This window comes from Hermetia illucens, chromosome 2, assembly GCF_905115235.1.
Source record: "Hermetia illucens chromosome 2, iHerIll2.2.curated.20191125, whole genome shotgun sequence".
Classification (NCBI taxonomy): Eukaryota; Metazoa; Arthropoda; class Insecta; order Diptera; family Stratiomyidae; genus Hermetia; species Hermetia illucens.
The window spans coordinates 165,498,049-165,724,962 of NC_051850.1; the positions used below are offsets into that span (position 1 = coordinate 165,498,049).

The window sequence follows — 226,914 nt, forward strand, 5'->3', positions numbered from 1 at the left end:
GTAGAGAAGTGTCGCGAGAAATGTTAGCAATGTGAAGCGAATTTCACGAAGATTTACTTTTCGCTACTTTTGTGTGTTTTAATATATTGCTCGCACAGAACGTTTAGGAAAATTAGCGGGGTATCCAATTTCCCCATAATTGACTCACTTTATATCTTTAATCACTACCGTACTGAATTTCGTCGCCCTTCTTTGGTTTTCTCCCACTTCACCCTCTGATGGAGGAGACATCTAATTTTAACAGCTTTAATAAAGTGTTCCTTGGAAGCTACTGTTATCTTGAAACGAGAAAAGGGTGGAGTTCACGAGCAGCCTTTAACTCAGATTTCGGTGGTGGTAAAAAACCTGAGAAGATTTCACATTGGATTAGCGTGAGTTCACGCTCCTCTTTGGAGTAGACTGGCTTTCAAGTTTAAAGTCTTTCGCCAACAATTTTTGTTTTTTGTTTAGGGATTGAGGGATCCTAAGTCCGCGTCCACAAACGGAGAGCACTTTCTTTGAGCTTAACAGTCAAGGTTCAAAAAATTAAAAGAGGATTTAGACGGTTTTTTTCGTTCTAGGGAGCAGTGTAACAGACGCAGTACACAGGTGTTATACGCTCCTTTTTATAATTCACAAAGCACACCATGAGTGCGAATTAAATCGAAGGTAAATCCGCCAACCCTTCAGACTAAAGCTTGGTCAGAACTGGAGAATTTTTGTTTAGTGATTACTGCGTGCGCTGAAAGCTGCCCAAACTGGGCTGCGTAGAGTAGCACGGAACTAACTATCCTAGAAATAAAAAGAGATCGACTTTGTCTTGGTCCGCCAATGCTCGGTAGTATCCTCGAGATCGTTACAGCGATGGAAGAAGCTTTAGTTACAGTGCACTCAATGTGCTTTTTAAAGTTGAGCCTTTTGTCAATCATTACTCCCAAGTATTTGAGCGACTCTTGGGAGTAAATTGTCTGTTCACCAACTTTAATTTTCACGGGTGTGTCCTTCCTGCTCATTAGTACTAGTTCCGTTTTATGTTCAGCAAGCCATAGACCGCAGGAATTGATCTTCCATGTTGCTTCATTTGCGTAGATTTCGATCTCGTCAAGCGTTTTGCAGATTATCCCGATATCGTCCGCAAAGCCAGTGGTTGTCACGGCGTTAGGAAGGCGTAGTGTCAACAGTCCATCGTACATAATTAACCACAGTAAGGGACCTGAGCCAGACCACTGTGGTACGCACCACGTCATCGGGAATAATTTCAGTCCATCGTCCAAGTCGCAGAATAATCTTCTTCTTAGAAGAAATGCAACAACGATGCGTACAATGCACTTCGGGGCCTGTAGTTTGGTTAGAGCCTCTACGATTTTTGTCTACTTTACAGGGTTGAATGCATTTTCTGCATCGAGTGTTACCACTGCGCAGCATTTGTCATCTTGTATTGCAGTGCGAGTCGGGTCAGTCAGTGTTGATTGCGTCGGCGATTGATCCGGTTGAGGCCTTCTTCCTTTTCCGCAAGAGCGAGCAGCCTGTTGTATGATACTCGTTCAAATAGTTTACCAATGATAATGACCAAACATATCGGTCGATATGAGGAGGGGTCACCCAATGGTTTACCTGGCTTCGGAATAAATATCAGCCTTTGCAGCTTCCATTGTTCGGGGAATTCTCCTTCTCTAAGGCATACCGTAAAAACTTGGGCAAACATACCTAGTGCTGACCTGGCTGCCACTTTCTGAGCGATATTCGGAATTCCATCTGGCCCTGGGATCTAATTTTCAGCGAATTACCTTGCTGCATCTGGAATTTCCTCTTCTGTCACTACAGGAATTTCGTCCTAATGATCGCTGTGTATGTACTCTTCGCTGACATGCCAGTGCAGGTCTTTGATAAGGGTGTCACTGACGAAAGTGAAGTCTACTACCGATTTTAATTCTCCCCTCTGGTATGTGTTGGCTCCCCCAGAGTTCGCAAGTACTCCCCCCCCCCTTGCATTTGTTCTGCTTTCCCAATCTTCAGCTTGCATTGAAGGATGTTTTCTCCAGCAATAAAGTGAACTCCTCCAGCGTGAGGCTCGGGGATGCGTAACAGCTATAGATATATATACCTCCTATCTTGGCACGTGTAAATCCGTCCTCTGGATGTTTGCTCACATCTATAGCACGACTTCCGTAGCTCCATATCGCGGCTTTGCTGTTTTTGCCAGCTACCCATACTCCGCTATGCAGATTTTCATATCGTTCGCATACAATAGCTATCATATATCGACATTATTTTCGAGCACGCTCTGGGAGAGCAGGTCTTGGGCCGCTCGACAGTGATTTAGATTTAGTTGCATAAGCTTTATTTGTAATTATTTATGAACGCCTTTCTGAACACCGGGCATTTATTACTTCCTGCCATAAGGGCACTCTTGTACGTCTTCGTTGGGGTCTCTTTGTCGCTTATTGTGAATTGCTGAGATGTCCCTTTCACCCTGGATACCTTCTTTGCCAAAGAACTTCTTGGGAAGAGATGTTTTCAACATAGTTTGTGTTGCTACGTAAACCATCACTTTCCGTTGGCTGTTCGGTAGTATACCTTCTTCGCGTGTTTTTGTGTCCTCTTTAGTCTTAAAATGCGTCGCCCTAATAGAGCGCACCTGGTCTTTGATAGCGTGGTAGACGTTATTTCGCTGACCAACGTACTTCATCAGATTTTGGATCATTGATCCAAGCTGTATGAACGCGTCAGCCTAATTTACAGAACTGACTCCACCGCTGCTGCTCCTTTGATCCGACATCCGTTTCTCACTCGAATTCGCTGGAGGCAATCGCACTAATTTAGCCCTTCGCCAAAAAGTATCATTTAGGTTAAAAAGTATAAAAAGCCACTCCCCACTAGCAAAACGGAAGTCCCCCGAAATTCTTCTATCTGTCTGTCTGTTCGTCACACGAATTTTTCTCGAAGACGGTTGTAGCGATTCTCACCAAATTTGGTGGAAAGGTGGGAACTGTGAGCGCTCACGCAAACAGTCAGTTACATAATTCTTGTCGAATTTAAGGAGGCGTCCCCATACATGCAAAAGGGAGGTGTAAATTTTTTTTTCATCAAATATAGTCATGTGGGGTATCAAATGGAAGGTACTTTCCGAAGCCGATGTTATTTTTGACATTTGTTGGAAAGGTGGGTAGTGCAGGGTGTCGAAAGTGATCATTTCTTTAACGGGCCCATTCTCAGATATACTCTGTTCAAATAAAGTTAATAATAGTATATCACTATAATTTTTAGTAATTGGCTGGAAAACAACGAGTTTTTGCAGCAATGTAGGCTATAATATGGAGCATGATCCTACCAATTTCGGTTAAAATCGCACTATTACTAACAAAGTTATAATAGGTCAAAGTTGTCGCTTCTTTACAAATTCAAGGCTTTGGATGTTAATATCACCTGAATGTATAATAGATATGTAGACATTCTCACATAATATATGAATATATTATGTGCTAGGTACTAATGAGACAATGTACATTCAAATGTCTTTATAAAAGAAATACACAAAACCCTTCATAGCTGCAGTGTTTAACTTCCGGTTTCCCAACTTGTTTATGAATCGCGCGGACGGATTCCATAAATTGTCTTCTTTCATCGATGGCGGCTGGACTGAGTCCTCTTGGATATTATCATGCTTGAAGAGGGTACTGGGCGGCTAACCGCTGGTAGTGGTGGAGCCTCAACCATTATTTCCATCGCAGTGTTGATGCTGGCACCGACATCGGAGATAATAGTTCCCTGTTCCGAAAATCCATCAGTGATACGACGACTACACTCTCCTGTCCTTGAGCAATACATCAGCATCATCGCATGTGTACTTACCCATGTTCCATGAACTTTGCTGGAAGCTGGATGAAGTGTTAGCTCCCATTTAATATTTAACACCTCGGTTACAGGTCTAGAGTAATTATTCTCATTATCTACAAATTAAATTAAACAAAGTTGAATAGCAAACACAGATCATGGGTACCCAGTCCCGTGAGTCCAAAGCGCAAGGAAATTTTACTTAAACAAAACCGAATTCACCAGCTCTACCACGTATGTACCGATATGCTGATTAGGTGCTAATTATTCCCAAGGAATCCACCTAGTATACAAAAATATTTCGAAGATATTTTTTTAGAGCCAGCGTCGTCACTTCCAATTTGAGCGGACTAGCACCTTATTTTTAGGACTGCATTCCGATTTTGGAAACTTCCCCCATTATGGCGGAGTATTCCATTCCGACGAGCAAACACAAAGTTCTCAAATTGAGTTAGCATTAATTGGGAACATTATATTCCTGTTAACACTTTGATTAACAGCTTCATCTTCAGAGCTCACATATTAGAGGAATTCGCGAGTGATCACGTGGGGTCAAAAGTAGTTAGCGCCTTCCCAGCTTTCTGCAATTGTGATTTTGTTTGGCTTAGTTATCTGTGGCTCTTTCAGAACTTATTGATTGGATAATAAACATGTTTCGCACGCATTGATTTCAGTGCGATGGGAACTGGTGATAAATGATATATTAGCGATTCATGATAGAGTGAAAATAGGCGTTCCATTAGATAAATTATATGGAAGTGAACAGATTGATAAACGATAAAATATTGCGACTTCTCCATGTTTACCAAAGCTTTCAATTCATCTAGTGCGCTTCGGCTGAATTCCTTGGTTTTTTTTTTATTATTTTTAAATCATCATTTAACACTTCTGCTAACAAAAACACCATTTAACCCTCAGTTAGTAATTTAGTGATTGCAAGTCCCGCGGTTGTTGTTTTTGCTCCCCAATTGAAATACTCCCCATGACCCATGCCCCTAACGAAGATCAATTTCCTCACGTGAGCCGAACGCAGTTACAAATGCGTCATGTTACGTGTTCATACGTATTTATGAAAGCAAACATTCATTTGAAGATAAACAACAGAAATTGCCTCCTATTTTATCTTTCCATTACTATTTCTCGCTTTGAGGAGGCACATGCTTCGCTTCATACAAAAATAGTGAATGTGTCAGAAGATAATGAAAAGAAATGTCTGATAAGGTCCTTCGGGCGGCGGGCGGTACCGTCTAAAACTGGTTCTTGATTGAACGGGGTTGATTGTATTGTTTGACAATCGAAAGCTAAAATTGAAGTGTATCTGTATCTGATGAATGGAAATTTTATCAAATTAAACCAGTGAAACTGCCTAAATCCAATTGTTTGGGAAACGTGCCTCAGGTCATTTATTTTAAACAATTGCAATTTTGAAATATTCCTTTTTAACCCATGATGAAATGAGTTATTTTCAACACAAATTTAAATGATTTTAGACATATACATAGGCCACCTTATCTCTTGCCTGGGAATTCCAACGGAACCTACCCATAATGTTGTCTTGTCTTTGCTGTTGTCAGTGCCTCTTTCAGACCGCATTTGCACTCTTCTGGCATAAGAGCCCTTGCAATCGAGTCTTGTTATAGGCGGATCAAAACCACCTTTATCACCTGAACTCCGCGGCTGCCAAAAAGTGCAAGTAGATTTCACCCTTAACAATCGCCCGCGGGAGGCAGACCGTGCCTACCGAGGGACTGCCAAGAGAGCCCGGCTTGGCCAGTCCACCAGCCCGCTCATTCCCATCTATGTTCCAATGACTCGAAAACCAGAGGAGGGTGACTTTGAGGTTGCCGCCCAGACTGTTCTGCGCGTTCCTGCACTGCCCAATCAGCCTGGAAAATACTGCTACTGAATACAAAACCTTAATTACCGCTTGGTTGTCAGTCAGGTGTTTCGGTCAGTACTTCCGCTTGGAATGCACTGCCGAATCCTGGGAGACCGCACGACTCCACTACACTGTGTGTATCTGAGAAAACCCTCACATCGATTCCATAGACGATCGTTGATCCGTCGGTGAAGAATACTGTGTCATACCCTTGCATTGTGTTACCGGTCTTCCACTCTGCTCTGGTTGGAAAGTCCAGAGCATAGTCCGTAGTGAATGTCCAGAGTCGCGGAGGTACTTCATCCAGAATGTTACTATAGCCAGAGGACTTCGCTGTCCAACATCAGGTCTCATGTAACACAGTCTGAGAGGACTGCACGCTTTAGGGAATTTGAAGTGGAGGACGAAGCGGAGGAGGTGCAGGAGTACATTGAGAGCATCTATCGGGCAGGACTGTAGAGCCGCGATAGCACCTGTTATTTAGCTTGGTGATATTGTACTTTTTGCTCAGCGTCTGTTATCACAAAACACAACCGTACGTTAGGATGGGGTCAAGCAGTTACTGCAGAATAGACTGACGCGGAACATAGCTCCCTAAAGCAACCTATCTATCTCGCCCTATACGAGGTAACCCTACTATTAACAAAGCCCTACGGATCTAGACTGGGGAGTCGAAAAACACCTCCACCAATCCAGGGTGTCATGCGAACCGTGCTCATTGGATAGTTTGCAGTCGGGGGTAACTGACGGTATTCGAACAAAGCCTCTTTGATACCTGGTCGCCTCAGTGAGTAAGTTAGATCTTACCGTGCTACGGGGAGCTATGACACGGTGGACCTCCTAACCCCCATACTCGTGGGAATCAAATGAGTATAGGCAACAAAAACAAAAAAAACTAAACTAAATACGTACCAGCAATAAAAAAATAACAAAACTAGACTAAACCTCGTACCGCACACAAACTGGTTAATCAGGCGGGGGCACATCTCCGAAATACTGAGAGCCAGGTGATTACATTCAAGAAGGGAGAAGTTGGGACACCAAGCAGTGGATCCAAAGTTAACATTGGTATACTGCGTGGTCGACAACCAACAAACGCCACTGCACAAACAGCAGGGACCAGCAAAGCACGTCTGAAATAAATATATCAGACGTCAAGAAAGAGACAGGTCTTAGTAGCGTAGGTGCTAAATCGTACCTGCGCTACCTGAAACCAGAAGAAGCCCTTAAGAAGGCTCAGGATAGACCTAAGCCGTCTCTACCGAAGCCGAGAAAGCGAGGAGCAGCGGGGATTAGCCCGCATGAAGGGAATGCTCCCAAGAAAATCTAAATCCCAAGGGGGGAGAAAACCCGGGCAGATCAGGGGTGAAGGCAGGACTCAGGAAGCCCGCCATTAGTTATGTTAGTGCGATGAAGGGCATTCGACTGGCCATACTGCCAAAAATGTTTCCCGAGCAAATACTCACTCGTGAGGAGCAGGAAACCATTAAAGACCTTGTCGTCAGGCAGATGATCAAGGGATGGACTTCGAAACTGGTGTTCACCGGGATACGCTTTCGACCAGGTCTTATACTGGTGGACTGCGGGACGGAAGACACTGCAGAATGGATTAGGACCATAGTTCCTAAATTGCCGGACTGGGAGGGGCAGAACTGTCAACATGTGCTGGAGATGATATACCAGGAGCACACATGGTGACAGTTTTTCTCTCAAAAGCCACGACAATAGAAATGGAAGATCTTATGGGCTTCCTAATCGCTCAGAATGAAGATCTCCGTATGCGATTATGGAGAGTCTTCAGAAGCAAGGTGGAGAGATTAGGTACACTCTTCACGATCGGGGTAGATGACCGATCCCTGGAGACAATCAAACGTCGGATTTGCCATATCAACTATCGATTTGGCAACATACTCGTGCATGTGCACAGGGAAGAGCCGAGGAAAGACACCTCGGAGGAGACACCGGGTGAAAAGCATACCGAAATCCCCAAAGAAGTCTCGAAAGCTATAGAGGCGGAAAAGACTGAATCAACCAGGGGAAGTAAACCTGCTGCCCAGTGAAGAACAGAAGCTGGACGACCTAGACCTAGGACTCCTAGGGCTCAGGGTAGACAGCGACGCGCAGGAAAGCGACATGTCGGAGGAGGATTGCGATACTCCCGACAGTAAAGAAGAGCTCCAAACAATAACGGAGCCAGTGGCCAGCCCTAAAATAGTCCCGATAAACCCAGAACATTGGAATAGTACTGGCTCAGGAGCCCTGGGTGTATCAGGGGCAGATTCGTGGTCTATAATGAGGAAGGATTTAGGTAATTTGAAACTCCTCTTGTGAAAAACCAAGAGATTGCATAATTCTTAACCGTAATTTAATATATATATGTCTTTCAGAGTGTCTGACCGGGGATCTTATGACTATCCAAGTCTCATTGGAAGCCGGGAGGAGCACTCAAGAAGCAGTCGTGGCGTCGGAACACTTCCCAGGAGACGAAATCCGAGCTCCACCGGAACAAATCGCTAAACTGAGAATGCGAACAGAGGCACGAAAACTCTTCAACCCGCAAAACAAACCGGAGACCGGCCAAGGTACGAAAATGCACTGACTGCATGTAGTAACGCAATCAGAGAAGTAAAACGAAACAGCTTCAGGGAATTCTGTGAAGGGATCGAACAAACCACAGAAGCAACCAGGACTCAACAAAATATAAAGGAGGCTATAAAAAGTTTTAGCCAAAGCCGGGGCAATGTCCTCTCTCTGAAGAAGGAGGATGGGAGTATACCTGCTTCTCAGAGCTCATTTCCCGGGGCCCTACCCTACGGCCGAAGACAACAACATTCTGCCTGACACCCCGACATCGAATAAAAGGGGGAGAAAGAAGAACTGGAAACTAGTTAAAGAGGTATGCTTGGAAGCTAGGCTAAGGTGGGTAGTGGGAACTTCTAAACCATTGAAATCACCCGGAGTAGATGGCATTTCCCAGCACTAATCCAACACGCTTACCGGACAGGACGGTCAACTGAAACTGCTCTGTATCACCTGACGGATATACTACGGGATGCCACAGAAGCAAAAGAAATAGCAATGTGTGCGTTTTTGGATATCGAAAGAGCATTCGACAACACATCGCGCACTGAGACACAAGATGCCCTGAGTCGCAAAGGAGTGGGAAACACCCTGGCTTTCTGGATGGGCAAAAGCTAGAAAGTAACCAAATAGAAGTATCGACAGGTACAAATTCTATTGTCATGAACACTACTCAAGGTTGTCCACAGGGCGCCGCTTATGTGGAGTATGGTAGTGGACGAACTCCTGAACGTTCTAACAAATACTGGAATACAAGTCCAGGGTTACGCGGACGACATTGTTTTCATCTGCAGGGGCAAATATGAAGAAACCCTATGAGATAGAATCCAAACTGGACTAAGAGTTACTAGTGTCTGATGTAGAAAGGTGGGATTGCGGATCAAAACAGCCAAAACCACCATAGTAACATTTCCTAGGAGGCGTAAGCTTGATCACCTGAGAGTCATAAAGTTACATGGCATGGAGGTGAAACGAGAAACAGAGGTCAAATATTTGGGAGTTACTTTAGACCAAAAATTACTCTGGAAGGCACATGCCGGAAACACTTGTCGGAAAGCCACGAGGGCTTTGGTGACTTGTAGGTCCATAGCAAGAAAAAAGTGGGGTTTCAGCCCGAAGATACTACTTTGGATATATACTGCAATATTAAGGCCAATGATTACCTATAGAGCAGTAATCTGGGCAGAAAGAACCGAACGCAGCACACAAGCCAGGGAATTACATAAGCTTCAAAGACTGGCTTATGTGTATATCAGTGGGGCGATGAGGACATGTCCAACGGCATCCCTAGTGGTCCTCCTGGGAACTACAAGGGACAGAACATTGCTATTCTCACCGATAGCCAAGCAGCGATCAAGGCACTTAGGTCCAAACAGGTGAACTCTAAACTGGTATGGGAATGCCTTGGGAGATTGAATACACTCGGCTCGTCCAACAAGGTCTGGATATTCTGGATTTCAGGCCATGCTGGATAAGAAGGCAACGATGCAGCGGACGAACTAGCCAAGAAGGGAACATGGACGCCTTTACACGGGCCAAAACCCTTCTGTGGAATCGGAAACGGTTTCGTGGCTATGACATTAAGAAATGAAGAAGAGTGGTTGAGGGAGCTATACTATGCGGGCCTACCTGGTACGGAGCAGTGCAGGGTTCTTATTAGGGGATACGAACCCACCCGCACAAAGGATTGCTTAAACTTCAACAAAAAGAATCTCCGAGTCATAGTGGGAATTCTCACTGGTCACTGTCGGCTAAACTATCACCTAGGGAAGCTAGCGATATCTACGGACACTGCCTGCAGGTTTTGTGCGGAGTGTGATGGAACCTCTATACACGTTCTGGGACAGTATCCGGCACTTGGACAAAATAGGTCGAGGCATTTGGGAGAAAACTTAATACCAGATGCAAAGTTTAAAGATCTGGAAGTAGGAAATATACTAAAATTCCTGACGGTTATAGGCTTGCTTGAGATACTATGATTAATAGGTACATTATAACCAACAAAAGGGCACAATAGTTTTTTAAGGACGCGGTGCGGCTTTCCCTTAAGAGAATATTAATAATCTATGACACAATCAGGATTCGAACCCGGAGCACGAGATCCAAAGACTGTCTGACTCAACAAACTCAGCAGTTCAAAGCGGACAAATTTTCAAATTTTCTTCAGACCGAACTCAATGTAGCTATCATACATCTGCTGAACGAAATTTTGATATTTTCCCATGATTAGCTTAAAAAAATTTCAAATTACCAAGATATCTACGATATTTTTAGTGTTTGACTGATAATAGTTATTTTGTGTACACATCATTCACACAGTGCGTTTTAATTTGGATATTTTCTGGATTAGATAAGGGGAAACACCAAGATTTATTCTGCATTAATTTTAACCGTCTATTTTGATAGATCTTTTGTTTATTCACGTGAGGAATTATCTTCAGACCGGGAATTGTATGCGTTAAAAGACTTATTACGACGTGACGGAACAAAAACAACGAATTTATTTTTCATCGTGTTTATTTTTGGGCTAATCTAAATCGACTGATTAATTATTTACTATTTTAAATTCTTATATAGTAATTGCATTCTTAACCTAATTGTTCACTACCGCTGTTTTCCATTTCAGCGGAAATTGGAGAAATAGGACATCAGTCCATGGTTAAACTAATGCGCGTGTAAGGTCAGATGCGCTTGCGTAATGTATACATATTTCGACCCATTTTCCATTTTTAAGGTTTTGTGTGAAACAAAACCTTGTTAGAATCGATATTAGTTTTGACATTAGTTGCGAATTGATTTCTCTAACTCAGCCTCAGAAACTACCCAACCCAAAAATCTGAAAAAAGTCATGAATCCGTCATTATACGGTGTCTAAGTCTTGAAATACACTCCATACTGAAATCTACTTAAATAAAGATAATAATACTATTACTATATTTTTTAGAAATTGACAGAACAAACCTCTTAAGCTTATCCTAGAATCATCAAATTTGCCTGTATATAAATGGAGTATGATTCTACCTAGTAGAAGTTTGGTGCAAATCGCACTATAACTAACAAAGTTATAAGAGATCAAAGTTGTCTCTTTCGTGCAAATTTACTGCAAATAACACTTTGAATGTCAGTATCACACTAAACTAGATACACACTAAATGTACACTCAAATATTCAAAACCCTTAATGCCTGACGGACCGAACTCCACCACAGGCAGGGTCTGCCTCGTCTTCTTTTTCTACTATGGATATAGACCTTATAGACTTTCCGGGCGGGATCATCCTCATCCATACGGATTAAGTGACCTGCGGTTTGATGTTGTTGGTTGGATGGTTTTTGGTGCTGACGTTGTCACGATCTCGCGCCAATCGCCGCCTGCTCGATCTGGATGAAGGCAGTTTGTACGTTTCGGGTCGTTCTACCCATGATGTCGATATCGTTAGCATAAACCAGTAGTTGGGTGGACTTAAAGAGGATCGTACCCCTCACATTTACCTCAGCATCACGGATCACTTTCTCGAGGGCCAGGTTAAAGAGGGCGCATGATAGGGCATCGACTTGTCCTAGACCGTAGTTAATGTCGAATGATATTGGGAGTGATCCTGCTGATTTTATCTGGTCTCGCACATTGGTCAGGGTCAGCCTAGTCAGTCTTATCAATTTCGTCGGGATAAAGTCGATGAAAAGATGGTGCAACTGATGTCCATATTTCAACAGTTTTTCCATCGCTTGCTACAGAGAAAAAATCTGATCTGTTGCTGATTTGCCTGGAGTGCAGCCTCTTTGGTATGGGCCAACGATATTCTGGGTATATGGGACTACCCGGTCAAGCAAGGTAGCGGAAAATAACTTATAGATGGTACTCAGCAACGTGATACCTCTATAATTGCTGCATCGTGTGATAATAATAATAATGGTTGGCGCAACAATCCATATTGGATCAGGGACCTGAAGTGTATTAGAGCAATTCATTCAAGACCGTAACGGTACACTACAGGATTACAGTACCCTGTAGGAGGCAATGTGATCAGCATTGCGCTCGGCCGAGATTATTACCCTGATTTGACTCAGGTACACATTTACAGTTGAGTCAACTGGTATACGACGTCAAATCACGATACAGATTGCAATGCCACCAATGAGATTTGAACCAGGACCATGACAGCCCAGTCCTCTAATCTTTTCATGTATGAGACAGATAATACCTCTTTGCCAATCGCTACGCATTGATTGGCTATCCCACACCTTGAATACAAGTAGGTGAACCACTTATTGTAGTTGGTTGCCTCCATATTTTACCTGCTGTAATTCCATTGGCTCCTGGCGATTTATGATTTTTAAGCCAATGAATTGCACGGACTGTTTCTTCTAAACGTGGTGGTGGCAATATTTATCCGCCGTCTCCCGGTGGCGGGACCTCCAACTCGCCGATGTTCTGGTTGCTCAGTAGTTCATCAAAGTACTCAACCCATCACTCCAATATGCCCATTCTGTCGGAAATCAGATTTCCCTTTTTGTCTCGGCAGGATGAGCATTGAGGTGTATAAGGCTTCATCCTGCTGACTTGTTGGTAAAGCTTGCGCGCCTGGTGCGGTTGCTCCCTGAACTTTTCTAGTTCACAGACTTGTTGGTTCTCCCGACCTACCTTTTTCCGTCTGTAAAGTCGCTTCTCCGTTCGCCGCAGTTCGTGATAAGGCTCCGTGCGTGCCCGCGTTCTTTGAGAATACAATATTACTCGGTATGCAGCATTCTTCCGTTCCGTTGCTAGTTTACATTCGTCGTCAAACTAGCCTTTCCGACTTTTTTTGCGGCTGGGGCCAAGTATCTTTGGAGCCGTATCAATGATAACGTTCTTCAGGTGACTGTGAAGATCATTTGTTGATGTTTCACCTCCAGGAACTCTGTTAACTGCGTTTATTGCGGCATCCATTTCCCCCTTGTAGGTGTTGCGGGGGCTGTGTTGTGGATGGCTTCGGTATTCACTCTCACCTGATTGTCAGAGGAGGTAATAGGTGGTGATGCCTCAAATAGCATCATGCCAACGAGATAGTAATCCGAGTCTATATTGGCTCCCCTATGTGTTTTGACATTCATCAAGGCTGAGAGGTGGCGGCGTTCGATCAACACGTGGACAATTTGGTTGAAAGTGGTCCCACCTGGAGAGCCCTCGGTTGTTTGTGGAACGCTTTCCGCGCGAACCAGGTACTTCTTACAACCATTTCATGTGACACTGCTAATTGCATAATCCGCAGTCCGTTATCATTTGTATTTTGATGTAAGCTATGGGAGCCAATGTATCGCCTGAATACGGGCTCCGTCCCTATTTAGCTGTCAAAATCCCTAAGTATGATTTTGATATCGTATCTGCGACAAGCTTCGAGGGTTCGTTCTACTGCCTCGTAGAAGGTATCCTTCTCCGACTCTACAATCTCCTCTGTAGGGGCGTGAAGGTTAATTCTAAATTTGCCTCGCAAGCGCAGAGTACATAGCCGTTCGCTTATGTTGACAAAGCCGATAAGAGAAGGTTTCATTTTTTGGCTGACTAAGAAACCTACTCCGAGCACATGGTTTACTGTATGGTCGCTATAATACATGGTGAAGCGACTCTTCGCCAGGAAACCGGTCCCTATCCAACGCATCTCTCGTAACTCTGTTACATCAGCCTTATATTGGGACAGTGTATCGGGTAGTTGCTTGGCAGCTCCATCTCTGTACAGGGAGTGCACGTTCCATGAGGAAATGCGCAAATCGTTATTCCTTTATCGTTGCCGGGTTCACCGTAGTGTTATCCGTCCAGTCCTTCCGTGGCTTCGTAACAAGTTTTTTTCCGTGTAGGGTTGTCAGCCTTACCCAACCCCCAACCTGGAGGGCCAGTTGGTACAATTTGTCCCATTTTTAGGCGCGGGAAACTCACCTTTATCCTTCTCCGTCTGGAGATTTTCGTTAAGAAAGAGCTCCCAGCGGTCACTAGGTGGAAGTGGAGATAGGGTTTGGTAGTAGAGCTGTTGGTGTTGGTTCAGCAGGCGTTCCCAGGTTTTATGCTCCATCGTGGGTACCAATCCACGTTTCGCCCTGGAACCTATACTAGCCTTTGGCAACTTAAATATATGGTGAAAAAATCGTATTTGTACCTTTATCCACTTCTTCACAAAAAATTTCTAAAAAAAAGCAAAAAAAAACCGCCTTCACACAGGATGATGATATGTTGTACAGTCCACTTGCTTCTGCTATTTGTCTGTAATTTCGCTTGCTACATAAGAAATCTCCCTTTTCGGGCCTCAGTGAATCGAATTCTCGGACCTTATTTGGCATTTCCGGACTTGTCTCGCTCTTGGGCGATCAATCGGAATGATGCCACAGCATAACCAGAAGTCCAGCTTCAGATACTGAAAGGTAGCCTATTTCATTAGAAGTTTACGCTTGCTCCGCGTAGGACCTCAAACATTTGTCTTCAGTTTGATTAGCATACTACGCACTTTCTTTGCAGCGGAGCCCAAATAGTTAAGTTTCTTCTTTGTTACCAATGTGTTGCCTAGTATCTGCATTTCAACTTCTAATGCTCGTGTCGTTTGTCTAGAAATATAAATGCGATTTTTTGGGACGAAATTTCAACCGTAGGTCTCCAGCCATGACCGCCATTCAACCTCACTTAATTTAGCTTTGTGTATTCCGTGAAGCTATAACAGCTGCAATAATATGGACCTAACCTTACCAGTACTGTCCAGGTTTGCTGTCGATATAATGTGGTCATATGTTACAATTCACGGATCCAGATATAAAACGAGTATAAAAGTGTCCTCTAGCGTTTCTAGGATGTCAGTCAATCTGAGGCTATTAAAAGCGTTACGAATGTTCTACATTGCAAAAAGAACTACTCGGATCCTAAACAGGGTTTTACGTTGAACATGTTCTCCAAAAAGTCTACATACAGAAGGCAACCCTTATATATCGAGAAGCATTTGTTACTGTTCGGCTGCTAATATCTTTACAATTTCCATAGGCAGCCAGGTACATGTGCTTTATTATTCTTCAGTGTTTTCTTACTTTTTCTTATTGTTCAGCCTTTGTCCCATTCACAAACGGGATCGTCTCGCCGTGATCGGTTTCGCCATTTGATTCCGTCCACCTTCTTGATTCAATTGCGAGGCTTTTAAACCCCCATCCAGCGTATCAAAACACCGTTGCTTCAGACAGCTTTTTGGTCCTTTACCATTGACTTCGATGTTCAGACCAATTTTGGCGAGTGCATTCTCGTTACGTGGCCATACCATGGACGACGCGTCTCTCACAATTTTTCCACGATCGGTGCAACTCCATATCAATCGCGAATATCCTCATTTCGGAACGTGCCACGCCACTATTCCATCGCAACATCTTCGTCTCCATCAGTGCAAGACGCCGTTCACGGAAAACGGTTTCATGGCTACCAGAGATGGAGCAGTCGAAGGTGCTTATTGGGGGATACGAACCCATGCGCACAAAGGATTGTTTAAACCTCACTAAAAAGAACTTTCGAATCATAGTGGAAATTCTCACTGGTCACTGTCGGCTAAACTATTACCTAGGAAAGCTAGGGATATCTACGGACACTGCCTGCAGGTTTTGTGCGGAGTGTGATGAAACCTCTATACACGTCCTGGGACAGTAGTCGGCACTTGTGCAAAGTAGATCGAGCCATCTTTTTTTTTTTGAGGAGGAGGAAATTTTCAAAAGACACTGGTCTGGACACACCAGTGTGTGGGATTTTGCCCCGAGGAACCACCATAAGGTATTACATCACGGGGTGGAGTCAGCTCACTCTAGCTTCATCCCATTTCTTCTATACGCGGCGCACGTGACCGCGCTTTTCTCCTTTCCTCTGCCTTTCCCAATTTATCTTGAATAGATGCGATCATGAAGTTGACCGCATCCCAATTCTCTTGATGTGCTAGCATTTTCGGCACCAGATTTTCTGGGACCAACACCTCTCCTAGAGTCTCCTCTAGATTCCTCCTTTCTTCCACAAATCTCGGACAGGGGAAAAATACATGCTCTGGGTACTCTGGGACTCCCTCACACTTTGGACAGTCGGGTGAGGTCTCCAATTTAAACCTGTGAAGGTATTGGAGATATCCCCCATGTCCCGTGAGAAACTGGGTGAGATTATAATTAATCTCACCGTGTCGTCTCTCCAACCACTCCTTGATGGCAGAGATGAGCCTGTGAGTCCACCGACCCTTTCCCGAGCGTTCCCACCGCTCTTGCCATCTATTTATGGATCTCTCCCTCTCAGCGTTTTTCGTCTGCAATAAGGGGGGATCTGCTCTCTCTCTCATCTGCCAAGATGTCAATCGGCATCATTCTAGAGATGACGAATGCTGCATCATCTGAGACAGTCTTGAAGGCAGAGCACACCCTCAAAGCTGTCCTCCTGTACACTGCATTCAGTTTGCTAATATTAATTGACATCCGCAACGCCTCGCTCCAAACTGGGGTCGCATAGAGCATGATTGAGGTCACCACCCTGGCTATAAGCAACCTAGAGGTATGCCGTGGCCCTCCCACGTTCGGCATCATCCTCGCCAGGGCCATACTAGCAATGGATGATTTATCACAAGCATACTGTACGTGTTGCTTATAGCTGAGCTTCCTGTCTATCACCATCCCCAAGTATTTGATGGTCGGCTTGGAAGTGATGATATGATTCCCGATTCTAACACAGGCGTAATTTCTCTTCCGGTGCTTCGTAATGAGGACCGCTTCTGTTTTTTCCTCCGCAAGCGTCAGACCAGAGCTCTCTAACCAGCATTTGACAGCACTGATTGCCTCGCTTGAGTATAACTCAGCATCTTCGAGATGCTTTGCGACAACAACCAGCGCTATGTCATCAGCGTAACCCACCACTGTGGCTTCCTCCGGAAGGGGAAGATTAAATACATCGTTGTCCATGATGTTCCACAGTAGTAGGTCCAATACGGAGCCCTGCGGGACACCCGCGGAAACAACGTACTCCTGGGGTCCGTCATCGGTGTCATACCAGAGCCTCCTTTCAGTTAAATAACTATCGACGATAGCAGCGAGATAGGCGGGAATACCAACCTTCGCTAGAGTTTTCCGTATTAGATCGAGGCATCTGGGAGAATACTTAATACCAGATGCAAAGTTAAAACATTTGGAAGAAGGAAACTTACAAAATTTCCTGACGGTTATAGACTTGCTTGAGATACTATGATTAATTGGTAGACTATAACCAGTAAAAGGGGCACAATAGTTCTTTAAGGACGCGGTGCGACTTTCCCGTAACAGAATAATAATAATGGGTTAAAAGTTACGCGGGACCCTCTAATATCCTTTCTAATTTCTATGCCAAGCCCCCAAAAAAGTCCGGGGGGAATCCTCCTTCTCGTTAGGCCTGAGTATAAATAATAGATGTGGATCCACCCCTCCCCCATTTTGCGATAGAGAGCAACTGGAAAGGAATTAATACGCTATTATACAGGGTGTGGAAGCATAACTTCCTCTTTTAAAATGCGCGCCACTCAGTTAGTTGATGTCATAGCGGAGCGCTAGTGGTCTCGTTCAAGAGGGGATACTGTAAAGTTTTGTCCCGACATGGTTCAGTCGCCATCATGCGTTGGAATAGTGAGGAGTGTGTCTTTGCCGTTGAGGTTTACTTTTCAAGCGGATGTTCGGTTATTGCAACACAGCGTGCATTTCGGAATCGCTTTAATTTAGCCCTGTTGGTTCCCGTCCCAGACCGCAAATCAATTGTTACATGGGTCACTACATTCAGACAAACTGCAAGTGCGACAAAACGAAGAACTGGAGTCCCTCGGCCCGTTAGATCACCTGAGAACATTGAAGCAGTGAGAGCGTCAATGTTGCGATCGCCACGGCATTCTGCGCGCAAACACGCATCTGCCCTTAGACTATCCGATCGTTCTGTGAGAAGAGTTCTTCGTGATAATCTTCATTTTCATCCCTATAAGATGGTGATAGTGCAGAACTTTCAAAACGTGACTTCAATTCTCGGATGAACGCGTGTGAGCTTCTTCTTGGTGTCGTTCCCGAGGGTGCTATTGTTTTTTTTAGCGATGAAGCCCATTTTCATTTGTGTGGGTCGGTTAACAAATAAAACATGCGCTACTGGGCTGACAGCAACCCTGGAAATTGCATCAAAAGCCTTTGCATTCACCCAAAGTCACAGTGTGGTGTGCAATTTCCTCAGCTGGAATTATTGGTCCCTGGTTTTTTGAGGAAAATGAGGTTACAGTGACAGTGAATTCGGACCGGTATGTAAACATGCTACAGAATTTTTTTTCCCACGGCTAGAAAATTTGGATTTGGGGGACACTTGGTTCCAACAAGACGGTGCAACAGCACACACTTCAAGAGCATCGATGGCTGTTTTGAGCGAACACTTTCCAGAGCGCCTTATCTCAATTAGAGCCGATTTGGAATGGCCTGCACGCTCTCCCCCCGCTCTGTCCCCTTGTGATTTTTTTCTATGGGGTTATTTGAAATCCCGTGTTTATGTGAACCGTCCAAGAACCCTACAATATTTGAAGGTCAACATCCAAGAAGAAATTGCCCACATAACACCTGCTATGCTAACAAGAGTCATGACAAACGCCAGAAATCGGTTTACGCAATGTATGGAGAACGGGGGACGTCACCTAACAGATTTGATCTTCAAAACAATGTAAATAAAAACTTTAGACATGTACCTACATTATAAAAAATAAATAAATATTTTCCGATACATGCAATAGTTTTTATTGAGTTTTGAAAAAAGGAAGTTATGCTGCCGCACCTTGTATATCAGTTACAAACTCTCCTGAAAGAGTCAAACGAGAAAAAAGGAACGAAATGGTGTTTACTGAAGGAGGAGGCCATGTTATATTCCAACCCTTTGCAATCTGTCCAAATAATTATTAATCAATGCTGATATCAACAATTACTCGATTTGAATAGAATAAAATACGCCGATAGGCATAATAAAACGATTTTTTATAACCACTCCATCACGCACTTCTACAAGTTGTTTTTCTTCTCCCATTCTCGGGCGAGGATACATTTCACGTAGGTGTCACGGTATCCTGACGCAGTGTCTTCTGACCCAATTCCGCATATTTCAAATCAATATTTCATACAATTTCTAAACACGAAACCACATTTTTAATCTGCGTAAAACTTAAATGTTCTTTAACTACCATTGCCGCTTCGTCCCTAGTTTAATTACTCAATCGGTCAGCTTTTTATTTCCTGAACTATTCCTCTATTTAGCACAAATTATACCCTAACGAGAAATTCATGCCCGCGTGACTGGTATTCATAAAAAAATTCAATTATGAAACTCTAAAAATAAATTGTTTATAGCCCCCAATAAATGCTATCATTCGAAATAAAGTGCCACATTCGAGACATGATATCTAAAAAGTTTTTACACATTAGTGGCAACTTACTACTTTGCCTAGTAGGAATGTATCTGTATTTTTTGCATGCATGATGAATGTCCTTGACATTGGTTTTTAAATAAAATGGACATGAATGTGTGTCGATCTGAATGTTTCATAATGAACCAATAATGCGTTTGGAGGCGTCAGTTCCCAGTGAATTGTGGTGAAGAGTCGCTTGATTAATGATTCATTTATCGCCAATGACAAAAAACGTTGATGGCCGTTCATTCGGCAGTAATAGCAGTAAAAGTTGGTGGGGCTTCAACGCGTTCAGTTCCCACATAGGTCAGGAATTATAACTACAATCGGTTGATCTATATGCAAGCAGTGTCAACATTTACAAATTGGAAAATAGCTGGTTCTAATTATAAATAAATGATTAACAATCTATTTATTATATATTTTGATCAGATCACATCTGTCCGTCCTTACCTCTTTCCGGAGAGAAAAGGCTCCCGCTTTTCTCTCCATAGGCTCCCTATCCCTCCGGGGTGGGGTTCGCAATTGACCCTAACGTTTTGATATAAAAAAAGTCCCACTTTAAGGCGCCATTATCTTTAAAAAGGCCTTCCTCTTTCTGCTGCATCCCCCCCCCCCTTCTTTCCCTGTTTCTGCTCTCTGTCGATCAAGCTTTCAAAATGTTCTTTGATGGGTTCCAGGATTATTTTAGCTATAATCTTTGCGACGACCTCCAATTTTAACACTCAGAACGGGTACCCTTCATTTCAATCTTCTTCCACTCTTTGGGTCTTGGATTCCCAAGATTTCATCACGGGTGGAAGTGGGAAATATGCGGTAACTGCAAATGTAGAGATAAATAACTCGGTGGGGAGACCGTCAAGCCCTACCACTTTACTCCGTATGAGCGCATTGATGGCCGGGATGATTTCTCTTCTGCATGGAGGAACCGTCCATATGCGCACGTTACGGGGACTAGCCATTTCATCCTCAAAAGGAGAAACTTCACCGGATATGACACGGTTAAGAACCTTTGGTCAAATGGTCTTTCCACCTCTTCAGAAGCTCGTCATCGTTGATGAGAAGTCGACCTTCACAGGATCATCGAAACCACACGCAAGCTATTTCGTGGGGTAATATAAACTTCTGAAATCATTGCGTTCTTCAGAATTTTCCCCACAATTGGTGGTGGTTTCATGGTGGATCCTACGCTGAACTTATCAGGATTTTGCTCATTATCAGAGTCCGAGTGCATCACGCCCACCATCACAGCGGTCAATAGAGCCTAAAACCCCTCCCGTTCATCGATCCGCTTCCACGATTCCACAGCCAGCCAGATCTTATGACGCCCCTTCAGAATGTGGCCGACGACCTGCATAGCACCCGTGAAAAGAGTATTTTTAATGCCGGCCTAATAATAATAATATTTGCCCCGATAATCCAATTGAATCACGGCCTAGCCTGTGTTAGACCACTTCATTCAAAAGGGTAACACTACACTGCAAAGTTACAGTAAGGGGCAATGTGGTCAGCACTGCGCTCGCCCGTATTACTCTGATTTCACTCAGGTAATCCACAGTTGAGTCGACTGGTTTCCGACGTCAAGCCGCGATACAAATCTTACCAATGAGAGTTGAATGCCAACCTTCTGTACGACAGTCTATCCTTTAACCACTGAGCTATCCGGACATGGCGGCCCAATGCTCATCGATATTCTCAGTTGAGTTACTCAGTAGATCTGCCGTCCGATCAGCAGCATGGCTTTCCCACTGTCGGACGACAATAGGATTATACATGCGATCGATGTTCAACTTGGAGCAGATCTCTTACCCTGCGAGAAGTGGCGACCGACCGTGGAGACCGACGTCATCGCTTCTCTCGTGATGCACATCCAGGAGCCAGCTCCTAAATGTATTGTTGATCTCAAAGTGGTCGATCTTATTGCTCGTACCGCGTCTGTCAGCTGAAACGCAAGCTGGCTTTGTGCTCCAATAATGTGCCACTAATGATGAGGCGGTGGAAGCTACTAAAATCCAAAAACCTCCCACTCGTTACGGTCTCCAAACCCGTGTTTCTCAATCACATATCCGAATAAGATATTGTCAGAATCCACCTTGGCGTTCAAATCAGGAAGCCTTCCCTAAGCTATATGTAATTGTCCGTAGAGAGCATCCTTCTCCACTATATCGGAAGTCTCCGTTGGTGCATAGAATTGTACAATTATGATGCTCCTTAACCTGGATTCGAATCTTCCACCGCCTCCTAGGTGAAGAGAACGCGCATTGCGATAGCCATCAGAAACAACCCGACACCGGATTCGCGTCTGGACAATTGCTACCGTTGTCGAGAAGTATGCGCATATTTCCTAAACCAATAATAATCCATTTTCGATAGCCATAGGTCGCAACCGGGAGGTCAGTCCCCTTCCGGGGCGATGTTGATGTTTCGGTACCGTTTAAGTATATTTCAAAATTTGCCGATTGCTAGCCCACAAATCTCTATCCCTTTTAGCCGACTTTTATGACAATTAGGAAAGGCCTTGAGAGTGTTCTTAAGCCCCAAATAATAGGGCTCAATGTATAAGAATTAATTAATTTGAGTAGAGATCCTAACGGAGAGTGTTTCTCAGCCTAGATACCATGTACATGGACCACTCCAATTTTTTTTCAGATTTTCCGCGTGAGCAATTTCTGACAGCGAGTCCTTCAACTAAAGGACCTTTTCTGGACCTGTCACTTCTCCCATTTACAACCAATATCAAAAGCAATATCTGATTCGGACTTTTCATTTGATACCCCAAATGGGTATATTCGGTGGAAAAAAATTTTTAATTCTTGAAAATAAAATCTAAAAAAACGCACTTTGAAGCAAGAGAGTGGGGTGACCGCTATAAGGAGAAGAGGAGAAGAGGAGAAGAGGAGAAGAGGAGGAGAGAAGGAGAGGAGAAGAGGAGGAGAGGAGGAGAGGAGGAAAGGAGGAGAGGAGGAGAGGAGGAGAGGAGGAGAGGAGGAGAGGAGGAGAGGAGGAGAGGAGGAGAGGAGGAGAGGAGGAGAGGAGGAGAGGAGGAGAGGAGGAGAGGAGGAGAGGAGGAGAGGAGGAGAGGAGGAGAGGAGGAGAGGAGGAGAGGAGGAGAGGAGGAGAGGAGGAGAGGAGGAGAGGAGGAGAGGAGGAGAGGAGGAGAGGAGGAGAGGAGGAGAGGAGGAGAGGAGGAGAGGAGGAGAGGAGGAGAGGAGGAGACGAAGAGAGGAGGAGAGGAGGAGAGGAGGAGAGGAGGAGATGAAGAGGGGAAGAGAGGAGGAGATGAAGAGGGGAAGAGAGCACTTCTAAGCCCGCCATCAAATACGTTGGAGTGATGATAGACGTGAAGCTTAACTATAAGAAACACGTGCAGTATGCTTATGACAAAGCATCCACCGCAAACGTGGCCTGGCAAATATGACGCCGAACGTGGGGGGCATGCTTCCAGGTTGCTTATGGCTAGGGAAGTGAGTTCGATCCTGCTGCTGGTGGTACCACCACACTTGGTAGCACTGATGAAGGGAACAAGTGGTTCCCGAAATATCGGTATTTGCAAGAATAAATATCCACACCAACGAAAAAGAACTCCGCCATGCTATTAATATAGTATGCTGGTCCCAAGCCCAGGTAAAGGAGGAGGGTTTGAGGCAACGTACTCTGTACTATCCTCAGTAAAACAAAAATAAAATGCTGAGATCAGGGAAAGAGATAAATAGAGTATAGTTGGAGTTATTCTACTATGCTAAATCCTACCTGATCTCTCTTGGTGACAGGCCCCGCGACAGGTCGACCAAGAAAATGCATAGAATGTCGTTACAAACATGATGATCGGATTAAGTCACAGACCTCGGAGAAATGCTAGGGCGTCCACCTCAGTCGACGCGGCAGGACGGGCCCCGGTCCTGTCGAGAAATGGGCAAGGGTTCTTGACGCATGGACGGCGTCAGGACGTAAGCAAGTTAGTCCGCACACAACGAACAAAACAAATACGTGTCTGCACGCTAAATGTTGGTACCCTAACTGGAAAGACCGAGGAACTCGCAAGAGCCCTTCGGAAAAGATGCATTGACATCTGCGCTCTGCAAGAAACCCGATGGTCTGGTTCCAAAAGCTGCGACATTGAACGCGAACGCGGTAAAAATGGCTACAAACTTCTCTATTTTGGTAACCCACACACTCAATATGGTGTTGGCATTGCCATCTCAGAGGGTTTCCGTGATGCCATTAAAGAAGTCGAACGATTTGATGATCGGCTGATGAAGCTCACCATTATATCAGCTGATCGCACTATTCACTTCTTCACCGCGTATGCACCACAGACAGGCCGACCTGATGCCGAGAAAGATGCCTTCTGGCAACTTCTCGATGAAAAGACTTGTCACGTGCCTGCTGACGATTACATAATCATTGCCGGCGACCTTAATGGTCATGTGGGTGAAAAGGCAGACGGTAACAGGTGCCATGGAGGAAAGGGGTTCGGAGCGCGCAACGAAGGTGGCGAGCGTATAATCGATTTTGCGGACACCCATGACCTTGTACTTATGAATACATGGTTCATCAAACGATTGTCTCATCTTCCCACATTTTATAGTAATAATAATAATAATAATCGTTGGCACAACAATCCATATTGGATCAGGGCCTTGAAGTGTGTTAGAGCACTTCATTCAAGACCGTAACGGTACACTACAGTAGACTGCAGGAGGCAATGTGGTCAGCATTGCGCTCGCCCGAGATTATTACCCTGATTGGACTCAGGTACTCATTCACAGCTGAGTCGACTGGTGTCCGACGTCAAATCACGATACAAATCCCACTGCCACCAGCGAGATTTGAACCGCGACCTTCCGTACGACAGCCTTGTGCTCTAACCACTCAGCTATTCGGACTATAGTGGGAACAATAAAACGCAAATCGACTATATTCTCATAAGACGTCAACATTTTACCACTGTCACTGATTGCAAAGTCGTTCCCTATGAGACCATCGCACCTCAACATCGGCCGTTGATTGCTGTCCTGCGAATTAAGCCACCGATAAAACGGCGTGAAGAACGCACTGGCCCGCCGCGCATTAAATGGTGGCGATTTGGTGAGAAGAACGAAGAAACGGTCTCACTCATACGATTGCCAACCATTACGAATGTGGAAGAATCATGGAACCAAATGAAAGACACGATCCACAAAGCGGCCTCTGCAACCCTCGGGGTCACCAAGCCGGGTAAGCGGTACATCAACCGAGATACTTGGCTTTGGAATGATGATGTTGAAATGAAGGTCCGTCAAAAGAAACGACTCTACCACAAATTTCTCGACGATAAAACGCCTGCTAATTGGCAAATTTATAAGAATGCCAACCGGGAAGCAAAGAAAGCGGTCACTGTCACCCGAGCGAACCATTTCAAAAATCTTTACGATAAACTGGACACTCGGGATGGCGAGAGAGATCTGTACCGCCTTGCTAAAAGCCGTGATGAACGCACACAGGATATCGAACACTTCTGTTGTGTTAATGACAAGAACGGTACTTTGCTTACTGATCGTCGAGCCGCCACGGATAGATGGCGAGAATACTTCGAGCAGATTTCAACTGAAGAATTTGCTCATCCTCCACTTCCACAATCATTGCCGATATTTGGAGCAGTTCCACCAGTCAGCGCAACTGAAGTCGAGGAGGCAATAAAACAAATGAAATCGGGGAAAGCAACAGGACCTGACGACATCGCATCTGAGCTCTGGAAAGCAAAGAGCTGGGACCCAACACCGTGGCTGAGTGAATTCTTTAACCGGGTTATTCAGGAAGGAAGAACACCATCTGACTGGCAAGAAAGTACCACTGTTCCAATATGGAAAAAGAAAGGTAGTCCAGCAGAATGTTCAAATTAACGTCCGATCCGGTTACTTTCCCATACCATGAAGATTTTTGAACGCATTCTTGGCAACCGTATTCGCGAAATCGTTGAAATAACCGTGAATCAATCCGGATTTGTCAAGAACTGCGGAACTACTGACGCAATACACGCTGCGCGGTTACTCATGGAGAAACACCGTGAGAAGCATCGCCCTCTTTACATTGCCTTTCTGGATCTAGAGAAAGCGTTTGACCGTGTACCGCACGAACTCATCTGGTATGCTTTACGACAACACTTCGTGCCAGAAGAACTCGTGCGCTGGGTTCAATTGCTCTACCACGATCCGAAAAGTAAAGTTCGAAGTATGGCGGGTGTATCAAAACCGCTTCGTGTCTCTGTTGGTGTACATCAAGGAAGCGCCCTCTCACCACTCCTCTTTGTTCTTGTTATGGACACCGTCACACGGGATATCCAACGTCCAGCGCCCTACACACTGCTTTATGCAGATGATGTTTTCCTAGCATCTGATAGCAAAAATGATCTCGAGCAACTTGTTCAAAAATGGAATGATCGCCTCATGCAACACGGTCTCAGATTGAATTTAAACAAAACTGAATTTTTGACGACCGATCCCCATGAAACAGGCACAATCACTGTCAGCGGCAGTGATCTGCCCAGAACTGAGCGATTTAAATACCTCGGATCAACGCTATCAGCCAATGGAGAACTGCGTTATGAAATTGCTTCACGCATTAACGCAACCTGGATGAAGTGGCGTTCCACAACTGGTGTCCTTTGTGATCGACGTATCAACGAACGTCTCAAATCTAAAATTTACCGCAATGTTGTCCGTCCAGTCGCTCTCTATGGTTCTGAGTGTTGGCCAACCATAAAAGACAATGAACGGCGTCTCGCGGTAATGGAGACGAAGATGCTACGTTGGACTAGTGGCGTCACACGTTTAGATCACATCCGAAATGAGGATATCCGCGATCGTTATGGGGTTGCACCGATCGTGGAAAAGTTGCGAGAGAGGCGTCTTCGATGGTATGGTCACGCAATTCGTGCAAACGAGAATTCACTTGCAAAGATTGGTCTGAACATCGAAGTCGATGGTAAACGACCAAAAGGCAGACCTAAGCAACGGTGGCTTGATACGCTGGACGGGGATTTGAAAGCCTCGAGATTGCACCCAGATCAGGCATTCGATAGAGCCAAATGGCGAAGCCGATCACGACGAGCCGACCCCGCTTGTGAACGGGACAAAGGCTGAAGAAAAGGAGAAGAAGAAGAAGAAAAAGAAACAACAAGTTTTTATTACTTCAATTAATTAATCGTTGGAAACACCGCATAATTTCACTCAGACTATCTCTCCTGTATCGCAGACGAAGAACGCCGCTCTAAATAGATGGCAAGCGCGTTGGAGGATGGAGGATATCGCCAGTACCTATTCAGGTTTAAACTAGATACCTCACCCGATTGTCCAAACTGCAATGGATTCCCAGAAGACCCAGAGCACGTATTCTTCCACTGTCCGAGATTTATGGAAGAAAGAAAGAACCTAGAAGAGGTGCTCGTACCTGAAAAACTGGTGCGAAGAATGCTAGCATGTCAGGAAGACTGGAATGGGGTTACGTACGCCACGTAGAGGCGAAAGGTGACCAAGCTAGAGTGAGCTGACTCCGCCTCGTGATGTAATACCTTATGGTGATTCCACGGGGCTTGGGGGCAGTCGAGGGTGGCTTTAGTGGGTAAGAATCCGACACACTGGCGTGTCCAGGTCAGTGTCTTTTACAGATTTCCACCTCTTCAAAAAAGGGTCAGGCAGTAACCCTTAAAAAGGACTTCAAATGGAAAAAGGTGGAAGATGAAAATAGATACATCTGCAAATAACAATGGACACACACGGCTGATCTGACCAGTTCAGGAAAGTTCAGGGTAACAAAACGCAGAATTTTGGTACTTTGGGAGCTACTTACTCCATTCTCCATTAGAGTGTTTAGCTTAGTCTGTATAGGTTCGCGAATGCTTACCACCGATTCGATCGAGTGTCAGTAGGGGCGAATTTACTTGTCCGCTCAGAGGACACTAACGTATTTGCAGACATGTCGATAACGATGTTTGCTCTGCCTAACGTTTCTGTAGGTTTGGAGTGTGCAGCAAATGTGTGGAGCCAGTATTAGGATTAATACCCCGCCCCTGTAATTCCCTTAGCACCACCCAAATAGCGAGTGTTAAGTTTTAGAGAATATTTCAATATTGTCCATCATAGTAAATAAATAAAGAAATAAATAAAATAAATTATATTTCATCAAGAGCCTACCATCGTTATCCTCCCCTTCCCGCCAAAAATAATACGATTCTCTTAGAAATCCAATAATACGAAATAACACAACCAAATGTTTGAAGACGCCCTTGTAGGTTGTTTTCCAACGCCACTAAACAACCTTTCTTCGTAATATTTAAATATTCATATGGATACAATATTGCGTACATTTTTAATTCAACGTTTCTTCCCAGAGCAATAAGGCATATTGAAATGCTGACAGCCTTGCATGTTCGTCTTTCAATTATCGACCAGTCAGCGACAATCATAAACAATTGAAATTTATTTGTCAGTCACGAGACTAGATTATACACATGCTGAGCGTGTAGGGACATCTCCATAACACACCTTGTTGATATGCTTAAATTGAGAAAGGCCAGAAAGAAGAACCAATGATTTTACACTGTTGCTTGGCTTGTTATAAATAAATTTTTATGTTGACAAGCGTTTGTATATCTATCATTGAAGTTTCTGAAATGAAAGCTGTTGCAGCTACGAAATTTTTATACTTATAACCCAATTCGTTTGATTTTGCTTGGGAGACAAACAGGGTGCAATTTTTGGCGGGTCATAGTACTTCGTACCCTTTTCCTTATCAAATGGTCTTCTATAAGTTCTTTCCCCCTCCCACAATTCTTTCTACCCGCAATCGCTTTTAAATCTCTAGGTGAGATCGCCCCCTCAATTGAAATCACGTCGGCCTCATTTCCTCTTCCAGTCCAAGTCTTACCTTAATCACTTCTTGATTAGTGGGAACCTCAGAATAAATCCAAACCAAAACACATACCCATTCCGTCTTTTGGTTCCGATGTTATTATCTTTGTTATTCAAACCCCAAATCGAGTCATTTGTCCACCACCCCCATCGGCACTTCACTTCAGGAATACAAACTGGTGGTCGTTAACCTATCTTTTAGATCTAAGCCATACCAAATGCAACTTCCTCAAAATCATCGGGTATCAAATTGTTCTGTTAGTACCACTGTCCGTTAGTGCACTGTAGTAAACCCCATCTCCGCTCCGGAGGACATTCACCAAGGCATTCACTACGAAAGAAACTCTTGCCTCCAAGAAAAACTTTTGACTCGTTCACAAGCTGAAGAACATTGTTCCACCCATACCTTTGCAAACTAATCCTTATTTTTCTGAATGAACCCAGAGGTCAAGTTCAGTTGCAGTTTTTCTTTCCATATACCAACTGCAATTTCTAAAAATTTCATCCTTTCCGCAACTATGTTCTCACACTTCATAGCCGACATTCCTGAACTCGCTTCCAGCTACAACGCAGTCAAGGTCCTTCACCTTGTATGTCGATGGCATCATGATAAACCTCCACGAATGTTATTCTTCATACTCGTATTTGGACTAAGTTTTACCGTTAAGTTCACTAAACGGAAATTTGCTCCAAACCCTCAAAAGTCTCAAGCAATTGTCTTCTGCAGGAGCAAAATAAAGATATCTCTGAAAATGACTATCGATACCAAAGACACTTCGCTCCTCCCATTAAACAAATGGTTTATCTGAACGTCACAGTCTACTACTTCAAACATCTCACAAGTCAGCAAGGCATTAAGCTATGCAAACCGGCTCCTTCAAGTACCCTATTCTTCGCAACAAACCCACTCTAGAAATTGTTAATTAGATCTTGAATAAATTTGGGATTAGCTTAGGAGGAAACTCTTCCTAGCGGTTAGGAGTGCATCCTCGCAAGGCATTAAGCTGTGCTTTGCCGACGAAGACACGAACGAGTGGCTCAGGCAATGCTCCTCCCTCAAAGATGTGTGGGAGCGTGCGCGACTAACCTTGAAAAGAGTCTCTGAGCTATCATCGTTCAAAAAGTGCTTCCTCTGGCTTCCAGAAGAAGAGCGGAATGGTGCTGAGGTTCTGGAACAACTTGGTGTGCAGAATAATCTGAGATAGCCGATAGGCCGGGGACTTTTGTCACTATCGGCGTTCCCGAACCCGAGGTTAAGAAGGTTCACGAAAAATCGGGCTACCGGCTCTACTACCTGCCACATTTCCCAAATAAATTTGCAATATTGTAAAGCGGCGATTGCACTTATCAGTCGTCTCAAATAACTTCCAGACTAATCTGGTTAACGACCTATGTGATGACGACACCACATCGGCTAAACTAACCATAAAAAGTCAACAGGGAGATAAAGAGATACTATGGTGCTCTGCATATTCCCCCTATGACGCTGAAGACGTTACCAGTGGAACATTCATCAGAACTATCCAATATGCCAAAAGTAGAGGCATGGGGCTAATAGCAGAATGTGATGTCAACGCTCACCACATACGCTGAGGAAGTTCCAACATCAATGCAAGACGATCGAGACTGCTGGAGTATCTAGTAGGAACCGATGCAGATCCTTAATTTGGGTAATGAACCCACTTTCTTCAACATGGTCAGGCGAGAGGTCATTGACATCACGGTGGCTTTAACAGGGTTTATTGCATCTCTGATCGGAGAGTGGAGAGTAAGTATCAAACGAAATTCTCGGATCACACACGCATTGATTTCGTAATGGGCATGGATCCACCTCCACCCACTCCATTTCGGAATCCGCGAAAGACAGATTGGGTGATGTATAAAATAGAATTGAGCGCCGGAATCACGATCCATGAGAAAGGCTTTCGAAGAAAGCTGTCCACTCGAGATGCCAAAGAAGGGTAAAACACCATGGTGGAACTCGGATTTGGCAAAACAGAGGAGAATGACAAGGACGCTCCTTGACCGTACTCTAAAGTGTGGTTCAGACGCTAGCTGGAATCGCTATAAAGAGGCACAGAAGGCTCTAAAGAAGAGCATAAGATCGGCTAAAAGATCATCATGGAGACGTTTTTCCGAAGAGACTAACTCTTTTGAGGCAACCTCAAAGCTAAAGCACGGCAAACCATTTGCTTGAAGTGCCCCTCCCAGGCAGCATCCCTCCATTCGCGCATGCCTAGCACACGCTTATATTCTAATTCACTGGCGTGATGTGAAGGTGTTATTCATTCCTAAACCAGGGAAACCCACCTACACAGACGCAAAAAGCTTTCGCCGATCAGTCTAACGTCTTTTCTGCTAAAAGGAAAAAACTAGTAGATCTTCTTAGTTCAAAAGGGATACACACATTCCTAAAAGGCAACTTCACAATAGGCAACAGGCCTACCAAAAAGGCAAATTCACGGAGACCGCACTCCATGAACTTACGGCAAAAATTGAAAAGACGATGTCCGCGGCGCATTCATGGGCATCGAAGGTGCTTTCATTTATGCCTCATTCGCGGCAATTTGTGAAGCTGCAAGACAGCCTGGAATCGAACCGCTTCTAATCAGTTGGATGCTTCATATGCTAGTGCGGAGAAAAAACCACATATCGGTCGGCCAGAAGTTTGTTGAAGCAGGATGTCTTAGGGGCTGCTCACAGGGAGGAGTACTCTCTCCACTGTTATGGCTCTTGGTAATGGATACCCCGCTGTGGCTCCTGGAGGACAAACAAGTCTTCGCGCAGGCATTTGCGGACGACCTAGCCGTAATAATTACCGCTAAGTTTGCGGACACAGTATGTGATCGCTTGAATGCAACTCTGCATGAAATCCACAGTTGGTGTCTCTGCAGTGGACTCACGGTTAACACTAGGAAGACTGGACTAATTATGTTCACTAGGAACGTCAGGTGGGGCAGCTATACGCTACCCATCCTAGCAGGGGCAGAAATCCAGCTGGCGCAAATAGTCAAGTATTTTGGAGTACATATCCTAAATTTACCGCCCATTCACTTCGAGGTGAAACGGAAAGCAGGCAATGACGCATATAGACTCGATACAATTGGGGCGTGGAAAGGCGGCCAATCACACGGTTATGCGACATAGACTGCCGTAATCACCGAAAGAGAAGAATGGGGGCAGATCGGGCGCAGGGTTGTTCTCGGGGAATCCGATTATAGAACTGGCCTGACCCCTCGGAAAAATGACGACCATATTCCAGGCGGAAATATATACCATTTCATTGGCAGCAGAAGAATGTTTGCGACAAAAATGGAGGGGTCGCATCATTCGAATCTGTTCCGACAGTCGGCCGGCATTATCAGCACTAGACAGCTACGACATATCAAGCCAGTTGGTGTGGAGTTGTCATCAGGTGCTACTGGAACTTGGCCGACTGAACGAAACATTCCTGATGTGGGTGCCGAGGCACTTTAACATCGCTGTTAATGAGGGGATTGACAAACTAGCTCGCCGGGGATCTGGATCCACAATGGTGGGGCCAGAACTAGTTTTTGGAATCCGGCCATCCATTGTCAAGTCTACTCTGAAGGATGAAATTGCATGGATTCAAGCAGCCGAGTAGAGAAATTTGGACTCTTGCCGGTAGGCGAAAATTCTTGTGAAAGAGCCTAGGGTCACTAGAGTGGCATTTTTGTTGTCCCTTAAGAAGTGGGACATGAAAACCCTAGTAGGACTTTTAACGGGACACTGCTCTTTAAATTACCATATGGGGATGGTGGTTTCGGCTATGTGCAGCGAATGTGAGGAGGAGGAGGCGGCGACCCTGCACTTTTTATGCAGCTGCCCGGCCTCCTCAGATCTCAGACGAAGACACCTTGGCAAGGTTTTCTTCAATAAAGAATCTGCAAACTCTCTGTCTCTGGAGAATGTTCAAAGATTCGCTAAAGCCTGCGAACGCCATAGGGGGGAAACCATTGAATATCCGATTTATGGGGATAGTACAATGGGCCTAACAATGGCCTGAGTGTACGGAGCTACGGCTCCCCCCAGTAAACTAAACTAACTAATTTCACGATGAATATAAGCTAGCAACGAAACGGAGGAATGCTGCATACCGAGTAATGTTGCGTTCTCAAAAGACGCGGGCACGCGCGGAAATTTATCACGAACTCCGGAGAGCGACTTCACAGACGGGAAAAGGAAGAGTGGGAGAACCAGGAGGTCTGTGAACTCGAAAAGTACAAGGAGCAACCACACCAGGGGCGCAAGTTTTAACAACGAGTCAGCAGAATGAAGCCTTACACACCTCGATGTTCATCCTGCCGAGACAGAAAGGGAAATCTGATTTCCGACAGAATGCGTTCGGTCCACCGGCCCTTGTCGGAGTTATCCCACCGTTGTTGCCACTTGCCGCACAAACTCACTCCTGATGGCTTTTCGGAAATCCGCATTCACCTCGGCTGGATTCGCCTTCCATTTTTCGTAGAGCCAGTGTGCCTCGCTCGCTAAAAGATCTATAGGAATCATTCCCGCGATGACACACACTGCCTCCATCGACGCCGTCCTAAATGCGCTGCACAGCCTTAGCGCAATTGGCCGGTATGCCGAACTTATCTTCCTCCGGTTGACAGCGTGGTTCAACGCTCCCGCCGAGACAGGGGCCGCGTATAGCAGGATCGACTTCACCACTCCCGCGATGAGTAGCCTGCGACTATACTTCGGCCCTCCCACGTTAGGCACCATCCTTGCAAGGGATAAGCTAGCATTTGCTGCCTTCTCCCGCGCATAATCCAAGTGTCCCTTGAAATTCAGCTGGGCATCGATCATCACCCCCAGGTATTTGACAATCGATTTTGAGACAGCCTCACGATTCCTAACCCGGATGTTAACCGGATGTTCCTGCGGTTGAGGTAATGAGGACTGCCTCCGTCTTCTCGTCCACCAGGTCTAGCTTGGCCATTCGCAACCATGACTTGATGGTATGAATGGCTTCATTTGCATAAAGCTCCACATCCTCCGGATGCTTTGCAATTGCAACTACCGCCAGATCGTCCGCAAAACCAATCAGTGTTGCCTCCTCCGGCACACGTAGGCCAAGCACTCCGTCTTACATTATGTTCCACAGCAGTAGTCCCAATACAGAACCTTGAGGCACACCTGCTGCCACAATGTACTCCTTTGGCCCGCCGTCCGTCTCGTACCAGAGAAGTCTGTTTGAAAGGTAGCTCTCGATTATCCGAGCCAAGTAATTTCAGAACACCCAGTTTGGTCAAAGCGCCTTTAATCCGGCCCCATTTGGCTGAGTTAAAAGCATTTTTGACATCCAGCGTCACCAGAGCACAGCATTTGCCCATGGCCATAGTATTGCGAGCCAATTCCATGACCTTTACTGCTGCATCGACCGTAGAACGGGCTCGCCGAAACACATATTGCCGCTCTGAAAGACCACCCGCATGCTCGATGAACGGGAGCAGCCTGTTGTATATCACCCTCTCCAACATCTTCCCCATGGTGTCTAAGAGACAAATACGGCGATATTCCACTGGGCGGGAAAAACTCCTTCCGCCATGCACGATTTGAATGTGCTTGCGAACCACCTTGGTCTGGCTTTGACCGCCACCTTCAGAGCCTTGTTCGGAATTCCGTCCAATCCCGGAGCCTTGCTATCCCCAATACGTCCGCAGATTTTCCAAAGTTCCTCTTCGGTAACACCAAGGATCAAGAAGACGTCCCCTTGTCCTGTGGGAAAATCGCCTCGCTCGGAAACAAGAGGATCTCAAGACAGCGATCTCCTTGTTCCACCAGTGGTTTGGCGTCTTGTCGTGGTGCAAACGTCGTCGTGACATCGTAGCGTCGCATGCTTCGGTTACACGCTGAGGCAGCTGTGTGACCCTTTCCACCGCTGTTCCAACCGGACCATGGGCTCCCTCTAATGCCGCCAGGAATGTCTCCTCCTCGAAAACTCCGATAGACCAGCCAACCGGTTTAGTCTTTCTATCTCTAAAGCATCGTTGATTGCTTCCTCGGTTTTTAATGCTGATGAAGATGACCTGGTGGTCACTGTGAGTGTAGTGCTCACTCACTCACTCCATCTCCATGCCATCTCCCTCACCAGTGAAATGCTAACAAATGTCAGGTCAACGATCGAACCCGACCCTCTACCTCGAAAGGCTTGAATGGCCTGTCTTCCGCACGCCCAGATTGCGGCATTGCCAGACGCATCCACAGCCCAAGTCGCACTGCCGTGGTTTTTATACGGCTCGTAAATTACCGTCACATTCACATTCGACTCGCGAATGGTTTGCGAGAGCAGGTCCTGAGCTGCCTCACAGTGATTGAGATTGATTTGTATTAATCTCATTTGCCTAAGCGGTTCAACTCCCTCCTATATACCGGATATCTGCTGCTTCCCGCAACATGCCGGTCATCCACGCCCTCTTTTCCACTACACAGCATACACCGTGGATTTCCGGTGCAATCTTTGATGAGGTGGCCCTCTACCCCACACTTCCTGCAACTTCTCGACCTATCATGCTGCCGCAAAATGGCCGAAATCGAGGCATCTAAAGCATCTCTTTAGAGATATTTGTTCTCTGAGCCTGAACAAGACCCAACCTATTCTTACCTTGCGAGCGGTAATCAACTTAATAGCTGATTCCGCCGGCAAACGGCGGTCTGTGTGCCACCATATATCTTCTTCATCCTTTTTATGGCACTTTCTATATCTATATATATCGCTAAGGTTAAACTGTTGCTTTAGCGCAGCACAGATGTCCTCCCATGAGGTGACCTCATCTAGGTCCTTGTATTCAACCACTATCTCCTGCTTCCGAGCTCTTACCTCAGCTTCCTCTCCTAATACCTTTTCCACCTTCCCACGGAAGTTATCGTTCGACTTGCCGGCGGATCTACTTAGTTCCAGCATCGGATCCCCTCTCTGTGTTCGCCTGATACGGCTTACAGTATCCCGCACTTCGAAGGATGTCGGCATAGGACATACTCCCTTCCTGGAAATAATTATTATTTCCGGGCTGAGCTTCTTTTTGTCCTTTTTCCTTTTGTTGCTCACCTGCAGGTGTTGTGGCTGCAATCGTGAGATTACCGACTTTCGTGGGTACTCTCGCCGGCTCCGCCTTCTTTGGTGAAGAGGCTTTTTTCTTCTTCGGGACTTGCTGTGGTTCTAGAGGCTTACTGGTACCGTCTCTAGTCCGTTTCTCCGTTTTCCCGCCTGCCTTTTCTTGGGAGCCGTCACCTGTGTTTCCCTTGTGACCTTGCCATCTGAGCACAATTTAATGCCTCTTATTTTGATGGATATTCCGCCTCTCCTTGATAAACTCGCACAGTTCATTTATTCGTTCCCCGAGTGTAACGAACGCCATTCCGGTATGTTCCCGTTTACTTTCGCGCCACAAGGAATGATGTCAATCAAGGGACTATTCATTTTTTTTTTTTCAGAGTCCCGCGACGAATCTCGACTACCAAAGAGAACCATTGTCATCGCTGGTGATCTCCCAAGCTTCGAACTCCTCCTAAAAGCTCCATAGGCTCAGAACATCATTGGCCCATACCAAAGAGGCTTCACTCCAGTCAGATCCGCAACAGATCAGACTTTCTCTCTGCGGCAAGCAATGGAAAACTGTTGGAATATGGACATCAGTTGCACCATCTTTTCATCTACTTTAAAGCCATCTATGAGAGCATAGCCAGTCTATAGTCTACGACGGGGGGATGCCCTATCATGCGTCCTCTGTAACCTAGCCCTGAAGAAAGTGATCCGTGATGCTGAGGTAAATGCGAAGGGTACGATCCTCTTTAAGTTCACCCAACTACTGGCCCATGCTGCGTGGAAGCAGATTGCAGATCAATTCTAAGATTTTCTAACCGGAAATCGCGGTCTTTGCAGCGAGATAATTGGAGGCGATGCATCCGGGAGAGCCTTAGCCTCTCTAGTTTGGGGGTACGTACAATTGATATTTCTGGCAAATTTGATTTGTAACAAGAATTGTTTGGTAATTAGGTTACAATTTTTTCTATCTGAATTTTATCCCTAAATTTTAATGTATAATTGGAAATAATTTTTCCTAAATTGTACGTATGTATATTTGTATTTGAAACTCCACAAGGTCAACTCGATTTGCTTATCGTTATAGATATCTCTAATTCATAATTAAAGCAGGAGTTCCAGGAAAGAATATTTACACCGCTATTGAGAATTTCTTGGCTCACATTTGAATTCGATTATTTCTCAAATAAATATGAAAAAGTTTATACATACATATTTATTTATTACAGATACTGTAGATATGAAAACTTGCACTGCGAACACAGACGCAGAGGAAGCTCAAGAAAACCACAAAACCATGCTTCCTTAGCACATGTCCGCATGCCCTGAAGGCATGTTTTTCACCCCAAAAACAAGCATTTTCTTTTTATTTTAATTCAACGAGTGTTTCTAATTATTTGCGAACATATCAATTATGTATGTATTTTGTACCGGCAGCTGCATGCATAATTTCATTCTGATAACTCAGCATTTCACATGCAGATCAGAGCTCTTCTGAGTAGCTTTTTTGGACCCTCAAAGAAAAGATCGGCCAAATATTGGCCACAGCCAAGGAGAGAATTTCGCAGCTCCGGACCAAGCAGTGGCTTGAAACGTGTTCTGATACGCAATGAGAGACCCACGGGCACCCGGCTTGCGATATTTTTTTACAAATCATTATAAGATACTCCTCGAACCTATGTTACACCCAGACCCAGATGCCTACATCATGATGATGACATGTTTGCCAAGTTTTTTTCCTACGTTCAGATACAGAGCACGTTACAATGTACTCAGCATAGTCGAAAGGCCAATATCTATCTATGCACAGTAATGCATAGAGAATTCAGTCCAGATACAGTGCTCATTCAAGATATCGATATCTTGTTTCCCCTTAGTTACGGGAGAGTCGGATGAAGTCGGAACTTGTGCCGACTTTGAAGTGTGGCACTCACACATGAACATTTTGAAATCTTGTTTGCCGATAAGGCGCCCTTGCTTCATATGGGCTGTCGATCAAATTCAATGGCCACCCCAGTGACAAAACTTGAAGAAATGGTTAAAAACAGGCTGATGAAAATAAGGGAAAAGCACCTGGTTTAGGAATAATTTTTTTTTAATTTTTCTTTTCGTGGAGAAATGGCTGTTTAGATAGGACTTGTATGGAATTAAAGCTGTTCTTGAGAGGAGTTTTTATGGTCCCTGAGCTGAAATATTTAAATGCCATTATCGATTTGATCCACTCAAAAAAAAGTATCTAAAACAGTGAAGGTACTCGTATGAGGGACGTTATATGACTCATGAATGGGGGGGTAGGTCCCAGTCGACCTTATTGTACACGTAGAATACCTAATTAGCTGAACTCCTACTCCTTCATAGCTTCAATGAGCCTTATCATGTTAGAGGAAAACTTTCATTTGTACCGTTCTTACTGGAGTTCTTATTAGTGTCATTCTGATCTTTACTGAAGACTTACTCAGTTTAGATGGTTCCTATCGATAAGGACATTAAGTTCCTTTGTTTATTTTTACTTCAGGGCGAAAATTTATTTATCGTTGACCTTATAGTATTCCAGGATCTAAACAGGAATCTCAGATGAATGAATTTTTTTAACTAGATTATGGGAGGCAGGGAAGAAGGGAGAAACTGGTTCCCGAAATGTGGGTATATGTCCCATAATAGATAAAATTTGTATTTCAAGTGAAAATGGTAAATAAATTATATATATGTATGTAAACTAAATATGTATCTTTTTAAGGTTTTGTTTGTTTATCAAGATAGTTTGAGGGTGAATAAAAAATCTGAAGCAATTACACTGATAGTAGAAACTAATTTCACACGCTTCTGAGACTCTTCTTCTTCAGATAGATAGATAGATTCATTGGTCGAAACGGGTCAACTTTCCCCTATCAGTATCGTTCTCACAGTCACTTCGGGTGCACGCCGGCTCTCATCCGTGGTTACACTCAGCGCTCAAGCACCGAGACACTATTTTGACTTGTGAATTGGTCCCGGAGTTGAGTTCCATTTGAGCCTGTGGAGTTGCGTTACATGTTGTTGCTTAGTTGCGGCGTGGTACCTTGCATGTGTTTTTGCCTTTTGTGCCGAGTTCACCTCGGACTGATTTCCAGTGTTTCTTATTCAGTTTGCACTCGCCTCGTACTAGTTGCCAGTGACAAAATTCAATTTATCGCCCGGTCATTTATCAAAAGTCTATGAATAATTTTGCCGGTGATAGTGCGCGATATAAACGCAAAGTGAAAGTCTATTGCAGAAACGTGAGTAATTGCTCGCGGAAAATAGTGATCCGTTGGGACGGGTGTATCGTGTTAAAATTCCAACTAGAAACGACCTGCAGCCGGAGTCAACGTTCGCATAATAAATGCACAAGTAAGGTAAGAGGTAACCCCACCTTCTTCAATTTCTCTTCGGAGGTCAGAGGAACCACCGCAAAGTAGACAAGCCAATTAACTGTCGGTAAGTCCTTGGCATAGTCCGTGTCCGTGTTGTAGGTGTCAACTGCAGTCCTTCAGGCGAGTCACAGCGGCAGACACAATTATTGATCTGTTGTGTGAAATGCGAATAGATGCAATGTCAGCCGCAGGTTTAAGGTGAACCAGAATTCTCGTTTGCCAACTGCCTCTATTTCCACTAGTGCTGATTATTGCCATAGTGACGGTCAACATCCAAAGCCGGTCAATAGTAGTTTATGTGGTTTAATGTACCTTCGCAGAAGCACATGACTCTAAATCACTTTTTATGCTACGTGCACTAGATCTTCTACTAAGTAGCACAGTGCGTGACGAAAAATAGACTTGAATAGGACTATCACGTGTTAAGCCTTATTGTGGGGTCTGTTTATTTGCACCTTACTAGCTAGCTAGGTATGTAGTAAAGTAACTTTTGTGGCTCTAGTGTGGTTTACGTATGAAAGGTTCTATAGTTCCTAAATGTTGAGAGTCGATCTGCACAATACATAAATATTTCAGAACACCCTATTCACTTGTCGATGACACCATTTATACTACGATGATCGTTGTACTTTCACACTAGATCGCAAGATCGCAAGAGTAACAAACGGCGTGATTGGCAGAAAAATTACCATAAATGAAAGATAATTATCATAGAGCCTACGCAGATTTTCGGAGAGAATGCAACTATGCCCTCCAGTTATAAATAGGTTTGATGCTGCACTTATATACCTCCTCCGCATAATGCTAGCCATTTTCAATTTATTTGTGTAATTGTAATTGATGAGAATATATTTCAAATAAATGTCGTTACAATTATGTAGTTCTTCTGTAACTGGTGAGCATATAGTCACAGAACGTACATAAAACTCAGATCAAACTATGATTCGACAGCAGAAGATGACTTAGTGAGGAAGAGCACTCAAAAGACCACCCCGCACACGTCAAGCGACATCTTCTCCCAAAAGCTTACAACGGTTTAACACATTACTTCAGGCCAACTTCCCCGGTCTCCCGCTTAAGGGACTCTTCTAATTAGGGGATTCCTTTCAGCTGGGCAGAGGAGAAAAGTTAGTTAAAAAAAACTTCTCCCACCCGGTCCTTCCAATGGTCCACCTCAATCTACTTCAAAACAAGAGGGACTGGAAGGATGTGCAACACAGGTCCATTTGTACTACTCAGCATCGCTTTGAAAATATATTGTCCGGACATTGCTTCCCTGTATTTCCACAAAGTTTCTGATGAATCCCATCTCAAAATTCACAACAAGTCGGGAAACCGGAAGCTTGACCCTTCAGGTATAAAAGGTTTTGTGTTTCCCTATGTGAGGAGCATAACGTAGTTCTCCATTGGCTTATAGCATTGATCCGAGATATTTAAATCGCTCAGTTCTGGGGAGGTTACCACCATTGCCAGAACTCAGCGATTTAAATATCTGGAGGGGCAGATTACTGCCATTGAAAGAACTGAGCGATTTAAATATCTCCAGTCAATGCTACCAGCGAATGGAGAACTGCGTAATGAAATGTTTCAAGCATTAACGCCACCTGGATGAAGCGACATTCCGCAACTTGTGTTCTTTGTGATCGACGTATCAGCGCACGTCCAAATCTAAAATTTACTGCAATGTCGTCCGTCTGTCGCTCTCTATAGTTTGAGTGTTGTCTATAAAGGACAATGAACGGAGTCTTGCGGTAATGGGGGCGAAAATGTTGCATTGCACTGGTGGCGTGACACGTTTTGATCACGTCTGAAATGAGAATATCCGCGATCGATATGGGTTTGCACCGATCGTGGAAAAACTGCAAGAGAGGCGTTTTCGATGGTGTGGTCACGTAATTCACACTAACGAGAATTCAACAACCAGTATTGGTCAGAACATCGAAGTCAATGGTAAGCAACCAAAAAGCCGGCCAAAACAATGGTCGCATGATACAATGGATGGGGATTTGAAGGTCTCGCGATTACATCCTGATCAAGCATTTGATAAAATAAAATGACGAAACCGATCACGACGAGCCGACCCCGCTTGTGAACTGAAGGTTGAAGAAAAAGAAGAAGATGTGAGGAGCGGTGAGCCTGACAGTTCCGTGTCACATAGTTAAAAATTCTATTGGCATCTATTTTTTAGAAAGTAATTTAAATAAATCATTTGATGGAAAGCCCCGTATTGAAATAGTCAACCTCATACGCTTCACACTCTGAGTTTAATATTATTAGCAAATGCCAACAATTTAACCAACATCAAATATAAAAAAAGGGCTAGGGAGAATTAGATTCTTCTTGAATGGAATTTTAATATTTCACTCGAATTTCAATTATTCTCGTTAATTATGACGTCAGCATCTTATTTGTATGGCTTAGGATGCTGTTAATTAGCACGAAATTGACAAGTTTGAACTTCTATAACTTTGACACTAATAGTTGGGTTTTCATGGAACTTGGCATGTGTATGCATGAGACTGTCCTCTATGCCGATTTGGTCCACCTAGGATGAGCTTAAGGAGAGTTTTTTAGTCAATTTCTAAAAGTTGATAATATACTATTAGTAAATTTTTTGAGCAGATACCGGAATGGGACATCTCTCGAAGATCAGATTTCAAATAAGTGTTTTACACAAAACCTTAAAAAGAGCTACAGATAAATAGATTCTTCATAAATGTGACTTTAATATTCCACGCGAATGTCAATTATTCCGGGTAATTATGACGTCAGCATGTGATTTGCATGGCTTTGCATGCGGTAAATTCGCGCGAGATTGCTAAGTTTGAACTGCTATAACTTTGGTGTTAATTGCCAGGTTTCCATGAAATTTAGCACGTATATACGAAATATTGTCCTCTATGCTGGTACGAAATTCGGAAGTCCTAGGATGAACTTAAGGGGGGTTTTCAGTAAATTTCTAAAAAGTAGTAATATACTATTAGCAAGTTTATTTGAGCAGATATCGGAATGGGACATATTTTGAGGCCTAGATTTCATCTAGACGCACCACCCTGATTTTTCTCGGATTTTTAGGTTGGGTAGTTTCCGAAAATGAGTCCTGTCTCACTTCAAGTGCGTACATTTTGACTCCTTACTCACGCACTTTGCAATTTATGCCAAAACTAATGCCAGTCTCGGAAAGTGCAAATCGAGACCTTTCATTTGATACCCTACACAACTATATCCGGTGAAAAAAATTTTTGAATCCCCCCTTTGCATGTATGGGGGCCCCCGCTTAAACTCCACCTAAATTTATGCCACTCGTTGTATGCGTGGGATTTCATAGTTCCCATCTGTCCACTAAATTTCGTTCGAATCGGTTTAGCCGTTTTGGAGAAAAATGCGTCTGACAGACAGACAGACAGACATTGAATCGATTTTAATAAGGTTTTGTTTTACACAAAACCTTAAAAAAGACTTGATTGGCGTCACATAATCAGGAAATGGTGACTTGCCAATCTTCTGCATTGAAAATATCTATGCCTGCTTAGAAGCTGGTTGCGGAAATAATCAATCTCATTATTTTCTTCGATTCCACCACGGATCTAAGTTTTTGATGAACCGCGCAGTTCATCTGCCTATCAACTCGTTTTCCTAAGAGTTGCCACTCATTCAGAGTATATTGCCGTTCTTCACTGGCAACCACCTCTCTTAAGTCTTCTCTTTTGCACTCGTAGACTGGTCTGTGTCTCTTAGCAAGAAGGAAGATGGGATTACCCCTTTAATCACCAGCCAGCCAGTCACAAAACTCCCTGTCGCTGTACTTGCATAAAGCTCTTACGACACACCATTTACCAAGAGCATTAGCCCATACTACTTCCGTTTTTCCAACGCCAATTTCACACCATGAGCAATCATCCATCTGCTCGTCCATTACATCAATATACCAACGCTGCTTTGATCCGGTTTAACAGTGCGTCCAACAACAAGAACCACAACATTACCTGCATAATTGACCACGCATGACTCTTCTCACACGTCGAGTGTTAGCAAACTATCGTAGGAAGCATTTCCATAGAACATGGAGCTGTTTCTCAAATTATTTTTCACTATCTGCGAAAAGTAGCCCGATGCAGCAAAAAATGTTCTAGCACACCTGCCTACTTCACTCAGTTATTATTACACTGTTAAGGCAAAGTCGCATCGCGTCCTTAAAGAACTATTGTGCCCCTTTTACTGGTTATAGTATACCTATTAATCATAGTATCTCAGCAAGTCTATAACCGTCAGGAACTTTGGTATATTCCCTACTTCCAGATCTTTCAACTTTGCATCTGGTATAAGTATTCTCCCAGATGCCTCGCCCTACTTTGCACAAGTGCCGGACACTGTCCCAGAACGTGTATAGAGGTTTCATCACACTTCGCACAAAACCTGCAGGCAGTGTCCGTAGGTATCCCTAGCTTCCCCAGGTTATAGTTTAGTTGACAGTGGCCAGTGAGAATTCCCACTATGATTCGGAGATTCTTTTTGTGAGGTTCAAGCAATCCTTTGTGCGCATGGGTTCGGATCCCCCAATAAGCACTCTGGACTACTCCATCCCTGGTAGGCCCGCCCAGTATAGTTCCCTCAACCGTTCCTCTTCATTTCTTAGTGTCATAGCCATGAAACCGTTTCCGATTCCACAGAAGGGTTCTGGCCCGTGTAAAGGCGTCTCTACTCCCTCCTTGGCTAGTTCGTCCGCTGCTTCGTTGCCTTCCAAACCAGCATGGCCTGGCCATGCCAGAGTATCCAGACCTTGTTGGACCAGTTTAGAGTTCATCTGGTTGGACCGAAGTGCTTAGATCGCTGCTGGGCTGGCGGTGAGAATAGTAATTTTCTGCCCCTGTAGTTCCTTTGAAGATAAAAGAATGCAAATCTGTTTATTGCATATATTTCCACCTGGAATATGATAGTGTACTTACCCATTGGCTCGAAGTACATTTTTGTTGGTCCAATAACACCGACACCTGCTCCCTCTGCTGTAAGGCATCCGTCAGTGCACCAAGCAATCAGTTGCTGGTTAAAGCCGACATGTTACAAACTTGTTGTCGAAGTGAAACTTTGTTCTCATGTTATCCCTTGCTATCAATAATTATATAAAGAATATTAATCTTTCTTCGATTTAGGGAGCTCCTCGCTTCGCTGATACCCCCGACCATCCTGAAGATTGCCCTCCTTGCTTGCATTTGTATGCGCAGGTGGAGAGTGGTTAGTTCCCGAAGGACCTCCAGGGGTGCTGTTAGGCAGTCCTCATTGTCCCACTAATACACATGCAAGCCAAGCTTTTGAGTTTTTGTAAGTCCCTTGCTTGTATGCTGAGGTCAGTTTTTTCTGCCCAGATTACCGCCCCATAGGTAATCATAAGCCTTACTTATGCAGTGTATATCCAAAGTAGTGCTGCACAGAAAGAGCGCCGGGGTGGTGCACACCGAGAGTTTGTGTCAACCACTTCGGAAGCAATGTATTGATGGTCGCTTGTCCAGAAGTCTTCCAGAACTAGCTACTCATCCAGCACCGACACCAGTGACTCCGACGCGAAGGTTACAAATGGAATGCTTACAGCTTGGGCGACGGTGTTTAAAACTTCGAAAATTCGTTGCCGGAGTCTAGGCATGCCCCATTCAATCGCCCTGGTATTGACTTCAACCCTGACAAGGATTCACCCCTCTGCGCCCAAGATAGCGTCCTCCGCAGCATCAAGCCTGCGTCCGAAGTCCGGCATCGTTTCATTCAGTGTTAGATATACGCTGAAAAACGCTTCCCCTAGACACCGAATCCAGACAAAGCCATCCCCTCGGCCTTGGGCAGGAACCCTAAGGTGGGAGCCATCCCGAACCCAGATGGCAGCGGTACCTGATACGTCGGGGTGCCATGAAACTGGGTCCTTGTTTCGGTACTGTCCATTGATGAGCACTAAATCGGCTTTGGTCTCCGCAGTGAACTGCGCTAGCAATTCATGAGCGGTTGTTCTCCAGTGTAGATTGATTTATAGGATGCGAATCATGTTGACTACGTCCTAGCTCTTCCCGGTTCTACTCTGAAGACTGGACACTATCCCGAACCCGCAATGTGCGCAATGTTCTCATTAGACGCGCCACGGTTCTAGTATAGGACGCAACTCTCCTTTTCGTTGGAGGTGTTCGCTTTATGGCCTGCCTGACCGCATTGGCGGCATATTGCCCTACTGTTGGGTCCCCGGCAGGTCGTAAACGCGTGCCCATAATCCAAACATCTGTAATATTTAATCGGGGTGGCCTGGATTCGTATCCTACATACTATAGCATCAGTTCTGATTTTCCCGTTGTTTAGAAGCTTCCTCGCGCATTGCTCCGCAACTTCCCACACAACGAGTTTTTGGCCTCGAGAGGTCGCAGTGGTGATACCAGTCCGGACATTGATTACCTCCGGAGATTCGCGTTCCATGGCCTCTTCTACCTTGTTCTTTTCTGTAAAGCAGCCAAGGTCTCGGATTTCCAGAGAGCGTGGGTTCCAGACTCAAAATTAAACCTTTCTCTTCCAGAAGGCCCTTGATTGCTTTCCGGAAGGTACCTTTATTTGTTGTCTTCAGACCTAATTCGATTATAACTGGACCACGCTTCGTTTTTCGAATGGAAGACACTTCTGTTCCGCTATCTTCGAGCTTGATTTCACTGAGGACTTCCGCAAATGTTTTGGCTTCCGTCGGCTTAATAAGCAGAGCTGGCGGTCTAGTCCTCTTTCATGTCCCCACCTTTTCTTTTGGTACTCCATCCTTCGAGTCCGCCTTAATTTTAAGCAAAGGGCTTTCTGATGACTCGGCGTGTAGTTGTCTGTGGCCTTTTTTTGAACACGGGAGAGTACCTGAGTTAAGTCTCCTTCAAATGCCCCTTCCTCCTTTTCCCATCGGGAGGCGCGGTTGTTTCTACTTTCCGCGCATTTTCTTTTACTCTCCATGTCCGCCTGTAGTACGTTACGAAAATGGTAAAATGAGTGAACTTTCAATAACAAAAGGAATAAAAATACATTTTTTTAGAGAAAAATTAAGTCTCTCAGGCTGCCACGCAAATAGATCAAAAGCGGGTAGAAAACGCGACATGCCAGAACAGGGAACTTATTCGCAAGCCTATTAAGGATCTTAAAAAAAATGTCTGAGCTTGCTAAGGATTTGCCAAAAAATAGAAAGGTTATTAGTGCACGTACCGCAAGAAAGAGATTTGCAGAAGTGGATCTTAACGGGCCTGTAGCCAGAGAGAAACCGTAGGTCTTGGAGCAGGACAAAAAGAATCGCTTGGAATGGTTTAACGGCGTCACCATTGCACATCAGGAAATTCGAGGAATGTTATGCAGTCTGACGAATTGAACTTCCGCGTGCAAACGTTTTAAGTCCAGTGTTTTAAGTGTTATCAAAATGATGACCAAATTGGAAAATAGGTGATTTTTATGTTTTTACAGGCGAATGTAATTTCCTGAGATGGTGAAGAATATTTGGATTGTGAGACGGTGAATGTTATGCACGGAGGAATCAATTTTATACTGTTAAAATGTATGGGTGTCAGTACCATCGGGGAGTCGGTCTTTTGTGAAAGTCGGATAAACAGTGAAAAGTATATAAATGAGTTGGAAACTGTCCTGATGCCTCCATTAACGAACATTTTCAGTAACACCGACTCGAATGGTGTTAGTTCTAACAATGAATTCACCCTTTAACAAATCAGCTACCACAATGGGTTGTTTGGAGAGAATAGCATTGTCTTGTTAGATTGGCCGACCCAGTCCCCATATGTGAACTCCATCGAACATCTCTGGGGCACCCTAAAGTACAAAGTAAGGGAGCATAGCATTACATCCAAAACAGTGCTCAAAAACGTTTCCACTTTTTCGTTGGTCCTTTCTTAACACCAGAGCAGAGCTAACCAATTATTTACTGTGGATGCGTACCATGGATGTTTCATTGCTTGCAGACGAATCTCGATGTGGTTTTTGGACATATTTACACTTCGAAGCTTAGTGCACTTTTTGTTTGCCTCAGTAACTTTGTCGTTGGTCAATCCAGTTATGAATATATCCAGATATTTTGGCACTGTTGCACTGACAGGCGCTCTAAGCAAGATTACGGTCTGTATTATTATATGATAGTATATCCTGATAGTCACTTAAGAATACCAAGCGGACAAAAAGGGTTGAAGATTCTGTTGGTTAAAGTTAGTGTCGCTTCCGCTATATGAAGTAGATCCTGGAGTCGGTAATGCTGTCAGTCCAACGCTAAATGACTAGCAACTAGGGATCCGTATAATAAGAATTACCCAACAATTTATCAAATATTTTGAGCACTTGAAGGCGAGGGGCTGTAATTCCACTATGAAGAAGAAGATGTTAACCACCCGACCTAGACTACATCCATATAAGCTATCTAACAGCAGGAATGAGCTTCCCCTGAAAAGCAGATATAACCCCTTGATCGCATGTACATAAGCTTCACCAATATATGCAGAAAAAGTAAAAACTTTCTGGTATATGAAAAGAGGGACGAAGGCGGCTACGGTTTCACACCAGGGCAGATGCAACTCATCAGACGCTGCCTCACCTCTGCCCTGGGAGCAGCGTGACCGAAGCGGCTCGCGGTTTTTGCACGCTCCCTTTTATCCCTTAAAAAAAATTGTCTAGCGCCGGCCAAGCTTTGGTCCGAACTATAAGCGGATTTACGCTGAATATAATTCGTACCCTTCTTGTGTTGTCTGGCAATCAGGTGAGAGTTAACACTGAAGCCAGCCACAACACAGCCCTCCACAACACCTATAAGAGGGAAATGGATGCCGCAATAACCGCAGTCAACAGAGATCCTGGAGATGAAGCTTTAACAAACGATCTTCACAATCGCCTGAAGAACGTTATCATAAATACGGCCATAAACATACTTGACCCCAGCCGCAAAAAGAGTCGGAATGGCTGGTTTGACCATGAGCCTAAGCTAGCAATGCAACGGAAGAATGCTGAATACCGAGTAATGTTGCATTCTCAAAGGACGCGGGCACGCGCGGAGGCTTAATACGAGCCTGGCTAGCGAAGAAGCGACTACACAGACGGAAAAAGGAAGTTTGGGAGAACCAACAGGTCTGTGAACTCGAAAAGTACAGGGAGCAACCGCACCAGGCGCAGAAGTTTTACCAACAAGTCAACAGGATGAAGCCTTACGCACCTCGATGTTCATCCTGCCGAGACAAAGAGGGAAATCTGATTTCTGACAGAATGGGCATATTGGAGTGATGGGTTGAGTACTTTGATGAACTACTGAACAACCAGAACATCGGCGAGTTGAAGGTCCGGCCAACTGAAGACGGCGGATAAATACTGCCACCACCAAGTATACAAGGAACAGTCCGTGCAATTCATCGGCTTAAAAATAATAATTCGCCAGGAGCCTATGGAATTACAGCCGAATTAGTTAAATATGGAGGTGACCAATTTCGCCGCTACACCATATATTACAGTGGTCATCCAGTAAACCATGTGCTCGGAGTAGGTTTCTTAGTCAGCCAAAAAATGAAACCTGCTGTTAACGGCTATGCACTCTGCGCTTGCGAGGCAAGTTTAGAAATATAAGCCTCATTAACGTTCACGCCCTTACAGAGGAGACTGCAGAGTCGGAGAAGGATACCTTCTACGAGGCAGTAAAACGAACCCTCGAAGCCTGTCCCGGATATGATATCAAAATCATACTTGGGGATTTTAACAGCCAAGTAGGGACGGAGCGCGTATTCAGGCGATACGTTGGCTCCCGTAGCTTACACGAAAATACAAATGATAACGGACTGCGGATTATTCAATTAGCAGGGTCACACGAAATGGTTGTTGGAAGTACCTGGTTTGCGCGGAAAACAGTCCACAAACATACATGCGCCGCCACCTCTCAGCCTTGATGAATGTAAGAACATATAGGGGGGCCAATATAGACTCGAATCACTATCTCGTTGGCATGGTGCTCCGAGCTCGAATAACAACACCACCTAGAATCCCTTCTGACAATCAGGTAACAGTGAACGCTGAGGTTATCCATAACACAGCCCTCCGCGACACCTATAAGCGGGAAATGGATGTCGCAGTAACCGCAGTCAACAGAGGACCTGGAGATGAACCATCAACAAATGATCTTCACAATCACCTGAAGAACGTTATCATGGATACGACCACAAACATACTTGGCCCCATCCGCAAAAGGAGTCGGAACGGCTGGTTTGACGATGAATGCAAGCTAGCTACGGAACACAAGAATGCTGCACACTGAGTAATGTTGCATTCGCAAAGAACGCGGGCACGCGCAAAGACTTATCACGAACTCCGTCGAGCGGAGAAGCGACTTCACAGACGGAAAAAGGAAGCCTAGGAGAACCAAAGCGTCCGGATAGCTGAGTGGTTAGAGCGCAAGGCTGTCGTACGGAAGGTCGCGGTTCAAATCTCACTGGTGGCAGTGGAATTTGTATCGTGATTTGACGTCGGATACCAGTCGACTCAGCTGTGAATGAGTACCTGAGTCAAATCAGGGTAATAATCTCGGGCGAGCGCAATGCTGACCACATTGCCTCCTAGTGTACCGTTACGGTCTTGAATGAAGTGCTCTAACACACTTCAAGGCCCTGATCCAACATGGATTGTTGCGCCAACGATTATTATTATTAGGAGAACCAACAAGTCTGTGAACTAGGAAAGTACAGGGAGCAACCGCACCAGGCGCGCAAGTTTTACCAATAACTCAGTAGGATGAAGCCTTATACACCTCGATGCTCATCCTGCCGAGACAAAGAAGAAAATCTGATTTCCGACAAAATGGGCATATTGGAGCGAAGGGTTGAGTACTTTGATGAACTACTGAACAACCAGAACATCGGCGAGTTGAAGGCCCCGCCAATTGAAGATGACGGACAAATACTGCCACCACCAAGTATAGAAGAAACAGTCCATGCAATTCATCGGCTTAAAAATCATAATTCGCCAGGAGCCAATGGAATTACAGCCGAATTGGTTAAATATGGAGGCTAATTACACTAAATGCTTCATCAACTTATGCACAAGGCGTGGGACAGCGAATCAATACATAACGACTGGCAAAGAGGCATTATCTGTCCCATACATAAAAAAGGAGATATCACAAAGTGCAGCAATTATAGAGATATCACGTTGCTGAGTACCATCTATAAGATATTCTCCATTATCTTGCTAAGCCGGATAACCCCATACGCCCAGAACATCATTGGCCTATAGCAAAGAGACTTCACTCCAGGCAAATCAGCAACAGATCAGATCTTCTCTGTGCGGCAAGCGATGGAAAAACTGTTGGAATATGGACATCAGTTGCACCATCTCTTCAAGCCGCCTATGATATCATAGCCAGGGTAAAACTGTACACGGCCATGAGAGAATTCGTTATCCCGGCGAAATTAATAAGACTGACTAGGCTGACCCTGACCAATGTCCGAGGCCAGATAAAAGCAGCAGGATCACTCTCAAGACCATTCGACATCAACAACGCTCTACGACAAGGGGGTACCCTATCATGCGTCCTCTTTAACCTGGCCCTTGAGAAAGTGATCCGTGATGCTGAGGTAAATGCAAAAGGTACGATCCTCTTTAAGTCCACCTAACTACTGGGCTATGCTGACATTATCGACATCATGGGAAGAACGACCCGAGACGTACAAACTGCTTTCATCCAGATAGAGCAGGCGGTATTCGGCGTGAGATCTTGGGCTGCACATCGATGAAGGCAAGACAAAATATATGGTGGCAACGTCAACACCAAAAACCAACAACATCAAACCGGACTGGTCAAACGGGAAGAATAAAGATAGGAGACTATCACTTTGAGACCGTTGATAATTTCTCTTATCTAGGGTCGAAAATCACAACCGATAACAGCCACGATGATGAAATCCGCGCACGGTTGTTGTCAGCCAACAGTCTATTTCAGCTTACAAAAACTGTTCCGCTCGAAACGTCTCACCATAGGGTCAACACAGCTCTTCCTGTACAAGACAATGATCTTGCCAGTCCTCATGTATTCTTCGGTTCTTAGTAAGAAAAATTGTGAACCCTTGGCCGCGTTGGAAAGAAGAATCCTCCGAAGAATCTTTGGCCGCCTACGTGAGGATGGACGATTCCGTAGCTTACATAATGACGAAATCTATGAGCGATACCACGACCGTCAGTTTGTGGATAAAGTCCGGCTCAATAGATTACGGTGGACGGCTCACTTAATCCGTATGGATGAGGATGATCCAGTCCAGTAAGTCTACTAGGGCAATATCTATGGTAGAAAAAGAAGACGAGGCCTGAGATGGAACGATGGCGTAGGTCAGGACGCCAGACAGCTTTTACGGATATCGAATTGTTGGACCTCGGCGCAAAACCGGGATGTCTAGAGTTCCTTATCAAGGAGGCTTAGACCGGATACTGCTTGTTGCGCCGTTGATGAGGGAGCGTACAACACTTGAGGGCCGCTTCGGTCGCGCTGCTTCCAGGGTAGAGGCAACGTAGCGTCTGATGAGTTGCCTCTGTCCTGGTACGAAACAGTAGACGTCTTCGTCCATATTTTCATTTTTGAACTTGTTAACCCAAAAAGAGGAGTCCGTGGACCACAAAGATTGGGAACAAGTTGCTCTCCATTTGGTCCGGTGCGACATTAAATGGATGCGGACTTAGTACTCCTCAATACCTAAAAAAAAATTTCTGGTATAATTAGATGGAAGTTGAATTTGAAATTCCTAACATAGTAATATTTTTTGATGGCGTAGTTTTTGAGCGGGAATCTTCCACAAGGCCACTCTGAGAAGGTAGAAAAAACACTGAATAAAATTTCCACAAGCAATATGAAGTACTATATGCCAGCATCGAAGAGCTCTAGAAATCTTGCATGACCAGCTTTTTGCTGTAAACTGTTTTCTTTCATCACCTACACACTTAGAATCGATGTGGCTATGGTCAGGCAAGCCTAGAAGAAGGCCCACCTTCAGCCATGCACCCAGAACGTAGGCAACTCAATTCACCTTTTCCATACACCGAATCCAGGTAAATTGTGTATAAACATGGGATCTCTGATTTCTGCTTCTTCAGTCTCCGTTCAAAAATAACAATTGTGGCTTCAATCGGGCGGGCATAATTGTTAATTGATGTAATTCCGAAAATTCCAGGGAATGTTGTGAATAATTCTTATCAGAAAAGTAGCAGGTATTTGGTTTCTGCTGAGTAATATAAACACAACAAAGTTATTCATGTGTTGCATCAGCATATTTGTCTTGTATACAGGGTGTATCATATATGGAACACATTTTATTTGCTTATGTCAGCACTCCCTGACGCCGGAATCACGTGCGCCTCAGAGAAACGTGCTCAAGTACAAAACATCTCCTGAGCAAAGTATCTAAAGTTGGCTCCATATAATATGGAGCCTATATATCCAGCTATAATGAATTCTTGAGAAATAATTATCGAAGCTGAGAATATCTCTATTCGAAATTGAGCGTACTTTTCCAGACGAGACTTGTATTATTGTGGTAAATAAGATACAACTCAAGGCATTAAACCAGTAGAAAAAAGGAAATTTCGTGAAAGAAATGAAAGATGTTTTCTAATTCTGGAATAATAGCAAAATAACTGTTAACACAACAATCAACATTTAAATCAAAGTAAACAACTCTTAACTTAGATTCTGAGCCCTGTATTTAAGATAATATTTTGTTCATAGTTTTTTTACGTTTTTTCCTTCTAACCACACCTTCGTGTGGAAAGTTGACTTATCATAGTGACCTGAAGTCGACGACCGCAGTGAAACTATAGCTCCAACCTAAAGCCGAGTACACACTGGATAACAAGATGTTGGCGACTCGTTGGTATCCTTTTCGCATTTTCGGCCGGTATCCTTGCAACGAGCGGCAAGTCAATGGGGTATATGCCAATATCGGGCGGCGTGACATCAAACAAATTCTTTGAATCCTTATACGAGCTGCGATCAAACCGGGCGGCAAAATGTTGCCAACTCGTTGAGCTGGGTGTTATCAACCTAAGTATACCTCACGCCGACCTTTCCTTTCTGGAGGTTAAATCCTGTAAATTTGCTGTAAATCCTGTAGCTTCTAGTGCTCTGGTAAGGAAGTGCAGATTTTTGTCTTAGGAGTGACCTTGTCTAGATCCTTACATTGGATAGAGATTCCATGCTTTTAAGCACAAACCGCCGCGCACCGAAGACAAATCAATTTCTCACCAGATTGCGGAAGTCTTCTGCTTTGCTGTCGCCGGATCTTTTTAAGTTCAGTATAAAACCCCTTTTTTCCTTCCTCCGGATCCTTTTGACATTTCTTATCAAATCATCCAGATGGGAGTTAACTTTCATTACTACCTTACTTAATATGCTTACCTAGGACATGATAATCATCTCCTTTTTGCTTCTTCAACCTTTTCTGACTCAATCTTTGTCCAATCGACACATTTTTTTTCGATTGGATATCGCCCCTTGCTAGCTCATGCAGTTCTAGTCCCTTCCCCGACAATCCTTTTCGTTTGTTTGTTTAGATGTCCCTCCTTCTTTTCTCGCATCCTTTTATTTCTTCGCATTTCTGCGGGTATACGGCTGGGTATCACATGTGTCGACTACATTACCTTTACAATTTTCCGCAACTTATTGTATAGCAGGAAGGATCTGGACATATTGTTGATTGTAGTTTAACAGTTTTAACTTGTAATGACAAAATGAATTGGCGATGGCCTAGAGACCATCTTAGCCGGAGACGACCAAGAGGGGGAAATATTCCAAAAACCTAAAAAGGTGGCGAAATTGACCGTGAAGGTTCCCCCGTAAATATTGAAGCTCCATCGAAGTGCTCCATCGACACGTGCCTGTACGCCTCTGTGCTAGCCAGGCTCGAGAATGGGGAGGGGGGGAGACTTCGTTGAGCACTTTGATCCCTCACGTGTCATTATACTAAAATTCACATTGCCTTAGCTAGACCGAATCCTGAAAAATAAAGAAAAAAGGGGGTTCGCGCGGGCCTATCGCAATATCCAACACGCAAGGTAAACCTAAAAAACCTGAAAAAATAACCGCACAACAGCGCATGGAGCCGTAAAACCGCGACCAAAAAGGAGATCAATTAGAGATCACATCCTCGATTAATGTTTCCCCTGCCTCAGATGTATTGTAAGGCGCGGGTTTTGGGGATCCCACCCCTTTTTCTCATCCTCAGGCCATCAAATTGGAGGATGTCCCTTGTAAAAAAATAGTTTTGAGGGACTAGAGAGGAGGAAGTAGAAAGGAAGTTCTCAAATCAAAAAGAATTAGCTCGATGTTATGGCAATATATTCGAATCATAAAAAATGAAGAAAGGAAATAAAAAGAAATAACTAAATCAAAATTAAAATAATCCAAGCAATATTTAGAAATGCAGAAAATTAAAACAAAATAGTGGAAATAAAAAAATAGTAAATAATGAACCATGGAGCGAAGTACGCGCACCGAGGCACCCGCCTTGCCACTAAGCCGGCAATAAATTTTGCGGATGTTACCGAACAGGAGATTCGACGAGCCATAAACAGCTCAAAGAACTGGAGGGAGCCTGGTCTGGATCGGGTATAGAATTTCTGGTATAAAAAATTTACCAATATACACAGTCGGTTGGTACATAGAATAAATCAAGTCATTAATCGGCAGGAAGAATTTTCACATTTCATCACTGCGGGAGTTACCCTACCTTGTCCCCCAAAAAGGACACGGTGCAGAACCCCGCGGATACAAGACCGATTACTTGCGTACCAACCCTCTACAAATTCATAATATCCATCATTAGCGGAAAGGTCAATGTGGACCTCGAGACCAATAACATCCTGTCCGAGGAGCAGAAGGACTACCGAGTTGGGTCAAGGGGTTGCAAAGAGCAACAAACGTAATTGTAGGACAAACAACTAGAGCCCAAAGCAACCTCTTTAGTTGCTATATCAATTATGCCAAAGCTTTCGATAACGTCCCACATACCTGCCTAATCGCTGTCCTACGTCTGTATCGCATTGATCCCAAAGTAATCAAGTTTTTGGTGACAGTCATGAAAAGGTGGCATACCACCTTATCAGTGCGTCCATCTCAAGGACATAGCAGTGGTGACCTCCACATCCAAGCTATGACCGAGGCAGACTTCTACAAATACCTAGGAATTCTGCAAAGATCCCATGCTCGAGTTGGTAATCTGAAGGGTGCTCTGTCCTTCAAATTCCCGCGATATGTGAGGCTGGTTCTAAAATCAAATCTCTCGGGGAAGAATAAAATAAGCACGCTGAATGTATTCACTATCCTTGGCTTATGCATTCGGAATATTGGTCTAGAAAACATCCAGCGGCGGATACGGACTACTATATCCAAATTTCGAATGCATCACCCAAACTCTGCCGTGGAGTGAACCTGCCTCATGTCATCGGAGGTATAGGGGCATGGTTGACGTGGTGGCACAACGTCACCGCCAAGTCGACGTATTTTTACAGCAGAGAGCAGGCAAGCCTCTTGCATACGACTGTTTGCAAGGCGGATTGCGAACTGACTCCACTTAACTTGAAGAATTGATCTTTCAATCCTCTTAATTAAGTAGCCCTTCACCCTCTACACCTTTCATAACCACAGACTCCTCCGAATCACTAGCCATTCCTCTCCTTACGCCTTCCTTGGTTGAGTTCCTCATTGGTAACCTTGACACCAATGTCGGACCTGGCCCCGATGGGCTTTCTAATCTCTTCCTCCTTAACTGTAAAAAACACATTTCCCTCCGCCTGTGTATAATCTACAGCAAAAGTCTAGACGAATGCTACTTTCCCCGTCTCTGGAAAGAGGCCCTTATCATTCCGATCCTCAAGAGTGGAGACCCTTCCCCTGCTGTGAACTACCGCCCCATTTCCCTTCTCTCCTCTTGCTCCAAAATCCTAGAAAGATACGTCAACGACTGGTTGACCGCGCACTTCGGTCACCTCATTGTCAAAGAGCAGCATGGTTTCGTGAAACATAGATCAACGGCTTCAAATCTTCTGGTCTTTACCAACTTTGTTGCTAAACGCTTGAATTCACGACAGGAGGTACATGCTGTTTATACTGATTTCTCCAAAGCCTTTGACACCGTTGACCATAACATTCTCCTCTCTAAACTTTCTTCGCTAGACTTCCCTCCCTCAGTCATCTCTTGGCTTTCCTCCTATCTCTCATACCGTTCCTGCAAAGTTTCTTTTCATGGTCACTCATCTGGTTCTTTCTCTCCTTCCTCTGGTGTTTCCCAAGGCTCTACACTTGGCCCCCTACTCTTCCTGTTTTTTATCAATGACCTCGCCTCCATCCTCACCTGTCCGTATTTGCTTTACGCAGACGACCTTAAATTGTTTGCCTCTGTTTCGTCTCCATTGGACTGTGCTCTCTTACAATCCAACCTTGATCATTTAGCCAGTTGGTGTTCGGTCAACAAGCTAACACTGAATATCAACAAATGCCACTGGATGCGCTATTCCCTTAAACCCTCCCCATCATCCTTTTTCTATTCTCTCAGTGGTCAACCCCTTTCACTACTGACCTCCTTCAAAGACCTGGGTGTAATATTCGACGATAAACTTCGTTTCAATTCCCACTTCGTTGACATCATCAATAGAGCTTCCAAAATGTCTGGTTTTATCCTACGTTCCTCATCCGACTTTACCTCAATCCAGCCCTCCTTAACACTCTTCAATTCCCTTGTCAAAAACATCCTTGAATATTGCTGTGTAGTCTGGTCCCCCTACCGCATTCGTGACGGCCGCGCTCTTGAAGCTGTACAACGCAAATTCACCCGGACCCTCTTTTACAAAAAGAACCTTCCACGGCTTGATTATCCGTCACGACTCCGCACCCTCCCTACAGCAACGCCGTATCTTCCTTGATATGTGTACTCTTTTCAAACTCTGCAATGGTCTGATGGACTGCTCCGCCAACTCGGATATTACTTTCCGTAACGACTCGTCTCATAACACACGTAATGCGGACATTTTTGATGTACCCTTCGCCGAGCTCGAGATTTACTTTCACTCTCCGATCCCGAGGTTTTGCCGGTCCTACAATGCCCTACAGCTTGGTTCCTTTGACTCTATGTCCCTCTCTAGCTTTAAGCGCAAAATATGCCATTTACTTGCTCCTCCCTCTGAGGACAATATGTAATAAGAAATTTGCTTTCTGTGTATTGTCCTCATTAAATGAATAAATAAATAAATAAATTGTGATCAAGGTCTATATTGCCCCTCCTATATGTTCTGACATTCATCAAGGCTGAGAGATGGCTGCGTTCGATCGGCATGTCGTCAATTTATTTGAAAGTGATCCCGTCTCGAGAGGCCCACGTTTGTTTGTGAACCGCTTTCCGCGCAAACCAGGTACTTCCAACAACCATTTCGTGTGACCCTGCTAATTGAATAATCCGCAGTCCGTTATCATTTGTATTTGGATGTAAGCTATGAGAGCCAACGTATCGCCTGAATACGGGCTCCGTCCCTACTTGGCTGTTAAAATCCCCAAGTATGATTTTGATATCATACCTGGGACAGGCTTCGAGGGTTCGTTCTACTGCGTCGTAGAAGGTATTCTTCTCCGACTCTGTAGTCTCCTAGGGGCGTGAACGTTTATGAGGCTTATATTTATAAATTTGCCTCACAAGCGCAGAGTGCACAGCGGTTCGCTTATGTTTTCAAAGCCGATAACAGCAGGTTTCATTTTTTGGCTGGCTAAGAAACCTACCTAAGAAACGGAGCACATGGTTTACTGAACGGCTGCTATAATATATGATGTAACGACTCTTCCCCAGGAAACCGGTCCCTGTCCAACACATCTCCTGCAACGCTGTTACACCAGCCCTATATTGGGATGGGGTATCGGCTAGCTGCGTGGCAGCTTCATCTCTGTACAGAGAGCGCGTTCCATGAGAAAATGCGCAAATCGTTATTCCGTTTTCGTCACCGGGTTCGACGTTGTAATATCCATCCATTCCGAGGCTCTTGTTGTGGCTTCGTAACAAGTTGTTTTCCGTGTAGGGTTCTCAGCCCTACCTAACTCCCAACCTGGAGGGCCAGTTGGTACAATTTGTCCCGTTTTTAGGCGAGGGAGACTCGCCTTCATCCTTCTCCGTCTGCAGCTTTTCATTAAAAAAGAAGGGCAGGGCTAAATTGCTGACGATAAATCATAAGAACTTGCAGAGAAGAAGTAATGCCATAGGAATGCCCTTAAGGCAAACTTGAGATTCAAATCCGTGTGCAAAAGACAACCTCGTCTCATCAAGTGATCTCGGAACTTTCTGGCAACATATCTCACATCGAAAGGTGGAGGGGTTTGAACCCCCAAAATCCTCTTGTGCACGAGCCTGATTCTGATAATTCTATCTGACTGCAAGTCAGTCAACCCCTAATGTTTCATTCCAACCATGCAGAGTTTCCAACTTTATTTATCATTCATTTCACTATTGTTCCTCGAAAACGTTGATAATTTGTATGAGTAACCAGTCTTTTCTCCAAAACAGCTGTGCTAATGCGAGACTACTCTTTGGAAAGTGAGAAACTGCCTCTGGATAAGATTAAGCTTACGTTTGAAAAATTTTTAAATTTATTATCATATTTCCCGGTATATAGCATAACATTAAATCAAATAGCATTTGAACAAATAGAGCGGTTCCGAATGTATCGAATTAGCATCAGTAAATATACTCTGCCTGGAATATTTTCTTTCTTTCTTTGAAGAAGTTCATAATTTTCTTATTTATATATTAAATAAGGTCATATATGTAAATATTATTGTTTGACTCGTTACTGTTCACTTTACGAAAGTTTGATGGGTCCAAATAAGACCAATCACAAAATCGGAATTAACTAGAATTCACGGAATATGGTTTTATGATTCGGCAACTAAGTACTCATACGAGCCTATATGCACGTGCGTACATCACAGTATACTTCTCACCTCCTAGACTGACTCCATAAATTGTCAAGTCACTTATCACCCCAAATGGAGTGCAATAGTCTGTCCAAACAGTCAAAATCATTTATTATTAGCTATTCCAGCCAATCTTATCAACTATAACAATATGAAAAAAGTGATTGCCCTAACGATAATGCTTACTACGCGTAGATATGAATTTATATTGAGTATGTGAGGCCTAATTCCCGTGAAACGTGTTAAATTATTGCTCATACGATTTTTACAGTCGTAAATTAAAATTTATTTGTAAAATTCATGGTAGTTAGCGATAAACCTTTTATCCAGTCGAGAAATATTTGTATATGATGGAATGCCAAATATGCACATTACTGCAAGGAAATGGAATTATCACCGAGAATTTCATACTGTACCTAATAATTTATTGTGGAAATGTATTTTGCTTGAGGATTAGCAGACACTGGGATGAATCTTTTGGAGAATAAACATAGCCAGGGCACAGTCTACTGTATCATTGTAAACATCACAATGTAAAGTGAAGGTACACAAAACATCACCTTAGTAGGTAATGTGATATAATATCACTTCGTTTCGAAAATGGTGATATTACAAAATAAGCAGCCCATAGTACTAAATATTACTTATTACTAGAATAATTCACAAACACAAAATCGAGAACACGTTTTCACATCAAAGCCAGTCGAGAGATTCGCAACCGATAGTCGGTATCAGCACTCCAAGAGCCCGCCGAAAACCAGCTCGAAACCAGCTTAAAGTAACCCCATAAATAACCTGATATTCGGCGTCGGCATCGAAAATTGCCGCCGCGACTTGTACTACGAAGAGCTGTAATTTTGGGTGATGCTATATTAGAACATTGTATTGCGGTAATGTTAGATAATGTGGTGATGTTTGGTAATACGGTAATGTTAGGTGATGCTGTAATGTTTGGTGATGTTGTAATTTTTGGATTGCGTTCGGTGATGGTAACGTAATTTCACACTATAAGGTGATATCATTTTTGTAATATTACATATATTACCTACCTATCTCTAGTGCAAAGCAAGTCCGATGTTTCATATACACACGCACTTTAGATTTCTCCAAAAGACTACATGAGTATGACAGCAACCGTGATGAACTACATACCCAAATTTTCAGCCTTAAATCTCGAGATCAGGTTCAAAAAAAGTAAAAAATGATTTGTGAGGTAAAACAGATCCACAACAGTTATATATAAAGTTCATTGCAGTGCTGCCACGCGCAGTTTATCACCAAAACTCGCGAAATCATCACAGAATCTGTGAGAGATAACGTAAAAATGCCGTGCCATGCCATCACACTCACACTGCGGAAAAGAGACGCTCAAAAACTTCCTTTGAGATTGTCCAGATTTTGCTAGAACCACGCAGCAGATACTAGGCAAAAAATGCTTGACAATCTCAAGAAGATCTCTGGTTGTATCGTGAGGGAGTGAACGCTACGGGCTAGTTCTTCAAATTCGAACCAACTAGATTTATTTCTGCTCATACTTCCGATAGCAGGCGCGGTCTTCGGAACCTGTAGCAGCGCCTCGAAGCGGCCCCTTCTTCGCCGCTTGCATAAACTCGGTAATACCGCTATTGCAAAATTTCTGAGGGAGTCGACTACTTACTATCTGCTCTTCAGCCTACTATGGCGACACTACATATCCAGCCGCTACACATTCCAGCCTATTTAGCTCACAATGGCAGAAGCACGCTTAATGCTGCTAGTTCAGTAATTGTCAAGTTAACTTGCAGAGCTGCGAGCAAAGCTATACATGGTTAAGTTGATGGCTTATACGGTGAATCCTTCCACACGAAAACGCAGGCTCGAATGTCTTCAGCCAGTATATTTGTCAGTATCCCTGAAGATTTAAGTTCCTCTACAGTTGGTTAATAAAAGTTAACTGTATATAACTTCATTTTAATCCATCAACTTCACACTCAAATTTATAATAATGGATTTTGGATGGACCCATACTCAGAGCAGATTTGTTCCTATACTACGAATTGCTTGCAGATCCAGGATGGTTATTGAGGGGACCCCGTATCATAATATTTTATTAAAGTTCCCGGAAATAGCTCCCTGTACAGAGCCGGAAGAATAACTATCGGCGAATTAAACATCATATAGTCACAATCTCAGCATCCAGAGTTGCCTTAAAATTCAGACGTTCAGCTCCGGGAAAGTTAAACATCATTTAACCAGAGCCCAGCAACTGGAAAAATCATTCCGAAAACTGCCAACATCATTCAGCCCTTGTGAGTTTTCACTTATGATGTAAGACCTACGAAATGCAATGGCTCGCCAACGAGGCTTTGAGAAGTTTGGACATATTTCATCCTCTGATATGTCTAGATCGGTGACATATTCACTATCATCATCGGCGCAACAAACGGTATCCACCAATTGGCTCGTATTTTTTGTTTTATTCGCATATACCGATATTTCGGGAACCACTTGTTCCCTTCTATCCCCCACCCCTTACCCTTTATGCTACACTTAGACGGTCAGCTTCTTAAGTTACATGGTCTCAAATGAGGAAACACATCCAGCACCAACCAAAGTTGAAGTCACAGTCATTGAACCATCCAAAAAAGCACCAGGTTAGGCAATGCTGCTTGCGCATCCGAAACTCGGCGCATTATGTGATTGAAGCAATTCTCCAACAATTGTAGCTGAAGCCATTGGGTTTCTTATGAAGGAAGTTTGGTCCGGTGGAATGTAAAAATGGAGCGTTTACCCGAAAATGAGTTGCCTAGCCCTAATGATCAAACACTTTCGTCATATAGGGAAGGAGAGGAAGTTCACTATCATTACGGACCACAAGTTATAAACCTCCACCATGTGAATTTCGTCATCGAGACGGCCGCGACAAACTTGTTGCGGGCACATTGACATTCCAGCCACGAAATTCCAGATTCGGCACACACTACTTCAGATTGCCTAAGATAAGATTCCTCCTCTTGTAGATGAGATGGTCACCGTAACATTCGAATACGGATTGTTGCTCCAAGCAAAAGAGAAATCATTTCGGCCATCAATGCACTTAAAGGGAGTAAAACCGCTGCGATGGACGGTCTGCTATCTCCCCTCGTACAAAAATCTTAGAAATCCGAGACCTTTCCCAGAAAGTGGAAGAAAAAGATGATCATTAAAATCAAATAGAAGGGCACTCGGCGTGCTCCCTGTTGAGATCCAAGGCAGAGTTCGCCAGGGTTGGTGACATTTTCCATGCTACCTTGTCCGAAGACGGTGGAGAAGTTTAATGGACCAGACATATTTCCTCAACCATCTTAACTACGCTGATGACTCACTGTTTGCTTTCTCATCGGTTATTGACCTTGGCAGGAAAGTTGAACTGGATGATGGGTCATCGCACTTTGTCTATCTGCTTTAGAGGCGTGGATCAATTTGTATATCTTCGAAACGTGGTTTCTACCGACGATGTCACCAAACTGAATAATGCCCGCCGCATTAACAGCGGTAGATCTGCTTTGGCTGCCTTGCCTAAAATCTTCAGATGAAGTTATCTCAACACCAAGATCAAGTTGAAGCTGTTCTGTGCTAGTATTCTTTCTATTTGCTTATGGGGGTAACACATGGAAAGTGACCAGTACTGTCACTCGAAAGCTCCAGGCCTTTACCATCACCTGCCTGCGTCGTATTATCGAAGTACGCTGACCTGATGCTATTTCAAACGAAGAACGAGGTCTTCGCACAGATCTGTCTGTCATATATATAGAATTAATCGCAAGGAACATTCCATAGCCCGTCTGTTTGATATAAGAAACGTTTTAGACCCCACATAAGCTGGAAAACTTTCTTCACTTCCATCCGCATCTCCACAAGCCAATCCTTAGCTTTCTAGAAGAACGGCAGGCTCCCTCCCCACTCCCGTCCAAATGGCAAATTTACTGAGGAGGGGAATAAGGCGCTCCCGATTTGCATGTGTATACATAATAAAAGTTCATTGTAGTAGGAAAGCTGCGGTTTTTTTAAGTCCCGAGTAAAAGCTCGCCCCTCCTTATGCTAGCCTAGCTTGAATAGCTGGAATACCACACTTTTCACCTTTATCTCCCCAGTAAAGATCCTGCAATATGCCAATGACCTTACTGCATACACCTTCATGAAGGGCGTAGTACCCGTCGAGGCCCGCCTGAATTCATATTTAGACGAGGTCTATCGTACTTCCCCTAATGGGAACTAGCCTTAAATCCGCGAAAATGCCAGACTATTATATGATAATTAAAGCAAAAATTAATATGACACCGAGAATGATTTCAGGGCTCCGGGCTCCGACCCGTCCTAATTTGGGAGGGTGAGGCTGTTTTGCTTTTGAACTGACTGGCTTGATTCCTTGTTGTACGGTTTCTTTAATTTCGCGTTTGTCTTTTGAAAGGTACACTTTATGTCTTCTGGATCACTTTTCCCTCGAAATGACACTAATATTAGCACTGTCTAAGAAGAATGTTCTGTTCGCAGCAAACCTACATAAAAAGACCGCGCAACCATCCAAATAAATCGGCTAAAAGCATTCTTATATCGCGTAAATACCGCTGCTTAAACGAACTGACCCACTCCAATTGGTTAATTTGTCTTAGTACGTACCTGCAAAATGGGAGCATCTCAGACGAAGGAAGTTAACGTGAGAGAAATCATCAACACATCCATCATGAATCCGCTAGACATAACATCATACCAAATCGAAACTACTTTGCTTATCTAGCAGGAGCCTTTCGCAGATCTTGGAAAGGACTGAGAGGAGACTAATTGGCCTGTATGATTCCACTTTTATTCTGTCTTTCCCTGGTTTCGGGATAACTATTATCCTAGCGTCTTTCCAGTTTGCCGGATAGTAGCTATTTCTGAGGATTCCGGTAAAGAAGTATTATATAGTGATTCTCCCTTTTAGTGGCAGTTCTTTGATTAACCTGCCGGTTATCAAGCCATGTCCGGGGCTTGGTTGGTGTTCACTTTTTGAAGCTTCCTGTTCAACGAGGCAAAGGAGAATTTGAGTTGCCCAACGTTATTTGGTATATTGACTGTAGGTGACAGTTCTAAGTTTGTGAGCTCTTTTATATTTGGAGTGAAGGCTTCGGAAAGATGCTGAGCAAAAGTCTCAGCTTTGTCCTTATTACTCATAACCCATTTACCCTTAGCGTCCTTGATAGGTGTGTCATCCAGTATTGGCTTTAGTCACTTTCCAGATTGAATAGTCTGTGTCGGCGTTATAGTCCAAGTTTTCCAAAGTCTTGTACTTTATTGCCTTTGTTTGCATCAAGTTGAGTGCTTTTTTGGAACTTGGGGATCTATATTTCTGCCATTCGGCTTTGGATTTTCTTTTCACTCGAAGGAGTTGGAAAATTGTGCTATTGTAGTGCTTATAAATTCTGTTTTCGTTATTGTGAGCTGTTGGGGTAGCTAATTACGCGCGTTCTTTAATTCTCGTTACAAGATAGTCTATCGCGTTATCTATATCCCGATGGTTAGTTGTTACAACCTTGACACGGTTGACGTTTTTTGCAACTCCAAAGTCGATGATATCAGGAATTTTGTTGGGGCCAGAAAGCCAGTAGGCGGGCGAGCCCCCTGTTATGCAATGTAAGTTGTTCTTAAATAATGATTTAAGTAGATCTTTCCTTTTAAGGGTGGTTAGTCGATAGTCCCAGTGGAGGAATTTGGCGTTGCAATGAATCTGGTTCCTAGTGAGTTAAACATCGAATTATTCTGCTGATATTTTGTGCAATAGATTTCAGCGACGAAGATGTCACCAAAGTGATCCTAAATGTTAATTGCTATGTAATGGATATTTTGTAGGTGTCTGCAGGGTAGGTAGGTAGGTATCAGTGGCCGCTCCGAGGAGCCCAATTAGCGCTTTGGTGCGCCGTTTTGATGCCACAAACTCCTAAGACCGTGACTGTTGTTATAGGAACAGGGAAGCGGAGTCCAGCTGGCTCGGATCTTCAGAGCCAGCCCGTAGCATTCACGAAGGAAAGCAGCTCTCCGACCCTGTAACTAGAAATCTCACTGAGGTCCCCAAAGAATGGTTTACCCAGTGTCCGCAGCCTGACTCGAGCCAGAGCCGGGCAATCGCAGAGAAAGTGCATGAGGGTTTCCCTTCCTTCTCCGCAGCTTCGGCAATGCGAGTTGTAGGGTAAGCCGAGCCTAGCGGCATGGTCCCCTATGGGCCAGTGCCCCGTACAGACCGCCGTAATCTTGAATGCATTTGTACGCGTCTGGCACAGGAGCTCTCGTGATCGGGCTATGTTATAAGCGGGCCAAATTCTCCTTGATTTGGCACAGCTTGTAAGCCTTCGCCATCTCAGACCCGCGGCTGCTAGGTAGTGCGAGTAGACTCGGCCCCCGACAGCCGCCAGCGGAACACTGACTGTGTTCCCCGAGGGACTGCTAAGAGCAGAGCCTTGCCTGGCCAATCCGTCAGCCCGCTCATTCCCTTCTATGTTCCTATGCCCGGGAACCCAGAGGATAGTGATCTTGAGCGTGCCGCCCAGATGGTTGAGCGTGTCTCTGCACTGCCCCACCAACCGGGAAGATGTCGTCGTTGAGTACAAGGCCTTGATGGCCGCTTGGCTGTCGGTCAGAATGGCTATGTTACGCTTGGGACTCGAATCACGCTCCAGCCATCGACAGACTTCCAATATCGCCAGTACTTCCGCCTGGAATACACTGGCGAAACCTGGGAGACCATACGACTTGGATACACCGTGTGTATTCGAGAAAAACCCCGCGCCGACTCCATAGGCCATCTTTGATCCATCCGTAAAGAATACCGTGTCATAGTCTTGCAACACGCCGCCGGTCTTCCACTTTGCCCTGGTTGGAAGGTCCACAGCAAAGTTTCTCGTGAAGTTCAGTTTGCGTGTGACATAGTCCGTGGGGGATGCCCAGATTTCTCGAGGTATTTCATCTAGAATGTTGCTGTGGCCGTATGACTTCGCTGCCCAGCATCCGGACTCACGCAGTCTTACGGCACTGCACGCTGCAACATATTTGATGTGGAGGTCAAGGGGGAGGAGATGCAGGAGTACATTGAGAGCATCTGCCGGGCAAGACTGCAGAGCCCCCGTAGCACCCGCACACGCGGTTCTTTGAATTCTATTAAGCTTCGTTCTATTGTATTTCTTCTTCAAAGCCTGCCACCATACAATAGATCCGTACGTCAGGATCGGACGCACTACAGCGGTGTACATCCAGAGAACCATCCTCGGCCGGAGACCCCATTTCTTGGCAAAGGTTCTCTTACAGGCATAGAAGGCTATACAGGCCTTCTTAACCCTCAGTTCTATGTTCAACCTCCAATTTAGCTTAGGATCCAGGATTACACCCAAATACTTCACATTAGAGGAAAGAACCAATCTTTGTTCATTCAGCCGTGGTAGATGGAATTCAGGTATCCTTGTCTTGGTGGTGAATAGCATCAGTTGCGTTTTGGTTGGGTTTATGCTGAGTCCGCATCTTGCGGCCCACAGGCACACCTTTCGCAACGCTCCTTCCATGATGTCGCTCATAATGGACAGAAACATCCCAGATACTAGTGTCACCAAGTCGTCGGCATACGCCACCACCTTCACCCCGCTGCTGTCTAATGTACGTAAAATTTTTTCCATTACTATTAACCAGAGCACCGGTGAGATAGCACCACCCTGGGGCGTGCCTCTGTTCACAGCTCTGGTCAAGTGGTTGCCTCCCAGATCGGATTGGATTATCCTGGTACTCAGCATGGATATAATCCAATGCGTGAGATACCCCTCCAATCCAATACCGGTCAAGGCTTCCTTGATGGCGTTGGTACTGACGTTGTTGAAGGCTCCTTCTATATCCAAGAAGGCAGCAAGGGTATACTGCTTGTACTGCAGCGACCGCTCAACCGTGCCAATTACCTCGTGGAGGGCGGTTTCTGTGGATTTTCCTTTGAGGTAGGCATGCTGGTACTTAGAGAAAGGCGTTCTCTCCATAATCGTCCTTAAGTGAATGTCCAGGACGCGTTCTAGGGTCTTCAGCACGAAAGAGGTCAGGCTGATTGGTCGAAAGTCCTTCGCGGACTCATGACCGCGCCTGCCCGCTTTCGGTATGAAAACCACCCGTGCGCGCCTCCAGGACTGCGGTACGTATCCTAAAGTGATGCAACTCCGGTAAATCTCAACAAGCCACGGCACAACCCTTTCCTGCTGCTTCTGTAGCATGACTGGCATTATGCCATCTGGGCCCGGAGATTTGTATGCGGAGAAGCTGTTTATAGCCCAGCCGATCCTATCCCCGGTAATTACCGATTTGATAGTCTCGCACAGCTGGGGTTGCCGCAAACCCTCCAAGCGAGGTTCTGACTCACAGTCCTCCTCGCTGGAGGGAAAGTGCGTTTGCACCAGCAGCTCCAAGGTTTCACTAGAAGATTCCGTCCAGGAGCCTTCCGACTTTTTGAGGAAGGATGGACTCTTATGTTCCTTGGACAGAATCTTATTGAGCCTCGCGGATTCACTAGTGCTTTCAATGTTCTGACAATAGTCTAGCCAAGACCGCCTCTTGGCGGTCCTGATAGCCGACTTGTACTTCTTTAGGCAGTCCTTGTATGGCTGCCAGTATTTTTGCCTGTAGCAGATGTTGAAGATTTCTCTGGTCAACTTCCTGAGACTAGAGAAATCTTCGTTCCACCACGGTGGCAGGGTCTTTTTGCTGTACTTAGCAGGGCACGAGACTTTGAAGGCGGTATCAAAAGCCTTCTCCAGAGCCCCGACTTTTGACTCCTGGTGTCTGCAGACAATTGGGAAATTTTAATCCAGTTTCTCACAACGATTGACCAGCCTATGAGGTTAGATATTCTATTGCAGTCAAGCCTAAAATTGATAGAGCAGTAGCTTACTCCAAACTATAATTTTTACTTTACAGTATAGATATATGTTTCGGGAGCAACTTACCCCCTTCATCAGTACAAAGTTAGAGGTAAGTTGCTCCCAAAATATATATCTACACTGTAAAATAAAAATTGTAGTTTAGAGTAAGCTACTGGTCTATCAATTGACACGCCCCCTGTGGTTTATCTTCCGGGTGGGTGGTATTGTAGCACGTAAAACCATGGATTTTGAAATTGTTCTTGGTTGTAAGGTGAATTTCTGAGATAAGCATGATATCACTTTGCTTGGTATCTAAGAAGGCTTCCAATTCAATTTTACGGTTAATTATACCGTTGGCATTCCAATGTGCTATTTTAAGGGGATCATGGTTTAGTTAGTTTGACTAGTATCTCTGTTTGTCTAGTGAGCATGGACTGCATCTGCTGCATGGTAATGGGTAATTGTTGTGTGTTGCTAGACATAAAATGTCGACGTCTTATAAGGTTACAGTTGATTTGCGTTTTACTGTTCCTACTGTAATGTACTGTTGTTACTGTAATGTAGGAAGATGAGATAATCGTTTGGTGAACCATGTGTTCAGAAGTACAAAATCATAGGTGTTCGCAAATTCGGCTACATGCTCGCCGCCCTTATTGCACGCTCCAAACCCTTTTCTGTGATGACACTTGTTGCCGTCTGCCTTTTCACCTACATGATTATTAAGGTCGCCCGAGCAGATAAGAGAAATTATCAACAGTCTCAAAGTTGTAATCTCCTATCTTTATTCTTCCCGTTTGACCAATGCGGTTTGATGATGTTGGTTGGTTGGTTTTCGGTGCTGACGTTGCCACCATATATTTTGTCTTGCCTTCATTGATGTGCAGCCCAAGATCTCGTACCGCCTACTCGATCTGGATGAAGGCAGTTTGCATGTTTCGGGTCGTTCTTCCCATGATGTTGATATCGTCAGCATAGGCCAGTAGTTGGGTGGACTCTTGCATTTACCTCATTATCACGGATCACTTTCTCGAGGGCCAGGTTAAAGAGGACCCATGGGGTGGCGCATATAGGTCGGTGATGTCATCACTAAAAGGCGAGCGCTCCCCACCGATTACTTGCCCAGAGTTGTTGCAGAATATAGTGAACACTCTATTCCCAGTGGATCTGAATGGTACAAGTCTGCCTACAGTACAGTTAAATCCCGACGAAGTTCCGATAGTGGAAAATGAGGAGGTTCTAGACGCAGCAAAAAGATTGATTGAAAAAAAGACTCCAGGACCGGATGGAATCCCTAACATTGCCCTAAAGGTAGCCGCCAGGACAGCACCAGGTATGTTTGCCCAAGTTTTCACGGCATGCCTTAGGGAAGGAGAATTCCCCGAGCAATGGAAGGTACAAAAGCTAATACTCATTCCGAAGGCAGGTAAACCATTGGGTGACCCCTCCTCATATAGGCCGATATGTCCGGTCAATACCATTGGCAAACTATTTGAACGAGTAATATATAACAGACTGCTCGCTGTTGCGGAAAAGGAAGGAGGCCTTTCCGACAAACAATTCGGATTTCGTAAGGCAAAATCAACTGTAGACGCAATCAGCATGCTGACTGGCTTGGCTCAGGTTGCAATAGAAGAAGGAAAATGCTGTGCAGTAATAACCCTCGACGTAAAAAATGCGTTCAATAGTGCAAAATGGAAAAAAATCATCGAGGCACTCGACAAGATACAAGCCCCGAAGTACATTGTACGCATTGTGGTCGAGTTTCTCCTTGGGAGAAGACTTTACTGCGACTCGGACGATGGGCTAAAAATATTCCCGACAACTTGCGGAGTGCCACAGGGTTCTGTCCTGGGTCCCTTGCTGTGGCTAGTTATGTACGATGGAGTGTTGACGCTACACCTACCGAATAACGTGACAACTATTGGCTTCGCCGATGATATCGGAATAACGGTAGTCGCAAAGCACCAAGACGAGATCGAGATCTATGCAAATGAAGCGATATGGGAGATCAATTCCTGGTTGAGAAATTCTGGCCTTTCACTTGCCGAGCATAAAACAGAAGTAGTTCTCATTAGCAAGAGAAGAAAGAACACAACTGTGAAAATCAAAGTTGGCGGTAAAACAATTTACTCCCAACCATCGCTCAAATACTTGGGAGTAATTATTGACAGAAGACTCAACTTCAAAAGACACATTGAGTACGCCGCAACTAAAGCGTCTTCCATCGCTACAACGATCTCGAGGATACTACCAAACATTGGTGGGCCAAGACAAAGTCGACGTCTTCTGCTCTCCAGGGTAGTCAGCTCCGTGCTACTCTACGCAGCTCCAGTTTGGGCAACTGCTCTGAATAACAAAGTGAACTGCCGAAAATTGGGAATGGCGTATCGATTAAGTGCACTCCGGGTATGCAGCGGATATCGGACAACATCAGGAGAAGCGGCATATGTACTAGCAGGGATGCTCCCCATAGACATCTTGGCGAAGGAAAGTCGGCGACTCTACGACAAAACGTATGCAGCTGGAGAGTCTAGCGCATTTCGACAGCAGCTGGCACGGTGGGAATCTAACGAACGGTGGCAACAGCGATGGGACGAGTCCCAAACTGGTCGTTGGACATACCGCATCATTCCGGATATTCGGAGATGGTTTAAACGAAACCATGGGGAATTAAGCTACGAGTTAACACAATTCTTGAGTGGACATGGAGGTTATCGTGCTTATTTACATCGATTTGGTCACGACGAATGCGAATGAGAATGCGGAGCATGTCATATTTGATTGCCCCAGGTTCACCGCGCACCGAACAAGAATGGAAGCGGTCGCAGACAGGCGTTTAACACCCGAAAACATTGTGGAGTTTATGCTGGAGTCAACGGGTGCCTGGAACCAGGTTGTAAGGGAACTGCAAGCTATTCACCAACAGCTTAGGCAGGAAGAACTACGACGAAAACAAGGAAGGGAGAGAACCATAATGAGCCGCAGTTAAAAGCTGATCCAGCCCCGCGATGCAATACTTGATAGGAGTTCCGTGGAGAGAGTGGAATGAGAAGGAGGTGGTTTTAGTGAGTAGAAGTCTCACATAACTGCGTGGCAGGAGCCAGCAATAGGTTTTGAACCTTTCCACCTTCCAACGCCGAAAAAAAAAAAAGGTTAAAGAGGACGCATGATAGGGCATCCCCTTGTCGTAGACCGTTCTTGATGTCGAATGGTCTTGAAAGTGATTCTGCTGCTGACGCACATTGGTCAGTGTACAGTTTTACTCTGGTTATGCTATCATAGGCGGCTTTAAAGTCGATGAATAGATGGTGCAACTGGTGTCCATATTCCAACAGTTGCTGATCTGCTGATCTGTTGCTGATTTGCCTGGAGTGAAGCCTCTTTGGTATGGGCCAATGATGTTCTGGGCGTATGGAGCTATCCGGCCGAGTAAGATAGCGGGGAATATCTTATAGATGGTACTCAGCAACGTGATACCTCTATAATTGCTACACTGTGTGATATCTCCCTTTTTATGTATGAGACAGATAATGTCTCGTTGCATATCGTCGGGCATTGATTCGCTGTTCCATACCTTGAGCACAAGTTGATGAACCACTTGGTGTAACTGGTCGCCTCCATATTTAACTAATTCGACTGTAATTCCATCGGCTCCTGCCGACTTATGATTTTTAAGCCAATGAATTGCACGGACTATTTCTCCTATACTTGGTGGTGGTAGTATTTGTCCGTCGTCTTCAGTTAGCGGGACCTCCAACTCGCCGACGTTGTTCAGTAGCTCATCAAAGTACTCAACCCAATGCTCCAACATGCCCATTCTGTCGGAAATCAGCTTTCCCTCTTTGTCTTGGCAGGATTGTATAAGGCTTCATCCTGCTGACTTGTTGGTAAAACTTCCGCGCCTGGTGCTGTTGCTCCCTGTACTTTTCTAGTTAACAGACCTGTTGGTTCTCCCAGGCTTCCTTTTTCCGTCTGTGAAGTCGCTTATCGCTTAAACTGGCCTTCGAGAAAGAAGACAGGGTATCGGCTAGCTGCTCAGCAGCATTCGGTCTGTACAGGGAACGCATGTTCCATAAGAAAATACGCAAATCGTTAATCCGTTGTCGTTGCCGTCCTGTCTGAGGCTCCTCTCGTGGCTTTGTAACATCGGGTTTCCGTGTAGGGTTGTCAGCCCTACCCAACCCCCAACCTGGAGAACCAGTTGGTCCGTTTTTAGGCACGGGAGACTCGCGATCACCATGTGGAGATAGGGTTTGGTAGTAGAGCTGTTGGTGTTGGTTCCGCAGGCGTTTTCCAGGTTTTATGCTCCATCGTGGGTACCAATCCACTTTTCGCCCTGGGACCTATACTACCCTTTGACCGCCGTATGATAATCTCTTATCATGCGTTCCTGTGAATGATCTTTCGGCTCGGGGGTGCTCTTTAGGTGTGTTTGTTGTTGTTTCATTCCATTCTCACAAGCACGCTTATAATGATACTACTCCGGTCAGATACCCTCTCTAGTATGCTATGGATCAGGGCGTTGAAGTGTGTTTGAGCACTTCATTTAAGAACATAACGGTTTACTAGAAGATTACACTACCCTAGAGGAGGCAACGTGGTCAACATGGCACTCGCCCGAGATTATTACCCTGATTTGATTCAGGTACTTATTCACAGCTGAGTCGACTGGTATTCGACGTCAAATCATGATACAAATTGCACTGTCATTAGTGAGATTTGAACCGCGACCTTCGGTACGACAGCCTTGTGCTCTAATCACTCAGCTATCGGCACACAACACGGAGAAATCTAATATTACTAGTTGAAAATATCTTTTAAGCCCAGAGAGTAATTCAATCTTAACTGATAAGAGTAAGCAGAGGAATAAGTGTTTTTTATTCTTTATTGACAGAAGAATACTTTTCCTCCCAAGCCAGGTGGAAATGCCATGAAAATGAACAGCAATTAGATTCGCCTTTCCCTGGGTACCGGGTACTCAAGCAGAAACAAGCCCTCTCCGACTACCATCAAGAATCAATCACCTCTCGAAGTGACTCAATCATCAAGAAAGCCACTTCCCTCGTGGGAAATTTACGCTCGTCATAATTAGATTCAAAGTTCAAAGTGGTTTAGTAAGCACCACTTTTAACCCTCTTTACCGCATTGTCGTCATCTGATATCGGCTCTTAACTCAAAGTGCAAACAACGGATTCTGTCGTGAGCCCCAGAGGTGGGTGGCTGCAGGCCGTCTGAGCTGCAAATGAATGCTGAGGTGGGAAAAGTCAGATAATGTGATTAAGATCAACTAATAAGCCGCCAAGTAAATATGTTTGCCGAGCATTTTGTTTTAAGTGATGGATTACGGGCAGCTGGTGAGCTCTATTCTCGGCACGCGATTCATGTCTGTAATCAGCATTATCACTCTCAGGAATTATGGTTCACTTGAAAAAATTATTGTGGGAAATGTGCTAATGAATGAAACATGGAAATAATCGGAAGCTTGGATGAATCTGGGCTAAGATAAATATTTGCTCTGCAGCCAGTGATTAAGTGCTGATGGCGAATGAAGCGGGTAGCGAGCATATTGCATGTCGACCTTGTGACGCACATACAAGTATGGCATTAAAAACATTTTTATATTTGGAATTCATCCAAAAACTGGAAAAGTATCTGTTTTTTTAGATTATACTTCCCACAAAAATGATGTGAGGCAGTATTTTGATAAACGTCCGCTATTAAATGCTTTTATAGTTGAATTTTTGTGGTGTTTTTATAACTTTGCTGAAAAAAATTACTGCGTTCCATGTCAATAAATCTTATTTTCCCAGTATTGATTTATTATAAAAATAAGCAACTGTACTTCCAAGCAAAATAGCAATTCCATCGACAAACAGTTTTTTTCTCAAGATAACATTTTCCGGATTTTTCGCCAAAGACGGTATGCACTTTATAGCTGAGCGAAATTACAACCATATCAGCAGCGGCTTCTGGGACCTCATTTCACAAAAAAACTTGACTTCGAGGGAGGAGTTTGACGAAAAAAGATAAAGTTTAAATTTTCAACCTCATCTCTGGAAGTGGTGGGGAGTTTATGGACAGGGAAGGACGAGATGAAAACTCGAGTATTAAAAAGTTATGGCGCCTCAAATTTGGTTTTTTTTATATCATTGTGGTAAAGTTTGAATACTCAGCCCCATCCACGGGGAGTGAAGAGATGGAAAGGGTATGTAGAAGGACCCCATTAAAAATTGTTGCAGCCACATTTCCTCGGAAGGTGATGGCGCTTCGAAATGGGTCTCATTTGATTTCATAATGGTAGGAAGGAGGGAGTGGAGAGAAAAATCGGAGGTTTTCGGTCTCTCAAATTATGTATAGTGCTTAGCGGTCGTATTTTGATATCATCATAGTAAAGTTTGATTTACCAATTCCACCTCTGGAAGGAGGGTATGTAGGAGGAAGAAAAGGGTCTCCCTCTTTCGTGCCTTTCAAAAATTGTAACAGTGACTCCCTTAAAAAGTTATAATATGGTTGCCATACACCTATTAACGGACATAGTGCATCAACCATTCCTATGCGCCATCGTTCCGAAAAGTCTCTATTTTCATATCATTACTAATCGGATGCAGGGAGGGAAGAGGTCGGCTAACCTTTCCAGCCTTCCCTGGAAATCGTAGCGATAATTATGGTATCAATAAGATTATTAATGATATGAAAATAGTCTCCTTTTGCGACGAAGTAGTCTTTCAAGAGAGGGTTATCGGTGCAGTTTTTAATAGAACTAGAAAAACAGAATCTTCCACTCTCTCTTGCATCCTTTCCTGCTCAGGAAATGGGGTCGGCATCCAAATAGTCCCATTTTGAGGCACTTTTATTTTTGTAAGGGGGGAGGGGGTAACTGCCGTAATTCATTAACGGGATTAAAAAGGAGTGATCTACCTTCTTCTGCTTACCCTTCCCATCCCATCCAAGAATGGGGTTGAAAACTCAATGTTAACTAAAAAACAAGAAACTTGACGCTTCATGTATGAGAGGTTTTGTGTATTTCTTATATATTTAAATGAACATTTGTCCTATTTCTACCTACCTCGTAGGGTTTGTGCAAATGATATGTAAGATTACTCACTATAGTGTAATACTGACATTCTTCTTGCAGATTCATCATGCTTTATATTACTGCAGAATTTTACGATTCTAGGATGAGCTTAACGGGGGTTTCCACTCAATTTTTAAAAAAATATAGTAATATACTATTTTTTTGGGAATTATGGGGTCCTAAGTCCGCATCAACTTAAAGCCGGACTGGACCAAATGGATGATGCGGACTTAGGACCCCACAATTCCCAAAAAAAATATATTCAGCTCTGGCCAGGCTCTGGTCAATAAGGCGGATTTGCGTTCAATATAATTCGTAGTTATGTTGTCTTCTGCGAATTATATAAAGGAGCACATAACATCTGCGAGCCGCTTCGATCACGCTGGGAGCAGCGGTAAGGCAACATCTGACGATTTGCCTTTGCCCTGATAAGAAACCATAAAGCCGTCATCGCCTGGCATTTTTTTTAATATTATATGCTATTATCAACTTTATTTTAGTAGATATCGGTATAAAGTGCATTTTGAGGGGCAGCATTGCGATTTTTTCGACATTTAGTTTCTAAGAATGGCTCGTCAAATAAATTCCCCGTTCACAAGTGGGGTCGGCTCGAAAACTTATCGCTAGCTTCTATTACTATTTCTTCTACCAAACGAATATACGAGAATCCAAGAATCAGAAGGCATTACAAGAACTAATTTCAGTTCTCGTAATATCTTTTTCAACGTTCTGTGCCTGCCGCATCCATTGATTTTCCAACAAACCTAAACGAGTTAGTCCATGAGCTAGTCCCATTGCAGTGGTCTCAATATGAATATCCAAGGGTTGCAAATTGAGTAGTGCACCCAAGGCTGCACCGGATATTATGTTCATGGTACCGGTAATATCCAGACTTACATACATCATCCTAATAATGGCAAACTGTATGCACAGTAAGACATGAGGCCGAGAATACGTTTCATCTTTGCCTCTGCTTGTTTGTTCCAAGGAAGCTTCTTATCTAAAATACCTCCCAAATATTTCATTTCTTCGGAGGGTTGACGGGTTATTTCCCTCATCTTTGAAACACCATTCACTTTCCTCCCTTTTTGTAAATATGCAACACAATTTCGGTTTTATTTGGATATAATGAGATACAAACTGTCAGTCAAGTTTGGAAAAGTATCATTAAATTTTCTGAAAGAAACCAGCTTCCCCAATTCATCCCTTTTAAAGGCCCTGCACAGCCTATCTTTCGTCCTCTAATTCCTCACAATCTGCCCTAAAAGTGTCTCATTTTGAATTTATTAAGAATCCCTTATATTCACGCTGTGAACTAGTTATCATTCTTATTGTCGTCTGGCTGATTTCCTGAGGGTTCGCAGTTCTCGGTTCCGTCAGAGAACCAAGCTTCTTCAAAGAACTCCAAAACGTGTAATTCAAAGTTTCCAATTGTACTTCTATCACCAAGAAGTTCAAATAAATTCTTTTTCCAGTGTGACTTCATCTAGCACTCCCCTCCCCCTCAGTCTTTAAACAACTCTAACATTTTTGAAGTACAAGTTGTAGAGTTAATTACTTCACTTCTTTTGAACGTTTGCACACCACGTCACGTTTTCGACGTTAGTATAATCTTATATGTTCTCAAAAACAAAAGCATACACGCGGCTAGTTTAGGGCTCATTGATGTCAACAAGTTTCACTCACACTCTACCGTCAAACACTTGGTTCCCTTACGATTGATTTCACTGAGAATTTTTGTACCTGGCGATGCAGCAGTGTCAGTGCCCTTATTTTCCAAGACTCTGGTCTCTTCATGCAAAACGTTTTTCTATTTTCGGCTTAGGACTCTTTCTGATTCGAGGTGTCCGATCGGCACAAATGGTAAAGAAGCTTTCGGGGAATATTGGCGCATGAGAAACGCCCTGAACATGCTGCAATTTGCTCTAAATTCTCAGTTAATTTTCTCAGAAAAAAAATGGAGCACCTGGTGACTATCCCTGAACACCCTCAGATTCCGACGTCAAGCTAAAACCTTGTACATCTGTAGATTTATTCTTCTTGGCATACCCATAAACCTCATCCTTCAGTGTTCAAAATCAACGCCCAGATTCTGTTTGTTAGGCATGCCAATAATACCCCGGCCTTCCTCCGAGGGGCGAGTGTCCACTCAGTGGACCTAAAAAAAGCGATTTTTCAAGAATTTTTTTGTGAAAAAGCCTTTTCATTTATTAATGTGAAAATATGTGTATATATTTGGTATAATTTTAACAATATTTTAAAATTTTTAATTTTTAAAAGAAATTATTTTGAAAGCTGCTGGAGCCGATCTCCGGGAGCTCCTCTGAAAAAGATGTCTTGAGGTGTGCACGATATCTCTAAACTGGATCATCAAAAACCAAACGTGTTTAGCTAAAGTACTGTATAATCTTGTAATTAATCGAAGGACTAAGTAATATAAAATCTTTTGACAAAATGGCGGCTCCTCAAAATCAAAAATTGATTGTTTATTAAAAGTAAAAAAATTATCGCAGACGAAAAACCTTCGATTAGTTACTAAAAAATGTATCTAAGAAGCTTGTGCTAAAATCTGAGATCGATCCGTTCTGTTGTTTTCGGGAAATCGTGCACACCGACTTCGAAAACACAGTTTTGAGAAAAACGCGTTTAAAGTTTTAAAAGCACAAAACACACAGTAATTTTTTTCGACTTGCATTGAGTAATCTATTCCATCTAATAATTCGAGTTGGTGTTATCTTCGGGCCATTCTTCCATCTCGTGTGCTGTCATATTTTTTATTTTTTCGCAGAGGCCCTAAAACCACTTTCATCCCTTTCAGCTGTTTTTGGATTAGAAACGTTTTTATTCTATTATACTTTGATCTCGATTCTTGAATTTTCGATGATTTTCTCAATTTTCTGCTGCACTTCATTTTCACAAGGATCACACGAGAAAGTATAAAGGACCTCACAAGTTTATTGTTTAGCTTGGCTATTTCGACTGACTACTATTCTTCAATATTTGCTAGTTTGGGAGTAGAAAAAATTAAACTTACCTCGCAGGTATAAATAGAACACTACTACACTGACTTTTTATGTAATTTCATATGTTAAAAAAGTCTATTAACAATAATCACTTACAACAGCGTTACAAGTAAGCAGCTCCCACTCCAGCATTTTGCTTTACGCTTTGATACGTCTTTACAAATGTCCATCTAACTTCGAGAATATTCTTCGAATCAGCATGAAATTTTTTGTGCGTATACTTAAATATATATACATCACGAAAATTAAATAAAAAAATCGATTTCCTCAAAATTCTAACTAGATATAACCCCTTAACCCTTCGAACATCAAGATTAATCGCTCAGATTGACTGCTGGAGCTCCTTAAGGGGGTCATCCCAAGTGAAGGTCGTTTTTTTCGTATTTTTTAGAAATTTTTCGTGAAAAAGTGGATAAAGATACAAATATGAATTTTTCACTATACATTTATTAATATCTTGAGCATACGTTCCATCCCGATAGTATAGTTCATTACTGAAATACAGAGCAATTTATACACCCATCTTAAAAAAAGGTGTTTTTCTGCTGCGATCATTTTAAAGAAAAAAAGTAAACGGCATTTTAACGTGCAGACTTAACTACAATCCGCAAGCTAGGATTATTAAAAAATATTAAAAGCTAAATTTTTGGCGCCATGTTACCCTTTTTCTGGTGAATTTTGGTGTTTTTTTTAATGAATAAAAAAAACCATTAAATGAATCGCAATTATCCTAGTTTGCGGACCGTAGAAATATGTTCGAAATAAGTCGTGAAAATTTCGAAGAATTTTGTTGGACTATGGCCGATTTTCAACATGCAGTTTCAAGAAAAACGAATTTAAAAAGTAGAATGCGATTTTCAGCCATAAAACCGTAACTGGCCATTAATCTGCTATACCTAATCCATAAACCTTAGTTTTCTTCAAGAAACACATGCACAGCCTTGGCTTCAATTCTCGTCCTTTTAGCGAAGTCATTCGAACCCATAAATACGAGCTTTATTACGGCGATCGACATAAATCTGGCATGTGACTTATCACGTGTTTAACACCATAATTTCCGAACAAGTCCGAATATCAAAAAAACACTTTGCTCATATATTCTACACTATATCTAGATGCAATTGATGCCAAAAAAAATTCGATTCCGCGAATCCGACACGCGGGATGACCCCCTTAAGACAGTCTCATTAGTGCCCTCCAAATGAAGTGCGGAAACCGTTTAAATAAGCCGTAGTGCGGGACACTTCAAAGCGTTGCACAGAATAAAGGTGGTCTTACAATGACCTAGACACCTGCTGCAACCAGTGTGGCTTTCGCCGTGATTGCCTTTAAACGAACGTGCCGCTGGTGGTGAAGCAACGACAAAGAAGGTGCCTTCTTTCGCAATGCCTTCCTCTGCCTTCGACTGGGAGCCTTACTCCGTTTATAGTATCCGGTCCGAACGAATTCACTGTCACAATCCGAAATTAGACCTGTTTTGTCCTTTCTCCTGTCCTTTCTCTTGGTAAAAGTGAACGAGAAGATTCTAAAAGGCAGGATTTAACCTGTTGTCCCTCTTCCTTAGTGGCTAAATTTTCCTTCCGCTGCGTCTTTCTCTTCCATTTTCGGGACGATTTAGGCAATAGTCCCGCACACGCGCTGGCAATAATCGGGTTTCCAATTATGGGAGCTGGTATACTCTCCCTTGAATGAGGGTCCAGCTTGGACTCCACTCAGAATTCGGTTGCTGCATGAGTGAGATTTTATGTCCTATAATTATCATGTTAATAGATAGAACTATTCGCCAAAAAACTGCTTGTAAAAGATAAACGTAAATTCCTCAGCCTTTTTTTCCTCAATTCTGGAACAATCGTTAAAAACTACTCCGCACGTACTTAACTATGATTTAAAGTACTTCATTGTGAGGTAGCGATAACTAATTAGCCCACACTTTCTATTGTTCTACAAACAAACTGGCCATGTACTTTCTGTTGTTCTTATATTGGTAATTATCTTGTTAATTTGCAAACATAGAAATTATGGAACTCTAGATTTCAGCAACACATACATATATGACACCAAATGCTGAAATGCGTCTGTTTTTATAATGCTCGATCGAAAGAGACCCAATTGAAATGAAAATAAAATGCCTTTATCACATGCCTTGGAAAACCTCGTGACAGTGAGATAATTTTTTTAAAAATGTTTCTGATCTATCTTAATTCAATGAACGTGTAAATTAGTCTTTGAAGTTTGTTCACTTAAATGTGTTTTATCCGCAATTAACATCAATTATATTGAATTTATAGTCAATCACGAGACTAGCAAGCTCAAGAATTTCGGATAAATAATCCTGTTTAGTTGAAGGTATAAATTTTTAATTGTTAAATTTAATTATCAGCTCAGGAAAGAATATTGCTCGTGGATATTATCTAAGATTGGGAATCAAGTGATTGTGGCATGTGTTTGGATCGTTCATGTTAACCGACCGAAGGACTCCTAAGTAATGGATGCTAAATAGTGACTTTTACCCTACAGTTTATCAAGTGCTTAATGAGATCATCATTACCTGTCAACAGGTTGCTTCAGCACAAAAAATTAATTTTGTCACGGCTCTTTATGAACTTTTTCAAATCAATTTCAGTCCGTCGATCGAAAAATCACGGTGTATAAAGCTCCTCAATTAATCGATACTTGATTAATAGTAATTTATGAAAAAATCTGGAAGGCTTTGTTAGTAATCACTAACTGGATAGACGTTAAGGCATACATATATGAATATTTATAAATTTATGGAGTGCGATAAAAATTGTATGCCTTGTGGTTTTGATCTCAACGTCATCATGCACATTTTCCTTGAAATTGATAACATTGTAAATCGATAGAAAGTTGTTCGGTGTTGCTTACTTAGACATTTCAGATTTTTACAAGGTTTTAAATCAATAAATTAAGTCGAAACAGTCTTTGATTGGGTCCTTCTAGTAGTTCTGCTATCACCACACCCGACAAATATAATATATATAGAAAATGCAGTTTTATTTACTTAGACAGACACCTGGAGAGCGTTTTTAAGGGGTCTACCAAGATTAGGAGGCGAATTCAGCTCACAAGTGTTCTATTTTATACCTTGTATTTTTGAAGGTCAGCTGTATACATGGGGGTACAAATCTTTGCTTCTCTAAATCAATTGTCAGACCTGAAATATGGCCCTTATGACCTAAAGCAGCTGAAAAAAATTCTGACTTTATCTAAAAAGAGAGTATTGAAAAGCATTATTAGGGCGAAGCATAATGGCGCTTGATAGCAAATCAGGTACAACCAGGGTCGTAAGGCAGCTGACCACATCCAACCTATGGGCAATACTTGAATACCTAAAGAGTTATTCTAGGGCAAACTCGTAGGATAAAGACCAGCGGCCGTATTTTCAACCCTTATTGCTTTACAGATGCCTACAGCAACGGACAGCACAATGACAAACACAACCATCTAAACGGGATTCGAACCCGTGGCAACAAGATCAAGCGGCTGACACTTAATCAACTCGGCGAAAAACTAGAGCAGGTCACTTTGATAAGCCTTTGACACTCGCTTGTTGCATATGTACCGCTTGGAGTTGTCTCAATGGAATACAACGCCTTTCTTATAGGCCAATTCCGGCGGAAGAAGTTAGTACTGAGTGATTAGACAAGTCCAGCTCATCGCAAATGATACCCTTTACATCCCACCAAACCTACATCAAAACCTTCTTATTGATTAGTCCAGTCATGGCGAACATTTAGGCCAGCTCACTGCGATTGAACCAAGATCTTTTCCAGCTGTTCCATCATTCCTCACTCTGAGTTATGATCTACTTCAGAAAAGAGCCAATCTACGTTTCTGCGATGAATCACGGGTATAAATTCCATTCAAAAGTTCTTTTATGTCAATTCATATATCATGAACACAACGAGTTTGTTCTTGTGACCAACTATATGCAAATGGTACCAAGCAACTTTTTAATTAATCTTTAGTTCCTCGGCATCGAAAAAAATACTCTTTCGCTACATTTTTGACGCTCATATTACCGGAATGGAATGGTTAAAACCACAGCTGTGTTGTGGTCATGTGAAGGGCTACCCAATGACGGTTTTGAAACCGCTGGAGGACGGAAGGTTCAATAAATGTCATGTCGTCAGATCCTCTTGCTATCGCATATTTCATTCGTGTGATTCCTTCCTCGACTTCAGCAGTGCTGCTATGAAATTCCTCATGATTTCAAGTGAGTACCTGTCATGAAAGCATAACCCACGATTCTCTTAGACCATAGATTGATTTCGAGACTGCAATCAGAGCCCGCTCCCCTCCCGAGTTTGGCACAACGATACCAGTTTATGCTGAATGCAAGCTAGGCAAGACCTAAATAAAGCTTCTTCCGAAACTAAGGCGTACGACATCTGAGTTGTACAGCATAATCCCACACTTGAGCCCACTAGAGCTCTGTCCACTTTGAAACTCTCACAAGGGGTAAACCGCAAATAACCGGGCTGAGAACATATCCCCTAGGAATTCTTTCGGTTCCCATGGTACCAGATAACTTCCGGTGAAGCTTCGTGGCAAGAGCCACTTCAGATGACTCGGGTCTCATCACCCTCTCTAGTACGTGGAAAGGACACTCCCCAAAGGGTTGTCTGAAACAGTCAACTGCTAAGAGATTAGATTTTTGCCTGCTATTTGTAGTCTAGCCTAAAATTGATAGACAAGGGGTGGCTTCCTCCAAACTACAACTTTTAGTTTTCAATGCTTTCAGCTTTGTAATGATGGAGGGGGTAAGTTGCTCCCGAAATATATATTTACTTTGAAAACTAAAAATTGTAGTTTGGAGAAAACTATCACGTGTCTATTAATTTTAGTCAACTGCTATTCTACGTTCAATGCAACACATTAGACATCAGAAGACAACACTAACACAAGGAATCGGAGGTATCACGGCCATCAAACAGCGCCAAGGAACTCCGTCTGTCGTCGGAAGGATGTGGATTAGGGCATCGAAGCATCTCGCTGCTAGCAAGCTACTGGCCAAAATCAAAGGTACAGTTCCAAACGTGAATATCCCTGTCGCCTATATTGCGGTATCATAGTAAGCTGGACAGACACAGAGGACATGAAACCGGCCCTCTAAGTCTGCCCCACAAAGAAGCCCGCAGGCCCTATTAGCAAGAAGCCCATTTCAAACCTAAAGTCATGATAGAACTGCTAGCCATTTAGCAGATTTGGCATATCGATGTGATGCATAAGCAGATGAGTAACTGCTCATAGTTTCAGTCTTGTGCTGGAAAAAACGGAAATATTCATTTTGACCAGAAAGAGAATCCCGACCCTGCGTTCCATATCAATCGGCGAGTTGACTATAGAGTCAAAACCAATAGATAATAACCTTAATTTAGTGCTCGACTCGAAAATGAGCTTCTTCGAGCAAATCAAAGCGAACAGAGTTGCTGTTGGAGTCTCGGGTTTAAGTCAGCTAATGGCGAATGTTGGGTCCTTCTATCTACCAGGAGAAATCTTCTTAAGAGGACAACGCAGTGTGTTCTACTCTACGGCGCGGAGGTTTGGGCTGATGCTCTTGATAAAGAGGTGTATGGTAAGGGCCTTGCTCAAATGCGGGGACGGGGAGCTTTGTGAGTAGCATCTGCCTACACTGTCTCACCTACTCACCTACTGTGTGATGGGGATCGCTGAAGTGATCTTCGTTGCCCTCCTTGTTAAGGCACGTAAGGTCATCTACAGGCGCAGAGGAGAACAATTAAAAGAGGTAGTTGCCTATGAATAACGGGCACTAACCGAGTGGCAACTCTCTTGGGAAAATGAGTCAAGAAGCAGGTGGACTGTGCAACTTTGTCGAAAACGTGGTTAGATTGATTATTTCCTTACCCAACTTCTAAGTGGGCGTAGGGGTCTTCACTCTTAACTTGACAAGATTTAGAAGGCACGATCTCCTGGTTGTGTGTTCTGCAATGGTGTGGTGAATGACGCAAAACACCTATTTTTCTCTTGTATATGGTGGGATGGGCTTCGTCGACAACTTTATGAAAACACAGAGAAGCTCTCCCCAAACAACGTTGTCAGAAAGATGCTGAGGAGCACTGACAGATGCAGTCGTACGGCAAATTAGGTCCGGGTTCTTCTTATTGCGAAGAAGATTAAGCTAAACCGGTGAAGGGACCGGAATTGACAACTTCCTTCCTCGTGTCCCGCCCCATTGGTGAAAGGAATTCCTTGACTTTAAGACTCCCTAAACCGAGAGAGCGGAAGGGATACCTCGAAGTGATGTGCCAAACGGTTTCAGGGTAATTCTCTAATTGCTACAAAAGAGTTGTAATGACCTTGACAATGACTTCAATTACTAGTTGTTCCATACTAATATGCTCCATAGAAAGTGACCGCTAATGTCATATGGAGGTGGAAACTTTTTCTCATCCATGGGTCGATATCGAAGTACTCTAGGCCAGGGCTGTAAAGAGAAAAAATCCGTACCCGCAGTGAAAATCATACAGGCCTGGGGTGAAAATTATGCAGGTCTCCGTATTATCCCTATTATCCCCTTCTCGTCAGGCCTGCACTGGTTCTTCTACTGAAGAACTCAACGTAGAATTGCTAAGGTATGGTTAGAGAATAGCAGTAAAGAGGTCATGTACTAAGCAGGATCGATTACTAGTTTGCTTATTATACTGCGCAATGTAGTCGAAAAAGAGTGTTAAATCCTTTTTACGTCTTGACAATTGTTGATGTATATAATAAACAAGAACCGATAGCGGCGCGTAATAATGGTCGACGTGCTATTTTCCACCTAGAGGCCACCATATTGAGATATGTAGGATATTGTGAGCAAAAAACCATGTTTTTGAGAGCGCAGTATTTTTCAATTAACTTGTGATAATTGATAGATAAAATTATTACCAACAAATATTAAAAACTGAATATCAAAAAACAACTTTTTTGCGGTGTATCGAAACTGAATGAGGCTATCGAAGAGCTAATATGTGTTTTGCGGAATTTTGCGCAGTTGATGCAGTGTGAAAGCTCATCCCTCCATTGTTTGGTTTTATTTTTGATTGCTTACCTATAAACGTCGGTCAAGACAAATGTTTATCGACAAACTCAGTTCAGCTTTATTTCTAAATTAAAATTCTTCAATGAGGACACCACACCTAGGATATTCCCGATGTTCAAGTATAATCTAATCTCCTGAAATCAATGCGGGACATCAATATTAGTATTTTGATTTAGGGCTAGATTCGGAAGAAAAGTATCTATTGCGTTTTATAGATATAAAAAATTTATCTAGTCCCGCACACCGATCTCCAACATGCAAATGAATTTTCAACGGAAAACGCATAAACGCTAAATATAATTCGTAACCCAGCAGTTGGTCCCTCAATTCTATCTTTATCCAGATCTACATGACGCTATGGCATATCCCAGTATTTAATCAAATCGCAAATGTCTATCCATTGATATTTTAAACTATTTATAGATCAAAGACACTGATTACTTCTATTTTCGGAAATTAAGTAAGGAATTAGAGGCTTGTCATCCATTTTAAACAATACGGAAAATTCCCTGAATTCAATTTTTTCCTTTCACCTTTTTTGCAGATCCTTATCAAAGTTAATTAAGACAATACGATTAAAAGGTATATCTAACGAGACAATAACGGATTAATGATCGAGCATAGGAGTGTGTACGTGTAAGTATCAGAACACAATGGAAACCTTATTTAATAAAACATGTTGGGTTAGTTGCTATCTTTTTACTCGTCCGCAACGCGCCATCAATAGGACATTTGGAGGTCTCTGTGCTATGTGCCAAAAGAAACATACACATTGGCAAAATAATAATTAAAAAAAAGCTGACGCCCATTCAGAAACAGACAATGTCAATTGGAAAATAGGAAGCTATTATTTTTCAATCGACCTGATCATTAAAAGGCACTTTCCAGTAATGCGATAAGACAAAATCAGAATCTTCAAATCGAGTTTCGGATAGCTCGATCAAAATCAGACACTAACTTTCGAGATTAGATAAATTAAGTAAATGTCTGTCGCTATTGATATTTCATTTATTTAATAATAAATATTTACCATTAAATACTTCATAATGTCCGAGCCTAGCCTAGATTGTTTGGATTGCCGTTTGCATTTTTCTCTTCAAACTAATTTGATAAAATATCTAATTAACACCATTCATCAGAACATTATCATAATTATCGTTGCTTATATAACCTTAAAAATTGGATATTTTTTTCATTAGTTGAACTCGCTGCAAGTAAATTTTGGTTTTAGTATGTTTCGAACGTCGGAACAGCATGCTCAAATGTGAGTTTTATTTTAGTGAAAAAAGTGTTAAATCGAAAAGCAGAAAGTTTGTGTGAATAATAATAAAAGTTCTACGAAAATTTGGGCAGATTCAGTCTCATCGTTTATCGAGGTACTCGAGGTACGAGCATAAATTTAAATATATTTCTAGTTTTTCTTTAAAACTATTCTTGTTTCTCGGAAAGATTTATTGAAAATTCACTTTTTATAACGATAAAAGCGGTGTAATTAATTTTATTGGAAGACCAGTTGAATTTATTACCAATATGGTATTAATGGTGTATAAATGAATAAAAGTGATCTAGAATGCCATATTCAATTTATTTAAAAGAAAAATTAATTTTTTTGTGAGATTTACTATGTAAACATGTTTTAGTTAGTTTTATTTCTTGGGTGAATCTCAGTCTAAGTCCATAGCACGTGTAAGGTTTATAACATGTCTCTATTGGTTTTAATACAACTTATTCAATTAATAACTTAAAATGCGGTACGGATATTATAAAATTTATTGATTCTGAGAAAAGTGTCTAAAAGTATTATATAAAGTACTCATTCAAAGATTTTTATGATTATTATGTGCATCACCAAATCCATTAATTATTAAAATTGTTTTGATTTCATGTAATTACTAAATGATTTGGGGGGAAAAAATCCTTTTACATAATTATTAGGACTTACAAGAAATATTTTCATAATAATTTCCCAAAAGTAATGCAACAAATAGTTTACGTCTAATCCAAAAGCAGAAAATGCACCTCAATCTGAACAAACTACCAAAAAGGACAACATCAATACATTTCTAAAACGATTGGGTATGGCCTGAAATAAAAAAAGAGTCATATGACAATATCGTGTGGAGAAAAGAAGCAAATCTGTAGCAATATCAAGACAAGTCGAAAAGTGGAATTTAAGCACCTTATGGATGAAAGGCTTTGCCTACATCTGGTGTTTTATATACGTAGTTAAAAGTATCGTTTTGCAATGTTTCCCCGCCCATAACTTTATTAATAATAGTACGATATCCCAAAAACTTGGCAGTATCATATGCTATGTTATGCATACGGTTTAAAATTACCTAAAAAAGAAAGTAAAAGTGGAAATGAAAATTCCATTCGATCCCCCATCTAAATACTAACTTTTATAACAGCGCTTAACCTTGCAGATTGATTGACTCTCAATCTTGGTGCACAATTATCGAATTTGAGTAATTAGTGAACATAGTTGATAGTTTTGAGATTGTGATTAAATGAGCTTTACAGAACTATACTCTAGAGTGATCATTTACGGCTAGTCAGAGTAGTTTCGTCAAATATCTATGTATACGGGATCTTGAATATATCACTTGAAAATGACTACTTTGACCTGCTATGAGATTGTCACTGATAGCACTAGTTCAATCAAATCTTGATGATGATACTGATGATACTTGCTATCATTGCTTTTCTTCCCTTTTTTCTTCGGTCTTTGCTCCTACAGCCCATTTAGGCCCTTCCTCCAACCATCTCGATTCATCGATGGCATCCTCCAATTTTGAAATCCGAGCAGTGATGGGCTGTCTTCGTCAACAGAATTTGACTAGCGTTCTCGGGGTTTTCCTACTGGTCTCGTCCTTCTGCCCTCCCTTCCTATTTAAATATCCGAATGTCGTCCATACGTGGCCAACCCATTGCAACTTCGGAAGTGTTATTAATTTGGAGACTTCTAAGTCGTCAAATATTTGCTGCAGCTCATGGTTGTATCTGATTTGCATTGGTCATCCTCTCGTTTAGCTCCTATTATTCTCCTAAGAGCCCTCCTCTCGAAGATATTAATCAGTTTTTCGGAAGTTTGTGCTAGGTTCCTTGTTTTAAATTGGGTTTTAGAAGCGGTAGGACTAAATAGAAGGCTCTATTTGCTAGTTGAATTGCTTTCATTAATTCGTAGACCAACTACGTTTGATTTTTTTACGGGTTTATAAAAACTCCTTTACTGATGTGAAAGATGGCGCCATTGTGTTTATACCGTATGCATATGCGACGAACTGGCAGAACTTATAGAGCAACGTACCTTTTGAGTCTACAGGTAACTTTCGTATAACATGCACCAGTACCAGATTGATTACTAGAGAGCCGGCCGCCTTGTTTTAAACAGACATTAGTCTCAAACTGTCAATCTGTCAGGCTATTACTGACTTTGGCCTGCGCTGTTGTGTAGGGCATTGTCATTTTGGTAATTCTTACCAGTTTTGCTGGAATTCCCAAGTCAAGTGTTACTTTGTATAGTACATTTTGATACTGCCATTTGCCTGCTTGAAGTTCACGAATATTTTCATCATCTTTATCCGGCGGTTTGATGTCTACGTCTTAGGCTCTTCACTACTTTGTGAACGATGTTTTCGTCAATTCGTCGTCAAAATGTTTTCTCTTTTTTTTCCTTATTTATTTATTTATTTTATTAGCTGCTCATGGGAGATTTTCGTAATTTTTTCTCTACGTCCTTCTGTTTGAAGTCATACCAGGTGTCATCTATAGGCTTCGTCGTGTGATTCCAGTATATAGCGGGATCTTGACAAATGCATTTTCGATAGTGCGAATTACATATCCAGACAATCACCTTTCTCGTAATTTTCCACGATCGATGTAGCCCCATATCAATCGTGATTGGAGTCATTAAAGAAAGCGGGATGGGACGAATTTTGAGACTTATCGAGATCTTTTGATCCCTTGTTCCCCTACTTTATCAAACCCATGTCAAATCTGAGGACTGAATCGTAGCCTTTCGGTTGATACCCCACACAGCTCTCTCTCTCTCTCTCTCTCTCTCTCTATTCGAAAAAAAATGATTTTGCACTTTGGCAAGGATGCTTATCCACTGTCTTTAATGGAAGGAATTTTCTGCCTTTTTCCGAAGACTAGAGTGTCGATCTAAAGGAAATATTATGGCAGATTTCTTTGGACGAGGCATCAAAGAACTTCAAAGTTCCAGGGCGACGGCTCTACCAGTTCGTGACTATGCTTATGTAGGAAACCTAGAAGTTCGAGTGCCGAGAAAATCGGCTGAAGCTCAGCAGACCTTTGAGGTAATGGATCAGGAATGTCTAACGGTGGTGCAAGCACCTTGTCGTTTCAAAAGTTTGTCGAAAGACCAAGTTTCTGAGGTTGTGGCAGATCATGCATCGTTCAAATGACTAATGAGTCGGCCCGATCTGCATGACGGCTTAACTAGGTGGGCTTTAAAAGTGAAAGATTCGATTTTGTTATCATATATCAGAAAGGGATTTAATACTTAGCACTTTGGTATTCACCAACCGAAGTGGATGCTTTAAAACTAAACGAAAGCAATGCAGCAGTGAACTTAGTGAACTTAGATTCTCCAAATTTCAAATCTGTGGACTAGGAGACATTAGTAGCACGTAGAACTTCCGTATCTGACTGTGTGCGATGAGTTCATGTTGAGACGGACTAATATCTCAGGGATCGGGCAACAGGAACAACAGGTCTGGAAGCATTGGATTCCGGAATAACTGACGCCGAAGGTGATTGCCCTCCATCACCCCTTTAGTTCATATGGGGAGTTGACAAAACATTGGGACGTTTATGATATTGATTTTACTCGCCCAGAATGGTTTTCCAAGTCAGAGGAGCTCCCAATCAAAGCCTCCAGCCGCCAATGGGAAAGATTAGATAAAGTTTTCAAACGTTAATATACGCACCATAGTTGGAGCCAATAAGAAAATTTACCGAGGACCTGATTGTTAAATGCAGTGCTCAATTTAAGTCTGTACTATTCAACAATTTTCTGGAAAAATATGGCGTCCAGTCGTGTCCACAAGTATGCGTTCGAGAGAATAAATCAGTCTCTACTGTTGGCAATACGTATTTAGGATTGACATATTGGATTGTCTGCAGTCTCGTGTACCTTGTACCTCCAAAGCATGCTCTGATTGGACACTGTCAAGAGGAGACGTAGATGCTGTCCCGATCTCGTGAGTATGATAAAGTGTATCGTCGGTTGCTAAGTTGGACCAGAAATTTGCAAAAGCTAGAATCATTGCGAGGATTTTGGGGCTATACAATACGAAGTCGCCGACATAATGGTAAGTCGCCATAGACATATGCACCTGAACATTTTTTCCTCAGTCACGTCCCTCGAACTGGTGTCAACAGCTCGACTGTTTCGTAATGATCCACGGCTTGGACGCAATGCTTGAAAAGTTGCGGGAAAACTGCCTAGACATATAGCATTTATTTTTTTTTGTTTTTAAATCTACATCAATTTCAAAATGTTTGAAAATGTTCACTCGCACGTGCGTCGAAGTTTCCATTCGGTGCAAATTTCTGTTGCTCCTTTGAATCATACATATGATAATTGGACTGGATTAAGACTCATTTCCGGATTAGAACATCACACTTTAACCGGAGTGGCGTGGCTGTTCAAATTTCGTCTTCCAATTCCAATACTTTCGATCAGGCTGTAAATAAAATAAGTCAGCTGCTTGCAAAATCCAGGGAGTTTTTGCAATGGCGCTGAACCACATCTTAAATGACTCATGAGATAAGATCTCCATCACCTCAATACCCTGGAGTAAGATCTGGGTGAATGTTAAATACGGTAGCAAAAAAGACTATTTACAAATTCTTGAATACTGCGGGCAAGAAGAATTCACATAAAGGGGACAACCTCTTAAAACAGGTTCTTCATATACTAAAATTCTTTTGAATTCGGCATCATGTATCTAAGAGAACCCATATTTATCCACACTTATCCCTTAATTGTCTGCCGGATATCTTCGTCCTGAAGGTAATTTTCTTAGTACTACACTTTTGTAGTTGAATCCCCGGACTTTCGGCTTAGGCATTGTGACAAGTTCTAAGCTTTTTCTGGGCATTTTTCGTCAGACATCAGATTTATTTCTACGATCAGAAGAAAGCGACTTCGTATCTTCACCGAATTTCAAGAAAAAAAAACACAATGGAGGAAATTAACAAATTCGAAATTCTATGCATTTCCCCAGCCATTATATTCCTCTCGGAGGTCTCCCTCGTTTTCAGCTCTAAAATATTTATGTCCATCCACATTTTTTCCAAAAAGAAAGGACCTGAAAGGGAACTTAAAAGCAATCCCGATCCTGTGACTTTAACTTCTTTAGATCAGTTTACCTTTGAATGTAGGGAAGATAGGAAGGGTAAGCAGAGTTTGTTCTTCTCCAGCTCCCCTGGAAACCTCTCTAAAAAGGTAAGACACCCCAAAAGAGGTTATTTTTGCGCCTCACCTCCGGAATTAGAGAGAGATTGGACACGAAAAGACGCCCCGCCCGGATTTGTCAGAAAGGAGTCTATGTTTTTCCCTCTACACCCTCCCTATTCCTTCCGGGACTGGGCCTCATTTTGAGACTCTATAACTTTTGAAGGGGATGTGATCATCGGATGTAAAGCGGGAGGATTTTTCTTCTTCTCTTTCATGCCATTCCGTCCCCCCACGAAGGTAGAATTGAAAATTTAAACTTCACCATAGATAGTCCAGAGAAGTGAACTCTACACTGGAATGGGAATACTAAATAAATACACTTAGCTCGCACAATAAGATCTGGATATTCTGGATTCCAGACTACATTGGATCAGAAGGTAATAATACAAAGGATGAACTGGCCAGGAAAAGAGCAAGAACGCCGCTTTATGCTTTTGTGGAATCAGGAAGAAGTTCATGGCTATGATGCTGAGGAATGAAGAAGAAAGATTAAGGCAGCTGTAAACGATTACCTGAGTCTACAATTTTGACCCCATCGCCTCTTACAGGGTACTGTAGTGTATCGTTACGGACTTGAATGCTTTAACATGCTTCACGGGTTAATGCTGGCTAAATTACCACCTGGGGAAGCTAGGGAGAGTGATGAAACCTCCATACATAACTCTGGAAAAGTTTCCGGCATTTGTGCAAAATTGACTAAAGCATCTGAGCGATACTTAGTACCAAATTCCAGGATGAAGCACCTGGAAGTGAGGAACATCTTGAAACTCCTCTCGGTGGATTAATCTAAATACAGTTAATAGGGTAAAAGTTACATTATGACCATTAAAAGCGCACAATCGTTTTTCGAGGACGCCATGAAACTTTCAATGACAAATGTAATTATTATAATATTATGATTTCAAGAAGCTCAATTTTGAGCACCATAACTTTCTAATTAAAATAATTCTTATTGTATTAAATATAGTTTACGTATAGTTGTTGAAATTTCAAAGGCGCAAACTTTTATACTGGGTGTTAGTTTCACAGGTCAATTCAAACATGTCATCCATATAAGCACATAACGACCATCTTAACATATTCAAGAAAACTACTGTCCTTTGCCATTTTGAGTTTGAAACTACTGCCACCATGGAAATCTTTAAGACCAAATATATGCATATGTCTCTAGAAGGTTCCATGTTAACTTCATAAGACAGAATTAAAATGAATGTATGTACATGGTATGTACCAGTAGAAACCCATATCTTTCCTAACATTTAGTCGCGTGACTCAAAATGATCACATGATCTCTTTGGCTTTCCTTCTTGCACGATATTGACTTAGCGATTCTAAGAACACCATGTGAAATTCCAAAGCTCTTAAAATATCTCTTACCAGTACCCAATGGCTATTTTTGTTGATATATGTACACACATAAAGACAACCCATGAGAGTCAATATCTTTTGCTACGCCTATCTTAATGATTATGTTTTCAATGCAAGCACTAATCACAGAGCATTCGTACAAGTAAATTCTGTGTCTACAATTACTTTTTTTCTAATTAAGTGCGTGTATGTATTTAAGAGTTCGCTTTTCAATGATATACACGCAGTTAATTATTCCTAATTATTTGGAGTATGTATTGTACTTGTGAGAAATGCCACACAATTTATCTTTGCTACTTGATTGGAGCACAATTAATTGTTTTTCTCTGCTAAAAGAGTTTAGTCATTCTTGGTGTGCTGTGAAGTCATTTTGAAGTCCAAAAGGTTAATTGATCTAAACCTTCGAAAAAAGCAACGACAGACGGACGAACGAATTAAAAATATCTTGTGTATACCAGTGGCGCCTAGATTTGCCTGTCAGGATGTGAACGACTCATACCTTGCCTAGATACTTAAGTTCTCTATTTTGGTGAGTCCTAACCGGGTGATACTTCGCGTACATATAAGTGAACATGCAAAAATTTAACTAAGCCAAAAGCAGTATGAAAGTTGGTAGAAATCAGAAAAACTTTGTCAACCCATGCTTATAGATACATTCAGTGGAAAGACCATTCCTAAAAAAAGAGTGAATTAACATTAAAAATAAGATCTTTGGAGACCCTGCTAAGCAGATGACAAGTGAACAACAAGTGCCATCCATATCAGCGACATAAGGCTTATCGTCTTTGGATACCGGCAATTAATTGAAAGAAAGCCCAACTTTAATTTTGCGACAGGAACCGAAATTGAGTCCCATCATCAAAACCTTTAGATTGCTCTGGGGCCAAAAATCTTAACTTGCGAATCCAATCCGAATGTTCGTGAATCCAAGCAGTTTCCCGCTGGCCTTCAAATTGTATCCAGCTCAGCAAGCACTTCAATAGGCCAACATCATTCTGGCAAGTTAGATATTTTGCATTGGAACTCCAAAATTAAGATTGATTTTGTGAATTAAATTTATATTGTCTATGTATGCCCCTGAATATTCAAACCGTACCAGTACATCGACCCGTACTCCGCATATCGGAATATCTCGGATACGTTTACTAACCGCAGGATTTTCGTTAGTTTATGAAATGCTTCCCATTGTTGCTTAGTGGATCGGTTTAGGCAATGGTCAAACATTCCCATTTTAAGGTATTACTATTATATAAAGCATCTGAAAACATGCAACATGAAATTTCTGGTTGAGTACGTGCCATTACTTGTTTGTAGCATCTCACGTTTCATAAGTCATTATAGATTATGTATTTTCTTCTAAAGCGTAATCCCCTACATCACTGTCAACACGCTTACCGGGCAAGACGGTCAACTGAAACTGCTCTGTATCAGCTGACAGAGGTACTACGGGACGCCATAGAAACAAAAGAAATTGCACTGTGCGCGTTTTTGGATATCAAAGGAGCATTCGACAACACATCGCACACAGAGATACAAGATGCCCTGAGCCGCAAAGGAGTGCAAAACACCCTGGCACTTTGGATGGGCAAAATGCTAGAAAGCAGACAAATAGAGGTACAAATTCTATTATCATGAACACTACTCAAGGCTGTCCACAGGGTGGAGTACTATCGCCGCTGATGTGGAGTATGGTAGTGGATAAACTCCTGGACGTGTTAACTAATACTGGAATACAAGTCCAGGGCTACGCGGACGACTTTGTTTTAATCTGTAGGGGCAAATATGAAGATACCCTATGTGATAGAATCCAATCCAAATGGATTAAGGGTTACTAGTGCCTGGTGCAGGAAGGTGGGACTGCGTATCAACCCAACCAAAACCACCATAGTACCTTTCACTAGGAGGCGTAAGCTGGATCACCTGAAAGCCATAACATTACATGGAGGTAAAATGAGAAACAGAGGTCAAATATTTGGGAATCACGCTAGACCAAAAATTACTCTGGAAGACACATGTCGGAAAGCCACGAGGGCCCTGATGACTTGCAGATCCACAGCAGGAAAAAAATGAGGTTGTAGCCCGAAGATACTACTTTGGATATATACTGCAATAGTAAGGCCAATGATTACCTATCGAGCGGTAATCTGGGCAGAAAGAACCCAACTCAGCACACAAGCCAGGGAATTACATAAGCTCCAAAGGCTGGCTTGCGTGTGTATCAGTGGGGCAATGAGGACATGCCCAACGGCATCCCTGGAGGTCCTTCTGGGATTAACCCCTCTCCATCTGCACATACAGATGCAGGCAAGGAGATCAATATTCAGGATGGCCGGTAGTATGAGTGAGGCGGGGAGCTGCCTAAATCGAAGGAAGATTGATATCCTTTCTAGACGGTATCCGGAATTACTGATACCGAGAGACAACATGACAACGAGGTTTCACTTCGATAAGAAGTTTGAAACACGTTGGAATAACAAGGCAAACTGGGAGAGCGTGGCTGCGACATATGGCTTAAACCAGCAACTTGGTACACTGACGGATCCCTCACAGCAGAGGGAGCGGGTGCCGGTGTCATTGGTCCAAGGAAAATGTACTTTGAGCCAATGGGCAGGTACACTAGCATATTCCAGGCGGAAATTTACGCCATAGACAAATATGCCTCCTTTAATCTGCAAAGGAACTACAGGGGGCAGAACATAGCTATTCTCACCGATAGCCAAGCAGCGATCAAGGCACTTAGGTCCAACCAGGTGAACTCTAAACTGGTATGGGAGAGACTGAATACACTCAGCCAGCCGGTCCAACAAGGTCTGGATACTTTGGGTCCCAGGCCATGCTGCGTTGGAAGGCAACGAGGCAGCGGATGAACTAGCCAAGAAGGGAGCAGGGATGCCGTTACACGGGCCAGAACCCTTCTGAGGAATCGGAAACGGTCTCATGGCTATGAATCTAAGAAACAAAGAGAAACGGTTGAGGAAACTATATTGGGCGGGCCTACCAGGGCCTACTTGGGATACTATGATCAATATAACCAGTAAAAGGGGCACAATAGTTCTTCAAGGACTCTGTGAGCACCTCAAAATATGCAGGCCATAACCTTATCTAGCTTTGGACGCTTTGGATGAATGCTACCTACTTTCAAATACAGACCGCCGTTTCAACTCCGTCGAGTAGGGATAGTTCTAGATTCTATTCATAGTAAAAAAATAATGAGAAGAATCCTCTCGATTATACCGAAACATAACCAAACCGGTCTCGAATCGTCAACACGTTTCTCCTTTTGACCCAGAGTTCATTGCGCAATTAGCTACTTTCACCTTCTCAATTTTCAAAGCACACGTCTTTTTACAATTTAATTTTTTTTCTTGTCAAAGTAGGCTTCTGATTTTGGCACCGTGCCGTCCTTGGAGGAACCCCTGAAAATTTAATCATAATCAATTAATAAGTAACTGCAGATATACCGGATATACCAGACGGTCGTGACATCGCCTGTTATTTTGCCGGTAAATATTACGGTTAGGTCATTCGCAAATGCTTTATGCTCTTTGCGTAGGGCGGGAGCCTTAAAAATTAAGTGATGACCGCTCATTGTGAGCAACCCTGAGACATTCTGCTCCAATTAGCTTTCGTCCGACCAATAAGTGTATCTTTCTCCACTCCATTAAGCTGCTTAAGATAAACCCTATTCCTTTCATGGAGGGTTTCGTTTAAACGCATGACGTGGGTGGGGTGTGCTGTTCCCAAACTGAACAGTTCTCTAATATTCTCCTGCCACATATAAATGAAGGTTACTTTCTCGGAGTTGCTGAGACTTTTCTCCTGGTTTGACTTGGAAGAACAAAGTGTTATCTGTTTACGGCAGATCGCATTCTCATCAGATGCTTCGACGTTGGGAGTACGTCATCGATTTGTAAGCAGAACTCCAGCGGCACAACTGCTAATAACTGGGCTGACAACACATGCACCAGGAATTCTCTCAAGACATATGAACTCAGAGGGCTGTCTCAGTTTCCATAATAACAGATACCCTTTGGTGAGGCTTCGTCCCGCAGCACTTCAGATCGTTTGTAGATTGCCAGGCCAGCGGACGCTTCAACTCCTCGTTATGAACCTCTTTCTTCCCTCTTTAATGGTAAAGTTCTCTTGCGCATACCCCTGATATTCGCTGTAAGCTGTTGATTATGGAATGAAATTATTGTGTCAACGAAAGATCAGTTTTATCAGTTTTATTTATCTTCGGCTGTTTTCTATCGGTTATTTCGGTATCCCGACGAAATTAATAAGACTGACTAGGCTGACCCTGACCAATGTGCGAGGCCAGATAAAAGCAGCAGGATCACTCTCAAGACCATTCGACATCAACAACGGTCTACGACAAGGGGATGCGCTATCATGCGTCCTCTTTAACCTGGCCCTCGAGAAAGTGATCCGTGATGCTGAGGTAAATGCAAGAGGTACGATCCTCTTCAAGTCCACCCAACTACTGGCCTATGCTGACGATATCGACATCATGGGAAGAACCACCCGAGACGTACAAACTGCCTTCATCCAGATCGAGCAGGCGGCAATTGGCGCGAGATCTTGGGCTGCACATCAATGAAGGCAAGACAAAATATATGGTGGCAACGTCAGCACCGAAGACGAACAACATGCCAACAACATCAAACCGCACTGGTCAAACAAGAAGAAGAATAAGGATGGGAGAATACAACTTTGAGACTGTTGACAATTTCTCCTATCTAGGGTCGAAAATCACAACCGATAACAACTACGATGATGAAATCCGCGCACGGTTGTTGTCAGCCAACAGAGCCTATTTCAGCTTGCAAAGACTGTTCCGCTCGAAACGTCTCACCATAAGGTCAAAGCTCTTACTGTACAAGACTATGTTCTTGCCAGTCTTCATGTATTCCTCGGAAACTTGGGTTCTTAGCAAGAAAAATTGCGAACTCTTGGCCGCGTTCGAGAAAAGAATCCTCCGAAGAATTTTTGGCCCCCTACATTGTCATGCCTACACAATGACGAAATCTATGAGCGATACCATGACCGTCCGGTTGTGGATAAAATCCGGCTCAATAGTTTACGGTGGGCGGGTCATTTAATCCGTATGGATGAGGATGATTCAGCCCGGAAAGTCTATAAGGGCAATATGTATGGTAGAAAAAGAAGACGAGGCAGACCCTGCCTAAGATGGAGCGATGGCGTAGGTCAGGACGCCAGACAGCTTTTAGGGATATCGAATTGGTGGACCTCGGCGCAAAACCGGGATGGCTGGAGTTCCTTATTAAGGCAGGCCTAGACCGGATACCGGTTGTTGCGCCGTTGATGTTTTCTAAAGTAAACGTTAGTTTTAGGTAGTTTGGCCTCGAAATGGAATCATAAATTGAGTCTCTATCCCCAATTAGTAAGTTTCGCCATAAAATGCCGTATTGGTATTACAACTCCCAAAATCATGGTAGTTGTAGGGTGAGGGGATGTTCTCCATACATACCAAGGGGTAAAGTACATCAAATATAGTCATATGGGGTATCAAATGAAAGGTCTCGATTAGTACTTTCCGGAACTGATCCTAATTTTGACATTCGCTGGAAAGGTGGGGAGCAAGGGGGTCGAAATTTTTCATTTCTTTAATGGACCGAAAACCGAAAAATCAAGAAGGACCTCTGTTAACATAAAGTTAATAATATCATAGTATACTACAATAATATTCAGTAATTGGCTGAAGGATCGAAGCGTGTTAAGTTTTTGGGATAGCTTTCTCCTCTCGGTCGTCGCCGGCTACTCAGGAGGGCCTTGGACCATCCGAAGTCACATATTGTCATTACATGGCTTTAATGGCAGTTGATGAATTCGGGAGTCATGTCCTGCCTTAAACTGAACCCACGTGTGTAATACTACATTAAACACAGGTGGCAGTTCGGAGCCGCACATTCCACCTTCAGATGAGATACACGGAGGCCAAAATATGGGGAGTGGTGGAACTGGAACAAAGACCCACTAAAGTGGAATCGAATAAAAGCAAAAAGAGCTTCATTTTGCTAAATTATTTTATTTATTTTAACAATAATTTCATTATTCTAGTTACTCTCGTTCAATCCACTATGATATCTCAAATCCCTAATCTAGTAGAAGAAGTCGGTTTTTTGACGATTCCACAATTCCAGGGAGACAAAACGTCTACCATCTCTATAACTCGCTCGACGAGGAACTGGCCTAAACGGACGCTCTTCTGCAGGCCGTGTAGGCATATCGGATTTCCGAGGAATAGAAAGCGGGCTTAAACGCCAAGCTGGAGTACGTTTGCTATGAGGTAACTGTACTGCAGTCCCATCTGCCTCAAAACTGTGTCTAAGGTAGCCGTGTGACGATCGTGCTGTGGCATTGCCATACTTAAAATGGCATGTGGAATCCCTTGCTGGTTCGTTCTTATACGATTGAAGACACATAGGATGCGACATATTCCCAATGAAATCTTCCGGAAGATATTCCTCTTCAAACGAGCACACAACACTCAAACTCGACTCCATTTTGTGAATATTTAGCTGAAGTAACCTTTCTTCATTCATTTTAATCTTCTTATTCACGCGTTCTAGGCAATTCAACACATCATCCCCCGTAATTAGATCCTCGTACTTTCCGTCGTTCCGACGACAGACGAACCCTAAAGCATTGCGCTCTAGATTTTCAACCTCAGACTTGATGGACTTCAGTTCTTGGACTTTTCCTAAATGGAAACTGATGGCTAGATCGATATTTGAAGACATTTTTTATAATATTCCTAAACAACTGATGTTCTACGATAACGATGCCAATGTTACTTATTTGATAAAATTTTTGATTTGAAGTAATAAGGGAGAGTGTTATGAATTTATACTCCTAGCAATCTATCATACATAGAATATGATCGGATTGGATAATTAGCATAAATAAATTACATCCTAAAATTCTAATTAGGGTAATTACTTTTAGTCCCTTTTCCAAGAGGTTGGGTGGGTTCAAATTTCTTGTAGATTTAAAAATAACAAATGAGACAATTTTGCAGTACGGCTAAACGTCACTTCGGTCGTTTGTGATACTGTTGAGACAGCAGGTTTCGACGTCTCCATATTATTTTTTTCTTTCAGCTGCGATCTATTATATTCTTTATGACTTGGTTCACGTTGTGCTTGTTCTTGATAAACTCGGATAGCTCAACTATTTTTACACTAATCTCTCCGAATCGGGACTCGGCTCTCGCTAAGCCTCGACGGGGTTACTCTTTTATACTCTCCTACACTTTTGGCATTTACTGACCTTCCCTGTACATGCTAAAATAGGTCGATTCTAAAACGTGAAAGAAAAAGGAAGTGAAACATTTAGCAGAAATTATTCTTAACCGTAACGAGCAAGACGAAAGGATGAAGGTCTTGACAAATCCAAAAGAGTTGGCGACTGACAGAAACCCCCCACCCCCCTACAGTTGGAGTACAGCAGCATCGAAAATCCGATGCCTTATGCGTCCGTAACCTAAGAACATTTTTCCAGCACCCGGTGATGAGGACCGCTTCCATCATCCGCAAATATTAGACCAGAACTCTTAGCAGCATTAATTGCTTCAAATGAGTCTAATTCAGCATTTTCTCGATGCTTTGTGATTATAACTAGTGCTATATAGTCGGCATAAACCACCACCGTTGCTTTCTCCAAAATCGGAAGGTTAAGTACATCGTTGCACAAGATTTTCCCAGTACATAGCCCTATGGGGCACCCGCGACAACGTGCTCCTGGGGTCCACCATCGGTATCAAATCATAGCCTTCGTTTTTGTAAATAATTATGGAAATAGGTGAAAATAATTGCCTAAATGTTCTCAAGTTCAGGATCATCACCAGACAATATTTGCTGATACTACTTTGTACGTGCATCGATGTTTGGTCTGCTCTTACGGAGCCAATACTGTCGATTCAAAGACCTCCTTGGCTCTCAATAATCGAGAGCAGTTTATTGTAGATTACTCGTTCTAGCATTTTGGCCATATTCTCCAGAAGACGTTTGGGTCTGTAGGAGGTTGATGCACCTGGAAGTTTCCACCGTACAAAGTATATCCCCTCGAATATGCACGCTGCAAATAACTGAGCGAACATTTCCGATCTAGATTTCACAAAAACCTTGAGGACCAACAGATCTCTAATAGCACGTCTTTGATTATTACAGGAATTGCCACCACATCCTGAGGTCGCTAGAAGTTGTCAGTGTCCCTCTTTATATCCGCCTTCGAGCAAAGCTCCTTAAACATTCCCTCTTGCTCCGCTGGAAAGCTAGCTTGAGGGTTTGTGGGCTTTCTCATAGCCCCAGATGGATCCTACTTACTGCTCTCTGAGCCGTTCGTGTGGATTAGCAGCCCACTGATTGAAGACTGGCAAGTTCACTATTTCTCTAGTCTCACCTCTTTAAAGGTCTGTTCATCCAAAGCTCTTGCAAACCAGCCTGACATCTCGATTTCGAGCATGCTGGTCCTCTGCCCTGTGGCCCCCTTTAGTTCAAAGAAGATTGCCCGGTGGTGGCTGTAGGTGTAGTCCTTGCTGACGTGCCATGACACACCCCACGTTAGTGCGAGACTGATAAAGATCAGGGTTACAATCGAATCAGACTCCTTTCCAAAAGGTTGAATCTAGAAATAGAACGGTTTCCACATTTCTCAAAGCTTGACTTTGATTACAATATGCATGGCGCTTGTTCTTCCGTCGTTCGCCAAGCACCCAGGATACAGCTCTAATAATATTATATACTTCATCCGTCCAATTGTGTTTCTATTCCCAAAGGAACCTTTAGTTGTCTAGCTGCATATTCATTAAATTTTGTTGAATTCGGCCTCTGTCTTTGTATTTCAGTCAAAATCAATTTAATGAATCTGTATCGTAGTCCAATCAAAATAAAGTCAAAGTAATGGTGCTCTGACAATTAGACTTTACCTGGCACCTGCCAATCAACGCTAGTATATCTGAAATGCAAATTGTGAGATCAATTATTTCAATTCTTCTTGGTTCTCCTTTCGGTCAAGTCCAGGCATCAACTTAAAACCATCCACTTCTGTGCATTCTCCTTGGTACTCATAAATATTTTGCCAAGGATCGAAATTTCTACGCTGGATTTGCTCCGACATACTATGTTCTGTCCAGTTCGACGTTCACCATAATGAACTGTCTACTGGACCGCCCTAAAGTAACTCCTAGCAGATGAAATACCATGGAAATGTTGGTTTTTAAACCTTGGATATCTGACTCCAGCTTTTTTTTCGCAGATACCCCGTGGTATAATTATGATAAATGTCTTTTTAGCATTTTAGTATCCTTAGAAGAAACTCCCATAACAGCAGGCGAAAACTAGGCTATCACTTACGGTTTCGTTCTCTTCTTTCCCGCCTTTGTGTTAGCGTTGCTATCGGGGGTCAACTTTATCGAGGTCCTAAAACACCAGTCCTAACTCATACGGAAACAGCTACTGCCTCCCATTTCAAAAAGTTCACTTCAATCAGAAATTGTTGATCTTACAATTTATGCATACTTTGACGCTAAACGAATCATGATCAGCAGCAGATTGTCCCAACTTCTGCCTAACGTTTCCTTTCCTTTCGTCCAACTTGTCTGGCTTACCACACTCGGTAGTATAGCGAGCCCCAAACCTTTATTCTCCTTCTCCTCCTTCGTTTTCCTCTGAAACCCGCTCAGGATGTCCAGCCTCCGTGGATCCATGTTCACATACTGTTATGAAACAAATTGCCAGGAGCTGATAGCGGTGGCACGTAGGTGTGGTTGACGCACCATGCCCCGCAGGTAGATAGATATCAGTGTCATTCATTAGTGCTATAATGCGCCGTTTTGATGTTACCAACTCCTAATGGAGCACAAGGGGAACAGAATCGAGCCGGCTCAGGATAGCCAGAGGACAACAACTCTCCCTTAACGAAGGATGCAGCTCCCCCACCTTACAATCTGACGTCGCCTTGAGGTTCCCAAAGTCCCAAGCTAGAGCTTCACTACCGCAAAGGAAGTGCGTTAGAGTTTTCTGCCTCCTCTCAGCAACTTTGGCAATGGTAATTGTAGTGGGTGTTAAATCTGGCGGTATGGTCCCTATAGGCTGTCCTGTACACATTTGCGCGCGTCTGGAAAAGATGCCCTTCAAATTAAATTTTATGTTAAGAAAGTAAGATCCTCCTTGATAGGAGGTAAACCTTCGCTATCCAAAGTCAGCATCTGCCAAGGAGTTTGAATAGATTACACTCCAATCGACCTGGTGATTTTTCTCTATGTTCTTATAACCGAAAACACAGAGAAGCATCACTTTAAGCATGTGGCCCAGACTGTTCAGCGCGTCTATGCACTACCCTACCAGCCTGGAGGATGTCACTTTTAAATCAAAAGCGTTAATGACGACAGGCCTCCAGTATTCCCAGCGTTTCTCCTTTAAATATACTGACATATGCTGGAAGACCGCAAGACTCGGTTACACTGCGTATTCGTGAATACTCCCGCTCCGGCTTCACAGACATATTTTGATCCACCGATAAAGAAAACTATGTCATAACCCCCCAACATATCACCGGAATTACACTCTGCCGAGGTTGAAAAGCCCCAGTAATATTACACAAGTTCGGCTTGTGTGTGGCATATTTCGTTGTGAATGCCAACAGCTCCCGTGATACTTCGTATAGGAGGTTACTATAGCCATAGGGTTCCAAATTTGATACGGAAGAAGTTTAGAAGTTTCCTCTTAAATTAGTCCTCTTCTAGGCTTCCTCAATTCCAAACGAAAATTAGTTCAGCTTCGACTTCGATCAGAACTGCAAGGCGGTTTTTCCTTTGAGTGAGTGAGTTTTTGCGGATTAATGTAAGGGAGCGAACAACATTTTGAGGTGAAGTAGCGTCTGATGAGTTGCCTCTGTCCTGTGGATGAAATTGTTAAGGTTTTATTGAAAACAAAACCTTATTAAAATCAGTTTACTCTCTGTCAGCCTATCTATCCGTTCGTCTATCTCCCTGTTTGTCATATCCATTTCTTCAAAAGCGGTTACTCCTATCGATACGAATTCTGGTGGGAAAGTGGGAACTGTGAATCCTCTTGCATGCAGTGAGTAACATCTTTCCACGTTTAGTTAAAAAGTGGACGGCGGGGGTGGGGGGCGGTGTCTCCATACATACAAAATAGGGATGTGTTTATTTCATCGAATATAGCCATTTGAGGTATCAAATGAAAGGTCTCGATTAGTACCTTTCGTCACTGATATTGGTTTTCATATTGATTGCAAAGGAGTGGAGAGAAAACTCCAAAAGGGGGAAATTATTTAAGGACCCGTTCTCAGAAACTACTCAAATCTGAGAAAGAAAGTGACTTTAACAGGAAGCAATAGGAAAGTTTGGTGGAAATCCTACTATTCTTAACAAATTTCTGGTAGGATAAAGTTGCCGTTTCGAGTCAAATTACTTCTTTCTACGAGATAAAATGTTAGTACCACGCCGAATTGAGCCTCCGGTATATTCAACGTATATTCACGACGACTTGCCATAACGATAAATTAGGTCAGCTCCGTTTTGATAGGATTTATGCCGATATAGTCCGTATACCGTAGCCTACAGGCACACCTTTCCCAAAGCGCCCTCCATAAGTGGAATTTGATAACCATATTTAGATAGCAGTTCATAGGCTTTACACTAAGAGAAGACAAGGTTTCTATTGGTCAGTGGTGGGATATGCCCAACATAACAAGATAAAGCAACCACTCTGTTCCATAGCCTAAACTGACGCACTACCCTTAAGGGTTCTCAATAACAAAAGCATTGATACTTCAAAGTGCATCATAAGGAAAACTCGAGATCCTTGGTATCAAAAAATTCTTCCACTTGAACCAGCATTCCATCATATATCCTATTTCATTTCCAACGGATCCATTCCACCTTTCACCATTTCGTATTCAAGACAAACTAACTAATCAAAATTGGTAGAATCCCGAAAGGTTATATGACCAATTAGTCTTTGCAATATTCTATCTATGTATACATAAAGTGACTCCTTTATATATAATACATATTTTCATATGCGCATGGGGGATGCTTGTGAGCAGCGACCACTTCAACTATACTCCAGATTTCCATATGAAAAGATTCCATTGTGCATGAGCATCCTCTGTTTCAGGATGCAATAAGTTTGGGTTCGGATTTATCGAGCTTTCAGTGAGAAGTTCACCAAGTGAAATATTCGTAAAGGTCATACAAAACATCTGCTATTCCGCCTGCCTTGACAAGTATTTTGAAATTTTCACTCGTGTGAACTCTACACCGCCTTCTTCACTGCACACACATCCTTTTCCCCCACCCCTCTCGTTCAAAATATACTGATAAATGTTCGTATATTACGAAGTAAATCGAGCGTTCGCTTTATGTATTCATGTTATAATAAGGACACGTGTTGATATTACGAAATCATGAAGGCTGTTGCACCACATATTTGGTGCTCCATTGAGTTTAGATGGACCATCACCAAAGCATCTTTCAAAAAAAGTTTGACTCCATTTAACCCTTGGCATTATACAGTAATGAGTTTTCTCCAATCCTTGTTAGCGTTATCTTGCCTGTCTAAAACAAACCAGAGCAAGCCCAATAAGAAACCCAGAATGAATAATTAAATAATGATTGTGTTTGCACAGCACGTTTCGAAACTGAACAATCCCTAAACACATATTTATCTTGCAAATGTATCCTGTTATAGACCCAGACACTATAAAATATATTTATGACTCTATTGACATTTAATTTTCCACCAGGCCATTAGCGAAATGAGACAACCACCCCACTCTGCCTTTTCATGTTTGTCTTAATCGGTGACCTTGTGAGCCTCCTTCCTTCCTAGGAAGCCCCTTTTGTCTTCCATCATATTTCCTTCTTTTTTAATAAATTTATTAGATTTCTATTGATTCAATTGCATATTTCCATTTATTTTATGGAGTAGCGTGTAGTACTCGCACGGAAAAAACAAAAGACTTTCCCCACAATCCATCTTCCGATAGACAGTGGACTCAGTATCTGCAAGACATTTTCCCGAGAAAGCTCCTTCGTTCGAACACATTTTCTTCCGCACTTGTGAGAAAATTTGCACAGAAACCATGTGAAAAAGCGATGAGCCTACCACAAGACTTAAAGTTTTATATTTAGTGCCACACAACGTTTGATATCTCGTTGTGAATTCAGAATTGTGTTAGATAGTGGCGGAGTCAGTTGTGGGTAGAACACTCATGTTAGGCTGTTAAGCATACGTTCAGTCGCGAAAATTTATTCTGTTTAATAAAGTATTCCAACAGATTTTGACGAAAAGATTACCTAAAGGCTCAGGGATTTACAAATGATAAATTAATGATGCCAGGTAAACGTTTCAACTAAATAATTCAGGGACGAAAATTAAGATGAAGAGCGCGTGCCACATTCCTGATACCTTCTAATCTCTAAATTTCACATTTGCCTTTTCAGATAAATTCTGTTCAGTGTGGAGCAACAGTGACACAGTGATAAGCCATCATCCAAACGGAACTGTTTCAATCTAAAGGAAGCCACCGTGGGTCATCAAAATGAGTCAACAGGATGATAACCGGACACGGAAACTTTCGTTTCTTGGATTCAACACGAAGGTAAGAAAAGTCAATCAAAAATTGTCAATCGCCTCACATACCACCCACCCCAAACCCCAAGTACATTTGATCAACCATATCGTAGCGTAAAAGCCAACATGACCTGGCGTAAGTTACCCTCAACCAGGACCAACGTCAAGGATAACACGAGAGAAGCCCCTTATCACACGAGTCACCCAAAAGCTCGGCTATGGCTCTCCCAAAAGCGACAAAAGTCCTCGCATGCTCTCTCCATTAGACTCGTAAAATCGGAAAACACTAGTTGCATGTCGGCTCGGGAATTTTCCCAAGTGAAATGAAATGAACGTCCTTCAAGTTGGAAGTTTTATAGCGCCCGGGTCCGGGTCCAGGTTTCCAAAATCGATAAACGTGTGTGGTGGTCAAGGTTAACGTCTATTGATTTTTCATAGAGAATGCAACGCTCAGGTAACTTGAAGAGGGTGGACAGAGGGCTTGGAATTAAGAGGCCTGGCCACGCGGGAGTCAATGTGAGCGAATGCAGGGTGACAGCCTGGGAAATTCGTTGCACAAACTGTGCGACTTACCACCTTTGAATTATATATAAATACAGTTGTGGGAGAAAGTGTTGGTACAAGGAATCTTAGTGATTAAGAGAATAGGAATTCGGTTGGAACCGTCTATCTAGCCTGAAGGTTTTTCTTCAATAATCTCAACAGAATAAAATAACTTTTGTATGAGCAGCCATGATTATTTCCTAGTAAATTAACCTTTGATTTGTGTTGGAGATAGTTAAAAAGAACTAACGTGCGCATCAATATTAGCTGATGCACCCTTTATATTAAACTTATTTCGTTCATTGATTCGATATTATTTTGTACCTTATCTAACAACCAATCTGCCCAGACGATGGAGTCGTTCTGGTTTCACGAAGTAACATGTGTCCCAGGGCTACGTGGCGCAGGGCTATGGAGGAAGAGGGTAAGCTTCTCGAATAGGCCTTGTGAAGGCGTACAATTGTGGTTGACCCCACTTATGGGTTATGAAGTGACCTTAGCATTGAGTTCTTCCACGTTGATGAACTTCTTAATCAGGACAACGTGTCGGGAAACTGGTATCGCCATATGTTATAAGCTTGAAGTCTTGCTATGTATTCACTGCGTCCACTTTGGCCAAACACTTGATGAATTTGTTGCAGCCTTCACCAACGTTTGAGCCTGTTAATATACACAGTTACGATATTCGACAAAGAGTAGTCTCTCGAGTCAACAGTCAGCTGGAAAAAAAGCAAATTTGTTCCTTGTGTAATCCTGTAAAGGATTGAGGCAGGACTTGATACGTATGCTGAGGGTATAAACTTTCACCAGTCAAAGGGAACCGGGCGAATCAACTTTTGCTTTCTCGAATTGGCCGCCACCTACCATAATCTCCGCCTAACGAGAAGCACGTGAGGAGATAAAGGCCAGCTAGAGCCAAGATCTGCCAAAGTCTACTGGTTCTGCTCTGATTGAAAAATAGGAAAATCGTGCTTGGGGTTGCGATTCGCGCCATTAAATTTTTGTCATTATCGCTGTACAGGTAGGTGCATTGACCTAGAGGACCAGTAGTGGACATAAACAGGTCGACGAAAGCCTGGGTGCTCTGTGTGCACAGCTTTCGGAGCCATACTTACAGACGTCGCTCGACCTTGCAATCTCCAGTCGAAAACACAAATTCTAGAGCCAAAGCTGCATCCCGTCTTGAAAAATGAATAGATACGCCTGATAAATGTAAAGGATGTCCGAAACGTTGATTCTTGACAAGATGATTGGAAAATTCTGGTCATACAAGGGCTTCGAGTGTTACGATGGTCGTTCTATACCAAAGGGTAGTCGTCCAGGTATGAATGATTTAGAAGTTGTCTAGGCTTGTCTTGTCTACTCTTCCCAAGACTCTCCGTAAATGATTCAAGCACCCACGATTGCACGATTGAGGGATAATAACCGTCTTGATCATGAAAAGCCAACCGCGCTTGATTTGACAGTGTAGTATACCAAGCTGAATATTGCTACCAGGGAGGGTTGTCAAGAAATCCCACGGCTTAATAAACCACGAAGGTCGCAAGCAGTAGAATCCCGGCAGATCTTGCGTAATATCAGTCGGATGGGGAGGAAAAAGTTTGGAATTTCGTTACGCGGTAAGCCAGACTCATGCCAAGTTAACTGAGTTAGTGGAGAAAACCCAAAGTAGTTGAATCAAAATTTCGTTTGGAGTAATCACGGGTGGTACGTTGGTTGCCATCTCGGTGAATGTGGCAGGTGCGCGCAATCGAAAATACCAAGGATGCGATTGCCGTCGCGAGCAACTTGCGCTGCCGTTAAAGAAAGCCACTGGCAACGAGGAAATAGTTTCTCGTGCGGCTCGTTCCTGGTTTGGATCCGTCACGTGTCTAGGACGCTCGTTGCTGGTTTGGATCCGTCACGTGTCTAGGACGCTCTCTGCAACACAAGGAAAGCGTTATATGAACTGGAGGGTATATCAGAAATGATGGTCACCATTTGGTAATTCTCAAGGGAGTGTTTCACAGACTCTCACCAAACGATACGCTGGAAATAGTTATGACTAACTTCTATCGAAATTTTCTTTAACATCTTCTCAACATCTTCGGAAAATATCACTCATAATTACCTAAAACGCAGGGTGATGTGAAGCAAGAGAGAGTAGATGGCTTCTGCACTCCATTCCTCGTCGTTCAACAAGTTGCAGTTCGAGGTTGACACCAAAGCATTGCTGGCGCTTTGAAACTTCTGTATCATAGCGTGGCGTTGGGAAGAGAATCAACGTGCAACCCGTCACTCAGGGTTCTCGCATGAATACCAATGCCACTCGACTTACTGAATTGTCGCGTAACTCCTTGCCAAGAGTCGTCCACCACGGCATGGAACAGGATTTGAACAACATAACAACAATGCGGAGGAGTGCTGATATGGAATCGCGGTCATGCCCTTCCTCTGAACGGTCAACCTCAGGGGATTTTTCCTGCAGATTAAAGTTTTGAATGGAGCCACCCAAACAGAAATCTTCGTTGCTAAAATATGCACCACACTATGAAAGCTTAGCCAAAAACAATCTAGCCAAACCGAGACGCCTTTACAAAGGGGTCGCTAAGTTGTCTGGGCAGGCATGCTTTCCCAAACATCTACCCCGAAAAGGATGTTGATACATGCAGCTATCCAAAACGTTGGATCAGCTAGTATACCGAGACTAGTCGTGACTCACTACCGGAGAAACGATAATTGTGGTGGAAAGAGCAGCTACTTTCAGCTCAGAAGTGAACATAGAATGCACCAGGCGTAGAGAAGAACACACCTTAACAAATAAGCGAATCCGACTGTTAGCATCATTACCCATGAGGGCCATCATGGTCAAAGTTCTCCGTAACCAAAGTATCAAACTATTTGAAGGGTGATGAAGCTCGTCAAACTATTTGAAGGATGATGAAGCTCGGAACCTAGGATTCTAGGTTGCCAAAAAGTCGTTCATGAAATTAGAGAAGGAAATATAAAGTCAAAGATTCCAACCATTCTGAAGATGTCCTCGACTGAGAAGAAGTTTCGATAAGTTGCTCTGCTTTTATAGATCGGATAGGATGAACCAGCATATCGTGTTTCCTCTCGCAATAGACCGGCAACCACTAGATGGTCCGATGCGAGACTTGTTAAAATGGGCACCAAGAGAAATTCAATGTAGCTAATCCTAGCATTTAACACGGCTGAAGGGCTGTATAAAGGCTGGCATCTCTGCTTCAGCTACTACTATTTTAGGAGTCTCCTTTCGAGGCTCCAAGATAAGAAGAGAAAAAGCAGTGACCTGTCGTCGAGTCGAATAATCTTGTTGATTTTCAAATTTGTAGATTTGCAGATCCATTCTGGGACCATTATCAAATTTATCTTTCATTAAGGATCTTCCCTTTCTCCCTATCTGCCCTTGCTTGCTTTATGCCGGTAATCTTGAGTTCCTTTCGTCTATATCGTCTCCAAAGGACTGCCCCCTCTACAATCAAAGTAAGGTTCATTCACGCTCTGTTAATAAGTTGACACCAGGGTCGTACAGAGAAAATTCGAGCCCGTACCGAAAATTATCCGGGCCCGCTATTATTCCCTTTTGTCATTGAAATTGCTACTAACGTCCCCGTGAAAACTTCAGGCCTCGCGGAAGTTCTTCCGCCCTCTCTCAGTAAAGTGTAGTTGACACTAAACATCAGGAAATGTCACTCGACATTCTACTCGCTCATTCTCTTTTCTAACCAGAAAAATAGGAAAATCGCGAAGAAGTTGAATAAAAATAATTATCTTTAGCACCACTATCCAATTAGATCTGGGCCTTGAAGCGTTTTAGATCACTTCCTTCAAGATCATGAATTCAATTAGGTGATCATTCACAGTTGACTGAACTGGTATCTGACATCCAGTCGCGATACAGATCCCTCTGCTACCAGTAAGATTTGAACTGCGACCTTCCGCTGCTGAAGCCTGGTCTAACTAGCCTATCCGAAATAGAGATTAAATACTTACCCAGAGAATGTTAATCTGGGAAAGAAATTCATGAAAATATGATGAATGTATTGGAGAAGGATACGTTTTCGCATGCAACAATAAAAGGGTGGATAGCTGGAAAACTTGACGGTCGTCCAAGAAGCCATACTTCGGAAGGTTTCCTTGACAAACAGCGCCAACGAGCTAGTACTGTAGGCCTGCAAAAATAATTTATTTAAGGGACCAGCGTTGACAATCCCCCTCCAGAACTTTTACGTAAAACCCCTACATATGACGATGCCAAATGTTATGTGCTGCGTAGAGGTAAAATTTTTAAGCAATTTAAAGTCGAAAAGGAAGGCCGACAAAGTTGAACTTTATTATTCTTTCTTGTTAACGATGACGTTTTCCGTGCTTCCTTGTCCGGAGAGCGTGAAAAGCTTCAATGGAGCACCTTTCTTCAAACGCCTCGACTATGCTGATGATATCTGTTTACTTTTGCCGAGTCATGGACCAAGCAGGGCCGGATTGAATGCAGATACACCAACAAATCCCACTTTTACTATCTGCATTAAAGGGGGGTACATCTTAGTAGCATCATTTCTGCCAAAGGTGGTACTGAGCTTGTTATTAATCGACACATTTAAATTCGCCTTTGCTGTTTTGTCTAAAACCTAGGAATGCAGATACCTCAATACGAGCATTAAGTTGAGATTGTTCCACGCCAGCAGCACATCGACCACCATCGCTTGAAGCTTCCAGGTCTTTAACACCTATCTCCGCCGCATCATTGGTCTACTTGGGCCTGACACACTCTCGAGGAGAAGGTCAATTATCGCTAAACGCCTTGATTAGAAGTCCGAAGTGGCATTGGATAGGTCACAATTTAAAAAGGTATGACACCTTCACTGCTGGTTACGCCATGCACTGCAATCCGCTATATCAGAGCAATCAACGAGTGAGTCGCGCGAAAAACACTTGGTGCAGAACAGTTTGGGAAGTTAGGGAAGGGTGTAAGCTTCTCGGAAAGGCCTGGTAATGATAGAGAGTACGATGCGCCCTTTTAGGGGATATTGAAAACCAATTATATATATAAACTTGTAGACTAGTAACAGGAGAACGTTATTTTAACAGGGCAATATGGTAAGAATCACCATCCCTAAATAGTAACATGGAATTAAGCTAAATAGTTCATTATTCACATCCTTTTTCACCACTGTAAGGGAACACATTAAATTCCGCTTTCTATATTTCTATATATCATGGTTTCCAAAATAGATTACCGTCTACAGACTTATATTTAATCCCTAACCACATACTATATCCTGTAATACTCCGGAATTTCATATCTTGTCCCAAAACTTCTACCACAACTTTATCATACCATCTATAAACACCCAAAACCTAACAGACCCTTCTACATTCAACACCTATGGGTACCAGATGCACCGACTCCCTTCCTCATTCAACCTGTCGCCAAGAAGGAAACCTTGAATCCATACCAAAACTGTCGATTAATCCATTTAATGGAATTAGCACTTGAACTACGACAGATCCATTAAGGTAATGCCTACTTGACCGGTTAACTAGCAAAATCTGCAAGAAATGAATGCCTTTAGCTAGTTGTGAACATTAGCCGATGACGGTAGTGATAGCTGGTTCCCATAGTGTTCCTGATAAATCGTCCTTGACCTGAGCTGAGCACAACTGATTTCATCCTTCCGAAAGACGCATCCCATCGCTGACTGCTTGCCATTTCGAGAACTGAACAGGAACGGGACGGTGCTAAGAGTGTGCGTGCTTGATCCTGGGAGTAAGTTACATAATGTAAAAATCGCGTTTTCCAAGCGTGCAGTGGAAAGTGCTCCGGAAAGTATTGCGGATTGTCCGTTTGAAATTTTTATAGAATTTTACTTATCCGTCCCATACAGGGAAGTCATTAGGTAAATTATCCTTTTTTTCCACACACAGCCCAGCTGCCAATAGTTTATAGAATATTCGGAGCCTTGTTGCAAGGACGGGGGTCGGGGGGAGAGAATAATATATAGCTCCATAAGTAACGGCCAAGCTAATGCACCCAGGAGCAGGACTAAATATAACATGACCCCTGATCGTTAATATGCAAGTGCAGAAAGTTAGCTTAGCAGCGCTGGCCGTGATGTTCCGCTGCTCGTCAGTGTTCTGATGATTAAAAATTAGAAAGTGCATATGCAATAAAAGCCTAATTAATTCTGGAGTGTTAAATATAATTTTTAGTAAGTATGAATGCTGAAAGGAAATAAATATTGGCTGCAGCAGCGAACTGTGAATTAGTGGCGTGAATACGATTTCCCATAGCCGATGTACCACTGGAAAATAATTTAATTTGCATATACCGCACTAGTGAAAAGTTAATTATTAATTTACATGTGCTTACATCAAGTTGCAAGCATTTGCTGATGTGCCATTTTTGTGATAATTGCAACAATGTGTTCTGTGAAGGATGAATGATGATGAAGCTGGAACGCTTGAGGAGTTGCAGGCAATGAGTATTTTTTTGGTTTCCTGAAAACAGTTGGAGATGTGAAATCCATCATGAAGTGAAAAAATAATTGCAATTAAGAATAATTTAAAGTAATCCTTGAAGCTTTTTTGAGCTTATTAAGAAGCAGAGGAGATTCTCATACCCGTTCTTAGAGGTATCAAATTTATAATTTAAACTAAAACCCGAAGCTTTCCCCGAAACTCGATGAGGAAATTTAGATAAATAATTTACTAATTATCCTCATGAATAATTGTTACGAACTTAATTATGAGAAAAGCTATCTTGTTCCTTCGATTTTTCAAACAAAGTTAAAAAATATCTGGAAGAGACTTTGGAGCTCTCTCTTTGTTTAGGTCATGCAATATCCACAAATATTTTCAGAAATATACTAGGACGTGAATACGGAGAGTATGCTGACTAGTTTCAGTAAATTCCTGAAACTTGCGAATCTGCTTACGTAAGACCCTGTAACTTCGGTAATCCAAATCCTTACGCACATTCCTAAACACTGGAACGGATAACACACTATTACCACGAATTGGTCTCACTGGACAACATCTTATAGATGAACATATCTGGTTTTCTGATCTAGATTTTCCGTTACGGTAGCTTCTGACTGAAGAACCAGTAGTGATTCTCCCGCTTCATACCCTAAAAATTAATACCCATCTTAGGATTCGTAGAACTCAAAAATTTAACTCTCTTTTCGGGAGATCAACTAATATCCGAATATCCACATTTAAATCCTTTTATTGGAGCCTCATAGAAATGATCCCAGTGGCAAGTGGGCTTCCCGTCTTTAAGAGCCTTAGTGATATTGACGTTTAATCTTTTTCTGAGTAAAGTGGAGGTCCTTGAACAATTTAAAGAAAAAATAATTATAAAAATCGTAATCAAATTCCACGAGAATTCCCAGACAATGCAGTTTATAAAGCGGAAGCCATATGGGGGGGCTTTCGTTGTTCCCGCCCGGCATGCTAAGTGGATTGCCATCGAAGACATGCACTTTTCAAATGTTGCTGAGGAAGTGTTTTAACAATCCATAAATAACTAAACGAACCCTAGTTTCAATGAGGTTTTGGCAGCATTCCGTTTGTCAAATCAACTAATTAATATCCTACGTATGTATAGACCTCATATGAGGGTAACGACACTTCAAATCTCATTCATATAAAGAGAGATTTAATAAACAGATTCATTGAGTCCCCTTTGGTTCTGCAGGACAATGAATCCTCTTTCACCGTTTGCTGCATGATACTAGCAGTAATACGTTCGCAATTAAATATGGCCTACGTTCTAAATATCCGTTGACACACTTAATGTACTGAAGCGTGTTGCTCTTAGCTTATATGTTCAGTCATAATATTCGGATGGTATTTGATTTAGACAAGTGTCGAATACAAGCCATCGGCAAAGATCACCACGGACCGCATGCTGAATATTGGTAACTTTTACATCAAAGCTTTGACCGAGATTGACTTCTTTAAATACCTAGGAATTCTATAAGGAATCCATACAGGAATTGATCATTTGAAGGATGTTCTGATCTCCGAATCCCTGCGACGTCTAAAACTAGTGCTGAAATCGCATCTCTTTAAAAAGAACAAATATGCAATTGGAATATTGCCGTAGATTGAAAAATTGTCGTCCATTGGTGGATACGGACTACAAGGTCCAGATCTGAAAGCGTCACCCAAGTTTTGCTATGGCATCGATGAAGTTGCCTCAGGAAATCGTAAGCAAGGGTATGGTTGCGAAGCAAATTTTCCCCTGAATACTGGACAGCGTTTACTGTCTCCGTTTCGACCTGTTTCCAGTCCACGTATGAAGAAAAAGGAAGCATTCCCCTGTGGCCATAAGGCGTGAAATGGAGAAATTTTTAACAAAATTAGCTCAATTATCTAATTCCCGGGGGGCGTATGATTTTCACCCCGGATCCAATTTTTCCTTCTTACGACCTTGCACAAGGCAGACCTAGTTAATGTCTTGTCTATCCATCATTTCGTTTACCTATATATGTTATTTTTTTTTCAGTATAGGCAACACGGTATAATAGACTTAATTCATAGCTATCCCTCTTCTATATTCATGACGTCATATGCTGAACCGAGGGAAAATCTCAGAGGATTTTGAGCTTGAAACTGGAGTCCTCCAAGGTTGTATCTTGTCCCCGATATTATTTCTCTTCTTGTTACGGTTAGTTCTTTATGCTGCCTTATCCTGAGGACGTGGAGGAATTCAATAACATCCTTCCGCAAACATGTCGACTACGCAGCTCTATCATCGGGTGGACTTCATCCAAATGGCTCTGGACTTGGAAAGAGGGGCATGTAGAGTTAGACTGAAGATAAACACGAACAAAACCAAGGTTTTCAGTCATTATCTGGCTTATGCAAACTCCTTTTTGTTGAGGATGCAAGAGTTTTTATCTACTATCAAGTAAATTCGCATACGCTATCAAGCGGATGTCACTTAGGCCTCAGTTTCGGCGACTACCTCTACATCAGCGCTACTTTTTTTTCCCAGCGAACATTTTCTTGAAGTCTGAGAACAGGAAAAAATCACTGGAGGCCAGGTCTAGTGTGAAGTTTCGTCCATTGTCACGTATCGACACATAAATTCGGGTATTTTATGGAAGAAAAGCTTCAAAAGCTGCTCAGAATTGTCAACTCGTTGTTTTTGGTCTATTGTGAGCTTGCGCGGGATCCACTTTAAACAGAGGTTTCGCATTCATGCACTACATGTCCAATAAGTTCCTTGGATATCTTTAAAGCCTCACCTATCTCGGTCAACTTCACTTAGTCCGGGGCGAAAGCAACTCATCAAACGCTGCCTCACTTCTGCCCTGGGAACATTGTGACCGCACAGGTCGAACCATCACCCCTGAAATCAGCATCCGACACCAGGACCAGAAAACTTCTAGATTTAAGGCTATCGGCAAACCTACCACAAGCGGCCGCCACGAGGACCCTGCCACAGGTTCCTCCCTAAACATAAAACAAGACGACGTGAACCTTATTTTAAACCACGTGGATTTCATTGGGAATTATAGTGTCAAACAGGTTCCAGAACGACCTATAAATCAAGGACAGACCATTGTCAGCGTCCGGGTTTCGTATCACCAAATTATAGGTTTTCGGATTTCTTTTCTTTAGTTTAAAATTTTTTTTTGTTTTGAAAGTATCTGGGTGGATTCATGGTAGACGTAGCTGCATACTCTAAGATAGGCCTTACCACCGATCTATAGAGATTGAAGGCCTTCTGAGGCATGAGACCCCAAGAAAAACCAGTTGCAAAATTAATCAGCTTGTCGGGCTTTAAGGTTTTCTGGAAAAGAGAGTTCAAATGTTCTCTGACCAAACAAGTCCTCGTTATTTCTCTGCCTAAGAAGGTTATGGACTTGACCTGAGCAAGGGTGTGATTATTAACTTTAATGAGCAGGGGAGACATTGAACACCTACGTACAGATGCAGATGGTAGTGTGGTGACTATTCATTTTTTTTCCGTAATCCGATTTCACTGTCACCGCTGAATTTGTAAGCGCAATGTCCACAAAAAATGTAAAAAGTGGGCATACCATTATTAAGGAAGATAAATGAAGAATTGAAGACCGCAGCCTCTAGACATCTTCCATTGCCATTGCTGAGGTAATAACCTTTGTTGATGAATCTGCCGTGGTGAGAACATTGTTATATTTTTCACAAAAAGTGAGGAACCTCCCAACATCCATGCTAAAATCCCTGTTGAATATACTCGAAGGACATAAACCGAAACAATCACAAAATTGGAAGAGAGGATGAGCGTTTCCGCTATGACGATATCATAGTCTAAAACATAGCTGACTTGGCGGAAGTGAATAGATTTATGAAAAGCCAAAATGACACGATCATAGCTATCCTCCCTAAACTTAGCTATAGAAAATATCAGCTTATTAAAAAAGTGCAAGTGACAGCTCGGCAAAAACTATCAAACCTTAAAAAAAACAGTTTCCCTGGTAGGCCGTCTCACCTGGTGACCTCACACCTTACATTGATGACAGAAGTGGTGTTTTCTTTTGTTCGGACAAAGAGCCTGGTATCCGCATTTGATGGCTTTTCATTTCATCCATAAAGCTTTATGGGATTTTATACGATTGAAATTGAGTGACACCCACAAAGTAATTGACAAGAAGATTATAATGAACGCTGTTACTGGAATGAAAAAAATGATCATCCTTAATAAATAGTGCCAGCCATTTGAGAGGAAATATACTAAAAACGAAAAAGTAGTGTGTCAGCACCTAAGTACAGTTACAGGTTCGGAAAGATGATTCGAAATTTTCGGATATAAATAAATAGAGAATTTTGTGACTTAACAGATTTATTAGATCCAGCCTCGCCGAGAGGGGAAAGAAAGAGTGGACTCGGAAGAGGCAAACATTAACAAAATTATATAAATCATCCAATTTCTAGCTTCTCTTCAATATTACTTGCCGATCTACGCAGTATAACATATTCCCCAGTGCGAAATTATCCCCTTTCGGATAATTCAAGGGTGTCTTCATTCCCATTGATATTCCATGTGTCCATGAAGGTAGAGGAAAGATACTTTGAACAAACAGCCTTGGCTGTTCAAATTACCCCTGGACTGACACACCACCTTGGAAGATGTTGGTGAAAAATACGATGATTCTTTGGAGGTGTCCAAAGTCCCCGTCTTAACAGCTTTAATATGTTGCTAGGGCCATAGGACCCCCATCCTACTTTTCATATCGAAAGAAGGGTAAGAGTACGTCGAGTTCATCTATTGGGCCGAAGCTGCGGACAACAGAGAAACCTTCATTAAATTGCTTTGCGATTGTCTAGCTCTAGCTAGAGCCAAGATACGGAGACTAGATAAGCCACTGTTTCAGGAACTCAGGGAGATGTCTTATTGTAGGGTGGGCGAGCTGCTTTCCTTCGTGAATACGTGTATTGCGAACTGGCTCTTAAGATCTAAGTTGGCTGAACTCTGCCCCTTGCTCTTACCACAACAGGTCTTATGAGTTTGTGGCAGTAAAACGGCGCACCACAGCGCTAATTGGACTTCTGGGTCACTGATACCTACCTACCTACCTCGTCTGCTGGGCAAGACTGCATTGCCCCAACTCTTTGCATCCGGCAAATCTTGGTCCTATCGTACTCTCTACTCAGCGTTGACCACCACCAAAACAAAAGCGTAGATGAGAATCGGACGAACTACGGCTATCTATATCCATAGAACCATTTTCGGACGAAGTGGTTACTTTCTCGTGTGCATCAATGAAGGTGGTTTGTTTAAGTACATACTCGTAGTTGCTAAACAATCAGGTGGAGTGTTATGTCTCCCACATTACTTTCATCTATGAAGTTGAGATTAACATTCTTAGGAAGAAAGCTTCAACTAATCAAAATAATTCTTTTCAAACCCTACCACTGACTTCAAACAAAAAATTAGATTTTCAAGCTGAATTGTGATTTGGAATTATTAATCAATGACACGAGGTACTTTACAGTAATTTTATACATCTCGTGGTTTTCTGGGAAAAAAGATAATGCTTTTCGTCTGCAATATCCGCATAATGTTTTATTAGGAAACAAGAGGAGTTACATAAACTCACTCAATAAGTGGGAGCGAATTCAACGAATCTAGAAATCCATCGGAATCAAATTCACTATAATATCAATTACAACTTGGCGTTGTTCGTCACATTCATCTCCCTAAACTACATATTTTCTTATAGAATTCTACTCTCGTCTTAAGTTCCAATAACTAATTTCAGTTTTATGATGAATATCAGCGATATATGTACACATGTAGTACGTTTCAATTCTCAAGTTTACGAGGGGTAGGAATGCTTTCATACCTATACTGGGAAACTTATCGTAATTTCGAAACTCGATCCATATGCCAGCGAGTACCCTTTAAAGATAAATATAGACTTATCATTATTGCATATTGTCTTTTGTTGCCCTCTAATCACTTTATGGAATCATAGTAATCGGTTGGAATACGCGATAATATTGGTAATGACGCAATTGAGAATACCAACCATAGGTAATTAGGCAATGCCGAGTGTTTTTTAATAATCGTATAATTTTAACTAAGTGGTTTACTCAAATCAGTGCTATTAATTTTTTGGAAATCATTAGCTATTTAAGGAATATTCCTTAATATGTTTGTTTGTAGTTAAAATAATTAAGTTTTTTGTTCTAAATTCAACTTGGATAATGCCTGAATTTTCATAATAATTTCATTAAGAAAAGATATTTATCTTACTTTTCGTATCTGATCCAAGATGTGTCTAAAATCAAATCAGCCGCTCGAGATATTCATAACTATTCGGCGATAAGTTTGCACCGTGAAAAAAAAAATTAAATTCATATACTCCTTGGGGACTCTTACTAAACCAAAACTCCAACTTTCCACTCCTTAGAGCAGTTTTGAGAGCCGACTAGATGATTCCGGAAAATTAATAAAACATAAAAAAACAATAGATTTATTAATACCAACCTCGGCACAATTGTGGCAAATATTTAATAACCGTCTTCTTCTTCAACAACCTGCTCAAGGATGGACTGTCTACTCTTGTCACACTACACTATTACGAAAGTGATATCACCTTAAAGTATGATATCATATTGCCATTACCGAGTCCGACCCAAACATTACCAAAAATTGCCACATTTCGAAACATTAAAACAGCACCTAACATTACCGCTTTACCAGGCATCACTTTTCAAAACATTACCACAGTTGCCGATGCCAACATCAAGGGCTTGCTTTTGGCTGGCTTCGGGCTGGATTTTGCGCTGGTTTCGTGCCGGCTTTGGGCTACCTTTGGACTACAAAATAATGTTGATATTAATGATATAATATCATAAGTATGAATGCGGTAATGAAAGGTGATGTTTTTGATATCACTTCGTAATATCACCTTTTTCTAAAAGTGCTATGATATCCCATTACCCACTAACGTGATGTTTTACGCACCTCTACTGGTCATTACTTAGGAAATGACGGCCTTTATGGCGTCCTTGATGTTATGTAGTGTATATTGAGTTATTGACCTTCACTTCAACTACATCCCAACCGTAATAGTCAAAATGATTGCGGTCTGGACTAAATTATGGTCACAAAATTGGAGATTAATGTTGCAAACCTATGTGTGAATCTTCCTCGCTAAAACCAGCTGGAAAATACTATGTTCCCTTACTGCTATGTGGTTCATCTAGGATATCTCCAAGATGTGAAAGCATCCGATATCAAAAATTATAATATGTTAAAACTCGTTCCATTATCCGGCTTTTATCGTTGAATAGAATCAGGAGTCGCATCATTCTAAATCTAGCGAGCAATATGTACAAAATAAAACGACGAATATGTACAAAAAAAGCCCTTTTTTCGTCCAAAACCTGAATGAGAAACAAAGTGATCTTACGGATCCTCTTCTCCGTGCGTCGTTTCGAAAACGATATAGCACATCCTTTAATATTCAGGATTTGATGCAAGATCTTAACATTTGTCTTTGATTGACGTGCATTGTTAGCGAAAAAGGTCTACTTACCTGCTTAGAGTTTGGCAACCGCAAAGGAAATACCGGGGAGTTCTCCCCCCTATCCATAATTTCGATATTGCATATTATAAGGTATAGTCTGTTGATCCCATATTAGCTGTGCAGGCCGTCGTGATCCTGTAGGTGTTTGCTTCCATAAGCTTCCGTGTCCAGGTTTTGTTTTGCGAGGGCCAAATCATTAGCTTAGGAAGTAAGCGCACACCATCTGCAATCAGCATCTGACAAATAGTATGAATACCTTCCATAGCAGCCACCGGGGAGACTGCAAGAATAGCATCGCAAAAGATTTTGATTAACGCATGTTGTTCAGTTTGTCCCTGCAATCACTTACCAGGCCGGAGAATATCAAAACCGGCTTTGAGGTTTTGATATTGATTTCAGCGTTAATCAGAATATATATATGTCTGATCATACCGGAACCTCAACATTCAAGAGTACGTTAAAGACCTCTGCATAGCTTTGGTAATGCCCACACATGCGGTTTCTTTAATTATGTTAAATTTGATTCTATTGTATTCCCTGCGCATAATCCAATAGATCTATAGGTGAAAATCATCATCACATCTGTAAAACCATTTTCGGAAGGAACCTGCATATTTCACGAAATTTTTTTTTTGCAAGTGTGAAATCTATGCCGTCTTTCTTAACCCACAGTTTTATGTGTATTGAGTCCTCAATTCCCTGAGCTAGGAAAGCAGAAGTTTGCTGCGCACAAAAACATAAATTGCTACTATTAATAAAATCAAATAGAGACTCATCTTGTTCGTTGATTTCGGTGCTACCCTTACATTATTGTAATATCTTTTCCGCATACTTCACATGCTGTAGATTGATCTGCACTACCTTCTGTATATCTTGCCTACTTAAGGGCGGTTGTCGACTTCGGGACATAATTTCACTTCCCTAATATGCCATTCGCGGTGGTAGCGCGATAGTCATTCTTTTCAAAGAAAACTTCAACTTTGCATGCTCAATTCTAAACCCTATTTTATAGTCCGCCTTTTCCAGTTTCTCCAAGCACTCTCCATGTATGCAGAGTAAGAAAAAGCGGATTGTCCTTCGAAGGCTCTTAGTCCGTTACTCAGTCTAAATCGGTCATAGCGATCGTAACGTTGTGAAAACGGAGATGTTAGACAACCTTGTCCCTAACATATCAATGCGAAAATTTAGTAACTATAATAAATCTAAACAATAGGTTTCCTAGGAATCTCATTGTAGGAAATTAACTTGCTTTACGCTGCCAAAAGTACCACTGGTCTTAGCAATACATGCACTAAGAAAGTCCTAAGAAAACTGGTTCTCACGTGCTATGACACGGTACCCCCCCCCCCCCCCGCGCTTCGATGAGTCTGTCACTATTGTTTTGTTTTTTGCTGAGGTTCAGTTTCTTTACACCAAGATAATCTGCTTCTCTAAGCACTGACAATCGCCTGGTATTTAACCTTGCCCTTTTTCTTCCTCTTTTGCACTGATTCTTAAGAATAACTCCACCGGTTTTCGGCGTCCTTCCTGGTATCTGTTTCCCGGGATTTCATGGCATCGACATTTTTAATAACAATGTCCAGCTGGAATCCAACAGTTTGCCCTTCCTCTCATTTTAAAAGTCCCCATTGCGATCACCTCAGCACAGTATTGGGGCAAGTAGCTGATCGTCCGACGATGGGTCTGGAATCAGCTTCTTTCTTTCTCATTTCTCCCGCCGACGTCTTCTTCATTTAAAGGTAAATTTCATGCTTGGTGCCACTAGCGACGCAGAAAAGAATTTCACCTTGGCTAACCAAGCCAACACAACTTGTTGAGGATGCAGGGAGTCCTGAGTCCGCATCCACTTGATGACGGACGGACGGACCTCTCTTCAATATAATTCGCACTCATTTCGTGTTTGCGATTATATGTAACTGGAACGTTTACCACCTGTCGACACTTTCGATCGCACTGCCCTTTTGCTTTTTAATATATTAATATATTATTTACGTCTGCTACTTCCATCGACAGCTTCATTTCTGACAACAGCAATTTCGGAGATTTACACAACCTTTGATGCGAACTAGTTTTTCGTCAGGTTAAAAAATTATATGTGCTTAGAGCGCCAAAGAATCATAAGCAGGTTTTCAAGTCAAAACTGATTGCTTCCAATATTTAAGCCGTAATGTTACGTGTTCCATGTAACATTACGGCTTAAATGTTGGACCAACCTTACTGACTGCATCGCTTTCTGCTTCAAACCTGGTCATAGGTGGCATTCTACAGGGCTACAGTTTTATAGCCATTGCTATTTGTATATATCTGTGAATCTATACTTCCTACGCTAAATATGAACATGACCAGCTACAAGACGACCTTCTTACCGTCGACCTGTTTTCAACGGAATGACAAGTTAATACGGACTGGGCAGCACCTTTGCTTTAGTTTAGCTTTCCTAATACGAAAACAAACTTATCAATCAGATAAACAGAGCCTGCCATTAACAACTGGTATGCGGTTTCTCATCATTCAGAACCTCAAATAGAGCTCTGTATATTGCATTTCTGAATCTAGAGAAGGCTTTCTACTGTGTACCAAACAAACTCACCTGGTATGCTCTGCGACAATACTTGTTGGGTTGGGTAAAATTGCTCTACCGTGATCCAAAGAATAAAGTTCGAAATGTTGCAGATATACAAAAACCACTTCGTAGTCTGTCGGTCTGCATCAAAATAGTGTCCTCTCAGCACCTTTCTCCGTTCCTGTTATAAACACTATCACGCAGGACATCCAAAGTCCAGAGCTCTACACACTATTCTATGCAAGTGATGTTTTCCTAGCGTCGCATAGCAAAGCTGATCGCGAGCAACTTATCTTGACAAAGTTTATATAAAACTGAATTTTGGGCAACCCACTCCAATGAAACAAGTACTATCGCTGCGAGTGGCAGCGACCTGTCGAAAACTAAGTGATTCAAATATCTTGGATCAATGCTATCAGCGTTATGAAATTGCACAATTGACATTTTTTGGAATCAACGTATCGAAATTTACCCCAATGTCGCTCACCCTGTCCTCTAAAGTTCTCGGTGTTGGCCGACTATAAAAGACAATGAACGTCGCCTCGCGGTAGTGGAAATTAATGTGTTGCGCTGAAGTGGCGGAACAGGCCATGATCACATTTGGACATTCGCGATCGATATGGCGTTGTACCGCTTGTGGAAAAAATTGCGAGAAAGCTATCTTTTCTAATATGGACATGTAATTCCCGCTATCGAGAACTCACTAGCAAAATTGGTCTGAACAGCGAAGTCGATGGGAAACAACTATAAGGCCAACCGAAACAACGTTCATTTGATAGGCTAGATGGTAATTTGAGAACCCCTCTCTCTGGATGAAGTCTATGTTCGAGCAAAATGGAGCAATCAATGATGACTCACCAACTCCGCTTTTGAATGGGACAAAGACTGAAGAAAAAGAAGATATTGTTAAAAAAAGGAATGAACTACTACAAAGTTCTTCCACTTGCACGGACGTTCTCATTATTTGTAGCCAATATGCTGCATCGTTCTTGAACGGTGACCTGATAATTTAAAATCATGTCGTTGCTACTGAAAAAAATCTTAAATTCATTTTATTCCGTTTTATCACATAATTTAATAATGTATAACGTAGATCGACGATGTGTCATGTATATTATTGCACCTGAGAAGGATTGTTGGATCAGAAAACAGTTTAAATTACTCAATTGAATGTGTTTTGATAGAGTCATACAGATTCACCCAATGATTCATTTCCGGAAGAAAAATGAATCCGCAAATCAAAAGCTTCACTAGAAGATATAGATATCAATGGACGGAATCAATATTTTTCCGTAAATAAAAATATGCATCCGTTAATATTATCGAAAAATGACACACTTCCTATGCCACAAAAAACAAGTGTATTACGGTGTAGTGCTGTAAACAAAACCCTATCACAGCCCTTATCAGAGCAACAATATATTATACTGCGAGATAGCGTTAAGATAGGCAAGACAATATCACACCAATACTAATCAGAGTTGGAAATATGGAAACGTCGATAAATTTGATATGCACAATTCCTTTCGTTGAAAATAATGCTATTCAATGGGAGAATTGCTCACGACACCTGCATATATACATACACAAATAATAAAGTCGTTTTCTGAGTCAATTCAATCTGATTTTATACGGAAAAATTTGGTCTCGATTGTTTTTCTTTATCGAGATGTAAGCTTTTATAATTCTATGGCCTGATATAGCTGATATATTTTATTTGGGTGTTATTAGCCGACATTAGAGATTTTAAGCATGTGGAGTTTTGTAGTTGTCTTATGCACCCTGATTTTGGGATGGGGGATGGGAAACTCCCAGAGTCGTAGAGAAAAAATCTGGCTCAAGGTGAAAATCGTACTCCCCTCCCCTACAATTATATAATCAACCTCATTTTGTTAGTAAACTCTAGGTCCGGCAAAAATCATCCCCTGTCTCCTCCTCCATTCCCCCCCATCAGATAAAAAATAGTTTCTTTCTTTTAAACTTCTTTTACTTAACACTATGCAACTCACAAAGATGAACACAAATATCCGTGTCCAACTAGATTCGAATCAGAGGTAACCACACTTGAAATATACGCTCAACCAACTCAGGCATCGTATCGTCAAAATTATTAGTAATAACCACAAAGATTGACCTTTCTAAATTTTCTATCTGTAGCAAACAATCTAGACTCCTAGGATATTCTAGAAGAAGCCTTTAACGAGACAAGCGCTAACACAGTTTTTCTGTTTACGTAATATCTAGGGAAAATTATGTCCAACCAAGGATATTCCAGACAGAAGCAATTCTATCTAGTATCATTATTGCTCCAGGTATGCCAGAATAGCACCTATCTAGGCCGAACCTAAGTTTTTCAATGTTGTGGCAAACTTAAGTCGCGGACACCAGCCCATTAGATTTTCCTAGATGATTTTCCAACCCCCATACATACAAAAGGGGGGTGATTAATTTTTTTTTGCACCAAATATTGTCATGTGAGGTATCAAATGAAAGATCTTGGTTAGTACTCTCCGAAGTCCCAGTTTTGACATTTGGTGAAAAGGTGGGGAAATGGGGGGTAACCACTTTTTAACGAACCCTTTCTCAGAAACTACCCAAGCGAAAAATCTGAAAAAAATCAGGAGGCTGCCACTATATATTGCCTAGGCTCCGAAATACTCTACATACCGATATCTGTTGAAGTAAAGTTAATAATAGTGCATTACTATAATTTTTAGTAATTGGCTCCAAAACCCCCCTTAAGTTCATTCTAGTATCACGAAATTGAATGATTGAAAGGAATCTTGCCCAAAATCGAATCTTACATGATAAAATCTCCGCAGAAAACAACAATTCAGCTTACTCCAAACTACAATTTTATTTTATTATGTATATATATATTTCGGGAGCAACTTACTCCCTTCATCAGTACAGTACAGTACAGTAAATATATATATATTATACATAATAAAATAAAATTGTAGTTTGGAGTAAGCTACTGGTCTATCAATTTTAGACTTAACTACAAACAGAAGGCAATATCTAACATTTTTTAACAATTCAGCGTTGTGATCGAAAAATATTTTCGTTGCTTCCGATACAACTGTCCTAAGTACATCTTTCCGAAACCCGAAACACCAAAATGAATGAAGGAACAAGTTTGAAAGAAATATCCATCCAATGAATTTGTTTCCTGCAAATTCCAAGAGCAATGAATTCTAATTCCCATCCTTCCCTTTCTCTTCATAAGGGTAGGATAAATATAGCCCATTTTAATTAAAGTCAATGCCTCTTATTATTGAAACGATAAAGTTGCATAAAAACTGTCACTACCAACAAAAGATAAGATAAGCCTTCATTTCGACACATTTTTAAGGTTTTGTATAAAATAAAACCTTATTAAAATTCGTTCAGTCTAGGTATATCCTGTTGTTTACCCTTTCCTGAGCGTTTCCAACGGTTTCGCCATCTATTTATAGGTCTCTCATTCTTGGCTTTCCTTATTTGTGATAAGAAAGAGACGGACTTCACGTTATACATATATGTCCATTATCTTGTCTGCCACGGTGTCATTTGGCTTCATTTCTGGCGTAGTAGGCGACATTTAGTTCATGCGCGTTACATGAAATCAGCTTATAAGCAATCTACAAGTATACCCTCAGAAATTCAGCACCATCATCGCCAAAGCCATACTCGCAGTGGATGCTTTGTGGCAGCATAATGAACATAAGTGTGGTCTAAAACTAAGCTTGGCATCTATCGTCACTCCCCAAGTTCTGCTTGGTATCTATCGTCACTCCGCCCAGTGCCACTACGGCGTTCTCTAACCAAGCCTTTGCACCACATGAGTATAACTCGATATCCTTGAGATACTTTACGATTAAAACCAGTGCAATGTCGTCGCCTTTAAGTAACTAGGAACTTCAATATTCTCTCTAAAAAGCATATGAATCTATAGGAAGACGGTTTGCCTAAAGGTTTACCAACTTCTTTCGTTTACCGAAATATTCCCTTGAGCGTGCCTACTTCGAAAAATTCAAAGATCATGTCCGGTCTAAAATTCATGGCCACGGCCTTGGTATGTCGTCCAGGTCCGGGGCTTCGGTGTCTTCTATTCCCCTGCAGATCTCCAGCAGATCCTTGGAACTTGTCAGTGCCACTTTCTTGCAGGGGGGAGGAATGCATTATTTTTACAAAAAAGTAGGGGTAATGATCTGTGGGGATGAGCAGTGTTTGGTTGCCCTATTGCGTCCGCCTATTTATGTCCGCCTCCGAACAACTTTCTAATACAGTCCCTCTTTCTTCGCTTGACGACCAACTTGAAGTTTTTGTGTACTTGCTTACAGGCGGAATTGGATCGATCCTATCTACACCAGTAGTTGAATCTTCTTTTGGAAAATGTTCAACCCTTAGGTATAGACGCTTTAGATGCTTTATATGGTGGTGCACATGGATAGCTCTTTTCATTTAGGGATCGCCTTAACCGGTTGGTTAAGCCACAGCTCTATAAATTACTGCTCATTCAAAGCTTTTGCAAACTAACGTGACGTCTTTTATAGTTTCGGGCATGCTAATTTCCTTCCCTGTGGCCACCAGCAATCACCCTTGAACATCACTCCTAAAGTGAGTAGTGTGGCATACTCAATTTGTGTGGGCTTCAAAAAAATTGATTTAAAGAAAAGTTTCATGGTTATATTTGTACATATGTAAGTGATTTTCAACATAGTCGCCATCGGAGGAATCAATTTTTTATGCCTTCTTGAAAAACGTTCCCCTCAACTCTTCTACTCACTTCTCCTTCGACTAGTTCACTTCTTCCTTCGTTGAAACCGTTTTTCTCCCATGTCCGCTTTCAGGGATGTAAATCTAAATCGCCTTTTACAATTTTTTTAAGGTCTGATAGTATCTTGGGGGCCCCTTAGCCAGATATTCAATCAAACCTATGCCTTTATGGGCCCAAAACAACAGGATGCCATGATTTTTTTTGTTAAAATTATGGTTTTGAATTCGCTGGAGGAGCAAGGAGCAAAGCGGTGACGCTACTGTTGAGACCGTCTTTTGGTTTCAGACATTATGAAAAATGTTAACTAATATTTTCCCTGCACAACAAGATAGCGGACGACCGCGGCGATTTCGCACTTAAGGGGAAATTGGATGGAATGTTTTTACAAGAGATCAGACCAGTGCGCTGATCTTCTAGGTCAACAGTTTCCAAAATACTAACATCGAACTGGTCTGATTTTAAAGGGGAGGAGGAAGTCAGGCTAGCATATCGGAAAACTATTTCTTACGACCCTGAGAGCCCCAGTACACTTAGTTTCTGGACGTGCCTCGTATGTTAGATACGACCTACATACAAATGAAACTGTCGAGTATCCAAACATTGTTAGATAAGAGAGACACTAAACCTTTCTTTCCTGAAGCGCCTAGTTTTCGATTTACAATTTGCTTTTAATTTTGTAGCGCATTGAATTCAAGGCTATCATCCAACTCTCTGTTTATACTTTCTTTTTTTGCCATCAGAAATCTTGGCAAAGGTTAAATTTAGAACGCCATTCCCGGAGGTGATAGGCATGTTATGGAGGAAGAGAGGAATTTCCCTGTCACTAACACCCGATGAAAACTTATGACAGTCACTCACATTTTTGGCATTGTTATAGAAAAGTTTAAATTTTCGACCCTACCTCCGAAGGGAGAGACGGACTGGAAGGGTATGCCAGAAGGTGTAGAAGCGTCCTTCTTTTTTTATTTCTTTGAGTAATTATGGCGACCTCCACTTTTCCTTAAAAAGTTATTTCACTTCAAAATTAGGGCAAGGAAGGTATAGAGGAGGAAGAGAATGGTATCCATTTTCTAGCTCTGTCAAAAAAAATGCGTTAATCGATCCCCTTCAAAATATAAAGTCATCATAAGCTTACTAGTAAGTCAATTATTGCGCTGTGATTTTTTAACAGAGAGAAAGGATCTCCCGCTTTTCCATCCATACTCTGTAATGCCTTATATTTGGACTGACACTAGTTAAAACGACCATCCTATTTGGCAAGAGCCGACTTAGCAGAGCTATTTCAAAAGTCTGAAAAAAGGACGAAATTCACCGTAAAGATACGCTCGAAATTATTGAAGCTCCGCTGAAGTAACTCATGTACATGCGCTTATACGCCTCTATCCTAACTAAACTCGAAATGTCATTTTGCCCCTCCAGTCCCTCACGTGTCATTTACCAAATTTGATGTGTCCTTAATTTTTGACTATCGATCCCCATGAAACAAGCACAATTACTGTCAGTGGCAGCGACCCGCCCAGAACTGAGCAATTTAAATATCTCGGGTCAATGATATCAGCCAATGGAGAACTGCGTTATGAAATTGCTGCGCACATTAGTCCATCCTGGATGAAGTGGCATTCTACAACTGGTGTTTTTTATGATCGACATATCAACGAACGTCTCAAATCTAAAATCTACGGTAGTGTCGTCCATCCTGTCGCTCTCTATGGTTCTAAGTATTGGCCGACTACAAAAGGCAATGAAAGATGTCTTGCGGTAATGGAGACGAAGATGTTGCATTGGACTAGTGGCGTGACACGTTTTGATCACATCCGGAATGAGGATATTCGCGGTTGCTCCGATCGTGGAAAAACTGTGAGAGAGGCGCCTTCGATGATATGGTCAAATAACTCGCGTAAAGGAGAATTCACTTGCCAAGACTGGTCTGAACATCGAAGTTGATGATAAGCGACCGAAAGGTCAGCCGAAACAACGGTGGCTTAATACGCTGGATGGGAATTTAAAAGCCTCGCGATTGCATCCAGTTCAGGAATTTAATATTACCAAGCGGTGAAACCGATCACGACGGGCCGACCCCACTTGTCAACGAGACAAAGGCTGAAGAAAAAGAAGGAAATGTGCCCTTAAATCAATGCGTGGGACCCCACCGGAATCTAAAAAACAAGTCGGGAAACCGGAAGCTTGACGCTTCAGGTATAAAAGGTTTTGTGTTTCCCTATGTGAAGAGCATAACGTAGTTCTCCATTGGCTTATAGCATTGACCCGAGATATTTCGCTCAAAGATCGCTCAGTTCTGGGCAGGTTACCACCATTGCCAGAACTCAGCGATTTAAATATCTGGAGGGGCAGATTACTGCCATTGAAAGAACTGAGCGATTTAAATATCTCGAGTCAATGCTACCAGCCAATGGAGAACTGCGTAATGAAATGTTTCAAGCATTAACGCCACCTGGATGAAGTGACATTCCGCAAATGGTGTTCTTTGTGATTGACGTATCAGCGCACGTCCCAAATCTAAAATTTACTGTAATGTCGTCCGTCTGTCGCTCTCTATAGTTTGAGTGTTGACTATAAAGGACAATGAACGGCGTCTTGCGGTAATGGGGACGAAGATGTTGCATTGCACTGGTGGCGTGACACGTTTTGATTACGTCTGAAATGAGAATATCCGCGATCAACATGGGTTTGCACCGATCGTAGAAAAACTGCAAGAGAGGCGTTTTCGATGGTGTGGTCACGTAATTCACGCTAACGAGAATTCCACAACCAGTATTGTTCAGAACATTGAAGTCAATGGTAAGCAACCAAAAGGCGGCCAAAACAATGGTCGCATGATACACTGGATGGGGATTTGAAGGTCTTGCGATTACATTCTGATCAGGCATTTGATAAAATAAAATGACGAAACCGATCACGACGAGCCGACCCCGCTTGTGAACTGAAGGCTGAAGAAAAAGAAGAAGATGTGAGGAGCGGTGAGCCTGGCAGTTCCGTGTCACATAGTTAAAAATTCTATTGGCATCTATTTTTTAGAAAGTAATTTAAATAAATCATTTGCTGGAAAACACTGTATTGAAATAGTCAACTTCAGCTTCACACTCTGACTTTAATATTATTAGCAAATGCCACCAATTTAACCAACACCAAATATGAACAAGTCGGGAAACCGGAAGCTGGACGCTTCAGGTACGAAAGGTTTTGTGTATTTCTTAGTACGTAGCACATAATATATGCATATATTATGTGAGAATATCCACTTTCGGATGATATTGACATTCTTAGTCTTGAATTTGCGAAAAAGCTACAGCTTTGACGTATTATAACTTTGTTACTAATAGTGCGATTTCCACCAAACTTGGTCAGATTATGCTCTCTGTAATACCCTATATTGTTGTGAAATTTCGTCGTGCTAGCATGAACCTAAGGGGGGTTTTGCAGTCAATTACTAAAAATTATAGTAATATACTATTATTAACTTTATTTGTACATATATCAGTATGGAAGGTATTTCGGAGCCTAGGCACTATATAGTGGCAGCCTCCTGATTTTTTTCAGATTTTTCGGTTTGGTAGTTTCTGAGAATGGCCCCCTCAAAGGAATGATCACTTTCAACCCCCCGCACTCCCCACCTTTCTAATAAATGTCAAAACTAAGACCGGTTTCGAAAAGTACTAACCGAGACCTTTCATTGGATACCCCACATGACTATATTTGATGAAAACAAAATGTACAGCCTCCTTTTGCATGTATGGGGACCCCCTTTAAATTCGTCGTAAAAGGATGTAACTCACTGTATGCGTGAGCGTTCACAGTTCCCACCTTTCTACTAAATTTGGAGTCAATCGCTACAGTCGTCTCCGAGAAAAATGCGTGTGACGGACAGACAGACAGACAGACAGTAAACCGATTTTAATAAGGTTTTGTGTTTACACAAAACCTTAAAAAGGGCTAGGGAGAATTAGATTCTTCTTGAATGGAATTTTAATATTTCACTCGAATTTCAATTATTCTCGTTAATTATGACGTCAGCATCTTATTTGTATGGCTTAGGATGCTGTTAATTAGCACGAAATTGATAAGTTTGAACTGCTATAATTTTCCCAATAATAGTTGGATTTTCATGAAACCTGGCATGTGTATGCACGAGGCTGTCCTCTATGTCGGTGCAAAATTTAGTACACTTAGGAGTAACTTAAGGGGAGTTTTTTAGTCAATTTCTAAAAGTTGATAATATACTATTAGTAAATTTTTTGAGCAGATACCGGAATAGGACATCTCTCGAAGATTAGATTTCACATAAGTGTTTTACACAAAATCTTAAAAAGTGCTGTAGATAAGTAGATTCTTCATAAATTCGACTTTAATATTTCAGGCGAATGTCAATTATTCCGGGTAATTATGACGTCAGCATCTGATTTGCATGGCTTTGGCAGCGGTCAATTCGCGCGAAATTGCTAAGTTTGAACTGCTATAACTTTGGCGTTAATTGCCAGATTTCTACGAAATTTTGCAAGTGTACACGAAATATTGTCCTCTATGCTGGTACAAAGTTGCGAAGTCGTAGAATGAATTTAAGGGGGGTTTTTCAGTAAATTTCTAAAAAGTAGTAATATACTATTAGTAAGTTTATTTGAGCAGATATCGGAATGGGACATATTTTGAGGCCTAGATTTTATCTAGACGCACCACTCCGATTTTTTTCGGATTTTCAGGTTGGGTAGTTTCCGAAAATGAGTCCTGTCTCACTTCAAGTGCGTACATTTTGACTCATTACTCACGCACTTTGCAATTTATGCCAAAATTAATATCAGTTTCGGAAAGTACAAATCGAGGCCTTTCATTTGATACTCTACACAACTATATCCGGTGAAAAAATTTTTTTAATCCCCCCTTTGCATGTATGGGGAGCCCCCCTTTAAACCCCACCTAAATTTATGCCACTCTCTGTATGCGTGGGATTTCATAGTTCCCATCTGTTCACCAAGTTTCATTCGAATCGGTTTAGCCGTTTTGGAGAAAAATGCGTGTGACAGACAGACAGACAGACATTGAATCGATTTTAATAAGGTTTTGTTTTACACAAAACCTTAACAAGGAAAATTAAGACTGAAAATAAAAAAAATACCAGTTCGGCCGCGCGCGTGCAGTCATAAAAACTAAAGTACGGAGTTTTTCAGTGTAGCTTCGCATATCCTTTTCCGATAGACTCACGCGATATTCCCTTATTAAATTTTAGTAAATGACACGTGAGAGACTGAAGTGTCTGAAAGGAACTCCCATATTCCCGAGCTTCCAGAGGCGTTAAAGGTCGAAAATTCAAATTTTTTCGACGCCATAACTTTTTAAGGAGGGTGGTGATCGTAATTAGTTTTCTTGGTGGGTGGAGAGGAGGAACTTCTCTCCTTACCGCCTCCAGGGATGGGGTCGAAAAATCAACCTTTTATGGCGTCTGCTTCATGGGTGCAGTCTCACCAAAAATTGAATCGATTAGGAAACGAAAATAACCCTCGATAAATCATCATTCAAAAATGACATTGCTTCTATCGTTATGTTATTATTTGCAATGGATAGCGCTCTCCTAGAAGACGACTCCTGTCCAAAATTGTTTACTTAAATTGGGGCCTGATCTCCTGTCAAGCGCTGCTCATGTATTACGTCCATTATTGATAAAACCCTAACAGAAACCGTCACCAGTAGGTGTCATATCAATAGCATGCTGAATGCCAAAAATTTGAAATACTTCAAAATTCAATGTTAATTGATTTTTGAAGTAATCGATTTTTGATTTGCTATCACAAGTCCGCAAGCAAGCAGCAACCAAGGTCAGAGGATATTTAGAGCGTGATCTATAGACAGCAATAGATATCCAATCAATCGATTGATCGATTGTTTGGTTGAATCCCAAAAACAAATGGAAAAGATGGAAAATACCAGACAACAGCACTGATTGCAATCACCATATTCGTCTCCATAGCAAGCTGGCAAGTCGTCAAAATAATGGGGGTATGTTGTGTGTTCTCTGTGTACAATCCAGCTTTTGTGTTTACTTGATGGCGCTGGAGGAGCGCCCTCGGAGCGGAACAGCGGACCGAGCAAAACAATTCCCGATAAAAATGTAAGATGAAGGCGAAAACCACGAGTTTATTGAAGTGCGACGTTTTTTCCGTCTTCCACATATTCCTGGCTAGAAGTGCTTTCAGTCATGGTGAATTCATCAGTTGCGTAATTGATGTTAATAACTTCCAATTTAGAGATTGTTGAGTGACTTGATGCCGCCGTCCAGTTATTAACGAATAGTTTTCAGCGTAAAACAATTCAATTGCTAACAAATGATGACTTTGATAAATTTCCGAGCGAAAATAGATCAGTGCAGCGGTCAGAGTTCCAGGCGGTTCCGGTTGAAGTGGCGAATATGCTCAGCAAGTAGACGCCTCTCAAGTGCTTACCCACTCGACAGTCTACCTGCTGGGATATTCCGTTGATGCACTTGACAGTCTCTAACTAGTTAGTTGAACGTTACCTGGAAAGCGGTTTTTATTTCTCGTAGTTTTATCGGCATTACGTAAACTTTGATAGAATTTTAGGAATGACTAATAATTTCCTAGAATATTGCGCTCTTTAATTTCTGGTCTTCTCGAAAATCGTGCGCCACGTGCAGCCTCACAATATCTTCAAAAGTTCACTATGATGCATCAGTAGTCTTTCCCCTAGTGCTCCCCAGATCACTTCTTGACATTTAACTTAGTTTATCTTCGGCTTTCTCGGTTCGACGGTCACATCCCTTACAACTGCAGAGATTCGAGACTGTTACCACTGTGGTCTTCTCTTCTTGATGCAACCCACTTACTGACACCCGATACTATAATCGAGATATTGGAGTTAACGCGAGCCAATCAAGGCTTTGCTGAACATTTATAAGTTCAAGGTCATTCAGTAAGAGAAAGTGCTCTACCAATGCCTACCTAGAATATTTGTTGTTTCGTAGCCATGGATTTCAACTCTTCAACTCCAGAACCATCTCTATTGCTGCTGGGGTCAAAATTCTCTATCGCATCATGACCCCCAAAGTTGAGTACTTCTTAAACCCAATCCCGGTAGACCCTTGTATTATCTATCATGGTAGAAAATGCGGCTTATAGCTTTGGCAAAAGTTCTTCAACAAGTTCCACTAGTTGATATGGATACGAAGATTTTCCTTCCCCTACTTGCCGGTACTTCGGGTAGCAAAGATGGTGATGATTCTAACTATTCTAACTGAAGCAATTTAAGAGTGGTTTCAGCTAAATTAATTCAGTAGTCCTGAATCCTGTAATAATCATTGGCGCAACAATCCATATCGGATCAGGTCCTTGAAGTGTATTAAAGCACTTCATTCAAGACCACTACGGTAGACTACAGTACACTGTAGGAGGCAATGTGATCAGAATTCCGCTCGCCCGAGATAATTACGGTTATTTGACTCAGCTACTCATCACAGCTCAGTCGACCGGTATCCGACATCCTGTCACGCTAACAGATCCATCTGTCACCAGTGAGGTTTGAACCGCGACCTTCGGCTATGACAGCCCAGCGCAATAAGCACTTGAGCCATCCGGACACCCTAAATCCTGCGGGCTACAGTATATGGTGAATTTTGTAAAACATACCCTGTACTTTTGCTGAAGCAGTTTTTGCTTCGAGAATGAGTGAATGAAGAACTAGTTGTTTGTGGAAGAACTGCCTGGCCCCAATAATTATTTTCAAAGTTATTTCGCATCCCGAAAGCGGCTGCTTAAAACTGATCTGAATTGAAGCTGGTTAAAATTATTATTATTTCGTCCATTAGAGTGAGTCTTGAGATCATTGGGCAACCCGTCGAAAAAGGAGACATAAGATTGATTGATTTTTTGAGAATGTACTCCTCCTTGACGGTAAGGCGCGAACGTCGGGTTTCCTTAAGAAATGGCGCCGCAAGGTTTTGCAACACGGTACTCGGAAGCAGCTCAAATATATGAAACCGCTTTCCCCTCAAGTTCCGCTTATAGAAATTAAGTGATCCCTTTTTCCAAGTCCACACCCACAAGAGTTAAATTCATCTGATCCACGCAGCAGAAAGTTCTCCTCATCGTTAAACAAGTCAACATTTGAAGCAACAAAAACTGTCAAAAGGCATTTTCCAAAAATCAGAAAATTGGTTAGCTTGGAAATTAGAATTCACGGAAATTAGAAAAACGTGCAAATTAGAGCGAACAATTTATTTACATGTCCCGCTCTGAAATTAGAATAAGTAGTTCTAATTTCTGAGCTTGAAATTTAATTTTTTTGTTTAGAAGATATTTTTTCATGTTTTATTTCCCAATTCTCCCATATGTAGCCATATTCCCGTTTTCTTCTTTGAATAGGGTACAAGAGTAGGTCGGTAAGCCGTCGAACTACCAACTAAACACCTCCCCGTCATCAGAAACCCAGTGTGGAACCATTTGGACATTACTTCGAGCTAGCCCTCCTATTCCCTCGTTTTACGGAGCTTTAAAGCAAGCTAGAGTAAAGAACCCTAACTTTTGTCATTAGTCGACTTAATTCCGAAACTCTAGCCTCCTCTGGTACTTTGATTTGCCCGAGAAAGTTCATCTTCTAGTCCAGCGTCGATTCAAAGATTTACTTATTGAGCTATAATCAATTCGCCGATGGACACGGGACGCAGCGTCGGGATTCTCTTTTTGATCAAGATGACTACTTCGGTTCTTTCCAGCGGAAGGCTGAAACCATTAGCGGTCATCTATCCACTTACCCGTCGCATCGATATGCCAAGTCTGCTTTGGGAATGTTAACAGTGGGTCCAGCAAAAATTGTGAAATCATCATTTGCATAATCGACCAGGCGTGACTTTTTTGGCATTCTGAGTCTTCGCAGGATATCGCCAGATGCGTTTCAGAAGTGCAGTCCTAGAATGGGTCCTTATGCAAACCCCGATGTGATCTCCATCCACCTCTGCTTCTCCAGCGGCTCGTAGATAGGGAGCGATCCTCAGATATTCCCTCAATATCCGCAAAAGGTAACTCACTACGTGGAATTAACTTTCGAGCGTACTTAGCATATCCGCACTCTTACGGAGTCAAAGGGTATTCCTGACATAAAGCGCTACGAGGAGCACTACCCACCGAGATCAACGATTAGTGCCCCACCTCGTTGATAGCATCTGACGTGAAACACCAGATTACATACTTCTGCCAAGCTACCGTTCTGTCCTAGCACCTTCTTATGTGTCATAGAAAGGACTGCCTCTTCTAGCTCTTTCATAGTGAAAAGTGTAGTTTGGCAATTATCGCCATACACCAATACGTAGAAGGATTACTCCGGCTGGGTGCCCCCCCCCAAAACTATCATTACTAAGTTCGTAACTGAATCTACGAAGTATGATACAACGCAACTCTAGTTGCTCCAAGAGCTTCGACGAACCCAGCGGTGTTCAAATTCGCGACATGCTACGCGCAAGGATATCGCCGAGAGATAGCGCCAAGTATTTCAAACGCGATGTGTTCATTGTTACTCACCGAAAACTCTTGCAGAGCTTGCTATCCATCCACCGACTATACCACTGATTCCGACGCAAAAGTTCCATTGGGAACGCTTCCCTTAGACTGGGCACCCGAACGTTGGCGTGGATCCGATGTTTAAAACTACGAGCCCCGTTTTCGCCACTATTACCAGGCATTACCCTAACATTGTTACCTTTAACCCAGATCCCCCTCCTTGGCAAAGACAGAACTACAACAACTAACTACGATTCCAAGGAATTTTGCCAAATGTTTGCAGAATTAATGCAGAATTAAATCTTAAACTTGAATTCATAAACCTGCCTACAAAAGCTGACAAAGCGCCAAAAACTTTTTATTTCTAATTTTCGAGCTGATATTGTATCGCTATTTTTGGGTACTACATCTGATTTACGACGTTGGAAGATCTACTATTAACAACATCATAATCATCCGCGGAAAAATCCTGACTATGTTAACACTGCTGAAAGAAACTTAAAGGGAAGGAACACTGCCAAAACTGGTGAATGCCCAGAAAGGAAAACTCCGTGCACTGTTCGAAAATGTCCATAGATGTGGCCAATGCAGAAGGATCCGGAGCGGAACGAGTCTGTTCTCTATCGATCAAGCTTTCGAGATGTTCTTTAATGCGTTCTAGGCACGGAGCACGCAGATACCCCTCTAATTGTCACACTCAAAATGGGTGCCTGTACTCTGTGGGAAAGATCTCGGATTCCCAAGATTTGGTCACGACCGGAAATAGCAAAAGAGACCGCCAAGCCCTCAGCCATTTATTTAAAATAGGGATACAGGACGGGCACAGTGGTACTGCTTTATACTAAGGACAGGCTCAGCATTCATACCACCAGTGGATGCGAAGCCTAGCTAACAATTTTACCTCTAAGGAGTACTTCGCCCGAGTTATACAGCGCAACTCAATGTATAAGCAATCAACTCTGCCCGTGGTATGGAAACAGCCACCGGGAACAACTGCAAATAACCAAGCCGAGAATACATCCCCTAGGAATTTTCCTGAAACATATGGTCTCAGAGGGCTATCTCGGCTCCCATGATACCTCATAACTTCTGGCGAGATTTCGTGACAAGAACCACTTCAGATGAATGCAGTGCAGACTCGGCTCTGATCGCCCCACTAGGCCTCAACGCATTTGCCTACTACATCACGACCAGCAAGTTGATGCGAATGCAGTGTTTCCCAGTGACATCATTGGAGGTTCTCCTTTGGGTATTTGGTGTTAACTCAGCCGACAGTTTTGCGGTCCCGTCTGCCTTCCCTACCACCTCTAAGCCCCAAGACAGGTAGACACATAAATTAACAACATTCAGCTGCAGACAGCAAACAATGTCCAGAAGAATGGAAGATAGACCTGAGGAATGCCGATATTTCTTGGCAAAAATAATGATCGCCTGACACCTTGCTAAGATATTTCAATGAAATTTCTTTAATGCTCGATAAAAAAAACGATGAAAACTCACCAGCTCAAGGTGCCGAAACCGAGGCACGAAAGGAATGGTAATGCTGCGGCAACTGGGGCTTTCAAAAGCATAAGACGGAGAGAAGTGTAGTTCCAGCATTCAGACCTTTCTTAGAAGATTCATTGTACTTCTTATGTAGACAATCATATGCAGAGATAGCCATAAATGGAGTTCGACCCTGATTACATAGAATTATTGAGCAACCGCACAAATTGGAACGTGAACATACCCCAGAGTTGAGAGCTAGTTTTCATGGATCACAAATTCGTTGGATAACCTTTTCTCTGGAAAAACATGAGTTCCTCATAATAAAGATGTTAAATTCATTGAAGTAACTAAACAAGCGAAGTCCTCGTGCTAGTCATTAGTCAATTTAGGGGCTTAGAACAACTGCAGTCATTTTTAACTCACTCTAAATTCATCCCTAAAACTGCGGTTCAGTTCAACTTTATTTTAGATTGATAAGCTAAAGATAAAAGTGTAACCAACTGTCATTCTTTCTTCCAGGCTAGTGGCAATGAAGATCCCGATCTTGTATTATTGGACACTGAAATGGAAAAAGTCTTTGGCGGAAAAGGTCCCAATCAAGAAAAGTTTGATGTATCATCACTATCGGACTTAGGTGGCCAAAGTTCAAGTTCAAATCGAAACTATCTACTCAAAAAATCACTACGTCCGGCACATAATGGAGGATCAAGAAGTGGGCGTAAGTATATAAGACAAATTTTAGGATAATCAATATTAGTTCGATTTTTATGAGCAATTCATTTAGAACAGCAGAAAAATATTACACGTGACGAGATTCACGATGAGCGTGATGAAGAACAACCGGAGGATAGCCCACTTGTATCACAACGAGCTGAATATGGAGAACATTCGGTAGGTTGATCTATTTTGAAAGAAGGGATGAATTTACTTTATGGCCTTATCAACTGCAGGATTCGTCGGACGAAAGAAAACGTGTTCAATTCAGCAAACCTAGTTCACCGACGTCTCCTAAGGAAGTTGCGGATGAGGAAAGTGATCGTTTTGATGAAAGGAAGAGACGTAGAAGGTAAGAGTTCATTCTCTTCGATATTCGGAAACAATTTAAAAACAATAGGAGTCCTTATAACTGCTTTTTAACCATCTATTGACAATAGGGAACTAACTAATTCTTTATAATCAATAGCAGAAAATAGTAACAGAATTAAAAAAACAAATCTATATCGAATGACGGTGCGATGCTCGAGATGGTTGAGTTTCAGGTTCTCGATCTAGTTGCCATGGTTTCGAATCCCTGTTCGTCATGGATGTTTATGTGTGGCTTCGTACTATCCAGCTTCTGTATTGATATCATTTACACTGCATTAGGCCTGATCAAAATGAAACTGTAGTATAATCTCATTAGAAATCAAATAACGATACGAAAAAGAGATTGTATGGTACCCTATACTCCACAAACAAGTGAACAGGAAGCTTACAAATTGCCCTTTCGAATATATTACATATATTGATTCCTAAATATTAACATCGACGGTACATTGGTATTGGATACGGTGGCAACGCCTTGAATGAAGGAAGTGGCTAAAGGGAAAATGTGTTTTACCAGAAAGGTCTTTTACAAGACAAAGAAGACCCAGGCTAATTTCATGGCAAATTGCCCTATTCCTGTTCTCCAAATCTGTGTATTGAATAGTGACATACCAATCTAAGTTCCTTTCATTATAATAATAATAACCGCTAGAGCTGCAATCCAATTGGATCTAGGACTTGAAGCGTATTAGAGGACTTCATCCAATATCGTAATGGTATAATAGAATGTGATTTAGCTCAGGTACTCATTCACAGCTGAGTCGACTTGTATCCGACATCCAATCACGATACAAATCCCTCCTACCACCAGTGACCGCGACCTTCCATTGCGACAGCACTCTAACTACCAACACATCCGGATACATATTCTTTCATTGAATAGATTACAGCTGCCCTACGCAACCAGGAACTGAATAAGGTCCTGGTCGCGTCGCTGGGTGTTCCAGCTAACCTATTACAGGATGGGGAAATTATCCTACTACTTGTCTTCATCAGCTCATCATATAATGCTGGACAAATGAAAAACTACCTCACGTTTAGCTGAAAAGCGTTTTGCCTTATGCGTTAAAAAAGGGGATGTATCGCGCAGTGTTGTTGAAATTACTGGGCAGCCTTATGGTAATAGTAAAATCTACCAAGAGAACTTTAAACAGGTGGTAAGCTTCAAAAGAAACTTTACTATGGGATTCCCAAGCGGGGAGAGATGAAATATCAATGATTTGATGCAAGATTATGACATCGTCCTTTTCGCTAACAGTTCAAAGTGAACTATGGGGTTGGTACAGGGGTTTTTCTTAAATACCCACAACACAAAGATACTGGTGATAAGGGAGCCACAAAAACTTTATAGTCACCGGTAACACCCTCCTGGGTGATGATTCGATGCAGGGACAAACTGAACAATCTAGGTGGTTTGCTGAAAGTCTCCCAAATCTAGGTTTCTACGCAAGGAAATATAAAGGGGAACAAGCGGGCCGACGAGCTGGCCAGAAGGAGTTACGCTCTGGATTGCAGCCGGCGGGCACAGCCTTTATCTCGGTATCTGTGGTAAGGAGCAGAATATACTTGCACTATTTGTCAGTTGCTGACTACAGATGGCGCACACTCATTATCTGTTCTAAATCGGAGAGGATTTGGCCCTCCTATGACTCAGATACGAGGGCTAATGAGCGGAACACATGGGAATCCTGCCATCTGGTCAATAAGGGACTATTCCGTCAAATTCGACTTGCCCTAAACGGAGGGGGAATTTCAATAGGTTACCCATCCCATCTGCCCTCCAAAATATTTTTCTTTGAAAAAAATATGACTGACGATTTGGCCCAGAGCAGAGGCAACTTATTAGACCCTGCCTCACCTCTGAACTAGGAGCAGCGTGATCGAAACTGCAGCAGATGCAAATCGCTCTTTTTTTATGCAATCCCAAACACGACACGTCGTGCGAATTAGTATATCCAAATTAAAACCGCCAATACTCTTAAGCCCAAGCTAGGCCAAAGCTACATTTTTTTGGGATATCACATTTACTTGATGTCAGGCTGGAGCAACCAGAGATAACGCGAAACCGTTAGTCGTCTTTTTTTCAATATTTGACTACTATGTCCAAAACAAGGGGTCCGTGGACCAAAAAGAGTGAGAGAAAGTTGCTCTTCCCCTGTGCGCATGCATATGTTACCAAATCTGATCAGGCAGTTACGAGGTTTCATTGCCTCGACTTTGATTCTAAAGGCTCTCCATAACCGCTTGTAGAGATCTTTATTCTGAGCAATTAAGAGTCCCAGAAGCTTCTCCGTCTCAGTTGCAGCGGCTGTGGGAATTCAGACTGTCACCATCGTTCGCCGCGTATATCATTCCCAGCATATGTCAATATTTTTGCTGGCTTCCAGTCTGGCAAGTTACGGGCTCTGGTCCTAAGCCATTCCGCCTTGCCCTCCGTCGTGCAGTCTACCAGTCTAAGACCTGGTCGAATATCGCATACCGGTGAACATGAGCTCCGCACTCTATCCTTCGCACATCTGCATAACAACAAGGTTTTCGATGATTTCCTCTCCTCACACGTGAGGATTTGCTCTGGAAATAATGTTGAGAGTATAGCCAGTCGAATGCTTTTCATCGCATTAGCATAGCTAACATCTACCTTCACCCCTGGCCTAATCGAGGTTTCCTCCCTCTTGGGTTTCTTAGGAGCATCACAGTTTTGTGAGCCGATCTCTATTGGTCCCCCCTTCCTTATCTCCTCTGTTGAAGGTTAAGGTTCACTCGTAGGCTTATTAAGGACCTGTTTTGGTTCCAAGCCTTCCTTCAGATAGCGCAGAACCCATTTAGCACCTACTTCATCGAGGCATGTCTCTTTCCTGGAGGTCTCATATACTAACTTCAGACATGCTTTTACTAGTTCTTGCGGTATTCACAGTATGCCAAGGTTGGCTCCACTGCTTGACTTCACAACTTGCTCCTTCTTGGATGTAGTCACCTGGCTCTCAGTATTTCGCAGATGTACTTCCCCCTGATCGGCCAGGGGTCCCGCTCACTCGCTAATCTCTTTTATTTTTTGATTATTGTACTTATTTGGTTTCTAAGAGTATAGGGGTTGGGAAATTCATCGTAGCATAGTTCCCTTCCCTTCTATAAGTAACATAATAGCTACAATTCCATAAAAACTTCTTAACTTTCAACTTGGATTTCTTCTATTTCACAGTCGACATCAATATTTCAAACACCGCAAATACTCGCACCAAGAGAGTGTGGAAAGTCGAAAGGTGCCCGAGCCCCCATCAGATATTCCGAAAATATCAATTCAACCAGAGGATTCAGAATTGGAGGTATGCATATCACTAAGTTTATTAGTTCTCCCAAGAAAATCAATAAGTATATTGCCATCAAAAATACATATTGAGCTTTTAATTCCCTGTTTCTTCCTAAAACCCTTACGCACAAAGGCTAAGAAACAGCAGGTTACTACTACCCTTATATAATTTTCCTCCATAAAAAACAACAACTAATAATCATCTCTGATTTTAGGAAGCTGATCTTAATGAGTTGACATCACATCGATCTGAAGACCCCAGGGGTATGAGACGTCATAAAATTCATCATTCGTCCGGTAAACATAAGGATTTCACCATAAGCGTCCCACCTACTCTACATGCAAAGAAAAGTTTTGACCATAGCCCCCATGAGGTAAGATCGGTACTTTACTAAGTTTTAGACTCGATTCCATGTCCTTTTCCCAAAAACGTTCTTCCAATAATTGTTTTATTCACAATTCCCAATAGGTTTTCGTACAATTAGATGAATTGATTGGAACCGGAGAAGATCGTGAATGGAAAGAAACCGCTCGTTGGATCAAGTATGAAGAACATATCGAAGAAGGATCAGACAGATGGGGCAAACCGCACGTCGCCTCACTATCATTCCACTCTTTGCTGAACTTGAGACGTTGCCTTGAAACTGGTGTTGTGCTTTTAGATTTAGAAGAAAAGGATCAGCCAGCTGTTGCTTATAGAATTGTTGAACAGGTAAAGAGTCTTTCTCGATATCCACCTGGATTGAGTAAATACTAAACCATTTTCTTGGTTTCTTGGTCCTTTGAAGATGGTTGTTGAGGAGCTGATAACTGCAGATGACAAACCCACTGTGATGAGAGCTTTATTGCTTCGGCACCGACATGTAAACGACTCACACGGAGCATTTGCATTTGCAAAACGGAAATATAGCAGTTACACAAGTTTACAAGTGAGTTTTGTAGCTTTACTGGCTTGTGGCTTACACTATTCATATACAAATAGCTTTCAATGTCAAGTGCAAAATATGATATGAAATATTGCTATCATTGAAACCAGGAGAGCTTGACTGATAGTAAAATCTTATGTATGATTGTTGAGTGCTACCTTTCATAGAAATGTTTAGAACTATCGCACAGCTTATTTTATCTTAGAACAGGGTTGACTTATGACTCAAAGACCGTTAGGTTCTTTCGCATATATTCGCTTAAAGAATCCACTGCTTTTTTTATCGAAACTCAACTTGTTCAGAAGACCCTCTATTGACTTTCAGATGTGCACTATTTTTCGCAAACATACAGTTTATTTTATTAAATCAACAATAGGGCTAAGTTTTCCCCTTTCTAGCGACCGCATCCAGTTACGAACCTGTCTTTCCAAGATGCTTGTCGAGTTCAAGTATTTTTTAATTTTTGGCCCATCTAAATAATGATCCAATGAAGTGAAATTTGTTGCTTATATCTATAGTAAGAAAAGAAAACAAGGCAGTCCCGATAGCGTAGGCCAGGATGTCGGACAACTTTCAGAGATATCAGATTTCACATTTACACGAAGGGATCTTATCACAAAACCGGGATGTTTGAAGTTCCTTATTAAGGCGGTGGTTTGGCCGTTGATGCTGATGATAATTGCAGTCCAGTTTAAGAACCCTAAAAAAGTTTGTCCCAAGGAAACATTTCTGATAAGACCTCATCGCAAACGCAAAACTATTTTTCTACAAGAAAACTGAACTATCTAAAATCCTCAATAAGTCTGCTAAGAAAGTACGAAGTGCTGGAATGTGAGTGCCAATTGAGAAGCACTAGCTAGCTGGCAGTGTTGAACGACGAGCAAAGCCTCATATTCATCAAGTGAATTTCATGAGCCTGATCTTGGCAGCACTTACTATCATGCAAGGCGAGACATCGAGTTCAAGGCAACAAAGTAGAACGAAATGGATGACTGAGGGTTTCATCCAAGGTGAAAGTTCCTTCCCAATTGGTCCGACATCAGCTGAATGCGTACTTAGGACTCCCTCAATTACGAACAAAACAGACATGAGTGCGTGTTTTCGATTATATATAGAGGAGGAATTACCACCTGTAGCCACTTTCGGTCACGCTACCTCCAGGGCAGATGTAAGGCAGCATCTGATGATTTATGTGCCTTGAACGAAACTGCCAGTCATCCTTTTTGAGAATTAGATAACTTGAAAAAAAGAGGTCCATAGATCACGAAAGTAGAAAAAAATGTTTTCCCAATTAGTCCCCTCCGACATCAACTGAATACGGACTTAAGACTCGCTTAATCCTCAAACAAAATGGCTGACCTTACACGATCAGTATTTCATCAGTCTGGCATCAATCAGAATAACAAAATTATGGCAAATTGATTGCCTAGGGCATTTTTATGGTTGACTTATGGACTGCTGAATATTTAACTTTTTAAATAAAATCGGTCAGTTCGGCTGGACTGGTTCCCGAAATATCGGTATTTGCAAGAATAAATATCCACACCAACGAAAAAGAAACAACAAGTTTTTTATTATTTCAGGTTCATTTTTCTGTTATTTTCCGTTGAGGTGGACAATTGTTAAGTTGCGCGTCCTCCTTTCCCACTGAGAAGAGCAAGGGACCGCGGTTGAGTTGCACAACGTTCGTTTGCTTATGTGCGACCACATAGAGATCGCTAAAATGCCGCATGTTATTTGCAGTCAATTATTCAGTGAAACAAACAAGCACAATCAAAACTCTGAAACTAACTCACATATTTGGAGCAAGTCAGCAAAATTAAGCAACCCCGCAAATGGGAGAACACCATGAGGAAGTCCTGGAAAGGAACAAAATGGCGGTCGCAGCTGGAGCTATACGGATCAATGCTAGCGTTGAGTTGGAGGCGATTCGAAAATTAGCGTCGCAACAAACGCCAGATGCAGAGGACTCCAACGACTTCGTCAACAGCTTTCTTGCCAATGCAATTTGTGTACGCTACTCTCTGTATTGATAATTACACTCAATGCAACATCCTCGTGGTCTTTGGAGATATCGAAAACATTCACTAAACCATCGGTTGAGCCTGAAATGAACGAATCCGGATCTGTTGAATGAAACCTAATAGCTGTTATGTCACTTTCATGACTTTCACAATAACCACCTAGCTTTCCCTCTGATGTTTGCCGAAGAATAATAGAAACGCATCACTAATTACTCATTCCGATCCAGGCTAAAACATTCAACCATTTGAATTGGTATCGAAACAGGGGATTGGTTTGGTTTAGCATATCGTCTTGGAACGTCCATAGCAATTCCTCGTGAAGTTCAGTTTGCGTGTGGCATAATCCGTGGGGAATGCCCAGATTTCCGAAGTGCAATACTTTGACTAGGACACACGTAGTGTGGCGGCACTGCACGCTACAACGTATTTAATGAGATCTAGGTGGAGGAGATGCAGGAGTACATTGAGAGCCGGGCAGAACTGCAGAACCCCAGTAGCACTTGCACACATGATTCTTCGGTAAATTAGGATGGGACGAATCACAGGTGTGTACATCCCGAAAATCGTCCTCGACCGGGGGCTCCATTTCTTTGCAAAAGTTCTCTTGCGGGAATAGAAGAAGACTATACAGGCTTTCTTAGCCCTCAGTTTTAGGTTCAACCTCCAATCAAGCTTTGGATCCATATACTTTACATTGGAGGAAAGAACCAATCTTTGTTCATTCAGCCGCGGTTTCTGGAATTCAGGTATCCTTGTCTTGGTGGTGAATAGCATCAATTCCGTTTCTTTTTCTTTTTTTTTTGGGGTTTATGCCGAGTCCGCATTTTGGGGCCCACAGGCACACCTTTCGCAACGCTCCTTCCATGATGTCACTCATAATGGAGGGAAATTCACTATTGGTCGTGGCTGCGGTACGTACCTCAAAAAGATACAGCTACGGTCGAACTCGACAAACAGCAGCACAACCCTTTCCTGCTGCTTCTGTAGCATGACTGGCATTATACCATCTGGACCCGCAGGTTGATATCATAGACCAGCCGATCTTATCCTCGGTAATTACCGATTTGATAATTTCGCACGGTTGGAGTGACTACAAACCCTCCAATCAAGGCTGTGACTCACAGTTCTCCTCGCTGGCAGGAAAGTCCGTCTTGACCAGCAGCTCCAAAGTTTCACCAGAACATTTCATCCAAAGATGGGCTCCTATGTTCTTTGCACAGAATCTTGCTGAGCCTTGTATATTCACTGGTGCTTTCAATGTTCTGATAATAGTCCAACCAAGACCGCCTGTTGGTGGTCTTGATGGCCGACTTGTACTTCTGCAGACAGTCCTTGTATGGCTGCCAGCATTTATGCCTGCAGCATATGTTCAAGATCTCCCTGAACAGATCTTCATTCCACCACGGTGGCAGTGTCTTCTTGCTGTATTTAGCAGGGCACGAGACTTTAAAGGCGGTATCGAATGCCTTTTCCAAGGCCCCGACCTTTCACTCCAGTTCGTCTGTCGTGCCGATCCTGTTCTTGGGAACTTGACCAAACTTCCTCCAGTCGATCTTCCTGGGGTCTCTGAAGGATTTGGAAACCCCTGCGGCGAGACCTAGATTGGAAGTATTCATTCAACTATGATCTATCTATGTCTCAATAAAAAATTACTTCTATTCTTCGGTTAACCTACCCTTATGGATTTGCCCGTTTAAAAATAATTCATAAACAAACAATTAATGTTACATCCCAAAAACCGATGCTAAAACTTGAAAGTAACGAACTCAAACCACTTCTTAGCCTCTTGTTTTAACTTAGGATCACGATGACTTCTAAAGCTTCCGCTAAACCTTTCTCAGTTAATCGACAACCTTCCAAAACCATGTCCTGTATATTTACTATAACATCTGGTGTCGATTCAATTTTTGGTCATCGTTCTTAGACACTTATACAACCACGATTAAATTCAAACGTTCATCTTTCTACTGTCCGAAATGAAGGAGAAAAGTCCTTATACGCGTTCGATAATTTTTCATGAATTTGTTTTGGTGCTACCCTTTCCAAAAATATTTTTTTTCATGGTAAAAAAATACTAGGATACGCCAACTTTGAATAACTATAAATATACGACGTGCTGACAGATCTACATGAAGTTTGCCATGTGCTCATCAAATAGTGGTACCATCTTTAGAAAAATTGAACTAGGAATTTAATAGCGGAACCTCATATTGAACCGCAAAGCTTCTTGAAAAACTAATGCTATTTATGATAGTCAAGTTATGGGCTGGATTCGCTTATAAGTTAATTATATAGTCCATGTACTCCATGGACTTGCTCATTTCTTTTATGGCAATATTGATTTCTGTCCAATGCTTTCATGCCAGCCAAGTGACCCAGAAAATTTTATTCTTTACCGCAGAAAGCACAAATCTATAGTACCCAGTTTAATAGTTACTCTTTTAGTCCCCGAGAAAAGTCCAGCTCCGCGTGACTTAATCAATTCTCTACAATTTCCTATTGCATGCCGGATGCAATAGATATTTCCCAATTACAAATACAACAAGGACAAGATTTCTCGCCACAGAGGCACATTTAAAAGGGAATTACAGATAGCGCTATTACTCCTATACAAAGCTTTAAATATGATACAAATTAGGGATCTTCTAGCCCCTGAAGTGTTTGCATAGTAAGAGTTAATATTGACTTTCACCTCCATCCATATTAGATGGAAATGTAGACTTCCATTGGATGAATGATTTCACAATAATTAATTGGTGCATCACATCTAAATTCTCATAAAAAATCGAGGGGCTACACCCTGAAAATTTCAAAGCCAAATCCTTAAAGAAGAAGCAATAAAATGATCTGCTGTAATCGAGATTAAAACATCTTTTTCACTCTCTCTCTCTCTTCTTCCTTTCGAATATCGCCCATAATATGAAAATGATAGTATTTATGGACGGGAGATGATACGGCACGTATTGAAGGAGCTGCAAGATCGTCTGTTTGTTCGACGCAAAGCTCATCAATAGGAATGGCACCAATAATGTTTCGTGCATACCGAAGGCATTCAACAATGTCATATATAAGCGTAATTGATTAGAAAATATATTTACAATAACCAGAAGCATTCAATTTCAAATAGATTTAGTTCTTGATTTGATTTTTTTTTTACAAAACGTCTAAATCTGAAAATAATAATTGGGTTCTAACTAATTTGGCATCGATCATTTATTAAAAATGTTTCTAGTTTTGCTGCTCGTGATTTTTTCAATATATTTCTCTTAAATATTAAAAAAATTGCGTCAATGCGTTTGTGTAGTGTTTGTTGATAAAAACTGTTTTTTTTTCCTTTTTACTTTGTCATCAGTTTTTGGTAACGCAATCGACAAAAACGTCTCTAGCCTTTCATATAACACAAAAATTAGGAAAACTATTGGATGAGAGAATGCTTTTCATTTTCCTTCAACAACTGAAATTTTGCTTATTTTTTCCAAATATTCTAGTGTAAAATTCATCCCCTAGCTTAGATGTGCGTAGTTTGCAACTTTTTGAGTCCTCTTTCTGTATTTCAACTAAATTACAATCGTTTCGTTGGTCAATTGCTTATTTAATAATATCTACTTTGGTATATCCTTTAGAACCTCTCTGATGACAAAAAACCTCGAATTATTCCTGCAAGCGAAATAAATGGTGGCAATCGCAAAACCTCCGACTTCAAAATAGAAATGAGGGACGATCCGTACTCTTCATCCCAGGAGGATCTTAAAAAACTACAGAACGATACAATCTTGCGAAGGATTCCACATGGAGCTGAAGCGACGACTGTTTTGGTATGTCCTATACAAATAGACTTTAGAGCAATGTCTTTCAAACCCGTAAATGTCTTTAGGTTGGCGCTGTTGACTTTTTAAAACAACCCACTATTGCCTTCGTTCGTTTGGCCGAGGGCATACCTATGCCTAGCATCACTGAAGTGCCAATTCCTGTTCGTTTCCTCTTCATTCTGTTGGGACCGAGAATCGTCGACTTGGACTACCATGAAGTGGGTCGCTCAATCGCCACTCTCATGGCTAATGAACATTTCCATGAAATTGCCTACAAAGCGGACGACCGAAAAGAACTCCTATCTGCCATCAACGAATTCTTAGATGATTCAATCGTTTTACCACCAGGTAATTGGGACAGGCACGATCTGTTGCCATTTGACGAATTGAAGGCCAAAAAAGATTGGATCCGTTCGCGTAAGACAAAAGCTTTGGAGGTGAGTGTACTGGACTTTGTTTTAAATCGTCTATTCATTGATCAACCCATCAATTCCTTTTTAGACAAAGCAGAAAAGCGAGAAGGTCACCGAAGAGAAACCCCTCATCGATTTCGTTGATGATAAAGGAAAGAAACCTCCACTTAGCCCTCTTGAAAAAACACACAAATTGTGGGGTGGCCTTCGAAATGATTTAAAGCGACGTCTACCGATGTATAAAAGCGACATACTCGACGGCATAAACTCCGAAACCCTAGCCGCTGCTATTTTCATGTATTTTGCCGCTCTGTCTACAGCCATTACATTCGGAGGTCTAGCTTCGGATAAGACTCACAATTTAATGGGCATATCAGAAACACTATTAGCAACTTCATTAGTCGGACTGATTTTTGTTTTAGTTGCGGGACAGCCGTTATGTATTATTGGCACAACAGGACCGCTCCTCTTATTCGACGAAGCCTTATTCAAATTCTGTAATGAAAACGATTTCAACTTTCTGAGTGTTCGAGCCTACGTTGGCATTTGGTTAATAATAATCGGTCTAACGATCTCGGCATTTGAAGGAAGCGTATATGTTCGACTGTTTACGCGTTTTACACAAGAAATCTTCTCTGCATTGATTACATTAATCTATATAATGGAGACGCTATCCAAACTGATCACAGTTTATAAGAGACAACCTCTTCTATCGGAATATATATATAAGATCGATGCCGATCCAGAGATTGCATTTAATGAAACAAAGGCTAATGGCACTATCGTAGAATCTGCCGTCAACGAATACAGCAATACAACATTCCTACCATCGAGAGATGATTTAGGAATGATCAACCAGCCAAATACAGCACTTTTCTGTACAATTCTAACGTTGGGGACTTTCACGGTGGCCTACTATCTGAAAATTTTCCGTAACTCAACGTTTTTGGGACGAAGTGCTCGACGAGCACTTGGTGACTTTGGTGTGCCAATTGCAATTGCAATCTTTGTCTTGATCGACTACCTAATCCCACAAGTATACACTGAAAAACTAACAGTACCCGAAGGTATATCACCAAGTGAACCAACCAAACGAGGCTGGCTTGTAGCTTTAACTGGCGTCCCAGCTTGGCTACCATTTGTCGCAGGCATTCCAGCTCTTTTAGTCTATATTTTAATCTTTATGGAAACACACATTACGGAATTAATTGTAGATAAGCCAGAAAGAGGATTGAAGAAAGGATCAGGATTGCATTTAGATATCGTGTTGTTATGTATATTGAATTCAGGCTGTGGTTTCTTTGGTGCTCCATGGCATTGTGCGGCAACTGTCCGTTCTATTGCCCATGTATCTGCTGTGACGATAATGTCGAGGTAAGTAGAAAAGCATCCACAAGTCGATTGATATTAAAGTATCTGTTGTCGTTAGGACTCATGCTCCCGGTGAATCAGCACGAATTATTGGAGTTAAGGAACAACGACTTTCTGCATTCGTGGTGTCCGTGATGGTTGGTGTGTCTGTGACGATGGCGCCGTTGTTACGTTTGATACCTATGGCTGTGTTATTTGGAGTGTTCTTATATATGGGTATTGCTTCGATGAGTGGTGTACAATTCTTCGATAGGTAATTTTATACTGACCCTTCCTTTTGAAAATGCTGAAACCTCCCTTTCTACCTTCCAGAGTATGTCTCTTCTTCATGCCGGTAAAACATCATCCACCTGTGCCATATGTGAAACGAGTCCCAACGTGGAAGATGCATTTGTTCACTGCAGTCCAAGTCTGCATGCTGGCCATTCTGTGGACCGTCAAATCAACGAAAATTTCATTGGCCTTCCCATTCTTCCTTATCATGATGGTGCCTGTTCGTATAAAACTAGCCAATTTCTTCACCGCAAATGAAGTAGACGCTGTAAGTTGATTAGAATGATATTGGCTGGAGTCTGTTTGAAAGTTATTTGTATGCCCTTCCTTTCTAGCTCGACGGCAATCAACCACAAGGTGATGCTGAAGATGAACCTGACTTCTACGAGCAAGCCCCAATCCCGGCATAAGAACGCCACGCCTATGGATTGAACATGAAAAAGACAAACTCATAAACATTACTTTATTCTGTTTAATATAGATCCTACTATCAGTGCAAAAGCAATATAGAATATTTTTAGAAAAACATGAAAATTTCACAAGAAATTTATATACGTAAAACCTAGATAACGGACTAAAGTTGTATATAATTAATATATATATTTTGAAATGACATTTCATTTGCAATCATGCATGTAACGGTTCAACTCAGACACTATTGATCAAATCCACCCTGGCTAGAAGAATTTAACTGGCAACAGGAAAGCCTCCATGATGAACCCCATTTCTTCTGTTCTAGCAGTACTTATATCCAGTACTTAGCCACTTAGACGAGATTAGATAGAACGAGGGAGGTTTAGGAGTGAAACATCAACAACGTCACATCTACAAAATCACAAACAAAATTAGAATATCAGTCATTTCCTACTAATACTACTGCAATCAGTATTCAGTATTTTAGTATCTCAAAAATAATAAGAGAAACTCACAGTATAGAGCCAACAGTATTAAGTGCACTAAAAAATATTTAAATGTTTGAAACAAGAGAACCTAATAAACAACCAATTTGGGAGAAACAAACAATATAAATAAAAGTATCTAGAGTTGAAAACAAAGTTCTGTCAATTTGAAAAACAACGCTACAATTTAAAAGAAAAAAAACAAGAAATATTAACTTTGAACAACAATCAATACGGAGTTTTTCGTTGTTGTTATTTGTTACATCTTTTTTTTCATTTTTCCGTTTTGTTTCCGCTTTTTATTTTTGTCGAGAGCTAAATAACAAAAAAAAAAAGTTATTGTATATGAACTTAACTGTGATTGAAGTCGGTACCAATAATAATTATATTAAAATATATATACGAAGAGAAGATCATGAGATATGTATGAAGCTACTTAAAAAGCAGAGAATTTTATGTATCATTCTACTAAAACTTGTATGATGAATGATTTCATATCAGAAATTATTCATACACACACACACATACACACAAATGCAAAAAGAAAGTTGAGAGAATATTTATTTTCAAAGCGCGCTAGCTACTTAAGCATTATAGTTAAATTTTATCATCATCGTCGTTCCTTTTGAGATAGATGGTGAATATCTTATTTCTATTAGTGTAACCAGAAACAAAATCAAATAAAAGATGATAATACTGTATTATTTTTTCGATAAATATATATATACTTCAAATAAAATCTTTATCGACTATTTAAATGACAGATTTTTTTTCTCTAAAGTATTAAGTCTCGCATTTGAGATTTGAAAATTCAAATTCCAAATTTAAGTCATCAAACTTCGATCACGGAAGGGAAATTTATCGTTTTGGCTGCACTGCACTGTTTCGCCGCGCAATAGGTCGACGGCGAACGGACGATGAAGTGTTGCTGGATATTTTCTGACGACAGAAAAAAAGTGGAAAATTATCGTTGACTTTTGTTACGCAAATTGTCAGAAGACTTGTCACGTGCCTGCTGACGACTATATTATCATTGGCGGCGACCTTAATGATCCTGTGGGTGGAAAGGCAGACGGTAACAGCTGCCATGGGAGAAAGGGGTTTTGAGCCCGCAGTGAGGGTGGCGAGCGTATAATCGATATTGCGGACAACCATGACCTTGTGCTTATGAATACATGGCCCATCAAACAATTGTCTCATTTTCCTACATTTGTGGGAGCAGTAAAACGGAAAATGACTTAATTCTCATAGGACGCCAACATTTTACCACTGTCACTGATTGCCGTCCTGCGAATTAAGACATCGATAAAACAGCGTAAGGAACGCACTGGCCCGCGGCACATTAAATGGTGGCGATGTGGTGAGAAGAAAGAAGAAACGACCTCACTCACACGATTACCGACCATTACGAATGTGGAAGAATTGTGGAACCAAATGAAAGACACGATCCACAGAGCGGCCTGGGCAACCCTCGAGATCACCAAATCGTGTAAGCGGTACATCAACCGAGATATTTGGCTTTGGAATGATGATGTTGAAATGAAGATCCGTGAAAAGAAACGACTCTACCACAAATTTCTCGACGATAAAACGCCTGCTAATTGGCAAATTTATAAGAATGCCAACCGGGAAGCAAAGAAAGCGGTCGCTGTCATCCAAGCGAACCATTACAAAAATCTTTACGATAAACTGGACACTCGGGATGGCGAAAGAGATCTGTATCGACTTGCTAAAAGCCGTAACGAACGCACACAGGATATCGAACACTTCTGTGACGTTAATGACAAGAACGGTACTTTGCTTACCAACCGTCGAGCCACAGCGGATAGATGGCGAGAATACTTCGAGCAAATTCCAACTGAAGAATTTGTTCATCCTCCACTTCCACAATCATTGCCGACATATAGACCAGTTCCACCTGTCAGCGCAACTAAATTCGAGGAGGCAATAAAACGAATGAAATTGGGGAAAGCCACAGGACCTGACGACATCGCATCTGAGCTCTGGAAAGCAAAAAGCTGGGACCCAATACTGTGGCTCAGTGAATTCTTTAATCGGGTTATTCAGAAAGGAAGAACACCATCTGACTGGCAAGAAAGTACCATTGTTCCAATATGAAAAAAGAAAGGTAGTCCAGCAGAATGTTCAAATTAACGTCCGAACCGATTACTTTCCCATACCATGAAGATTTTTGAACGCTTTCTTGACAACCGTATTCGCGAAATCGTTGAAATAACCGCGAATGAAGCCGGATTTGTCAAAAACTGCGGAACTACTGACGCAATACACGCTGCGCGGTTACTCATAGAGAAACACCGTGAGAAGCATCGCCCTCTTTACATTGCATTTCTGGATCTAGAGAAAGCGTTTGGCCGTGTGCCACACGAACTCAACTGGTATGCTTTACGACAACACTTAGTGCCAGAAGAACTCGTGCGCTGGGTTCAATTGCTCTACCACGGTCCGAAAAGTAAAGTTCGAAGTATGACGGGCGTATCTAAACCGCTTCGTGTCTCTGTTGGTGTACATCAAGGAAGCGCCCTCTCACCACTCCTCTTTGTTCTTGTTATGGACACCGTCACACGGGATATCCAACGTCCAGCGTCCTACACACTGCTTTATGCAGATGATGTTTTCCTAGCAAGTTTAATAGCAAAAATGACCTTAAGCAACTTGTCCAAAAATGGAATGATCGCTTCATGCAACACAGTCTCAGATTGAATCTAAACAAAACTGAATTTTTGACGACCGATCCCCATGAAACAGGCACAATCACTGTCAGCGGCAATGGTCTGCCCACAACTGAGCGATTTAAATACCTCGGGTCAACGCTATCAGCCAATGGAGAAATGCGTTATGAAATTGCTTCACGCATTAACGCAACCTGGATGAAGTGGCACAGCTGGTGTTCTTTGTGATCGACGCATCAACGAACGTCTCAAATATAAAATTTACCACAATGTTGTACGTCCTGTCGCTCTCTATGGTTCTGAGTGTTGGGCAACAACAAAAAACAATGAACGGCGTCTTGCGGTAATGGAGACGAAGATGTTACGTTGGACTAGTGGCGTCACACGTTTTGATCATATCCGAAATGGGGATATCCGCTATCGTTATGGGGTTGCATCGCTCATGGAAAAATTGCGAGAGGGGCGTCTTCGATGGCATGGTCACGCAATTCGTGCTAACAAGAATTCACTTGCGAAGATTGGTCTCAACATCGAAGTCGATGGTAATTTAAATGGAATTTAAAAGCCATCGAGATTGCACCCAGATCAGGCATTCGATAGAGCCAACTGGCGAAACCGATCACGATGAGCCGACCCCGCTTGTGAACGGGACAAAGACTGAAGAAAAAGAAGAAGAAAAGAAAGAAACTTCCCTGACAGTGACCTGAATTTTCGGTTTTTAAATTTCGCAAGATTTGGGATAATAGGTTTACATTCTTTCAGCACCTTTTCTAAACGCTTAATGGATTCCGCAAGTCGGTAGTTCCTTAATTCGAAGAAGTTTCCCGATCTTAACTTTTCGAATAATAGTTCTCGTTTATTTATGATTATTATTGCGTTGCCTTTGTCAGCTTTTAGGTAGTAGGCATCTCTTTTGTTGAGCCGTTTGTTCGTGCTTAGCTCTCGGAATGGGGTAGTGTCAGTCGTTTGGTTAGTCGCTATAACTTTTTTCCACCTAGTGGCGTATGTTGTACTTGGTTGCGGTTTCAAAGTGCTTGATTTTAGCTTCTATGTCCATTATCGTTGTCTCTATGGGTGTTGGTGGTGCGACAGCATAGTTGAAGCCTTTATTTATTCATTGATTACATAGCTTGGTATCGTCACAACAGGCCATCTATTCCGAGAAGGCATGAAGACATCTGCAAGTGCTTGGTAGGACAGCGTGCTATAAACCCATTTGTAGTTGGAAATAGAAACCCAATGTCACGGGTAAGGTTCAAAAAGAAAAACAACACCTTGGATAACTTGATCGTGAGCTCACAGTTGAGAGAAGAAGGCCGCCCGTATTGAAAGCACTGCGGGATCCGAGCAGACCATCTAATGGCATTATCTATGCTGACTTGAATCAGCCTAGCAATCTTCTGCCTTAGTAAGTCCCACCGACGTTCCTGACGAATTTTCAGTAGTGGATTTCTTCAGTCACTCAAAACAATAACGCGGTAGCGAATCTTCTAACCGTGAAATCTAACAGCCGTAATTGCACCACAATACAGAAGTGATTATAATTGCAGCAGCAACATATCAGCACACAGTAATTCCATCATTGATTTGAGAAAGAGGTCTCGGAGTTGTTGGTGATGCATAGAATCTGGAAATACCTGTTCTATGCGAGGGATTCATTTCTAAGAATTCTATACAAGCTGTTGCCCTGCTGTGCGGCGTGATATTGTTGATACCGCCGCCTTTGCTCCCATGGATTCTCGGTCACCAGCGCCCACGATGACTTCAAGCCGAACAAGCTCCCTGATGATGGCCAGAATTGTGTCGATACGAGTAATGAAGCGGTACTGGTCTGCAACCCGCTGCACAGTCACGTGCGCGAATTGCAGGAAACACTCGACAATTCTCCGATGCAACAAGCGGCGACAAGGTGTTGTACCTGCCCTGCCATTATTTCGTAGTAGGAGCCGTAGGGTCCACAAACAAACGTGGGACTCTCCAGACAGGACCACTTTCAGCCAAATGATGAATGTCAGAACATAAAGGGGGGCCAGTATAAACTCGGATCACTATCTCGTTTGCAATACCTATAAGAGGGAAATGGGTAACGCAATAACCGCCGTCAACAGATGACCTGGAGATGAAGCATCAACAAATGATCTTCACAATCACCTGAAGAACGTTATCATATATACGCCCACAAACATACTTGGCCCTAGCCTCAAGAAAAGTCGGAACAGCTGATTCCACGATTGATGTAAACTAGCAACGGAACGGAAGAATCCTGCATACCGAGTAATGTTGCATTCTCAAAGGACGCGGGCACGCACCGGCGAGCGAAGGCGATTTTACAGACGGAAAGAGAAAGCCTGGGCGAATCAACAGGTCTGCGAACTCGAAAACCGGCACCAGGCGCGGAAGTTTTACCAATAAGTCAGCAGAATGAAGCCTTACACATGTCGATGCTCATCCTGCCGAGACAAAAAGGGAAGGTTAAATACTTTGATGAACTGCTCAACAATCAGAACATCGGCGAGTTGGAAATCGCGCCAACTGAAGACGACAGACAAATACTGCCTCTACCAAGTATAGAAGAAATAGTCCGTGCAATTCATCGGCTTAAAAATCATAAGTCGCAGGAGCCGATGGAATTACAGCCGAATTGGTTAATATGGAGGTGACCAATTACACCAAGCGGTACACCAACTTATACTCAAGGTGTGGGACAGCGAATCAATGCCTGACGATTGGCAACAGGCTATTATCTCCCCTATATATAAAAAGGAAGATATTAGGGAATACAGCAATTATAGAGGTGTCACGTTGCTGAGTACCATCCATAAGATATTTTTCACTATCTTGCTAGGTCGGATAGCCCCATACGCCCAGAACATCATTAGCCCATACCAAAAAAGCTTCACTCCAGGCAAATCAGCAACAGATCAGATTTTCTCTCTGCAGCAAGCGATGGAAAACTACCGGAATATGGTCATCAGTTGAACCATCTTTCTCTACGACGGCCATGAGAGAATTCAATATCCCGACGAAATTAATAAGACTGACTAGGCTGACCCAAACCAATGCGCGAGGCCAGATAAAAGAAGCAGGATCACTCTCGAGGCCATTCGACATCAACAACGGTCTAAGGCACTTTAACCTGGCCTTGGGAAAAGTGATCCGTGATGCTGAGGTAAATGCGAGGGGTAAAAACGACCCGAAACGTACAAACTGTCTTCATCCAAATCGAGCAGGCGGCAATTGGAGCGACAAAATATATGGTGGCAACGTTAGCAACAAAAACCAACCAACCAATGACATCAAACCGCACTGGTCAAACGGGAAAAATAAAGATAGGCGACTACAACTTTGAGATCGTTGATAAGATCTCCTATCTAGGGTCGAAAATCACAATCGATAACAGCTATGACGTTGTTGGCTGCTAACAGAGCCTATTTCAGCTTACAAAAACTGTTCCGCTCGAAACGTCTCACCAACCACTCACCACCACCACCACCAACTCACCACCGGGTCCAAACTCTTACTGTACAAGACAATGATCTCGCCAGTCCTCATGTATTCCTCAGAAAATTGGGTTCTTAGCAAGAAAAATTGCGAACTTTTGGCCGCGTTCGAGAGAAGAAACCTCAGAAGAATTTTTAGCCCCCTACATGAGGATGGACGATTCCGTAGCCTACTTAACGACGAAATCTATGAGCGATACCATGACCGTCAGGTTGTGGATAAAATCCGGCTCAATAGGTTACGGTGGGCGGGTCACTTAATCCGTATGGATGAGGATGATCCAGCCCGGAAAATCTATAAGGGCAATATCTATGGTTGAAAAAGAAGACGAGGCAAACCCTGCCTAAAATGGAGCGATGACGTAAGTCAGGACGCCAGACAGCTTTTAGGGATATCAAATTAGTGGACCTCGGCGCAAAACCGGGATGTCTGGAGTTCCTTATTAAGGCAGATTTAGACGGGATACCGGTTGTTGCGCCGTTGATGATGATGAAATTTCTATCCTAAAAAAGAGTTAGGAGATAAATGTAAGTTGAAATTAGTGTCCATGTTTTTTTTTTTTTTTACAGTTGGTATATAAGTTGAAAAATGATAACTAGGTTTTTTTCCTTATCCTGTAAATATTTTTAGTTTTTGCCCGCATACGATCGTTTCGGAGACCACGTGCCTTCTTCCTCAGTGCTACTACCTAAAATAGGTTAGATTTACCTAAAATAGGTACTAGCATTGAGGCCTCCGAAACGATCGTATGCGGGGAAAAAATAAAAATATTTACAGGATAAGGAAAAAAACCTAGTTCTCATTTTTCAACTTAGATAAATGTATATTGTAAGGCTTTGTAGCGCTGTGAATATTTTAATTTACGTTTTATTTTATTTTAAAACCTTGAGTCGCACTAATGATGCAGAAAGATGCCTTTAAGATGCAAACGGTCGGATTACATTCGTGAGTGTTGAGGCTTTAAGACAGACACTGTCTATGGCAATTCACCAATCACCAATAAGAAAATCTCCTCATGCTCGAATCTCATCTCTCCACGGTTTCATAGATTTGTTTACTTGACGTTTGACAGTTGCCCGAGTTGGAGTGCGTGTGGTGTGGGGCGAGTGTGAATTTGTCGTTCCTAATCGAATTCGAGAGCACATTTCGCGAATTTAGGCATTTCGGGCGCGAACACGGCTAATAGCAAGAAGTTACGAAGCTGTACGCGGTATAGTACAACCCGCTACTTTCGATGTTTGCTGGTTTATTCTGGGAAGAGATAGCGAGGGCGCGAAAATAGTCGCAGAAAACACAAGTAAGTAACAGGTTCGAGGAGTTACACAATAAGGGAATGTGGGATTATTCGATTGCGGGATTCGAATCGTTAGTGAATCGAATCAGATCGGCGGCATGCATGTTACGGGATCGCATCGATACGTTCACCTCTACGAGGGTCACACGTCGTGTCGTAAATCAGCCGATATCCCGATGATTGGTCGCCGACCAGAGCTGTCGATCAGAATCAGAAATGTACTTTGACCCATTTGCGCCTATTGGAATCGCGCCGAGCATGGCCTGACTGATTGAAGACAGTCGGCTTGTTTCTGCATATTGGACACGAGAGAAGTGATTGCAAAGCGCCTGCTCGGTGTATCGAGTGAAGCGCAACGAATCCACTTCAATTCACATTTTCCCTGTTACATGAGTCTTTTTTTGTGTTTTCAACTTTCTTCGCATGCTCCTCCTCTGGTGAACTGTAATCGCCAGCAAGAGTTTAATGACTCCGTCGGTGGTAATCGCTTGCAAGTTTCAACCTCTGCGCCCCACGGGCTATCAAGTTTGATATATAATGCGTCCAGACCATCTTCTTCCGCGTTTTAAATAACAACGTTGTATGCAAATTAATTATCAATCAAATTACCCAGTTAACTTCGTCATTTAGGTACTTATCTTAAAGATTATAGTTACATCTACAATTTATTCCCGCACGCAACCACTTAGATTTCCACGCAATCATCTCCATCTCATTTCAATTTGCAATTATATTTATTGCGATTTAATTTGTCCCAGACGAGCTTGAATGAGATAATTAACATATTAGCCCGGATTTGTATTCATTCAAAACCGCCTGAAAACGACAGATGAATGGCTGCACTCTTATCACTGTCGAGCGAATCTTTCAGGTGGCCGATTCTCTATTTATGGGTCAAATTATTTGGCTGGTGTGGTAAATGGGGTGGAACAACCACTCTCGCTTTCCATTTCCGCATTCTACTCGATGCTTATGAATGGGAGGCTCATTCAGTGGCGCGATGGTTCGATTTAATTGCACATTCTAAAATTAGCAGGTGATCATGCCACAAGTTGAGACCAATCAAGTGGATGCCTCTTTATGAGTAATGCTTTGATAGAGTGATGAACTTTGATTTGTGCCTTTCAGTTCTGTGAGTAACGATGAGTTCAGAGCAAGCGATCATGTTTGAACAAATTAACGCTTACTGGATTAACATCTTATCTTTTTCCACGAATAGCTCACTCGAGAATGTAAACAAATTAACAAAACGAAATAACCTTGGATGGATTGCTTGTTATTTCATGGTCCTCACATCGGAGTTCCGTTGAGGCAAACACAGCAAAAATATAAGAATAATCGGAATATCACGAATATAATGAATTTTCTTCTTCTTCAGCCTTTGCTCGGGTCAGATGCGAGGTCCAATCTTGATCAGTTACGCCATTTTGTTCTGTCATTTGCCTGATCTGGAAGCAGTTGCGAGATAATCATCCAGCGTATTAAGCCACCCTCGTCTTCGATGATTTTGGAAGTGAATTCTCGTTAGCGCGAACTACCTGACCATACCATGAAGGATGCCTCCCTCACAATTTTTCCACAATAGGTTCAATCCCATATCGATCGCGACTATCCTTATTACGGGCATGGTCATGGCATGTTATCCTCTAGTTCTCTTCTCTGTGTTTTCAACTCTGACTTCACTTTTGTATACATGATACACACTTTCCAAGATTAGTCTGAACATCGAAGTCGATGGAAAGCGGCAAAAAGGCCGATGTAAACAACGATGGCTTGGTACTCCTCGCGACATCACCCAGACCAAATCTATGACTGAGTACAAAAGCACGACCAAAACGGGTCCACCTCTGTTACGCCGATATCATTTTCCTGACCGTTTTTGAGGTTCCAATATTCCAATTTGAAATTAAACTTCGAAAGTTCAAATTCGAATCCTTGGACCACAGAAGGGAGATTTGACCGTGTGGCGCTCTGCTCTGCTTTGCCGCGCTGGAAAATTGGTTTTTCCAAAAAGAAAGAAGAGAGGAAAAAGTTTGTCAAGTTCGGTGTGTACCGGGACGTTGGAGTTTTCACGTCGAAACTTGTAAAGATGGAAATCGTTTTCTTCCCGGTAAAAAGATCAGAATTCATCTAAATGTGTAAAATCTTTTCAAGTTTTACGAATGCTAGTAAAGACTCGTTTGCAATTGGCGAAAACTTTTCGCGAAGTGAAAAACAGGAGGACGGACATTTTATAGTAACGAGAAGACACCAGAACCCGCAGAATTGATCGATACAACCGACTTGGAGGCGTTCCTCGTCACCAAAGTCGAAGAAGGCAGTAACCATGCAAGATGAGAAAGCTGCAATGACAGCGGAATCAACCTCGTCCCCCGAATCCACCGCCACTTTAACCGCTGTCAAGAAGGAAAGCACCAAGTTGACGACAATGTCAAAGTTCCCCGAACGATAGATGAAAAGATTTGAGTATTTCGAGTAAGGAAATCTGCACTAAATGTAAGGTAATCGTTACAGAATCAATGCGTCGTGGTGCGTGTATTTAGAACTGAAGTTATTTAGAACGATATCACCATCATTCATCGAGAAACAATTTAGCGTGTAATAGAGCGATTTTCATATGTTAGCTGGGAGGACAAATTCTGTCCATCCGTTTGTCCATGAGGATTTTCTGCATAAATTAATGAATAATTATTTCCAGTGCTGTAGTTTATTATGATAATTATTCTTGTATATATAAGAATTTAGGCTTAATTTCCGTAGAAAAATGGGACTATGTTTCTTATGTATTTGCTTTTCCTATTGTCACGAAAGAGTTGCTCGCATTGATTTCCATTCTTTAGTTTTCTGGAAGCTGGCGAAACTTTCTACGCACATTTTCCCAATCGCACATGGCTGAAAACCCAAAATTACCATTTCCACGATCGGTGGAATCTCATGTCGATGCCAATGTCATGGCGTGTTACACAACTGGTCCAACTGTCCATTATCGCAAGGCGCCGTTCATTATCTTTTGTAGTCACTCAACACTAAGAGGGCGACAAGGCGGACGACATTGCGGTAAATGTTGAATTTGAGACATTCGTTGATATCTCGATCACAAAGATTGCCAGTCGTGGAACGCCACTTCATCCAGGTTGTGCTAATCCGTGAAGCAATTCCATAACGCAGTTCACCAATGGCTGATAGCATTGATCCGAAATATTTAAAACTCATTTGTGGGCAGGTCACTACCACTGACAGTGATAGTGCCTGTTACACTAGGATCGGTCGTGAAAACTTCAGTTTTATTCAGATTCAGAGAGATGAGTCTATGTTGTATGAAGCGATCATTCCATTTTTGAACAAGTTGTTCGAGGTCAGCTTGACTATGAGACACTGAGAAAACCTAAACCAGTGTATGAGATGACAGAGTCCATAACAAGAACAAAGAGGAGTGGTGTAAGAACGCTTCCTTGATGAACACCGAACAATTTGATAGCTGTTCTCACCGTCATTGTGAATGAACTATAAGCACTCTTCGCCATAAAGTAAAGTTACACCCGCTATTCCTTCAAATGAGGACTACCAACCTGTTGCCACGACATCGGAAAAGCGTATGTGATTCCTCTTTTGAACAAGCGCTCTCCGACCACTTTTCGATAGGTCGAAAAGTTCAAATAAAACCATTCTTTAAAAAATCTATGGCCTAGCAATCTGCACATTTTGAATTTCTAATTGCTTTGGAACCATTTGGTTATCGTGCCTGGACATGTGTTGACCTAACTGCCGCTCAACAGTGGGAGGACTGTCTAGCTGATCAGAGATACCATGAGTAACTCACCCGAGAATGTCGTTGAGCATTGTGCTGCCATCAAAATGCTCCTTTCTAGAGTACTATGCAGGTCGTCGGTCACATCCCGAAGGGGCGTCAGGAAATCTGACTGCAGAATGGTAGAAGCGGATCGATAACCGAAAAAGAAGATTGTTGGTCGCTGCAAGCGATGGCGGGCGTGACGTGTTCGGGCTCCGATACCGTGCGAAGTCCCGGGAGCTTCAACGTAAGATATCGTTCAATAAGTTCGCAAGATAACACATAGAGACATATTCCACTATAACATATTCCATATAATTTTCGAAAAGTGTTAATTTTCGAATGTGTCCTGCCAAAGTAGAACATCACTCCATCCAATAGTGTTTACGCAATTAAAATGGTTTCTTGCGTCGATATGTAACAATAGATGAAACTTGGTTCCACCAGACACTAGACACTGGAATCGAATAGGCAATCAGCTAAACGGAGAGAGGCCGGTGAAAATCGTCCAAAGAAACCAAAAATTCAACAGTCAGCTCGAAAAGTTTTGGTCTCTGTATTTTGGGATGGTATCAATATCATATTACAAAAATCTTTACGATAAACTGGATACTAGGAATGGCGAGAGAGATATGTATCGACTGTATCGAAAAGCCGTAATGAACGTACACACTTCTGTTGCGTTAATGACAAGAACGGTACTTTGCTTACCAACCGTCGACCCGCAACGGATAGATGGCGAGAATACTTCGAGCAGATTTCAACTGAACAATTTGCTCATCCTCCACTTCCACAATCATTGCCGACATTTGCACTAGTTCCATCTGTCAGCGCAACTGGTGCTCAGAGGTGGCGGTGAGGAAGACGGGACGGCAACCCTGTCGGCCAAACCAAAACTAAGTGGCCGAGGAGAACCTCCATAGTGGTGGCACCGGGAGAAGCTGTACTCACTTTGGTTTGCCGGCCGTGATGCAGTAGGCGAATGCTCCAAAGGCCTAATTAGGGCGATCAGACCCGAGTCTGCACGGGGACTCATCTGAAGTGGCAAATTGGTCACGAAACCTTACCAAGGGTATACTGGTACCATGGGAACCGGGATAGCCCCTGGACTCTCATACTTCGGGTGAACTCCCGTTGTATGTGAGTACAGCTCGGTTGTTTGCGGTTGCCCCCCTAGTGGGAGTTTCATGGTGGTTGTGGTCGTGCTCAAGCGAGAAGAGACCTTCGGGCCTCGGCGTGTTGTTGCGTTTCAACACGGGTGCCGTACTCCTTAGTTCGGTAGAGATTTAGGTAATTCTTGCATCCACCAGTATGAATGCTAAGCCATGCACTTGGTATAGACTGGCACCATTGTTGCTTGTCTCAGCGGGGCTCTGATTTTGGTCACAAAATGTCTGAAGAGGACCGTAGGATTAAGTCTCCACGACAGGTACCTACGTAAAACACTCAAGGGCTTAACTATCAGTGCAACGGAAGTCGAGGAGGCAATAAAACGAATGAAATCGAGAAAAGCCACAGGACCTGACGACATCGCATTTGAGCTCTGGAAAACGAAGAGCTGGGACCCAACACTGTGGCTCAGTGAATACTTTAATCGGGTTATTCAGGAAGGAAGAACACCATCTCCAATATGGAAAAAGAAAGATAGTCCAGCAGAATTTACAAATTACCGTCCGATCCGCTTACTTTCCCATACCATGAAGATTTTTGAACGCATGCTTGACAACCGTATTCGCGTAAATCAAGCCGGATTTATCAAAAACTGCGGAACTACTGACGCAATACACGCTGCGCGGTTACTCATGGAGAACCACCGTGAGAAACATCGCCCTCTTTACATTGCATTTCTGGATCTAGAGAAAGCGTTTGACCGTATGCCACACGAACTCATCTGGTATGCTTTACGACAACACTGCCAGAAGAACTAGCGTTTTCCATGGTGTTGGCCAATGGTTCGGTCAATATGCCGGCTATTTCGGGCCAATGTTGTTTTTGAGTTGAGCTAAAGTTCTTGGATTTGAGATAGCCCGGCAGAAAAAAGTCTGGTGGTGTCAAATCTGGTGATTTCGATGGCCATGGAAAATCACCATTTTTGGATATCAACTTTCCGGAGAGGAATGGGTTCAAAAAATCGATTGTAGCGCGTGAAGTGTGGCAAATTGCTCCGTCCTGCTGAAACCAGAAGCCTTCAATGCCATTTTCTTCGATGATTGGCATGACAAAATCACGAATCATGGCCAGATAACGCTCGCCATTGATGGTAACAGAGGCTCCTTCGTTATTTTCGAAAAATAACGGTCCGATTACTTTTTCCGCTCAAACACCGTACCACACAGTCACATTTGGGATTTTCGGTAGCGTAGAAGCGACAATTTTGCTTATTTACGCCTCCATTTAACTGAAAATGGGCCTCGTCTGACATGATGATTTTTCGCCAAAAGTTTGGTTCATTGCGAACAATTTCGACGGCCCATTTGGCATAATCAAGGCGTTTCGGATAAGTAGCTGCATTTAATTTTTGTTCCAATTGCATTTTGTACGGAAACATTTTTAAATCGATATGAATTATGCGCCTGAGTGTGGTTCTTGCAATGCCTAACTCCTGGGAACGGCGATAACTCGATGTCCTCGGAGTCTCCTCAATACTGGCTCGTACGGCTTCAATATTTTCATCGGAACGTCTTGTACGTTGTCTAGATGTGTGACTGGTATTGCTGAGACTACCGTGGTTAATAAATTTTGCGTATAAACGCTGCAAAGTTTTTTTAGACGGAGCACTTTTCACTATATTTTTTTTTACGAAATGCACGTTGAATTAACACAATTGAGAGCTTATGTTGAATGTAAAGCTGAATTATTTCAGCGCGTTCTTTTGGAGTGTACCGCTCCATGCTATAAATTGTATTGGACTGATGCTTCAAACGCGGTATTTCATTAGTCAATCTAACATTCCTGCCAAAAGTTACAGGGTAGCCAGATGGGCCCACATTAAATGGCTTATCCTGTATATTACTATATTTTTTAATAATTGGTTGCATAAGCCCCCTTAAGTTTATACTAAAATCATAAAATTTTACAACAATATAGGCTCTGATATAAAGCATGGTCGTGCCAAATTTGGTGGAAAATACACTATAATTAACCAAGTTATAAAAATGGTCGCTTCAGTGCAATTTCTAAGATTTCGAATGTGTCACTTTCGACGAAAAAGTGAATATTCTGACATACCGTCGTTAATTCATTTGATTTATATTTGCAATTGCGCGCAGAAGATTACAGAGGCTCATAGGCATTTAGCCGCTGTTATTGTAACCGACAGACGGTTACTCGAGGTGGACCAAATTAATGTTTACTTCGGTATTCACTCTCATCGCCTTTGAGAAACCTCTCTTGACTACATCGTTTTAATCACAGAAAATTGTTTGCCTTTCGCATTGCTAGTTTCCAATGCAGGAAATTGATATTTTAGAACACAACCTCTTTTCGGCTGATGGCAATAATAATAATGTCAGTTTCAACTTACTTTATACATTATGCTTGAGCCAAAACAAATATCAGTCATTTATGCAGTCTTCAGAATCTAGAATGAATTATGTATAATATACATGAACATCAATAAAATGTAAAAATAGATTTTACAGCCTTACGCTTCATGATAGACAAGCTCGTATCATAAAGTGAGCTACACCTAGAAGAATTAATTATTCATGATAAACAAACTGATCTAACAAAATGAATAAACTACATAAATTATATAAATTTTCCGCTCTTCTATTTTGTAGTATTATTTATCGAATCGAGTAATTGGTTTTCGCAAGCTCCTTTTTTAAGGTTTTGTGTAAAACAAAACCTTATTAAAATCGATTCACTGTCTATCTATCCTGTCTGACGCACGCACTTTTCTCCAAAACGGCTGAACCGATCCGAACGAAATTTAGTGGACATATGGGAGCTATGAAATCCCACGCACACATGACATAACTTTGTATGCATTTTAAAGGGGGCTCCCCATACATGTAAAGGGGGGAAGTAAAAAATTTTTTCATTGAATATAAGTCATGTGGGATATCGAGTGAAAGGTCTCTATCAGTATTTTCCGAATAGTTTTGACGTGAATTGCAAAGTGCGCGAGTAAGGAATCAAAATGTGCACACTTAAAGTGAGACAGGACTCATTTTCGGAAACTAACCAACTCAAAAATCAGAAAAAAATCAGGCTTAGATGAAATCTAGGCCTCAAAATATGTCCCATTCCGATAATCACTCAAATAAACTTACTAGTAGTATATGACCAACTTGTAGAAATTGACTAAAAAAAACCCTCAAATTCCTCCTAGGGCTTCCAGTTTTCGCACCAGCATAGAGGACAATATTTCGTATAAACATGCCAAATTTCATGGAGGAGAATTAGAACTTTCAAACGGTATATAGGTTGGGGGGTCCAGGTGGCGAGAAAATGGCCTCAAAGTGGAGGAATCGTTGGAAAAACTTTAAACTCTCATAACTTTAAACGCTTATAACTCCCTTGAGCCATCTGGCAATTAACACCAAAGTTATAGCAGTTCGAATTAACACCATCCTAAGCCATACAAATAAGATGCTGACGTCATAATTAACGAGAATAATTGACATTCCAGTGAAATATTAAAATTCCATTCATGAAGAATCTACTTCTCCTCAGCCCTTTTTAAGGTTTTGTGTAAAACAAAACCTTATTAAAATCGGTTTACTGTCTGACTGTTTGTCCGTCACACGCATTTTTCTCGGAGACGGTTATAGCGATTGACACCAAATTTTGCAGAAAGGTGGGAACTGTGAACCCTCACGCACACAGTGAGTTATATCCTTTTACGAAGAATTTAAGGGGGGAGTACCCATGCATGCAAATGAGGGGTATACATGTGTATCAAATGAAAGGTCTCGGTTAGTACTTTCCCAAGCCGCTCTTAGTTTTGACATTTGTTGGAAAGGTGGGGAGTGCCATTCTCAGAAATTACTTAACCGAAAAATCAGAAGGCTGCCACTATATGGTACCGAAATACCTTCCATACCGGTATCTGTTCAAATAAAGGTAATAATAGTATATTACTATAACTTTTAGGAATTGACTGCAAAACTCCCCTTATGTTCATCCTAGTACCACGAAATTTTGCAGTGATGTAGGCTATGATATGGAACATAATCTTACCAATTTTGGTAGTTACTAACAAAGTTATAATACGTCTAAATTGTTGCTTCTTTGAAAATTCAAGACTATTAATGTCAAGTGGATACTCTCACATAATATTAGGTTGGGGAAAAAGAAACGTCGCATTTTGTCAATAGATGGCGACACTTAAATATATCTTGTGTTGCACTTATCGCATCGGGTCATACTATACAGCGATTTGAAGACGATAATCTGTGCTATAAGTGACTCTTTGACGGTGTTGCGATCGTACGTTTCAGTTTCAAGTTATGGCGCGTCAAAGATGGAGTCCACCAACCAAGAAATTCGTCATATTTTACGTTTTTGCTACCTGAGAGGTAAAAATGCAACGAAGGCGCCCGAAAAAATTTGTGAAGTTTATGGGACCGATACTGTAACGATTCGCACAGCACAGCGTTGGTTCGATCGATTTCGTTCTGGTGTAATGTATGTGGAAGATACACCCCGTACTGGTAGGCCAATCGTCGTAGAAGTCGATAAAATCGTCGAAATCATCCAAGTAGATTGGCATATGAGCATTCGCTCGATTGGCCAGGAAACCGTTTGGAAAGATTTGCAGAAGATTGGATTCCAAAAAAAACTGGATGTTTGGGTGCGACAAGAGTTGACGCAAAAAAATCTCTTGGCCCGAATCAACGCCTGCGTTTCACTGCTGAAACGGAACGAATTCGACCCATTTTTGAAACGGATGGTGACTGGTGATGAAAAACGGCTCACATACGAAAATCTCAAGCGAAAAAGATCGTGGCCGAAGCCCCGGATTGACGGCCAGGAAGGTTTTGCTGTGTGTTTGGTGGGTTTGGAAGAGAATCATTCACTATGAGCTGCTCAACTATGGCCAGACCCTCAATTCGATCCTCTACTATGAGCAACTCGATCGTTTGAAGCAGGCGGTTGACCAGAAGCGGCCTGAATTGGTCAATAAGAATGATGTTGTGTTCCACCAGGACAACGCTCGGCCTCACACATCTTTAATGACCCGCCAGAAGCTGCGGGAGCTCGGATGCGATGTCCTATCGCATCCACCGTATAGTCCGAACCTGGATTACCATCTCTTCCGCTCCATGCAAAACGCTTTTGGTGCTACTAACTTGGCCTCAAAAGAGGCTTGCAAAGATTGGTTATCTGAGTTTTTTGCAAATAAGGAAGAGGGGATAATGAAGTTATCTTCGAAATGGCAACAAGATCGCGAACAAAATTGGATAATTCCAAGTATGCTAAATAAAGCCTCAAATTTCGATCACAAATACGACATTTCTTTTTTCCCCAACCCAATAATAATAATAATCGTTGGCACAACAATCCATATTGGATCAGGGCCTTGAAGTGTGTTAGAGCACTTCATTCAAGACCGTAACGGTACACTAGGACGCAATGTGGTCGGCATTACGCTCGCCCGAGATTATTACCCTGATTTGACTCAGGTACTCATTCACAGCTGAGTCGACTGGTATCCAACGTCAAATCACGATACAAATCGCAGTGCCGCCAGCGAGATTTGAACCGCGACCTTCCGTACGACAGCCTTGTGCTCTAAACACTCAGCTATCCGGACACATAACCAACCCAACATATGCATACATTACATGCTACGTACTAAGAAACACACAAAACCTTTTGTACCTGAAGCGCCCAGCTTCCGGTTTCCGGACTTGTTTGTATCTGTTGTAGGTTAAATTCTTCGCATTTGATAATAGTATTAAACTCAGAGTGTGAAGCGTATGAGGTTGACTATTATCAATACAGGGTTTTCCATTAAATGATTTATTTAAATCGCTTTCTAAAAAATAAAGCACAATGGAATTTTTAGCTATTGGACATCTTCTTTTTTTCTTCAGCCTTTGTCCTGTTCACGAACAGGGCCGGTTCGTCGTGATCAGTTTCGCCATTTTATTTTATCAAATACCTGATCTCGATGTAATGACAGCGTATCAAGCCATTGTTGTTTCGGCGAGCCTTTTGGTCGCTTACCATCGCTTCGATCTTCAGACCAATCTTGGCAAGTGAATTCTCATTAGTGCGAATTACGTGACCCCACCATCGAGGACGCCTCTCGTAGTTTTTCCACGATCGGTGCAACCCCATATCGTTCGCTTATTTCCTCATTTTGGATGTGATCAAAACGTTTCACGCCACTTGTCCAACGCAACATCTTCGTCTCCATTACGGCAAGATGACGTTTAATGTCTTTTATAGTCGATCAATACTCAAAACCATAGAGGGCGACAGACGTCGTTCATTGTTTTATATAGTCAGCCAACACTCGGAACTATAGAGAGCGGCAGGACGGACAGCATTGCGGTAAATTTAAGATTTGAGACATTCGTTGATACGTCGATCACAAAGAACACCAATTATGGAACACCACTTCATTCAGGTTGCGTTAATGCGTGAAGCAATTTGATTACGCAGGTCTCCGTTGGCTGATAGTATTGACCTGAGATATTTAACTCGCTCAGTTGTGGGCAGGTCACTGCCACTAACAGAACAGATATAAACAAACTGGAAGCATCACCTATTCAATTGCAATATCTAACATTTGCCTATATACCTCAAGTTAAAGTTAAGAATGCTTAAAAAAGATGTAAATGCAAATGACCAAATATCAATAAAATTAATTGTTTTGCATGAATAGCCCGGGTAGTAACACCGTGTTTTGCAGGTGCATTTTTTCTCTTTTATCATTACTTTGATTGATTTTATCAAGGCTACAGCATCAGTTTTGATATTAGTCATTAGAATGTTATTGAAATCGCATATATCACATTACTGAAAACGAATTCCATTGATTAGCCACCGAAATCAACAGCTCCATTTTTAATCAGTGATTGTTTCCAAGATAACGAGAAAACTTTGGAATGCTATAAAAATCAATTTTCACATCTGTTACAGATACAATCGGAGGTTCGAAGGCAAAAAAAGTGCGAAATGGATATTTTAACGCTTATTAAGAAATCGAAGATTATTGTCCTTTGTGTGGCGATTTCATACTTTACGTCTGGCCTTATCATCAATTTCTTTCAATTATTGCTGCATCTATTTGTGAAGCCATGGAGCAAATGGCTGTACCGGCGCCTTATGTACTATCTGTGTTATTCCTTCTATTGTCGTAAGTAACTAAAATTTCAATATATTTTTTATTGGAACACGTTCCTTAGTTATATCATGTTTTTATGCATTACCATTTGAACAGAGTTAGTATTCGTTACGGATTGGTGGTCAAACAGCAAACTCTACGTTTATGCAGATGAGGATGTTATGAAGAAGTATGCCGGTCATGAGCACGTCTTACTTCTCATGAACCACACGTATGAAATCGATTGGTTGATGGGTTGGGTACTGTGTGAGAAAGTTGGAGTACTTGGGAACTGTAAGGCCTACGCAAAGAAAGTGATACAGTATTTCCCGGCCGTTGGTTGGGCATGGAAGTTTGCAGAATTTGTGTTCTTAGAACGATCATATGAAAAGGACAAGGAAATCATTGCCAGACAATTGAAAGAAGTCTTCGATTATCCAGATCCAGTTTGGGTAAATTTTTTCAATTTAGTTTTTGTTCCGATGCTAACTTTGTTGTATCTCAAAGATCCTCTTGAATGCTGAAGGCACTCGTTTCACCCCAGAAAAGCATGAAGCCTCAGTTAAATTCGCTAAAGATCGCGGCATGGTTCCATTGAAATATCATCTTATCCCGAGAACAAAAGGATTCACCACCAGCATGCCAACATTGAAAGGCAGATGCGATGCAGCTTATGATATTACGTTAGTTTTCAAGAAGGATGACCCAGTGAGTCTTATGATCTGCTTTGTATGCAACAAATTCATTTACATTCATTCGCATTTTCACTCGTTTAGGTTAAGCCAACCGTTTCAAATCTGCTATTCGGCGAACCAGTGACGGGTTATATGCTTGTTCGACGAACGCCAATCGATTCAATTCCTGAGGAGGAAGAAGGAGCTGCCGAATGGCTTCACAATCTATTCCGAGAAAAAGACAAAATCGTAGATAGTTTCCATACGCACGGAAATTTCTTCACTGGATCCGGGGTGAAGGAGGTTCCATGCTTCCTACAGAAGCGTCGTGTCTATCCGCTTATTAACACTGTGGCTTGGATGATAATTACACTTACTCCGATATTATACTATTTATCACATTTACTGTTTAGCGGATCAATATTTTACTTTTCACTAGGAATTGGAATCTTAGCAATATGTAAGTATACTTTAAATTTTCTATGTTTACTGAATGAAATTTAATTTTAAAGAATTTATAATGATCTAATACCAAATGGGGTATAACGAGAAAAATCTCAGATTGACAGTTGAGCTTCTTCGTATAATCCTGTTCGATTCATCTTGTCTCGCTATACTATGAGGCTGCGATCTGCAGTTCACTTCCACGATTTATCACATTTGGGGGCGATATTTTGACTTAGAAAGAATCACGCTGCAAAGCGTGGATACTATTATTGTAAAGGCGTAAAGTATACCTTTAAATTGTATGATCACGGATCAATATGCAAACATCGTGACTGCATGTAAATGGCGCAACTGATCACGCCGAGCCGACCTTCTGAACGGAACAAAGACTTAAGAAAAAGAAGAAGATTACAAAGTGTACACTCCACTTCCAAACTAGCATATATTTTATTTAATATTTACCTCCAACTAAGCCCTTCTTATGAAAGACCCAGTGCCATTATTGCTTCCACAAGCCATACTCAATTCCCATTATCCCTGGCAAATATATATAGCGATAGCGTCAACTCACAATTCTGATTCATAATACAACGTGAATTATATTACGTCCATCAGTATATGCTTCGGATCCATCAGCCAACCCGCATATGCTCAAAAAACTCATCTTAAAGACTAACATCACATCGACGTGTTTGTTAATAAAAACGATTTTTTATACTCCGGATGATGTTAATGATATTCAATGTTTAGAAATATGTTACGCCTAGAGTGCCCTCCATCCGTTATGGGGAGGTGATGTACGCCATGAGTGTCACTACATCATACACAGCAGTTCGCCAAATGACGGCTTTTTACGGAATTCTAGACGGAGCTATCCCGATGCGACCGCCATTTTCCATATTATTAGACCGCGATGACTCAGGTATTCTTTTTTCCTCGAATTGTTGTTGGTCTCGATCGATATCCCCCAAAGTGTAGATTGTTTATCAACTGGTCTCAACACTAATCTTCCTTCGCTTTTAGTATGCATATCCTCCGGTGTCAACGGAGATACACATTATAATGCTAAGTTGAAGAATATTCGAGCCAGGCCATCTAATTGCTTGAAGTTAGCATCCGTCCTGATGCTACTAGTTAGCTTTTGTGCCAGCGGTTCTTCCTGTTTTTTTTCAAACTTTCAGGTAGATTGATTATTACGTAATTTGATAAGAGGAGGAGTCGTGTGCTGAAGTCTGAAGTCTTTTCAACCTCCTCTCTCCATTCATAATCTCCTCTTGGGCCCTATAGATCATAAAAGAATAGAACATAGACAATTTCCACGGAAAGGCAAAGTGTATTTTAATGGCATGGCCTGGCAAAGAGCGGGCTCCGAGAATCTCATATGCAAACTGAGCACCTCTGATATGCCCATAAGCGTGATAGTCTCCAGTGCGAGGCAGCCCAATAAAATGTAGTATGCAAGAAGACTACATACAGGAAATTCGTCTCCCGGCGCATTGCGTGAATTTGTATGGTGGAAAAAAAAATATTACGCAAGGTCGACGTTTTCAGTTAGTTGCATGTGAAAAATTTAGCGCTTTTTTTCTGGTGTTGGTGTTATATATGAGATGTGATGGGAAAACATACACAAGAAAACCATCTAGGCGCCATCGACGCACTCGCCAGTTAGCTCCCGCGTATATGCGATGACATTCCGTGTCGCCTAGAACTCCGATTTGCTCTGCCGATGTTTAGTCTTCTTGGTGGGAAGTTGTTTTGTCCGTTTCATTGCGAAGTCGTGTCTTGATTATAGATCCCCATCGTGTGCAGATGTTTTCATAGAGGATAGGGATCGGTTATTAGACCTACTACTACTGCTTATTCTAAGCTACCTCAGTGTCAGGGTGTCGGCTGTTTTCATCCGGCGTCCATCCTGTAATATGAATTTACTATGTGCGACGTCTCTCATCGTTAAGCTAATTTCTTGAATCCCTAGCTTCGCATGCAGCTGGTGCTTTGCAGGTTCAAATACGAGCTCTAGTCTCAGAAATGGTTTTTGGAATCTCTTTCTTGTAAATTATCTTCTTTCGTTGGGGCTTGCTAAAGCAGTTCATATCGAGTCTGGAGTAATACGATGACTTTTAATGCCAGCTGACTCTCCGAGATTGTGGATTCTAACATGTTTATGCTTTGTAGATTCTCCCTAACACATTGGTTATTGCACATCTTTGCCTGCAAAACAGTGATATCTTGACCCAGCTATTGTGACGTCTGTGTACTATAGTTCCTCAGATAGTTCCATTCATTCCAATGATTTTAGTTCACTCTAATAATCTGAATCTCCTCTTTGGAAATCCCTGCCGATCTACAGGATTGGGTTTATGATTAAATTGGTGATCCTGCTATGCCCGTATGCCACAGGCATCATATGCCATTCAACTAAAGCCTGTGCCCGGCAAGTCGCGTCTCTTCTCTTATCACGAACTCCATTGATGCATCGTCTCCAGAACAAGAGTAGATGGGCTCTCTTGAAGACAGTTTCTTGACAGCTTGTCTCTGCTCCACTTTTAGCCATCACACCAGTGTTCCATAGCTAAGCACGGATTTAAGCTTAGTGTTCAATTTCTTTGGCTTATCAGCATCTAATGCCTTTCATGCCGGCTCTAGCTAACCTGTCCGTTACGTCTGAATAGCCCGCAGTTAACCGATGATCGATTGAAAAACGATTCGACCATCCGGTTGGCCAGAAATTAAACTGGTGCTTGTCTGGGTTATGTGTATATTAATACGTCTCAACGCCTTTCATGGCCAGAATTGAGCTGATAGTGCTGTCCGGCTAGCAGGTATGTGTATGGTGTCTTCAGTTCAAGAGGCGGCTGGATGAACTGTGAACTGTCCAGGCGTGCTAGATCATGCACGCCAGACTTAAGATGTCTTCATTTCATATCCAGACAACCAACTTATTGGTTTTGATCATCCCTCGCTAACCTGCAGAGTAGCGCTATCCCATGGAGTAACGAATTCTATTGTAACCTGTAGCCAGTCTTTAACTCGCTGATTTGCGCCTTGCTTTGTTCGGCGCTTCTTATGAATAATTTTCTAGCACGATAGCGATCTTCATCGCTTTCATGTAGGTTGTCCGTTGCTGTTTCCGATCCATCGGATCATACCTCCGACGCATTTTCGCACTTAGTCGCTTGCAGGGAGTTTTGTAAAGATTTTTTTCTTGGTGTTCGGCAATGGATGGCCATGCAATTGAATGTCCATTGTTTCCATCATTCATTTTATAGCCCTTTTTTGTTTTGTCATGCCTATTTCTTTTGTTTTTGTGCCTTTTATTGATGTATTATCGTTGCAGTGCCACGAATATGGCATCAATTGGTCGTCTATGTGCCTATGTAGACTCCTGCCCCAGAACCATTTTCTGTCTTTGATCCATCTGTGTAGAAGACGTCAGTATATCCTGGCACGCATTCTTCTGGTTCGTCCCAGTTTTCTCTCCATTTCAAGATAACCTCATATCTACCAAACAGTTGTACGGGAATCTGAGAATCGAAAGGCATTGCGAAAACTCGACTCAGTTCTCCAAATGACTCTTCTGTGCCCCCCAAGTCCATTGTTTTCCCATAGACCTAATCGAATAAGTCTATCAGCTGCTCTCATTGCAATGCTCTGAATAAACAAATCCAACGGCTGCAAATTGAATAATGCATTCAGAGCTGCGCCGGATGTGGTGCTCATGCCACCGGTGGTACCCAGACGCACAGTTCTTTCCAGTATGGCAAATTAACAGCAAAAATTCTTTTGTTTCACCGTAACCCACCACAGACGGATGCATAAGCGAACATCGGCCTAATGATAGTAACATATATCCACATTACTACCTGAGACCTAAGTCCCCATGTCGAGGCAAAGGTCCGCCTACACAGCCCATAAGCTATGAGAGCTCGTTTCATCTTTACCTCTACATGCTTGTTCCAAAGAAATTTTTTATCTAGAGTGACTCCCAGATATTTCACACTCCGCGCGCAGTCAAAAGCCCCTTCAATGTCCACGAACACCCCCATCGCGTACTCACCCTTCAGAGTTGCATCCTCTATCGTTGAAACCAAAGAATGAAGAGCAGACTCACAGGACTTTCCACGTTGATAAGCATGTTGGTTTTCATTTAGGCGCGACTTTATCGACATTTCAGCAGAAATGATGTTAGGCTGATTTGCCTGAAGTTCTTTGGATTAGAATAGTCATCTTTCCCAAGCTTTGGTAGGAACACCACCTTCACCTTCTGTCGAGAGGAAAGCACGTAGCCCAGAGCCAGACATCCTCCTTTAGCATCGTTGAGTAGATGCCAGGTGCTTTGAAGTTTTCAAATGATAGTATAGCAGATCTCGCTCTTTCATTGGTAACAACCGCTCTCCCAGTGTTCCAATTCCCTTTGCAACACCTTCGTGTTGAAAGCTTTGCAGAAATCCCCAATTCTATTCTTCCCACTTCTGAGACCTGTTCTCCCGGATGGTGTACTTCCAAGAGAGTCTGTATAGACTCAACTCTGGAGTTCGTGAAAGTACCATCCAGCTTTCTAAGCGAGTCCAACTTGGCCGCCTCATCCTTATTAAGGACTCTGCACAACCTGGAAGTCTCTCTTTCACCTTCGAATTCCTCACAGTATGCTCTAAAAGAGTCTCGTTTCGAACGGTTTACGAGCCTCTTATATTCATGCTGTGAGTTCCGGAAGTTTAGCCAGATTTCATCTCTGCAGTTCTCGGTTCCACCATGGAACCGCTTTACCACATTGACCTCCGGAAATAGAACAAGCCTCTTCAAAGCACTCTAAAAATGTGCGATTCAGAGTTTTCAATTGGTCAGCATAAGACTTATTACTATGTTAGTCTACCGGTATCCCAGATGCTCCGTTCACAACACCATTGACCCCTTGATACGGGTCGCATCACACCTTGGAATGGAGAATGCTCCTTCTTCTAAATGATTCATGACGTTACAGTTGGTAATCTACTCCTCGATCTCTGCTCTAAAACTCCCCAAACTGTTTCTGCTCCAATCAAGACCGAATCTTTTTGGTTCTATATATAGTCGCATTATTCCATACATACATTACTGACCTCCAGAGCAACTTTAGCTTATTATTAAATTCGAAACTCTACTGGATTAATGTTCAGCACATTAGCCTGTACTAGTTGGTAGTAATCCTTAATCCTAGTTGAATTCTCCCACATAAGGTATCCTCGTAATAAGCCCCACAGATTATTATTATGTCGTCAACATCACCCTAGACGTTTTTTCCCGTATTTATTAACTATTCCAGAATTCCAGTGATAATGAAACCTCATCATAGCGACAAATTTGGGTTAAAGGGCAGCGCAGAGACAACTTATCAGACGGTGTTTCACTCCTGCCCTGGGAGGGGTATCAAATGGTTGGGTGCTTAACCCACAAAGGGGGGACCGGACCAAAAAATTGCAAGAAAGTTTTTGCCTAATTGGTCCGGTCCATCATGAAGTGGATGCGGACTCACGGCCCTTCATTCTTTAAGCAAAAACCTACGTTGTATTCATATTTGTAGTATTAGCCCCTATTGGTATCCCCACTAACTTACTTTCCAGCATCTTGCCATCTATGCCATGCATCTATCCAGAAGGCAACTAATCTAGCTTTCCGACGAAGACCAATTTTTCACCATATATATTTTTACTCCTAACAATATTGTCAAAACTAAAAAATTATCAATTCCATTTCAGTTTTCTTGTTGCTACAAAAATCCATTGGTATGTCTAAAATCAGCAAGGCATCAAGCTATGGCGCAAAAACCACTTCCAAATGAAATATGAACGCAAGCACAAATATAGCAATACAAAATGAAAGCATAAAATTTCACAATTACCATTAAAAATTGTTGATTTCTTTTATATGAAGACAAGGCTAAAATAATAATTAAGTGTAATGTGCCGTAGGAGAGAAATCGTTGTAATTAGAAATCTGAATATATATTCTATGTAACTTAGGAGGTGTAGTGCAACGCAACAAATATATTCTGTGTAAATAATTTGTATTTGAGAATACCAGTCGGAATGCCCTACGCAAGGGCGGGAAACGATGAATGTTTCGGCTCAAAAGGACAAAGTTAGATTTATTTGTTGTGTTTCAGTTCATTCATTTCATGTTAAATTCCATGTAAACATCTAATGGCTCAGCAAGCGGAGAAAACACAAATTTTACTTCCATTTTTTGAAATTCTTTTACATAGTTTACGATATACGATTGTAGTTCGCTGCAATTACGGAAAATCTGATTTTATACCGTGTAAATAAGTTGTGTTTTAATATTTAATATTTTGAGTAATTTTATATTAGTTTCTTTTTGTAAGTGTTGATTGCTTCCACGATGTTAACTATTCTGTAAAGAAAATGTTGAAATAATTACATCTAGGGCAAAATGAAAATATAATTTGGTGGAAAATTGAGTAATTTTGTTTTATTTGGTGTGTCGATGGTTTTCTTTTCTGCGTTTCTCCATCTCATGTGGCAAGCCATAAACCTTCGTGATTGGCATAGTCAATTCAAATAATCATCTCCATCTTAACATAGTGTACACTGTTTGCTATATTTTGTGCTGAGCTGGTGAGAGATTCATTTGCTTGCATGCCAAATTCGATTCTCCTTGTTAAATAATAAGTCTGTAACACTTCCATTGTCTTCTTTTCAACTTTCTTAGTGCTATCACAGCTCCACATTGATGAAATTAACCTATCCTATGGAAATATCTCTACAATTATCAATCTTTAAATCCACTTTCCTATCTTACATTTCCGCGAAAGCCTGAACCCTATAATTTAATCATTATCCAATTACATATGTGTATATTTTCGCATATGATTTTTTGCCTAACGGGTCGGCACAGACAATGAGGTAAAGTTTATTTACATCATCATCATCATCAACGGCGCAACAACCGGTATCCGGTCTAGGCCTGCCTTAATAAGGAACTCCAGACATCCCGGTTTTGCGCCGAGGTCCACCAATTCGATAACATTTATTTACATACTGATAGAAAAGAATTGAAACATGCCACAGTCTGGGATTATTGTTGTTTTAGGTGCGAGGAAAAAGTTTGTTTGTTCGATGAAAGGAACGAGGGTTTTTGATCTCGGGCGATCATGTGATCATCCGACAAAGAATTCAGCTTTGGCCAGTTTGAATGGCACACATAAATTTCTCCATCTCAGCAAAAACAGTTTACGGTGCATTGCTTTCGGCTTCCATTCATCGATCCACTCTTGGTCTGACATTTATCTAATCCAAATTCAAGTGTCTCAACTCGCACTTAGCACGTAGGTCATATTTGATTGCAAAACCATACCCTCTCGCACCATTCAGTAGCCATGAAAGGGAGTTCAGTGCCATGCAAAACCAGGGGGGACTCAACGAATCCCTCTGGAAGATGCCTCTCCGTATATGGATAAGCTCTGAGATATAGGGACCCTCAGCTGAACACATTGACAAGGTGGTACCCTTCCATGACTGCCGCCAAAAACTGTTAGTTTGGGATCAATGCGATACACATGCAGGACATCGATTAACCAGGTGTGCGGTACGCTGTCAAAAGCCTTGTCATAATCAATACAGCAACTAAACAGGTTTCTTTATCCTCTAGTTTACTTGTCCTGCAACTACCGAGTCGATAATGAGTTACCCGTTGGCAACCTTTGAACCAACACGGCAGCCCTTCTGCTCCTCGGACAGAATGTTGTTGGTCTCGCGGTGCGCATTGACCCTTTCGCTAATAATGGACGTTCTGAATTTGTAGAGGGTTGGTAAGCAAGTAATTGGTTTTGTGTCTGTGGGGTCCTACCCCGCGTCCTTTTTACGAACAAGGTAGGTATTTCCGGCAGTGAGGAAGTGACAACCGACTGTGTATACTGGTTTTATACCAGAAACTCTGCAAGCGATCCAGACCAAGGCCCCTCAAGTTCTTCGAACTGTTTATGGCAACAACGTCGAACTTCCTCTTTAGTAACATCCGCAAAATTCACGCCAAGGGTAGTGGCATCGCGGGTGCCTTTAGCGGTGATCCACTCAGCATGCTAGGCGGGAAACTTCCAAAGCCCACCGCATCCATCACCGAAAACTGTACTGTCTGGACGCTCTGTTGGAATTCGTTGAGAGATCTGAAAAACTCTACCGGTTCCTCGCATAAGTTGCATTCTGAACACATCTGGATTGTCTTTCGCCATACCGTCGGAGCTGACTACATACGACAGAAAGTTTCTGCTGCAATCTGACAGCCACAACTATACCAGAATATACAAGTGATTCAGCACACAATCGAGGTTCACTGTCTTCATTAATTTGAGATAGAATTCTCGGAGTTGCTGGACATGCATAAAGCCCGGCAATACCTGGTCTATGCAAAGGATCCATTTCCAAGAATTCTGTATACGCTTTTTGGAATTCGTCCCGAACCGCAACGGAGACCTCAGCTGGACGATGGAGAAAAGTGCTTCGCCGAGGAATGACACTAATGCCTGTAGTTCGGCGTTGTGTTGTTGACGGCGCCCGTCCTACTCCCATCGACTCTCGGTCACCAGTTTCTGCGATGACCCCAAGTCGAACACGTTCCCTGATGGTGGCCGGGGTTGTGTCGATGCGAGTTATAAAGCGGTACTGGTCTGCGACTCGCTGCAGTCACGTGCGCAAATTGCGGGAAATGCTCGGTGAATCTCTGATGCAACAAGGGGCGGTAAGATGTTGTACCCGTCCCCGCCGTTATTTCATAGTAGGAGCGGATGATGAAGAGGTTCATTTCCTCAGTCTACTTCATCCGTTGCCTACGCGAACCTACTGAAGTGGTCGCCACAGATTGTGGCTTTGAATGTTTTTATTATTTCCCTAATATTGGATTTTTTTTTTCATTCCTAAGAGCGACAGGCAGGCCACTTGAGTTGATTTTGGTTTACGCAACATATTTATAATAAATTCTTGTTCCCAGCTTCTCCCTGTAATGATTTAGCCGGTAGTGACCTGTGAGTTTTCTCACCATACGACTGCGTAAGACTCTTCTTAGTGGGGTTCAAACAATACTGAGAGCGGTTTCCCCATAAACACCCTGAAATGTTCCAGTACAGTTCCCTCAACCGTTCATCTTTTTTCTCCGATTGTGCTGGCTATAAACCCCTTCCCGATTCCACAACTGTTGCTTATTATGTTCTAACTCAATATGCAACCGAGACTATCAAGACCTGATTGTATGAGTCAAATAGCTTTAATTCATCAAGGGACCTCTCTACCAGTCTATAACTTACCTGGTAGGATTTGGGTCCATTGATAGCCGTCTGACTGGGATCACAATGTTCGGCCCTCTGTAGTCTGGTGGTTGGAGGTTATAGCGGGCATACCTATGTGTGGCGTATATTTACGTATGAAATATTCTGAATAAAAATAAATTCAATTTTGTAAGAATATACTGAAGAAACATTTACATTTTGGTGACACGTTCAACAAACCTTACGACTCTTTTTATTTCAATTCGCTCTTATTACTACTACGGATGAAAATAGCGAAAACAACTGGTTTTGTTCGGAAAACTCAACTGTTTTACCGTAAAAACGCTGGAATAGCAACATTTCGTCATATATATCAGTCCGATAGGTAGGTGTACCCAGCAAGTACGTTATGAGGCGGCTATGATCATTTCACTTCTTTTGAAAATAATTTAGAGATAAAACTCTCCCAGCTTCTTTTTTTAATACGAGCTAATAAATCTCACAGCAGGTCTCTCCCTTGATGGAAAATATGATGGTTCATTATCTTGGCTTAATTAAAAAAGATTCAAAATCAAACGACTCGTGAATAGATATTGTACTTTGTTTTTATATTTTCCGAGGTCACAAGAAAACCGAACTTTATACAAATTGCTTGAAAAAGAAACAAAACAAATATCTTAACGAAATAACAAAAATTTACAAATAGTTTTGGAATAAGCTTGAATAGAAGGGCATGTAACGTATCCTAAAAACCCAACTTTCAACATGAACAGCTTTATCCAGTATCCTCCGAGGTGCAATCAGACGAATCATTGGCATTAGTCGCATTTTCAATGGAACAAATTCTCTTGATCAACTCATTCTCGATTGGTTTCCCATTATCCGTACTCTCCTCCATTTGAACATACTCCACTGTAGTTCCATCATCTACTTCTTTGGATTCTTTTGATTTCTTCTCATGACTAGTACTCGCACCATCGCGATGAGATTTCACAGCAGCAGGATTTTCCACAACACTGTCTGCATCATCATCCTCTGCCTCCTCGGCAAAGCTGTTTCTTTGTGGTAAAGCCTCTGCATATGCACTCGGATACTGCTGACTGATCTTTGTTTTTATATTACGAATTTTCCGGAAGATATAATCTAGGTCCTTTTTCATTTCATTAAGAAGTTTGATATGCTTTTTGAAATCTTCGCCAGCCGTTTTGAGACGGCTTGCACTGAGAGCGTTACAATTGACTAGCATTTCGTTGGTCTTTTCGAAACGTTGAAGCCTAGGAGGAAAAAACAAAATTAACACATATCCAACTTCTTATATAAAAAAGATAGTTTTTTTTAAATTAAATTTCAGACACGTTTCTTATTCAAAATACCAGCTTCAGATAGTGAATAAGTAATTTTTAGACCGAATAACAAATTGCAGCACCAAATAGCTCTCTATAACCCGTTACAAGGAATACTTCAAAACCCAATATGCTTCCGGTATTTCCTTGAAGACAGGCCGTTCAAATTCTTCACGGACCATAAGCCATTTACTTTTGCTTTGAAACGATAAAGAGGCCGCTTGCCAGCTTCGGCGCTTGAGCATTATCAGTCAGTTCACTTCCGACATTCAATACGTGTCTGACGCTTTGTCACATATTGCAGAGGTCAAGATCCCCGTCACTGTCGATCTTCCGGCAATCGCGGAGGCGCAGAAGGACGACACAGTTCTTCAAAGCTTGAAGACCAACTCCAAATACACATTTAAGGAGTTTGCTATCTTCAACTCAAAATCCAGTATATACTGCGAGATCGATAGGTTTGCCGTAAGTCCCGCGGAGCTGGTATACGAGAGAATCTGATACTCCCCAGCGACCCTGTTCAGGATATCAGGTCGAGACTCAACTTTATCGGCCTGTTGCGTCTGCTCAAGAACACAATGCCAAAGCTGAAGCCGCCATCACCCGTCAACCACAGGAAAACCGTGGTTACGTGATTGAGAAATTCGTTCAGTGCAGCTAATATGCCAGCAGCCCTCGAAAGATCGGTATCTGCCTCTGGCCTTGGAAAACCATCGATGTCGTAGACCCTCTTTGTGCATAATCCCCGCAAAGAGTCGGTGTAGTTAAGGTGTTTTACTTTACTCCTGCCCAAAACGCATTGGAGACGCTGTCGACGGCAGCACCTCGGTTTGAGTCTTTGCTTTTGGAGCGAAAATGGAATCACCGTAGGTGGCACTACATATTTACAAAAATTTCATTTATTGGAAATAAAAAAAAAATCAAAACAACGAATCAATTAGCAACACAATTTATTAATGCACAACCCTTTCAATCAGAGCGATTAGACCCGAGTCTGCACGAGGACTCATCTGAAGTGGCAATTTGGTCACGAAACCTCACCAGTGGTATACTGGCACCATGGGAACCGGGATAGCCCCTGGACTCTCATACTTCGGGTGAACTCCCATTGTATGTGAGTACAGCTCGGTTGTTTGCGATTGGCTTCCTAGTGGGAGCTTAATGGGAGTTGTTGGTTATGCTCAAGCAAGAAGAGACCTTCGGGCCTCGGCGTGGTGTTGCGTTTCAACACAGGTGCCGTATTCCTTAGTTCGGTAGAGATTTAGGTAGGTCTTGCATCTACCAATATAAATGCTAAGCCATGCACTTGGTATAGACTGGTACCGTTGTTGCTTGTCACAGCGGGGCTCCGATTATGGTCACAAAATCAATCCGTGTCTTAAGAAGACCGTGCGATTAAGTCTCCCCGACAGGTACCCACGTAAAACCCTCAAGGACTCACTGTGCAAGAGGAGGGCCAGCCCTGACACATGGCACCTCCGTTCGTCCAACGAGGCGTTGCGCGTAGCAACTTTTTTTATTAGTGGATTAGCGTGGGACAGCCACTTCTTCAGTAACAGTTTGATCATATGCGAAATTATGGCGCGGACCCCAGAAAGGGCGTACAGGAGAGGATTTTTGCGGAATTTTAGATTCTGCCTTCTCTATTTGGCCTGGGCTGCTGTTGGGGTAGTGGAAAAATTTTAGGGGGGCTGGCTGAGGGAAAAGGGGCGAGTTCCAGATGGAGCCTAGGGTCGATTTGATTCTGAATAAGTGGCTGAAGTAATCTACGCTGGCAAATATTTTCTCCCCGGGGAAGTGGAACTGGAGGTTTCCTATTTTTATCCGGGAATAGTTGACGTTGAGAGAAGATTCTTTCCTTTCAGCCAGTCGATTAATTATTGAAAAAACTTGGGGGCCAAATCTGTGCGATTTCAGAAGTTTTTTGTAGGATGCATTCAATTCGGATCTAAAAGCTCCATTAATTTTGCTGGGCAGGTTTTTAATAATGCGCGAGTTATCCAAAGGAGTACCCATCACACTGGATAAGCCGCGTTGAAAATCGTCCCAGTTTGTCAGATTGAAGGATCTGCTTTTTCGCAAACGGGGAAGGGAGGTGAGAATTTGCTATAAGTGCATTGAGAAACCGAGGGCATGGTGCTCGAAATGAGCTGCCAGTGAGGAGCAGCTAGTGACACATGAGAGATTGGGCGTGATTTTTAAGCCGTATAGGTAGGAGGACCCTCGTGGAAAGGTTGATACTCCCGCGTTAATGATATCCGAGTCAAGGAATCGAATTGGAAGCCACTTTGCCGTTTTCGTTATTAACTGACTCTCCCCAAGTTGCATGTCTGGCGTTGAGGTTACTGTCAAGGAGAAAAGCGTTGAAACACAAAGTTCGAACAGAATGGAGTGAGGTGACGACCAGTATCGCCCGAGAGATAGAGAGAGCCGATTAGGACTCAGAGGACATCGCCGCCTCTGGCAGATAGTCTGACCACTGCGAACAGGCAGTTTGATGCAGGTGCATCCGATAGGATGATATTTGTTTTTAGTCTAGGATGGCTGTTATTGGAGGAAGTGATGTAACCGGCAACATGCAGTTTACCGTTGGGGGATTCGCCAAGCTTGATTTCGTTTATAGAATCGAGGCTAGGGTCAGTTTCCTCGAGGAACTTTTGAAAACCAAAACGTTTGTCGTTTGAAATGAGCGAGTTAGTTTTGAATGTGAGCACCTTCATCTTGATTGTTTAACAATTTGTGGAGGAATTGTAAGCACACTTCGGGCAGTTACGTCATCAATACAACTCGATGACGCACCACAATATCATGATGCGTCATCAAATACATAGCAAATGGGATGTAAAATATAATTAGTGTCTTTGTCGGGAAAATACAAGACGGTCATTAAGACATGCGAAATCCATAGGTAATTAGGGTAAAGATAACGATAGGATGTGGAAAATCCCACAAAAAATAAAAATGTGTATTAGAAACGTAAATGTAAACCTAAGAAGAAATTTGTATCTTATATAGTATTAAAATTTATCAACGGCGCAACAACCGGTATCCGGTCTAGACCTGCCTTAATAAGGAACTCCAGACATCCCGGTTTTGCGCCGAGGTCCACCAATTCGATATCCCTAAAAACTGTCTGGCGTCCTGACCCACGCCATCGCTCCATCTTAGGCAGGGTCTGCTTCGTCTTCTTTTCCTACCATAGATATTGCCCTTATAGACTTTCCGGGTGGGATCATCCTCATCCATACGGATTAAGTGACCCGCCCACCGTAACCTATTGAGCCGGATTTTATCCACAACCGGACGGTCATAGTATCGCTCATAGATTTCGTCATTGTGTAGGCTACGGAATCGTCCATCCTAATGTAGGGGGCCAAAAATTCTTCGGAGGATTCTTCTCTCGAACGCGACCAAGAGTTCGCAATTTTTCTTGCTAAGAACCCAAGTTTCTGAGGAATACATGAGGACTGGCAAGATCATAGTCTTGTACAGTAAGAGCTTTGACCCTATGGTGAGACGTTTCGAGCGGAACAGTCTTTGTAAGCTGAAATAGGCTCTGTTGGCTGACAACAACCGTGCGCGGATTTCATCATCGTAGTTGTTATCGGTTGTGACTTTCGACCCTAGATAGGAGAAATTGTCAACGGTCTCAAAGTTGTATTCTCCTATCCTTATTCTTCTTCGTGTTTGACCAGTGCGGTTTGATGTTGTTGGTTGATTCGTCTTCGGTGCTGACGTTGCCACCATATATTTTGTCTTGCCTTCATTGATGTGCATCCCAAGATCTCGCGCCAACGTCCGCCTGCTCGATCTGGATGAAGGCAGTTTGTACGTCTCGGGTGGTTCTTCCCATGATGTCGATATCGTCAGCATAGGCCAGTAGTTGGGTGGACTTGAAGAGGATCGTACCTCTTGCATTCACCTCAGCATCGCGGATCACTTTCTCGAGGGCCAGGTTAAAGAGGACGCATGATAGCGCATCCCCTTGTCGTAGACCGTTGTTGATGTCGAATGGTCTTGAGAGTGATCCTGCTGCTTTTATCTGGCCTCGCACATTGGTCAGGGTCAGCCTAGTCAGTCTTATTAATTTCGTCGGGATACCGAATTCTCCCATGGCCGTGTACAGTTTTACCCTGGCTATACTATCATAGGCGGCTTTAAAGTCGATGAACAGGTGGTGCAACTGTTGTCCATATTCCAACAGTTTTTCCATTGCCTGCCGCAGAGAGAAAATCTGATCTGTCGCTGATTTGCCTGGAGTGAAGCCTCTTTGGTATGGGCCAATGATGTTCTGAGCGTATGGGGCTATCCGGCCTAACAAGATAGTGGAGAATATCTTATAGATGGTACTCAGCAACGTGATACCTCTATAATTGCTGCACTGTGTGATATCTCCCTTTTTATGTATGAGACAGATAATGCCTCATTGCCAATCGTCAGGCATTGATTCGCTGTCCCATACCTTGAGCACAAGTTGATGAACCACTTGGTGTAAAATTGTACTTGAGAAAGAACCAAGCCTTTTCTTTCGAAACGAAGATCGAAAACCGATCTTTTAAGTGGGCCTTTCTTCTTCTTCGGAGGTAGTTGCGATAGAAATCGAAGATTGTGCTCCAGAAAGAGGAGAATGACATGTTGAAAAGGGACCTGCCTTCCATGAAGAAGCTCCTGGGAACGGAAGAAAGTAGGGACCGATGAAGAGCTGAGCGTTTCGTGTCTCACTTGACCCCTGGCCACTGCGGCGAAAGAAGGGGTCAGTGAGAGCGGAGTGGTACAGCTGGAATGAGACAGAAAGCCAGGCTGAGAGCCACGAATACCAGAGAATCTGTCTGGGGAGGGATAAGAACGAAGCAGGGCGGGAATGCAGTACAACTTTTGCTTTATCTTTACGTTGGATCGATTCCATTTGATGAATTTGGCTGAGTGATCCAGTTGGCTACATTTTGCGCTTTTGAGAGGCGCTGCCGACTCCTATTGACGTTGTTTTGGACTGTCGAACAAGGGCAGTCCCTAGAGTCATGTGGATCCGCGCACTTGACATATCTGATTGAGGAATTTACTTAACCGTTCCGAGCGTCCAGCTGGTCCCCAGAAGGGAAGTTCTGTTCGTCGGTCTTGGTGGCCGGATGAAGGAGTTGGGCGGTGATGTTAGAAGTGCCCTGTCCATGGGCGGCGATGGTGTTTGCTGATTCCGTGTCCTTTACACGCTGCGGTTTAGCGTCCCTCGTGTAAGCAATTTGAAGACGACAATCTGTGCTACAAGTCTCTCTTTGACAGTGTTGTGATCGTATGTTTCAGTCTCAAGTTATAGCGCGTCAAAGATGGAATCCAGCAAGTAAGAAATTCGTCATATTTCACGTTTTTACTACCTGAGAGGTAAAAATGCAACGAAGGCGGCCGAACAAAATTTGTGAAGTTTATGGACCCGATACTGTAACGATTTGCATAGGACAGCGTTGGTTCGATCGATTTCGTTCTGGTGTAGTGGATGTCGAAGATACACCCCGTACTGGTAGGCCAATCGTCGTAGAAACCGATAAAATCGTCGAAATCATTCAAGTAGACCGGCATGTGAGCATTCGCTGGATTGGCCAGGAACTGGGTATAGACCATAAAACCGTTTGGAACCATTTGCAGAAGATTGGATTCCAAAAAAAGCTGGATGTTTGGGTGTCACACGAGTTGACGCAAAAAACTTTCTTGGACTCTTGGAAGTCAACCTATTTCTGTAGCGGATGGTGACTGGTGATGAAAAATGGATCACGCACGTCAACCTCCAGGGAAAAAGATCGTGGTCAAAGCGCGCCGGCCGGCCCAAACCATCGCCAAGCCAGGATTGACGGCCAGGAAGGTTTTGCTGTGTTTGGTGGGATTGGAAGCAAATTATCCACTATGCGCTGCTCAACTATGGCCAGACCCTCAATTCCGGCCTGTACTGTGAGCAACTCGACCGTTTCAAGCAGGCGATTAACCAGAAGCGGCCAGAATTGGTCAATAGAAATGGTGTTGTATTTCACCAGGACAACGCTCGGCCACACACATCTTTGATGGCCCCTCAGAAGCTGCGGGAGCTCGGATGCGATGTCCTATCGCATCAACCGTATAGTCCGGACCTGGCACCAAGTGATTACCATCACTTCCGGTCCACGCGAAATGCTCTTGGCGCTACTAAGTTGGCCTCAAAAAAGGCTTACGAAAATTGGCTGTCTGAGTTTTTTGCAAATAAGGAGGAGGGGTTTTATATTGAACTATTGAATAGATGAAACCGAAAATTGTACAATTGTTTCCATATTGGATCAACTGAAATGGAGGAAATACTAAAACTTACATTTGCTTTTGAGCCCGAATCATGATCTCAATATCTCCTTGATTCACAACACCCGCGAGTCCTTGAACAAACACTTCTGCCGCCGTATAATTCTGAAAGCATTCGATACTGAAATCACTTTCAGGCGTTCCATGCAAAACCCCAATTCGACGGGAATGCATCGAACTACTCATTTCAGAAGCCATATTAACGGCCTGCCAAATGTACAACTGTGTCGAATAATCACCAGCTTCTTCCTCGCTAAGACGGACCTAGTCCTACTTCACGGATTTTCACCTTACAGACCATTTACCATAAAAACAAAAGGATGAGATATCAGAACTTTGTTTACGATTTATGACACTTTATTCGATCGACCGTAAAATGTCAATTTAATCGAAGGGTGACATCACAAAGCATTGCCTAATTACCGTGTGGAGACTTTTTCGCGCTATTCAAAATTTTCGGGTATTCGTTTCCTTCAATTCTCTAATAAATTTCGTTAATTTTGTATCCAAAAAATATCCTATTTAGATGAAATAGAAAACGGAACCCAGAATAAATTAATTAAAATCAACCAATAATCGAACCACCCAATAAAATTGCAAAAACCCAAAATTATTATTCAAACATCTGGCATCACCAAATTTCCAGAAATATTTTTCACGCTGGAAGCGTAATTTGTAAATTTTAACGTCTGAAACTGTCAGACGCCTAGCGAAGCATTTTGTAGAGGGAAAGTTCGCTCGAGATTTCGCTTTTCGCAATCATACCAAGTAAAAACTTAATCGTATCCTTACTGAAATTGTCCACTACGTGATATAGTTGTACGTTCGATTTTGAGATTTTAAATGGCCCAAAATATTAACCCGGAACATCCACAATCATCGAATCTGACAAAACAGAGCGAGGAGACTGTCACGATTAAAGACAATCATGCAGTGAGCAAAAGGTGTGTACGCGTTCATTTCGGTGGGAAATGATTGAGCTGCGCTTGTTTGGCGTAATTGGCCTGGCGGCGCCGCTAACTGTTCCCACGCTGAGCCTCGCAACTGTTGTGGGGCGCCTAACGGGACTCGTTCTATTGATTTATTGACATTTTTCATTGCAGGTTGCAAAAAGAGCTGATGGTGCTGATGATGTCGTCGGAGAAGGGCATCTCAGCCTTCCCAGATGGCGAGAATATCTTCAAATGGATCGGGACGATAAGTGGACCTGCGAGCACAGTCTACACCGGCCACACGTATCGTCTGCAGTTAGAATTTCCCAATTCGTATCCATACTCGGCGCCCATAGTTAAGTTCTTGACGCCTTGCTTCCACCCCAACGTCGACCTGAACGGGTCGATTTGTTTGGATATCCTCAAAGATAAATGGTCGGCACTGTACGACGTGCGGACCATCCTATTGTCAATTCAGTCGCTGCTCGCGGAACCGAACAACGAAAGCCCGCTCAACGCCCAAGCGTCTGTGATGTGGGCGAACCAAGCGGCCTACAAGAAGTACCTGGACGCGTTCTACGAAAAGCACAAGGACATTTGAGACGCCACCACCAGCAACAACATCACCTATGCCACCGACGATATCAACACTAATTCGAAAAAGTAGTCTTTTGGCATTTTTTTAGCTTTTGGTTAAGTAGTCAATCGTTTTCGCGCTTGTGTGCTCCTCTGCTCTGGCGGGAGCCATGCTAGTTGATGCCGTTCGTATTGAGTCATCGAAAATTCTTAGTTTGCCTGCAAATAGCGAGTTTGATTGACCACAGCCGTCGCCTGGGAACTTTGCCAGTCGCGGCTCTTATAGAATGTTATTAAGTTTTTGCTGGGTAGCCTGTGTCTGCTGCTAGCATCGATTTTTAGTAGGTTTGCAACGGAAGTCCACGAATAGCCTTCTACGCAACTATACAAACTTAGCATGTAAATTTTCACTGAACGTCGGCCAGCTTTTCGGCGTTTTCGTTTATACAACCTCATTTTTACGATAGTTAATATATACATTGTCTCAGTTTACTCCTTGCTCTATCTTCACTTTGAATGGACTTTGCCTTTGACTTTTTTTTAATGGATTTGAGATTAAGCGCACCATTTTGAATTAAATTATTGTGTATGTATGTATGAGAATTCTCGAGATAATATAATGATAAATTTAATAGTAAAGAATTTGTGTTTCAATTTCTAAGCACTCTCCGACGAGTCCAGCAATGAACTGCAGGACAAACTAATACGGAACAAACCCCTCTTGGAGCCAATCTATCTCTCTCTGGGGTTGGTACGTGGCTCTTCGCAGGCCAAGTCTCTCATCTACCAAGACCGCTAGTGATTGATACTAGTCACGAGTTGACCCTGCTATTGGCAAAACGCCACGGATTTAGACGGATTCCCCAAATGCAGGGTGTTATAAGAACCGTGCCCATTGAGCGGTTTCAGGGATAACTGACTGTATTTGAACGAAAATTACAGATACCTGGCCACCTCAGTGGAAGAGTTTAACCTCACCATGCTGTGGGGGAACTATGGCACGACGGACCTCCTAAGTGGAAACCAAATGAGTAAAACACCAAAAAATAAGGACAAACAACAAATAGAACACCGCACCGCATCAGATGGAGACACTGTGAACCAGGTGGCTACACCCAAGAAGTACAGTGAAGACCGCAACTATCTTAAGTCCTTGATTAGAAGGCGGGAGCCAGCAGGCGCACGACTGGGATCACTATATCAAACGTCAAGAGGATAACATACCCCAGGGACGCAAGTGCTACATGGTATCTGAGGTATCTGTAAGGAAAACCTGGCACCAAAAAACGTCTTGAGAGACTAAGGATAACGATGGAAGCAAGGGAAATGGAATCAACCCACCAGAGGGAGATGCTCCCAAGAAACCCAAGAGGAGAGAAAATCCGGGTAGATCGGGGATGAACGTGGGAGCAGGAGGCCCGCCGTTACCTATGCTGATACGATGAAGGGCATTCGACTGGCTATACTGCTGAAATTATTTCCGGATAGAAAGGCTCACTTGCGGAGAGCAGAAAATTATCGAAGACTTTTCCGTCATATGGCCTGTGAGCTGGGGCTTAAGAATGCACTCAAAGTATTCCCTGCTTGTCGTAAAAGACGACTAAAAGGGTGTTACGTCGATATAATTTGCCTGGCCGCTTTTGAGGTTTGAATATCGCAATTTGAAATTTAAATTTGGATCTTTAGACTTCAGCCACGGAAAGGAAATTTGTCGATGTAGCCGCCCTGCTCCGCTTTGCCGCAGGCAAGGAGAGTAATATTCTGTTTGGGGGCATCAGCCAGGTTGAGAACTTTCGGAATCAAAGGATAGTTGACATTCTTTCGAGGCGACATACCGGACTACAGACACCAAGCAATAACATGGCAATGAAGTTTTATATGGACAAGAAATTTGAAAGACATGGGATTAACAGGCAAATTGGGAGAGCGTGGCAGTGCCGTATGGCTTAAACTAGCAAATGTTTGCCTGGTACACTGACGGGTTCCTCAGAACAGAGGAAATGAGGTCATTCTAAAAAACGAACTTTGAATCAATAGGTCAGCACACTAGTATATTCCGGCTGGGAATGCCTTAATAGACTGAATACTCTCGACTCGTACTCGACGGGTCCTGGCGAGCGAATTAGCTGGCCAGGAAAGGTGCAAGAACGGCGCTATACAAACAGAACCATTCTGTGGAATCGGAAGGGCGTACATGGCTACAACGCTAAAATATAAAGAGAAACGATTGAGAGCGTCTTGGGGAGATACGAACCCAAGCGCTCGACATTACAGGCTAAATTATCACTTGGAGAAGCTAGGGATGGATATATTTCTTGAAATCATGGCGTGGCGATCCAGGCGTAATTCGGCCTACTCAAGAACAACAATTTAGGGTAACTTTTGAGCCATTCCGAGTCCGGATAGCTGAGTAGTTTGAGCACAAGGCTATCGTACGGCGTTTCTTTATAATTTCACACTCAAAAGCCCGGTAAAGTTTCGCGGCTAGTTACTCGACTGACAGACCCGATTCTGCGACTTCTTTTGCCATCTTGAGGTGAGTGTTGTATGGCGGTAACGCGATACTATTCCGTTTAGCATACAGAGAATTAAGAGTCACAGTGACATGTTGCATCTCTAACTTCAGAACTAATTGGCTATTGACGCGACCCGATTTCAACTTTACGCGATGGGACTTCCGTATTACGCGGAATTTAATGCATTTCTTCAAAAAGCGGATATTCTTATTGTTCCTCGCAGTTATTATCTTGAGCCTCAATCGTTTATTGAACTCAGACTTGTGTTTTGGTACCATATCTAAGAGATTAGATTTTCGTCTGTTATTTGTAGTTCAGCCTAAAGTTAAAAGACAAGGAATAGCTTTCTTCAAACTACATTTTTTCTTACATTAAAAAATTGTAGTTTGGAGAAAGCTACTCTTCATCTCCTAATTTTAGACTGGACTACAAGTAGCAGACGAAAATCTAATCTCTTGATCATGACGTGTTACGCCGCTGGTCCAATGCAATATCTTCGTCGCAACACACCGTTCATTGTCGTTTATAATTGATCAGCATTAAGAAATATAGAGGGCAACAAGGCGAACGATACTGCGGAAAATTTTGGATTTGAGACGTTCATTGATACGTCGATCCCAAAGAACACCAGTTGTGGTACGCCACTTCATCCAGGTTGCGCTAATGCATAAAGCAATTTCATAACATAGTTCTCCATTAGCTGATAGCATTTACACGAGATATTTAAATCGCTCAGTTCTAGGCAGATCATTGCCACTGATATGGTAGTGCCTGTTTTCTTAGGATTGGTCGACAGAAATGTTGTTCTATTCAGATTCAATCGTAGAGCCGGTTGCATGATCACTCCATTTTTGTTACGCTAAGAAAACTCCATCTGGAAAGAGCACTGTATAGGGCGCTGGATGTTGGATGTTCCGTGTGACAGTACCAATAACAAGAACAAAGAGAAGTGGTGAGAGTGCGCTTCCTCGATGAACACGGACCGAGGCACGAAGCGGTTTTTATATATAGCCGATACACTTCGCACTTTACTTTTCGAAACGAGGTAGAGCAATTTAATCCAACGCACGAGTTGTTCTAGTACTCGGTGTTGTCGTAAAGATTACCAGATGAGTTCATGTGGCACACGGTCAAACGCTTTCGCTATATCCAAAAAAAAACAATGTAAAGTGGGCGGTGCTTTTCATTCTATTTCTCCATGAGTAACCGCGCAGTTTGCATTGCGTCAGTAGTTCCACAGTTCTTGACAAAGCTGGATTAATTCAACGATGCCGCGAATATGGTTGTCAAGAATGCGTTCAAAAATCTCGATGGTATGGGATAGTAACCGGATCGGACGGTAATTTGATCATTCAGCTGGACTACCTTTCTTTTTCCATATTGGAGCTATAGTATTTTCTTGCCAGTCAGGTAGTGTTCTACTACCCTCAATAACCTGATTGAAGCCACAGTATTGTGTCCCAGTTCTTCGCTTTCCAGAGTTAAGATGCGATGCACTCAGATCCTGTTGTTTTCCTCAATTTTATTGGTTTTATTATTTCCTCGGCTTCAGTAACACTGGCAGGTTGAACTACTCCAAATGTCGGAAAAGCTTGTAGAAGTGGAGAATGAACAAACTCTTCCGTTTAAATCTGTTCGAAATATTCTCGCCGTCTATCCGACACGGCTAAGCAAAGTACCGTTTTTGTCATTAAACTTATTGCTAAGAATAAATTCAAGAAGGTACTCACCTCTTCGATTGGTGTCGCTGCTTCCCCAGACTTCGTGATGGGCGTTGGCATCGCAGCCGAGGAGAAGTGGTAACGCCCTCTTCTCACAGTACTTCACCAGTTTAGCAGCTTGTTCCGGTGGAGCCCGGATTTTGTCTCCTGGCAAGTATCCCGCGAATCTGCCCACGGTACACCCAAGGCCCCTGAACCAGCACTGTTCCAATGTTCTCCTTGGAAGTTTCGTTATTGTTTGGAGCTCTTCTCCACTGTTGGAGTATCGCCCTCCTCCTCCGACATGGCGCTTTTCTGGGCGGCGCTGTCCACCGTGAGCCCTAGAAGCCCTAGGTCTAGATCGTCCAGCTTCTGCTCTTCTTTGGTTGATCCAGTCCTTTCCGCTTCTATGGCTTTCGAGACTTCTTCGGGGACCTCCTCTCCTCCGAGGTGTCTTTCCTCGGTTTTTCCCTGTGCACATGCACGGCTGTGTTGCCAAATCGATAGTTGATATGGCAACTCCGACGTTTGATTGCCTCCAGGGATCGGTCATCTACCCTGATCGTGAGGAGTTTACCCTTTCCCTCCACCTTGCTTCTGAAAACTCTCCATAATTGTGTATGGAGATCCTCATTCTGAGCGATTAGGAGGCCCATGAGATCTTCCGTCTCACTCCGCCTTCACCCCTAACTTGCCAGAGTTTCTCCCTCCTTGGGTTCAGGTTTGGATTTTTTGAGAACATTCCCTTCGTTCGGGCTAACCTCTGCTGCTCCCTGCTTTCTCGGCTCCGGTAAAGATGGCTTAGGTCTACCCTGATCCTTCTTTAGGGCCTCTTCTGGTTTCAGGCCTTCCTTCAGGTAGCGCTGATACCATTTAGCACCTGCGTCACTGAGACCTGTCTCCTTTCTAATGTCTGATATATTTATCTCAGACGTGCTTTTGCTAGGCCCTGCTTTTTGAACAGTGACGTTTGTTGGTTGTTGTCCACGCAATATACCCAACTTCTCCTTCTTGGGTGTAATCACCTGGCTCTCAGTATTTCGGAGATGTGCCTGCGCTTGATTAACCAGTTTGTGTGGGGTATGGGGTCCCGCTTTATTGGTTTTAGTTTTTTTATTTTCATTGCTGGTACTTATTTGATTCCCACGAGTATGGGAGTTAGGAGGTCCGCCGTGTCATAGCCCCCCGTAGCACGGTAAGGTCTAACTTACTCACTGAGGCGACCAGGTATCAGTGAGGTTCCGTTCGAATAGAGTCAGTTATCCCCGATAGCAAACTATCCAATGGGTCCGGTTCGCATGCCACCCTGGATTGGAGGAGGTGTTTTTCGCCTCACCAACCTAGATCCGTAGCGTTTTGTTAATAGTAGGGTCACCTCGTACAGGGTGTGGCTGTCACCACTCAATAACGGTCTTGGTAGACGAAAGGCTTGGCCCTTGAAAAGCAACACATCGCCCTACAGGAGAGACAGCTCACCCTCAGAGAAAGATAGGTTGGCCTCAGGAAGCTATATTTCGCGTTAGTCTATCCTGCAGGGCACTGCTTGACCCCATTGCCACTATAAAATGTAGGAAAATGAGTCAATCGTTTGATGAACCAGTATTCATGTGAGGGTCCGTAAACTCGACTACACGTTACTTTTTCCACGACACCTGTTGCCGTCTGCCTTTTCACCTAGATCGCCATTAAGGTCGCGCAATGACGATATAGCCATCACCAGGCACGTTACAGGTCTTTACAGAGAGAAGTCGCCAGAAGGCATTTTTCTCGGTATCAGGTTGACCTGCCTGTGGTCCATATGCAGAAGAAGAAGAAGTGAATAGTGCGATCAGCTGATATAATGGTGAGCTTTATCAAACCATCAGATATCAATGCGCCTTTTTCGAAGGGCTCTTGCGAGTTCTTCGGTCTTTAGATGTCTAGATCTACCCCTACATTTTTTGTTCATGTATCTAAAACACGATTATAACTTATACCTTATTTTAGATAAGTCGCGAACCATATTTATTGCTCCAAAACTACGCCATGTCGTTATGTCCTCAATAGGTTCATTATTAACTCGATCAAAGACCCTAAATTTACCAACCATAACGTCACATAACAAACAGAGCCACATAGTGTTTTAATAAAATGGTGTTTTATTTACAATTATTTCCCTAAACTAAGCTTACTCACTAGTGTCAACGACCCCTAATCTACTCCAAATCAATCGTCATCGGTGCTTTCGATCACTTTTCTTATTGCTTCTTTGCGAGCCTCGGAATCGTCAGATTGCAACAGCAGACCCTTCAGCATCTCGACGTGTTTTTTCAAATTCCTGATTTTCTCCTCGAGTTGAATGTTCTCCTCTTTTAGCTTATCCACTCGCACTCGAGTTTCCTGGGCCTTTTTGCTGGATTTCTCACGGCAAAGTTTCACTGCCTGAAATGATGCGATGCGTTGGGTAAACAAATGTTAAGCTAAATTGTACGCCAGGCTACGTTACCCTGTTATTCCTTTCACGCTTTTTCCGATAATCATCGTCGTCCATGTCCTGGTCATCGGAACTTCCGATTGTTTTCCTTCTAGGAGGCATCTCTGATAAACAATTTCACAAGCGCTAGGGATTGTCTACATTCCTGAGGTTGTCAAGTGTGTGATTGCGTTTGACAGATATTGAGGGATGCGTTCGGTCTTTTGGCAAATACTCACCACGAACTAAAAAAATCGCCATCACGCTGACAGCAGACATAACCTGAGAGGTTGTTTTGGTGTTTACTTGGTCCACGTGAGATCTCCGCCGGGAAGAGTTTTACCAGCAAGATGCGAGCTAACGTTACGGGAAGTCGTCCTACATTTAGGAAACCTGGTTTTCACAAAGGAGGCAAGCAATGGAATCCAGACAAAAGGAACTTTAATTTCAAGAAGGCACCTGGTCGTTACTTTGACAAGAACAAGCCCTTCCAAAAGCACCAGCAATTCACACCGAAACCCCCTAATAAAGCCTTTCTGCCAACAAATAAGAAAATAATATTTGACGACGAAGGAGAAGTGTCGAAAACAATTACTGCGCCGAAGAAGACCCCGCGATACCTTGAAGAAGCGAGAAGAGAAGTTTACCCGGCAGAAGAAGGAAGCGTGGCGGTTAACGCAGCACCCGAAGTTGAGGAGGACGGCATCAAATGGTATCAACATGTAAGTTACTTAAAAAGAGCCAAAATATAGTATTAATCCTCTACTTCACATCTTTTTCCCTATTTTCAGTACGCCCAATATAATACAAACGCAGACCTAGTAGAGCTGAAGGAAAATGAGCTAAATGCGTTGACGAGCGCATGTAAATTGAGCTTTGAGTCCGAACTCCCGCATTTCATTAAGAGTAAGTCGCCATTCCTATCCACAACGATTGTTTCATTGATAACTTTCAATCCCACACAGAAAATCCATCGGACGCCAAGTGGTTGCAGACAGCTTTGCATAAAGGCACAGCCAAGGATCAGGTGAATTCGGGCGCTTTGCTCGTACACACGAATCCTCTTGCAAACTTGGATTCTTTAGAAATTTTGATCGGACTCTGCAAAGTATCGAATCGTGCTAGCACCGAAGGGTTATTCGTCATCTCTGAATTGTTCATGGAAGTGCTGATTCCAGCAGATCGTAAGCTTCTGTCGTTATCGTTGCGGGGAGCAGATTGGAAAGCTCTTCGTTCGAATGAAAGTATTCCAAAGGAGACTAAGAGTAAGATATATGCATTCTGGCATTTTGAAGCAGCCTTAAAGGAACTTTATTTCGGTGAGTAAAAATGTATGTATTTAGAGTTGGAGGCGATTGTGTATGAATTTTGTGTGTTTCAACAACCCGTTTCTTGCGTTGAGCTTCAGTATTCAGGCCAATCATCACGATTCATAGATCAGGTTTTCTACTTCATAAATCCGAGCAGTGGTACGCTGCTTTCATCAAGTGAAGCCGTCCAGCCCTTGCAGCGTTATTTTTGTTCGTTCATTCTCACTTCGAATACTCTTTGTTTTTCGAGTAAAGTTCACACATTGCACATGGCCAGTTCATTGAAATTTCTGTAGCTTGGTGATCATGCCTTAAGGTACGACATCGCTATGCGACGCAACACTACATTCAGCACACTGTCGCCACGCGGCATGCCTAAATTACACCAGTACGGCAGCGAACTACAAACAACTACATATTTTAACAATTTAACGGGTGGATACAAATCAAATTTGAAAAATGCTACGATTGAGTTCATTATATGGAAATGACACGCGACACTGTAAACTATTCTCTGTCATGCAATTCGGCCGCGTCGCTTGACTGAATGTCGCGTCGCGCAGTGTCGCTCAAGTGTGTATTGTTGCCTACAAAACCGAATAAACATATTTTGACAGGCAGTGCATTTTGTAGCCGCATCGCGTAACGTAGATGGGGTCATACCTCAAGGTCCACAAACTGCACTGCCTGTCAAAATATCTTTATATGGTTTTATAGGCAGCAATACACAATTGAGAGACACTGACAGTGGTTGTGCCTGTTTCATGGGGATCGGTCATCAAAAATTCAGTTTTATTCAGATTCAATTTGAGACCGTGTTGCTTGAGGCGATCATTCCATTTTTGGACAAGTTGCTCGAGATCATTTTTGCTATTAGATGCCAGGAAATCATCTGCATAAAGCAGCGTGGAGTGGGTGCTGGACTTTGGATGTCCCATGTGACGGTGTGAATAAAGAGGAATGGTGAGAGGGTGTTTCTTTGATAAACACCAACAGAGATACGAAACGGTTTCGATACACCCGCCATATTTCGAACTTTACTTTTCGGATCGTGGTAGAGCAATTGAATCCAGCGCACGAGTTCTTCTGGCAATAAGTGTTGTCGAAAAGTATACCAGATGAGTTGGTGTGGCACACGGTCAAACGCTTTCTCTAGATCCAGAAATGCAATGTAAAGAGGGCGATGTTTCTCACGATGTTTCTCCATGAGTAACTGCGCAGCGTGTATTGCATCAGTAGTCCCGCAGTTTTTGACAAATCCGGCTTGATTCGCGGTAATTTCAACGATTTCGCGAATACGGTTGTCAAGAATGCGTTCAAAAATCTTCATGGTATGGGAAAGTAACCGGATCGGACGGTAATTTGAAAATTCTGCTGGACTACCTTTCTTCTTCCATATTGGAACAGTAGTACTTTCTTGCCAGTCAGATGGTGTTCTTCCTTCCTGAATAACCCGATTAAAGAATTCACTGAGCCACAGTGTTGGGTCCCAGCTGTTCGCTTTCCAGAGCTCAGATGCAATGTTGTCAGGTCCTGTGGCTTTTCCCGATTTCATTCGTTTTATTGCCTCCTCGACTTCAGTTGCGCTGACAGTTAAGTCCACGGTGTTTAACGTAGGTACCTGTCGTGGAGACTTAATCCTACGGTCCTCTTCAGACACGGATTGATTTTGTGACCACAATCAGAGCTCCGCTGAGACAAGCAACAACGGGTTAGCGTTTATACTGGTGGATGCAAGAATTACCTAAATCTCTACCGAACTATGGAGTACGGCACCCGTGTTGAAACGCAACACCACGCCGAGGCCCGAAGGTCTCTTCTCGGTTGAGCACAACCACTATGAAACTCCCACTAGGGGGGCCAACCGCAAATAACCGAGCTGTACTCACATACAACGGGAGTTCACCCGAAGTATGTGAGTCCAGGGGCTATCCCGGTTCCCATGGTACCAGTATACCCCTGGTAAGGTTTCGTGACCAATTTGCCACTTCAGATGAGTCCCCGTGCAGACTCGGATCTGATCGCCCTAATTAGACCTTTGGAGCATTCGCCTACTGCATCACGGCCGGCAAACCAAAGTGAGTACAGCATCTCTCGGTGCCACCACTATAGAGGTTCTCCTCGGCCACTTGGTTTTGGTTTGGCCGACAGGGTTGCCGCCCCGTCTTCCTCATTGCCACCTCTGAGCACCAGTTGCGCTGACAGGTGGAACTAGTGCAAATGTCGGCAATGATTGTGGAAGTGGAGGATGAGCAAATTCTTCAGTTGAAATCTGCTCGAAGTATTCTCGTCATCTATTCGTTGCGGCTCCACAGTTGGTAAGCAAAGTACCGTTCTTGTCATGAACGCAACAGAAGTGTGTACGTTCATTACGGCTTTTCGATACAGTCGATACATATCTCTCTGACCATTCCAAGTGTCCAGTTTATCGTAAAGATTTTTGTAATATGATATTGATACCATCCGAAAATACAGAGGCCAAAACTTTCCGAGCTGACTGTTGAATTTTTGGTTTCTTTGGACGACTTTCACCGACCTCTCTCCGACGAAACCCTTTTAATTGCGTAAGCACTATTGGATGGAGTGATGTTATACTTTGCCGGGACACATTTGAAAATTAATACTTTCCGAAAATTATATGGAATATGTTATAGTGGCGCTCTCTATGTGTTATCTTGCGACCTTATTGAACGATATCTTACGTTGAAGTTCCCGGGACTTCGCACGGTATCGGAGCCCGAACACGTCACGCCCGCCATCGCTTGCAGCGACCAACAGGGTCTTCCTTTTCGGTTATCGATCGGATTCTACGATTCCGCAATCAGATTTTCTGACGCCCCTTCGGGATGTGACCGACGGCCTGCATAGTACTCTAGAAAGGAGCATTTTGATGGCAGCACAATGCTCAACGACATTCTCGGGTAAGTTACTCATGGTATCTTTGATCAGCTAGACAGTCCTCCCACTGTTGAGCGGCAGTTAGGTCAACACATGTCCAGGCACGATAACCAAATGGTTCCAAAGCAATTAGAAATTCAAAATGTGCAGATTGCTAGGCCATAGATTATTTAAAGAATGGTTTTATTTGAACTCTTCGACCTATCGAAGAGTGCTCTGAAAGCGCTTGTTCAAAAGAGGAATCATATACGCTTTTCCTCTTTGTTCTTGTTATGGACTCTGTCATCTCATACACTGCTTTATGTAGATGAAGTTTTCTCAGTGTCTCATAGCCAAGCTGACCTCGAACAACTTGTTCAAAAATGGAATGATCGCCTCATACAACATAGAGATGAGTCTATCTGCTGCTTCTCACGATGTTTCTACATGAGTAACCCCGCAGCGTGTGTTGCTTCAGTAGTTCCGTAGTTTTTGACAAATCCGGCTTGATTCACGGTTATTTCAACGATTTCGCGAATACGGTTGTCAAGAATGCTTTTGAACGCATCTTTATGGTATGGGAAAGTAACGGGATCGGACGGTAATCTGAACATTTGCATATGAATATCAATTACTCCAAACAGACATGTGTGTATGTACGTATATAGTATATGGGTGCTAATGAAGTTTGCGGGTAGTGTCTAATTCAGATAGATATATTTGTACATTAAACCAGCCATTCTATATTTAATATACGTACTATATATGTACATATGTATGATCTTGCGCACGAAGTAAATCGGAAATATGGGTACGATGTCAAAACGAACGCGGCGCTCTCACTTCCTTCCAATCCCGTCTGCTTCTTGGAAGAAAGAGTTCAGCCTCTCCAAAGTGCCCCTTTGGGTTTGCCACTGATGTCCAGATTGAACCTGTCCAAAGAGCCCCTTGTGGGCTTACCACTGATGTCCAGATTGAACGAGTGCTCCTCATACTCAAGTACTTTATAGGGGTCCTCGTATGGTGGCTGTAGGAGCTTCCCTAGCACATCAGTTCTCACCAGAACCGCCGATTGCATGTGAATAAATGGCGGCTTTAATTTGGGCATGGCCTTTCGTAGTAGACGTAACAATCCGGTCTCTCAAGGTCGCCTCTTTTGTCCGCTGATGTTTGAATCCCAGGAGCTTTCCGAGCTCCGATAAGAGAGTAGATTCAAATTCCATTCCCTGATCTGTGATGATGACGGCGGGAACATCAGCACATTATCGTACTGTTATGCCCTTCAAAGGTATTGCCCCAGGCCACCGCGTAAACCGATCAATGATGTGAGGCCTATAATGTCGAGGTGTAAAGTGTTGAAGCGCCTTGTCGACCTAGGAAAATCCTAAGAGAGGAGTCCTTCACCCTCGAATTCTGATTTCTCGTTCGTTTGCGGTTGAGGGGGAAATATGATATTCAGTTGTGAAGTTGGCGGCAGCTCCGGAACTGAGGCCGCAGTTTGCTGTAATTCCGGAATTGTCGGTAGCATTGATCACCTTGCCACCATTGGCGTCCTTGAAATTAGTGGCCTTGTTTACGTCGACAGCTACGGTATGCCGCCCATCATGAATGGCGAACTGACCCAATGGAGGTAGTCGACGCACTAAGGTTTGATTGGGGCGAGGATAACGGTGACAGTTGATTGTTGGTTGTTGAACAACCGATGGTCCTTACGTGACACCAATAAAAGAATTTTCTGGAGCAAAATATTGAGCTATAATTATTTTCACTAAATGCGAACCATAAGTTGTATGAAAACTTGGATTGCTGGTTGTCTGATTTTCTTAGTTCGGCTACTTCGCCATCGAGTCCTGGTTCTGCTGTTATTTCTTGTCGCCAAACGTGCGATTAACCTCCTCCTTGATTTCGGAGAAACTACAGCCCATGTGGGCGATGTGACGTTGGAGATCGCTTCAGCTGCGCGCTTCGGAATTCGCGTGCTCCTGTGGTACTTCTCCGTTGCTGCTGCCTGTAACGAAACGATGCAAGCATTCAATACAATGTACACGCAAAACTCATACACTGGGAAAGTGCGGCGAATTTTCTACGGAAAATACGTTTTTGAATGTATTCTTAAGCCCAAAGCCACAGAGTAAGGTTAAGTCCCCCAGGATCCTAAATAATAACAAGTGGTGATGGTATTTGAAATCGAATAAACGAATTATTCCGCTGACAGGCTTTATTAACACTCCCATCCCAAAATAATTAAGTTGAGGAGGATGTTTCAAAAACTAACTGTCCACTACATGTAATTTCTTCTGAATTTCAAAGTTATTTTTTCCTGAATTGATACTACAGACCTCTTCTCTATCATATTCACGACTTAGGAATCGAGGCAACATTTCAGCAACATAAATATAATGCCCAACTCCAATCGTGGGTTTCTTTTTTCGTTAGTGTTTTTACTATGCCTTAGCTGCCTCGCCTTTTCATTTTGCTTCGAGTTTCAACGTTGACAATTGTCAGTATCTCGCTGGCAGTGTTTTCTCTTATGACAAGAAGGTATTACGAGCGAAAATAGTTTCTTAAGAGGTTGCCTCTGCTCCACTTTTAGTCGCTAATAATGGTCCATAGGTAAGCACAGGCTTCATCACGACGTGGTATATTTGGTATACCATGTGTGACGAAAAGTGTTCGCTCTTCTTTGTTCATTAGATACTCAACATGTTTGTTTCAGGTTAGTTTTATATCCAGGACAACTCCCAGTTATTTGATCTCACTTGATGTTTGAAGCTGTTCGCTAGAAAGGAGGTGACGTTTTTAATATTGGTTGATGGAATAGCATCTCATAACATTTTCCCGATTAGTAAGCATGCTGATTGCGATGCAAGGGAGAGGGAGCTAGAGCTTGGAGTGCCACAAACCTTTCCAGACTCTGTCTTCCAGCGCTTTCAATGTTTTGTCATCGATTCGAAGCATAAGAACCATACCATTCCTATTGTAATTAGGATCGATTATATTCCACACCTTCTGGTAACCACATTCTAAATTTTCTGAGCCGCGAGTCATTTCTCTGGACTGTCAAAATTTAACCATTAGGAATACAGACCACCACCTTGTTGATTTTGACCACTTCTCTCTTCATCTCGCAGAATGTCATCATCCCACGGTGTGACAAGCTGTATCTTGTTTTGCAGTCAATCTTTAGCTCGTTGATTTGTGCAACAACAATCAAGACTCTACCGTCTAAATAATAAATGGAGGGTTCACATTTCCTACCGATGTACCGTTTTTTTTAGGCCAGCTTTTTTTCCGAGTACTTTTCAAGCTTTGCAGCCATCTACAGAGGGGCTGGTACTTCACTATAAATCTCCCCAGTCGTTGTTAATTCATCAATCCTTTTCTGAGTCTTTTAAAAGGAATTTCTGAACCGTTGGCTTCTCTTGTTACGCTTTGAATCCGCCAGGTCTTCGGCACGCGATGAAATCGTCGGTTCGGTCATTGTTCTTCTGATTATTGTGTTTCTCTTATCTGGTCCAGAGGTGTTTTCACGGGCAAGGTGACAGTTGGCGTACTTAGTGACCCATACAAACACAGAAGCCTAATACTTTGTGAGATAGTCTGATATCCTAAAACACAAATTCATCTATCAACACGCCCTTCATAGCACTTTGGAGTGAGTTTATTCATTATCGTTATTCCATATTAGGCCCCCCTTGGCATGTTGTTATAAATAAAAAAAACCTTGAAAAATTGTGAGCAGTTGAAGGCTTTGTGTAAAACCAAACCTTATTATTAAATTGGTTCAATGTCTACCTGTCTGTCACACGTGTTTTTTTTCCAGAAACGGCTATAGCCATTAGAAAGATACATATACACGCATGCAGTGAAGTACATCTTTCGACGTTGAGTTTAAGGGGAAGAGTCAAAATACATGCCGTGTTTGACGCCTGTAATTTGCTGAAGACAAACAGCCCTAGGCCTACAAGCAATTCGCTCCCAATTCTTACTTTGATTGCAATTTTCGAGTTTGTATTGTTAATTACTAATTGAAATTGTTTTAACATTTCACAGAATTTTTGAAAAATGTTCAACAATGTCTTCAAACTGGACAGGATCCGGTAAAAAATGCTGGTATTGTTTGTGTATCAAAGCTCCTTTGTCATGGTCCCGAAAAAGAACAATTATTACTTTCAATGCTCGTAAACAAGCTTGGAGATCCTTCGAATAAAACTGCCGCAAAAGCTTTGCATCATCTTTCCGTGGTCGTATTCAAGCATCCAAACATGTGTGGCGTAATAACAAATGAAACAGAGAAACTCCTGTTCCGCAACAACATTTCAGAGCAAGCGCAACATTTCGCGCTCTGTTTCCTCTCAAGGATCGCTCCAAATGGTAACCCAGATGTGTGCACGAAATTAGTGAACATTTGCTTCGCATTTTTCAAAGTGCTTGTTCAAAGGGGTGCAGTTAACAACAAGACAATGCAATCAATCCTAAGATGTTTGCAGAAAGCGATTGTCGAAGCCAAGCCGATCGCCGGGTCTGCAGAGATAATGAATAAGGAAATGCAGGACACGATTTATCGTCTGGTTCACTTGGCTGACATACAAATTTCTATTCAAACATTGAGTCTGCTTTTGCAATTGATCTCGGCTAAAGGGGAGAACCCTGATCGGTTTTATAATGCCTTGTACAGGAAGATGACGGATTTGAGAATAGGAGGGATTGGAGCTAGATGCGCATCGCAGTTTTTCCACGTAATTCATCGTGCCGTCCACCTTGATATGAATATCCCGCGAGCTATGGCCTTCATTAAGCGATTGTTGCAGATTTCCATGTATATGCCACCACACATGACAATCGGTTGTATTATTGTTGCAAATAAAATACTGAAAGTGCGACCGGAACTGAGGAAAATTGATCCACTAGTCCAGTTAGACGAGCTGCCGGCAAAAGTTGATACTGACTTGTCGCGATTTGATGATGATGAAGATGAAAAATATGAAGATGTATTGTCTGATTCCGAGGCTGAGAAGAAAACAAAGGGCGAAAAGGAAAAAGTGGAAGCATCATGGCATCATTTGAAACTAAACAAGGAAGACTCAAAGAAAGAAGGTGTTCAAATAAAGGATGTTGCTGAGACAGGTTATGATCCGTATCATCGTGTGGCAGCCTATGCTGGAGCTCAATTTATAAATCGATTCGAGCTGACATTACTGCAAAGGCATTTTCATCCGACTTGCCAAGTCTTCGCTGATCTTATTATTGCTGGTATGTATAATTTCAAGCGCGTTATGGTATCAAATGTGGGTCTCTTGCTCCCATCTGACACCAATGTTAATAAATACCAGGAATTTAAAGATTCAATATTTTTTCTTTTTAATTTATCTTAACAGCAAAGGGCATAAACTACTATGGCGACCCGCTACGTGATTTCACTCTAACACATTTTCTCGAACGTTTTTCATTCAAAAATCCAAAGAGGTTGAACAACCAAGATGGAACAAAATCACCATATGGAAAGTCCTACGTTCCGCAGGGCGGTCGGGCCCAGTCTGTGCACTCCCTTACTAAAGACAATTGTCCAGAAGAAGAACTTTTTATTTTCAACTATTTAGAAAAGAAACGAGAACGACAGGTCGTTGAGAAAAAAGATAAAACCGAAGATGAAGATGTTGAATCAGTGGATGATGATGAATTCGAATCCTATTTGGATAGTCTTTGCAAAACCGATGCAACGCTTGATGATGGGGACGATGATATGGATTTCTATAAGGAAATGAACGAAACTCTGAAGAAAGGTGATAGCAAGTCCGGAAAGAAAAAGCAAAAGGCATCAAAGGCTGATGAGGAAGACGATGATAGTGATGTCGAAATGGATGACTTCAGTGGTGGAGAAGAAGGTAGCATATCAGAAGATGAAGATGGGGAAGCTGTTGGCAGTGATGGTGAAGCTATCGGCAGTGATGATGAAGGTTCCATCTCTCTGGATGAGGCTGATTCTCAACAATCGGACGAGGGAGATGATTCTGGCAAAGAAGATTCCGACGACGATGGTGATTCCGATGCTGGTAATAGTGAGGATGAAGAGGACGCGAGTATGTCAGAGGATGATGATTATGAGCCATCCCAAAAGAAATCAAAGGGGGCTCTGAAAACAGATAAACAATTCACTAAAACATTGAAACGTTCAAGTGGTGAGTACACAATCAATTTCATTGGATAATTAAACAGAAGTCTATGAAAACATTTCTATTTATATAAACACTTATTTTCCTATTTATTTATTAGATATGAGTTCACTATTTGCTGCGGCTGATGACTTTGCAGAACTCCTAGAAGAGACAGGGAAAGATAAGCAACATGGAACATCGAACGCCATTTTTAATAAAGATAAATCTTCGGCAAAACAATTGAAATGGGAAGAGAAACGACATCAGAATATTTCTGGCAAGCCAAGATTTAATAATAAGAAATTTGGCAGAGGTGGAAGGCAAAGTAACTTTAGGAGGAAATAAGAATGTGCCAGATTTATATGTTTTTAATACTTAATTAAAGTTGAATAAAGAATAAAATTAATTTGGTGTCATTTTATTTACTAGATAATGACGTGAAAATGATTTAATCAATTTTTTGTCATTTTTACCCTGAAAATCAAGACATCAAACGAACCCCGACTCTCTCTAGAAAGTGATCGATAAGGGATATGGTGGAGTTGTTTGTCATAATAATAAGAGTAGAGATATATATACTTCTTTATAATGGTAGTTGAATATTGTCTGGGCGGAAATATTCATCTAATCGGATTGACAGTATGTGATAGGCACTATATCTTAGTGGTATATTTTATACATTGCTATAAGGCCCGAAAGAGGTTCATAATTCAACCTGTGTAATCCCCAAGTTAGCTAAGCGTCAGCCCCTCGATCTCGTTGTCCCGGGTTCATCATGGATGTTTGTACTTGCCCCGCTATTGTAAACTTATTACCTGCTTGGCATTAAGTGTAATAATAATTGTCCAGCTCTAACTAGAGCTAGGCTATGGACAGTAGGTAAACAATTCCCTTCGGATCTCAGAAAGATGTCCGATGGTTGGTTGCAGGGACTACGGTCCTTCAATTTTCCAACGAGAAAATTATGATAGAGACGTTTCTTCTCATCGTCATTTCAAAGCCAAGTATTTTGTTTGAGGATTGAGGGAGTTCTAAGTCCGCATCCAGTTGATGTCGGACCGAACCAATTGGGGAGAATCTTTCTTTCTTCAAGGACTCTTCTTTTTTTGCGTTGAATACCCAAAAATTGAAAAAAATCCAAAAAGTGACTGACGGTTTCGTCCAGGGCAGCGGTAACTCTTCGGTCAGTAGACCACAAATGTGGAAGAAAGTTTCTTCCCAATTGGTCCGGCCCGACATCAATTGGATGCTAACTTAGGACTCCCTCAATCCTCAAACGAAAATAACTTCGCTTCGGCCTAGTTTGGGTCTAGATATATTAAAGTGGATTTCGCACTCATGACGTGTTTGCGATTATACGATTACCACCTGTAGCCACTTTCGGTCACGCTGCTCCCAAGGCAGAGGTGAGGCAGCGCCTGAAGATTTGCTTCTGCCCTCGACGAAACCGTCAGTCACTTTTTGATTTGTTTTTCAAATATATTGGCTGCTGAACCACTTACCAGCCTTGGTGACCCCAAAGGCTAATAGGTCGTTTTGTCAATCGTGTTTTTTGTAGACGTTCGTAATTATCGCCACCTTTTAATTCGCGACGGGCCAGTGTGTTTCTCACATTGCTTCATTGGTGGTTTGATTTGCAAGACAGCAATCAGAGGCCAGTGTAGAAGTTCGATGGTCTCATAGGGATAAATGTTGATTTGCGTTTGTTAGTGTTAGATGGTGAGTGCCCACAAAATCAGCAATACAGCACTGGAGAAGGGAAAATGATATAAACCATCAGCGATGCTCATATCGATCCTGATGCAGAGTTACCAATTAAAGACACCACGTTGCTCGCTTAAATTCGCATTGTTGTTGATTCAAAGAGTACTATCCGGGAGCATGGTCCTGTCATTGAATAAGATAAAGATAGGGTCTACCTTATTCTCTTGCAGCAGGAGCTTCCATTTCTGACGGGCAAGTTTCTAGAAAATCCAGGTAGAGGTCAAAGTTTATACGACAATGAGTTTCAACTCCTTCCTTGTTGAAACACTAAAAAACTTTGTTAACAGGAACATGAAGGAGAGACTGCTATCCTTCCTCCTAAATCGAGGCCAGCATGCATATAAATCGGGAAAATCATATGATACGGCACCACATCAGCTGATAATGAAGATTGCAATAGACTTTACTTTCGATAACACTTTCCTTGAATCGATGATTTGAATCGAAAGGAATCACGTTATACAAGGCGCAACCATTGCTGGAAGGCAGGCTGGTTCGAACACATTTGTATGGTAAGATTCTGCTCGCCGTTGAACGCAAATGTTATCCTATCAGCTCTAATATGCTCTCAGAGGTCGTCTGCGACCCTTAACGGATCGCTCAAGGTAGGAAGAGTGGCATCCCCTAATTGGCAGTATACCTGCGTCCTAGAGACACTTTCTTGGTGAAGACGACGATTCTCTGTTGAACCCAATGCGATGATGTGAGTTGGGTTCTGCCAAGATATTAGCTGTGGCGTGTATCAGTCCTTCGGGGCTTTGGCTGAGAGTGGATTAAAGTTCCATGGAGGATAGAAAAACACAAACCGAGGAACTAGTAGGGAACGAGGAATAGTTGGCTGCGTTTGGACGCAATACGAAAATACCTTGCTAGGCGCAACGTCCACCGAAGGAGATATTAATGGCTAAAACATCCAGTGAGATTCTGAGGTGCAAGCGAAGTCTTGTAAAACGATACAATTGCCAGTGCGGAGACGGCAACTCCTATATTCTGCAGTGTTCCCGTTCCAGAAAGAAGATCGTTGAAACTGTGCACTCGACTCTCATTACAGGTGTGGAGTGCATTCAGCGCGCAGTTTCCCTTTCGGGAAACGTCAACAAAGATGTGAAAAACGGGTTGGTGGAACTGGAACTGGACTGCATTTCTTTCTACAGGCAGTGAAAGACCCACAAAAAGTAGGAGCAGTCGTAATCCCCAAAGAAAACCCCTTAAATACCAAATGGATCCTAGATAGTATGTTGCATTAAAAACCAGGGAAAAGGAAAAGCGCCTCTCTAGAAGACTTCATCCAGGAAGCCTCCAGGGCACAATAGAAGAAGAAGAAAGAGGGCAACAAGAAACAACTCGCCGACTAATAGAAAACCATCTGCCTAAAGTAGAGTCGTAAACTCCCGTTAGGAGTGTCGAGGTGGGATGCAAATGGTAGAGCAAAAGAAAAAACAAAGGAAAACTAAGCCGGTAATCCTGCTAATTAAATCAGTAGAAGGGAAGATCTTCCGGAAGTGCTCGGCGAGATATACTACAAGATCAAGTCCGAAGACAATGGAGCAAAGGTGCCTTCCATACGGAAAACCAAGCTGTAGGAATCCTCGTTGAATTAAGGGTACATTCTGTGATGTGACCAAGGGGTTACTTCGAGAAAAGGCTTTGGTTTCTAGCCTAGAACCCATGCGCTCTTTTGAATTTCGAGATGTTGACTGCCCTACATAAAAGACCAACGGGCAAGAGGCCATCAAGCTTGAATACCCAGAGGCAACTAATATCACGATAGACATCACTTTGTGAATTCTCAGTGCCAAAAACTCGCTAAGGAGGATGCTCTTTTCAATACTAAGGGGTGGATCCTGGTTGGAGGAGGGTTTAATGCCAGAACGCTTAAATTGAGAATGGCTCATTTATGCCGCAAAAGCAAGCAGATCCTGGAAATAATGGCGAAAACGGGGCTCCTAAATTTAGACATCGAATCCTCGCGAGCTTTGTGGTACCCACACTGCGTAGAAAGCATTCCCGACGTAGTTTCCGCGTCGGACTGGTGTAGTCGGGGGAAGGGTGTCGAGGTTTGGAAATTTTTGTCACCAGGCGATCAGCACATCTTATTAGTTGCCGCCATTTGTCGACATACGCCAACCGCATCGTACAGGCGTTATTCTCTGTGCAGTCCGTTCGAGTTGATGCCAACAGCGTAAAAGATACCGAGAATAGTTCACCATGAAAGAACTGCAAGAAGTAGGCTTCTCTATGAAAAATAAAAGGGCGCCAGGATAGGACGCTTGGCACACAAACTTGTGTTTCTGTATCGTATTGTGTATTTGACTTGAAAAAAGTTAATTTTTTCTTGGTTCCCTGGAAAGTGGCAAGGATTGCGCTGATAAACAAAAATAACGGAAACTCTGATTTGCCGTCTGTATATTGACCAGGCAAGTTTAGAAATATAAGCCTCATAAACGTTCACGCCCCTACAGAGGAGACTGCAGAGTCGGAGAAGGATACCTTCTACGAGGCAGTAGAAAGAACCCTCGAAGCCTGTCCCAGATATGATATCAAAATCATACTTGGGGATTTTAACAGCCAAGTAGGGAAGGAGCCCGTATTCAGGCGATACGTTGGCTCCCATAGCTTACACGAAAAAACAAATGATAACGGACTGCGGACTATTCAATTAGCAGGGTCACACGAAATGGTTGTTGGAAGTACCTGGTTTGCGCGGAAAGCGGTCCACAAACATACGTGGGCCTCTCCAGACGGGACCACTTTCAACCAAATTGACCACGTGTTGATCGAACGCCGCCACCTCTCAGCCTTGATGAATGTCAGAACATATAGGGGGGCCAATATAGACTCGGATCACTATCTCGTTGGCATGGTGCTCCGAGCTCGAATAACAATACCACCTAGAATCCCCTCTGACAATCAGGTGAGAGTGAACACTGAAGCCATCCACAACACAACCCTCCGCGACACCTATAAGAGGGAAATGGATGCCGCAATAACCGCAGTCAATAGAGGACCTGGAGATGAAGCATCAACTAATGATCTTCACAACCACCTGAAGAACGTTATCATGGATACGGCCACAAATATACTTGGCACCAGCCGCAAAAGGAGTCGGAACGGCTGGTTTGACGATGAATGTAAGCTAGCAACGGAACGGAAGAATGCCGCATACCGAGTAATGTTGCATTCTCAAAGAACGCGGGCACGCGCAGAAACTTATCACGAACTCCGTCGAGCGGAGAAGCGACTTCACAGACGGAAAAGGAAGCCTGGGAGAACCAACAAGTCTGTGAACTAGAAAAGTACAGGGAGCAACCGCACCAGGCGCGGAAGTTTTACCAACAAGTCAGCAGGATGAAGCCTTATACACCTCGATGCTCATCCTGCCGAGACAAAGAGGGAAATCTGATTTCCGACAGAATGGGGATATTAGAGCGATGGGTTGAGTACTTTGATGAGCTACTGAACAACCAGAACATCGGCGAGTTGGAGGTCCCGCCAACTGAAGACGACGGACAAATACTGCCACCACCAAGTTTAGGAGAAACAGTCCGTGCAATTCATCGGCTAAAAAATCATAAGTCGCCAGGAGCCGATGGAATTACAGCCGAATTGGTTAAATATGGAGGCGACCAGTTACACCAAGTGGTTCATCAACTTGTGCTCAGGGTATGGAACAGCGAATCAATGCCTGACGATTGGCAGCGAGGCATAATCTGTCTCATACATAAAAAGGGAGATATCACACAGTGCAGCAATTATAGAGGTATCACGTTGCTGAGTACCATCTATAAGATATTCTCCACTATCTTGCTAGGCCGGATAGCCCCATACGCCCAGAACATCATTGGCCCATATCAAAGAGGCTTCACTCCAGGCAAATCAGCAACAGATCAGATTTTCTCTCTGCGGCAGGCGATGGAAAAACTGTTGGAATATGGACAACAGTTGCACCATCTGTTCATCGACTTTAAAGCCGCCTATGATAGCATAGCCAGGGTAAAACTGTACACGGCCATGAGGGAATTCGGTATCCCGACGAAATTAATAAGACTGACTAGGCTGACCCTGACCAATGTGCGAGGCCAGATAAAAGCAGCAGGATCACTCTCAAGACCATTCGACATCAACAACGGTCTACGACAAGGGGATGCGCTATCATGCGTCCTCTTTAACCTGGCCCTCGAGAAGGTGATCCGTGATGCTGAAGTGAATGCAAGAGGTACGATCCTCTTCAAGTCCACCCAACTACTGGCCTATGCTGACGATATCGACATCATGGGAAGAACCACCCGAGACGTTCAAACTGCCTTCATCCAGATCGAGCAGGCGGCGCGAGATCTTGGGCTGCACATCAATGAAGGCAAGACAAAATACATGGTGGCAACGTCAGCACCGAAGACGAATCAACCAACAACATCAAACCGCACTGGTCAAACACAAACACGAAGAAGAATAAGGATAGGGGAATACAACTTTGAGACCGTTGACAATTTCTCCTATCTAGGGTCGAAAATCACAACCGATAACAACTACGATGATGAAATCCGCGCACGGTTGTTGTCAGCCAACAGAGCCTACTTCAGCTTACAAAGACTGTTCCGCTCGAAACGTCTCACCATAGGGTCAAAGCTCTTACTGTACAAGACTATGATCTTGCCAGTCCTCATGTATTCCTCGGAAACTTGGGTTCTTAGCAAGAAAAATTGCGAACTCTTGGCCGCGTTCGAGAGAAGAATCCTCCGAAGAATTTTTGGCCCCCTACATGAGGATGGACGATTCCGTAGCCTACACAATGACGAAATCTATGAGCGATACCATGACCGTCCGGTTGTGGATAAAATCCGGCTCAATAGGTTACGGTGGGCGGGTCACTTAATCCGTATGGATGAAGATGATCCCACCCGGAAAGTCTATAAGGGCAATATCTATGGTAGGAAAAGAAGACGAGGCAGACCCTGCCTAAGATGGAGCGATGGCGTGGGCCAGGACGCCAGACAGCTTTTAGGGATATCGAATTGGTGGACCTCGGCGCAAAACCGGGATGTCTGGAGTTCCTTATTAAGGCAGGCCTAGACCGGATACCGGTTGTTGCGCCGTTGATGATGATGATGATGATGATATTGACCAGTCTTTATGTTTGTCACAGGCGGCAAGGTGCTCAAAAAGATCATCAGGAACGAAGCAATAGGTACTACGTGGAACTTATCGTTAAGGTATTTTGACTGTAGAATAAGGACATCCGTAATGGATGGAGGTTGTGGATGCGTTTTACCGGGCTGAGATCGAGTGGTAGTTAGAGGTTAGAGGAGAGGTAGTTAGGATTGACTTCAATTCCGTAAAATAGTTGCTTTCCATGTGTCGGGCCTATTCTTTGAGACCCTGAAAATCCCAAGGTGGATGAGACTACGTCGCTTTCAACGATATCTCGTAAAGACTTGCCAGAGTCACGTTTGGATGGTTATGCAAATGATATTGCGGAACTTGTTGCCGGATGCACTGTTAAACACTCGGAAAGCCGACATAGCATTTTCATGCGACCGGTGAGCAGATGGCTGGTTACGATTTCAGACTTGCACTAAGAAAAAAATAAAAGTATTTATCTTAATTGAGAAGAAAATCCCAACCCTATGTCTGGTGGGGATCGGCTGAGCTATGGATTATTGCAACAAGGGTTCCAGCCTTAAGTCAGCTAGGGGCAAATCTTGGAAGCTCTACCTTCAGTGCGAGGTGTTTTCTCATGAGAACCATGCAGTACTCTACGGAGCGAAGATATGGGCTGATGGTCTTAACAAGAGGCAATATTCTTGAATTTGCCTACTGTATTGGCTTATAGCCACCTGTGATGATAATCGCGGGGTGACCCCGCAAGTTAGAGGATTCAAAAGAGGTCGTTATTAACATACACTGAATTAATATCAACTCTCTTGGGAAAATTCGCCCAGAGACAGATGGACCGCACGGCGCATCGTGGCTGGATCGAAAACATGTTGAAAGTTATTCTTCCCTTACTCAGCTTCCAAGCGGGAATGGAGATTTTCAGTGTTACCTGCGCAAGTTCAGTAGCGTTCTGAGGTGGTGAATAGATAAGCAGAGCAGCAACCCTGTTGACTGAATCAACATCAAGTGACCTTAGAGAACCTCCAGGTGGTGTCACCGGGAAACATTGTATTCCCATTGACTTGCTGGTCGTGATGCAGTAGCCGAATGTTCCAAGGTCTAATTATGGTGATCAGACCCAAGTCTGCACGGGGACTCATCTGAAGTGGTTTCGACTACGAAGCCTCATCAGAAGTTATCTGGTATCATGGGAACCGGGATAATCCTCTGAGTTTATATGTCTCAGGAGAATTCCTGGGGCATGTATTCTCAGCCCAGTTATTTTCGGTTGTCCGACTAGTCGGGGTTTGATGGGGGGGGGAGTCAAGTGTGGAGTTGCGTACTCCTTAGTTCGATAGAAATTTGGTATGAATACCCACCTATGCGCTCATCCGGACTTAACTCTGCAAGATCGGTAAGGCACGACCCACTAACTGTGTGTTCTGCTATAGGGTGATAGGAGTGGGATAAGATTCTTCGGCAACTCTATGCAGATACAAGAGAGCTCTCTCTGGGCAACATTATTAGAAATATACTGACGAGCCCTGGCAAACGGGGTCGCATAACACATTACATTCTGGTTCTTCTTATTGTGAAAAAGGTTGAACTCGACCGGCAGCGGATTCTTTGAGCTAATAACTTCCCTTCCTCATCTCCCCTTCCGTGACTTGAGAGACTTGAGAATACTTAAGAGGAGAAAAGGGGGAAAACTAGTCCAAAGTAACATGTGAAACGGTCCCACGCTGGTTTTCTAATGATGGGGTGGTGTTTAGTTGGTAGTACTGCTGCATACCGACATTCATCCCTATCAACAAAAAAATCAGGGCTCAATCAAGGGTCGCATGATTAGGTAGGTAGGTATCATTGGCCGCTCTAAGAAGTCCAATTAGCGCTGTGATGCGCCGTGTTGATGCAACAAACTCCTAAGATTGTGACTGATGTTATGAGAGCAGAGACAGAGTCCAGCCAGCTCAGATCTTGACAGCCAGCCCGTAGCAAATCAGCTCTCCTGCCCTGCAGATAGAAATCTCACTGAAGTTCCCAAAGAATGATGTACCCAGTGTCCGTAGCCTTTGAGTTCCTCTCCCCCCCTTCTTTGCAACTTCGGTAATGCGAATTGTAGGGTATGCCGAGCCAGGCGGCAAGGTCCCTTATGGGTACAGGTGGTAAACTTTCGCCATCTAAGGGCCGCCCCAGCTAAGTAGTGCGAGTAGATTCCGGCCTTGGCAGTCGCCAGCGAGACACCGACTGTACCCGCCGAAGGACTATCAAGACCAGAACACCACCTGGCCAAACCGTCAGCCCGCTCAGTTCCCTTTATGTTTCTATGCCCGGGAACTCAGAGCAGGGTGACCTTGAGCGTGCCGCCCAGACTGTTCAGCGCGCTATCGGCCAAAAAGACTATGCTACGCTTGGGGCTCGGATCATGTTCCAGCCATCGACAGAGTTCCAATATCGACAGTGCTTCCGCTTGGAATACACTGGTGAAGCCTGGCATGGTTAACTTTGTTGAGCCAGATAGAAAATCTGCATACAAACAACCCCAATAAGAGCCAATTCAAGTGAATACTGAAGAAAGTTACGAGTAGTACTTGCAATACCAATATGAACATAAATATACAAAATAAGAACCATTTCCGCTTTTGGAACAATCTTTCTTTTTCGTTCTTGTTTTGAACAATTTTAAAAATAAGAAAAAATGTTTTTCGGACAATTTATCGCGCAGCCAATCGGAATCAGTTCAGAGGGTCTGAACTCTTTCATGACCTATTTACAATACATATAATCTGTGCAAATTGGTCAGAAGTGTCTTATCAGATGAAAATTATACCATTCCATCAATTGGACGCTCACTCTGCTCGGCAAGAAAAGCACAGTCTGGTAATGAGTCTCGTGCTGATACAGAACTGATAACAATAGTTGTGGATCGTTCATTTATTTCCAGTAAAACTTAGTTCATATCATTTCATCACGTAGTTGTTGCAGCAACTCTATTGGTTACGAGTTTACTATGGGCATTTTGATACAGTACTTATTGGACTGGGAGTTTTGGAGGCTGTACGTTTCCTTATTTGTTGTAGCCTCTGCGCTCATATTTTTAAGGAGTAAAAGGATAAAAAGGAAGTTGCCACCATTGCAGCATGGAGCTCCAGATAGTGAAGGTAAGATATGTTTTATATTTGGAGGAAACGATTTTGAATTGAAGGATTTGTTTTGGATTTTGCAGAGTGTGATGATGACTCGGACCTCACGCCAGCCTTGGAGGAAAAGGAGCACATTCCTTTCGCAGGGGCGACAGTTACGCTTCCCGGAGGTGCGAAAACGTTTTACGAATTAGTTAACAATCGCCGTAGTATACGAAAGTTTAGTTTAAAGCCAGTCCCTCGTGAGATACTCGAATATTGCATACGAGCAGCAGGAACATCCCCTAGTGGTGCGCATACCGAGCCTTGGACATTCTGTCTCGTTAGTAGTGATGATATCAAAATGCAAGTTCGTGACATAGTTGAAGCGGAAGAATTCATTAATTATGAGCAACGTATGTCGAAGGAATGGACATGTGATTTGCGACCATTGCGAACGAATCATGTGAAAGACTACTTGACGACGGCACCATATTTGATATTGGTTTTTAAACAAACTTATGGTTTGCGGGATGATGGTAAGCGGAAGCAGCATTACTATAATGAGATTTCAACATCAATTGCTGTTGGAATTTTGATTTGCGCTTTGCAAGCTGCTGGGCTGAATTCACTTGTGACCACTCCTCTGAATTGTGGTCCAGCTCTGAGGTTGCTACTCAATCGACCGTCGAATGAGAAATTGTTAGTACTTTTGCCAGTTGGCTATGCTGCAGATGATTGCACTGTGCCTGATTTGAAGCGTAAAAGCTTAAATGAAATTTTGGTGGAATACTAGTAAGGAAATGTTATGTATACATGATTGTTACTCAATAAAATGTTGATAATTAGCTCCAGAGGAAGGTGTGTGTGTGTGTTTGGTGGGGAGAAGCTACAGCTTCTGAGAACTCAGACCGTGTTGGCCCATTGTACTCGCTACCCCCATCTAATGGAATATTCCGGATTCGTTAACGGATCGCAGGATTTCGGCACCAAAGATCTGATGCCTGATGCGTCCATAGGCGGAACATTCACATAGTAAATGCTCCATGTATTCTGCTTCCTCATTACAGGAGGGACATGTATCATCTTGAGTAATTCCTATTCTGAACATATGCCCAGCTAGTGAATTATGGCCTGCCAGAATGCCCATAATACGTCTGCAAGTCCTCCTGCTTTTCGACAGGAAAAACTTTGCGGTACGCATGTTTGGTTCTGGCAGGAAAAGTTTGGTGTGTCGAGCAGCATTTACGCTCTGCCACCTGTCATTGTAGGAAGCTTGTTCCAAGTTTTTGAAAACAGACTTAGCCAATGCTACTGATACTCCAATTAGTGGTTCTGGCCCGGGCAAAGGGGAGATTGTCCCCTCTTTCGCTAAAGCATTTCATTTCCCTCTACGCTACAGTGACCAGGTACCCAGAGTATTTCCACCGTATTGAATCTAGAGATAGAGTTCAAACGGTTTCTGCATTCCTGAATGATTTTCGAAGTATTCCAAGGACTACCCAACGCCCTCAATGCAGCTTGGCTATCACTGCAGATTGCGATGCGTCTGCCCTTCAACCGCTCGTCAATCACCCAGTTTGCCGCCCTTAGAATCGCATAAACTTCGGCTTGAAAAACCGTTGCATGTTGTCCCAAAAGAAAAGCCCACTTCTCGTTTTTATTCGAGAGGTAGATTCCGGTTCCAGAACCCTCTTCTGTTTTTGAGCCATCGGTGTATATCCCACCACGCATTCGTCTGGAACTTCCCAGTTCTCTCTACGCTTCAGGGTAACTTCATATGTCCTACCAAATAGATATATGGGGACACGAGGATCGGGAGGCATTGTAAGAACTGGATTCAGTCCTCCCAGTAACTCTTCCAATCCTCTGTGCCCCCCACATCCGTTGTTTCTCCATATGTCTAATCGAATTAGTCTATGAGCTGTTCTCATTGCAGTGCTTTGAATAAATATATCCAGGGGCTGCAAATTGAGAAGTGCATTCAGAGCTGCGCTGCATGTCGTGCTCACGGCACCAGTGATACCCAGGCACACAGTTCTTTACAATGCGGCTAGTTTACGGCCTAATGATGGCAACTTATATCCACATTTCCACATGAGGCCTGAGTCCCCATGTCGAGCCCATAAGCTGTGAGAGCTCATTTCATCTTTACCTCTACATGTTTTTTCCAAAGAAGTTTTTGTCTAGAGTGACTCCCAGACATTTCTCTTCTTCGGAGAGTTAAAGCGTAGTACCCCTCATCTCAGAGAGGCAAAGACCATCCAGTTTTCTCCTTTTTGTGAATAAAACCATTGTGGTTTTATTTGGATTAACTGACAGACCATGTCTGAGCCACAAGTTGTCTATCAAATCAACGACACGTTGTATATTCCTACACACCGTTCCAAGATCCCGATCAACAGCAAGCACAGCCGCGTCATCAGCATAAGTTTGAGCGTATATTGGCAAATTTTTCAGTTCGCATACTAGTGAGTCGATTAGCATACTCCACAGTGGGGTAAGCATACCTCCTTGGAGGCAGCCCTTCGTTGCTTCTGCGGTCAGATAGTGATCGACACCCACCTCAGCGCACAGCAACCTCTGCGTTAGCATACCACGGATCCACTTAATTAAAGCATCATCAACACCATTCTCTCTGGCGGCATCACAAGGTTTTTGGAAAGGCGCACAATCAAAAGCCCCTTCAATGTCCACTAACACCCCCATCGCGTACTCATCATTCAAAGTTGCATCCTCTATCTTTGTGACTAAAGAATAAAGAGCTCACAGGACTTTCCACGCTGTTAAGCATATTTGTTTTCATTAAGTGGGCGCGACCTAAATTCGTTTCCACGAATGTGACGCTCCACCAGCCTCTCCAAACTTTTCAGCAAGAATGAATTCAAGCTGATCTGTCTGAAGTTCTTTGGATTAGAATAGTCATTACCTTAACCTTTTGCCAAGAGGAAGGCACGTAGCCCAGAGCAAGATATCCTCGAAAAATGTTTCTTAAAGGTCGCTCCAAGTGCTCCATATCCTCCTTTAGCATTGCCGGATAGATGCCAACCATGCCAGGTGCTTTGAAATGTTCAAAGGACAGTATGGCAGCTCTCATCTTTTCATGGGTAACAACCGCTTTCGCAGTGTTCCAGTTCCCCTTGCAGCACTTGCGTGTTGAAGGGGTTGCAAGAACCGTCAACTCTCCACCTGCCATTTCTCTCACCCGTTCTCCCGGGTGGTGTACTTCCAGGAGGGTCTGTACTGAATCCAGTCTGGAGCTCGTCAAAGTACCGTCGGGTTTTCTAAGAGAATCCAACTTGGCCGACTCATCCCTTTTGAGGACTCTGCACAGCCTTGAAGTCTCCCTTTCGCCTTCCAGTTCCTCACAGTACGCTCTAAAGGAGTCTCGTTTCGAGCACCTCACGAGCCTCTTATATTCACGTTGTGAGTTTCTGAAATTTAACCAGTCTTCGTTCTTATTACTTTTGCAAGCCCGGTTCAGAAGTCGCCTGGTTGATTTCCTGAGTTTTTGCAGTTCCCGGTTCCACCAAGGAACCGTTTGCTGCTTTGGCCTCGGGAAATAAGACACGCCTCTTCATAGGACTCTAAGAGTGTGCAGTTCAGAGTTTACAATTCATGTTCCAGTGCCAAAGGAGTCCTTAGTCGCCTAGGGAACTATACTTTATACTTTATACGTTTTTCTAAGGTTTCGCCTTTGTACTGTAGAATGTTCGCCCGCAATAGTCAGATTGAATTTTGGTATCGATGATCTGACAGTGAGACCTCGTCTAGCACTCGCCAGTGTGTAATCAATTCTAACAGCTTTGAAGTGCAGATTGTTAGGTGAATTACTTCACTTCCTCTTGTTCCCACGAACGTAGGGTCGCTGTGAGTACATCGGTTCGCCTGTGAGATTTTTTTAGTAAAACAACCTTTTACATTTCGGCGAAAACGTAATGGCAGATTGTTGAGAACAACGCGCGGCTGTGAAATTTTGTTTCCTGTTGGGGAAATCAGCCGCGGAAACTATTGTAATACTTATGGGGATGCTGCCTTAAGTAAAACCAGAATTTACGATTGGTTGTCACCATCATCATCATCAACGGCGCAACAACCGGTATCCGGTCTAGGCCTGCCTTAATAAGGAACTCCAGACATCCCGGTTTTGCGCCGAGGTCCACCAATTCGATATCCCTAAAAGCTGTCTGGCGTCCTGGCCCACGCCATCGCTCCATCTTAGGCAGGGTCTGCCTCGTCTTCTTTTTCTACCATAGATATTGCCCTTATAGACTTTCCGGGTGGGATCATCCTCATCCATACGGATTAAGTGACCCGCCCACCTTAACCTATTGAGCCGGATTTTATCCACAATCGGACGGTCATGGTATCGCTCATAGATTTCGTCATTGTATAGGCTACGGAATCGTCCATCCTCATGTAGGGGGCCAAAAATTCTTCAGAGGATTCTTCTCTCGAACGCGGCCAAGAGTTCGCAATTTTTCTTGCTAAGAACCCAAGTTCCCGAGGAATACATGAGGACTGGCAAGATCATAGTCTTGTACAGTAAGAGCTTTGACCCTATGGTGAGACGTTTCGAGCGGAACAGTCTTTGTAAGCTGAAATAGGCTCTGTTGGCTGACAACAACCGTGCGCGGATTTCATCATCGTAGTTGTTATCGGTTGTGATTTTCGACCCTAAATAGGAGAAATTATCAACGGTCTCAAAGTTGTATTCTCCTATCCTTATTCTTCCCGTTTGACCAGTGCGGTTCGATGTTGTTGATCGGTTGGTTTTCGGCGCTGACGCTGCCACCATATACTTTGTATTGCCTTCATTGATGTACAGCCCAAGATCTCGCGCCAATCGCCGCCTGCTCGATCTGGATGAAGGCAGTTTGTACGCCTCGGGTGGTTCTTCCCATGATGTCGATATCGTCAGCATAGGCCAGTAGTTGGGTGGACTTGAAGAGGATCGTACCTCTTGCATTCACCTCAGCATCACGGATCACTTTCTCGAGGGCCAAGTTAAAGAGGACGCATGACAGCGCATCCCCTTGTCGTAGACCGTTGTTGATGTCGAATGGTCTTGAGAGTGATCCTGCTGCTTTATCTGACCTCGCATATTGGTCAGGGTCAGCCTAGTCAGTCTTATTAATTTCGTCGGGATACCGAATTCTCCCATGGCCGTGTACAGTTTTACCCTGGCTATGCTATCATAGGCGGCTTTAAAGTCGATGAACAGATGGTGCAACTGTTGTCCATATTCCAACAGTTTTTCCATCGCCTGCCGCAGAGAGAAAATCTCATCTGTTGCTGATTTGCCTGGAGTGAAGCCTCTTTGGTATGGGCCAATGATGCTCTGGGCGTATGGGGCTATCCGGCCTAGCAAGATAGTGGAGAATATCTTATAGATGGTACTCAGCAACGTGATACCTCTATAATTGCTGCACTGTGTGATATCTCCCTTTTTATGTATGAGACAGATAATGCCTCGTTGCCAATCGTCAGGCATTGATTCGCTGTCCCATACCTTGAGCACAAGTTGATGAACCACTTGGTGTAACTGGTCGCCTCCATATTTAACCAATTCGGCTGTAATTCCATCGGCTCCTGGCGACTTATGATTTTTTAGCCGATGAATTGCACGGACTGTTTCTCCTAAACTTGGTGGTGGCAGTATTTGTCCGTCGTCTTCAGTTGGCGGGACCTCCAACTCGCCGATGTTCTGGTTGTTCAGTAGCTCATCAAAGTACTCAACCCATCGCTCTAATATGCCCATTCTGTCGGAAATTAGATTTCCCTCTTTGTCTCGGCAAGATGAGCATCGAGGTGTATAAGGCTTCATCCTGCTGACTTGTTGGTAAAACTTCCGCGCCTGGTGCGGTTGCTCCCTGTACTTTTCTAGTTCACAGACTTGTTGGTTCTCCCAGGCTTCCTTTTTCCGTCTGTGTAGTCGCTTCTCCGCTCGACGGAGTTCGTGATAAGTCTCTGCGCGTGCCCACGTTCTTTGAGAATGCAACATTACTCGGTATGCGGCATTCTTCCGTTCCGTTGCTAGCTTACATTCATCGTCAAACCAGCCGTTCCGACTCCTTTTACGGCTGGGGCCAAGTATATTTGTGGCCGTATCCATGATAACGTTCTTCAGGTGGTTGTGAAGATCATTTGTTGATGCTTCATCTCCAGGTCCTCTGTTGACTGCGGTTATTGCGGCATCCATTTCCCTCTTATAGGTGTCGCGGAGGGTTGTGTTGTGGATGGCTTCAGTGTTCACTCTCACCTGATTGTCAGAGGGGATTCTAGGTGGTATTGTTATTCGAGCTCGGAGCACCATGCCAACGAGATAGTGATCCGAGTCTATATTGGCCCCCCTATATGTTCTGACATTCATCAAGGCTGAGAGGTGGCGGCGTTCGATCAACACGTGGTCAATTTGGTTGAAAGTGGTCCCGTCTGGAGAGGCCCACGTATGTTTGTGGACCGCTTTCCGCGCAAACCAGGTACTTCCAACAACCATTTCAGAGGGGTCAGGTGGGGATTCTAGGTGGATTGGTTTTCACATTTTAAAAATGGGGGAATGTCTATTGAAGACCAACTTCGTTCAGGACGCCCCTCAATGTCAAGAACTGATGAAAACGTCGACAAAATCAATGCCCGTGTTCGTGAAGACCGTCGCCGAACCATTGATCAACTTTGTGAGATGTCGGGAATGTCATGGAGTTCAATTCAGAGAATTTTATTCGAAGATTTGCACATGAGAAGGGTTGCAGTCAGATTCGTCCCGCTCCTTCTCACAGACGAGCAAAGGGAGCGTCGACTTCAGGCATGTTTTGAGCTTCAAAATCAGTTCGACGAGGACCCTGAATTTTTTCCCATGGTGCTATACGACTTCGAAACAAAGCAGCAATCAAGCCAGTGGAAGACAGCTGGCTCTCATCGTCCCAAAAAAGCTTGCCAATTGGAGTCAAACATCAAGACAGTGCTCATTTGTTTCTTTGATTGCAGAGGTGTTGTGCACGCGGAGCTCGTTCCCCCGGATTAAAGTGTCAACCAGAAGTTCTACTTTTGGAAAGATTGCGGGAGAGTATCCGGAAGAAAAGGGCAGATCTTTGGCGCACAGGGGAGTGATTCTTCCATCATGAAAACGCGCTGGCCCACACCGCTTTTTCCGTGAAGTAATTTTTGACCAAAAACGTCATGACACCGATTGTCCACTCCCCATACTCACCGGATCTAGCCCCCTGTGACTTCTTTTTGTTGCCCAGACTCAAAAGGAATATGAAAGGAAAGCGTTTTGCCACTGTGG

At 42.7% G+C, this 226,914-nt stretch overlaps 7 protein-coding genes across 16 annotated transcripts; 5 read left to right on the top strand and 2 right to left on the bottom strand.

Annotated features, from left to right (window-relative positions):
• The first annotated feature begins 38,887 nt into the window (after window positions 1–38,887).
• On the top strand, window positions 38,888–154,233 carry LOC119647770 (anion exchange protein 3). Of its 10 annotated transcripts, none has more exons than XM_038048941.1 (17): window positions 38,888–39,007; window positions 106,390–106,547; window positions 139,946–140,144; window positions 140,211–140,317; window positions 140,377–140,492; window positions 143,712–143,835; window positions 143,953–143,967; window positions 144,035–144,193; window positions 144,289–144,531; window positions 144,608–144,748; window positions 149,702–149,842; window positions 150,393–150,584; window positions 150,644–151,015; window positions 151,080–152,365; window positions 152,421–152,615; window positions 152,675–152,903; window positions 152,971–153,112. In XM_038048941.1, exons 2-17 carry the CDS (start codon window positions 106,488–106,490, stop codon window positions 153,043–153,045), a joined length of 3,654 nt encoding a protein of 1,217 aa, XP_037904869.1. In that variant the 5' UTR covers window positions 38,888–39,007; window positions 106,390–106,487; the 3' UTR covers window positions 153,046–153,112. The 10 variants fall into 10 exon arrangements, with proteins under 10 accessions (XP_037904869.1, XP_037904870.1, XP_037904871.1 ...); XM_038048942.1 differs by lacking the exon at window positions 38,888–39,007 and adding an exon at window positions 85,654–85,672; XM_038048943.1 differs by lacking the exon at window positions 38,888–39,007 and adding an exon at window positions 106,109–106,285 and having other exon boundaries at window positions 152,971–154,233.
• A 6,536-nt stretch (window positions 154,234–160,769) lies between these two features.
• LOC119648790 (1-acyl-sn-glycerol-3-phosphate acyltransferase gamma-like) lies at window positions 160,770–180,671 on the top strand. The gene is made up of 6 exons (XM_038050636.1): window positions 160,770–161,022; window positions 172,910–173,126; window positions 173,211–173,545; window positions 173,601–173,801; window positions 173,870–174,227; window positions 179,950–180,671. The coding sequence occupies exons 2-6, from the start codon at window positions 172,946–172,948 to the stop codon at window positions 180,030–180,032; spliced, it is 1,158 nt and encodes a 385-aa protein (XP_037906564.1). The 5' UTR covers window positions 160,770–161,022; window positions 172,910–172,945; the 3' UTR covers window positions 180,033–180,671.
• Window positions 180,672–184,055: 3,384 nt separating this feature from the next.
• On the bottom strand, window positions 184,056–191,518 carry LOC119648408 (kxDL motif-containing protein CG10681). The gene is made up of 2 exons (XM_038050158.1): window positions 191,142–191,518; window positions 184,056–184,744 (listed from the first exon to the last, which is right to left on the bottom strand). Exons 1-2 carry the CDS (start codon window positions 191,324–191,326, stop codon window positions 184,246–184,248), a joined length of 684 nt encoding a protein of 227 aa, XP_037906086.1. The 5' UTR covers window positions 191,327–191,518; the 3' UTR covers window positions 184,056–184,245.
• A 170-nt stretch (window positions 191,519–191,688) lies between these two features.
• Window positions 191,689–193,231, top strand: LOC119648409 (ubiquitin-conjugating enzyme E2 C). Its single transcript, XM_038050159.1, has 2 exons — window positions 191,689–192,072; window positions 192,232–193,231. The coding sequence occupies exons 1-2, from the start codon at window positions 191,972–191,974 to the stop codon at window positions 192,659–192,661; spliced, it is 531 nt and encodes a 176-aa protein (XP_037906087.1). The 5' UTR covers window positions 191,689–191,971; the 3' UTR covers window positions 192,662–193,231.
• Window positions 193,232–198,967: 5,736 nt separating this feature from the next.
• LOC119648403 (CCAAT/enhancer-binding protein gamma) lies at window positions 198,968–199,503 on the bottom strand. Its single transcript, XM_038050145.1, has 2 exons — window positions 199,338–199,503; window positions 198,968–199,273 (listed from the first exon to the last, which is right to left on the bottom strand). Exons 1-2 carry the CDS (start codon window positions 199,425–199,427, stop codon window positions 199,058–199,060), a joined length of 306 nt encoding a protein of 101 aa, XP_037906073.1. The 5' UTR covers window positions 199,428–199,503; the 3' UTR covers window positions 198,968–199,057.
• A 57-nt stretch (window positions 199,504–199,560) lies between these two features.
• Window positions 199,561–210,052, top strand: LOC119648399 (CCAAT/enhancer-binding protein zeta). The gene is made up of 6 exons (XM_038050143.1): window positions 199,561–200,026; window positions 200,096–200,210; window positions 200,270–200,623; window positions 207,545–208,744; window positions 208,870–209,670; window positions 209,765–210,052. Exons 1-6 carry the CDS (start codon window positions 199,655–199,657, stop codon window positions 209,989–209,991), a joined length of 3,069 nt encoding a protein of 1,022 aa, XP_037906071.1. The 5' UTR covers window positions 199,561–199,654; the 3' UTR covers window positions 209,992–210,052.
• A 9,313-nt stretch (window positions 210,053–219,365) lies between these two features.
• On the top strand, window positions 219,366–220,482 carry LOC119648402 (iodotyrosine deiodinase 1). The gene is made up of 2 exons (XM_038050144.1): window positions 219,366–219,665; window positions 219,731–220,482. The coding sequence occupies exons 1-2, from the start codon at window positions 219,515–219,517 to the stop codon at window positions 220,420–220,422; spliced, it is 843 nt and encodes a 280-aa protein (XP_037906072.1). The 5' UTR covers window positions 219,366–219,514; the 3' UTR covers window positions 220,423–220,482.
• The last annotated feature ends 6,432 nt before the right edge of the window (window positions 220,483–226,914 follow it).

Coding starts and splice junctions, on each gene's coding strand:
- LOC119648403 (XM_038050145.1), bottom strand. CDS start 199,427: ATGCCTCCTAGAAGGAAAACAATCGGAAGTTCCGATGACCAGGACATG. Junction 199,274..199,337: donor AGCGTGAAAGGAATAACAGG/GTAACGTAGCCT, acceptor GCATCATTTCAG/GCAGTGAAACTTTGCCGTGA.
- LOC119648790 (XM_038050636.1), top strand. CDS start 172,946: ATGGATATTTTAACGCTTATTAAGAAATCGAAGATTATTGTCCTTTGT. Junction 173,127..173,210: donor GTGTTATTCCTTCTATTGTC/GTAAGTAACTAA, acceptor CCATTTGAACAG/AGTTAGTATTCGTTACGGAT. Junction 174,228..179,949: donor AATTGGAATCTTAGCAATAT/GTAAGTATACTT, acceptor ATTCCATTTCAG/TTTTCTTGTTGCTACAAAAA.
- LOC119648402 (XM_038050144.1), top strand. CDS start 219,515: ATGGGCATTTTGATACAGTACTTATTGGACTGGGAGTTTTGGAGGCTG. Junction 219,666..219,730: donor TGGAGCTCCAGATAGTGAAG/GTAAGATATGTT, acceptor TGGATTTTGCAG/AGTGTGATGATGACTCGGAC.
- LOC119648399 (XM_038050143.1), top strand. CDS start 199,655: ATGCGAGCTAACGTTACGGGAAGTCGTCCTACATTTAGGAAACCTGGT. Junction 200,027..200,095: donor GCATCAAATGGTATCAACAT/GTAAGTTACTTA, acceptor CCCTATTTTCAG/TACGCCCAATATAATACAAA. Junction 200,211..200,269: donor ACTCCCGCATTTCATTAAGA/GTAAGTCGCCAT, acceptor AATCCCACACAG/AAAATCCATCGGACGCCAAG.
- LOC119647770 (XM_038048941.1), top strand. CDS start 106,488: ATGAGTCAACAGGATGATAACCGGACACGGAAACTTTCGTTTCTTGGA. Junction 152,366..152,420: donor GCTGTGACGATAATGTCGAG/GTAAGTAGAAAA, acceptor TGTTGTCGTTAG/GACTCATGCTCCCGGTGAAT. Junction 152,904..152,970: donor CCGCAAATGAAGTAGACGCT/GTAAGTTGATTA, acceptor CTTCCTTTCTAG/CTCGACGGCAATCAACCACA.
- LOC119648409 (XM_038050159.1), top strand. CDS start 191,972: ATGGCCCAAAATATTAACCCGGAACATCCACAATCATCGAATCTGACA. Junction 192,073..192,231: donor AATCATGCAGTGAGCAAAAG/GTGTGTACGCGT, acceptor TTTTCATTGCAG/GTTGCAAAAAGAGCTGATGG.
- LOC119648408 (XM_038050158.1), bottom strand. CDS start 191,326: ATGGCTTCTGAAATGAGTAGTTCGATGCATTCCCGTCGAATTGGGGTT. Junction 184,745..191,141: donor ATTCGGGCTCAAAAGCAAAT/GTAAGTTTTAGT, acceptor TTTTCCTCCTAG/GCTTCAACGTTTCGAAAAGA.